This window comes from Eleutherodactylus coqui, chromosome 1 (genome assembly GCF_035609145.1).
Source record: "Eleutherodactylus coqui strain aEleCoq1 chromosome 1, aEleCoq1.hap1, whole genome shotgun sequence".
Lineage (NCBI taxonomy): Eukaryota > Metazoa > Chordata > Amphibia > Anura > Eleutherodactylidae > Eleutherodactylus > Eleutherodactylus coqui.
The window spans coordinates 479,062,609-479,303,657 of NC_089837.1; the positions used below are offsets into that span (position 1 = coordinate 479,062,609).

At 44.5% G+C, this 241,049-nt stretch overlaps 4 protein-coding genes and 1 long non-coding RNA gene across 6 annotated transcripts; all 5 read left to right on the plus strand.

The window, feature by feature from the left end:
- The first annotated feature begins 25,878 nt into the window (after nt 1-25,878).
- RPS26 (ribosomal protein S26) lies at nt 25,879-31,749 on the plus strand. The gene is made up of 4 exons (XM_066585088.1): nt 25,879-25,993; nt 27,988-28,165; nt 28,245-28,375; nt 31,667-31,749. The coding sequence occupies exons 1-4, from the start codon at nt 25,991-25,993 to the stop codon at nt 31,700-31,702; spliced, it is 348 nt and encodes a 115-aa protein (XP_066441185.1). The 5' UTR covers nt 25,879-25,990; the 3' UTR covers nt 31,703-31,749.
- Nucleotides 31,750-82,875: 51,126 nt separating this feature from the next.
- ERBB3 (erb-b2 receptor tyrosine kinase 3) lies at nt 82,876-168,259 on the plus strand. Of its 2 annotated transcripts, none has more exons than XM_066585102.1 (28): nt 82,876-83,070; nt 122,278-122,429; nt 127,431-127,617; nt 128,722-128,847; nt 136,717-136,782; nt 137,469-137,587; nt 137,670-137,808; nt 138,509-138,622; nt 138,774-138,894; nt 140,820-140,893; nt 140,998-141,085; nt 142,185-142,390; nt 143,528-143,660; nt 143,765-143,855; nt 143,956-144,110; nt 144,664-144,717; nt 149,238-149,379; nt 151,028-151,147; nt 151,722-151,820; nt 152,907-153,098; nt 154,248-154,403; nt 156,156-156,231; nt 157,004-157,150; nt 157,242-157,339; nt 157,672-157,848; nt 160,519-160,590; nt 161,047-161,314; nt 162,961-168,259. In XM_066585102.1, exons 1-28 carry the CDS (start codon nt 82,995-82,997, stop codon nt 163,527-163,529), a joined length of 4,017 nt encoding a protein of 1,338 aa, XP_066441199.1. In that variant the 5' UTR covers nt 82,876-82,994; the 3' UTR covers nt 163,530-168,259. The 2 variants fall into 2 exon arrangements, with proteins under 2 accessions (XP_066441199.1, XP_066441208.1); XM_066585111.1 differs by having other exon boundaries at nt 83,017-83,100.
- Nucleotides 168,260-184,450: 16,191 nt separating this feature from the next.
- On the plus strand, nt 184,451-214,178 carry PA2G4 (proliferation-associated 2G4). The gene is made up of 13 exons (XM_066585124.1): nt 184,451-184,651; nt 194,214-194,342; nt 195,106-195,211; nt 196,666-196,735; nt 202,430-202,522; nt 203,472-203,535; nt 204,399-204,477; nt 205,392-205,470; nt 205,555-205,688; nt 206,153-206,247; nt 206,439-206,566; nt 209,118-209,171; nt 210,180-214,178. Exons 1-13 carry the CDS (start codon nt 184,564-184,566, stop codon nt 210,231-210,233), a joined length of 1,173 nt encoding a protein of 390 aa, XP_066441221.1. The 5' UTR covers nt 184,451-184,563; the 3' UTR covers nt 210,234-214,178.
- Nucleotides 214,179-222,997: 8,819 nt separating this feature from the next.
- LOC136586862 (uncharacterized) lies at nt 222,998-226,072 on the plus strand. The gene is made up of 4 exons (XR_010787340.1): nt 222,998-223,072; nt 223,187-223,213; nt 223,460-223,482; nt 225,758-226,072. It is a non-coding gene; the product is annotated as an uncharacterized lncRNA (long non-coding RNA).
- A 6,797-nt stretch (nt 226,073-232,869) lies between these two features.
- On the plus strand, nt 232,870-238,078 carry ZC3H10 (zinc finger CCCH-type containing 10). Its single transcript, XM_066585140.1, has 2 exons — nt 232,870-233,035; nt 234,617-238,078. Exon 2 carries the CDS (start codon nt 234,721-234,723, stop codon nt 235,960-235,962), a length of 1,242 nt encoding a protein of 413 aa, XP_066441237.1. The 5' UTR covers nt 232,870-233,035; nt 234,617-234,720; the 3' UTR covers nt 235,963-238,078.
- The last annotated feature ends 2,971 nt before the right edge of the window (nt 238,079-241,049 follow it).

The following is a 241,049-nucleotide window of genomic DNA, read 5'->3' on the forward strand; positions in this document are numbered from 1 at the left end:
AACTTTTTCTCTGCCACTCCCGACCCTCTTCTTCGTCCCGTGCAGCCGCTGATCTGCCGCTGTGTTTACATGCATCACTTCCGCAGTAAACACAGCAACAGACTTACCTTCAGCTTCCAGCATGCATTGAGCTTGTTTACTGGCCAGCATTGTAGCTCCGCCCACATCTCACAAGTCCTACAACTTACTAGCACCAACCTTCCTCATTCAGAGACAGACCAGACCTTCCATCACTCTGAACTGCATATGAGCAATACAGCGCAGTGCTTCTGCTCCGCTCCTCCCATCATGCACTGCTCACAGGAAGTTGAAGGCTATGGACAGGAGAGGAAGTAGCAAATGCAGACAAGACCTCAGAGGAAGTGGAGATATTTTTCAGGTGGAGGGTCACAAGACAGATAGAAAATGAAGAAAGCTAGACTGGAGCAGTGAACCGATTACAAAATTACTTTAATATGATGATGTACATTAGATTTTAAAATGTTAGTCTGTGCCCAGAATACCCCTTTAAATGTGCAAGAGGAAGGAGTCGTTACAGTTGTTCATAGTGAAAAAGTAGCAAGGCACTACTGGAGCTTTTATCCATTGGGGAACACAAATAGCGGTTCGGCAGATGCACTTAAAGCGCCTTGTTGCCTTTTGGGGGGTACACTTGGCATTGCCAGTGATCAGCACGCACAGAAATTGGTGGCATAGTGTAACCAGCCAACATCTGCTTTCCCCCACTTGTGAGTGAACTAAAATCTTGGTAGCTGTTACAGGTTATTGAGAGTTGTACTTAAGGTCGCCTTTTTATTTATTTTTTTTTTTTTCAAGCTCTTGGTATTTCTTTCTCACAGTATGGTCTTCTAATTTCAGAACCTGGTAAACTTTGAACGGCTTTGTAGACACAATGCTTGTCATGTTAATGGGCAAGTGTAGCACCTTAATAAGACTGTTTGGTAATTGCAATCAATAGAACTCGCCCTGAAGCCTCACTATAGAATGAAGCCCTCTTCTACATTTTCTTTTCTTTTTTTCGGTCCTTTGCACTGACTGACTATTTAAAACTTTTGATTTAGAACACATGGAAAGAAAAATATGCTACCAAGTGTAAGTTGTCCGCTCCTTTCCATTTGAGTTGTACCCAAGTCTTATTGTTAATCTACCTGTTTTATTTTCTTTGGTGTATTTATTTTTTTTCCTTTATCTTGCTAGTCTTGGCTGCAGTAATCTGTCTAGCAGAGCAAAGTTTTTAACTTTGTTTTATTATGACCCCCTATTGTATTCGTGTGGTTTTATTTTCTTGAGCGCCATGTTTGTAGGTAATTTTGTTGTATATCGAACTAATTGTCATGCACTTTCCTTTCCTACATTATGAACCAGTTTTGTTCTGCACATTATTACTCGCATATGTGTATTAATTTAATAACTTAAAATAGTGAGTCACTTTAAGAAACTAGAAGCCCATGGGAAAAAGAATGTACTTCTTGACCCCCCAAATATTTTAGATTTATTGTCCTATTGGTGCATAAACGCAAGCTGCCTGTGTCTGATGGGAAGGCCTTATCCATCCAGCTCTAGTATAGTTTCATATGGGACTTGTATATTAAGTGCCAAGAACTGAATTGAATCTTGCCAGGATAAAGCAGAGTAATCTGTTCCCAAGCAAAACCATGAAGAAAAGTTTCCCTGCTTTGACCTGACGACGTATAATAATTCATTTCACTAAATACACTGCTCCCACACAGAACTGTATTACGGCAGCTCGATGGGGAAGTAGTTAGTGTCTATATAGATGGTGCTTATAATGAAACTTCGTAATCACTTTTTGGAGCACTGATATGAAATGAGTACAAGACCTGTACATAATAGGACCTCAAAACCCTCCACTCCCAAAGAGCAAGTAACAAAATGAAGGGTTAACCCTTAGTGTGCAAAAAAACGTATGCACTCGCATATGTGTATTTAGCAAGGGGAAAAATTGTGTTTTGTAAGGCCTTCATTAAAGGGAATCTGTCGGGTCCCCTAAGGTACTCAGGTAGCGGGCAGCAGAGTAAGTGACGGGCACACTGAATTTAGCAGTTTGTCACTTATCTCTTTTTAGTAGTTTTGCAAATCCTACTTTTGAAACTTTGCAAGGCTGGACTACATAGGAGTCCAGTGAAGCTCATGCATATTCATGTGTGCATGCTTCTCCTCCCTTCAGTTGCTGATTGGCAGGTCCTTCCATGCTAGTGTATCTACAGAAGGACCTTCCAGTCAGCATCTAGCGGGAGGATGAAGGCAAGAAAAGCATGCATATGTGACTATACATCGACTTCAGTGTACTCTTCTCCAGTCCGGCCCTGCAAAGTTTCAAAAGTAAGATGTGCGAAACTACTAAACGGATCGGTAAAAGTTACAATCTGTGTCTACCGATTAGTAGACCTGACTGGTTCTCTTTAAAGCATGTTTTAAGGAATTGTTGAGGCAGAAATTCCGTAATGAAAATTTACTCATTTTGCTCATATCTTATGGGGCTTTTGTATGTTTGTGTTTTTTTTTTTTTTCCTTTTTAAGTCAGTATTTACCCTGCAGAATCATCACCCGACAGACTGATTTCCAATAAATGGACGCCTGCATTCTGCAAACCATTCTCAAGTGCTGAGACTTTCAAACTTCTCATAGCCCTACATGTATTTCTTGAGATGCTTTACTTGGTTAAAGGAATTTATTTAGGCTTTTTTTTTTCCCCTTCATTTTGCATTAATGGCTGCAAAGGCGGAATTTCTCTTTAATCTCCTTATGGCCCATTCTGCCTGGAAGTGGTTAATGCGTCTTGACTTGACTGTACACCCTCTTCAGCTCCATGGATCAGGCTATGCTTATGGTGTGCCATTGGCAATGGGATTTGCTGCATAAGTGTCTGTTTGCTTGTGTGACAAAATGTGCAAAACAATTGTGGAAATACATGACCCAGGCGGCTGGATTCCAGAATTTTCAATTTGTGTATTTTATGAAGTATACCCTACTGTTACAGTTTAATTTATGAACATATCGTACAAGTGCCTTCTGCACTCTGGCAATCTAGTTGGAGGAACCTAGCACTGGCCAGTTCTAAAAGCTGGGGTTTCTGCAGTTCTGATACCTCCTGTATGAGGAGACTTGCTGAAACAAGACGAAACAGTATTTGGTTATGTGGTGGGAATTGTTTTTTTTTTTTTATCCTCTTCAAGTTCTAAACTTTTTGCCCTTTGAGCCGCCCTTCATTTGAGGAACGCTGATCATTGTAACCGTTCTTTATTAGCTATGAGTCTGTTTCTGTTCCGTTGTATTTGAGTGTACGTTTGTTTCTACATAACATGTATTTTAATTATGTGATTTTTTTTCTTTTGTGTGATGCAGTAGTATCTCAAGCCTGGTGCCTGCAGAAGAAATAAAAGTGAAGCCCTTAGATTAAAGTTGCACTAAAATTTTTGAGAAATGCCTGCTTATATTTTTTGTTTATTCCCCGACACTTTCTACCCTCGTGGCAGATTTACTTTGCATTTTCCGCAGCAGAGAAAATCCTGCACCAAAATCCACACCGTAATCCTCACCATGTGCTGCGAATCCACAGCAGAATTTACACCTTCAATTGAAAGCGTGAAATCTACTGCAAATCTTTGGCAAAATCTAAAATGCTGTGGATTTTTTTTTTTCCGCTGCAGGAAATCCACAGTAAATCCGCCATGTGTGAATATCCTCTAAGAGCAGCTTCACACAGGCTGCAAGAATTCTGCAGCACTTACAGTACAACCCTGATGGAGATTTCAAAAATCGCCTTTAGATGGAGCGGAAATATTTAGAATCCACAGCGTTTTTCAAATAAAATGCTGTGGATTCTACATCCACAGCATGCCTATTTAATACTGTGGATTTCAACCATTGAAATGTACCGGTTAAAACCGACAGCTGATACACTCCAAATAATTGGCAAAAGCTGCAATGTTGATTTACGGTGTATTTGCTGTGGGTTTTCGGCTACAGAGAGCCCACAGCACATGCTTCCTGTGTGAAGGTACCCTGATCGTTTCCCTGTACGGCACTCCAGTGTCATTAATTGTGAGGGTAGCTTGTTTTTAATCTGTCAGTAATTGAGCTTGCCATCTCGTATGTGTGTCCTGATAGCATGGGCATCCTATCTGACATGTTTTATACATTGACACAGAATTAGAAGTAAAAATGTTATGAAAAAAATCAAAAATTTGCTTCTTTGTTTTTGTATATTTTTGGTTTTACCCCAAAGAAATCTATTTATATGTCGCAGATTTTTTTTTTTTGCAGATAGTGTTGCAGATCTGCAGCAGGTTTCAACCCTTTCAATTTAAATTCAATGAAAGCTGCTGCAGATCTGCATGGAAATCCTAAACAAAATCTGTAGCAAATCAATAGGTGTAAACGCACCTTAGAATGATCTCCTGTAGCATTTGTCATTAAGGTCTGTATGGCAGCCATGGCTCGGCCCAGCAGAAAGGTTTCTAAAAAAGCATTATATGGTTTGTCCTCCCATTGTCTTTCACATCACCTTCTTATGTCTTAAGTAATGTAACCTGTATTTTATGCTTTATGCTCTGTTTTCTAATCTCCAGCAGCAAAGTGATCTCTATGGTGCAAACAACAAATTCCTCCCAAGGATTAAATCTATTCCTCTCATTGGGTTTATTCCCAGACTTAAAACCAAAGGCTGTTTTTTAAATTTTTTAATAAACCAAGCAACACAGAACACCTCCTGGAATAATCCTTTTTATCTTCTCTTCTGTAGTTATGATGCGAAATGACATTTCGGTTAGTTTTTAGAATCGAGCTTCGTGCATGAAATGTACAACTATATCATATGGGGAAGGCTTCACTGACTAAATGGAATTGCATTGCACTTCAACTTTTAAATTAGTTTTCATTGCAGAAAAAAACAAAACCCCACCGGCAGTCTGAACCCCACTAATCAGGGGGGGGGGAACAAATGTTAAAGGGTATCTGTCAGCTATGTTGAGCCATACGAGCTAAGCTTATAGGCTGAAAGTAGCTGACTTGCTGAGTCTGGGGATGTAAGTTTTATACTTACTTTCCTTACTGTTCCCTCGGCGTTGGCGCTCCAAGCCTCCCCTTCGAAAAGGAGGACTACTTAGCGTGCCGCTCAATGCATTCATCGTTGGGTTTCGGCGCTGACAACAGGAGAATGGAGGGGAAAGTATAAAACTTACATCCTGAGATTAGCTTATATAACTCTAAGTAGTTGACCATCTCTTTAAACTTAGCATAACCCTTTTAATTAATTACAGATTGGTGTTCGCTGTGGTGCATTTACTACAGATTTTATGTGTAGATCCCACCCCGAAAATCGGCAGCAAAATACAGTGCAACGTATGTCAACGGGGCTGTGCTGCAGATCATAACTTTTGAAAGGGGTTTTACCACCAAAAAGCGTTTTACTCTATTCACAGGATGATTTCCAGTAGTCCTGAGAACTGCCCCTGTGAATGGAGTGAAAGTGCTACACTTCTATCATAGCCTTTCCCATTGAAGTCAATTAGGCAGTGGTTGTGCATACGTTCTACTTTTCCATACATGGTGGTTATTTGTGGGCACAGATCTTGGCATCATGGGATGGGGAGGGGTTCTAGAATTCTGAATTCCAAAAATTGGACATATACACCCTATATTGTGGGTAGGGAATAAAATGTATTTGTTGGTAAAACCCCCTTTAATGCAGGCTCTCTCCTGAAGCTAAGAAAGCAGCTGAATTCTGAATTGAGCTTTAAACATGAATGTAGACAAAACATAAGTAAAGCAAAGGATTTAGCAAGTCCCTAAACTTTTTTTGTAGCCGTTTCAAGAGTTGGAAATTGTAAGGTAGATTATTTTAAAGTGGAGTTTCCCTTTAATTAAGTTACATTTGGTTCTCTATTGTTTGCACTTATATTTTACTCATATAATGATTTTTTTGTCAATAAAGTTAAACTTCAGTGACTTTTCTACTTTTATATAAAATGCCTACTGTTGCTAGTGCATTACGCACAACAGCTTGGCTATTATCCATAACTGCCAGATAGCTCAAAATTTTGGAGAGTGGAAAGCTCAGCTGCTTTGAGTAGATCAGTGCGTTGGCTCTCTTTCCTTTCAGATTTCCAGTTAGGGCCCATTCACATTGGTGTATTTCCCGCCCGTGTGCTGTCTATTTCACAGATGACACACGGACCCAAGATAGTCAATTGGACTAATCACACGAACGCTTTTCCAGGTAAAAAAATAAATAGCTGCATGTCCTATTTTGGTCCATATCACAGACGAGAGTCGGACATGCAACAGCAACTCCTCCTGCAGCTTGGGCAGTACACAGATGTGCATCCGTGTCCTGTCTGATACAAGCTGTGCTTGAAATTCTTAAAGGGGTTGTCCCGCGAAACAAAGTGGGGTTATACACTTCTGTATGGCCATATTAATGCACTTTGTAATGTACATTGTGCATTAATTATGAGCCATACAGAAGTTATTCACTTACCTGTTCCGTTGCTAGCGTCCCCGTCTCCATGGTGCCGTCTAATTTTCAGCGTCTAATCGCCCGATTAGACGCGCTTGCGCAGTCCGGTCTTCTCTGTGTTGAATGGGGCTGCTCGTGCTGGAGAGCTGCTCCTCGTAGCTCCTCCCCGTCACGTGTGCCGATTCCAGCCAATCAGGAGGCTGGAATCGGCAATGGACCGCACAGAAGACCTGCGGTCCACCGAGGGTGAAGATCCCGGCGGCCATCTTCGCAAGGTAGGTAAGAAGTCACCGGAGCGCGGGGATTCGGGTAAGTACTATCCGTTTTGTTTTTTTTCAACACATGCATCGGGTTTGTCCCGCGCCGAACGGGGGGGCTATTGAAAAAAAAAACCGTTTTGGCGCGGGACAACCCCTTTAAGCGCAGCTTGCACATAGCTCTTTGAATGTGGCCTTAAGGTCATAACAGGTGATTAGACACTACTATATTAATCAGCAGTGAGGTGCTAAAGATGCACAAATGCCTTCAATGGTTGCCAACCACCCGTGAAAACAAAGGATCGGTCATATTGAAATTCAACATGCCCAATCCTTCTTTCCCCTGATGTCTGCCATTGGAGGACAGTTGGAACACCCCCACCCTCATAAGGTAGTTGACCAAATCTGCTGAAACCGGGTGGATCCTGATGACTATTCTAATGTCTATGGACACCTCAAGAGAGAACAGTTTTTTACAGACTACCAAAGAAAAGCAAAACATGGGACGCTCCATTGTCAACCGTTATAAAGTACATGCGGTGCTGAAACTTGTTTTCCATGAATTTCACCAAAACATATTATAATTGTTTGGGTGAAATTTAGCCATGGACAATCAAATTAGCAAACTGCTGGCACTGTCCTCATCTGGAAAGGAGTCGGCCAGGTATTGAAATTTTCAGCCGATAATTAGGTGAAAGATCGTTCTTTGAGAGAATGTTTCAAGAAAGATCTTTCGGGCGTCGTCTGCTGTCATTGAACATGTACGGCCAATTTGAACAATATGGACTAAAGTGTGTATGGCTGCTTCTGTGAAATAGTAGTTCACCAAACAATCATTTGTTCCAGTATCACCCTAGTTCTATCTAATGCATATGGCTGCCCTTAAAGGGGTTGTCCCCCACTTCAAGCTGTTTTGCTGCAGGAAGCAGATAGCTCCATACATTGCACAGTGGACCGGGATGGTACTGCAGGCTGAGTCCTATTAAAGTGTACGGAGCTGTCTGCTTCCTGCAGCTAAATGGCTTAAAGTGGGACATTTCTCCAGTATTTATTTTAGTTCCTGTTAGTAGTGACCAGGAACATAGTTTTCGTTGTGGTAAAGCAGGTCCACCTCCCCGCCAGTAATCTGCAGCACTGCTCATCATCTTTATTACCATTTGGAAGATTAATTTCTATGTGAAATTACACACTTTATTTATTTATTTTTTTCAGTAGCCCTACATCTTCAATTTCTAGTCTTCCATCCTATAACCGGGTCCAGTCAAGACATCAACCAACAGCGCTTCTCAGTGGAATTACCATTTGTAGAGCTAGTATCCTATCCCAAATAACATGCGGTTTATGGTCAGTTGAAGCTCTAAAATGATCTGGGCGGTAATCGATCTTTTGACACACATTTCCTATATAGTGGATCGGGCGCCTTCCCCAACACCTTTAAAACAAAACAGAGGTATATAAAATGTGGTTTAGTGTAAAAGGGCTTTTTAAGTGACAACTGCTAGAGAATTTACACTGCTGAGCTCACAATCATCGCTGGCCACATATAGCTTTTCTTTTAAAACTAGCAGAATAACATTTTCTGAATTCTCCTTTCTTTGTTCCAATCATTTTCGCAGGAAGTGCAATATTTCCCGTTTTAATTCTTATTCCAACCACCGCTTTTGATTTTCGTTTTTCTTCCCTTTTTGTTTTGTGAAGCTAAAACTTGCATTTAAAGAAAAAGTTGCTGCAAAGCATTTTTTTGTATCTGTAATATAGTGTAAGTAAACATTTGTGTAATGGAGATACTGTATGTTTTGTATTGTTCTGGCTGAAGATCTGTTATAAATAAAACATAAGTAATTTATTATGTTCTATTTCTTTTTTTTCCCCTCTACCTTACTGCAGAAGGTAAATGATCTGTATAAGACTTGCTTGCATTGTGTATTCTTTCTGTCAGAGGTGTACAGTGGGAAGAAAATGTAAGTGGAACCTTTGGAATTACCTGGATTAAAATGTGATCTGCTTGTTATTTACATCACGATTGCAGGCAAAAACAATTGAAACTAATAGCACATATTTTTACCAGTCTTCTATAGTCTTGAGCATACTGAGTAAAATCCACAATGCATGGAGAAAATGAATGAACCCCTGACTGTAAATAACCTGTACATGCCACATTAGCAGCAATCCCTTCAACAAACATTTCTTGTAGTTGGACGATTTGCACAATATTGAGGAATTTTGGATCATTCCTCCCTGCAAATGTGTTTCAATTTATCAGTATTTACAGGATGCCCAATGCATATACAGCCCCCTTATGGTCACGGTATCTCAATGGGGTTAAAGTTAGGACTCTGAATTGGCCATTGCTAAACCCTTTTAACCATCCTTTAGTTGACTTACTGGTGTGCTTTTGGGTCTTTGTTTTGTTTGGTGGCATCACCCAATATCTCTTCAGATTGAGGTCATGGACTGCTGCCCTTTTTTATACTCCTGTAAAAGGTTTTCTCGTCTGTATCATTGGGGGACACCGTTAAAGGACCGTGGGTATATCTACTGCCACTAGGAGGCAGACACTAATGTTAGCGCAACTGCGCTGGTGCCAAATTGAGTGTGGTTGGTACGAGATCGGGGAATCGACACAAGTAACACACGGGATGTGTTTTCATAATGATTTCTGTTATGTTTATTGTTTCAGCAGTTGATATATTATTTCAAATAGAAGCAACGCCCTACAGTGGGCCAATCACAAGAATAGCAAGTTCTGTGAGAACATTCAACCAATCATAACTTGTATTTGTATTAACGTATTCGCAGATAATATTAACCTATTAGCATATAACCAGTCATAACAGATGTTAACATTTACCCATGCACATACTGTTTGTTAGCAAATATTTCAGCTCAAGGCTTCCATGTCGTCCGGTATTTATGGCTAAACCCAGTAAGATGGCGACTGTGTTATCACTAATTTAAATGTTACTGGGAGACAGAATGTTCATCCACACTTACCTTTAGTAGTTTGCTCTGAGAATCATGTACATTGCAAACAATCATGGCTGTCACACAGACTGCGCATACAAAATGGCTACTATGCACAGAAGAGGGCCTCTTGATCGTAACACTAAGCAGAAAAAATTGTTAGCTCCTCCCACTTCACTATACCCCCTCCTGCAGGCACCAGGCTAATCCGTTTTAGCTTAGTGTCCATAGGAGGCAGACCTGTTAGTTTCCAAGCACTGTTGGATTTGGGGAACAAGAGGGAGGCAGGACTCTCCCTGTTACCGCACTGAAGCGGGTGAACAGAGCAGCATTAACCATTCTGTTGTCTGCCCCTACCTCTGAGGAAAAGGAGGCACATTCAAGCATTAACTTGAACGTAGCCCGCTAGTTATAGTGTCCCCCCTTCCTGTCATTGTTACACTACCTTCCTCTCTAAAGGCAGGTGAGTGCCAGGGGGGACACTGATGGAACAGTGGTGCACGCTGTCTGGTTAGAGGAGTATGGATTTCCTTCACCTGGCTGTGGAACGTATTGATCACTTACCCGTTTTTTTTTTTCTCCTCCCTTCACCCCCATGGTCAAGTGTGGAGCAGTTTCCCTGCAGCTGGAGGGGATTCCGTAGTTGGGTGTTTTATCTGCCTGGCCTTTGGTTCCCTGGTGGCGGGGTTGTTCTATGGCTCTTCGTGATCCTCGTCCAGGTTGCTACAATTAGGGGTCTGGGGTTTCAGCGGGCCTCCCGGGGAAGTGGTGGGGTTGCAGGAGGGAAGTGGGTCCTGGAGCTGCCACTGTCTGAGTGCAGATCTGGTCTGGAGGATCCGCCGAACCTCTCTTGCAGTGACATGCCTGCACCGCCGTGTGAAGGGTGGGGGTGGCACTGTGTACTGGCAGAACAAACCGAGCTCCCTATTGGCTCACCCCCTGACATCCTGTTCCTCAGTGTGGCATACTGGGATTTGTAGTTCCACACCACGGGACATCAAGATACAAGGATCTGCTTGTTTGTTCGCTACACTACGCTAGCTCCGCTGTTTGTTGCCCTCTCCTGCAATATTGCATGCAGTGGTAGCGTGCAGCAGTCTATGGCATCTATTTAGCATCATGTCCTACACCAGAGTGGAAGACTCAAGACGGGTCAGCTAGAGCCACATATTATGCGTATTCTCGCTGTAAAACAAAATTTGCATGCGGATAGTTGCAAGACCTTTTGTCCTAACTGTAGCCTATTGCGGCAGGTGTCCGTAGATCCCACTACTGGTTCCTTTTCCATTCAGCCCCCTCAGATCGCGGAAACGGAATGGGCACATTCCCCATCACACGCGGTTTCGGACATTACTTGGGCGTCCACAGCAATTCTGCATAGGTTGGAGCATATGTCTAATACACCCTTTCAGAATGTATCGGACAGAGATGACTCAATTTTACAGGGCTCCTCTGGTGGTAGACCACAAAAGATGTTTAGGCCCTTTCGCTCAGGGCAGCAATCCAGGTCTCCTGCATCTTCCTGCTGTTGAGCGCCTCCCAAAGGGCGCTTGGAATTTTATTCCAGAAAGCATAGTTTATCAGAGGGCAAACTGTCTGAGTCGCCCTTTGATTCTGATCTGCACAAGGAGCAGGCTTCCAAACTCCACAATAGTGGATAGCCTAGTAATCGCCATAACGGACACATTGCAGGTATCTGATCAGACACAGACTACATCTGGAGGGGATTTTTCCTTCAGAAAGCGAAGACATTCTCCAAGGTTTTTTCTTCCTTGAGGGCTTTTACAATGTGTTAACCAGGGAATGGAATCTTCCCAACAAGCGATTCACTATGCCGAAGCACTTTGATTTTATATTTTCCTTTCCCGAGGAATTGGTGAAAAAATGGTCAGTTTCGAAACTGTTGGCGAAACATACTATTCCTATGGCGGATGCTTCGTCTTTCAAGATATGTCTTTTATAGGAAGATTGAATTCCCAGCCAAAGTTTCTTGATACAGTGGGTTTTACTCTCAGGCCAGTTTTCACCTCAACCTTGGTCAACAAGGCCATCACTAAATGGGCCAAGAAATTGGCGGATATGGTGCATCGGCCAAGGGAGGCTAGTTTATCTGTTATGTTTCCCTGGGCGCAGGCAGGCTCTTAGATCATGCTTTGGTAGCTTCAGTAGCCACACGCTGCACTTATTGGCTTATATCCTGGAACGCAGATGCCTCCTCTAAAAGGTCTCTGACAAACCTCCCCTTTGTTGGCGCAAGGCTTTTCAGTTTCAGACTGGACGAGATCATCTCAGATGCTACCAATGGAAAAAGTTCCCACTTACCACAGAACAGACCTAGGCGTGCGAGAGCTACACGGGAAAAGATCTGTTTTGTTTCTATTGCTGCCAAAGTCCCTGGGCCTCGGCTAGTAAAAAAAACATTGCAAGATCAAAAGCAAAGACCCTTCTTTTTAAGCCCAAAACCTTCTGGCGCCCACGACCACAGCACTCAAAGCCGTACTCTACTAAATCCTTTGCATGATGGGTGGCCCCCATTGAATTTGTCCAGGGTGATGGTACGACTTTCCCTGTTCAGGTCGCTTCTGCAGGCTACGCCATAGAATTTTCAGCCCAACTTCCCCGTTCGTTTCCTCATCTCAAAAATTCGAAGTTCCCCTCCAAAGACTAAGGCCTTAGTTCGGGTGATACACAGCCTATCCTCTCGGTGTCGTCATTCTGGTTCCCCCTTCTCAACGTTTTGCTAGGTTCTATTCCAACCTGTTCAAGGTGCCCAAAAAGGATGGGTCCGTCAGACCCGTTCTGGTATAAAGAACCTAAATCATATAAAGATCTGGCATTTCTGCATTGAGTCACTGAGATCTGTAATTTTCATCAATGGAACCGAGGGAAAACCTCTCATCCATCAACCTCAAGGATGCCTACCTTCATATTCCCACCTGTCGAGTGCACTGGTGTTTTCTCCGGTTTGCCGCCCAGTCCAATCACTATCAATTCATTGTTCTTGACATTTTGGCTGGCCACGGCCCCCCAGGTGTTTACGAAGGTTTTCGCATCTGTGATTTCTCTCCTACATGCCAAAGGGATAGTAGCTATTCCCTGTCTCGATGACCTCTTGATAAAGGCTTCTACTTGGGCGACCAACCTGGAAAATTTCCACATTACTCTGGACACACTATCCATATTCCGATGAATCAGTAACCATCCCAGGTCTTTCTTTTCAGCTTCACAATGTCTGGATTTTCTGGGCTTTACCTTCAACATGGCTCAGGCCTGGGTGTCGTTGACACCAGGGAAGCTGCTTCACCTCCAGAGGCAAATATGCTCTCTGTAAACTGAGAATCCTGTGTTTTTATCCTCCACTGCACTAGAGTGTTAAGGCTGATGGTCTCCTCCTTCGAAGCAATTCTGTTCGACCAATTTCATGCCCAGCCTCTTTATAGGTCCATCCTCTCGAATTGGGACAGATTTTCTGAACGGTCTCTCCATTGGTGGCTGGATTCCCCACAGATCCATCTAGGGCACTCCTTTCTGACACTCCAATGGCACGTTCTCACCACAGACAATGAAACGGTGGCGCAATTTGCCAGAGATGAAGCCACCCGGACATCAACCTGATGGCGTCCAGAATCAACCACAAGCTACCAACCCTTGTGGCCCGTTCCTCGACTCTCCATGGCGCTTCCGTCTTGAAGAGGATCTTCCCTTTACAAGGACCCCCTTTTCCACCTGAGTTTGTCCATGCTGTTATCTTAACGGTTTGGTGATTGAAGTAGTGGCCTTAAGAAGCTGTGAATTTGTGGAACCAGTCATTCAGACCATGTTGAGTGCTAGAGAACCTTCCTCCTCTCGGGTTTATCATCACGTTTGGAAGAGTTTTTCTCTGATGCGAACATCGCAATTTCCATCTGATGCAGGTTTCCTTCTCTTGTCTCCTGTCTTTCCTACAGGAGGGTTTAGTGATATGGGCCTGAGCATTAGTTCCCTGAAGCGTCCGGTTCCTGCACTATCCGTATTGTTCTAGCGTCCACTGGCCTCAGTCGCCCATGCGTACCTTTTTGCAAGGAGTTGCTCATGCCACCCCTCCGTTCCATCTTCCCTCAGAAGCTTAGAGTCCGTCTTCTAGTGGTAGTAGCGATCTATAAGCGGTGTCCCTAATTAACGAGATGAGAAAGGGAGTTTACAGTAAGTCCAAAATGTTGTTTTGATATACCTTAGAATTCACTGTTCCCTCAATGATCACAAGGTATCCAGGTCCTCAAGGTGACAAAGCAGTCCTTTAACTCTGATGCTCCTTCTATTAGGCTTCACGGAATGGTTTGGTTTAGATCCGTTCTCAAACGTTTTCAGCCTAGCACCCCCTTTAGATATTAGGATGATGGCCAACACCCCCCTCCCCAAGCCTTACTACTTTAAACCCAGTCAAAGTTTACCTTGCTTACAAAGTTAAAAGTGCAAATTTAAAATACTGAATACGTTTTTTTGGAAAGTTTGATAGTGTTTAACAGATTAGCATTAATTGGGAAAACATGTCTCTAAAAATTACCAGGTTAATTGTGGATACAATAATAGGTTTTATTGCAGAAGATAATTTTGGGGGGGAAAGCGAGCAATAATACCATCTTTAATTATCATTCGATAGAAACATACAACGTAAAAAGAAAATGCAACATACACCTTAATCCTTAATGGTCAGAACTAGATATGAGCAAGTATACTCGCTAAGGGCAATTGCTCGATCGAGCACTGCCCTTAGCGAGTACCTGCCTGCTCGGGAGCAAAGATTTGTCTGCCGGCGGCGGGCAGGGAGCTTCAGGGGAGAACGGGGAGGAACGGAGGGGAGATCTCTCTCTTCCTCCCTCCCGCTCCCCCCTGCTGACTGCCGCAACTCACCTGTCACCCGCGCCGGCAGCCGAATCTTCTCTGCCGAGCGGGGAGATACTCACTAAGGACAATGCTCGATCGAGTAATTGTCCTTAGCGAGTATGCTCGCTCATCTCTAGTCAGAACACTAATTAAAATGTAATAACAGTGAAATTCGACTAATAATGTTTGCCACAATCAATCTGTGTCATTAATAGCTGCCTTGGGCCTATCTGGTTCTATCTTTGTCAACCTCAGTTTCAAGTTGTCCCTCTCCAATAAGTACGTAGATGGAAAAGCTAACACAAGCAACTTAACTTCCTGACACAGGATAGGAATTCTTCACTTTCATCCAAAAACATTATTAGCCACATTGTTAAAAAAGTGCTTGGCCTTCGCTATCGTGTTTTAAGTCGATCAACTGCTCTTGTAATCTGGAATGAAATTCTCCTGCGTCTGCTGAAAATGGATTGAGGACCCACATTGGTATTTCAAGGGTACATAGATCATGAAACCTAGTTTGCATGTCTTCTTTCGCTTGTTTGAGGTGTGAGCATGCATCTTGAAGTGTGTCCCCATCTTCGCGTGCAATTTCTTGAAGACTCGAAAACTGACAGAGCTCGCGTCGACTCAGGGTATTGGTATGAAGGTCCAGTTTAACAATGAAGGAAGAGATTATACCTTTTAGCCTTAATGAAATTAATTTTGTCTCTTTTGTAGCTTTGTGTTGACCTCGTTACGTCTGTCAAATATGTCTGCGAGGTAGGCAACGTCAAGACGTCATAGTTTTGATTGCATCACTAAGGCTTGGGTCAATCGGCCAAAGAAACTCGACTTCTGTGTCAAAGAGTTTGTAGAAGCGCTTTATATGCACTTTCCTCTTGACTGCCACCTCACTTTGGTGTGTAGGAGTAGACGTTCAAATTCTTCATCATGGTCCTGACAGAGCTTGCAGAAAAGATAAAACCTAAAAATATATACTTTACCATACCATTGTTGTTTTATATATATTAAATGTTAGTGTATCTCCAGCAAGACTGAGGAAGAGGCGTGTTTGCCTCAAAACGTTTTGCGTTTAAAGAAAAGGCGTGCCTGTCTCAAAACTTCAAGTTTACGTACGTCTGTCCAAAACGGTCGCACCATTACATCAGTGTTTTTTCTTTCTTTCTCTTTTTATTCAAAATTCAAGGATATCCTGATCACTGCCTCCTAAGGTCCCAGCCACTCTTACTTCTTCAACCATTCCCTCCCTGTTGGTAAGAATTAGGTCCAAGATAGCAGATCCCCTTGTTTTCTCTTCGACCTTTTGGAAGATTAAGTTGTCAGCAAGAGTGGATAAGAATTTGTTGGATCCATTTTCTTAACCTAACCCACTATATTCCATAATGCCGCTGATTGGCTGGAACTTTCAATTGTGTGGGTCTCTGGGAGTTGTAGTTTATATCAGTGTTCTGACAAAAAACTACAACTCCCAGAGATCCACACAAGTGAAAGTTTGAAGCTGTTCCAGCCAATCAGCGGCATTATGGAATACAGCGGGTTAGGTTGTGCTGTAGGTTATCAAGTGTTATGAAGTGTGATTGATCTGCAGCGGAGTTAGAGTTATAAAAGTCATATATTATATGACAGTGGTGCGCAGGCTGCACACAACTCCATTACATGTAAATGATACATATGGAAATAATTGCCTCAGTTTTCAGCGATTGTTTTCGGACGGATTATCGACGAAAACCGAGGTATCCCTACTAATTTTTAGAAAAATGTAGTTACTAGACGAAAAAAATCAACAAAGCAAACACAGAACGCCCACCTGCCACCCCTTTGCATTCCACCGACCCCCTTGAGAAGTAAATATGCCCCCCAGGGGGCAATAAACCCCACGTTGAGAACCACTGGTTTAGATGTTGATTAGCAGTGTTCCTCCAAACATGGTGTTTTATCTTTGTGCTAAAAAGTTCCACTTCCCTCTCATCATTGTAGAACATCTAGGCGGTTTGAGGTATAAGACCTGAGGCAGCAGAGTAGCCCAAGACAATGTTCACATGATGAGCTGGAATATGGTTTTCTCCAGCATGTTTTGGGGTATTCTGTCGCTTTCAAATTGTATAGTGTGCACACATCATCGACCAGATCAGACACAAGTTATTAGTCTCATGTCCAAAATGGCTCTCTGGGCAGGAACGTCCAAACAGCCTCTTTTATTGCAAGACATAACACCTGCCCTTTATGAGCGTTTAACAGATTACATCAGTAACATATATATATTCTTATTCGCTGGGTTATATAGAATTCCCCGCCTCCCCCTCTCCCCACCTCTCTCAAGTAGGAGCCTTTGTCTTAACAACATGTGGTCAAAACTGAAACTGAAAGTATCTCTTTGTTGGAGACGTTTCTGTGTGGGGGATGGGAAAGGACTGGGAAAACACTCAGTATTGAATACAAGCAATAACATATAACACTGTGATTTAACTCTTTCCTTATGCAGCAGAGTTCCACATTAGGCTGAAGTCACAAAACACACATCTTTCACCATGCCATTGGCCAGCAATTACTATAATGAAATTATGCAGTCGTTAGCATCTAAGAGTTAAAGTCACTACAGCTGCGTAATACATCTAGTTTAGTACAAATCGATAGACATTTTACACTGACTAATCATCATGTCTATCACAATGAGCTTTTTCTGTTGATTTGCTTTTGTTTTTGCCTTCCAAGAATAGTGTTGCGAATTTTGAGCTGAAAAGTTTAACTTTTGTCTAATCTGTCTGTAAATTTCTCCGGCATCATTGTGAAACATCCACGTGGTCTCTGGCAAACTGGAGATAGGCCGCAATGTTTTTTTGAAACAGCGGTGGGTTCCTTATTGGTGGTCTTCCATGAATACCCTTTTCTCAGTGTTTTTTAACCAAGGATGCAGTCGTAGGGAGAGTAGCAATTGTCCTATGTATTCTCAATGTGTAGATAATTTGTATAACCGTGGATTGATGTACACCCAGGACTTCAGCAATGTTTTTGTAGTCTTTTCTGACGTCATGTATCTGTATATTACATTTTCTAAGGTTTTCTGAAAGTTTTTCACATTAACCAATCTTTCTTAAGAACAGATTTGTCAGTAACCAGACTTTCTATTCCTTTATCTAGTGGGCAAAGCCCTTGAGATACTCACTCTTCCAATTTCATTTCTTTGAATAAAACGCTTTTTGCCAATTGCCTCTTGGAGAAGTCATTAACACGGGGTTCACTTAGTACTTATCCCTCCAACGGTACAGGTTTGCTTAACGTGCAATAAAAGACATGAACAGTGCAACTATACATTCCAAGAAAATCCCTGTGGCGGGGATTCCAATTGACTTTATTCCTTTCGCAATTAAGAGATTTGAAACAATGAAAGGACACGGTGTGTACTGGATCTTCAGCGGGAAAAACCCTTCATCCAGATGGCCTTAAAGGGGTTGTCTCGAGGAAGCAGTGAAATTTTTTTTTTGCCCAGTCCCCCTTATTAAGCATACATTACTAAGCCCCCCTGTAAATGACTTTTCTAGCTGGTTTGTACTTACAGTTCCAGCAACTTATAAAAAGTTTCCCCAAGATGGCCGCCGGCTCTTTTCCCGTCGCTTGTAGCCCGACGTGCGCGCTCCCGAGACGCTACCAGCTGTGTCTCCCTGACAACCAGACGCCCCGCAGCCGCCGACCGGACCCCGGGATTGAACGCGGCCGACCAGTCACCCACCGCCAGGCAGCAGGTAACCGGCGCTAGCCCCCGGCTTCCCCGCGCTACGCCCCGGCTCCCCAGCGGCAGTCAGTCACGCGTCACCCCCGTCAGTCCGTCACCCATCACTTACCTGGGCGGCTCTGCTGGGCGGCTGGGCGGCTTCTCGGCACGGCTGAGTGGCTCTGCACCTTCCTCTAAGAGAGGATGGTAGCAGAATGGCCCCTCCAGCGCGCTCCCGAGAAGATACAGCTCGTCTGCGCATGCGCAGAAGAGCTGTAGCGGCGAGCACACTGAAGCGGCTCGTGCTCAGAGCAGAAGACCGGACTGCGCAAGCGCGTCTAAAAAAGCAAGCCGCCAGCGAATTTAGACGGAACCATGGAGACGAGGACGCTAGCAACGGAGCAGGTAAGTGAATAACTTCTGTATGGCTCATAATTAATGCACGATGTACATTACAAAGTGCATTAATATGGCCATACAGAAGTGTATACCCCCACTTGATTTCGTGAGACAACCCCTTTAAAAGGATTGTCACAAAAACTATTGTTTCTGGTTAAATCCAGACCATAATTAAAATTTGTTTTGTATTTACACTGATTAAAAAAAAGCAAGTGATTAGAGCGTGAGACAGCATTATTGTACAGGAGCAAGGCTGAGCAGGTGTGATCACCCTGGAAGTTACTGAGGAAGACCGGACACAGAAAGACTCTTCAACAGAAGCAGGAGCTGCCAAACTTCTACTATAACTCCTGGAATATCTGGGAAAAGACCCATTCTTTGAAGTTTAAATACAAAAATTTTCTGAATTACAGCTGGACTTAACTGTAAAAATATTTTGTATAGATTTGCTGTAATTGGAATTCATTTTTTTTTTCTTGTGGTTAAATTTTTAGAGTACAGAGCCTTAAGACACTTTTACACGGGATGATCCTTGGTAGTTCAAAACCCGGCGCTCCTGCGGGTTTTGAATGATAGTAGTTGTGTAAAAAGGGCCTTTTGGATACTTCCAAAAAAGTGAATTTGTATAACCACTAATGAACCTCTTTTTGCCATTCAAGGTCTTGTTCCTTTGCTGCCCTCTAGTGCTTTCTTCATGTATTTTTATTTCAGAGATGTGGTTTGTTTTTAATTGATCCATTAACCCCTTGAGTGGCAGGTTTCCTACCACCCTGTCGTGCCCACCAGGGCAGGTTTTTTAAAATGGTCTAATCATTGAATTTCAACTAGTTTTGCAGTTGCGTCTCAAGAGCCATAACTTTTTCATTTTTCCATTGACATGGCCATATAAGGGCTTGTTTTTTGCGGGACAAGTTGTGATTTTTTAAACAGGGGGGAGGAAAAAAAGAAATGGGGAAAAAAGAAAAAAGGGGCCATGTCATTAAAGGGTTAAATAATGTATTAACTTCCTTCTCTGGGTCATTACGACGCACATGGATACCACATGTGTGATTGTATTTTTGATTTTTTACAAAGTAAAGGGAGACAAGTGTTTTTTTTATTTTTTTAATAATTTTTTTACTTTTTTTTTTTTTAAATTTAAAAAATTTTTTTTTTTTTTTTTTGTCCTTTTAGGGGACTTCCACAGGGACCCATCAGGACCCCTGATCACATTCCAGGGGTCCGATGGTGGCAGCCCTTTACATGCTGCAGTGACAGCCCTTTACATGCTGCAGTCACATAGACTGCAGCATGTAAAGGGTTAACACAGCAGAGATCGGAGGTTTTCTCTGATCTCTGCTGTAAGAGCTAGTACCTAGCTGTCCTCTGACAGCTAACAATCAGCTCTCCCTGCCACAGAGACCATCGGCTTGCTTCTGACAAGCCGATGGTCTCTATGGCAACCTGTAAACAAAGCAGGACATTGCCGACATGTCGGCAATATCTTCTGCTGGTTTTTCAAAGCCCTTGCTTTGTTCTCTGTGGGACTGTGCAGGCAGAGCACACTGTCACAGCTTGTGGCATTGTGCTCTGCAGCTCCCAATAGTGATACATAGCCCGGAAATCTTCCGGGCTATGTTGCTATGAGCAGTGGAGCTCGTCACGGAACTTTTCCGGGCGTGCCACTCAAGGGGTTAAGGCAGCCATAGCATTTTTTTATTGCTCTTAAGCCGGGCTCACATGAGCGTAAGATTACCTCATATTACGCATGCGATAAACAGGAGTGCGCAGGCAACCAAATACATTGCCTTGTGCTATTTCTCTCACATTTGCGTGTAAGCATTGCATAATACGCGAGTACGAAAAAGAAAGAAGCATGTTCTATTTTACCACATACGACGTGAAATAGAGCCCGTTGTTCTCTGAGTGCATAATGAATGCATATGGGCAGTGTTATACGCGCCTTTGTGAAGCAACATAGCAGGAAATGTAAACAAACAAACAAAAAAAACGGGGAGAGACGTTGCCATGCACAGTCCAATATCCCTGCGATAGGCCAGCTGACTGCGGGCTCTACAACAGTAAAACCTTGCGTAACTCATGCAGGGTTTTACACGTAGGGCCATGTGAGCTCGGCCTTAATTTGCATTAGTTGTTTTTTTTTATCATATTGATATTCTATTTCAACTTTTACTCAATTCTTTTAAACAACATTCTTTGGCTGGGCAGAGACGGACGCAATTTGCTGCATGTTGCCTGCAAGATCCACGCCCATGGCACACAACATTTTTATAGATGATCCAGTGGAGGGAATTAAAGGGTAACTGATCAAGTTTGCCAACGACACAAAGCTCAGAGGGAAAGCTAACACTTGAAAAGAGAGCGAAAGAGGATTGAACAGCGGGCGGTGACTAACAATAGTACTTAACAAGGAGAAATACAAAGTCGTACATCTGGGCAAGAAAAATGAAAAAAACAGCACATACAGAATGGGGGGAATTGGGCAAAGCAGCAGATGTGAAAAAGACTTGGGTATACTAATAGATCATATTCCAAGAAAGAAATAGTGGAGGCAGCAGTTGGTGCAAAAAATAGAGAGATTTATTCCTCCCACACAGAAAAGACGACGTTTCGACCCTTGTGTAAGTGGGTCTTTGTCAAAAAAAAAAATCTCTCTACTTTTTGCACCAACTGCTGCCTCCATTATTTGTTTCTTGGAATATGTACTGACAGTCTGAATTGGATCCTGACTGTGAGAAGGCGTGCAGGTTCCCTGTCTGATCTAGGTGGGAGGAAAGGATTGTGCTGCTGACCACCATTTTGTATACTAATGGATCATAGACCGAACATGAGTCAACAATGTGATGCAGCAGCAAAACAAAAGGAACAAAATTCTGGGGTGTACTAAGAGAAGCATTACTAAATCACATGAGGTAATTATTCCCCTCTACTCTTCCTTAGTCAGTCCTCATCTGGAAAACTGTTCAGTTCTGGGCATTTAAGAAAGACATTGCCAAACTGGAGCAAGTTCAGAGAGTTACCAAGATGGTGAGCGGTCTGCAAATCACATACTATAAGAAACAGTTAAATGATCTGGGAATGTTTAGCTTGCAAAATAGAAGGCTGAGAGGAGACTTAATAGCTGTCTACAAATATCTGAAGGGCTGTCACAGTGCAGAGGGATCAGTCCTATTCTCATTTGTACAAGGAAAGACTAGAAGCAATGGGATGAAACTGAGAGGAAGAAGACAGAAATTAGATATTAGACAGTGAGGGTGATCAATGAGTGGAACAGGTTGCCACGGGAGGTGGTGAGTTCTCCTTTAATGGAAGTCTTCCAACAAAGGCTGGACAGACATCTATCTAGAATGATTTAGTAATCCTGCACTGAGCAGGGGGTTGGACCCGATGACCCTGGAGGTCCCTTCCAACTCTACCAATCTAGGATTAAGTAATACACAAACAGAATAGGGTCGTGTGAGACGGCCCTTTTAATGTGTTGAGCCTGGCTCACAGGGGCACGCATTGATTTGGCTGTTGAAGCCCACAGCCAAATCCCTGCGTGCCCACAGAAATGGACATTAAAAGATAGCTTCTTACCTCTCCGGATCCAGCATGGATCTCCTCCATCGAGGACGGATCTTCTTTATTCAGCACGGCGCATGCGCAGTGTCTTTTTTTTTTTTTTTTTAGTCCTTGCTTTCCCGCGGATCCACGGCACGTCCACAGTGCCATCTGTGGGAGTGCCATGAGTGGGAGAGCTTCCATTGACTTCAAAATCGAGCATGTTGCAATTTCTTCCTGGTCTAGCACTAAACTGTATTCCCCCGCCCAATGGCAACCCGGCCTCAGCGTATATGGACCAGGCCTTCTGAACAGGCGCACAAACAGGAGATTTTTGTGTGCCCAGTCACGCATTTTTACGGCACTAGCAGATGCATGTAAGAACGCCTACACTTGGGTGAAAGAGCCGGTAGTCAGATAAGCAGTGCAGCCATCTTTGTTTCTCCAGGCCCTGAGAAACACGCTAAACCTTGTCTGTAATGGAGCTTTAAACGGATTCTGCAGCCTTTAAAACGTCATGCCCATCTGTGTGGGGCACTGCCGCTTCAGACCCCCGAATAGTGGCTGATTGAAGGGGCTGTGGCCTCAGTGCCTACATCTGAGCCTGATCCTGGAGAGTAGTAACTCCCCTGAGTACTACAGGCTTGCCCCAGTGAAGTGAACGTGATAAGCCTGCAGTACCCCAGCCTGGGGGAGGGCTGTTTTTTGCCCCCTAGCAGAGGAAGAGTAAGAAAGTAATGTGTCAGAATATAGCTACAGAAAACAATGTTGGGTTTTTAGTTGTTTTTTTTTTTTTTTTTTTTTTATGTACTACTTTTTGGGGGTAAAGGAAATGTGTGTGAGATATAAAATGTGGTTTTGCCCTAACTGTACTGATCTGCTAAATAATGTTCTCATTTCTGCCATCCCATGTATGCTGTAAAGCAAACCTGCTCCAACAAGGGCACAATTGCAGTTTTTTTTTTCCATTGCACTTCACTATGTGATTTTTAAAGGGCACCTGCCCAACAGCATGACCCCAGGACAGGTGTGCCCACTGCACCCATACATGTTTTATTCTGCTCCGCGGAGGCATTCACAGTAAGTATACTTTACAGATGCAGTCAGAACGGAGCTCCGTGTCAGCGGGGCGGTGCTGCGTCAGCCTCTTCCCATCCACTTCCGGTAGAGTGACAGCTCTCTCCATGTACATAGAGCTGACACTCGCCATGATGGGAGTGAGGGAGAGGCTGGCGCGGTGCCACCCCGTGACTCTGAGCGCCATTCTGTCTGCACCTCTAAAGTATATTTATTCCGAAATACCGCAGTGTTTTAGTATATAATATGCGCGGACCTGTCCTGGGTTCAAGCTGGCAGTGGTTTGGGCAGAATGAGCCTGGTGACGGGTTCCCTTTTAAAAGTGGTGCTATTACAAAATACAACTCCTCCTGTAAAAAGAGAGAAGACACCGGACAGGTAAGCGGAAGGTAAATGCCGGGGCACAGGACGCATCGCGCTGCGTGAATCTCGCAGAGGAAGCCAACTTGGCTGTGGGCATGAGGCCCAAGGCTGCATCCGCACGGGCTACACAATATCGCTCATGTGAAAGAACCCATTGGGACCCATGGGCACCACATTGTAGCGATGGTGTGTAGCCCCTGCGGACGTCTGGGCTTACAGCTTTGGTGCCGGCCTTGACCCTTTGTACTGCGTCTGACCGTGTACTCGAGCGCTGTCATGTGCAGCACACCTCTTGTTTTTGTTAGATTTCCTGCGCCTTCGCCATAAACGTGCATACGGGCACATGTGTGTGTGTGTGTGTATATATATATATATATATATATATATATATATATATATATGTGTGTGTGTATATATATATATGTGTGTGTGTGTGTATATATATATATATATATATATATATATATATGTGTGTGTGTGTATATATATATAATGTGTGTATATGCTCATAGAGAACAATGGCCTCAGTCTTGCGTAAATACGCCACAAAATAGGGCATGCTGCATTCTTTTCTGCACTCACGTATTACGCAATTCTGACAGGCTGCGGTCGCAGCTGCGTAAGGCAATGTAACTGCCTGCGAATTAATGCGTATCCCACGAGCGTACCGAGCCTGCGTAATACATGGTAAATATACGATAAGGCTGTATTAGGCCTCTCACACACGCACCGCTTTTTAGCGCAGTGTCTGGTGCGCCGTGCTAACCGCAGTATAACGCTCCCATTGATTTTAATGGGGCTTCTCAGACCTGCGCTCGAACGCAGTGTTTGTAAAGCCGCAATTTTCAAACACTTTTTCAGCATTTTTTAATGCACCTCGTCGCCCGTCACAATGAGGGGGTGCGTTAAAAAGTGCTGCACTGTGTTCAAAAACATCGCTCAAAATCGCTGTGAAATGTAGGATTTCAAGCGGCGGGTTTTGAACGCATGTGTGAAAGGGTCTTAAGGGGGTTTTCAGGCAGCATCCGCTGTCACAGCCAGGAGGCATCGGGGTTCAAGCGGAAACAGCTGCTCCGACCGCAGGGTAGTGGCTGATGCTTGTAATTACAGGTCCAGCTCTCATTGGTTTCAATCAACCAGGCTACGCCTGCAATTATGAACAGCTGCCACCATACAGCGGTCCCTGATGCATACTCGCTGTGACAGCGGACGCTGCCTGGAACACCCCTTTAACAGGGGCGAGCGCAATTGCAATCAGTGAAATGCTGCCTGTTTTCCATGTGATTTTGATGCTTTTACACAATGTGTGATGCGTGATTTGTATCGATTTTACATCCGTTTTTCACTGATGCGCACTTAAAGGGGTTGTCCCGCGCCAAAACGGGTTTTTTTTTTTTTCAACCCCCCCCCCGTTCGGCGCGAGACGACCCCGATGCAGGGACGTACAGAAAGCTTACCGGAGCGCTTACCTTAATCCCCGCGCTCCGGTGACTTCTATACTTACCTGTGAAGATGGCCGCCGGATTCCTCTTCCTCCGTGGACCGCAGCTCTTCTGTGCGGTCCATTGCCGATTCCAGCCTCCTGATTGGCTGAAATCGGCACGTGACGGGGCGGAGCTACACGGAGCCAGCATTCTGCACGAGCGGCTCCATAGAAGACTGCAGAAGACCCGGACTGCGCAAGCGCGGCTAATTTGGCCATCGGAGGGCGAAAATTAGTCGGCACCATGGAGACGAGGACGCCAGCAACGGAGCAGGTAAGTAAAAAACTTTTTATAACTTCTGTATGGCTCATAATTAATGCACAATGTATATTACAAAGTGCATTATTATGGCCATACAGAAGTGTATAGACCCACTTGCTGCCGCGGGACAACCCCTTTAAGGTTTTTTTATGTGGTCGTCACCTGCCTAGACATCAGACAAGTCTCCCATGGGAAGAATCACTCGTGCTATAGACGGTCACCACAGCACACAGCCTGCTCTACACTCGCTCTACAGCGCCCCCTACACATAGCAGGAGGCTCAGCGAGCAGCCTTATTCTAGCCTACACTATCGCAGCGTTCACCACACACAAACTTCCTCAGTCAGCCCGAGGTTAACAACACGCATGCGCGTCTTCACGCATTCGCTTACGTAACGCTACCTCCGCGACGCACAGAATATAGTTCCGTATTGCCGGAACATGATTCTCATGCTTCTATGGGCGGAGTTTATGACGGCAGGCTAATTACAACGCGTCTTCACAGCTACGTCATATCCGCCGCGGAGGGATTGGGTTTATAAGAAATGCACTGCGGTTTCCGGTCCTCTTTTCAGCCTTCCAGACCAAGATGGTGAGTAAGAGCGCGCGGCGGAGCCGGTGGGGCTGTACCGCGTGTTTGTACGAGTAGTTATCGGTGACGGTAGGAGCCCCGGCTGTCCGGCTTGTGATGGTCCCTCACTCCAAGACGTGTACTAGGCGCGGCTGTCGGGAGGGACGTGTGAGAAAGGCCGCGACCGCCTGCCTGTATACCCGCGCCTGTGGTGATGGGAGTGCGGGCTGTGCCGGACCTGCCGCCCCCTTCCACAGACTAATCACACGGACGTAAATGCGCGCGATTCGTAGTTAATAGAACTCCTTGATTTCCGAGTGTTCGTTCACAGAAGCGTGTTTTGTGTCGGGATTCCGTTGTGCAAAAAAAGCGCAAGATCTTCTGTTCACCTGCAGGGAAATAAAAATACGTGAAATTAATCAGCCATTGTCCTGTGCTGTTAGTGATTTTTTTTTTGTTATCTCCCCCCGTTTAAAAAAAAAAAACTTTTTAAACTTTTCCATCAACATAGCTGTTTTGCTCTATTTTTAGTGCATTTCAGTATTTTTTTTTTTAGACTCCACATCACCCATTGCAGTGATTGGGTGCTTTAAATGTGTCTGTAAAGGCTGCACTGTTACAGACTCCTGTGTGAAAGCAGCGTAAGGGCGCACTCTCACACGTCACTAAAACGGAGGGGTTTTGTTTGGCGCCTTCGACGGCACATTTAAATGCACTCCATCATTGTGCTGGAGAGCGTTGAAAAGGTGTAAGAGCAGACAGCGCTCGAAAATCACGCCGCTAAAAACCCGTTCGAGCGCAAGTCTGCAAGGCCCCACGCAAAATCACCAGGAGAGTTGTACCGCGACTTGTGCCAGTGCGAGGGAGGCCTACGGAGTTAAAAAACAAACAATCCCTTTTGACTGCCATAACTTTATTTTTCTGCCGACATACCCGGTTTCCCTGAAAATAAGACATACCCTGAAAATAAGACACAGCATGATTTTCCAGAATTTTTGAGGATGCAAAATGATTTTTCAGGCTTTTTGAGGATGCTTGAAATATAAGCCCTACTCCAAAATTAAGCCCTGCTAACAACAGTTAATTTAAAAAAGTCAATTTAAATAGTGTCCAGGCAGCTATACATGTAAAAAAGTTAAACCTTTTTGAACAAAAATTAATATAAGACTCTTATTTTCGGGGAAACACGGTAGTTGTGTGAGGGCTTGTTCTTTGCTTGACGTTCTGTTTCTACTGGTACCATTTTTGGAGTGCATACAACTTTTTGATCACTCTTATTACATTTTTCTTCCTTAGAGAAGGGCTAACAAAAAAATAAATAACTCATGTAGTACAATGTAATACCATAGTGACATTATAGCATGACTTGATGGGCAATCGGCCATAGCAGTCCCCAGGCTGCCATGGCAACAGCACAACAACACGTTATCGCATTGCAGGGGACCGTTTCGGAGGCATATGAATCCCCGGGTTCCAATCATGGAATTTACATGTCTGTCAGAACTGCCAGCGGCGTTTACAGCGTTAATGCTGATCGTCGCTGTAAAACCGTCACCTGCATTACATAGGGTGGAATCTGCTTCCCATCCCCCTCTATACCAACCCCAAATGCACATGACATAACTACGTCCTGTATAGCTTAGGGGTTGAAGACGTATCTGTTTCTAGAGGTAGATTCGTATCGTGCGGTATACATCAGTCAATAGGAAATCTTAAAGTTAACAAATAGGATTTTGCTAAATGCTACAGTGTAGCCAACGACACTACAGCGTACTGCAAAAAACGGAATTGGAGCGCCAACCTGTGAACCGCAGCCATACGCACATTATACGTTTCTATTTTTCCTATAAAACTCTTAAAATGTTTTACTTTTAACAGTATAAAGTGTGGTTTACACTCCCTTATACATAAATGTAAACTTTTTACATACGCAGAAAACGCAGTGTGAATGCTAGCTTAGGGAAAGCTGACCTGCAGCCCGATGTATGTGATAACCTATATTTTCTTCAATACAGACCAAGAAAAGAAGGAACAACGGACGCGCCAAGAAGGGCCGTGGTCATGTCCAACCAATCCGCTGCACCAACTGTGCCCGCTGCGTCCCCAAGGACAAAGCCATCAAGAAATTCGTGATCAGAAACATCGTTGAGGCTGCGGCCGTCAGGGACATCTCTGACGCCAGCGTCTTTGATTGTAAGTCTCCGGGAGTCAAAAATGAAGTGATTTGTAGTACGTGAGAATCAAACCTAAAATGGATTTTCTTTTCTTCTAGCCTATGCTCTGCCCAAACTGTATGTGAAGCTGCACTACTGCGTCAGCTGCGCCATTCACAGCAAGGTGGTCAGAAACCGCTCCCGCGAAGCTCGTAAGGATCGTACGCCACCTCCCAGGTTCAGGCCTGCGGTACGTATCTCCCTAAGTAAATGCGCCGATTCTCTCGTAAGCCGTTTTGCACGGAATGGTTACCAGCCAATGTAAATATGGCGATGAGGATTTGTTTGCTTGTTTCTTTATTTTTATGCACACTTAAAAATTGTCCGCTCGTGTCGCTGCGTGTAAAAGGCAATGCTTCAGTCTACACCCATTTCCAGACCCTCGCACAGGCTCAGTCAGTAGGTTTGTAGTTTTTCATGCTGTTTGACAGCCATAATATTCCACTTTAATGCACTAATCTACCCAGTAAAAAGCGATGTGAATCTACTTCAGATCGAGTCCTACCAGATCCATTATGGTTCTATTGAAAAATACAGAAATCACAAATAGTGACGCCAGCATGAACAGATCTGTTTTGTTTGAAAGGGGTTTCCGGGCAAATGCTATTGATGACCGTTCTGCTGGATTGGTCATCAGTAGTTTATCCCCAGAGACTCGCTGCTTTGGATGCTTGGTAATCATCTGATTGCACATCCCATTGTCAGTCATCATTGGGAGGGGGTCGTAGACTAAAGTGTCAGAAGGCTTAGCTTCCATTGAAATCAATAAGAGCCTCATTGCACTTCTGGGTCGGACATGGAAGTGTAATAGGAGGCAGCGCTCTTATGTGATGCTTCCACCTCTGACACCTCCCCCCATGACTACGTTCAGGCCTGCTGCACTGACAATGGGCTGAGTGATGAGCTGATTGCCCATGACCTGTCCTGGACAAGCACACACAAATTTGATCAAATTGTATACGAAGAACCTTGCATTTTGTATGCGGTCACTAGAAGAGTTGTGCAGTTTAGTGCTGAAGTGTGGTGTTATCCAGAGGATAGGTTGGCCTGGAAAACCCCCTTTAAGGTATCACTATTGTGTTACATTATTACTGTGATTATGACCACATGGACCTATCTCTACACATACTCTCTATGACCTGTTCCAGTTGTGGGAAGGCCCTATAGAAAAGCCACTAATATTGGCTATTTAGGCTGTACAAGTCATACTTTTTTTGTATTGATTTACTTCTGTAACTGCTAAACACATACCTTTGTGTTTTTGGTGCTCAATTGTGGGCTGCATTAGATTTAAAAGGTTTTCTGACTTAGTGGGGGGCCCAAACTTTGGCATACTCACGGGTCAGATGCCGCTCAAATCCTTTGTAGCCACTCTAGGACATGAAAATTGCTGCAGTGGTCATGTGCTATATCTGGTGCATGTGACTGGTACAGCAACTCCCTGATTCCAGAGGGGGCACTGAGAAAGGAGAAGCTGTGATGGTCCCTGGGGGCATCTGACCAGTGAGTATGAATTGGTTTTTGTGCCCTTCCCAGTCCTCAGCCACTTTCAAGCATCAGAAAACTCCTTTAAGGGGGGAGAGGGAATTGATGAACTGATCTGGAAAAAAACTTGTAAGTCCTGGTTTGAACGGTCACTGATGAGCGTACACCAGATTTGGCTCATTTTACCCAGTGGCTGACAGCCTGCCCTATATGTGCTTACACACTGACTAATGTATAAATTGAACAGCCTGATCCTATGTGATGAGAGGCCTAGTAAACTAGAGCCGTTCACTCTGTTGCCGATCTAATCCTTGCCACAGAGGCTGACTCTGTACTGCTTGTTCTAGGACGGCTGTCACAGATGCATTTTATGCTTCCAGAATTAGTGTATGGTAGCTTTAAACTGAAGTTTTTTTTACATATCCTCTTATTAACCATTTGTGGCTTTGCCTCCGGGCTCACTCACACGGGCGCCTCAGGTTTCGTTTCGTGAAATAGTGTTTATATTGCCTGCATAGTAGTATGTGCCAGAAGTGTCTTCCAGAATTAATGTTTTAGCCATTTCTTGCAGTCATTGTGTAAAATGAATTCATGTCCCAAAATATTATGGTGTTAAGAGGGACTTCATATTATTTGGCAGATATTATATTTATTTTTTTTGGGGGGAGGATTTTTCTTGAAGTTAATGTTCTTTAATATTTACAGCGATCTACAGTTCTGTGATACACAGCAAAACTACCTTAAATTTGCCCAATCCCATGGTGGCTAGCCAGTTTAGGTACCTTGATCTCTCGGGGTAAAACTCTTAGGGCTCATGTCCACGGGCAAAATATGATTTAAGATCCGCAGCGGATCTCCCGCATGCGGATCCGCACCCCATAGGGATGCATTGACCACCCGCGGGTAGATAAATACCCGCGGATCGTCAATAAAAGGGATTTAAAAAAAAATGGAGCATGGAAAAATCCGGACCATGCTCCATTTTCGTGCGGGTCTCCCGCGGGGACGGCTCCCGCGGGCTTCTATTGAAGCCTATGGAAGCCGTCCGGATCCGCGGGAGACCTAAAATAGGAATTTAAAGTATTTACCATCCGGCGCGGGCGGGGAAGGTCAGCTGTTCCTCACGGCCGCATCTTCCTTGCTTCGGCTCGGCGGATGTGCCCGGCGCATGCGCGCGGCACGTCGGCGACGTGCCGGCGACGTGCCGCCGGCGTCAGGAATTCATCCGCCGGCCGAAAATGAAGATCCGGCCGTGAGGAACAGCTGATCTTCTCCGCCCGCGCCGGATGGTAAATACTTTTAAATTCTTATTTTCGGCGCTCATGTCCGCGGGGCAGGAGGGACCCGCTGCAGATTCTACATGTAGAATCTGCAGCGGATCTGATTTTCCCCGTGGACATGAGGCCTTAAGATCATAGCAACATCAAACAGGCAGGGTGCACATGCAACCTCCATATTTGCATGACGTGCCAGTCATTCAGTGACTTGCTAGTGTTGTCAGGTTTTACTGGTGTCAGTCAAGATGTAACCGTACAGAATGTCTTGAATGTTTTAGAGTTTTTAGAGACTTGTGAAAGTTCTTCTACAGCATTGGTAAATGTGCGCCACGGTCTGCGATATTTGTAGGAAGTCTTGTCAATACCTTTTTTTTTTTTCTCTTTTAATTTAGTAGCTTATCATGCATTTTGACGATCGTTAGAACTAGTTGTAGTTCTCATGGAAGGGGGTTGGGGAACTCCCAAAAGTGCACTATGATTTTTGTTTCATATATTTGAAGTCCTAATCCCCATATATAGTCTCAACAGGAGACTCTGTGCCAGATAAGATGGCACCATTGCTGAAGCCATTGGCCCGGTGGTCTGTGTATTCCACCTACTCTTCTTCTAGAGCAGTCTCTATCCTTACTCATAAAATAATTTGGTTCCACATACAGATGAGTACTTTGCTCCCATGTCGTTGGCTTGTTTCCCCTAACCATTTTCTCTTTTCTTTATAGGGTGCACCTCCAAGAGCTCCTCCAAAGCCAATGTAGGATGTCTGGCTAAGATGTATCTTGTCCATTAAACTGTCCAAAACATGTTGGTCTCCTGTGTCAGTTTCTTAAACCTATAAATGTAACACCCTTTGGGATGGGAGGTAGTGCTGTGAGTATGACGCTTCCAGTAAGCCTGCATGCACACAGCAGAGCCAGATGCCGCTTATGGAATCCGGTCCTGGCGGCAGCAGCAGTGTCTTCATCTGTACTGTGGATGGTCCGCACGACTCGCCGTCTGACATGTGCAGTACAGATTTATTTTTTTAACTCCTGCTTTTCAGTTGTGGAAAACATGACTTGTCAGGGCGCCTTGAGAATTGGAGTTGGGAAACGCTGATTTAATGGTTAGTGAGGGGCCGACTTCAGGGTCCAACACCAAAACTGAAAATGAAGGGGAGGCAATTCTGAAGTAGCTTTGCATCTCCACTAGTTTTCCCTGTACAGTGGCTTCATAGCTGTGCATGAAATCATAGAATGGGGTTGGCTGCCGGTCTCTGCAGTAAAAGTTTGCGTTTAGAGATCACTATACCTGAACTTGAAACAATGGCAAGTCCAGCTGCAACCTGGCATTCGGTGGTAAATCATGAGCTGTGCATTCTAAAAACTTTTTACACATCATAGGGACACTTCAAAAGTCTTCGATGGCTACAGTCTGACTGCTGAGACCCATACTGATTGCTAGAATAAGCTAGCTGGGGTGCTCACATAAACGCTGTTGCTGCTTGCTAGTAGATGAGCCAATAGCCTTTCCATTGAATCTGCTTTTAGCTAGCAAGCAGTGACAATTCTAAGCATGCTTCAGTTGGCTCATGATCAGTGGGGGTTTCATTAGCCAGGCCCCCAGTGATCAAAACTTTGAGGCCATCTGTGCACAGGATCTGCTGCTGGAATCTCAGCTAAAATTCTGCAGCATGAATAGTACAAGGCACGTACAGGAAACTTCTAAAATCTTAAACCCTCCAGAAAAGAGATCGGCTGAAAAGGAAATAATAAAGAGTCTCACCAGTCTGTATATCATGGGGTGTACATCCACCTGAATTTATCATCAGGGTCTCTACAACTAACACTAGACTCCCCTCAGAGCTTGAAACAAATGGCACCAAGCTTCGTAAGCTGGCTGAGATGCGGCGATCTCAAACAGAAGGTGCTCAACAAGCTGCTTCTAGAACTGCAGGAAGGTGAACGTTCCCGGGGTCTTCTTGTAAATTATGTATTACAGGTAGCGATCTGAATAATGCTGGACTCGCACAGCCATATGTGGAATCCCAACTGTGAGCCTGGCCGTAGTGCTGCATATGGCCACATAATGTACTGCGCATAACTGTGTACTCACATGAGCAGTACACCTTATTTTATTCCTATTTCCCACGCCATCGCTTAGCGATGACTCGGGTACCTGCAGCCCGTACGCAATGTAGTTGTGTATGGGCTGCGGGTATATCCGCTACCATAGAGCATAATAGGCTCTATATTGCATATATCCGCGGTAGAAAAAAAACTGCTGTGTTCTGTTTTCTGTGAGTGGATTATGTAATTCCAACCTGCTAATGTGAGCAGAATTGTGTAATCCAATACATTTGATTGATCCGCGTATTACCATGGATCAAACGCATGTGGAATCCGCAATTCTTATCCGGTTGTTTGAGACCGGCCAAATGGTAGATCGCTACCATTTGATAATGGTCATGTGACCGGAGACTGCTCACTGTGGCTCTAGGCTACATTTAGGAGCAAAGAGATCTTAAATTTCCCGAGCCCTCCCCAGCTTCTGTTCTTGTGTCTGCTATTTTGCTGACCGGGCACGTGCAGAAGCTAGGGATAACAGTGATCACGCAACTGGGGCATACTATCTTTGACAGCCGGGAGCAGGGAGATTTTTTTTCATTTTCCAGACTCTGGCCATCTACGCATGCTCAGAAGGTGGTGTTGGATCTTTGCAGAACCAGATCGCTGTGGGACATCGCAGAGGCTGGAGGTGAGTAGTTTCAGCTCTCCTTGCAGATCCAATCCGTAAGCAGAGATGAAACTTTAACTTTATTTAACTTTTATCTGGTGGCTAACGGTTATCGCATGACTGCACGCTGCGGCTTCCCCCATGACAGCTTCCTGCTATTAGCTAACTCCGGCAACCAATAGCAGGGAGTTTTCACATGTACAGACCCCAGGGCTTTACTGGTCCAGCGTGTTTTCACAGCACTGTAGAATAAAGCCCAGACACCCAGGACGTGAAAACACGTATGGGTGGTTACTAAGGGGTTAAATGATAGACGAGAAATTATTATCATTGGGGGACACAGCAAAGACCTTGGGTATAGCTTCTGCCACTAGGAGGCGACACTAAGCATAAGTGTTAACTCCTCCCACCAGCTATACCCCTCCTGCAAGCAGCATGCTAGCTCAGTTTTTAGCTTAGTGTCTAGGAGGCAGGATTTTTTTTCATTTATTTTTCAGCTTTTCTCTGGAAGACCAGGGAATAACGGGGAGGCAGGACTCTCCCTGTTGACCCACCTCAGGAGACAAGGAGGCACACTCGGCCCCCAAACAGTGTGACCCGCCAGCCATAGAGCCCCCCTTTCTCGTGGTCTGGCATCCCCTGCCCCATCAAAGGCAGGCGATGTGGGGAGAAGCTCTGCTGGAGCCAGGAGACCACCCTACCTCGGTCAAGAAGGGAGTATGCGGTTTTATTTTGTTAGTCTGCCGCCGTGCGGACAGTAGCGGTTTGTGCCGCCTGCAGCTTTGCGAGGCTGCCTGCGGCTTGTTTTTTTGTCACTTGCGCTACTTGTAAATATGCTGCTGCGTTTTGTGTTTGGCTGCCTGCAGCTCCGGTTTTGCCACTCGTGGTTGGGGCCGCCCGCGGCTCCTGATGTGCCTTCAGTGGGCCACCTGTGGCTCCTGATGGGCCGGCTGTGTTTTTTTTTAATGTTCCGCCTGGCGGCTTTTTCGCGGGGGCCGCCTGCGGGCTCTTATGTGCCTCCTGCGTCTGGGGGGGGCAGCTGCGGCTGTTTGCGCACGCCTTGCATAGCAGCCACGCGGCTCTTGCCTAGGACTTCCATGCACGGGAGATGTGATCCCGCCGCGCTGCCCTCTTTGCGCAGGCCGCGGTCATCCCTGTATGCTGGGCTCCGGCGCCCACAGCTTCTGGTAGTGCCGCCCTCGGCACGAGTAGGCCGCCGGTGGCGCTTTTTATGTGCGCGTGCCGCCTGCGGCTCCGAGGGGGCCGCTACGGCTGGTTGCGCACGCCCAGCATAGCAGCCACGCGGCTCTTGCCTAGGACTTCCATGCGTGAGGGATGTGATCCTGCCACGCTGCCCTCTTTGCGGAGGCCGTGGTCATCCATGTATGCTGGGCTCCGGCGCCCACGGCTTCTGGTAGTGCCGCCTGCGGCTCCCGCTGTGCTGCCCGCGGCTCAGATAGGCCGCCGGTGGGGCTTTTCATGTGCGCGTGGCCCCAGGGCGTTGCATGCGGCTTCGTATTTGCCGCCGCGGCTTGTAGCGCAGGCTGCTCCGCCAGGTAATTCACATGGCTCAGACTTAGTCTTCTGTGAGCGGGGAATATGATCCCGCGTGGGCCTCCTGGGCAGGCGCACGGTTGCCCTGGTGTGCCACTCAATGTTTTTGCTGAGCAGTAGCTCAGTGTGTGATCGCGGTGGCCAAGTGTCCCCGAGCGGTTAGTTTCCCGCCGCAAGAACACAGGAGCTTTCCCGCCATGCGGTCACGTGGTTCGCGTGCCCTTCCCCTCTTCCCTGCACGTTTTTTTTCCTTGTGTTGTAGCAGCACCTCTTGCTGCATGTGCATGCCTATGTTCTCCGGTGCGGGCGCAGTTAGAGGGTGACCCCAATGTCAGTCGCTACACGGCTGCTGCTTCTCGGTCATTGCGCGACCGACATATTCCCCTGCAGCGCCGTTGTGGCCTGTGTGCGTCACCGCTAGGCAGGTTGTCGCCGCTGACCAGTGTGCGTAGCCCAACGTGTACGCAGATACTTAGCGGACTCCTGCAGTACCCTCCGTACTCCCACAGGGAGTCTCTGGATTGCCCCCCATGTCTGCTCTGGACCGGGTTGAGCCTTGCCTTGGCAGCTCCCCTATTGCTCCTCCTGCAGTTCCCTGCAGTCAGCGTACCGCAGTGCCCATGTCCAGGACGGCACCCCGGCGGGGCCGGCCAGAGCCACGTGCCAAGTGCACTCTCGCTACAGTACGAGATACATCCAGCAAGGGATATCTCGCCTTACTGGCAACAGCGGGCAAACTCATGGTCAGCTTTTACCCGCGCTCGCTGAATCCTGTAGCACCTTCCATAAACAAGGAGTGCTCATACAGGGAGTCCCCGGACTCGTGGCTCCTCATGTCTGCTCCGGGCCGGGTCGAGCATTGCCTGATTACTAGCTCCCATGTTATCGTCAGCCAACCTAGCGCAGTGTCCACATCCAGGATGACAGGCAGCTGGGCCGGCCAGAGGCACATACTATGTGTGCTCTCGCTGCAGTACAAGACTACAGCCAATAGAGAAGAGCGCCCTACTGACAACGGTGTTCAAACTGGTTGTCAGCATTACCGCTTCTGCATCGGAAAGAGTACATGTACAGAGACTCTCCGGACGCAGCGCCCCCCGCCTGTCCGCTCCGCACCAGGTTGAGCCTTCACTAACTGTAGTTCCCCGGTTGACCCTCCTACAGTCCAGAATGACACACGGACAGGGGTGGCCAGAGCCACATATAGGTGCGCTCTCGCTACGATACGAGATTACACCCAGCCGGAGAATATCTTGTCTTGCGGCATCAGTGTGCATACTCTTGTCAGCTACCTGAGACCTGTGGTACCTTCCATACGGAGTGCTCAGGGAATTCTCCAATCGTGTATGCCTGGTCCGGCTTGAGCCATCCCTATGTCCGGCTCTCCGGGTGCCCCTCCTGCAGTTCCCTGCAGCCAGACGTACCACGGTGTCTGAGTCCAGGAGGACTCACGAGGGGCGGCCAGAGGCACATGCTTAATGCAGTGTCCGTGTCCAGGATGACACGTGTACATGGGCCAACCAGAGCTACTGGCTATGTTCATTCTCTCTGCAATACGAGTTTTACTTACAGCAGGCAATGTTACTCAAGCTGACGGTCAGTCGTACTCCGGCCTCGATGGGACCTGTGGTACCTTCCTTCCCGGAAAGAGTAGTTGCACGGGAATTCCCTGCAGGCACCGCTTCTCATGCCGGACAAGATTGAGCCTGGCCTAACGGCTAGTTACGCTATCGTTGCCTGCCTGCAGTTACTTGCGCCCAGCCTACCGTAGTAGAGCCTCGTACTATGTGCGCTCACTGCATTTGCGAGACACCCACAACAAGTCTCGTCCTAGGAACAAGATTGTCAGACGGCCTATTGACTTTCCCCAGCCTGGCGGAGACTGGTAGTGCCCTTTTGATGGAAAGGCGTACTATTCATAGGAACTCTGCAAACACATCACGTCTCCTCTCCGCTCTGCAGCGGGGAGCTTGAGCAACGAACAGTTACCTATCGGATATCTCTCCCATGAGCCATACAGAAGTTATCAGAAGTTATTCACTTACCTGTTCCGTTGCTAGCGTCCTCGTCTCCATGGTGCCGTCTAATTTTCGGCGTCTAATCGCTGGATTAGACGCGCTTGCGCAGTCCGGTCTTCTTCTTTTCTGAATGGGGCCGCACAGAAGCCCTGCGGTCCACCGAGGGAGAAGATCCCGGCGGCCATCTTCACCAGGTAAGTAAGAAGTCACCGGAGCGCGGGGATTCAGGTAAGCACTGTGCGGTTTTCTTTTTTAACCCCTGCATCGGGTTTGTCTCGCGCCGAACGGGGGGGGGGGGGGGGGCTATTGAAAAAAAAACAATCGTTTCGGCGCGGGACAACCCCTTTAAGTCAGAGCAGTCTCTAATTTAGCTACTTCAGCATTCACCACAGATTGCATAAGGAGATTAACACATCCAACGGAGGTACGTTGGATGGACCCAGGAGCACGATGTGATCCTCTTGCGGTTTGCCTGCATAATTCTTGCAGGAGACCGTGAGACATTCTATGCTTGTACTGTGGCAATCCTTGGGGGTCGTTCCTTTCTACTACTGAGGTTACCTCAAAAAGGAACCAGCGAGATTCCTGTACTGGTGTGCCCTTGCTGTGCTGCCAACTGCTTGTGCATAGTGGTTTCATGCGGTTGCACCAATAGGTTGGTACAGGGCCATCCCTAGTTAACTAACCCATCAGTCCCTATCCAAGGCTAGACTTCGTCGGAAGCCCAGGATTCCATGCAAGCGGTGCATGCTGTGGGCATTGACACAGCGTTATGGGGTTGAAGGATCTTTTGACATGAGTCCTTCTCGCTCTATAGCTAATCAGGTAGTCGACGGCATGGATGGGGATGTACGGATACGCAGCATTAAAGCCAGGCTGTGCTTCAGCTATGCGGCCTGGGATCAGAGGTGAGACCATGGGTCCTGGGTCCTCCACATCCAGTGGTAGTCAGCTGCAAGGATGATTCCTTCAAGATAGTCAAAGGTTAACCAGGAACCTTTCGTCGCAAGCTCTTTTCAGCGATGATCAACACACGGGACTTCGACCAGAAGCGGTTATGGATCACAAAGAGTTTTTTTCTTCATTGGTGTCTGGAATCTTCCCGCTTCCTCCCTCGCAGCGGGACTGGGAAGATGATATTGGCAACCTGGAGTTGTACGGAAGCTGACGTACAGCTAGGTCGAATTTTGGAGGCCATGCAACTCACTGAGGTTTCGACGTGGATGGCTCCACAGCATTGTTTTGCATGCTGACTTTGTAACGAAGGTTGTCATCAGGAGACGGTCATTATCGACCTGCTGGATACTCCCCCGCTGCCGCTGGTATCGAGATCCACTTCAAGGAAGTATCCGGTGGGATCTTTTCTCGGTTGTGCTTTGTGCAAAGGAACGCTCCAGCGACATGTGGGCGCAGTTCGACTACACAAGAGTATCTCTCTCAGGTAGCATTCTGCTGTCGCGCTGATGGTAATGTCAGCAAACCCGAAGGGACTCCTTGCACTGGCTCTGCTCGCACAGTATGAGTTACAGTGCCAGGCAGTTATATTCTCAGGTCGTGTTACGGCTATTAGTCATCGGACGGCGGGTGCCTTGTCGGAAGATCCGTATCAGGAGTTTTTTCTCCGGTGGATGGAAGGGGCCGTTACTGAGGCATGCTGGATGTCTAGACATTCATTACCGTTAGTTGCAGTTAAGGAGGGATTGCTTCCTTACTCATGCGACTTCTTAGATCTTCCTGCCCCCTTGGGTACTGCTCTAGAACGTCCCAAGGTCTTTGCTGTGTCCCCCAATGATACAGACGAGAAAACTAGATTTTGTAAGAACTTACCATAAAATCTCTTTCTCGTCTTGTTCATTGGGGAACACAGCACCCTCCCAGTCTGGTAAAGGACTGTAACATATACTCTTTGGAGGGTCCTCGGTGCTGTCGCACACGGTGTTGTAATGAGTTACAGTTGTGAGTATTGTTATTTTGTATCTATTGTTGTATACTACTGGCTGCTCCTACTGCTTGCATACAAACTGAGCTAGCACAATGCTTGCAGGAGGGGTATAGCTGGTGGGAGGAGTTAACACTTTTATGCTTGGTGTCACCTCCTAGTGGCAGAAGGTCTTTGCTGTGTCCCCCAATGAACAAGACGAGAAAGATTTTACGGTAAGTTCTTACAAAATCTAGTTTTTTCATTTTAAATGATCATTCCTATGAATCAACATTGGGGGAAAAATGGTTGACCTGGATAAAAATGTCTTTTTTTTTTTTTCTTTTTCTACCTAACATACTATGTTACCTGGGCATCACAATGTCACAACCTCTGGTTTTACTAATATTTGTTGTATTACTGTTCTGTATCACTAGATGGCGACATCTACCCAGTATCACAGTGCTGCAAGACGACATTGTGGTTTCAGGTGCAATATTGATGATGGGGTCTGTTCTCTTTTTAAGTAGTTACTGAATAAATGAACTGGAGAACCACATAATTTTCAGATAATATAAATTTATTTCATATCTTTTAAAATACTGTTTTAACCCTATTTATGCCAGTGTAGTAGACCTCTGCCTCTGTATAATTGGATAGACAAGCCGTGTTTTATACATCTATGGGTTAAGTAAACAGGCGCCAACATTTGTGACTCCCATATATAGTGTGACCCTTCTTATTTTTTTTATCATATGTATCCTGAATTCTATACCATGCATTGGGGCAGTAAGGGTGATTTCATATCTGCTCTCGCGGTTTCCGTTTTCCTGCTCTATTCGCGGAACAGAAAAGGGGAATCCCTGCGGCTGAACAGCTCTGTCTCTGGACTGAACCGAACTGCGCCGAATGGATGACATTGACTATAGCATTGACTTTCCACCCATCTTGCCCGCCTTTTGGACAGAAGAAAAAGTGCTGCATGCATCGCTGTATGTTGAGCTGCATCTGCAACGGAACCTCCGACCGGACAACAGAAAATGGAATGCATTGCTCAAAATACAGCAATGGGGAACTAAATGCAACCTCATCAAGCCTGGGCATCCTTGGCAGTGATGGGCAAAAACAGAATTTGCATATCTCCAGACAATGCTATCTAGGGAATATCTAATGACTTTACATGTCTAACGCTACAATTATAGTAAATAATGCTTACTGAAACTGGGCCATAGAAGTACCTGGTCCAGATTCACCTGTGTCATGTTAAGGGATGGGCAGGTCTATGTTTGTTATCATTTATAGCCTGGCAGTAAATAAAAGAAAATGTTTTTCATTTAGTCTAGTAAAATAATGCCCATGGTTGTACTTGTGCGTTGCATAGTAATTATCTGATGCGGGAAAGGCAGGGTGTTTCATAATAGTTAATATAATAAAAGGAAAACAAGACGAATTACTACATGACCGTGGGTGGAGTGGAGTTGTAAAATGCTTAAACTGTTTCTAAGCCTACACACATCAATAAAGCTTTGTTTCCACAAAACCATGTAACATTAATGTCAGCAACTTTAGTCAGGCTTGCATTTAGAGTTGGTAGTGCCCCAGGCATGACTGGGCATACATAGTCAGAACATGATTGTGTCACATTATCAAACATTCAGTTTGATGGGAAAATCAGTGCTGACAATGAATGTCACCTTTTGTTACCTCTTCCAGGCCATTCCTATACCCCTCACTTTAGGTCAGTCTTCATTGACTTTATGTGGTCCAGTTCTGCCCTTAGAAAAGGTTTCAAATTCTTCATATGTTGCAAGACACAGATGGACATGTGTCTTCTAGACTTGCTCTTCTACAGAAGAGCTTCACTATTCTTCTGTCTTGAACTGGTTCCACCACAAGAAGCCACACAGTAGGCCCTCTTAGAAGGGGATTTAATATTTCGGACTTGCCCTGGCTGAATAAATTAGACTGCCAGGGTTGCATTTCTTCCCTTACTTTCAAAAATTTACAATTCTGGGACAAAGACTCTACTAAAAAGGGTCCAAGCACATTCCCTGGCCTGCTATGATTCTTAATAAGCCATTACATTCAGGGCTATCTGATCTGTCCATTGGCCTGTTTCTCCAGTATTTTTCCCCAGTGTAGTCACAAAGGAAAATGTCAGATGAGACACAGAATGATAAAGTAAACTCTCTACTAAATGTCAGCAGTTTAACCTAGGAAGAAGTGCAGAACAGCCTTAAAAAGATTAAAATAGACAAATCGCTGCATCTTGATGGCTAACCCCGCCCCCCTTCCCAGGTTCTAAAGCAATTAAGTAAGGTTATAGGCTGTTCCTTATATTTAAGGACTCTATAGGACTGGGTGTGTTCCACTGGCTTGGGACGTAGCCAATGTACGGCTAATATTTTATAAAAGGGTCGAAAAGTGAACCTGGAAACTACAGGCCTGTAAGTCTTACTTCTAGTGTGGGTAAAATGTTTGAAGGGTTTTTAAGAGATATTGTCCTGGAGTACCTGAAGGGAAATAGTTGTGATTGTGCGCAGTAAGAGAAACCAAGAAATCTTGTAGATATAATACCTTTTAATGGCTAACAAAAATACATGACGTTATAGCAAGCTTTCAGACCTCTCAGGATCTCTCCTCGGGCATAATGAAACAGATCTGTACAAATGTACACAAATGAAAAGGCACAGACATAGTGAGACTAATTTGCACTTAAAACAATACCAGACAAGATGAGCAGAGAAGTAAATGAAGAAAGCACATACAGAATGGGAGGAATTGAGCTAAGCAGCAGCACATGTGAAAAAGACTTGGGTATACTAATAGATCATAGACTGAACATGAGTCAACAGTGTGATGCAGCAGCCAAAAAGGCAAACACAATTCTGGGATGTATTAAGAGAAGCATAGAGTCTAGATCACGTGAGGTCATTATACTCCTCTACTCTTCCTTAGTCAGACCTCATCTGGAATACTGTGTCCAGTTCTGGGCACCCCACTTTAAAAAAAGACATAGACAAACTGGAGCAAGTTCAGAGAAGAGTTACCAAGATGGGGAGCGGTCTGCAAACCATGTGCTATGAAGAACGGTTAAAGGATCTGGGAATGTTTAGCTTGCAAAATAGAAGGCTGAGAGGAGACTTAATAGTTGTGTACAAATATCTGAAGGGCTGTCACAGTGTAGCAGGATCAGCCCTATTCTCATTTGTACAAGGAGAGACTAGAAGCAATGAGATGAAACTAAAAGGGAGGAGACACAAATTAGTTATTAGAAAAACTTTCTGACAGTGAGGGTGATCAATGAGTGGAACAGGTTACCACGGGAGGTGGTGAGTTTTCCTTCAATGGAAGTGTTCAAACAAAGGCTGGACAAATATCTCTCTGGGATGATTTAGTGATCCTGAACTGAGCAGGGGGTTGGACCCGATGACCCTGGAGGTCCCTTCCAACTCTACCATTTAATGATTCTATGAAATACTTAATTAGTCCACTGGTAAGGAATGTGACAGTTTTATGATCTCTAAATTGGTGTTAAGGGGTCACAGGCCTGTATGTTATCTCTCCTTCAGACTTGCAAATAAGGAAGATGGAAGAAGTCCTCGGCAGCAGCACCTATTGAATGGCAGCATTCCTTCAAATAAATGTATGACTTTTTACCAAGTCTGTAAAACAATGCTTGGGAATAGCACACCTTTTGTGTGCTCCCCTTGGGGAGAGACGATGCCATCCTCCGACACAATCACCCCCCCCCCCCCTCCACTTCACCCCTTCCCTGTGACTAAAAAATGTTTTGTCACAGGTAATTCAGTCTTTTCCTCTCTAATTGGGGTAGTTATAAGTGGTACATACTCTGATTGGGCCACCATTACTAGTGGGGTACCACAGGGGCCAGTACTGGTCCCTATTCTTTTTAATATATTTATTAATGACCTGGTAGAAGGATTGTTCAGTAAAATATCAATATTTGCAGATGATACAAAACTATTGTAGTAGTGCAGTACACAGAAGGGCCTGCAGAGGGCTGCAGACAGGACTTCTGGTGCTAGGGTTAACACCAAGGGGTGGAGCAGGAAATAGATAAAAGCTCAGTTTCTAATGATCTCAGGGGGAAGTTACAGCTCAGGTGAGCTGGAAGGGCTGAATGCCCTAGGTCCAGTGTGGACCAGTGGAAGCAGTGGAGATGCCGTGTCAGGAACTGGGAGCCTGATCCGTGCGGACCAGTTGGGTCTGTCACCTGGTTGGATGGAGGAAGACACCCTCCTGAAGACATTGTGATGGCGAATTCAATAAAAAAGTTTAAGAGGGGCCTGGAGGTCTATCTTGAGTATTACAATATTACATTTTATAGTCACTAATTACATCAGAATGATCAGTGTTCCAGGGATCCTCAGGATAGGTCATCAATAGGTGCCACTCAGGATCCCTGCCAATCAGCTGATTCTTGGCACTGCTGTCGATGTTGTCAGTGCTGGAAGTAGATAGCACTGACAACATTACAGCAGCCTAGTTTGGGACTGCATGCATAGCCCCAATTGCATTCAACACTAACCTGGGCCACTGTATTATGGACAGCACTATCTTCTTCCTGTGATGTCTGTGTTGACAGCAGCATCGGGAATCAACTAATGGGCGAGTGGGACCCTGAGTGGCCGACCCCTGCCAATCATCTATTGATGACCAATCCTAAGGATAGGTCATCAACAATAAAAAAAATTCCCTAATTCCCCAAAACCCTCTTAACATTTATGTGCCAGTAATAAATGTGTAATAATTGTGGTGTTATTCTAAACTCCTGTTTATTAATGTTTGCACCAATATTTAGCTTTTGTACATTTACAATTCTGACGTACCTCTCTAGGGTGACATGTTGTCTTCTTCAACACAACAAGGGAATAGTAACACAATACTGGAATATATTGATTGCATGGAGTACACAGAGTGTTAGGGCAGCAGAAATGCAGTCCTAAGCTCTTACTCACAACCTGAAGGTTGCAGGTACAATCTCCGTGTGGTTCAGGTAGTCGGCTCAAGGTTAACTCAACCTTCCATACTTCCGAGGTCAGTAAAACGAGTACCAAGCTTGGTGGGGGGTAAAAGATAATTGGGGAAGGCAATGGCAAACCACCCCGCATAAACAGTCTGCCAAGAAAAAGTCACGGTGTGACGTCACCCGAGGAGCCAGTCATGACTCAGTGTACCACGGGACTTACCTTACAAATCATCAAACAAAAAATAAACTTGTTGTAGATGTTGGAAAAAGTGGACGAGGCCTCCCACTGTTTATACTTAAAGGGGTTGTCCCGCGGCAGCAAGTGGGTCTATACACTTCTGTATGGCCATATTAATGCACTTTGTAATGTACATTGTGCATTAATTATGAGCCATACAGAAGTTATAAAAAGTTTTTTACTTACCTGCTCCGTTGCTAGCGTCCTCGTTCCCATGGAGCCGACTAATTTTCGCCCTCCGATGGCCAAATTAGCCACGCTTGCGCAGTCCGGGTCTTCTGCTCTCTTCTATGGAGCCGCTCGTGCAGAATGCAGGCTCCGTGTAGCTCCGCCCCGTCACGTGCCGATTCCAGCCAATCAGGAGGCTGGAATCGGCAATGGACCGCACAGAAGAGCTGCGGTCCACGGAGGGAGCAGACCCCGGCGGCCATCTTCAGCAGGTAAGTATGAAGACGCCGGACCGCCGGGATTCAGGTAAGCGCTGAGCGGTTTGTTTTTTTAACCCCTGCATCGGGGTTGTCTCGCGCCGAACGGGGGGGGGGGGGGGGGGTTAAAAAAAAAAAAAAAAACCCGTTTCGGCGCGGGACAACCCCTTTAATGACACGTATACTAAATCTAAACTTTATCTGTTTATCACAACAGCTCACATACAAGAGAAATTAAATGTTTTCTGACCTCAGAAACCGCAAATAGTCCAGCCATCAAGAACCTGGGGAAAACCACTGATAGACCTTTTGCCATGACACATGAAAAGATGATGGGAAAATTCTTCTTATTACACTTCCACATGGAAGGCATAGAGCCAGGACTGCTTTCACCTCATCCCCTCACTCATTTCTAGTACAAGATTTAGGTCTTCCTAATAGCCAACTGCTGGGACTACCACTAATTCTCAGAATGAAGGGCCAAAGCACTAGTTTTCCAGAAATGCTAAAGGGGCCTCTAATCCCCTCATTCTTCAGGTTGTCAGGGCTCCAAGAGGTTAGATTCCTACCAATGATATGGTTATACCGTATCCTAGCAATATTTTAAATAATAGTAATACTTCTTCAGGATGCAATATGTACTCCAGGAGTATCAGAGTGTCATCCAAATGTTTCCGCCCCTCTCGGGGACATACATGGGGAGGTGAAGTGCTTCCCTGAAAAATATTGAAATACAAAATCTTCATGACTTTCTACATCACAAGGTTATATATCGAATTCTCATTCACTCTGCGGACATTTATCCGCGTCATTTCGGCAGTTTTTGTGTATTGGCCAAAAGGTTCCTCCTGACACCACTATAAGATTCAATGGCATATTCTTCTAAAATGGCCTGTTTAATCCAACTAGATGAGCAAGCATGGAGTCAGTTATTTTGCTAACTACAGACTGGATCTCTTTTCCAGCAAGGAACCTTCACACTGCAATAATGTTCTTTATGCCTTACAGGATATATTGCTCTGTGACGCTCACATGGGAGATTCACTTTGCACACTACTGTTAAGACTCTCCTTTACTATCTTTTCAAGTGTAATAACTGCTTTTGGCCACTTGACATCCATCTATTAACACATCGGACTTCCTTTGACCTTTCAAATCACCAGCAATTTCTTATGGCATCCATCCACAGGTATTAGAGAACCAAGGGTGTGCCGAGAAAACATTCCCACACTATTATTCCACCTCCACCGGCCTGAAGTATTCACACCTGACTGGAAGGGGTCATCGATTCCTGCTGTTTGTACCAAATTCTGACCTCCCATCATCAAGGTGCAACAGAAATCTGGATTCATCTGACCAGCCAATATTTTCCCCCTGCCTTGTGATCCAATTTTTGCACTCTTTTGCCCATTGGAATCCTAACTTTCTGATTCTCATAGGCCGGGCTCACACGAGCGTAATTTTATTACACATGCAACATACATGCAAATAATACGGGGTGAATGGAGTCATTGAAAGTACATTGATTTTCATTGATCTATTCACACTTTTGTATATTCATTGCACATAAAATAGAATGCAACATGTTCTATTTCCACGCGTATTACACACGATAGAGCCCTATTGTTTTTTATGGGTGCGTAAAAAACAATGTATATACGCAATTTCATCGACAGGTTGTTTACATCCACAGGATCGCCTTCTGTGAGCTATTTTCCTCTATCACACCATTCTTGGTATACTATCAACACCATTGCACGAGAAAAAAAAACACAAGATTGACAGTTTTTGAAATTCTGCCTCAACTAGTCTAGCACTGATGACTAGGCTTTGTTCAAAGTTGCTCAGATCACTTGATTTTCCCATTCTGAGTGGATTCCCATTGAAACTGATCCACGGATGACATACTGAGTTCATACTGCATTCCGGGGTTATATGTTTAATTTTTATACTGGGAAGCTCCAATCGTGATAGGGTAGTGATTAGAGATGAGCGAGTATACTCTCCAACGCTGCTCCCAGCCCCCCGAATCTTTAGAGAAGAGCGGGGAGATACTCGGCTAAGGCACTACTCGCTCGAGTAATGTGCCTTAGCGAGTATACTTGCTCATCTCTAGTAGTGATCTCTAAAACAGTGGCCATTCCAATTACAACTTTACAATGGCAAGGAGTTTACAGTCGACTTTGTATGAAGCATTTGCATTGCTTCCCTATTGTTAAAATGAATGTTGCCTGGAATGGTCAAAAGCTCTGGATAAAGCGTACCTCCAGACAGGCTGCCAAGCAATGCAAAAGACACTTTGCAGGCTCAATTTGAAAGCTGACAGCAGTTACCGAGCGTTGCTTTTTATCATTGGTGTGCACAAGGACTCACTTGTCTACAGTGTCCTTTGAAGTCCATTGTCACAATGTCATCTCCTTGTGCCTATGTGTCTGGAAGAGTAGCCTTTAATCCAATGTTATTAAACCAATCAGTACGCTGGCTTTATACTATGTTTTGTATAACAACATGCTTATTATGTGGCAGAGATACTTAGAATCCTGTTTCAGGTATTTTCAGAGAATGAAGGATGTATAGTAAGTAAGTAAGGTAATAATCACAAGTGTAGGAACAAAGACTGCACTGTATTTACTGTATCGAATACACATATAAAACATCAGGTCTTTTTCTCTTACGAAAATGGCATTCTTCAAGGCTTTTTAGAGGTTAAAAAGAAATTCTGGTAGTTCCCCCTTGTTTTTTTTTAGCCTTGCTGATTTCCAAACACTAAGATTCTGCTTAGAAACATAGGATGTGGCTCCCAGTTGTCAACATCACATTTCCACATCCAGGGTTGTCAATCACATAGAATGTAAAGGCTTTCAGTATCCATTCATATGTGCAATCAGCACTAGTTATGGGAATTTATATATTTATTTTTATGGCAGTAGGACTTTTTATTCTCCTGCCTGAGTTTTAATACATTTGTAATGAACTGCACAGGTAGATTAACCCCCTCAATAATGGGTATTGTGGAAAGTTTGTTACATATTTGGAAAGTTTATGACATATTTCTCAAAGTTATTTAAAGTTTTGCTTACACTGCCACATTAATAAATATGTCTTGAGTATGGCAGGGTGGATGTGTATGTTGGGACATGGCTGGCGTATGCTAATTGAACCTTTAGCAGTGGTTCCAATGCAGAATGTGGTTGTTGCAGTTTGTTGGCATGATCAGAGCTGATGCTCCTCTGGATTTGCTGAGAAGGACGTTGCTGAGATTACCTGAGTAAGTGCAGACCTAGAAAACATAGTGGAATGTACTTGTCAAGTTTTATTCCTGAGATTTGCTACATTTCTGGGTAAACTCCTGTTCACACCATCCGGTACCACGCCGTGGCCCTGCGAAATGTCAGCTGCCACACCACTGGAACTATCCGTGCAGCAATATTCCACTTGGAGGGGTCAAGGGTGAAAACAAGGGTTCTCCAGGTGCTGCCTTTTCAGTTAGCCCTAAGTCAAACTGATCATCTCAATCTGTTATTGGTGTAAACATAATGACTTGTAAAGTTAAAATGATATTTATACCAGGTCAAGAGAAAATTCAGAAGGCAGCGCTCCAGGGTAGGTGGGGGTATTACAGATGGTACACTAGATGGTACAACATAGTGGTTGAGAAAATAAATTATTATTAACTCACCCCGACGTACCCGGGTTTCCCTAGGGAATACCGGTACGTCAAAGATCCAGGTTGGCAGTGAATAATTCTGTATAGGGATCCAATTCCTGGTGTACCAGAGTCTCCCTTGGGGGCAGGGAGCTGAGGTTCATCCAAATAGGGATATATTATAGTAGGTAATCTGGGGGTCACTGGTCCTTACGACATCCACATCATGGGGAGCGTCATATGGGGACTCCAAATATACATGTATATCGGGTAGGAGAAAGATACAGTACATGAGCTATAAAAAGTGAGCAAGATAAAGGGACTCAAAATTGTGCAGTGTATTGCGCATCTTGTAACTTATTTCACACACATTTGCGCACCTCCCATGGACTTCTATGGGCCCCTTGGTGAGCAAATACTCAGGAAAATAAAGCAAAACAATTATTCATGTTGTAGTGGTGCAGTATCAGAATGACCTGCAGAGTGTGCTAGTCAGGCAGTCTGATACCGGGAAAATAAGAGATAGGGTTAACACCTGATGGGTGTAGCAGGAAATAGTTGAATTTAAGCCAGTTCCTGCCAGAAGCAAGGGGAAAGTTACAGCTTGGCAGTGCCGGACAGGCTGCAAGCTGAGGTCCAGTGTGGACCACTTGGGTCTGTCACATCGTCTGACAGAGGAAGAGACACTCTCCAGACGCCCCAGGAGGGGTTAGTGACAGAGCCCTGTGGGTTGTGAACCCTATTTTGCTTTTGTGGACTGTATATAATTTCCTTGTGTGCTGTGTGCTGCCCAAAGTGGGGCGATCCTGTGGCAAGCAGGCCCCAACTTGCCACAATGTGAATGAACTAATTGACATCAATGGGTTCTATTCTCTGCATATGGCACTCATATAGTTTGCTTGCGCAAATACGTCTGGAGTCCTAGGAATTTTACAATGCAAAAACATTTTTCTTCTCTAAAAACTTTATAATGTAAAAGTATTAAAATATAAATTAACAGTATAAAGAATTAACAAAAAAATACTGTGGTGGGATTGCTTCCTCCGCCAAATTACTAAAGTGTATGGCTAAATCAACTTAAAATAAAAAGTTATGGCTCTCGAAATGCGGGGATGAAAAAAAAGGACAAAAAAGGCCAAGACGGGCTGCGTGCATATGAGATTAAAGAAAAATCACTACAAGCTTAATCATTTCACTAGAGCCATAAAAAGGCACTTAAAAAAAACAATCAAAGAAAAGGTGGGAAAAAGGCCTAAACTTTAAATTTCCCATTTAACGTGTCTTGTGAGTGTGGAAATATATTTACAAAGCGCATTCACTATATTATACACCATTCAAATCCAGTTCAAAAGACTACTGTATCTTTCTGCATGACTACTCCTCAGCCTCTGTCTAGGTCTAGTTGTTAATTCTCATCACCTTTGTCTTTCCCAGATCCTTCAGTCTCCGCTGAGTTCTGCCGGCCTCATTCTTTAGCAACATTCATCAGTCACTGCTATTACAAGACTGGACACCAGTGTGGGACCATTTCATCCATTCTGAAAAGTCTGGCAGCAGTTCCAAAACCTGCAGGGGGGATACAAGCATAAAACCTTGAACAAAGCCTCATATGGAAGCTCCTGGTGCTTGTCCTTGGGCAGCCATGGACAGGAGAGGCTCTGTTCTAGCAGTCACTAAAAGCATATTTTAAGTGTATTGAGCTGTCAGAAGTAAGTAATTATGTGGATGGGAAAGAATTTGTCACCACAAAACAATGAAAAAACACTTTAAGAGTCCTAATTTTCATGCTCACTTCAATAGGACTCAGGCAGTTTTTTTCTCTGCAAGGAAGACTGCTAGTGAGACCATTCACTATTGCTTATGGGTTCAAATGGAAAGGTCCCCATACACGTTAGGTAAAAGTTGTACAGACCTGCCAATTTCTGCGGGACCAGACAACTAACTGTTGTAGGAGTACGGGGTCTCTTGAATTTCCCCTGAAAGATGATTTTGGGAGGAAAGAAGGATCAGGCATGTTGAATTACAATGACTAATCCTTTTGTTCCTGATGGAGATAAGCTGCTGCCAGAGCTGCCAGGCGGTGGCCTTCTCTGTTATCCCCGGCTGAATCAAGCATTCATATGAATGGGGGAAATAGATGTCGGCAAAAGGAGGTTTTGGCTGACAGCTATTGAAGGTGTATGGGCATCCTAAAGTGTTGACCTAAACTCTTTGGGATAGACATACTCCAACATTATGACATTATTTTGTGTAATTCGATTAATCAGACTGTGGATTCTGGTGCAATCTGCATTATCTGACTACCTAGTTAACTTATATGTCATTTTTTCTAGCTATGGCCGTGGTGTGGATGAAGGGTCAGCAGATAATTTTGTAATGTCTGAGATACCTACCGGACGATCCCCATGTCTGCTATCAGCTGAAATAGGGATCTGCTGGGTTGGACTTTTACATTTCTAATCCTATTATCTGGTAGTCAGTTGTCTCATTCCCTCTATTTAGAAAAGTTGCAGTAGATATTGGCTAACAGCTATCTTATGTCTATGGCCCGCTTAGGCACCTTTTACACTGACCAAGAGATTGTTCAGATTACAGCGATCAGCAAGAATGTTAATGATAATCGTTCCGTGTAAAAGGGTCCTTGCAGTGTTTTTCTTTTTATAAGTGTTAGGGTGTGCTGCTGGGATCAGTTGTTCTACATAGGTTTCCAGCAGCGCAGCCCCATAGGTGTGGAATGATTGAACTAGCTGGGTGTGCATTTCCCCAGTCAGCCAATCCCCCAGGTCTGCTGCTCATATATACCAGCTCCTCTGCTAGAGGCTGCTGGGCTTTTCTCTGTTTGTTCAGTGTGAACAGTGTCATGTTCCTACGTGTCAGTGCATGTGCCAGATGTGTGGTGTGAACAGTGCTGTTCAGGGTGCATGGTGTGCTGTGTTGTATGCAGGATGATTGCCCCACATGCAAGCAGGTTTCATGTGGAAATTCTCTTGTTAGAGTCGGGACCCGCGAGACAATGAGGACCCTTGAAGTGGGCTCGCAGGCTTAAGTATCTTGGCCAAAATACGAACCAATACCTCACATCGTATAAATTTACATCTGTTTATGTGTGCGGGTATGCTTGGTCGTGTTTTGGATGTTTGTCAGTCAGTGTGTTATGTCTGTCTGTGAGTTATGTCCGCTGTTTCCGAGTTCCGCCAGCTCGTGAGTGTGAATGATGTAACAATAAGGATGTTGACCTCCCTTGGATTTGTTTCCCCTAGATCACATGTGAAACACATGGCCCGCGGGCCAATTCCAGCCCACCGCCTCATTTCATGTGGCCCACTGGCTGTGCATTAAACCCTTAAAAAGAGTTATCCAGGCAGCACTCACTGGGATATAACGGGGTCGGAGCGAAGGCACTGCTCCAACCCCTGTGTAGTGGCCTGTGCTCATAATTGAAGGTTGAGCACTCATTGAAATCAATGGGACCCCAGCCTGCATTTAGAAGTGCTGATCACTACACAGGGGGCGAAACAGCAATTCCGCTCTTACCCTGGTATATCCCTGTGGGTGCTGCCTGGATAACCCTTTAAAGGGATTCTACTCACCCTGCCAGCAGCTTCAGTCCGGCAGCGCAGTGCAGAGTCTGTGACTGCTGATGTCTGTGCCAAGGTGAGGGCACAGTCGCAACAAACTCAGCAGCGGCTGCCGCTGCTAGACTGTGGCTTCAGGCGGGGTGAGTGTAAAGCCTGTAGGGAGGCTGCCCAGCCAGAGACCAACAGGGGGGTTGCTATTGGCCCCTGGCCGGGCAGCATCCCTAGGACTACTATGGGCGGTCACTATTACTACTGGGGCCATAATAGGGGATACTGTTATTACTGGGGCTGCTATTCAGAGACACTTTCTACTGAAGCCATTATGGGAGTCATTATTACTACCGGAGCCACTATGGGATCACTATTACTACTGCAGCCATTATGTGGGCACTGTTACTACTGTGGCCACTCTGAGGGTCACTATTACTACTGAGGCCACTATGAGCATCATTATTACTACTAGGGCCAATATTTGGGTCACTATTACTATTGTGGCCACTATGGGGGTCTCTATAACTACTGGGACCACCATGGAGGTCACTATTAGTACTGGGCCACAAATCCCCTAGTTTCACTTCATAAGGCAAATCAAACTATTAAAAACTATGAAGCAGGATCCTACTATAAATTAAATACAAATAAATCCCAAATTTTGGGAGCAAATATCCCCTCAGACTTAAAAACAGCAGTACAAAAATAACTAAATTTTGAATGGCAAACGAATTGTATCCCATATCTTGGAATAATTCTGACATTCCCTTTAAAACTACTAATCGAGAAGAATTTCAATCCCCTCTTGGAATCCATCCAACAAGATATTAATTCTCACATGAAGCAGGGATTATCTTGGCTAAGCATTATAACGACATATAAAATAATTACACTACCTAAACTCCTATATGTATTTAGAGCTCTCCCTGTCACTGTTCCAAAAAGGGTCCTAAATAAATCCTAAAGCCAAATCTCCAAATTTGTGTGCCTGAGCCAAAAACCTAAAATAGCAGCTAATATTTTGGTGTTAAGATTGGGCAAGGGAGGGGTAGGAATCCCCAAATTTGAAGCATATCATAAAGCAATTATTATCAATAAATTAAACAATGGATAGAGTTGTGATTGTTCTCAGCAAAAGAAACCAAGTAATCTTGTAGAGATGATACCTTTTAATACCAAAAATACATGATGTTATAGCGAGCTTTCAAACCTACTCAGGGTTCTTCTCAGGCTTATGGAATAGATCTGAAGAAACATGCATTTATATATACATATAAAAAAGGCACAGACATGGTGTGATTAATTTGCACTTAAAAGAATACCAGAACAGGATGAGTAGAGGAGTAAATGCTTAATTAGTCCGTTGATAAGGATGTGAAGTTTTATGGTCTCTGAATTGGTGTTAGGGGGTCACCAGGCCTGTGTGTCATCTTTCCTTTAGATTTCTCATACTTCCCAGTCATGCAAAAATCCTCTTAAAAAATTTAGGCCTTTGTTGAAAGTGTCAAAAGTTGTTATTAACTTGTACTGCAACATTCTTCTATAGCTTTGTGATTTGAAATTACCTTTTAATATTGTGACTTTCATATGTTATATGTTGTGTCAGTGACTAGAAAATGCTCAGCAACAAGTAATTCTGTCTTCTCTTTTTAACCCCTTAGTGATCAAGCATGTTTGCGCCTTAATGACCAGGCCAAATTTTGGAAATATGATATGTGTTACTTTAACATAGAATAACTCCATTAAGGTTTTGCAGATCCAAGTGATTCTGACATTGTTTTTTTCGCCACGTGTTGTACTTCATTTAGGTGGTAAAAATAGACTGATAGAATTTGTGTATATTTATTAAAAGTGCCAAAATTGGGAACATTTGGAAAATTGTAATTTTTTTCACATTTTCAATTGCAATATCTCAAATGTGTGCAAACATACTGTACACATTTTTTAAGAGATATATATTTCCGTTTCTTTACTTTCTTCTGGGCGCATATCTGAAAAACTTTCGTTTTTTTAACGATTTAGGAGACATACAGATTTAACATTAATTATTCACATTTTGAGAAACATTTTGTTTTCCTACACCAAGCCAAGGCTCATAGGTGTCAGGATGATAGATACCCCCACAAATGACCCCATTTTAAAAACTAAACCCCTTAATGTATTAACTGAGGGTGGTCAAAATTATTTTGACCCTACTGTTTCATTTCAGGAGTTAATGCAAGTTAGAGGAGAAAAAATAAAATTTCATTAAAGGGGTTGTCTCGCGGCAGCAAGTGGGGTTATACACTTCTGTATGGCCATATTAATGCACTTTGTAATATACATCGTGCATTAAATATGAGCCATACAGAAGTTATTCACTTACCTGCTCCGTTGCTAGCGTCCCCGTTGCCATGGTTCCGTCTAACTTCGGTGTCTTCTTGCTTTTTTTAGACGCGCTTGCGCAGATGCATCTTCTCCCTTCGGCTGGTCTTGGAAGCATCGGCGTTTTGGTTCCGCCCCCTTGCACGCATCATCGCGTAGCTCCGCCCCATGACGTGTGCCGGTTCCAGCCTCCTGATTGGCTGGAATCGGCACGTGACGGGGGCGGAGCTACGCGATGATGCGTGCAAGGGGGCGGAACCAAAACGCAGATGCTTCCAAGACCAGCCGAAGGGAGAAGATGCATCTGCGCAAGCGCGTCTAAAAAAGCAAGAAGACACCGAAGTTAGACGGAACCATGGCAACGGGGACGCTAGCAACGGAGCAGGTAAGTGAATAACTTCTGTATGGCTCATATTTAATGCACGATGTATATTACAAAGTGCATTAATATGGCCATACAGACGTGTATAGACCCACTTGCTTTCGCGAGACAACCCTTTTAAGTGCACATGGAAATGGGGATTTGCACCCTAAAATAAATACCCTTGTTTGTCCTGTGTTCAGAAACATACCCATTGTGGCCCTAATCTTATGTCCGAATGCACAACGGGGCCCAAAACAAAAGGAGCAGCCGGTGGCTTTCAGAACATTTTGCTTGAAGGTTTTTTTGGTCCCATTGCCCACTTGTAGAACCCTTGAGCAGCCAAAACGATAGAGAACCCCCCACAAATTTTGAAATTCATACCCCTTAACAAATTCATCTTGGGGTGTACTGCATATTTTGACCACACAGTTTTTTAATAAATTTAAGCAAAACAGAAGGAAAAAAATAATGATTTTTGTTTTTTTGGCAATTGTGTCATTTTGAAAAACGTTTTTTTTTTGTATAGCACATATATGAATGAAGACTTGCACCCCAAAATAGATAGCCCCATTTGTCCTGTGTTCAGAAACATACCAGTTGTGGCCCTAATTTTATGTCCGTATGCACAGTGGAATCCAAACCGAAAGGAGCATCAAACTTCAACTGTGTTTTAAATATTACGTGATCGCCATTATCTGTTGGATAACGGAAATCACAAGATCGGGGACCGCTCAATGCGGCCCTCGGTCACTGCTCCAGGCTGTTGGCTACCTTTAGTAGCCAGGAGCAAGGAGATTTTAAATTTCCCGCTCCCTCCCCAGCTTCTGCGCTTGCGGCCGCCATTTTGGCGCTGAAGATGGGGAAAGGTCTGTGGATAAAGATCCCGTTGGGGGACATCGCCGGAGGCCTTAGGTAAGTAACTTCACCTCCCCTCAATGATCGGATCCGTGACAAGAGTTGAAACTTTTAGCATTTTTTACTTTTACGTTATCCATTGGATAACGGTGATTATGTGACCAACAACTGCGTTTTGCACCCCCCTGTGAGATCTCCAGCCTCTCGGCTATGTTCGGTAGCCAAAGAGTGGGGAGATTTTATATTATCCCGGCAATCCACGGCTTTTGCCCATACAACAGATGCGTGTGCGCAGAAGCCAGGGTAGGGTCTGCAGATAAATCCAGAGGCATTAGGGACATAATTTAATCTCCCCTCACAGATATGATCCAAGAGGGGAGATGAAATAAACTTTCTTTTTTTACACTTTTTTTAAAACTTTTACATGATCACTGTTATCCACTGATCATGTGACCGGCTCCTGGTGACAGTTCCGTGCTCTTGGCTACTCATACTAGCTGGGAGCAGGGAGTTTTTAGATTTCCTGGGCCTCCCGGCCCTCTACGCATGCCGGTGACGTAATGCCATCTAGTGCGCATGCGCAGATGCTGGCGTCAGGTCCAGGGAGGATGAAAACGTCGTCGGACATTGTGGAGGATGGAGGTGAGTATCCTCAGCTCCCCTTATGGATCCGATCCGTAAGGGGAGCTGAAAATGTAACTTTTTTAAACTTTATATTGACTTCAATGCGATCGCCGGTATCTAGTGGATACCGGCGATCGCGTGACCGGAGGAGGGCTCCCGCGGCCTGGCATGACAGCTCCAGGTTATCAGCTACCTCCGGGAACTGACAGCATGGAGCTGTCATGTCCACAGCCTGCAATGCTTTAATCCCCAGAGGATGCATGTTTTTCCGTCCCCTAGGATTAAAGCCCACTTATGCAGGATGTAGAAACACTACGGTCTGGTCACTAAGGGGTTAATAGTGTGGCGATGAGACCTCATTCTCGTGTTCAGTTTTTGCCCTGTTACCCCAACATAAAGGACATTTACTGCACTGGATCAGGTACACATCATCAGACATTGAACATGTGAATGTCCCCGGGATCTTATAGTCCTGCTGTGTGTTGGGGATCCGTATCCTGTCCGGAGTCAGTACATGTAAGCAGGTCTTGCAGCTCCTTACATTACAGGGATAAGTTCCTTTTTGCGTATCATTGGGCAATGCACTCCTGATTATAAAGTTTCTCAAATTTGGAGGTTGCCTGTAACACAGAAGGGGAGGGTCCAGGAATATGGTCTTCAGATGGTCATCCTTGTGTAGGGTATGAGGGAGTTTCTTTTCGGTTTTCAAAAAACTCAATACAGACATTCCTATACAGAAAACCAACTGATCGGCCCACATACCTCAGATGGGGCAGCTTCCATCCTAAATACATCTAAAAGTCCATCATCTACAGCCAGGCCATCAGATACAACCAGATCTGCTCCAACCCAACAGACAGAGAGGAACATCTATACCATCTTAAAAGGACATTTATAAATCAGGGCTATCATCCCACCTCAAATCACCAGAGCCACCAGGATACCCAGAAGTCAACTACTCCAATACACAGAATAGGAAGGAAATGATCGTGTACCTCTAGTAGTGATCTACAATTCACAGCTAGAGGTACTAAGGAAAACAGCAAATACTCGATGATAGTAGTGTCTTGTGCCTCATTGTCAATGGCTATCTACAGGTAACCTGCTGTCGAAGTTAGACTTTAAACAGATGGGTGTATGTGCAACTACACAGGCAGCTATGGAGCATGGTTGCACATGAACCAGGGTTTTTGATTATCTTTCAGACCATTCAAACTTCACAAAATTGTGTGCGAGCTTAAAAAAAACCCAAAAAACGGGAAGATAGATCCTGCCTATCTTTCTCACACGTAGTAAGATAGGGCAAGTCCTATCTTTTCTCGCACGTCCAATAACGCACGAGAATACTGCTAGTGAAAACAAAACCATTGAAATGAATGGTTTCGTTTCATCCCGTTATGCGGCCGTGTATAATGGGCCAAAATTACGCCCATCTGTTTAAGTCCTAAAACACTATAAGATGTCCTATAGGCAATGCAGTAAGGCTGCCTTCACACTTGGGATCACGATATCGCTGCAGGGTTTTTTTTAACGCGAATGTCAATAAGATTTTCTAATGTTAAAAACGCATCGCACAAAAATCGCAAGTTTGTGCCTTGCGATTTTTGTGCAATGTGTTTTTAACATTAGAAACATTGACATTTGCGTTACAAAGACGCAGCAATATCGCGGTCGCAAGTGTGGAGGCACCCTAAGGGTGAAGTCACACGAACGTATATCGGCTCGGTTTTTACGCCGAGCCGATATACGTTGTCCTCGTGTGCAGAGGGGGGAGGATGAAAGAGCCAGGGCCAGGAACTGTGCTCCCGCCCCCTCTCTGCCTCCTCTCCGCCCCTCTGCACTATTTGCAATGGGGAGAGGCGGGACAGGGCGGGGCTAATTCCCGAACCTTAGCCCCGCCCCCGTCCTGCCTCCTCTCATTGCAAATAGTGCAGAGGGGCGGAGAGGAGGCAGAGAGGGGGCGGGAGCCTCAGTTCCTGTTTCTGGCTCTTCCATCCTCCCCCCTCTGCACACGAGGACAACGTATATCGGCTCGGCGTGAAAACCGAGCCGATATACGTTCGTGTGAATGCACCCTAAAGCTGTTTTTATATTCTAATCTAAATGTATATAAATACTAGATGCAATATATGAAAAATAGATTACAGTACTTCTTATGTTTTATTTATTTAGAATGTAATGAACTTTATCGCACAATTAATCAGTTTTGAAGAGTTGCGTATTCACATATAACATATGGGGACATTTATGTTAAACTTGGTAATTGCCTGGAAATTAGATTAAACTGGCAATTTTGTGAGACCTAAAGTGTTTCAAAGAGATCAAATTGTCTCCTAATCCCCAAATACATCAGTCATATGCCTCTTCCCACATTGCAGATCAGTAAAGCATTGTGCACAGGGACATGGGGGCCAAGCGCACAACATTCATCACAGTTGTCAGCAGCCACTAACGTTACAGAATAGAAGAAACTTGGTGTGGTGATGAGTTCTGGTAAAGAGTTACCTTCGTATTTCATAATGTGCGTTAGTAGCCAGCAAATGACCTGTTTGTATGGTTGATGGCCAACCTAAATTATATATTACAATAGATAAAATACTCCACAATTTTTGACAAAGACCATGAAAGCTGTTCTAACGAAAGATAACATTTAGGCCGTCTGCACATGGGTGGATTTCATAGAATCATAGAATGGTAGTGTCTCAGCTTGTCGGTCGCAACAGTGTCGTAGCATGATGGCCTCAACGCACGCCAAGACCTATCACCTTGTTATGCAGGACAAGGGTTAATGCACCATGTGCAGAGACTGCTGGTTCTGTCTTTCTTTGCTGCATGGATGCATGCTGGATTAGTCATGTGTGGGAGAAGAGTGGAGGTGTGCTTCTCTAATTGCTGTGCTAGTCCTCAGGTGTGGAGTAGTTGTATATTCTCACCCCTCCGTGTGCTCAGTGTTGCTTATTCTGTTCCATAGGGGAGTACTTGTGTCCAGTCTTTGGGAAGAAACCGAAAGGGAGGAGACAAAAATTAGATATTAGAAAAAACTTTCTGACAGTGAGGGTGATCAATGAGTGGAACAGGTTACCATGGGAGGTGATGAGTTCTCCTTCAATGGAAGTGTTCAAACAAAGGCTGGGCAAATATCTGTCTGGGATAATTTAGTAAATCCTGCACTGAGCAGGGGGTTGGACCCGATGACCCTGGAGGTCGCTTCCAATTCTACCAGATTATGATTCTATGATGCCTAGGTAATTAATTCTAGTATGCAAAGATACTGTCTGACTCCTGGTTTGACCTGTACTAGTTCTATTCAACTTTCCCATTTTCTCCATTCCTGACCTTGGCTAATATCTGAACAATGTTAAATCTGTCTGGTCCCTGCTGCGACTTTTGGTCAGTTTTATTTTGCAGGAATTCTGTCTGGCCTGACCTCAGCTCTGTTTCAAGACCACATTTCTGCCTGCTCCTTCAGTACTGCATTATGGTTCCCTGAGCACATTGCTTCTGGGATAATGGCCTAGGTGTCCCTTCAGCAAAGACCAGCTCTCGATTGGTGGGATCAAAAGGTGAAAATCAAGTAACCCAAGTGCTGCCTGCAGAAGTAGCCCTTATCCAAACAGGTTTGTGGCATGCTGAGTCTACACCCGCTGTTCTGTGGAATAAGTTGGCACTATACAATTAAAGATTATTATTATTATTGTTATAGATACCACATTACATCTCTAAGATAACTAGGCTGCCATCTATACATATCCCAGACTAGACCACTTTCTTTATACAGAGCCCAGACCAGATCCTTCCTCAGAGAAGAGTGTAAAAACAGGGAGAGCTGAATATAAAACGTAGCCAAGGAGCTTTACATTCTCTTCCAGGAGATTTCCCCTTTTCTCTAAAGAGTTAACATAAGGTGGCCAGATGTCCCAATTTAGGCAGGATAGTCCCGCTTTGGGACCCTGTGTCCCACCTTCCGCCGGGACCCAGGCGGGACAGCCATTTGCCCCGCTTTTGGGACATCTGGTCACCACAGTGATTACAGCTCCCCGCTGGTAGTCACTGTAAGAAAAAGTTTAAGAAAAATAAAACATCTAGTGCATGCTGGGTTTTTTTAATGTAAAGAGGTACTTTAGCTACAGTATGTATTATGCAGTTGTCTGTGCCCGCTGCTGCAAAGAAATATAAGGGTGCCTGTCCATGGGTGTGAATCACGCCGTGTGAAGGTTCCCATAGCATTGCTATGGAAAGCGGCGGCACACTGTCCACGAGCGGAGAATCATTGCGATTCTCCGCTCGCGGCAGGCAATTCGCAGCATGCTGCAAATTGCCCTGATTCTCCACGGTCATCCTATCTATCAGATAGGGCTGACCGGTGGAGATTCATCGGCGGCTCCTGCTCCCTCGCTCCTGCTCCGCCGTGGGATACCGCAATGCACATGGACAGGGGGCCTAAGACACGTCAGATGCTGTAGCCCTGCTTTTTTAAAAGGACATTTAATATCAATCAATCGTGAACAAGAATCTTCCCTTTACTGCTCAAAGAGAGATTCTGCAGCAACAAAGGTGTTACAATGAATAGTGTACCCCCTACTTTAAATAATAAGAACATTGGAAGTCACTTTGGAATTGGAATTCCATGACCTGCATTAATGCACCCGACCTTCAGCCTCTTTTATATGGCATGAAATGAATTTCACTATAAATTTAGTGAAGGGGAACATCATCCAATATAGTGCATAATGTAGCCCTTCCACATATATGTGACAAATGGGCCACCTTTTACTGCATTACTTTGTTTTATTTATTAAATTAAATTAAATTAATTATATGAATTTGTGTGCTTAGTGTTATAACTTGACTAGGAAAAAGTTGCCCCAAGAAACTCGAGAATTCAAAAAAAATCTGACTTTCAGCCAGGAAAAATGCATGATCGACTACAGAAGGACACCCTGAAGGAGAAACTGCGAAATGTGAAAGTCATTTCATCACAACTTTTAATACTGGAAACAAGTTAATTAGAAATACCCTTGAAAGCAGTGGGGACTTCTGTGTTTGGAGCCAAACTTGAAAAATTAAATTCCTAATAAGCAGAATATAGCTTTCAGGTGGACAAGGACACTTGACAATTAACATCATTACACAAAGTTGGCTCAAAAGAAAAAAAATATGATGAAGAAAGAAATGAATTAGCTTTTTCAGAACAGAGTAAAAGGGAGTAAATTTGTTTTATTTATTTATTTTTTTTAATTTTAGCAAACCTTTTAAACTATTTTATAGTCAATTAGAGACTAAGAGTGTAATAGGAGCACTAATATGGCAGACCTGGGGGCCTTCACTAGGCCCACAGCTGCCATGACAGAACCTCAATACCCCATGATTGCATCGCAGGATGCTAATGGAGTGATGGAAGGAGCCCCTCCTCTTTTTAATGGTCTAGATGCCACGGTACCTATTGGCCTTAGCACCAATTGGTTAAACGGCTGCATCAGAGTCATTTCTGATCCCGGCCATTGCAGACGAGTGTCGGCTGTGTATTGAGCAGGCTCATGTTGGAACGGGTTAAAATATAATTAGGTGTTTTTCCCCTCAATATTTAAACAAAGTCAAAATTCTTCATAATGAAAAAAAATATCACCAATGAATTAAAATACATTTTAGGGTTTTCACTTTACTCAGGCCCAATGTCCATGGGCAGATCGGATTCCTCATGCAGGAGCCTGCAGTGGAATCCGACCCTGAACACTGCGTTACTCTTCCATGTCTTCTATTTCCTGGTCCGCAGATGCGTGCGGAAGTAGCAGCCAGCGCGGATGTGCAGTACTTTTTTTTAAACTCCTGCTTTCCCGTAGAATCCGTGGTTGCAGATGGGCCGCGGATCGGACGACATCTATTGACTTCAACGGAAGTCGTCCGTGCGGGATCTGCACTTGAATAGAGCATGCTGGGATTTGTTTTCCGGACCAAAAGGTCCACAAATCAAATCTGCATGCTTTATTTAATTTGCGGACACCCATGTTTCCCTATAGGTGGCTTGATTTCTGGATCTTCCGCATAAAACCGTGGACATTGGGCCTTATTGTATATTCTTAAACAGAGCACAATATGTGTGCATTGTTTTACACCTGTATTACAAAAGAGTGTCCTACCAAACTGTGGGTCTGCTGACTACAACTCACAGCATCATACGGACTGGACACTCTTGCTTACTTTGGATAAAATAATACACCTGTATTTCGCTGGTATCATGGCGGCCTTATGGCCACTAGAGAATACGCATCTAGAACTATGGTGGGCAATTTGTTATATTATGGAGGCCTCAAACATGGGCCATACAACATGTTCACCCAAAGACATCTAGGCTTATTTACATGGCCATAATGACTATATAGACTAAAGACTAAAATTCATGACCAGCTTTTCATTACTTCTCTTCCTCTCTATAGCTACTGCCAGTCCTCTCCTACAGCTAAATGGTAGTCATGAGTCCCCTATTGGTCCACTAGCTGGGAACCCCATAGGTATTTTAAGAATATATGTTAATGTCTGTTGTCGGAATACCTTTAGCAGTCTTGAAAGCATTAACTTCCTGTATGACTTTATTAGTCTCTTATATTGTTCTGCCGGAATTTTGGCCCACGCACAGTTCTATTAAGGCCCCGCTACAGCATTTCAATTCGGTTGGGGTCTGGACTTTGGAATATTGCAACACCTTGATTTTCTTTTTCAGCCATTCTGATGTAGATTTGCTGATGTGCTTGGGATTATCGTCCTGCTGTACGACCCAGTTTGGGCCAAGCTTTTGATTTTGGATAGGTAACCTCACATTTGACCTCACATTATAGAATAGTTTGGTATATAGAGGAGTTCATGGTCGACTCAATGACTTCAAGGTGTCCAGGTTCTGTAGCTGCAAAACAAGCTCAGACCATCACTCCTCCACCACCGTGCTTGACAGCTGGTATGAGGTGTTTGTGCTGATATGCTGTGTTGGTTTTTGCCAAGGTGGTGCTGGGTATTATGGGCAAACATTTCCACTTTGGTCTTGTGTGTCCAAAGGACATTGTTCCAGAAATCTTGATGTCTGTACAGATGCAACTTTGCAAACCTTAGCGTTGCTGCCATGTCCTTTTTAGAAATTGGGCTTTCTCCTGGCAACCCATCCAAACCAGCCATACTTGTTCAATCTTTTCCTAATTGTACTGTCATGAACCTGAACATTTAGTTTGCTAACTGATGGCTTTAGAGTTTGAGATTTAGCTCTTGTTTTTTTTGCAGTTTCTATAAGCATTGCACAGTCTGACCTTGGAGTGAATTTGCAGGGACATCCACTCCTGGGCAGATTGTCAGCTATTCTGAATGTTTTCGCTTGTGAATAATCTTTCTTACAGTAGAATGATAGACTGCAAATTGTTTGGAAATGGCCTTTAAACCCTTCCCAAATTGATGGGCAGCAAGAATTACTTCTCTAAGATCATTGCTGATATCTTTCCTTCTTGGCATTGTGTTAACATGTGGCTGAATGCTCCAGACCAGCAAACTGCCAAAATGTCTGCTTTTACAGAGGTGGTTACATTTGCAGATGATCAAGTAATCAATTAATTTGATTAGCAGCACCTGGCTGCTACTTAACCACTAAATTTCTATTCCTTCTGCATTTCTGCCTATTTTCTGTTAAATAAAAAATGACATTGTATAATTTGTCATTTGTGGGTTTTCATCCGAGGTTGTATTTACCTAATTTTAAGACCTTCTAAAGGACCAGATTTTCTAAATCTATATTCTGGTACAAATAACCATAGAATACAAAGAGGGTGTACTTAGTTTTTCTTTGTACCCTTAATTTCTATCATTGTACTGTGCTGCTTTGTTTTCTTTCAGGAGAAATCATAATCTATCTAAATTACTCTAGTAATAATGGTTAACCCCGTGCTATGATTACAGGTCTCCGCATTGACCTTTGATACAGCTTGCTAATGACAATCTTTCTAAGAAAAGGAGAAGCAGTGGAAGGGAACCCAATTAGTAGACTAAATGTAAACACAATTTGATGGTGTTTCCTCAAGCTTAACGCACAAAACAATACATGCAAATAGTTAAAGGGGTTGTCTCACGCCGAAACGGGTTTTTTTTTTTTTCAATAGGCCCCCCGTTCGGCGCGAGACAAACCCAATGCATGTGTTAAAAAAAAAACCGTTTAGTACTTACCCGAATCCCCGCGCTGCGGCGACTTCTTCCTTACCTTACTAAGATGGCCGCCGGGATCTTCACCTACGATGCACCGCAGGTCTTCTCCCATGGTGCACCGTGGGCTCTGTGCGGTCCATTGCTGATTCCAGCCTCCTGATTGGCTGGAATCGGCACACGTGACGGGGCGGAGCTACGAGGACCAGCTCTCCGGCACGAGCGGCCCCATTCACCGCACAGAAGACCGCACAGCGCAAGCGCGTCCAAAATCGCCAGAAGACGGCGATTTTAGACGGATCCATGGCGACGGGGACGCTAGCAACGGAACAGGTAAGTGAATAACTTCTGTATGGCTCATAATTAATGCACAATGTACATTACAAAGTGCATTAATATGGCCATACAGAAGTGTATAACCCCACTTGATTTCATGAGACAACCCCTTTAAATATGAGTTAAAGATTAGAATTCTAACTTCTGCAACCATTTCAGTCTGCAGGAAATTGGATAAGGATGTAATTATATATACAACCACAAGGTGTCAGAAAAAGAGACAGGTGCAGCATACCAGAATACTATATATTTGCATATTACCAGCGAAAAAATATATAGTGAGTCAACTTTGACTCACTAACAATTGTTGTTAGAAGCTCATTTTGGTGTCCTCGCCCTGAAAATAATGTGTGAGTGTTTTGTTGTCCAGAAAGACTGCTAATCTAGCAAGTTTAGATATAACACCCAACCAGATTAACTATTTCCTTCTATCCACACAACAAAACAAAAACATAGCAAGCAATTTACAAAAGTTAAAATAGCATTAAAAAAGTTGCAATTTGTGGTTCATACCTTTTTTTCACAACAAATTGCAACTTTTTCGGTTTTAAGCCATGCCTGCCACAGCAGATCAGCTTTTTTACTCAGACCCTGTGTGCACTGAAATACATGGTACAAATGTGTGATGTTTCTTTTAAATTCTGCAGTGTTTGTATTGTTTTTCATGTAGTTTTTTGAACCAAATGGGAAGTGGATTCAACAGAAATGGGAAATATAAAGCATATGTCTCTTTTGTTCTTTGGGGAGACAAACACCTAGTAACAACTGATGAGTATAGATGGCAGCCTCCTTATACCGTTAAAGAGAAAATTGTAGGAATGATCATTTAGACAACCAGACATGCGAATATTCATTTATGCAAAATCTTGGTCACAGGATCAATTTCTCACGAGTGTACAAATTAACTTTCCACAGTGGCAATGGAGCAGGATACCTGATTTTTAGCAGTATCCCCTTCTTCGTTCAGGGATATCTCCTCAAGGAACCCTCCAAAACTGTTAAAGGGGTTGTCCCGCGAAAGCAAGTTGGGGTATACACTTCTGTATGGCCATATTAATGCACTTTGTAATGTACATCGTGCATTAATTATGAGCCATACAGAAGTTATTCACTTACCTGTTCCGTTGCTAGCGTCCTCGTCTCCATGGTGCCGTCTAATCTTCAGCGTCTAATCGCCCGATTAGACGCGCTTGCGCAGTCCTGTCTTCTGTCTTCTGAATGGGGCCGCTCGTGCCAGAGAGCGGCTCCTCGTAGCTCCGCCCCGTCACGTGTGCCGATTCCAGCCAATCAGGAGGCTGGAATCGGCAATGGACCGCACAGAAGCCCTGCGGTCCACCGAGGGTGAAGATCCCGGCGGCCATATTCCCAAGGTAAGTCAGAAGTCACCGGAGCGCGGGGATTCGGGTAAGTACTGGACGGTTTGTTTTTTTTATGCCTGCATCGGGTTTGTCTCGCGCCGAACGGGGGGGCTATTGAGAAAAAAAAAAAAACCTGTTCCGGCGCGGGACAACCCCTTTAAGAGTTTTCCCCAACATTATGCTTTTACATTAATGATGATTTTGATCACATAATAGGATTAGGGCCTGTTGGTGGGAAGCTAAGGTTAGGTATGAAGCGGATAAATCTGTTCTGGAGCTCAAAAAGTCCAAAAAACCCTTTCATTCAAAGGGTCATTCCAAGTCCCAAGGGCAGACCCGAGACTCAGGGACAAAGCAGAAGTGGTTTCTTCAGTACTTCTACTGCAGTGAAGAATTTCTCTTCAAAGTCTTCTTCAGCAAAGATGTTCATCTTAGGTAAGTACAGAACTACCAGACACTTCACATTCCTGTATTACTCAGTAAAAGACTATTTCATCAGATTGTTGGGTCTTTAACATGATACAAAATGGCTTAGCTGTACTGCTAATAAATAGAGACCTCCTTAGTAAACTGCACTAAACACCCGCCTCAGGGTAGAATATCTCTAGTGAAGGAGGGACAAAAGAAATAAATAAGTCACATCTGGAATACTGTCACATATAAGTCACATCTGGAATACTGTGTCCAGTTCTGGGCCCCCACTTTAAAAAAGACATCGACAAACTGGAGCAAGTTCAGAGAAGAGTTACCAAAATGGTGAGCGGTCTGCAAATCATGCCCTATGATGAATGGTTAAAGGATCTGGGAATGTTTAGCTTGCAAAAAAGAAGGCTGAGAGGAGACTTAATAGCTGTCTACAAATATCTGAAGGGCTGTCACAGTGCAGAGGGATCAGTCCTATTCTCATTTGTACAAGGAAAGACTAGAAGCAATGGGATGAAACTGAAAGGGAGGAGACACAGATTAGATATTAGACAGTGAGGGTGATCAATGAGTGGAACAGGTTACCACAGGAGGTGGTGAGTTCTCCTTCAATGGAAGTCTTCAAACAAAGGCTGGACAAATATCTGTCTGGGATGATTTAGTGAATCCTGCACTGAGCAGGGGGTTGGACCAGATGACCCTGGAGGTTCCTTCCAACCGTACCATTCTATGATTCCTATATTGAAATCAGATGGATTAATAAGACCGATCCTAAACGTAAAATTTTTTAACAAGTTTTTAAAAAAAAAAAGTTCTATATGGAAGGTATTCTGGAACTCTGTTACTTCTTGCAGAGGGAAGTTTCTCATAAATATGGACTTGAAAGATGTTGTCCATGCCATTTCTATAGTCCACAAACATTCCAGTTCAAATGGAACTACCAATGAAACGTGATGGTATTCGGCCTCTCAAACACTTTATGCACATTCTTGAGAGTGATGAAGTTTCTTATATCCACCTCAGAATGTCAGGAGTAACCTGTCTAGTGTACCTTGACAATCTCTTAGTATTCCACACAAATGCGGAGTCTCTCATTATACAGAGAGACAACGTTCTGCAACTGGAAATGGCCAAAAAACGGTCAGAGCTCATATCCAATCCATTATGACCGCATGGAGGCTATACCTAGAAGAGTCTGACAGGAAAACTGGTTAGACAAAAAAAAAGAGGTCATCACGCTAAAGCCTCAATAAAAATAACTTTTACATTTTATTGAATAACATAATATTAAAATATTGCATTCCAGAAGAGATGAGTTGCCAAACAAAAAGAAATAATGCATCAAAAAAGATGAAGGCATTAGGCATGTCATGTTCATAAAGACATGTATATGCAAGGAATATCCAATGCTATTACAATCATGTTTACGATAATGGCGATTACAAAACAGGCATATTAAATACTACATATTCACATGTACTGGAGAATCATAAGAACATGAGCAAATCAATAGTGCCAACCTTATAACCTGTGCCCCGATGAGTGTTTCGCTCAAGCTTCCTCAAGGCCTCGTTCACATAGGCGTTGTTTTGTATGTGCGTGTGTGCGCACAAATCTGCGTGTCCATGCACATGTCAAAACCCGCGTGAACGAAGCTGCGTGCCTATTGCTGTCAGTGGGACCGCCGCTGCTGCCGGCAGTTCCATTGAAAGCAATAGGATGCCACTACCCCCGCAGTGATTTTCGGGGAAGAGCTTTAAATATAAGCCCTTCCCGGAAAAATCATTCCTAGCTGTAATAAAAATATATATACTTACCTCTCTGTCGCTGTCGGGGCTGAGGCGCATCTAGCTGCTTGGGTCCCGTCACTGTAATGAAGTTCTTTTAGCAGGCTGAAAGGGCTGTATCTAATTGGCTGAGTGTGCAGCCAATCACAGGCAGCGCTCAGCCATTCAATGAATGGCAGCTGAGCGCTGCCTGTGATTAGTCACAGCACTCAGCCAATCACAGGCAGCGCTCGGCCATTCATTGAATTCAATAAATGGCCGAGCGCTGCCTGTGATTGGCTTTGCGCTGCGACCAATCACAGGCAGCGCTCAGCTGTCATTCATTGAATGGCTGAGCACTGCCTGTGATTGGCTGAGCGCTCAGCCAATCAGATACAGCCCTTTCAGCAGGCAGGGATTTTAAATCCCTGTCTGCTGAAAGAGCTTCAGAGCAGTGTAGGAAGACAAGCGGCTAGATGCACCTGAGCCCCGGCAGCTGCGGAGAGGTGAGTATATATATTTTTTATTTTTTTTATACATGCTAGGAATCATTTTCAGGGAAGGGATTATATTTAAAGCCCTTCCTCGAAAATCACTACAGGGGTTGCCAGCAGCCCATTGCTTTCAATTGGGCCACCAGCAGCCCCATTGAAAGCAATGACAGAACATCGCGATCCTCTGCCGCAGCATTCCACAGGGAATATTGATGCACAGTGTGGACCTATGTTGTACGCATGTCCTTTTTTTTTTTGCAGGTGCGTGCTTTTGCACGCCTGTAAAACACGGACATGTGAACACATCATAGGAAACCAATGGTTCTAATAGATGCGCAGTTTTGTGCGCGCGTATATATGTGCGTAAACACGCTCGTGTGAACGAGGCCTAAAGGTCCTTTTACATGCAACTATTACAACTCAAAATTCATTCAAACTGCCAAAAACGAGCGATAAATGTTACATGTAAACGCACTTTTCGTTTGAACGATGATTTTACGGTTAACTTAAAATCCATTATTCAGCCAGTGAAAGATAAAGCAAACATATTTATCTTTCAATAGACCGCACGCTGTTCTCCCCACGGCATGTTCACACTAGGCAGGGGAGAACAATGCAATCTGCGGGCAGCCAGAAGGAAACCAATGCAGCTGTTTGCACAGCTGGGCGTGTGTTTAAGCACAGGCTAGGTTCTGCAAGCAACTCCTAGAGGCACTCTTACATGCAAATGAAGATTGCGTGTAAAAGGGCCTTAACTAACTGGCCCTCAAAACAGTCCCAACTCGGTGTCAACGAATGAAAATTAGGTTAGAGACACAATTGCATAGGAACAAGTCATGGAATGCACAATTATACATTCACCCTGAGGCCTCGAGGAAAATGAACGGCTTAATATGTTTGGACACCCCTCAACCAGGCTCCATTTGCCCAAGTCACCCAAACATTATGATGATGACAGACATGTCCTTCAAAGGATGGGGAACTTTCACCCAAGACTGGGAAGCCTCTGCGTTTTGCCTGCATATGAATGTCCTAGAGTTAAAACTGCATCAAAAACTGCGGTGGTGTTTTTCCATTTACCACTGTGTGTGACTTCACCCTAAATGGGGGTTCGGGATTTGAAAACTAGGTTTTTTTTTTATTTTCAGACCCAGTGCCAGTGCAGCTCAATCCCATTCCAGTGAAAGTAGCAGTGGTAAGAAGTAAACTCTGGAATTAGCTTGCTGTATCCTAGGAACTATTCATTCCCACTAATAACTTTAGGGGGTTGTCCCGCGCCGAAACGGGTTTTTTTTTTTTTCAATAGCCCCCCCGTTCGGCGCGAGTCAAACCCGATGCAGGCATAAAAAAAACAAACCGTCCAGTACTTACCCGAATCCCCGCGCTCCGGCGACTTCTGACTTACCTTGTGAAGATGGCCGCCGGGATCTTTACCCTCGGTGGACCGCTGGTCTTCTGTGCGGTCCATTGCCGATTCCAGCCTCCTGATTGGCTGGAATCGGCACGTGACGGGGCGGAGCTACGAGGAGCCGCTCTCCGGCAGGAGCGGCCCCATTCAGAAAAGAAGAAGACCGGACTGCGCAAGCGCATCTAATCGGGCGATTAGACGCTGAAAATTAGACGGCACCATGGAGACGAGGACGCTAGCAACGGAACAGGTAAGTGAATAACTTCTGTATGGCTCATAATTAATGCACAATGTACATTACAAAGTGCATTAATATGGCCATACAGAAGTGTATACCCCAACTTTGTTTCGCGGGACAACCCCTTTAAGTCAAGATTGTGAAGAGTCGTTACTACAATAAAGAACTCAAAACTGAAAAGCTAACACAACTACTCAGGTAAACCTAGGACAAAGTGACAGCGTCATAGAGAATTTATGTAATTTGGGTGGAGTTAGATTTTACCTTTTACACACATTGTGTGAACCAAATGACACATCAATTATGAAGGTATTCCCACACAGCTATGAGAAAAATCTGGTTCGTCGGAAGGTGACTCCAGGCCTTTATACAATAACACGAACACTTTAGCACCATTAGGCACCAACGTATCTGAACATTAGAATTTTTTGGAGCTGAGCGAGTGTTCATCTGTTCATACATTGTAACTGCAATGCTACATTTATTCAAAGCCTATAAAGGGGTGACTGTATTTAAAGGGGTTATCTTAATGGACAACTTTTTCTTTAAAACAGGTTGCTCCTCTACTCTTGAGAGAGTTAACCGGCAGAGGGCATATGATGGGGAGAGGTGAGTATATGCTTATTTGTTATGTTAGTGCATGGAGAACGGGGTTATATAGAGAAGCTACAACTCGGACAACCCCTTTGAGTTGTTTCTGGCGCTGTAGAACCACTGGATTTTATGCTGCCATTCCCTAAAGGGTTCTCTGGTTGTAAACTATTGATGGCCTGTCCTCAGGATAAGTAATTAATAGTGGATTGGCGGGGGTCCGTTGCCCAGGCCCCCTGCTGAACAGCTGTTTGCTAAGCCAGTGTGCTTATGCACTGAGCTAATTTTTGCAAGAAGCAGAGAGCTATATTCTAAAGTGCAATGGCCAGAATTGGTATTCTTTTCAATTCATTCATGCATTTCAATGGGAACTTGACCTGCAATACTAAGCCTGACCACTACAGTAAGAACAAAGCTGTCTGCTTCCCACAGAAATAATCTCAGTGCACAACTAGTGTTGAGCAATCTGAAACAAGTCGAACTTTGTTTAAAGTTCAGTTCGGCGCGAACCCGAACCTTGGGCGGTTCATCTTGGTTGAACCCACTAAAATGCCTTCTTCATCCTCCTCTTTCTTTTCTTCTTCCTTTGCCTTGAAGATAACGCAAAAGTATTAGATACACTCCTAAAAGTATTACACAGGGCTGTTATGGATCTCAGATAGTGTAATGCACCAGTTTGGGGGGGGGGGTTGTGATATTTGGGTTCGGTTCGAACTAATTCAGACCAAAGTGAACTTTTTGCCCAAATTCAGCAAGAGGCCGAATCGAGCGTTTCTAAAGTTCACTCATCACTAATCAAGGCTGGGAGGACACAAAGTGTCCACCCAAGACTCTGTTCAGGTTCCTTTGCTGATTCATTAGAAGCAGTCACAGAGGTGTGAGATGGGGACAGGGTAGTGACCTGATTGTGGGTGAGCATAATAACAAATGGTACTAGCCCCTTCTGGAAATTAATTCAGGAAAAACTAAGAAAGTAGAGATGGAGGGTATAAAGGTTTAACAGTAATGACATATTTGTAGGACCCCTCTAGTTAAAAGAGGGAAGAGGACTGTAGCCTCAGTGTACTTTAACTAGACACAATGCTGCTTTGTCCCCCTCTCACACCTCTGTGACTGCTTCTAATGAACTAGCAATGGAAGCTGTCCAATCCGCAGCCTTCCACAATCACAATCACAAGACTTTAGAAAAAAAATATGTATTGCGCCTGTCCGACGGCTTACTGTGCGGATCATCCGCAGTACAGATAGAAAGAGAAAACAGGAGGTACTCGCGGGTGCCGCTGCTGGCAAGCGGAATCCAGCCCTGCAGAGTGCAGCCAGCCTTAAGAATAGCACTTAGGGCTCGGTCAGACGAGCATTTTTTTCAGGCACGCAAAAGGAGCGCTTCTAAAAGAACCAATGGGTTCCTATAGAAGTGCTCACATAAGAGAATTTAAGTGTGAGAAACGGCACACTTAAATTCTGACCTAAAGATCTGACCTATCTTTGTAAGCTGTGCAGGAGTTTCCATTGAGTCCTTTAAAACGTGCTGCCCAGAAGCACATTTTAAATGTCCCGCTGTAAACTCCTATTAGTCCCCGCAGGCATAAGGGGACTCCCCGAGGGTTCCCTTAATCCCCGCGGGGACTAACAGGAATTTACAACGGGACATTTAAAATGTGCTTCTGAGAAGCCCTACAGTCCCGCCCACTCTCTCTGGGCTATGGGGATATCCCTTGGGGATCCCCATAGCAGGGAAAAGAAAGCGGAGCTATGGGGGATTTCCCCATAGCGTCTATTGGTGCTTAAAAAAAACGCTTGTCTGGCCGAGGCCTTAGGGCCATGTATATAGATCTAGGTAGAAAACCTTTCTAGTGTGGAACAAATTACACTTGTATCATTAGCATGCTTGTAATACATGTCTACTTACATGTATTATATAAGTCATATATAGAAATAAACCTCTGTACATTCATGAGTAAGCACATTTATGGATGTATGTCTAGTTACAGATACTATAGTAAAGTACTAATTTACAGGTTAGTCAAGCAATTCAATAAAATTAGTGGTTACAGTTTGTTTAAAGGGAACCTGTTGTGTTATGCAAGAAGATCTGCTAGCAGCATTTTATAGAGCAGGTTCATGTGCGTTTGTGGGGAAACACTCCACATTACTTGCATTTCAGGGTGCCTTCAGACTTGCGATAAAATTGCATGATGCGAGAGTGAGTGACAATGCAGAATTATGATACCAATGGTTTCCTCCCCATTAGCGATCTTTTCACTCATGCAATACAGAGGGGGGGGAAAAAGTCGCAACATGTCCTATCTTTCTGTGTTTTGTAATTACTTTTCTTTGTCTCCCATATTTCCCTATGGGGAGCCTCCTTTTATCGCATCGCAACACACAAACTTGTGATTTCCATATGATGCGTCTTTAATAGAGATGAGTGAGCACGCTCGGTTTAGGCAGTTACTCGAGCGAGCATCGCTCTTTTCGAGTAACTGCATACTCGTCCGAGAAAATTCAAAAATTCAGGGGGGCGGCGGGGTGAGCTGGGGGGAGAGTGAGAGATCTCTCTCTCTCACTACCCCCCCCCCCCCGGCTCTTCCCGCCGCCCCCTGCCGTCCACCCGAATTTTCTCGGACGAGTGTGCAGTTACTCGAAAAGAGCGATGCTTGCTCATCTCTAGTCTCCAACATTAGAAACTCCTATTGACTTTTGCGCAATAAAACTGCGGGCTACAGCAATGCTATGTGAGATTATTTTTTTGAAAAAGCATCGCTGATGCTCAAAGATCGCGGGAACAAAGAAACGATTTTTCTCGCGGCGCGATCGCCAGTGTGAGGGAGGTCTTCATTTAAATCCGTACTCTTTGTCTCCTTAGGAGTCCAGTAGGTGGTTCGATTTATGATTGCCGGCCATCTCTGTATGCTTGCTCATAGGGAAGGCAGTCAATCATTGAGTGACACCGCCCACACGGACGTGTGTTAACAGCTTATTACACGTAAAGGTTTTAATACACTTCACAAATCTATCATAGGCTCCCACTCACACATATTGCGCCGCAATACACACACAAGAAAAAGTGCAGCATGTTCTATATTTGCTATTATTACGCGTGCGCAAATACCAAGATAGTGCATGGCCATAGGCAGCACGCAGCAAATTACGCTGGTGTGAAGCTGGCCTTAGTTACATTTATGTATGTAAACAGCAAACATACGACATGTTATGAATGATGAAATCATCTGTACCCATATCTAGTACAGCAAAACATACAAAGTAACAAATCATGTCTTACTGTATGCAAATAAAAATGAACTAAGCAAATCAGGAAACAATAGGAAAGAAATATGGTAGAATATAATCTACAGGGTGGCCTGGAGCACACATACCTACAGCAGATATGTCGCCTGCAATATTGGACAAGATATTTGCATTTGTGTGTATTGCGCATATGAAATAAATGCATGTCTTAGGTCAGCTGCACACAAATGGGTCGGATTCCAGATGCGGGATCCCACAGCGGAATCTGACCCTGTACCTTGCCGGCGTCCGCGTGTACCTGCTTCTTTCTTTCTTTTCCTGTACTGCGGATAGTCCGCATGGCGAGCTGTCAGAAATGCGCAGCACAGTTTATTTATTTTTTTAAATCCCAGCTTTTGACGCGCTGTCACTAGGCGATGACACAGGTACCCGCGACCTTTATGCAAGGTCGTTACGGAAGGGCCGCAGGTCAGACAGCTTACAATGGAAGCTATCCATGTGCAAACCGCTCAAAATAGGGCATGTTGCGATTTTTTTCCTCCGCAAGTGGAAAAACGCAATTGATTTCCGCTCGTGTGCAGAAAAAAAGTGCTTTTCCATAGAATACTACGGATGATATTTGCTGTGAAATCCAGAGGCAGGCGCCCGCTCCGGATTCCATAATGCAAATCCGCCCGTGTGCATGACGCCTTAATGGCCCAGGTTAAATCAATGGTCTTTTAGAATTGCGTACTATGCACATGAAAAATATCCACATAATACGCAGCCCATATCCCCACCGTGTGAGCCCTAAAACTATGGTATGCAAATGAGAGCTGGTACAGTGCCTTTACAGCACACCTATTAGAAGGTCGCTTTCCTACAAGTGCCAGCTACCGCAGACAGGCAATTTTTGGCGTTTGCTAAACACAGACATTAGAGCCTATTGATATCAGTGGGTTCCCTCACATTCAGCTTATTAGCACTATATTTTCACGCGTACGCACCCATAGCAGTCAAAGCACCATAGGAGTCTATGGGGGTGCGCAAATGCACACTCCATCCGCACAAAATTGTGCATGAAACAACGTAATTTTGTAATTTCGCAGAGGAGCATTGCATGGCCAAGTCTCCTCACATCTACTAGCCGCTCTCCTCAAGGAGAAACTTTACCCCTCCAGACCCACCTCACCCACCCAACCAGACACCTACTGCACATGGACAAGAGGCGAAAACTGTGAAACAGCTATCTATACATGGCTCTTTTCTTTTTGGAGAAGACTCTGGTTTGGCTTATATTCCCAGTCAGTTATCACAAGGCCTGTTAAAAGGACACTGACTTGTAGGAGAGCCTTCTAATAGGTGTCTATGTAGATCCAGCGGCACTGACGCCAAACAGGCATTTTGGAAAAATTACCATTTTCCCCCCAGACTTGCTGCTTTCACTGAATTAATTGTCACACTGGACCTGCAGGACTGAATTGCTTGCTTGCAATTGTCTAGTAAATTGGTTGGATAAGTGTCTATTGTCTGTCTGCACATCTTATGAATAGACCATTTAGAGTATCTTCCCTCTAGGGTTTTCTTGATAATGCAAGCCGTCATGGAGAACCCAATTTTCAAAAAGGCAGTAAGGAATCCTTCTGGCCTTGAGCTGCTTTGAGCTCAATTTTGGAGCATGAGTGATTATACCAAAACTGCCAGTCTTGCCTCCTACATGCTTATACCCCATTACCTAACACCACCTCCTCTTCTATGTTCAAAGGAGAAAATTAGGAATCAATCTTCAATCAGTCATCAATTTACTAATCAATCAACAGGAATTTCTTTTACCAGATCATTTTTATAACGTCGCCAAATAAAAAAAGCAGTTCCACCCTAGGGAGCTGATTGGCATCACTAGCTAATTCCGAGAGCTGCACCAGTAGGGCTCCCAACTCTGAACAGCTGACCATCTTTGAAACCCATGGACATTAAATGATTTTACCGGTTGCAGGTACAGTGGACAATGACATCAGTTTCCACACTCATACCAGCTAATTTAAGCAGTGTTCCCCCTCTACAGCTTCAATGGAGTGAGATTCACAAGATAAGATGAGGCTCTGTACAGATATTACGTTGGAGGATGGATTTATGTTAGCCAGGGCTTCACCAGCCAAACCATAATAACAACCGGGCCTCACAGTGCTCAACATTTATGTATGTGGTGCCCAGACCGGTAATCACTCTGCGGCGCTGCTGCAGGATGCACGCACTGATGGCAGTGTGTGCACCCGGGATCCTCCTCCCCTGACCTCTCCTCCTTGTTTTCGCAAAAGTAAAGTAGAAGGGAGGAAGAGTCTGGGCACACACCCTTCTGCCTGCCCGAGCAAAGGAGCAGCAGTAAGTGTGTGTGCCCAGGAGGAGGTAAGTATATCTGTATCGGGGGCTACTGTGGGGATCACTATTACTACTGGGGCTGATATAGGGGACACTAGTACTACTAAGGCCACTGTGGCGGTTACTATTACTACTGGGGCCAATATGAGGGACACTATTACTACTGAGGCCACGCTGCACATGGCAGCATACCTCTAGATCACTTAGGGTATGCTTACGCTGAACTTTTGGCATCAAATTACGCATCATTTCTGCATCCAAAAAACAGTTAAAATTTACATCTTTGGTTCAGATTTTGACTGGAAATCAGCCGCGTATCTATAGCCGATTTAATACTATGCGGTGTTCCCCTTCAGCTCCTTCGAAGGCTTCCCGCTGTTAGCGCTCCCAGCTTCTTGTTCCCAGTGGCCTAGTCAGGTAATGCAGCTCAGGTGAGGCCACTACAGGCCGCTGGGAACCAGAAGACGAGGTGGGACTCTCATCTATCAGACTTTTATGGCATATCCTGTGAATATGGAATAAATATCTAGGGTGGGAATATCCCTTTCAGGTTGGGCTCACACATCATATGTTTAGCACAAATTTACTTATTTACTTAAAATAAAAACTAAAAACAGATACTAAGAATGAAGAAAGATATTAAATGTCCTTCTTGAACTACACGACATGTTGGAAGGAATGAATGTTCTTTCATGATTAGTTGTGTAACCGGTTACTTAGTGTACACAACCTCTTGTTACGTGCGATGTTACGTGTCATCATTTGAGGTCTTATTTCTGGGGAACTCGAGCAATTAGCTGTTAGCTACGGGGATTATATATTATATTATGTACAGTATATTGTATTATACACTCCCCAACATTGAAATTGCAACACCAAAAAGGAAACGTTGAAAGCATATGCAAATTGAGGAAATAGAAGGTGTCATTAAGATATGCAAATGATCAAATTTTCAAGCAACCAGCTCCAATATGTGGCAAGTGGGAAGGCCAATATATTGATCGTCAACTAGTTAAGGGCGTGAGGCTCTTTGACCTCTCCCCAATGCACATTAATTGATTGCCAAGTCCAGTGAATGCATATAAATATGTAGGTCTTTGAATGAATTCTCACTGCTGGGGTCTCTTCCTGGACCAAAACCATCAAAGACAGTAGAAGTGAGTGTTTTTTTGAAGACCAGCAGGTACTGTTCAGTCGAGGTTCACTCACATGTATTAACCGAGTTTCCCCAAAATAAGACACTGTCTTATATTAGTTTTCGACCCAAAAGATGCGCTAGGGCTTATTTGTGGAGAATGTCTTATTTTACTTACCTAGTGGCATCTCAGCCAATTCAGAAATCCCGCCTGCTTGAAGTGATGGCTGTGATTGGTTCTTCGAGCGCATCTCAGCCAATAAATGCAGCACTCACAGAACCAATCACAGCCATCGCTTTGTGGAGGCGGGATTTATTAATACTGTAACCAGGAAGTGATCTTATCTGGGCAGCCGAGGATCACGTGAACTGCACCCATGCTCTGGACTGAGCCTGCTAAGTAATGTATTCTTGTTTTTTTTATGTAATGTAACTAGGGCTTATTTTTGGAGTTGGGTTTATATTTCAAGCATCCTCAAAATCCTGAAAATCAGGCTAGGGCTTATTTTTTAAATAGGTCTTATTTTCAGGGAAACATGGTATGTGTTTTTGGGAACCAATGAGCGCTAAGAGGCAGGGCAAAATGTTCAAAAAGCTTTAGCAACATTAGCAACATTTACTGTGATCTGTAAAATGCTGATAATTGCAATAACCTATATATAAAACATCATAAATCCATCAATGTTTTATTATGAATGCAAAAGTCCCAAATCTATACAGACCGTCTGTAAAGTTATGGTGGTAGCCAACTTTAGGTGGCTCAGATGTTGAGATTGTGGAGGGTCATTCCCAGCAGCTACAAGTCTTTCAGCCTGTGCGATCACCATCTGGAGGCAGCTGTGATTGACAGCTGCTCTCCTGTACGAAGTACTGAAATCAGAAAAGAATTTGATCACCAGGACTGATGATGTAATACCGAGAGCCCTGGGCCTAGTAAGTCCCCCATGGCTGTTCAATATTAAGGTGGATTATGGCATATCTAGAGTATGCCCTAACAGATGCATATTAAAGGGGTATTCCAATCATATAAAGTAATGGCATATCTATAGTATATGAGAGTCATCATTTTATTATTAGTTAGAGTCTGACTTCTGTAATCCTTGAGCAACAAATTGTTGATTTGTCAGAGTTGCTTGGTTTTTGTCTCACTTCAAAACCAAGCGACTGTCGAGCCGTGTAAACAGGAGTCACTCTTAAAGGTGTTTCCGAGTCATTAAAAAAGTGGCAAAGCACTGGGAACAGGATAAAATATAAATCTATGCAGTGTGAACCGGTTAAATGTCTGCGGCTCCTGTGCCCTTGCTCCGGTCCCCATCACTCTGGTCCCAGAAGCTCCTGCAGCAGTCATATGCTGTTCATCGTTCATCTTACCATTGCAGTCATTCACTGGTTTCAGTATTCATGTGTGGTGACGCAGTACAAAGGAGAGTAGCAGCAGCACTGATAGACTCTCTTAGAGTGGCGGAGGCTGTTCAGAGCTGCAGACCACATCCCCATGCTGGGGAGCGGCCAGTGTCCAAGTCTCCGCTACGAAAGGGACGTGATGACCTGGGGGCCAAAGATAATGGTGACAAGCTGCATGGAAGGAGAGGGAGACTCCCTCTCACATGGGACTTGGTTCCGGAAGCAAACAGTGCCACAAGCCTCATATAAAGAGCAAGCTGTTAGACATGTGAGAACTGTCTCTGATGTTTTAGTGTGAGGGACATTAGAGGGACTATGGCAGACAAATGTGTACTGGAGAAGTAGCTCCCCAAAGGGACTGTAGTAGAATGGGGATGATGAGGTACATGTTTAGGGTTAATTGGGTAACAGAGAGTTTAGTATTAGTATTAATGAGTGATGTGTTAAGGCCCATTTACATCGCAAAAATATTGCTAATCGGCAATCGTTTTAGCGATAATCTGTGCGTGTAAATGTGCTCCCATTGTCCGCGTTTTCGGGCACTGTTAGCTGATCATTAAATTCAAGCTAACCTAAAAATCATCATTCACTTTTATTAGCAGTTCTCTACGGGGTGTGCTGATAGCATTATTCTCCGTGGAGAACAAAGGATCTGAGCGCAGATAATAGCTTAAGACTTAAATGCAGGCGGAGCGGGACACCGCTGACAGTTCCAACAACAACAGCTGCTTTGTATATGCAAACAGCTGCTTTGTTCTTGGAGCTGTCAGCTGGTATCCCTCTGAGCTGATAGCACCGAGAACAGCGAGAGATGCGGCCAGGCTGACAGCGCGTCTAAGGTGATGTATGTGTATTTTTTTTTAATGAAGTTAGGGCTTAGATTAAAGCTTTGACAGTAGCATTTTCTACTGTCAAAGTTGCATCGCATCGCGTTTTCGTGCGATGCGATGCAACAGAGGGGAAGGCTCGATAGGGAAACATAGGGTCCAAATTTTGCAAGGTTTTTGTGTCGGGATGTAGCATGCTACAAAACATTGGATGTTTTCGAAAGAACCCATAGGAAAGCATGAGCTTCACATACATGCGATTTGTAGCATTGTAGCAACGCTTCAAAATTGTACAACTTTGTCGCCCGTGTGAAGGAGACCTAAATGTGCTATACCTGCTACAGGGCTCAGTGAGGTGGAATGTCTACATTGAATAACCCTAAGGGCTTATTCACAAGGGTGTATTTTTCCTCAGTATTTTGTGAGCCAAAACCAGCAGCGGGTCCAAAATACGGAAGAAATGCAAAACTTTCCATTATACTTTATCTTTCTATATTCTACCCCTAGTTTTGGCTCACAAAATACTGAGGAAAAATACGCTGTGTGAATAAGCCCTAAGGGTGAACACCCACTTGCGTTTTTCTTGCGCGTTTTTTCACGCGTTATTGCTGCATTTTTTTTAACGCGATTGTCAGTGGGACTTACTAATGTTAAAAACGCGTCGCAAGTTTGTGCTTTGCAATTTTTGTGCCATGCGCTTTTAACATTAGAAAGTCCCATTGACAATTGCGTGAAAAGACGCGCAAGAAAAATGCAAAAATGCCCCTCAGATGACCATATTTATAATAGTGCACACATGGTCATAGCATTTTTGTGCAACGAATTATGCTTTTTTGCGTGCGCATCGGCATATTTTATTGTATTTTTTGCGTCCGCAAAGCATTTTCATTTGCACGCACAAACACACCAATTAAAATAGCTAATTAGTCTTATTTCCAGCGGAAATATGCAAGTGTTTCACACATTTCTTTTTCGTATTGCATGTGCATTTGTGCACCCCCCCATTGACTTCTATGGGGACCTTTGGTGCGCACATGTGTAGGAAAATAGAGTATGCTGCCATTTTTGTGACCAAAAAGCACAGTAAAAATATGTGCATGTGAACAAACGCGTTGAAGTCAACAGGTTCTATTACCGCAGCTTGCGGTGCGTTGTGTGGCCTATTCTGTCCCAGGTGAAAGGTCCCCTTAGGCTGTTCTCACACAGCCTGCTTTTTACAGCGCTGAGTTAAATGCTGTAAAACCCCTCCATTGATTTCAATGGGGCTTCTCCGACAAGTGTTCGAATGTAGCATTTTTAACACTGCAATTTTTGAGCGCTGTCTGTTCTATTTTCGGCATTCAAGCATTTTTAAACGTGATTTACCGCCCATTGAAATCAATGGCGAGCGTATTCAACACAGGAGTTTGAAAAAAGTAGCACATAGTTAGTACTTGGGCACGTCCTATCTTTACTCCCCTGTACAAATAAAGCCTCTTTCACAAGGCGACAGCGATATTTGTACACGCGATTTTGTAGCATCAGTGATGCTTTTTCTTGTGAAAAATCACGCAGCGCGTCGCTGCTATCTGTAATTTTAACACAAGAAAGTTAATGAGTTTCTACTGTTAAAAATATATTGCATAGCATGAAAATTGCAAGTTCCTGCTATGCGATAAACAAGGAGGCTCCATAGGGAAACATGGGCTACAAAAAATAGCACATCGCAGAATGATAGAGCATGCCGCAAATTTTTTTTTCAAGCAACATATCATCAGTAAAAACATCGCTAATGTGAAGGAACCCATTGGAAAGCATGTGTTTCACAAACATGCGCACACAAACATGCGTTTTGTAGCACTGTTGCGTTGCTGTAAAATCGCACAATTTTGAAGCTCGTGAAAGCGGCCTAACACGTGAGAATCCCAATAGTGAAAACAAAACCACTAAAATCAATTGAAAGCAGTGGTTTGGTTTTGTCCCACTATGCCGCCATTATTATCACGGACGCATAACGGGAGAAAAACATGTTCATTTGTTTAAAGCCACGCTCACACGAGCGTGGTTTTAGCGCAGTATATGCGCGTGAAAAGATCGTGTCTAATAGAACCAAAGGTTTCCTATAGAACTGTTCAGATGAAGGAATTTTAGGCGCGCAAAAAATTTGCACCTAACAAAGATAGCCCATGCGTGGCTACAATGCCGCATCTAAGGTCTGTGCTGCGTGAAAAGATACGACCTGACCTATCTTTGGTGCATGATGCGCAGGAGTTTCCATAGACTCTTATGGAAGCTACATAACATACAACACGCAGCTCCCGATCGCGTGAATGGGCAATTTCACGCCTAATTAGCTTGAAACTTAATAGCAGGGAAATCGCCCGTTCATGCTATTCTTAGTGCGATATATATCCGCGATGTTTCCAAGCACCTATACTGCGCTAAAAGCACGCTCATGTGAACAAGGCCTAAGCCCTCAGTGAATGAGAATGATTGAATGATCATTATTCAAACTGAAAGACTAGCGAATGAGCCAACGATGATTTGTATAAAATGACTGATAAACCAAAAGCGTACGATTTATTGTTCGTTGTTTGATCGTTAGCTACGTTTATACAGAACGAGCGTTCATTTTCGCTTGTTTGAACGATTTTTTCCTTTAGTGTAAAAGGGCTTTTTCTGCAGACTCCCATCAGCTCCAGTAATCGCAGTGATTGCATGACCGGGGTGAGGACTCCCGTCCGTTCCGGCCATCAGCAGCAGAGGACGTGCAGCAGAGATGACAGCAATAGTATTCAACGAAGAGTCAGAATTCTCATCACTCTCAACGTTCCATAGCTGCGCGTCTGAGCCAATCAGAAGGCCAGTGGGCGGGGCCTAAGTAACTTTCTCCGAACGAGGAATGTGGAGGAGACAAGTGCTGTCACATACCGCTGGCCGGGCCGCGCTCAGTGCGGGACTCGTGTGGCTCTGGAGTGTCATGTCCTTCGCTCGCTACTAACCCTCTCAGCCTGCTGTCACTGACCAGGATGGAGCATCTGGCGGGTATATGGACTGTCTTATTCCTCCTGTATCTCGTCGTGGAATGTGTCGTCCCTCAGAACGGTAAGCACCTGTGAGCCCAGACACCGGCAGGTGAGGATGTCCGCGCTGTGACCGATCACATAGAGGGGTAAAGAGACTGACGGTCACTGTGGGGCACGCAAGTCCCTGCCAGGTCACCTGTGCATGGGCACCGCTGTGGTCTTGGCAGCGCAGTCACATAGTTTGCTGCGGGGAGCTGTGGAACCTGTTCTCTCCTCTCAGGCTTTTGATGCGATTGTTTTCGCAATTTGCTCCCTCTGAGTGACCCGGGGAGGCATTGTGTAAAGCAGTTTCGGGAAGGTGTGTCTTAAAGGTGCAGACAGGAGCTGGATGGGAGATCATGTACAGTATATGACACTTAGAACTTAGTATATAGTGATGTTACAACTTTCTCTACTTTTGCTGAACTTTGGAAAGTTGATAGACGCAGATCTGGACAAAATGTGGGATTTAAAATGGAAAAATATGGATTTTGCTCTACATTTTTTATTGGATTAATGCCTCCTTTTTAGCCCTGGTGGCGGCTGCGATCGCACAATGAACTTCCTGCGAATGTTAGACAAGTATTACTTCATTCTTCAAGTTTTGCATCTGTTCTGGACTCTGAATAGCCGGCACACGCGGTGATCTGCCTCGTTAGAATTTTTAACTGATGGTCCCATGCTGCATCGGATCTCTGATTTGCCGCAGATTTCGTCATGGATTTTCGTGTGGATCCGCAGTAGAGTTTACCCTTTCAAATGAAGTCAAATTGCAGGGATTAAATCTCCGCAGATCTGCGCTAAAATCCGCAGCAAATCAGCTATGTGTCAATGTACACTAAGGGACCTTTCACACCAGACGGAATTACGCTGCAGAACGCAGCCAAATTCGCCGTTACAGAATTTCACAGCAAAATCTAATGGTCTAGTTGTGGATTTTGATGCAGCATTTTAGGCTGGTTTTAAGCAATTTTGGTTCGGAATCTACCGTAGCTTGCAGTGCGTCGTGCGGCCTATTCTGGGAAAGGTCCCTAGGGGCTTATTCACATGGACGCATTGGTGCACGCAATACACAGTGAATAGAACATTTATTTCAATGGGCTTGTTCACATGAGCATATTGTGCACGTGCATTGCGTTTACGCAAAAAAAATACACAGCAAGTTCTATTTTCCTGCGTATTGGGCACAAACAGAACGTATTAAACTAATTTAACTTGAATGCCTATTGAAATAAATGGGAGGATGCTTGTGCGTTTTTCTGCACGTACAAATACACACGACATGCACGCTCAAAAAATGCCGTAAAACGCACACGGGAATGTGCAAAACGCAATCCCCAACGAACAAATACGTAGTGGTAATGTGCATGTAAATACACTTATGCCCATATGAGGTCGGCTTAAGGCTGCCTGTCCACGGGCGGAGATCCGCCGTGGGAGCCGGCCGGGAGCAGGAGCCAGCAGACGGATCTTTGTTGTTAGCCTATCTGACAGATAGGCTGACCGCGGAGAATTGCGGCAATTCGCAGCATGCTGCGAACTGCCGGCCGCGAGCGGAGAATCGCAATGATTCTCCGCTCGTGGACAGGAGGCTGGCGCTTTCCATGGCAACGCTATGGAAAGCTTCAGACGGCGTGATTCGCCGGCGATTTACCGCCGACGAAACCATGCCCGTGGACAGTGGGCTCAAGGGCTTAAACACATGAGCGTGTTTTTGTCCCGTTTTGGGACAGAATTAAAATATAAGCCCTATCCCAAAAATCATCCCTAGCTGGTAAAAAAATATATAAATTTAACTCACCTAGAAGCGCTGTCCGGATCTTCTCCCCGCTCCCGTCAGTCTTCATCTGTATTCTGGTGGTCAGGATTGGAAAATCCCCGCCTCCAGAAAGAACTGCCTCTGATTGGCTGAGGGCTGTGACTAATCAGAGACAGCGCTCAGCCATTCATTTAATGTGTGACTTATTCCGTCCCGCGTGAATGGTCTCTTTTGGGTACGTTTACACGTGCGGAATTTGCAGCAACATGCAGAAATTTCAGCACCAAAATCCACCCTGCCTCCATGCAGATTTTGATATGGAATTTAAAATGGATTGATTCTGCCTGCAATTCCTCTCCAAAATCCACATTTAGCCATGTAAGTTTTGGTGTGGAGTTCGTCAGTGGCAGCTGTGTGTTGTGGTTCAATTTCGCCCTAAGGGCCCTTTCACATGGGTGTAATATTTCTGCCAGGACGCAACTGAATTTGCCATTGCAGCATGTGCTATTTGTATTATGTACGTACGCAGCGTGATCCCTATACACTTGTATGGGCTGCTTATTATACACTGTCCATACGCAATACATGGCGAAGGGGCAGCGTTTCCATATGCTAGGAATTTAAAAAAAAATTACACTGTGCATGTCCGTGACATGTAATATGCGGATATGCCCAATGCCATATGCAGCCATACGTGGTCTCGGCCGGCAGATCATATGGCTGAGGAATATGTAAAGCAGTTCATGCATACAGCCGTGGGTACGAGCCCTAATTTTTATGGATGTGTCACATCCTGTCAACAATATGCTTAAAGCCACCGCCTGTACACTGTAGACCTTGAAAGTAGTTAAAAGGGTTTCCCAATTCTTTAAAATTGTTGGCCTATCATTAGGATAGGCAATCAATATTATATTGTGGGGTTCGACCTTCAAACAGCTGATTGGTAGGCTTGGCAAGAGTTGGACCAGCACCAATGTCATTTTGATGGCCTATCCTAAGGAAAGAATATCAATTTCAAAGTGGTTGTCCAGGTTTAGAAAAACATGGCCGCCTTCTTCCAAACACAGCGCCACCCTTGCCCATAGGGTTGTGGGTGGTATTGCAGCTCGGCTCCATTGAAGTGATCGGGAGCTGAGCTGCCATACCAGATACAACCCACAGACAAGGGTGGCACTTTTGAAGAAAGCAGCCATGTTATTTAAAACCCTGGACAACCCCTTTAACCAGAAAACCCTCTTAAGAAATAAGACCTGATGGAAAAACTCTTCAGACATGATGAAGAAGAAGAAGAGCAATTAATTAAGAACGCCAAGTACTACAATTTAACACGTTCATAGCCTTCATTCCTTATTGCTAAGAGAAAGAGGCAGGGGTGAACAATAAGGACCTATTGAAGAACAGCTTCCGGCCGGGGTCTGCACAGTCTGCTTGCTATGTCACTTGGAACAATGTTGTACATCACTTTGCTAGTTTATAGCTATTGCAGTAAGGGCACAAATTTGTTTACCCACCGAGCCACTCGTTCAGCTGGCAGCAGAATATACAGTATGTGGGAGTAAGAGCAAAGGTTTGCGACCGTTATTGCTTGGCACCTTCGCCAAGAGCTGAAAGTAAGAAGGCTTCCTTATCTGGATAAAGTTTGTGAGTTAGTTGAGAGTTTGCGCTTATGTATTTGAACATATAATACGACACCGAAGTGGCTGGTCTAAGATTTCGTGAAACGCCATCTATTTACCTGTGTATTTCACATGCAAAGCATTTATAATGCAAATTACCTCTGGCTTTGTTTCAGTCACCTTTCCCAAAGCGCCCTCTGTATTCATTGCCAGCCCTGGGCACAATTAGCAATAATTAAGCATGTTTTTCCTAACCTTTAAATTCCCATTATAAGAAGTCATAACATTGGGTTTGGCACCACTTTGCGATCACTTCTGATCCCCAGACCAAAGGGGCAAAGGTGGGACCATGTAGCAGTTCCCTGCACAGTGCGTGGAAGAGTGGCGCAGGGAGACTTTGTGAAGATGCCATTCCTCTTAAAGTGACTCGACGGTGTTGGGATAGAATTCTGTCCCGGGACTGGAGGGAGAAGTGGGTTTATTTTCTGCGATCTTTCGGCTCTGAGCTCCATTTTTGGCCATCCAAGATGGCTACCGTAATCTTCTTCTTGCCTAATGCACATTCTGATTGGCCAGCATTGATCACATGAGCAAAACAGAGAGCAAATATAGTCCATTGGTAATATAACACTAAGAATATACTGTGGGGATTATGTAGTCTGAAGATTGCATTGGCCATCTTGGATGGCCGAACATAGGACCTGGAACTAGCAAGTCAGAAGGCTGCCAGAGAGGAATGACTGCAGGTAATATACCCCACCCCCTATCGTCTTGGGGTGGAATTTTGTTCTTAAACCAGTGGGTCGCTTTAACCCAAAATCTGGCACCTTCATTCGGAGGATCAGTTGGTGTCTGACTGCCTAGTGATATACCATTGTTTGTCAAAGGGTCACAGCATCACAAGTCAAGCATCCAAAGGTTCCATAAAGCTCCAGGTTCAGTAATAATTAGGGTAGTTTCCCATCTGTGCTCGGGGTTCTGCTTTCCTGCTCCATTCGGGGATGTTTTGGTAGAATAGAATGCCTTTTTCAAAAAGTTTATCATTACTTGACTTTGATAATAAAGCAGCTTTCTGGAACCTTTGGATGTCCGTCTCATGATGGTGTGACGATTTGACAAAAAAGCCATATGTTCATCTAGTTCAGCCTATTACCTGCCAACCAATGTTGATCCAGAGGAAGGTAAAATAAAAACACGATAAGGTAGAAGCCAATATTCCCTATTTAAGGGGAAAAAAACCTTCTCGACTCCAATCTGGCAATTGGCATAATCCCTGGATCAATGACCCGTCTGAAATAGTGAAGAAATAGGCCGGCTGCACATGGCAGGATTTGGATTGCGGAATCCGCGATCGTCACCCATGGCATTCCGCATCCATTAGCAAGAATAGAACATTCACATGTACGCTCACACGAGCAGACAGTGATTGCGATTTCTGCATGTTCTATTTTTGCGCGGATTTAGCGCAGACTGCTTTCATTGCCGCAGCCATCCACAGTACAGATAAAGAAGACAAGAAGCAGGTATGCACGGACGCCGGCTGCGGTCAAAGCCGGATTCTGCTTGCAGGCTCCCGCATGCAGAATCCGACCCATTCGGGTGCAGTCAGCCATACTGTTTAAGTACTAATGTCCCTTTTAGGAACTTTACACAATAAATTGTAGGATGCGTTCATACTGGGCTTAGGGAGAAATTTAGTTTTAACCCAAAATATGGTGGGATTAAGTATATTAATGCCTTAAAACATGCATCCTCTTGGACTTTGAACATTCCACAATGAAGATGGGTGGTCTGAGGAATCTGGGACCTGGAGACAAGGAGGAGCTTTTGAATTCACAGAAGGCTAATTTCATCATCATTAGGCCTATAGATAAAGGAAGGGGGTGTAGAGCTGTGCTAAAGTCCTCTGATTAGCATAGACAAATGAAAAGGATTCTGATGACCTTGTTAGCTCTGTTAGAGGGCGGGAGGCCCTACTGGGAGATAGAAGAGAGAACTAGACACTATTCTTTTGATGGTGATGGGTTTTGAGAATAGGACAATAAATAAGAAGGAATATGAGTATAGAATGATAGAAAATCTTCGAATACATGTAATATGCTATTTACCGAAGGTTCATGAAAATGCCTCTAAGCGACCTGGTCGTCTGATAGTATCAGGCATTTTGTCCTTGTTGGCCAAAATTTGGTAATCTTTAGATTTTTGTTTCTCCAGAAATATGATCAAGATATACTATAATTTTCTGTGATTCTGGTTAGGTTATTGTGGAATGGGCAATATGATCTTGTCAGTCCTTTGTATGCAGTTATTCCCCAGGATAAAGGGATTGGCGCTATTCGACATTTCCTTAAAGTGATGAGACGCTGCTAATCATATAAAGTTCCTTAATTTTTCTCCTACCCAAACTAGGACTGCAATGGGAGTGAAATTTGCCCCCCGTTATGCCAGTCTATTTATGACACAGTGGGAAGATTCATATATCATGGATAAGTTGGTCCCCTGGGGTTTCAAAGGCCTTGCAACAAGGAAAGGATTCATAGACGGCTGCCTGTTTGTATGGAGAGGCGATGAGAATTCATTGAAACATTGGATGACAGTTTTCAAGGATAATAAGTGGAATATCCAATTTACTTGCAAAAGTAGTCAGCAGGGTGTTAACTTTTTAGCTTTTACTATTTTCATTGAGGTGGATGCATTCAAGACTTAGGATGTTTTTCATGCCTGATCGTAATGGGTACATAAAAAGCTGCCGTCATGCACATCAGATTAATAACATTCCGAAAAATCAAATTAGGAGAATCAAATGTAACTGTAGTAAGAAAGATTTCCTTGAACGGAGTTAGTTTATTAAGAGGAAGATTGTAGAAAAAGAATATGGGGGAATCATAGTTGAAGTAGCAAGAGAGAAAATGTAGACTATGAAGATAGACAATTTTCACTCATTACTAGATATGTTAATATAAATCTCTCAAAGAAAATAGTTAAACTAGTCACTAGGACATGACATGTAGGGGGCGATCCTGTTTTGGGGAAGATTATTCCCAAAAAGCCGCCTTTTGTTTTTCGTCGTTAGTTTTAGTCTTACTAAAAATTCCCTATTGCGCAACAGCCTCTTTTTGTAAAGACTGCAAGAACATAAGAAACATATGGATGGATTGATAATTTTGCTTCCTATACTTCCTCTGAGGAGTTTTTGGTTAGGGGTAACACATGGTACGAGACGGAGGGTGTCGGCTACATGCTGGAGTGCCCTTGTGGCCTGCAGTATGTGGGTAGACTCTCCGTAAGTTGAAGGTTACAGTGGAGGAACACATATAATATTCATATTGGATTGGAAACTTATAGTGTTTCACTTCATTTCAAAAAAAGTTTATGGTAGTTCCACTATGGAATTAAAGTTCTGGGTAATAGAGGAGAGGGTGTAATAAAAAAGCAGCTGTAGGCAGAAGAGAAATACAATAAAATGTCCAATAATTTTTCCGATGGGTTTGAACCAAGATTTTGAAATCCAACCCTTTTTGTGGTCTTCATACATTGTATAATGTTGCTGTGTAATTTGTAGTCCTATTTAAGGTCCTAGAAGAGTTTTGCATTGTTTTTGGATAGATAGAATAATATAGAGATGCAGATGGAATAACTGGATTTTAGTGTAGCAGGATATTATTAGGGTAGTACTTTTGATTGGCCCCCGTGATCGGGTGCGTTGAAGAACGACTAAGCAAGTGAATTCATGAGTGTAAGAGGAGAAAGAAATCCAGTGTCTTTATTGGAAGACTTGTACCATGTGAGTCATCTTTATGAACAGGTAATTCATATATTGGAAATGAATCTGATTGCTCTGACGAGTTCAGTGTGGGACATTGGGAGTCAACTTGGGAATGGAGATAATATTGGAGGCTGGTTTAAAGAATGGAAACTGCATTGGTGGATGTTTTATGCACTGTATATAATTTTTGATACATTTTATATAATTTTATTTTCGTTTTTGCATGTTATTGGTTCTATCAGCCTATGGAGGTGGGATTATGCTAATTTGAAATGGTATATAACCCTTCCATGGCAGGAAGCAACTGTGGAAGCGAAACTTGAGTGGGGTAGAGAAGGACTCTCCATGTTGGATTGATCAAAGCTTTATTGTTTTCTACTTCTGTATTAGAGATAGTAAGAATAGGATAGCGCCACGGAGGAAAAAGTCAAATACTCAAAATCATATAGATAAATTAATGAATGAGGGGACTTACCTGGTGAGGACGCCTGGCACCAAAATGGTAGGGACCAGACCTCCACACCGGCAGTCCTAGCTTTACGGGTAACCAGACCTCCTATGCGAAAACACCACTAAAAATACACTTTTTCAGGGCTTTTCATATTTTACTACTGACTTAGGCCACTCTTACACACGGCATCATCAAGACACCGCAATTTTACAGCCGTTTTCGGACAGAGGTTTTCAACGCATCCCATCATCGTGATGGGTGATGAGGTTCATATTTTGGACTACGGTATATTTCGTGTTCTAAGTCTATATTTACAGATTTTGTACTGATTTGCTTGTATGTAGAAGGATATAGACAGCGCTATAATATCACATACTGTATAACTAAATAAAGACCACTGATATTGATGAATAGTTGATAGTATATACTGTTATTAACTGTGATGGATCAACATTAATTATCATATAGGAGTGAATATTTTGAAACTCCAAAAAAAGTGTTCTTCCATTCCAGGGCAGACAGGGCACTGCAGAATAGTCCGTTATTGTTTTCAGCATGGAGCAATGTCGTGAGCCACGCATAGCCGCATGTATAAAACCGCTCTATCATATACACAATGGACTAAAGGCTTTCACAATTGATGTGGCATAATAATATAGATATTTGCATTATTTGGACAATTTGCACTGTTTCATAGAGGTATTTACCCCTTAATCTTATTTTGGACGTAGTGCTCACTTTAGGATTTGGTTGTAGACACATTAGTTGTAGGTATTTACAGTTTTATTACTCCACCTGCAGCATTTACCCTATGTATTGGTGGGATCAGGAGAAGAGGGCTCGTCACACTAGAACAGGATTGCTGAGTGATTGCATTTACTGAGTTGGAGAAGTTGAAGGTTGTATTTAGCAGGTGGAACAGGTTTGGAACTTACTGAATGTTTTGCGTGACCTTGGGCAATACTCTCTCTTCTGGTTGATTGGACTCCGGGGCTTGGATTTGAAATGTATTCTGGCATTACATGTTAATAGCATGTGTCTAAAATAAAGTCTTTATATATATATATATATATATATATATATATATATATATATATGTAATCAGTTATATCTTTATAAACTTAGATATTGTTATTTTTCATTGGGTACCCTATCTGCGTTGGAGCAGGACTAGGGTAACCTCATAGCGTTAGCTCCGACACCCTAGTGATCCCAACATCAGTGCATGGGCAATGTTATTTTGGTTCTGGACGCCAACATAAACACTTGTCTGCAGATGTGTGGATGGATTGGTTGACTGGGGGGGCGTGTGTCCCAGCCAGCCAATCATCGCCTGTCTGTACACATTTATTCTGGCCCCTCCTCATGGAGGACGCCAGTTATACTTCTAGTCTGATGGTGTTTCTTGTCACATTGGCAGCTCCTGTCCTGCTCCATTGTCAGAAAAGTCTGTTTGATGTAAAGGATATTCTGCAGTGCAGTGACCTGTTAATAGTAATAATAATATTAATCTTTATGTATATAGCTCCAACATATTCCACAACGCTCGTGTTAGGTTGTGATTACATTTCTGACTATATTGCTATTGTATATAATCTAGTTCATTGTGTCCTTGCTTCCATCTAAACTGTATTTCATGTTATTCTCTGTAATTTATAAATTCCTGTATTCCAACTAGGGAGAGTCAGGGTCGCCCTCATTAGGGTGAGTTCTCCGCTTTTAGTTAGGGTGTCATTACACTAGATTTCCTGTTTTTACCTACTTTTGGTTTCAGTATTCATATTTTGCAATCTCTGTGTAAATATATTGGGGGAAATTTACTATGCCCAGCATTTCATGCCATAGGCTTAGTAAAATTTTCCCGGGTGCATTGAATACATGAAGAGGCGCATGTATTCTTACTTTCCAGCATTTTTCCAAACCTGCCTAAAACTTTTGCACAGTACTGTCCATGAATTTCTACTTTTCACTTCTAATGTAAATTGTGTGCTGAGCATCCCAAGATAAGGTCGTCTACTTCGTTAGCCGTTGAGTGCATTACAAAGCCAAGATGGCATGGATACTAGGAGACGGCTTATTGCACAACTGGAAAATATGAGAAGTATTTGATTACATCAATAGATATAAAGCAAACAGTAAATTGTAAGGACAAGTAGTGCAGCCAACAGAACACAATGCAAATGTATTTGGTGACATTATAACAAGAGTATAGGCTGCTATGTTTAATGTTAAGTGGGGCACTGGGATCGCTGCATGCTTCTGCTTTGTTCTGATGTCCATGGGAGTCAATGGTGGGAAACGTGATATATTCAATAAAAAAAAGTCTTTGATCTCTCAGGAAAGTGCTAAATCAGAGTTGCACTGAAGCATTGGAATAAAAGGCTCTTTGGTAACTGTAGCCTGTACAGAGATATCCCACACGTTTCTGTAGAAAGTGTATGAGAACATAATAGAAGTTGCATAATACGACCGGATTATGCGAAAAAGCAAACACCTCTTAGATTTGTCTTATTTCATTCTGGATTCTTGTATTTATCTATAATAGGAGCTGTATTTTTGCTATATGTGCTTGTTAGACTACTATATGTTTCATGATGTTTTTGTATTTCTCTCTTGATCAAAAATGCTATGGCCAGATGTTACATTAAGTTTTTTAGGCTAAAACTATTAAAAGGAGGTTTCTAGGGAAATACTATTGATGACCTATTTTAAGGATAGGTCATCAATAGTTGATCGGGCTCCCGGCTGATCAGTGATCAAGTGCCTGCTCTCAGCGCAGTAATACACAGGGATATGGAGCCCTGTGTAGCAGCCGGTTCTTATAACCGCAGGTGCAGCTCCCATTGATTTTAATTAGAGTTGCTCCTGCAATTACAAGTGCCAGCTACTACACAGCTTGGAGCAGCAGCTTTCACGCTGTATCCCTGTATATTGCAGCTCTGACAGCTGGCGTCTAATCAGCTGATCGTCTGGGATCCTGAGAGCTAGACCCCAGCCAATCAGCTATCGATAACCTATTCTGAAGATAGGTCATCAATAGTATTTCCTTGGAAAACCCCTTTAAAGGGGTTGTACCAAAATAACTTGCTGATCGGTGGAGATTTCATCACTGATCTTGAGAATGGTACTCCTGTTTCCCGCTCTCCTGTCACTGCGGAAATGGAGTGCTGGCCGAGCATACATAGTCAGCACTATGGAAGTAATGGAAATACCTAAGCGGGTGCGTCGCTCGGGTACTTGGCAGTCCCCTTAAAAGTGAATGGAGCGCTAGTGCACTTGTGGGACCAGTGCTCCACTCAGTCTCCTACTCACTGTGAGGGGAGCAGTAACCCTGCAGTAAGGAGAATGGGATCACCGTTCTTAAGATCAGCGGAGGTCTCAGAAGTGAAGCCCCCAAGTCCTGTGAATAGAAGATAATTTGATATTCTGGTACAACCCCTTTAATGACCTATCCTTAGGATAGGTAATCAATAACAGATCGATGGGAGTCTGCTGCTCGGTACCCCCGCCGATCAGCTGCTGATCTTCTTTCCTAAAGACTAATTACTTTCTACTGAGGGGGTATATTGAGGAGTTTTATTGTTAAACATTATTACATTTAAAAGCACATATAGTTTGCTTGTGGGTTCAATCTTCATTGCTTTGCACAGATAATTATTTAAGGGCAGGGTTACTAATCACGGTCTGATAAATTGCATCCGGTCTGATAAATTGCATCCGTAGAACATCCTCTGTCTTTTCCAAACAGAGGAGGAGCAGGAATATTACAGATAAGAGCTATATAAAGCAGCTAAAAGTGAGTGTGTGCTGTATTCAAGAGTGTGCTGTTTCTAAAGTGTGTGACTTGAGATTAGCGACTTTAGATACAGGGACTTTAGAAAAGTCACTTGTATTTATTTACTGCTTATCTATTTGAATTTTCACTTGCATATATGACTTTTATCTGATCAATCTGTTTGATCTCCATTTAGAATGTTCTCCATAATTGACAAATCACCCCCGCTGATCAGCTATTGATTACCTATCCTAAGTATAGGTTATCAACAGTTTTAGCCTGGAATTACCCTAAAGGCCCTCTGCAACAAGCAGATTTGCATTGCGAAATCCGGAGTGAGTGTCTGTTTCCGGATTCCGCAGCAAATCCAGCCCACAGCATGCTAGGGCAATTTCATGTCCACGAGTGGAAATCGATTGCTATTTTCCGTTCGGGGAGAAGGAGTCGCAGCATGCTGCAATTTTGTCCCAACCCCGCATGGATGGCTCCCTTCGAAGTCAATGGAAGTCGTTCGTTCCGCGACAGTTCCGCAATCATCATTGCAGAATGGTCAAAGGATCCGCGTCACCTATACTGCGCATGTGCGCCGCCCAGCACATCTGCAGCACAGGAAAAAAAGACACTGGACAGGTACGCAGCGGTCACCAGCCGGGCACCATGTCGAACTGCGCTGCGGAATCCGACCCGGCCATGTGGATTCGGCCTTAAGCTCCATAGTGAAAGGTGAATTGTACAACATACAAAGTGATTTGTTTTTTGTGCTTTTTTTAATTTTATTCAATGTTATTTGTTTTAAAGTACAACAAGCTCTGGGTATAATGCTTTTTCTGGCATTTTCGCATAGGCTTCTCTAGAGGACTTAAAAAACACCAGAAAAAAAACACATTACAAAGGTCACAAAATAAAAAAATGGCACAAAAAACGCTTGTAAAAAAACTAAATAAAAAATGCCTGAAATTAATGGCATTTTTAAAAAGTGCTTAAGAAGGTTGAAAAAAGTGTGTATAAAGGAGGCCATAAAGTCACGCAGCAGTCACACCCATAGGCATGTACTGAGTCACAATTTGTTGATTGCTACTTGGAGGCTACTTAGAAGGATTAAATGATAATAGTATTCCAACAGAGGGAGGAAGGTGCTCCCTTTTGTTCCTTACATTATATGACTGTCAAAGTATAATTATTGTCAATGGAAAATATACATAGATGTGTTTGTAACTCCTATTATATAAAACGTCTGCTGCCATGACAAACCTTGCTGTGGTACAATAGTTGGGGTTAACCTTGGTCGTTCGCACAAGACAGGAAGCACTCCCAAATCGTCTCTTGGTTTTTATCCTTATGGAGAACAACCCTACAGGAATAGTCTGAACCTGCATTTATATTACTTACCATTGGCACGCTTAAGGCCACCATACACATTAAAGAAAAGTTGGCAGAACCAGCTGACTGTCATATCTGTACAGGGGCTTCCTGACTCTCCTCCAACAGTAAATATTGGGCAAAAGAAGGATCTGGGTCTTTGAATTTCTGCACCCTATCCATTTGCTCCCCCTGAAGAAAAGCATAAGCCAGAAGTGTCTGGAAGCAATTCTCCCCATTTTGAAAATTGAAAACCCTGAACTGAGATGTATGGAAAAGACATAGCTTTTGGCCAAAGGAGTGTTCAGCCAACAGCTACTAAAGATGTAAGTAAAGTCCACTGGTGCAAGCAACGATGCACTGACTCCTAGGGTGACATCACATCATGACATTTTCTTGGCAGACTGTTTTTGTGGGTTTGTCATTGCCTTCCCAATCATCTTTTACCCCCCCCCCCCCCACCAAGCTGGGTACTCATTTTACCAACCCCCAAAGGATGGAAGGCTGAGTCAACCTTGAGCCGGCTACCTGAACCATACGGGGATTGAACTCGCAACCTTCAGGACGTGAGCGAGAGCTTAGGACTTCATTTCTGCTGCCCTAACACATGAGGCTCTTACTGAAGATGTATGGACACCTTAATTCTTTCTTAGTTATTGAACACATTAGCATGAAGTAATGGATAGCTGGAAGGTGGAATGGTGGGAGGATAAAATTACATATCAAGACTGTCAAGCATGCTGTATCACTGTCTTAGTTCCATACTGTTCTAACTTAACTTTTGACTGATCTTCTGTTGAATAGACATCCTTGTTCTAACTCGTGTCATTTCCGAGGAGACGGTATGCTGTAGGCTCGGATGGTATATCTACCCCCCAGAACCGAAATTCATTTATGTCACTGGTAGAGATGAGCGAGTATACTCGCTAAGGCAAACTACTCGAGCGAGTAGTGCCTTACGCTAGTACCTGCCCGCTCGTCTCTAAAGAGTCGGGTGCCGGCGGGGGAGAGCGGTGAGTTGTGGGAGTGAGCAGGGAGGAGCGGGGGGGAGAGAGTGAGAGAGAGATCTCCCCCCCTTTCCTTCCCGCTCTCCCCTGCCGCTCCCCGCCAGCACCCGAATCTTTAGAGACGATCGGGCAGCTACTCACTTAAGGCACTACTCGCTTGAGTAGTTTGCCTTATGCTCGTTCATCTCTAGTCACTGACAATACTATAGTTCTTGCAGAAAGGTAATCATAAGGTGAAGATTATGGAACAAAAGTTCCAAGAACCCGGGCATAGTGTGATGGATAGAGTATTAAAGCCACATTTTGAAATGCATGGCCCATTTGCTGTGTACTGAATTGTCATCAGCAGTCCTGCTAAAGGGAAATACTTTGTCGCTCAAATGAAGTCTCAGAACTGTAAGCCAATTTGCATCATGCCAAAAACCTCCGTATACACAGGCCAAACAGATAGTCTATACAAAACAATTACTTTTTCTCATGTACAAGACGTCCTTACAAGAAGGTTCCTATTTTCAGTAGGTCAGCTTTGTGACCAGAATAAAAACTATACGTGGAGTGGTGGAAAACTTTCTTCCAGTTGCAAAGCTGAATAGTAGTTATCACATTCAGATTTAGATCACTTTTGGAACTGAAGAGGACCTCCTTATTGAGGTTTTCATATCAAATAGTAAGCTAAGGCCCCCTGTCCTCGGCCGAGGCGGAATATCGCTAGCGGGGGACGAGGGGGGGTGCATTGACAGGTCTCAGGTTGAGCCTATCTAACAGATAGGCTCACCACGGAGAATTGCGGCAAATCGTGGCATGTCGCGATTTAGATCCTGCGAGCGGAGAAACGCTATGCTTCTCCGCTCATGGACGCCGGCACTACGCTTTCCATAGCAACGCTTTACACAGCGTGATCATTGCCCGTGGACAGGCAGCCTAAAGTCCAGGAGTTAGAACACGTTTTGTTCTGTAACAACGCGGTTAGAACAGTCTTGAGGCTCGCACAGAAATAGGGCATGCCGTAATTTGTTTAAAGCGCGAGTTTTCACGTCGTCAAATTGCGGCTATCCTCTGGCAGTGGGCTTGGGCGGAAATTCTACGGGAAATCCCTCAGCGGAATTTCCACCCGTGTGCAGGAGGCCTATATATAATCTACAAACATATTACAGCTCACTATGGGGTTTTATAAACATTCTATTCTTGTTTGTAAAGCATAATATAAATAACTACCAGCTGCTACTGACAGCATTTTCATGTAGTCTGTAACCATGGAGACACATAGGTCTGACTAGGAGCTGTAAACACAAAACGGTGGAAGATTTTTAGGAGCTGTAAGGGTGGCCATATTGGATGTCACTCAACATTTCCAGAAATGGGTAATTTTGTTTGACAACTGAAAAGAAGAGGACAGTTCTGCAATATCTCTTTACAGGCGATCCCTTTCATCCTTACCGTTATTATGAATGCTACCTATTCCTTAGAGGCATGATAAGAGGGTCCTTTGATAAAGTATGAGCAGCCAAGAGGTGGAGAATATCTTCTCCCATGTCAGGATTAACCCCATTTTGCTAGCTGTGAATGAAGCAGCCACACATCACCTCTTAAAGTCACAATCAGCTGAATACTCTTTCCATAACAGGTGCAGTGAATTGCAAATTTGGAAATCTGATTCTGATATAGGGGGGTCCTGGCCCTGAGAGGAAGTGGGAGGCTGTAATGTGTATTAGAGGCTGTAAATTATGGCATCGCTGGCACCTTAAACAACAACTGAGTTGGCACACTTTAAAAGAGTAAGTAACAAAACCCCTGTAGGACCTCACATAACCTCCAGCAATACTTGGTAGGAGTCTGACAGTACAGGAATCAAAGTCTCACAATTAACAGATGACTCGTATTAGTTCCATAGATGCTATTTAAGGCATGAATGTAAATCTACTATGTGAAATAAAGTTGCAACCGTATAGCTTTCTACACGGCAGCAGCCAGATTTGTGCTGCTAAGAATAGTGCAGATCGCAGTCTTCTGCAACAGTTGTCTCCACATAGCTGTACATTCATTCTAGCATGTAGGTCACAATCTGGGTGGAATTTACTGTCCTAGGTAAGGTGGCTGCAATCATAAAGCTCAGTCATACATGGACTTTGTTTTGCAACAGGTCATATTTATTGGAGGTTTTATGACTTTTATCATTTGTTTGTTTCATCCAATAACATCTGTTGAACGATAAGTTATAAAAGTGGCTTTTTTTTAATAGGAAAGAACAAAACTTGTAGGAAAAGCTAAATCTCTGAGCCAAATATTCTGTATGTGTCAATCAATAGGATTTAAATAAACTCCATTTACATAACGTGGAAAAAATTCTTGTGGTTTTTGGGGTATGTTGGATGTGGATGAATGGAGTTTCTGGACAACACATTACTGATAGGGTTAGTGGTTTAATATGATAGTTAGAGGTTGGAAAATTCATTGCAACCATTATCCATTGAGGACGGCCACACTTACAAAAGCATGCGGATTTACAAAAGGGAATCTAATTGGGATTTTGTACATGGCATGTAAACCTAAGAATTCCCATTAGGGTCATATTACAAAAAAGGCAGAGTAAACTTCAATATGGGCCTTTGGACAATTGGCTTGTTAGTGCATACATTTTGGTGGGTTGGATACACATTTTCAATAGGTTTGTAATAGCAATAGCGTAAAAAATGAGAAAACAATTAGACATTTTTGCCATTTAGTTGATTAATTACATTTCATACTAAAGGTATTTTACAAATGATGATCTATCCTCTTGATAGGTCATCAGTAGTTGATTGATAGGAATCCGCCGCTCTGTTAATCAGATGATACTTAGACGCCTCTGCCCTGTGCCGGTCACTGCACTGGCTGCCCGTTAAATAGAGAATTCAATTTAAACTCGCTACCTTCATCCACAAAGCCCTCCACAGCGCAGCGCCCCCCTATATCGCCTCCCTCATCTCAATCCATCAACAAGCCCGGGCTCTCCACTCTGCTAACGAAACCAGACTGAGCGCCCCTATAATTCGAACTTCTTCTCCCGCCTCCAAGACTTCTCCAGAGCAGCACCGGTCCTCTGGAACGCACTACCAAAGGCTACCCGAGCAATCCAGGACTCGCAGAACTTCAGGCGTGCTCTAAAAACGCACCTCTTCAGGGAGGCATACCGCATTCCCTAAACAAACCCCTCTGTACTCCGCCTGATAACATGCTCCCTGACCTACTGTCTGCAATCCCTGCTAGCCATCATAAACCGCTCCTGCAGTCATACTGTTTCTGCCATCACACGGCTAAATGTCTGACCGTTGTCTATGTGTATAACATCGCTACCCTCTCCACCTCGCCATACCGTGCACATCTCCAGCCCCTTTACCTTCTGTATCACCCCATTACCTGTAGTATGTAAGCTCGTTGGAGCAGGACCCTCACCCCTATTGTTTCCATCAATTGATTACTATGTAACCGTGGTTCTGTAATGTTTGTCCTTTTGTCTTTCTGTATCCCCCCTGTCTATGTAAGCGCTGCAGAATATGTTGGCGCTATGCAAATAAAGTTTAATATTATTATTATTATTATGATCGTCCGGTCCTGACCATAACGAGAAGCAGGAAATGTAATAGTAGGCAGCGCTCCCATTGATTTCAATGGGAGTGATGCTGGCATTTACACTTTCTCCCCTGACCACTAATGACGACGTCCGGCCTCACGGCATTGACAGCAGGCTGCATGATCAGCTGACGGACAGGGATCCTGAGCAGTGGATCCCCATCAATCATCTGGATAAGCCATCAGTTATAACAGCCTAGAATACGTTTTTAATGATTTACAGTATATAGCACCACCGCAGAATAGGAAGGCACTGGTCAAGTCCTGCCGAGAGAATGTAGAACAGTGTAGAAGTAAAAAGAACGTGCCAAACCAAGGTTGTTTTAAAAAAACATCCGATTCCGCGAGTGTGCAAGAAGAAGCCATTTTCCATAGCATGTAATGAACAGTATTTGCAGCGGATCCACGGTGCGGACGCCGAACACTGATTCCGTAATGCAAATCTGTTTGTGTGCAGGTGGCTAATAACAGTCTAATGCTTCCTGTTCTATAGAGAAAATGTCTCAGCGGGCATACCATAATCATCACAGGTAACACCGATATATAGATAGCACAAAATCCACCATTCACAATAAGTGATGGTCAAAGCTCACCTCCTCCCCCTCCCTGCACATTGACCTCTGCACAGATCACAGAGCAGCACTCTTCCATGGAAGATAATGAGTTGCCTGTTGTGTCTGTGATCCATGAGGTTGTTGTACTAAACAGAAAGTGCCAGACTGTTACTAGGCTTAGTGGCCAGAGTGAAAACTGCAGGATATTAGGAGTTTAGCAAAAAAAACAAAAAACCTACATGGTGATATGGAAAATTAAAAACCAACCACCAAAAAAAAAAAAAAAAACATGTTTAATATCAAAAGTTGATTGAAACAATGACTCATTTTCTGATGACACATTGCTTACTTTGCATGCATCAGCCATGTGATCTATGACTACGTGCTTGTTGTCTTGAATAGATGGAGGTTAGTTCTTACAATCAGGGAATCTAAAGAATTACCAGACAGGAGAAGATGATGAGGTTTTCAGTCAGCCGTGCGGCTTTCCACTGTCTGCAGACTTTCAAAATCACCCAAAGGGGGGTCTTCCACTCAAGAGGCACTTTGTAGTAGTGACACATTCTGCGTCCTCTTGACTATTTTTACCCTCTCAGCCACAATAGATGCCTAGCTGAGCATGTTCACCCTCCCCGTCTGTATCTGAATCATTGGTCTTTTATGAAGTCCGAACACAGGCTTAGTGTAAAGGGAATCTGTCTTCACGTTTTAGCCCCCTAAACTAGGTTATGGGGTTCAGAAGATGAGGGGACGGGGAGCTATGTTTGCTACTCACTGGGTGCCCCATTTCCCTGCGAGCTAGATGTGTGTGTGCACTAGCTGTCCCATTCATCTCTATGAGAGAGCCAGCTGAAAAGAGTCACAATGTGTGTGACGATTTCGCGTGGACACAAAGTTGGAATGGGGCACCCAGTGAGTATCAAACATATCTTCCCCCGAACTTCCCGTTCCCTACCTTTGGAGACTCATAACTTAGTTTATGGGACTCAAATCTGATGACAGGTTCCCTTTAAGATTAGGATTACAATGTAAAAGGAACATGTTTACTAGGTCCTGGATTTGCTACAAGGAAGCAGTTAATTGCAAATGACTTTGCATGCAAAACATAGGCCTCCTGGAAGCCTATTGAAACAGACCATGTCCCATTCACTGGAGTTCCTTAACCCTTAATCATCTACCTTCTTCTGTTGTGTTGACTCCTATGGTAGCAGGAGTTTGTTATGTGGTTGGAGGGACACCTTTGTTTGTCCCTACCATGTAAGCAAAGTAAAGGCCCATTAAGACACAAGGATGATTGCTCAAAAGACAGTTTGAGTGACAGTTTTTTGCATAGCTAAAGGATCACTTAATTAGCTGCTAATGTCCATTAGCAGCTAATTAATATCATTTGCATTTTAGTGAGCTACCAGGAGATGTATTTACAGAACAGCAGGTGGTCTGTTCTGTAAATTCATGTCCATTGTTCTCCCACTGGCTGCCAGCTAATAACAATGGTTATCAGTGCTACCCGTGGAGAACTCAGCATGTGGTTTCACATCTGTGCCCAAACTTCTGCTTTTCTGCTCAGTTCTCAGGATGGAACCGAACAGCACCAAACGGACCCCATTGACTATAATGGGGTCCGTTCGGTTTCCGCTCAGCTGCTCAGCTCTTGTATGGAAGAAAAAGTACCGCATGCAGCGCTTTTTCTTCCGTACTATGTGCCGGATCCGCAATGTAACCTCCAACTGGAGGTTCCAACACAGATGTGAAACCGGCCTAAATATATCATTAATGGTCTCTAATAAATGAATTTATCCAGTGGCATACATAGGAAGAGAGGTGAACCCATAGTAAAGATAATAATAGACCTCTCGTTAAGGTTGCTGCCTTTTAGCACCCAGGACAGAAGGATCTGGGTGCCAGGATGACCCTGACCATCCCAAATCACTTGCTTTTCAGCAATTCAGTTCCTCTGGAGAGGGGAGTCCTGTACTGGTTCTCACCGCCCAGTACAGAAGGGGCCCCACAGCAGCAACGTGGTCTGGCTCTATGGTATCTACGCCCTTAAATTTATTAATATCTTTTGACTTCATATGGGTGGTTTTACATTTTCATTCGGAGGTTCCCTCCATTTGGGTAGCAGGAAAGGGGAATCCCCTGGTCGAACTGCTCCGTCTTATGATGAAATCGAAAAGCGCTGAACAGACCCCGTTGAACATAATGTGATCCCTTTGCTTTCTGCTCAGCCGCTCGACTTTTTGCCAGAAAAAAAGGCCTGCATGCAGCGCTTTTTCTACAACGGAACCTCCGACTGCAGGTTCCAGCGCAGATATGAAGCCACCCTGAGAAAAGAGAAAATGTATCTACTGTATATTATTAGTTATATGACGTCTTATTTTTGTGTCCTTTTTCATTTATTTTCAAGTTTACTTTTTCCTTAAACCAAATAAAGCTGTATTGATGTGCAAGGAGATGGTAATGCCGGTATACCATAGTCAACAGCCATAGAAATGGAAAAGTACAAAAAACGTTGTAGCTGTGTAATAAGGGACATACACATTGAAAGAGACTGTTGAAGTGTGTACAAAGCAGAACAATATAATAGTAATATGTGCACATCAAGAGCAAGCAGGGCAGTGAAACGTAAAGCTCATTATCACTGCCCTCAGTGCATAGCCATCAACACAGTAGAAAAAAGTGCAATAAAAGTCAATCAAGAGCAGATCGTAACAAATAAGAATTAGGTACCAAAGCCAGGATGGCCACATGTTTGTTGTCTTCTCCTAATATACTCCGTGTGTAGTGTTTTAGGCTTTAGGGTATATGGAGAGTTGAGCCACCCACTCCAAGTCTTGGTAGATTTCTCTGGGCAACCACAATTTTCTTTATAAATTATAGAGACGCCTTTATGATCACTTTCCAATCCTAAACCGTTTTCCTGCACCATGTAAAGTGTATGGCGCAGAGTGTTAAGGAAGCAGTATGCAGTCCTAAGATCTCGCTCACGACCTGAAGGTTCCGAGTTCAATCCCCGCTTGGTTCTCGTAGCCGGCTCAAGGTTGACTCAGCCTTCCATCCTCCCGAGGTCCGTAAAATGAGTTCCCAGCTTGCTGGGGGGTAATAAATAAATTACCTGAAAGCACTGCGGAATAAGTTGGGGCTATACAAACAAGTCACTTTTCCTTCCCTTTCCCCCTATCTTCTGAAGATGGGCTATATACTTTACAACTGGGCAACCCATTTAGAGATCACAGATATCATCTCAACTTGCGGTTACAATTTTGGCTTCGGGATTTAAGATTTGGCCAAATGCCATTCACCAATTCCAATTCTAGCCAGATTTCATACTTGCAGTCCTTATGTATCCAGGGAATGAATGGACCTCAATAGCAGCAGGTTGATGGGTGATACTAGAGTTGATGGCAGTGTGACAATGTATTTTCTCTATCTCGCCCTCTGTTTCTCTCTCTCTCACTTTTTCGTGAGGTCAAGCTAGCTTTTCTGCACATGGAGTCGGGGAGGAGAACGTCTTTCTTATAACACAAAGCGATAGTGCAAAATTCCAGCTGTCATTCATCACAACTTGTGATATGAACACACCTCACCCCCACCCGATTCTGTGCTAGAAATACCCAGACTGCACACTTAATCAGTGAGATCATCCTATTCATTAGGTCAAAAGAAAGCATGAACACATATACAAGATGCCAACTATCCACAAGATCTGCAGTGTGGGCCGAGGTCCTGCTTAAAATAACTGAGTTAGAATTGGTTTCTAAAGCTGAATAATCAGTGGGTAATATGACGATTTCAGACATTTTAACTGATCATTAAATTACTAGAACTCATCATTATTCATCTTATCTTTAATAGTATACATATTATTTATATACTAAGGGATAAAGGCCCAATATATCGCACATGTTAAATTCCAGAAATACTCAACAATCTACAATAATAACTTTTTGGTTAAGTTAAGAAAGTGGTTTCCACCGTGCTGGGAGCTATAGAGCCACAGATTGGAGACCACTGAGTGAGGGCTCTTTCACATGAGCATATATGGCCGATATACGCTACGATCTGAGGAGTAAAAACTTGTGAACGGGCGCACAAATCTAACGTTTGTGTGCCCGCTCAGATGGCATGGGCCCGGCGCATATACGCCGAGGCCACCATGCTGTTGCCTCTTCTCTCCCCCTCGCTGGCTCACCTCCTGTCTCCTCCCCTCCGGCTGTTTGCAGTGGGAGGGGATGGGGCACAGCTAAGCTCCTGCCCCTGTCCCCAGCCAGCAATGGAAGGAGGTGGGACTGGGTGTCACTTAGCTCCATCCCTGTCCCACTCCCTTCCATTACAAACAGCCAGACCAGAGGAGAGAAGGGGAAGGGAGTTTAGCAGTCACTCTGCTAAACTCCCTTCCACCTCCCTTCTCCCGCCGCTGTCATTGGCTCCCATAGGAGTCAATGCAGCGGCCGACGTATTCCAGGCCAAAAGATAGTTCCAGGGCTAATTCGCCGTCTGGGCTCTTTTACGTCATGGGAATACGGCCATGTGATCTGATGCATTGGAATCTAATGCATCAGATCACAGCGTATATCGGCCGGCCGTGAAAACGGCGTCTGATATACGCTTACGTGAAAGAGCCCTTAGGCTATCTTTGTATCTGCAGCGAGGATTCCATTTTCCTGCTGAATTCGGGAAGCAGGAAAGGGAAAACCCCTGACTGAACAGGTCCGTCTTATGATGGAACGAACCCCATTGACTATAATGTGATCCTTTCAGCTTCCGCTTAGCTGTCCTGAATTTTACCGAAATGAAAAACGCCACATGCTGGTATTTTGTGCCGGATCTGCGACAAAACCTCCTTTACGGGACGTCACAAGCTGCTGCAGCCAATGACAGGGCTCCGCTATCGATTGCTAAGCTTTGTCATTTGATGCAGCGCCTATGACCTCCTGTAAACTGGCTGGGGCAGCCTGCAAATGTAACATCAGAGGGGGGACCTGACCGCTTGACACAGTGGGGAGAGGTGACTTGGAATTGGGGTTTTACAGAGAAAATACATCTCAAACAACCCTTTTATTATACAGAATGGTTAAAGTTCAACATTAGAGATGAGCGAGTATACTCGCTAAAGGCAATTGCTCGAGCGAGCATTGCCTTTAGCGAGTACCTGCCCGCTCGAGACCAAAGGTTCGGTGCCGGCGGCAGGCAGGGAGCTGCAGGGGAGAGCGGGGCGGAATGGAGGGGAGATCTCTCTCTCCCTCTCTCCCCCCCCGCTACCTCCTGCTGACAGCCGCTACTCACCGCTCCCCCGCTGCCGGCACCCGAACTTTGGTCTCGAGCGAGCAGGTACTCGCTAAAGGCAATGTTTGCTCGAGCAATTGCCTTTAGCGAGTATACTCGCTCATCTCTATTCAACATCCATCCTCTTGTCCTCCCCGGTGTTGTCTTGCAGCGACTTACTGGTGCACAGCTGAACCTAGCATTCATGTTTGGGGGAGTTGGGAGAAATAGTTGTTGGCGGAACGAGTGTTCGACCGACGGCTATTGAAGACTTTTGGGCACCTTGAGAATGTTTTTGACCTGATGTATCTGATATTGACTTCTTGCTGTGATGATTGTTAAGTTCAATAGTATATAGCAACAAACAGAAGTTTCAGTGGTTTGAAACACATCACAACATACTGTACCTACCTGGTAGTGGCTTTAGTTGTACTTTGACACGTACACAAACTCTTCTAGTAATCTCAGGAGTACATAGTTGGAAAATGAATGAATAACCGTCCGTTTACCCAGTCATGTAGACAAAACTCTTTTGAGATTGATTAGTTTATTATGGGATCAGTGTACAATGCCATATTGTGGCTTTATTCTGTATGGAGCTGTAATAGCGCACTCCACTATATGAACGGGGCCAACACTATACCTTTGTATGGCCATGGTTTTATATGGAGGCATATAGAGGTTTGAATGCCATATTAGAGCTTCCATGTACTCTGCCATGTTCATAACCCCTTAGGTTCTGCTCTAGAGATGAGCGAGTATACTCGCTAAGGCACATTACTCGAGCGAGTAGTGCCTTAGCCGAGTATCTCCCCGCTCGTCTCTAAAGATTCGGGGGCCGGCGGGGGCGGGGAGCGGCAGGGGAGAGCGGGGAGGAACGGAGGGGAGATCTCTCTCTCCCTCTCTCCCCTCCGCCGCAACTCACCTGTCACCCACGCCGTCCCCCGAATCTTTAGAGACGAGCGGGAGGATACTCGGCTAAGGCACTACTCGCTCGAGTAATGTGCCTTAGCGAGTATACCCACTCACCTCTATTCTGCTCACATCTTGGGTTTTATACTATATCTGACCTACTGTATGTGTCAAAGTAGAGACCCATTATATGCAAAAGTTAGGCAGGTGTGGAAAAAATACTGCTATTTTTGAAAGCATTCTTACTTTGCATAATTTTTTCCCCAACTACCTAAAACATTTAACAGTATATGTCTTTGTGTACTAAATTACGGCCATGTGAGCCCGGCCTTAGTGCTAAACTTCAAGCTCCTGGGCCCTATGCAAAAAGTACCCCTCCTCTAATTACTTATCTGCAAATAGTCATATATAATGGTAGACAAAGAAATTGATTTTGCCCTAATTCATACCATTTTATACGCACTCCATAACATACTGGTATTCATTTTTGATAAATCTTACCAAAAAGTTATATTTTATGTGAAATGTAATATAAACAGATCATGGAAACAAAAAATATGAGATTTTATAATGAAATCAGAACTATGAGATAATATCACAATACTGTCTTATGTTTCGTGTTAGGCCTCATGCACACGGTCGGATCGGATTCCAACTGCGAGATTCTCGCAGCGGGATGCGACCCGTGCCCCTGCGGTGACCTCTCACTTACCCGTCCGGCATCTTTTCTCTCTTCTCTGTGGTGTGCCAGGTAGCGCACAGCCGCACATGTGCAGAGCAGATCCATCGCATCAGTGGTGACGTTTCTTTGCGAGCCTCGAAATAGGACATGACACGATTTTGTTACCGTGCGGATTTTTAGCGATCAAAATCGCGTCTGTCTGCATAGGATTGCGTGTACGCATGCAATCCCATGGCAGCGTGCAACGGCGGAAATTCTGCGTGAAATCTCGCGGAATTTCCATCTGTTGGCATTGGGCCTTATACATACTGTATGATGCATTAGACTGTATGTTGGCATTACTGCATTTTCCAAGGTTCCATATGTTTGATAAGGTCGTTTTACATATCTGTGCTGGAACCTCCATTTGGCGGTTCCGGCACTGATCCGTCACAAAATACTCGAAGAAATAATGTTGCACTCAGTATTTTTTCTCTCGCCGGGCAGCTGAGCAGAAACCAAACAGACCCCATTATGGTCAATGGGGTCTGTTCGGCACTGTTGAGTTCCATCAAAAGACGAACCCATTTGGCCAAGGGATTTCCCTTTCCTGTTCCCTCAATGGAGGGATTCCCCTTTCCTGTTCCCTCAATGGAGGGATTCCCCTTTCCTGTTCCCTCAATGGAGCAGGAACCTGGAACCCCGAGCACAGATGTGAAGGCTGCTAACAGATACTATCTGCATAGAGTTCATTTTCCTTGTGTTGCTGTGTTCTTTCCTCAGCTACTACAATATCCACCCATTGTCCTGACAAACATGTGCAGGTTTATAGTCTGTCTGTTCACTAAAGTTGGCCCTACACATTAGCTAGTAGTAGGTTCGGAATTGAATTGTTGGAACAATCAATCATCCATTGAACCTTCCTTTCATATCGGCTGTCGCATTTGTTCATACTGGCCATACTGGTCCAATGACATCGGGCAATGGACGAAGGATCTTACTGGAACTGTTCTTTCAAGGAGAGATTGTTTGTGCATGAAAGATCATCCAACTAGCGGGCGAAAATATCAAACGGGGCCGACTTCTTTTCAGACGATGACTGACTATCACCATCAGATGAAACAATTGTTCGTTGTTCACTCAACGGACGATCGTTTTGATTGAAATCGACTATTTTCATTAATTTTAGTCTAATGTGTCTGGGCACCTTAAGCCCTCCGGTGCACGTGTGAGTATTTTTTGCGCACATATTTGGGTGCTTATGTAGGAAAATCGGAGCAGGGAAACCGAACAGGAATCTATGAGATTGTACAACATTGCAGAATAAACACATGATAGATAAATGCTCTTCTCCTGGATACTATATAGCTAGATTTATCCAAGAATAACCATTAGGGAATGCACAATGTACACATATGATCGTTGTATCTGAAAAATGACCTAGGTATTCCCCACAGCGATTGCCAAGCCTCACTATAGAATTACTTTCTCCGTGGCTCACATCTATATGCGTGCTTGGAGACATGTGTTCCTCTAATAAGGCTGTTGGCATCTGGGTATGGATGGTATGTGGCAAGAATTTGAACTGAGTGCAGGCATGGACTGAGGGAGAAGGTCGGTAGCTGGGTAGGTGTTGATGTATGTCCAAGTGTAAAGTGTTATTACTGTCTTGGTTGTTAATTAAATAGTTAACAGAATGAAATGTAATACTTGTCCGTTTCCAATATGGATCTGTGGCTGACTGTCAACTTGTAGAGAATGAAACAGTGGAGCATTTCGACTCTCACAGCATTTTCAATAGCTACATTGTTACAAAGAGCTCTTAATCAATATAGCCATGTGAATGATTAATGACCAGGTCATTGGCCATGTGCACTGGGGGGAATGTAAAGGGAACAGAACGCATGCAAATAGCGTGGAAAGCTTCAGACAGCGTGATTCGCCGGTGGAATCATGCCCGTGGACATGCAGCCTTATTCACACCTGCTATATGAACCCCCACTGAATATTGGTGGTTGGTATTGTTATTACTTGAAGGGGTTGTCCAGTTGTAACTATTAATGGCCTACCCTTGGGATAGGCCTTCAATAATAGTTCAGTGGGGGTCCACAGTATATAGTGGCAGATTTCTGTAGGGAGCAGACAACTCTGTTCCCACTGTAGTAGCCAGGCTTGGTATTACAGGTCATTCACTTCAATAGAAACTTTGTTTGTCATACCAAGCCTGGCCACTGCAGTAGGAATGGAGCTGTCTACTTCCTGTAGAAATCAGCTCAGTGCAGGACAGCCCTTGCTTGGCAAACAGCTGATCATCAGAGTTCAAGGACTGGAGACCCCCAACCGATCTACTATTGATGCACTGTCCTGCAGATAGGTCATCATCAATGATTTACAAAAAGATAATGCCTTTAAGATCCTGGGCAGTAGGAAAGTGTATTATGTTTTTGATTTTCGCTCTGTTGAATGGTTGTGAGGACTTACAGAAAGGCACATCTGTTGTATTGGTGCCTAATTAAAACTTTTAGAGGCAATTAAAGGGGTTGTCCCGCGCCGAAACGTTTTTTTTTTTTTTTCAATAGCCCCCCCGTTCGGCGCGAGACAAACCCGATGCAGGGGTAAAAAAAAAAAACCGGGTAGTACTTACCCGAATCCCCGCGCTCCGGTGACTTCTTACTTACCTTGTGAAGATGGCCGCCGGGATCTTCACCCTCGGTGGACCGCAGGTCTTCTGTGCGGTCCATTGCCGATTCCAGCCTCCTGATTGGCTGGAATCGGCACACGTGACGGGGCGGAGCTACGAGGGCCGCTCTCTGGCACGAGCGGCCCCATTCAGAAGACAGAAGACAGGACTGCGCAAGCGCGTCTAATCGGGCGATTAGACGCTGAAGATTAGACGGCACCATGGAGACGGGGACGCTAACAACGGAACAGGTAAGTGAATAACTTCTGTATGGCTCATAATTAATACACAATGTACATTACAAAGTGCATTAATATGGCCATACAGAAGTGTATACCCCCACTTGCTTTCGCGGGACAACCCCTTTAAGTGAGCACTAGGTGAGCTTTGTTAAACAGGTGAATGAGCCTTTCTTGGGTAAGAAGTTCATTTTCAACTGTTTTATGTACAGATTACTCCAAAAGTCGAAGATCAGCAAAAGTTTGAGATTCAAGCTAATATGTGGAAAAATGTGATACATCTCTGATGCTCACATTTAACCTCTGTGAGATTAAATATCAGTATTTACAGGGGGTGATTCAGTACCTGTTATTTATTTTCCTCAGTTCTTGCACCTTAGCTGCCTTTTTATAGCTCATCTCAATGAGGAAGGATATAGCTACATTGTCTACTGGAATCTGGATTAGTCTGAGACACACCTCTAGTCTCATCATTGGTTCAGGGAGACACACCCCTTATCTCATAATTGGTTCTGGATGACACACCCTTTGTCTCATCATTGGTTCAGGGAGACACACCCCTTGTTTCATCATTGGTTAAGGGAGATACACTCCCTGTCTCATCATTGGTTCAGGCTGCTGCTCTCTTCCTCCCCCTGTAGCTCTGCCAATTCTGATTGGTTGCTGTGTATAAAGACAAGTCTATCACAGGCTCACCAGGAAGTCAGTGTATGGAGATCTGACTTCTATTTCAGCAATGGTAGTATGATTATAAAAGTACAGATTCTAAACACCAGTGATAAAAAAGTGATTATAAAGGAACTGCAAGACATGCCTTATAATGAGGCATAGTGGAGGGAGCCTGAAGGGTGGAATATAGAAGTATATGTATTGTGTGCTGTACAGTACGTAGTAAAATACAGTACGGGATTTTGTTCAGACTGCTGTTTTTGCAATGTGGGCTTTTGGCATATTGTTCATGCCAAGATGTCATTCAGCCTAATCTACTTCCACATAGAAAGACATGAGCTCATAATGAGACATGTATGTTTGTAGGTGCAGATTATCTGGGCAGTGGCATTCAGTCCTGGGGTCATTAATGTTTTCCTCTTCCATCTATCTATTAGGATGGCTTCCACCCAGGAGAGCCTGAGCACAGACTGCCCTTTGTCATGTAGAGTCCCATTGCTTCAGTTGTGCGTTTGGCTACTGTGCAGAGAAATTAATTAGATGGTAAACCACATCCTACACTGCATGAGTAACACAAAGATGAAGAGTTTAATCTCTCCTGCTGCTTTTTGCCAGTGCTTAGGAGGCCTGGAAAGTAGACAAGGTCTGCTCTGTTTTCCTGTCACCTCCATTGGAGGACAAACAGTGACACTACACAGAGACCCATTCCTTATCTGTTGACCCAGGACCAAGCCATTAAGGAGACGGCATTCAATAAAAGAATGTACCTCAGGGCCTAATGACTTGCAGAGGACACCTTGACAACTAATTTGTTAGATACCCTGTAGAAGAAGATTATATATGTATATATATATATATATATATATATATATATATATATATATATATATATATATATATATGTGTGTGTGTATACATATATAAATATGTGTGTGTGTATATATATATATATATGTGTGTGTGTGTGTGTGTGTGTATATATATATATAATGTATATATTTATACACACATTTTCTTTCATCTCACCAGATTCACAGTTTAACATACTAATTCCAATATTAATTATTACATTATATTGTTTACTATGATTACTAGATTTCTAAACTAAAGCACATTTACATGCGAAGACGATCGCTCAAAATTCATTCAAAAGATATCTTGAATGACAGTTGGAGCAATCATTTTGCATAAGCTACTAATGGGCAATAATTCATTTGCATGTAAATGAAGCTTTCTTCGCTGCATGCAGATAACAGTGGGTGGTCTGTCATCTGCATACAGCCTCATTGTTCTCCTGCGGGACAACAGCTGAAAATAATGTTATCAGCGCTCCCGCTGAGAATTGCAGCATGCTGTCCCTGCTGTCATATGGTTTTTATGCTAAACTAAAAATCATCGTTCGGCCGAAAAGCTAACGATGGTAGCATTTACACGCAAGGATTGCTCAAAAGACATCGTTTGAACGAATTTTGAGTGATAATTGTTGTGTGTAAATGGGCCTTAGGCTGCATTCAGACGAACGTATATCGGCTCGGTTTTCACGCCGAGCCGATATACGTTGTCCTCATGTGCAGGGGGGGGAGGATGGAAGAGCCAGGAGCAGGAACTGAGCTCCCGCCTCCTCTCTGCCTCCTCTCCGCCCCTCTGCACTATTTGCAATGGGGAGAGGCGGAATGGGGGTGGGGCTAATTATCTTTTCCCCCTTGGCCCCGCCCCCATCCCGCCTCTTTTCATGGCAAATAGTGCAGAGGGGCGGAGAGGAGGCAGAGAGGGGGCGGGAGCTCAGTTCCTGCTCCTGGCTCTTCCATCCTCCTCCCCCCCCCCCCCCCCGCAGAGGAGGACATCGTATATCGGCTTGGCGTGAAAACCGAGCCGATATACGCTGGTCTGAATGCACCCTTAAGGTTGCTTTCACACCTGCATTAGGGTCAGTTCAGGGTTTCTGTCTCTTTGCTTTGTATTTGAAGGAGAGAAACTGTAAAAAACTGATGTTTTTTTCCGCCCATTGGAAACAGTGGGGTTTCAAAAAGACAGAAAGTGCGGCTTTGTTCTATTAGGCTTCCGTTTTTTTAATGGTAAGATAGCACAGTCTGCAGTTATTTTTCTGTTAAAAAAATGATAACATGACGGAATGGAAGCAAATGGAAGCGTTTCCATTTATTTTCCCTTTTTTTTTTTAAACGGAGCAGAGAGACGGAAACCTTGAACTGAGTCCTAACGCGGGTGTGAAAGCAGCCTAATCTTTGTTTTTACTTCTATTAAGTATAGTAGTTAAGTAATCGTATTGTTGGCATGTCACAGACCATATTACACTCATCTAATTAGTACTTTGTACCACTTTACAGCCTTATGAAACCATTATTTGGCTGCAAGATTTATGCAGATTTGTAAGCCTCAGATTTTCTTCCCATGTTATCTAATAACTACCAAAATAAGCAAATTGAGACATTATGGTGATTTATACAGTAATTACATAGAATAGGCCTTAGCTGACGGCTTAAAATAATACAAGTGCTGATGTGATGAAGTGGAGAACAGATAAGTAGTATCATTGCAGCCAGGTCTGACATTCTGTCTTCAAGCTTGGTTGAAAGAACATATTCAGAGACTCCCCCAGCCAGCCACTCATCACTGATACATATTATACAGAGTTGAGTCACATTATTATGACCACCAGCTAATATCCAGTGTAACCTCCTTGTGCTGCACAGACAGCAGCTAGATGAGCTGGGAGGGACTCAGTAAGGTGCAGGTAGGTGGCCTCAGGTATGTGGAGCCATGCTGACTGCAGTACATCCCACAGTTGCTGGAGGGTGTGTCGGGGAGGATCCATAAATCAAAGACCACAATCGAGGTCCCTCAGACGCTTAATTGTGTTCAAGTCTGGGAAATTAGAGGGCCAGGCAAGTACTTGAAAGTCTTGGTCATGCTCTTTCAACCACTATTGGAGATTTCTAGCCATGGGACATGTCACATTGACTTGCTGGAAGATCCCATCTGCCCCAGTGAAGACAAACAGCATGTATGGATGTATGTGATCTGCAGGGATGGATTCATAACTAAATCTGTTTAGAGTGCCTTCCACATGGATGAGTGGGCCCAGAGAGTGCCACCAAAAAGTTCCCCAGACCATAACACTGCCACCACCAGCCTGTGTTCTTCCAGCAAGGGTGTTTTCTGATATTTCTTACCTGATACGCCAAAGTCCATCCAGTACTGGTGCAATATGTCTCCACCGGATGTATGGGTGTAGAAATGGGTTGGCCGGCCTGATTTCCAGGATATGCCCAGGTCACACCCACTTTAAAGATGTTGTTACAGTCTTCATCCGGACCTGAGTGAGCCCCGGCTGTCTGTAGCTGGTGAGCGGTGGCATGGACGGTGACAGCGGTGTTGGTTGGGTCGGATGGTTAGAGTGGGGTTGGGAGCGGAGGGCAGCGACAGTGGGGTTGGGAGTTGAGAGCAGCGACAGTGAGAGCGGGGTTGGGAGCGGAGGCCAGCGATAGTGAGAGTGGGGGTGGGGTCGATAACAGCGGTGTATGTGGGGCCACATGGTAAGAGCGGGTTGGGAGCGGAGGGCAGCAACAGTGACAGCAGGGTTGGGAGCAGAGGCCAGCGACAGTGAGAGAGGGGGGGGGCGGTGACATCAGTGTTGGCGGGGTCGGACGGTGAGAGCGGGGTTGGGAGCAGAGGACAGTGACAACAGGATTGGGAATGGACACATGGACAGTGGGACAGCGGAGTTTGGCAGCGGTGCCATGCATGGTGACAGCACGATTGGTAGCGGAGGGCAGCAAGGAAAGCTGTCAGGGGGATTGCCACTACATGTTTCTCTGGAGAGGTGTTACTGCAGCACCCAAACTGCAGCTATGGCCGTCACCTGGGCATTCCCTGTAAGTCAGGCCGGCCAACCCATTTCTCTACCCATCCGGTGGAGACATATTGCACCAGTACCAGTCCATCCATTTGCTGAAGCAAAAGACGTGACTCATCAGAGAAGGCAATCATAGCCTATGTACTGCCAACGTCGAAAGTAGGGCGTGGTCATAGTAATGTGGCTCGACTTTGCATATTGCTTTAAGGATAGGAAATAACTAGATTAGTGGGAGGCTGACTACTGAGACCCCCACAATCACAGAACGGTGATCTGGTGTCTCCCGAGAAAATGGAAAAGTGAATGAAGCAGCAGCGCACATGCTTGGCCACTACTCCACTTAATGAGTGCTGGAAATTGCCAAGCACTTGGACTTGGTTATTTTCAGCACTCTATATGTCCTAAACAGGGAGCTACAAAGCAGACCAATGATAGCTGTATGAGGACAAACGATGATATTAATGATTATTCGTCCCCATACAGCCAATCATTTGTACATGTAGACATTACTAACGAGTGCTAATCAACATGCTCGTTGTCAGTTATCAGTCAATATCACAGGTAGATTATCTAGATTAACACCACTGACCCAAAAACATGCAAAAAAGGCCACCAGAATGCATAAACAAAAACGCATTGTTTCTTATATTTCACTATAGACTTTAATGTAACGACTGGTCACAGCATTTTTAAGTGAGAAAAAAACACCATAAAATACACTCTGAAAAAGCAGCATTTAAAAAGAATTTGCAGTGTCTGAAGTCGTCCTGTAGAGTATTTTACAGCATCTCTGCAAATCAATTCAATTTTTAATAGTTTATACTTTTTCTTATAACCCAGGCCCTGTTGTCATCACTAGGTAAATAATGATCACATACAGCTTTGACAGGAAGAGCCCCATCTCTCACCTTGTTCTGCCTGTAGGTATGACAATATTGTGTTGATTGATACTCAGCCCTTCACTTACTTACTACTTTGATAAATTGGCCTACAAAACAGATGCTTCCACTTTATTTGGGCAGTGGGCTCATTATAATGAGGGTAGACTAAATACTTTAGAAGACTGTCTTGGTATGAGTTTCTATTATTACCTGCTAACCTTTTTGAAAGCTTTGAGGTTTAAATTATACCTGACTCTTCAGGTGGGTTTTTAGAATAAGCTGTTGTGTAAACATGAGCAATAACACTTTTTCTGGCCATTATATGACTTAGATTCTGCATTTTTCATCAGTTTTCCCCTATGCAGGCCCCATCTCTAATTTTCAGTTTTCTCTCAGCTAGTTGGTGGAGACTAGCTGCTACGATTGCTGCATATACTGAACATAGAGAAAATAATAGATCTTGCTCTCTAACTCCTTGTAGCATACACAGAGAAATAACAGGAACATGGAAGACAGTGTACAGCAGTACTGAGCAGTATAGATGGGAGTCCAGAAGCTGTAAGACAGTAAATCGCTATTGGCTAAAGCAGCACATCTGTGTGAATCTCTGCTTCTGTCTGCCCTTTCCCTTCTCTATAAACTTCTATGTGCCATATGAGACAACACACAACTCTACTTCCTGTAATCCGCCTTGGTGTCTCTGTTTCTAGAGACAGATTTCACATAACAACAGGTAGATGATAACAAATTACAAGGAAGGGGCACCCCTAGTGGCCAGCGGCCTGCATTTTGGAGTGATTTTTTTTTTTAAGCACACAACTACAATGTTAGGTAAATGGAGTAATTTTAATTTTTGCTAGTCATCTCATTGGTTTTCACATAAGCACAACTTGTTTTAAAAGTCTGTGACCATTCAGGTCCAGTGGGGGAGGAAAATATTCTGCTTATCTATTTGGCAAATTGGTGACCTGTCATTGAATTTGAGCTTTTACAAAAGGCTTCTTGTTAAATGTAGTAAGTATGTGATTATGTAATGGTGATATAGACGCTGTTGTGGTATATGTGACTTTGATGGTGGATCACATGTCCATAAATACATGGATGTTTCTCGTATCATGAGTACTGCATGCGTGTTCTTTATATACAAGTGCAAAGCACAACTGGCGCTGCATTCAGCCATACTAGTGGATATTAAGTATTTTCGAGACTTAAGAAATACATTACTGTTTGAATCCAAATCTCCCTCCTTCACAGACCCTGCCCTTTGAGTCCCCCATCGAATTCCTGCCGGAGGCACAATGAGATGCTGTGTCCAGCTGCAGAGAAGGACACATTGTGTCCCGCACAGAGAGAAGCCATTCTCTCCAGGATAGGCAGAGGCGGGGGCAACATTGCTTGGACGACTGTCCGTGTTCTTGGGTTTGTTTGGATCCTTTCTAATGTCTGACCTTTCCCAGTTCTACGTCTGGAGGGGAAAATCGCTCCTATCAGTCACTGAGCTTCTCTCATATTTTCACTATTAACAGTAAAGAAAAAAAAAAAGAAGAGCAAGTGGGGGCCAAATTCAAGGAGGCCATTTCCATAATTAGAATGTGTCCCCATATTGTTCGGGATTGTAAAAAATATTTGTGGGTAAAATGGCACATTTGTTTCACTCTATAGACCTGAAGCTGAGAAATTTACTATACACAGCTGTGAAAACACTAGGCCAGAACCTTTCTATACTGGTTTAATATTGTGCGCAAATTTTATAATGGTGCACATGTCATGTCTGCCTTAACAGTGAACGTAATCTCTTGGCAGTTTAGTTGGTTAACTTCTATTTAATTGGTAGATAACAATTAAAAAAAATCCTAACCTGCAAATAAAAGTCACTGCTCTTGAGACCTCCGGCATACTAGCGTTTTTTCGTCCGTCCATGTCCGTCCATGTCTGCGAGGCCCCATTGATTTCAATGGGAGCATTATACCGCGATTAACGCGGCTTTTAAAACGCTGTGTTAATCATGGTAAGAAGCGCCTGTGAGAGCGAAGCCTCAGAGTATTGATCACAGATTGCCAAAGTCAGAAGACAGCAGTGGCAGGTAGGTATTGGGTGTCAATAACCGTTCAACATTACTCACATCGAGGTTCTATAAAGTTGGTGGTTATAAGGTTCATTCACATTTTTGGTGGTCAGACAAATTAGACCCAAACTTCCAATGTTGCAGAACTGGGAAGTGGCTTGTTGTGGTTATGGTGGCTCCCTCTGTCTTGGCTCAATATCTGCCTCAATACCTTGATATAGCCTTGGTCTATTCATGAGTTAGTCATTCGGTAGGGGCTCAATCACATCAGCATCAGAGGTTCCTCTGATCAAATAAGCACCATGCAGCGCTATTTCACCATGTTAAATCTGGCAAAATACTGGCCGGTTGAAAACCTCATTATAGTCAATGAGGTCCGTTGGGTTTCGTCATATGATGGTTCCATTTGGCCAAGGTTGCTACTTTCCTGCACCTCACTCGTGGGAAGACTCCTTACTCCACCTGCTGCTGTAGCAGTCCTCAAGTATGCTTTACTTATCAAGGCCCTCTGTCCGTCTACTCTTCTCCAAGTGTAATCAGCCCCAATCAGTCTGTCCCTCAGGGCACATGGTGCTCTGTAGACTATCATGGCCTCAGTCGTTCAGACCCTTCGTTGTAATTGTATCATAACTTTCTGAGCAGACGCTGACAGGGACACTCTCTCTATCCATAGGAAACGCCCAAAAGCAGTTGACGCCAAACCACTTGTTTTTGTAAGCTCCTGTATGTCTCATCCATCAGAATGTGCGAACACAACATCCTTATGCCTTAGTGCCCAATCTCAGTAGTAGAGAACAAGGAAGAGCCGCCACCAACTTGATACCATGTAGTATATATCACTGACTTGTGACCATGGGTCCTGCAAACATATAACACGATGCAGTAACATCACAAATTACAATCAAGAGTAGTAAAGGGAAAACGAAAGGCCTAAATAAGTGATAAAGCAATAAAATAAACGGTTAACAGCAGGTTAAAGCAACACAAACAGGGAACTAATTAACCCAGGGCGGTTCCACTATCTTACACCTACAGACTATGGCCCATCTTTATTAGCACGGGCTTTTCATATACCAATCTAGAAAAAACTCCATTGGAGTAAAAGGCACATGCCTATTAATAAATGTGGTACGTTATGGACTATCCTAAAGCCAGAAAATTAAATATTGGTCTGATGTGAGCAGATATGGATTTGCACTATTTTCTAGGTTTTGTATTATTAATTGTCTAAAAGTTATTGACCACACCCATTTTCAGTAAAGCACGCCCATTTTCCATGTGATTTTCAAATTTTTGGCAGGTGAAACAAAGGCTGAACATTTTTTCATGATTTTTTGCGTGATTTATGTGAACAGTTTACACCAAAAAAACTGGCACAAACTTCGTATTAAATGTGAGCCAATGACTCTGTCAGTGCTAACTGGACAGGGTAAAACCTAGATGTCCGTTAATTCATACATCTGCAGAAGGAAGAATGGCACACACATCTAAGAAAATGTGCTCTGGAACTATAAATTTATTCTGACCGCAATTTTACTCAAATGGACGTCAAATGAGATGGCTGAAGGGCAATTAAGTGTTGAGTTGACAGATATCTTATGTCTATAGCCTAAAGGCTGATTTAGACACAACGAGAATCGTTCCAAATTCGCTCAAAAGAATCTTTTGAGCGATTCTCGTTCTGTCTAAATGCACTGACATCGTGCAGTTTTCGTGCACGAGGTGTTGATCGCTCACTTCAAGTTTTCTTGAATTGAGGGATCAGGCTGTTATCAGCGGAGCAGGTCATTATCACAGCGCGCTGATAAGATTCTCTCTGCCTGTGTCCTGCTGTGAATTTACAGCGGGGCATGGGCAGAAAACGTGGAGAACACTACAGCTGTTTGCTTATGCAAAACAGCTGTATTGTTCAGTGAGTGATAGCGGCGGTGTGCCTGCATAGATGTACAGTAGCTAGTTAGCTACTATAGGGTATGCAAAGATGATCGTTCAAAACTGCCACTCGAGTTGTCGTTTGAGCGACTTTTGAGCGATCATCTGTCAGTGTAAATGGGGTACAAAAGATGCCCATTAGAGATGAGCGAGCATACTCGCTAAGGACAATTATTCGATCGAGCATTGCCTTTAGCGAGTAACTGCCTGCTCGGAAGAAAAGGTTCGGCTGCCGTCGCGGGTGAGAGGTGAGTTGCGGCAGTGAGCAGGGGGGAGCGGGTGGGAGAGAGGGAGAGAGAGATCTCCCCTCCGTTCCTCTCCGCTCTCCCCTGCCGCTCCCTGCCCACCGCCGAATCTTTTCTTCCCAGCAGGCAGGTACTCGCTAAGGGCAATGCTCAATCGAGTAATTGCCCTTAGCGAGTATGCTTGCTCATCTCTAGTGCCCATACATCTTCTAACCTGCTGGCTTCCAATTTTGTTATACACATTGGTGAGTGTGTTTAAGTGTTCAAGCTAGACAGCTCTGGCAGCGGCTTATCTCTGGGGAGGACAAGACGATTTGGCATTGAAATTGAATGTACCCAATCCTTTCCTTTAGAATTGATCTTGATAAAATAAAACCTCATAAGGGTACCCTTACTTAACAGTACATTGTAAATACCCTCCCTCCATTTTCAGTGTTTATTGCTGTTGTGTTTTTTACTTTTCTTTTACTGTGTAGTAGGCATTTACTATCCACGCTGTAATTGCTCCTGCCCATCCATAAAGCAGTTGTAAAACTTCAGATTATCTTTCAAGTTAAAATGTAACTTATACGAGTATTATATGACATTTCTATCCAGCAATATTCCAATTTCACTGGTATCGTTAGAATAGACGTCCTATGTGGTAATGTTTGTTCCTTGTGGGAGTCATTTTTTTTTATTTTTTAGCTGTGTAAACATATTTAAACAAAGAGTACCATTAAATGCTTAAAGAGTGCTGCAAACCTTTTGGTATACATAGAAAAAGTACTGTGCAAAAGTTTTAAGCAGGTGGGAAAAAAATGCTGCAATGTAAAAGGTGCTTTTACACGGGCCGAATGGTTTGGATTCCTGCAATCCCACGAGAATCTGAACAACTATCATTCCGTATAAATGCATGCACCGACTGAACAACGAACGAGAAGTCGTTCGCTTCTTGTTCGTCGTTCAGTTTCTGCACGAGTCGGCCTGTATAAACAGGCAGTCGCTCACTTATGCATGACTACCTGTTTACTGTGAATGGAGATGGGCGAACCAGAACAATGCCCGACCCGCTCCACCTCCATTCACTATCAGTAATCATTCTTGTGTAAAAGCACAGGAATGATCGGTGGGATGATCTATTGGGCATCTAGTGCCCGACTAGCCGTTGCGTGTAAAAGCACCTTAAGAATGTTTTAAAAAGGAAAAGTGTTAATAGTTTGTTTTTGGCAATTAACAAAATGCAAAGTGAATGGACAAAAGAGAAATCTACGAGATTTGATGTGACCGCCCTTTGCCTTCAAAGCAGCATCAATTTTTCTAGGTACACTTGCACACAGTTTTTGAAGGAAGGTTGTTCGAAACATCTTAGAGAACTAAGCACAGATCTTCTGTGGATGTAGCTTGCTTAAATCCTTTTGTCTCTTTATGTAATCCCAGACAGACTGGATAATGCAGAAATCAAAGCTCTATAGGGCCAAATCATCGCTTCCAAGACTCCTTGTTCTTCTTTACACCGTAGATAGTCATTAATGACATTGGTTCTATGTTTGGGGTCATTGTCCGCTGCAGAATAAATTTGAAGTCAATCGAAAGTTGCATTCTACTTTTGCAGCATTTTTTCCACACCTACCTAAAACTTTTACACAGTACTGTATATACTGACGTTCAGCTTCTCTGTAAATACCCTTTATTCTACTTTTGAGTACGAGTGATTAGTCGTAGACTGTGGAAATAAACACTTTTGTACAGCCACCATAGAATCTGGTTGGCTCTGTCCTCTTTACAATAGGATGTTTGCAGGAGATGCAGAACTGTTGGGCCATTCAGTCCTGGGATGGGTGGGATTGGCATGAGGTAGTGTCAGAATGTGTAATTTTGCTGTGAAACCCGCTATATTGTATGTACACATTGGTTCGGGTGTCTCATTGAACCGCTTTCTCTTTCAGTCTGTACCGGTACAGCGAATGGACTCAGTGTAACGGGTGAGGCCGAGTACCAGCATCAAACCTTAAAGAACACGTACAACAACTGCCATATTGTGACGGGAAATCTTGAGATTGTGCTTGTTGAGAACAATAAAGATTTATCGTTCTTGAAGGTAAGCTACATCAAAAAGTTGATCATGGGAGAATGAAAAAAAAAAGTACCAATGTTTTCTTTTTAAGTTGTTCTCATGCGATGGTAGTTAACAGGTATGCCGGAATAACACATATTTAGTGATATTCATTGAGCACCTCCATCACAGATGTCATTTTCATGTAAGCAACAACGTGATATGTAAGTGAGTTCAATGCTTCTGTCATTGGAATGTGGCTCCATCCTGTCCTGTTTATCCAGCCTTTTCACCTGAAAATTGCACAACTGGTTTCCCCTCCCTATTCCGCCTACACAGTTTAGGAGGTGAAGTATTGCTGTCATTGGGAGAGGCTTCCGGCTGCTTCAGGTGAACATGGTCAACCTTTTCCGAAACAGAAAAACTGCATTCCAGGGGTTTAACAGCTGTTCTAATAATGTAACATTTTCATTTTAATTGCTTTTTTACATTGTGAGTATATGGTATAAGGGCTTTCCTGCATCGAGTACAATAGGTTGGGCTACGGAAAAGTAGCCGGCACCACACTCCTGAAAGCTGTCTAAAAGAAAATCTGTCTTTTTTTGAAAATGTGCAACCAATCACAGCGCAGCTTTCATTTTACATCCGCAGTATAAGAAATGAATGCTGTGCTGTGATTGGTTGCTATGAGCAACGAAGATAAATTTTCTTTTAGATGTCTTTCATAAGACTGTGGTGGCTACTTTTCCGTGGGCCACCCTGGTGGAGTTCAAAGGATAGTCTGACTAAAGGCATTTAGGAAATGCTATAACTGTCTGATCGATCGATCGCATCGATCACAAGAAAGGAGGCTCAGTCACCTGTAATTCATAAGAACCCGGTAGCAAAGGTTTGGAGAAATGAAAAAGTCTGTTGTACATGCAAGACTGCCAGGGGATATACCATGTAGGGGCGTAGCTGAGTGGGCAGACGGGGCATGTGCCCCGGGTGCAGTCAAGACCGAGGTGAAGGCAGGTGGCTGTTTAGCAATTTAAACCCACTACCTGGAGCAGAGCTGGTTCTGCAAGAAAAGGTCATTACAGTTTTGGACAAACGGAGCTTGTTCTAATTCAAACGGCTGTAGCTCCGGTTTTAACAGTGCTAGCAACATGCTGTTGGCATTATTTTAAAGCTTGGCTGCGATCCTTGGCTTTAAAATGACACCTAAAGCATGTCTATAACACTTATGGAATCTGAGTTACAGCCATTTGAAGTGAGGTTGCAAATATTGAATTTGCAGCTGTCATGTCCTAGTTACATCTCTGTGCCATGGATGTGTCATAAATGCATTTTGTCGAAATAGCTCTTTAAAGGGAATCTGTCACCATGTTTTTGCAGCCTCACTGAGAGCACCATAAGGTAGTGCCAGTCACGCTGGTTACAGTAACATGCCTACTGTGTGTATCTGTGCAGTAGTTTTTGAGAAATTGCATTTGATTAGTAGTATCCAGACACAGAACTAGTCCTGCATATTCATGAGCTGCAGACTAGCTACACCCACCCCACCCTACAGCCAATGATTGGCAGCTTTCTCTGCATGCACAGTAATAAGCAGACAGCAGTCAATCATTGGTTGGTGTAGCTCATGAATATCCAGGACTACTTTAAGTAGCCCTCTATGCATGTGCTACTACTGATAAAATGCAAGTTTCTCCAAAACTACTGCACAGATCCACAGAACAGACATATTGCTGTAATCAGAGTGCCTGTCACTACCCTGTGCTGCCCTCAGATAAGGCTGCAAAAAGATGGTGACAGAGTCTCTTTTATAGAGCATCTCCAACTTTATACAGGTTTACTTAATTAGCCAGATATGTGCAAAAATAATAAACTTTGTACTATATTTGTTTTACTTTTTTAGCTGTATTTTTATTCATGCAAACCCTTGTAATGTATCTGTACCGTGAAAAACCTCTGCCAGTCACTAAGGGGGGCCGTCACAGAGTGATAAGCAGCCTGTGACAGGGTGTCCACCCACGAGTCCTAGGAAGAGATAACATCAGAGACAACCCATTTTGTAGATATCGCTGGGGGTCTGGTTCTCAGGACCCCTGGAAAATAGCTGATTTTACGGGGAAAAGCCATGGCCAGCCAGATATTTCCCCTGCAGTCAGCGATTCAGAAGAATTACATGGTATTACATGGACTACTCCAGCCTGCCAGGACGGCTGCTGTCACTGATGGCGTTTGTAATCAATCAAGATGCCTGTCATTCTATAAGCACCTTTCTGCTGCGCTGCGGATAATCACAATCTGCAGAACTGTCATGTAATATGTGATTATTTGTGGAGAAACATATCACTGGTTCATGGAAAAAAAGAAGGAACAGCGAAATAAAAAATAACATATCTTCATGGTTCTTCAGACACTTCTCTTGACAGATTGTCAAGATCAGTGGTTACTTAACCACAAATGATCGATTATCCCTCCATCCAATGCTCTCTGGATTCCTTTTTTGGGGGGGGGGGCTGTTTGTATCCCCCATTAGAGGACTAACCCTGCTCTTTATCGAAGACGAAGCTGCTCTGATCACAGCCGCCAAACTCCAATTTCATAGTGCCTGTTGTCCTGCCCTCATACCTTAATAGAGGATACAAACAGGGCCCCCCCACCTAGAAAAAAAAATCCAGAGTGCTTTTTTAATTGTTGTTGGCAGCCCACGCCTCTTTCACACGGGAACTTGAGCTGCCAAAAAAGTCATTTATTGGCTCCACACCATATGTGATCAGACGATGAAGGAGCATTTGACCGTTCGTCGTCTGATCGGGTACAAGCTTCACGCAGTCTCAACAAACAAGCGTTCCTACAAATGTTTGTGCTCGATTGTCGGCCCTTGTGAAAGGATCTTTAGACAAAACTGTTTGGCGAGGGGGTATAGGGAACAGCAGGTAAGGGCAAAATGAAAGCACTGGATTTGTGACCTAAATGGTCCAAAAACGTACCTACAATCCTAGATCCAACACTGAGTCTTGGCTGCCATATTTTTCCTGGTGGACGGACCAAATATTGGATAGTGGAATGCAAATATGGGTTTTTTTGAATGACAATATGGAAAATGAAGAGGCCACTGGCAGCGGGACTTTGTGCTGCCCTACTGTAGGAAACATGAGCAAAAAGTGAGGAAAAGTTGTGTTCTGGTTCTACTTTGTTCAACATTCCCCGAGTACACAGTTCTTTTTACTACATATTTCCAGTTATAAGACCACAGGTCTTACCCCCTCCTTCTCCTTACATGCCTACTTGTCCTTTCAGTGCTTGGAAATAAGAAAGTCTTCACCGCTCCTTAGGGCCCTTTTACATGGAACAATTCTAATTGGCTGCAGAATAAGTTGGCGCTATACAAATAGAGATTATTATTGTAATTAATTGAGGTCAGCCTTGGATCATGCAAAACTGAATAATCATTCAGTGTAAATGCGGCCAATGATGGAAAGATGAATAATAATTTGCTCATTTAACATTTGGCATTCAGTTATGCACGCCTAAAAGCGGAATGATAATTAGCCAATGTAAACAAGTAGTCGTACATCTATGAACGACTGCCTGTTTAGGGCTCAATCACACAGGCGTTTATTGCCGCGATTTGCGCATGCGTCCGGCGATTTTTTAAAACCATTGCTTTGCAATGGTATCGGACACATGAGCTCTTTTTATGCGCTCGTCCGATAAATTAGAGAACAGAAATCGCAGATCGCACCTATCTGCGATCTGCGATTCCTGTTCTCTTCTCTATATGCGCTCAATGGGGCCGGCGGCAGCAGCGCCGACCCCATTGAGAACATATAGAAGACAAATCATTCTTCTCTGCCACAGCTGGAACAGCTGTGGCAGAGAAGAACGATGTTTGCCCATTGAATTCAATGGAGCCGGCAATACAGCCGACTCCATTGAAAGCAATGGGCTGCCGGCGTGCGCGGGATGAATTGTCGGGAAGGGGTTAAATATATAACCCCTTCCCTGCAATGCATCCTGAAAAGTGAAAAAAGAAAAGAAAAGGAGGTACTCACCTGCTCCCGGCAGCCTGAGATCCCCGCGGCCGTCCTGCAGTGGGTGTGAAGGGGGTGTGACTCAGGCTTGCCCCTGATTGGCTCAGCCTGAGCCAATCAGAGGCTGATCTCAGTCACACCCATTCATGAATTCATGAATGGGTGTGACTGAGACTTGCCTCTGATTGGCTCAGCGCTGAGCCAATCAGGGGCAAGCCTGAGTCACACACCCACTGCAGGACGGCCGCTGGGCTCTCCGGCTGCCAGGAGCAGGTAAGTACATACATTTTTTTTATTTTTTCACTTTTCAGGATGGATTGCAGGGAAGAAGTTATATATTTAACCCCTTCCCGACAATTCATCCCACACTCGCCCGCAGCGCTTGCATTCAATGGAGCCGGCTGTATTGCCGGCTCTATTGAATGCAATGCGCTGGACAGCTCCGGCCCGTTTCTAATGAAACGCGGCTAGGAGCAGATTTTCGGCAGATTTTTCGGCGCCGGTCACGCGATTTGCGCATGCGCATCCGTCATGCGATGCGCAAATCGCGTGAAAAAACGCCCGTGTGACTAAGGCCTTACTCTCAATGGGAGCTGGCGGCTGGGAGAGATCTCTGGCGCACTCCACCTTCATTCGGTGAGCAATAATCTTTGGGACGACTGTTGGGTGCTTAAGCTCCCAACAATTGTCTCATGTAAATATTGCCATTTTCGAGTGAATGTCCGCTTGTCTCAAAAGATTCGGCGGCCGGCGAGGGTGAGCGGTGAGTTGCTGGAGTGAGCATGGGGAAGCGGAGGGGAGAGAGAGATCTCCCCCTCGTTCCTCCCCGCTCTCCCCCGCCGCCCTCAAGCCGCCCCCGAATCTTTTGAGGCGAGTGGGCATGTACTCGAAAATGGCAATACTCGCTCAAGTAATTTGCCTTAGCGAGTTCGCTCGCTCATCTCTGGTGTTTAGTTGACGATTCAATTATAAATGTTGATATGAATTGTAAGTAAAATGTATTTCAATTCTTTACTTTCAGTCCATCCGTGAAGTGACCGGATACGTGTTGATCGCCTTGAATATTTTTACCTATTTGCCACTCGACAACCTGCGAGTCATTCGAGGGCAGAGTCTTTATGAAGACAAATACTCACTTTACATGATACTTAATAACCAGGTTAATGGCACCCGTGGTATCCAGAAGCTCAGCTTCTACCATCTTACAGGTAAGGATAAAATGACCTGTACATCTCTAGATACAGGGTGAGGTCCATATACTGTATTGTATGCATAGGCCCATGTGTCCCAAAACACAGACTGCAGTAGACAGTTCACAGAACACAATGAAAAAAGTTACAAAAGTTTAACATGTGCTAATAAAGATCACCAGCATTATCGGGTATCACCTATCATCCATGTACAGGATTATAAACAACGGTCTGCTATATCCAAAATCAGCGGCCACCATGCGGTATGTTAGATATTTCAGCTCCACCCCATACATGTGAAATGGGATGAGCTGTGATACCAAACACAGTCCATCTACAAGAGTGGTGCTATGTGTGGGGGAAAAAACATGCCACTTTTTTGACTTTCTGTCAATTAGAATTTGAGAGAATTAAAAGACTTAATTGAACTAGTGAGATTTTTTGGGGAAGGGGGACGGGGGTGCAGAAAGAAAACAATGGTTCTAAAAAAAGGAAAAATAAGCTACGTTCCCAGGACAGAGACTCATTGAGAGGACAAGCTGACTTCCCAGTGCGGAGAGCCTCTTACAATAACCTCTGTTATTGCCAATCAGGTTCTATAGCTACCCTTCCTCATGACTAGTCCTATTAGTCAGACAAGCCATACACCCGCTTTTGTTGACCCCTCTACATAGTGCTTACTACTTCCCGGCTGAGAAACTCCCTTTTGGACTTTAGTCCTTTGTTTGCATATTCATTGCTTTACTACTAGTGGAGCTGTGCCAACACTATTATGTTTTCTTCTCTATCGGGCAAACCGATAAAATAAGAACATGTCTCTATCTTTGGATAAGCACACTGGTTATACAGGTTTGGGACTTTAGCAAACAAAACCTGTTCACAAAAGAGCATACATTTTCCCATATGAAGAGAACACAATAAAATGTCAACACTTCACTGTAGAAGATCGCGGATTCCGACTATCTGAAGGTACACCTGTCACTTGCACGCTCTGCAGTCCCCATTTTGTAGATTAAGTCAACTGGATGTTTATTCGGCTCACAAAATGGCAACCTTCACATTATTTTTGCATAAGCAGCCATTTTAATTCCAATCTTTCTTTCCCGTTGTGTTTGTTTTCAGAGATTCTAGCTGGGGGTGTTCATATAACTATGAATGAGCAGCTGTGTTACACAGATACCATTGACTGGCAAGACATCATACGAGATTCAAAGGCTCAAATTGAAATTAAACACAATGCTGCCAATTGTAAGTCCTACTTAATTTGATTATTCTCAACGTATATTTGACAGGAAGATTGATGGACCGATTCTATAGAACTAATTGGCTTTACTTTGCTTTCATCCTTCTTTGATATCTGCCTTTAGTTTTGCATATTGCCTTCACTATTTCACAGCACAGGTAAAAGAAGAAGAAAAACTTCTGGGTGTACCGAACAGTGAAGATAAAACTGTCGAGGATGATGTTCAATACATAAATACCTAGTAGACTGTCGAACACTTAACCGACCGTGAGCCGTTCCAACGATTATTGTTCCTATGCTTTATTGCACTGGTATAATAGTCATTCGCTGAATGCAGGTGGAGCATATCGCAGATGTCTTTTGGCTGCCCGCCTCAATTTAGAGTAAACAGGCAATCGTTCACAGGCTGATAGTTGCTTTGTTGTTAGCTGTTGTGAGCTCAAGACTAAGCGACTCCAATAAGTGAGCGATTCTCACTCACTTTTTCTGTTGGGTCCCTTGCCATAATTTGAGCAATTATTCAGGCGACTATCGGCCCGTGCAAAACTACCCTTATAGGCTCAAGCCAAGGGAGTCATTGTCAGATAGTCAGACATCGTTATCTCATGAAGATTAGAGATGAGCGAGCACCCAAATGCTCGGGTCCGCGTTATTCGAGTCGAGCTTTTCGTAGAATTCGAGAGCTCTACTCGAGTAACGAACCACATTGACTACAATGGGAGACTCGAGCATTTTTGTATGTGGGATGCCGGGTCCCGAGCCTTCCTTCCTTTCCTCTCTCCCTGCCTCTCTCTCAAAAATTTGCCATTGACGCGCGCTGCGTTGTGGCAGGGAGGGGCCAAAATGGGCACATCACAGCAGGGAGGAGCCAAAAACTAGGGCGGGGTTGAACGCGGCTTGATGCTCGTTTGAGTAACGAGCACCATCGAGTACGCTAATACTCGAACGAGCATCAAGTTCACCAGAGTACGTTCACTCAACTCTAATAACGATGTTATGAAAGGTCGAAAGGTGCATAGAAAGTCTAAGGTCAAATGTAACTCTGAAGCAAACTAGGCACCTCCTAAAAATATGAAGACCTGTTGTAGTTAGATAGATTGCTACAAGTAGGACAGCACTTAAAAATGATTCAAAATTGAAAGTATTTGAAATAGTATTTTAAAGTATTAGAAAGTGTTATTTAGAAAGTATTAAAATATTAAAAAAACAAATACATTAATAAATAGATGTGTTATATATTTATGATATGGGAATGAGTTGGTCAAAGGTTTTCCAAACACTAAAGATTAGAGATGAGCGAGTATACTCGCTAAGGCACATTACTCGAGCGAGTAGTGCCTTAGCCGAGTATCTCCCCGCTCGTCTCTAAAGATTCGGGGAGCGGTGGGGGAGAGCGGGGAGGAACGGAGGGGAGATCTCTCTCTCCCTCTCTCCCCCACGCTCCCCGCCGCAACTCACCTGTCACCTGTGCCGGCCCCCAAATCTTTAGAGACGAGCGGGGAGATACTCGGCTAAGGCACTACTCGCTCGAGTAATGTGCCTTAGCGAGTATACTCGCTCATCTCTATTCTGCTCACATCTTGGGTTTTATACTATATCTGACCTACTGTATGTGCCAAAGTAGAGACCCATTATATGCAAAAGTTAGGCAGGTGTGGAAAAAATACTGCTATTTTTATTTCCAATAGGTTTTTATTGTGAATCAAGTTTACATTGCATGTAATAATCACATTCATTTGTAGTATAACAAGTCCTTATTGAATACATTCTCTTAACATTAGATTCATTTACCTAACTTAATCACAGGTATTTAAAGGGGTTGTCCCGAGGCAGCAAGTGGGTCTATACACTTCTGTATGGCCATATTAATGCACTTTGTAATGTACATTGTGCATTAATTATGAGCCATACAGAAGTTATAAAAAGTTTTATACTTACCTGCTCCGTTGCTAGTGTCCTCGTTCCCATGGAGCCGACTAATTTTCGCCCTCCGATGGCCAAATTAGCCGCGCTTGCGCAGTCTGGGTCTTCTTCTTTTCTGAATGGGGCTCCGTGTAGCTCCGCCCCGTCACGTGCCGATTCCAGCCAATCAGGAGGCTGGAATCGGCAATGGACCGCACAGAAGCCCTGCGGTCCATGGAGACAGAGGATCCCGGCGGCCATCTTCAGCAGGTGAGTATGAAGACGCCGGACCGCCGGGATTCAGGTAAGCGCTGTGCGGGTTGTTTTTTTAACCCCTGCATCGGGGTTGTCTCGCGCCGAACGGGGGGGAGATCTCTCTCTCCCTCTCTCCCCCCCCCGCAACTCACCTGTCACACCCGCCGGCCCCCGAATCTTTAGAGACGAGCGGGGAGATACTCGGCTAAGGCACTACTCGCTCGAGTAATGTGCCTTAGCGAGTATACTCGCTCATCTCTACTAAAGATCCATTTTTTTCCCGATTGCTCTCGAAAACAAGGTGTCCTGGAGAACAATACGTTCAGCCGAGTAGGTTTATTGCTGACTACAGTTACAGCCGTTGGGATATAAATGAAACAGCGCAGACCAGGAGTTGATACACAACAACGAGCCTGTTACTATGTATCCCTGAAGTGTCTGCATCCAGTATTCTTTGGAACTTGGCAGTCTCACTTGGGTCAAGTCCAGATGTCTTATCAATAAGATTAAAACTGGCCGGGTAAAGATTGCAGTACAGAAACGTGCAAATCTTCATATGCAGGGCTAGGTGTCAAGGAAAATAACCTCCACCCTGAGTTACTGATTTATACAAAAGATGTATTTGATTTCCATGTCAGGAACCTGGACAATTGTGTATGAAACTCTACGCTCGCTCATATCTACACACCTCTGTTTACCTTTTTTTTAATAATAGAGCTCAACTTTGGAGCTACATTGCACAAATGAATTAGAAATCACTGAAATCATACTTCTTGCTTCGATTTACATCGGAATGCAGGGGGCTAATTACATTGTGGCTGCAAACGGTTGAAGTCGACTAGCTGTATAGTCACAGAGGCGCCAAGGGACATTTTCATGCAGAATTGAAAACATAAAGATGGCTGTTAGAGATGAGCGAGTATACTCGATAAGGCAAACTACTCGAGCGAGTAGTGCCTTATGCGAGTACCTGCCCGCTCGTCTCTAAAGATTCGGCTGCCGACGCGGGTGAGAGGTGAGTTGCGGCGGTGAGCAGGGGGGAGCTCGGGGGAGAGAGGGAGAGAGAGATCTCCCCTCCGTTCCTCCCCGCTCTCCCCCGCCGCTCCCCGCCCCCGCCCGCAGCCGAATCTTTAGAGACGAGCGGGCAGGTACTCGCATAAGGCACTACTCGCTCACCAAATTGAAACCTATTGCTTGTAGAGAAGACACTGGTTTTCCAAGACAAGAAGAAACATCATTTCTTGGCACTTAGCGGCAGATTTGAAGGGGAAAAGCTCTTTTATAGTCAATTTACATCAGCCAAAAGAAAAAGGTTTGGCATAGTGTTTGAAAAAAAATGCTCCCAATAAGAGAAACTAAATTATAGTCTTCCAGTTATGATACCTTTTATAGAAGGTGTCCCAAGAAGACAACTCATGTTCATATGTCCTATTAGGGTATATGGTTGTCATAGAGCAGCATGCCTCGCTTGGACCCTGCTCTATGAGCTGAAATAGAGAGCCACTTTGTAAGAGTGTCTATCACTCTGGTGGACCTTTAGCCATCCTTGTATTTCAGGGTAGTCAGTCAACTGATGGCCTAAATCAAGAATTTGCTGGGGGTGCCGAAAGCAGGACCCAAGGCAATCAGTTGATTGCTCGAGAGCCACATTCTGAAAAGGGTTATCTCTCATTGGACAACCCCTTTAATCAAGAACGGAAATAAAAGAGATGATATACAGCAGGATTCCAAGATTATTTAGGTCTTTCCATTAGTTGTGGTGAAGAGACGTAAGTAGTACTATGCTAAAGAAGAGACCGAAATAGCCTTGAACGCTTGCCGTTTAATATTTTTCAAAATGTCAGTCACTAAAGGGCCACTCCGGCAAAAACACATTTTTCCAGCCTTACACCCCTCACTTGATTGCCTACCACACTCTGGACATCTCCTCTGTATGTCGCAGCGACTTGCATGCAGTGCAGTCTCCTGTCTGATACTCATCAGGCACCATCTTGAGATTTGTCTCTGCTTTCTCTATCATTTTTCCATGCTATCAATCCTATGATGCAGGGATTGCAGGTCACAGATATCTCTATCGATAGCTGCCTAGTTGACTACCTTTTATGTAAGCAGGTCCACAGGAGTACTGTAGATTGTCAGATGGAGGTTTATGGCAATCAGCTTGTGTAAGCAGGTCCCCAGGAATACACTAGCTTGTGGGATTGGTACATAGGGCGGTCAGCTTACTACTAGCTGATCCTTGCAGTGAAATCACTGAGTCATAAGTAATGCACAGATGCAGTGTCCTTCAGCACATCCACTGGGTATGAAAGGGAAGCCTCCTCCATTATGTCCCCAAGACCTAATGGGACCAATCTCTTATGGAGTGGGGTTGTCCAAAGAGAACACAGAACAACGGAAGAAATTAACTAGACTGAAGAAAATTAGAAATATTAGCTATTTTCCAGTTTGTAGTTTCCTAAAACTCAACTAAATGTCCTTTTTTTTCAATTTACATTACGTTATTCGATGCCAAGTTGAGTGATTCATTACGAAAATTAGTGCATATGCAAAGATGTTCATTATCACAGTATGAATGTGCAAAGAATACCACTTCTCTCACAGTATTAGCAAAACGGAAAGTGGCTGACACAAGAGACCATGAAGAATGACAAGCGTAGCACTGTTACTATTGTTACAACTGTAACACTGTCATTTGCTGCATCCTAAAACTAATGGATGGGTCCTGTCTAGAGATGAGCGAACGTACTCGTTACGAGTACTTACGCACCCGAGCACCGCCATTTTCGAGTACAGCGGTACTCGCGCGTAAAGATTCGGGGGGCGCCGTGGCGGCACGGGGGGTAGCAGTGGGGAGTGGGGGGGAGAGGGAGAGAGAGAGGGCTCCCCCCTGTTCCCCGCTGCTCCCCCCCGCACCGCCGCGCCTCTCCCCGCCCCCCGGCGCCCCCCGAATCTTTACGCCCGAGTACTGAAGTACTCGAAAATGGCGGTACTCGGGTGCGTAAGTACTCATTACGAGTACGTTCGCTCATCTCTAGTCCTGTCCTACCACCCTGTAATATCCTGCGACCTAATTAATTAGGATTCGCTTTACATATTAATACTCCTAATTAATAGTCCTGGGCCATTCACTTTTAGATTAAAATTGTATAAACCATTTTGAGTATAAAAAGGAATTTTACCTAAATCTTACATAATTGGTACATCAGGAGTTGAAATTTTTTTTTGTCTTTTTAAATTTTTTTTATTTTCCAAAACAAGTATTTCACAAAAGGTATGAATGTACCCATACACTTCAGATAGCTGCTACCCAAACAACTATTCCCCAGGCTCTCACATATACAAAGCATGCATGTGTTTTAAATGGGATGAGGGGAAGAAGTTGCTGCCAGACACCTCTGGCAGCAGCAGTCTTCCCCAGGAACAAAGGATCAGACACATCGAAATCCAAATCTACTTTCCGCTGACAATTGCCATTGAAAAACAGTCAGGACACCCCATACACAGTACATGGGCAGGTTAGGTTGACTTCCATTGAATGTGTATGGACACCTTACAGTGATTGCTTCGTGAAGACAACCTCTGTCCATATGCTCTATTGGGGCATATGGATATCATAGATAGTTTCCACTGCCCGGGATTCCCCTCTATGAACCAGAATGCAGTGCTTCTCTATACAAGCAGCTTCTCTTCTGGCATACTCAGGTTGTATTTGTATTACATGGACAGTAATTCATGTTCATGTCACAATTGCCCTATATGAACAAACTCTAATAAGGTGCAGTGCTGCGTACAAGTTTTAGGCAGCTGTGTAAAAAATGTTGTAAAGTAAAAATAGAAGCTTTAATAGTTTTTTTTTGTCAAATGCAAAGTGAATGAAAAAAGAGAAATCTATATCACATCAATATTTGCCTTTAAATGAGCATCAGTTCTTCTAGGCACACTTGTACACAGTTTTTGAAGGAACTTGGCAGGGAGATTGTTCCAGACATCTTGCAGAACCAACCACGGATCTTCTGCTTGCTCAAATCCTTCTGTCTCTCCATGTAATCCCAGACAGACTGGATGATGTTGAGATCAGGGCTCAGTGGGGCCATATCAGCACTTGCAGGACTCCTTGTTCTTCTTTACTCTGAGGATAGTTGGTAATGACATTGTCTGTATCGTTGGGGTTGTTGTCCTGATGCAGAATACATTTGGAGTCAGATGGCTTCTACTTTTGAAAAATGTTGAACTTTGCCTCACTTTTTCCCCACCTGCCTGCAACTTTTACACAATACTGTACATTTCTCTTATTCTTCACATCTAGTTTGTTTCGTTCCCTTCCTTACAGAATAGAAAAATGATATTGTGAAAACCTGAGCATTTGTCTTTCACTTTACCATAGCAGTGACTACCTTTCCTGGAATTCTCCAAACAGTTTCACAATCTTAAGTGTTTGCAGTAGATTAGTACATTGTTAGCTATAGAGCCCACATAGGCATTGCATGCTATATGCTGAGACCAATGTATGCAGCATACTTTGCAGTTAACCCTATCCCATCTCTTGTTATTGTGTGGCATCTTTGTTTTTTTGCCTAGTGCTGATAGATAAGATGTCACCCTTTTAATTTATGTGCATTATGTGTAACTCCCCATATATGCCTGTGATGACAATCAAGTTTGTTTCAGGTGCCATACAGTTCAGCTCTACAAACCCTTTTGACAAATATTAGCTCATGCCATCTGGGTGCCAAGATAAACCCTGCTTTGGCAAAACTTCTGCCATCCTTATCCTGTTTCTAGAGGCCAGCCGTATTTCTGCTTTAATGTAAACACTTTAAAAGACGCACAACAATCATGTTTTATTATTAAAACACATAAATAACCCTAAAAGAAATGTCGTGGCACCAGCTGGTTAGTGTGGTGCTACAATGTCACCAGTCCATTATATTTGGACAGCTCTATGAAGTGCGTCGTTTAGGGACCTTCCCAAATCAGTAACTTTTGGCGCTGTGCATTACTCCAGGGCAGTCGATTTATCAGATGTTCCTCCTAGCAGGTGATATCTAACAAATCTGTCACTTTCTTTGATTTTAGTGAGTTACACATGGCAGGGAAGGTAGTCACTGCTAATAGGGAATACTATTGTCAAGATGGGCTATACAATGTTTAGGAGGTACTTGTCACTGTAACATTCACATGCAAGCTGAGACTGGTCTACAGGGGAACCAATTAATTCTCCAGTAGGCCCCCAGCTACCCCATGAGCTGCATGCAGAATCGGCACATATTGGGTAAATGGGACTCCGCCAATTCCTGCCAGCTGCATTCTCCATATACTTCAGTGGAGACAAGGCCGCGCACAAACACAGCCTCCTTTCCAGGGTGTCTTTGTATGTAACAAGGGGGCCTTTGGGTCCCCTAAGGCTCCTGGCCCTGGTAGCGACTGCTACCTCTGCACTCCCTATAATTACACCCCTGCCAAGATCCAAGGTTTCCCAGCAGAACATTACACAGGGCATCACACCTTACCCACCGATTTGCCTCCTTGCCATAGTGCCTTATCCACTAACCACTGCTTAATGGGAACACTATACAAGGCCCCGTGTTTGCTGAAACGGTTCTAATAAATGAGACCCTAAAAACTGATCAATGATTATTACATTTAATATTTTTAGACAAATCTATGTGCAGATCTTATCTTGTTGCCTAAAGTTGTCTTATATTTTCCTGTAGGTAAACCTTGTGATCCAAGTTGTAATGGGAAGTGTTGGGGACCGGGAGAAGAGGACTGTCAGAAATGTAAGGGTTTACTTTTTCTTCATTGTTTTTCAAGTGGTAATACCATTTCCAAAAATGATAGCAGATTCATAAAAAGTCAGTGTATCCATCACCATAATGACTTCCTTATATGTACAGCAACCCTCCGATCAGCTGTTTACCAAGTTGGTGTGCGCATGCACTGAGCTGATTTCTGTAGGAAACAGACAGCCCCATTCTTACTCTAGTGGCCAGGCTTGGTATTGCAGGCATTAAAGTGAACAGGAGCTTTCATTGTAATACCAAGCCTGCCCACTGCAGTAAGAACGGAGCTGTCTGCTTCTTGCAGAAATCTGCTCAGTGCACGAGCACAATAGCCCAGCAAACAGCAGATCAGCTGCGGTGCCTTACGGTGAATCCCACTGATCTATTATTGATGGCCTAGCCTGAGGATAGCTATCAACAGTTTACAACTGGACAACCCCTTTAACAAAGGCATTGCTAATACTTCTGTATGTAGACTGGGTGATATCAAGTAGTGCAAAACAGCCCTAATGGGCTAATTGCCTCCAGCCTCTTGGGGTTTTTTGCCTTCCTCTGCATCAACAAGAAGGTGGAAACAGGCTGAACTAGATGGACATTGTCTTCATTGAGCCTAACATACTATGTTACTGTTACCATTTGTCAGCCATGGCTACCTATATAAATAAATATATATTTTCACGCAGTAACAAAGAGCATATGTGCCGAGCAGTGCAATGGACGTTGCTATGGACAGACCCCCACTGAATGCTGCCATGATGAGTGTGCGGGGGGCTGCACAGGTTCCCTAAACACCCAGTGCTTTGTAAGTAACGCTTGCTGAACCATAGTAGAACCAACTTTTATAGTGACGATTTCCAATATTCATTACTGTCTTTCATATACAGTCATGCCGGAACTTCAATGATAACGGGACCTGCGTCTCACGATGTTCTCAGCTGATTTACAACTCTCTGACCGGCCAAATGGAACATGGCCCTGATGCCAAATTCCAGTATGGAGGATCATGTGTGAAGAGCTGCCCCCGTATGTATAGGCAGACAAGTTACAATGTCTAATCCTTTCAATCTGTTGTATAAGAATATTCACAGGGAAGATAAAAGGGAAATGTTTGTCCTAAAATAGTATATAAATAGATGATGTCAAGCTGCAATTATTTATTTGAAAGTCCTTTAGACTCCCTAATGAGTAATTACTGCTAATTTAAGTGACTGGGGCTGAACTGCATGACCTCACAGATCTGCATTAAAAGGGTTGTAACGCAGAGGCCGGTGTTGGTACTGCAGGTGCAACTCCCATTGAATTTAATGGGAGCTGCGCTTCAGTAACAACTTGGGTCTGTGCTTTCTGATTCCTGCACTCACATGGGATCCAGGAATCAGCTGATCAGGGGGGATCCCATCGGCAGGTCCCCGCTGTTCATCTATTGACCTATCGGTCATCAATAGAAACGTAGAAAAAAGAGCCAGAATCACCCTTTAATGAGAGCACTGCCGTGTTGGACAGTGGGTGTTGTGTTTTAGTTAGCGGCTTAGCACTCAATATAATCTACTGAACTATATATGTATCTTATCAGCAGCTCTTCATATGACACATGTAAAGTCTGATGGGTCCATGTTAAAAGCTTTTATACAAAAGAAGTGAAAAGTGTTTGCAGATTCTTCCTTTGTAGTCACTTCATGTGTCATCTGTATTCTCCACTAATGCTTGTTTTTGTTTTCTTTAGATAACTATGTGATAGACCAGAACTCTTGTGTTCGTGCATGTCCCAGTAGCAAGATGGAAGTCACAAAAAATGGAGTCAAGATGTGTGAGCCATGTTCAGGCCTTTGTCCCAAAGGTAGCCATCAATTTCTAGGGATGTCACATTGAGGGCATGATAATGATGCTAAATAGGCTCCAGGTCTGGGCTCAGAGTGCCAAGAGTCCCTGTGCAAAGAACGTAGTGAATTCTTCTAATTCACTTTTGCTATTTCTTCTCTTTCTCTCAGCATGTGATGGAACCGGTATTGCTGGTAGACCGCAGACTGTGGATTCTAGTAATATTGATGAATTCATTAACTGCACAAAGATCTTGGGCAATCTGGACTTCCTTACCATTGGACTAGATGGGTAAGACGAAATCTGTTATTTAGTATATATCCATTCCATACGGATATAGGAAATTCTCAATGATATTATATTCTGCACTTCTTGAATAGCATTTATTTGGACTGGTCAGATGGATATGGCAGTGTACAGTGGGTCCGGAAAGCCTTCAGACCTTTTCACTTTTTTCACATTTTGTATGTTGTGACCTTGTGCAAATAAAAAAAAGGTTCAAGTTTTCCCCCCATCGTTCTGAACTCAATACCCCATAATGACAAAGTGGGAACAGAAAGTTAGAAATTTTTGCAAATTTATGCCTGGCTTCCTCCAGACATGAAGCTTAGAACCAAGTCCAAAAAGTTCAATCTTAATTTAATCAGACCAAAGAGTCTTGTTTCTCACAGTCTGAGAGTCCTTTAGGAGTTTTTTTTTGCAAACTCCAGGTGGGTTTTTATGTGTCTTTTACTGCGTAGAGGCTTCTCTCTGGCTACTCTGCCTTAAAGCCCAGATTGGTGGAGGCTGCAGTGATGGTTGACCTTCTGGAAGTTTCTCCCATCTGCATACAGGATCTTTGGAGCTCAGCCAGAGTGACCATTGGGTTTTTGGTCATCTCTCTTACCAAGACCCTTCTCCCCCTTTTACTTAGTTTGGTGGGTCAGCCAACTCTAGAAAGAGTCTTAGTTGTTCACAACGTCTTCCATTTAAGAATCATGGAGGCCACTGTGATTTTGGGATCTTTCAGCAGAAATTGTAGCCTTCTCCTGCTTTGTGCCTCCATACAATGCAATTACTTAGCTTTACAAGCAGTATTTCTCCTCCTCATGGCTTGGTTTTGGTTCTGATATGCATTGTGAGCTGTGAGACATTGTATGGACAGGTGGGTGTCTTTTAAAATTATGTCCCATTAACTGAACTGTGACTCCATTCAAGGTGTAGAAGCATCTCAAAGATGATCAAGAGACATTGGAAGCCCCCAGAGCTAAATTTAAAGTGTCATACCAAAGGTTCTAAATACTTATGTCAATGCAAAATGTTAGTTTGGTTTTTCATTTTTTAAACATTTACAATGATTTCTAACATTCTGTTCTCACTTTCTCATTATGGGATATTGAGTGCAGAATGATGGGGAAAAGCAGAATGTTTTTTTTTCATTTACACAAGGCAACAACATAACAAAATGTGAAAAAATTGAAAGGGTTTGGAGATTTTATTGACCCACTGTATATCAGATATTTGCTTTATTCTTGTATTTCTCAAAAAATCTGGTATCCATTTTGATTTGAAAAAACAAAAACTTACAATGGGGGAGATTTTCTAAGCTAAATACATCAGAACTCTAGCTCAGGACGCTCCAAAAAACTGGAGTATATGTTGTGCACTACATTTAAAAACTTTTTGTGCCTTGCTAAACAATTGGTTCTGGTTTAGAGGAAAAGGGAGCTCGGTGGAGGGGAAAGGGCAAGACTTAATATGCAACATTGTGCAGCTAGGTTTTGATGGAAAATATGAGTCAGCTAAGTCAGTAGGTAGTGTAAAGTTAGACAAAAGCGTAAATTCTCCATCGTTGGTTGGCTTTTAAAGTGACAAGGAACACTGGTGATGTAAAACGTAAAAATTAGAGATGAGCGAGTATACTCACTAAGGCACATTACTCGAGCGAGTAGTGCCTTAACCGAGTATCTCCCCGCTCTTCTCTAAAGATTCGGGGGGCGGGGAGAGCGGGGAGGAATGGAGGGGAGATCTCTCTCTCCCCCCTGCTCCCCGCCGCAACTCACCTGTCACCTGCGCCGGCCCCCGAATCTTTAGTAATGTGCCTTAGCGAGTATACTCGCTCATCTCTAGTAAAGATGAGTTCTTAGCTCTAAGGACCATACTCAACGGGAGAGAAGCATTATGGTACCTTTTTAAATCTTGGTTTATTTTTTCATTAACTATATTTATGATTCTAGGGATGAGTTTATGAATATCACTGCTTTGGACCCTAACAAGTTGAATGTCTTCAAAACTGTGCAAGAAATAACAGGTAGGAAGAAGGCCAGTGAAATTTTGGATAAGTGAATAAAAGTTCTCCTCTTGTAGTATGAACATAACAGCTTGTTCTGAAACTGACCATACCTCTCAATTTAGGATACCTGAACATCCAGTCATGGCCAAAACATATGAATGACTTCAGTGTCTTCTCCAGCCTCACTACCATTGGTGGTCGGACTCTCCTGTGAGTAATTTAAGGACGCATACTGTATATCCATACTTTTTGGTAGTTACAAACTACATGTTTTAGATCTTCTGGAACCTTAATGACTTGCTAGTCAAGCTTAATTTTAGAGTAAATTTATCACTGCATTTAGTTCCTAAACTTCAGATGCAGCCAAGGTTTTCAAACTCCATTCACTAAAGTATTATTATCATTAATATTCATTCTTCGTATTCTTCCTGTGTGCCATGAAATAGTAAGATCTTCTTGTGATTGCATTCATCCATATTGTAGTTGATGATCTAAAGGCCCATTTACACGCAAAGACAATCTTTCAAATGATTGAACGTTTTAGTGATCATTTTGCATAAAGTGTTAATAGACACTAATGTCTATTAACACTTTATTAGCTTCATTTGCGTGTAAAAGGGCCTCCGGGAGCTGGTTGCAGAGCTCACCAGGTGGTCTAAGCTCTGCAGGCAGCTCCTTTGTTCTCGCAGAGGCTGTCCGCAGAATACAATGTAATCTCTGACTCCTGTGGAGAAAACAGCGTGCGGTACCTGTTATTTCTCTCCAGCTGAACGATGGATTTTACACGATGGTTGCGTGTAAATGGGCCATTACTTTTTTCTCACAATTTTAACCTCCCAAACATCATTATTTGTTTTCATAATATGTTCATAATAAGTTAGCTTCAATTTGGTCATTTACACTTCAAGTAGAAGGTTAGGTTTGATACAATAGTCTGGACAGTTCTAATTTCTGAAATAGCCCTTATTTTCCACCCTAGCTTTATATAACATTTCAGAATTACCATATTACAAATGTGCCATTTTCTGGGCAGTTCAGGTGTTTGTGAGACGTGAGCAATGTAATTGATATTATTGGGAAATCAGATATTTCTCCAACTCTAGGTGGTTGTTTTCAAACATTGCAAAAAGTGTTGTACATTACCAGTGGCTGGTTAAACTTCGGCACTTATTATGGTATGGATAACGTGGTTTTTGGCACATTGCTGTCATACTATAATGTTCGCAATCAACTTTTTAAAATTATTTCTTGTGTTTTTGTTGCTTCGTGTTTTCGACAGAAGACCTGATCTCTCAATTCTATATTGCAGACGTGATGTGTCGTCACTTCTTGTGATGAAGAACAGCAATGTGACGTCTCTGGGATTTCGTTCACTGCGTGATATCAGTGCCGGGAAGGTTTATATAGCAGAAAATGAGAACCTTTGCTATTATAACACCATTAAGTGGAAATACTTATTCGCAACTAAACAGCAGAAATGTGATATGAAGAATAACAAGTCTCCAGATGCTTGTGGTAACGTTATATTTTTTCTTTTGACTTTTTGTTTATTTTATGTGGTTTTGCTGCTTTAGGGCCCTTTTACACTGTACGATAATTGTTCAGATTCTCGTTGGATTGCCGGAATCCAAACAACAATTGTATATGCCAGCTGAACGACAAACAATAATCGGCCTGTGAATAGAGGCAGGAAGTCGGAGTAGAGCTTCTTGCAGATTTTGATGCGGAATTGAAAATGACTTAAAACCTGCCTGGAATTCTGCATCCAAATCCGCAGTTAGACATGTGGATTTTGGTGTGGAATCAGCAGCTGTGTCCTCCGGTATAATTCTGTTCCGAGTGAAAGGTCCCTCGAGGAAAGATTTGTACCTTGATCTTTTTGGTTTCACATCTACGCTCGGGGTTCCCCTTTCCTGCTCCGTTCAGGGGCAGGAAAGGGGAATCCCTACGGCCAAATGGCTCTGTCTCAGGACGGAACCGAATATCCCCGAACGGACTCTATTGACATAATATGTTAATAGAAGCCCATTTCTTGACATATTTTACAGTAAGTGAGGAAAATATGGGTTGCTGCAATGACGTTGTAGCTTCTTAGCCAATTATCTCACTTACTAAATAAAAGGGAGTATCACTTGTATATTCCACAGGTGAAGACACATTGAACTAATTCATTTCAATTTATGAGTTAGACCCCATTTACACTGACAGATCATCGCTCAAAAGTTGCTCAAACGACAGTCAGAGTGACAGTTTTGAGCGATCATCTTTGCATAGTTTATAGTAGCTAAGTAGCTACTAAAGAGCTATGCAGACGGAGCGAGACACCACTCCGTGAACAATACAGCTGTTCTGCATAAGCAAACAGCTGTATTGTTCTTCGAGATTACAGCCAGTGTCCCACTGTGAACTACCAGGGGACACAGGCTGTAAGAATCTTATCAGCGCTGCCAACTGTGATAACAGCCTGCTCCGCTGATAAGAGTTCATCGCGCAATTCAAGAAAACTAGACTTGTACAATGAAAGACAGCGTTGAGTAATTTTTGAGCGAGAATCATTGGGTCTAAATGGGCCTTTACATGGGCGGTTTTAGAGCAATGAAGAAAGATAGATTCCAATGCATAACTTATAGAGATATCATCTTATCTTTGCAGTCACAGAAGGAAAAGCATGTGACCCATTGTGTTCTGATAACGGCTGCTGGGGTCCTGGACCTGAACAGTGTCTATCATGCAGGAACTTTAGTCGTGATGGGATCTGTGTACCATACTGTAACCTATATCAAGGGTAATTTCACAGGCCCCAACTACATTTTTATTTATTTTGCATGTCATTCTATTAATCGCTGGCACTATTTGGTAACAATTTTTCTTTACTTTTTTTTTGTATAGAGACAGCAGGGAGTTTGCAAAGGATGGTGTATGTATGCCGTGCCACCCAGAATGTCAGAAGGTGGAAGGTGCACTAACCTGCAATGGAACAGTAAGTCCTGATGCTGATGACTCCCCTTACCCCCCAAAATGAACAATTGCTTATACTTTTCTATATTTGCTCCAAATTCTAATCCTCTTCATTCTGTCAGGGTGCAGACTCTTGCACACGGTGTGCCAACTACCGAGATGGGCTACATTGTGTGGAAAAATGTCCTCAGGGAGTCCTGGGCGAAAAGGGACCCATCTACAAGTACCCCGGTGTAAATAAGATGTGTCTACCTTGTCATGAGAACTGTACGGAAGGGTGAGTCCATCCTACTCTTCATAATGATAACTTCAGTATACGTACTCCTTATATAGAGGGACAGGCAGCTAAAGTAGTTTGGGGGTTTGCGAGATTCCTGACTGGCGAGCAGGCTCGCTCCTGAATTTTTGCTCTGACTTAAGTGCAAAAAAATGGCTTAACCAATCACAGCCGTTCAATGATGTCATTGCTCAAACAAAAACCCCACCAATCAGCTGATCCTCCACCAGATGTCAATGCAGTAGTTTGATGTCATCATCAGTGGTCAAGGCTGTAAGTGTAGGAGTCTGCTTGACTCCCGTTAACCACCCATGGCTTTGTCCGGCCCACTGCACTGACAGCAGGCTGGAGGATCAGCTGATCGATGCAGATCCCAAGCGGTGGACCGCCACCGATCAACTATTGGTGTGCTCTCCTGAAAATAGGTCATCAATAGTGAAAGCACAGAATACCCCTGTAATGCTTGCCTCCGAGATAGTCTATCTTTATGGCATTTATCTGATATTAATTTGTCTTTTTGCTTTTAGTAATGCAGTAGTTTTTTTTCTGACAGGTGTGATGGTCCGAAGATACAAGACTGCATGAACATCGTTCTGCGTGCTGAAAGGTAAACCAAAGGTCCTTTTACACCACTCAATTTGAAACAACTAACTAGCGCAAATTGATGATATCGGCATTTATTTAAAGGGCTTTTTCACACACAGCAAAGCAGACTGTATGGGGGATGAACGATGAGTAGTACGATCATTTGGCCACATACACTTTCATCATTGCTAACAGCAATGAGTTTTGGTATGGCATAAAGATTTGATCACGTGATGAACAAGTGTTTGCTTGTTGGTCAGCTGATCACATAGAGCAATGATCAGATGAATGAACACTAATTCCTGATCATCGACTCATGTAAATGGAATTTTAGTAAATAGCGTCTGTTAGCTGAGATTCAATTATAATGAAACTTAGACCGTAAACACCCTGAAAGATACTAAAGCAGAAAGCCAATGCCCATATATACTGCACAAGAAAAGTTATATTAAAACACAATTCAAACTAAATCAGTCACACGTGAATGTTACGTTAAGGTCAAAGGGGTTTTCTGCTGATAACGTTTTATGGCTTATGAGTTTTATAGCATATCTCAGTGAAGAGCTGGCCGTTCTCATATCTATTCTCTGGTATCCCTAATGCCCAGAATCAGTGGGAGGGAAAGGAAGTTGATTACAGTTTTAACCCTTTGCAATCCAATTTTGGATTCAGGGTTTCCTAGGGGGCTTTCTCTTTCTGCCATTATACAATGGTGCCATCTGCTGGCTAGAGCCAGTACTGCGGTATGGGACATGCTGGAGAGGTCCCCCGACAATAGAGTGGCCAGTAATATACAGTAAGAATACCCTGCCGGACGTCTTTCGACATCAGAGCTGTACAGCCTTCAATCAGAATGTCTTCAGACGTCAGACAGTGGATTTGAAAGGGTTAAGTTATATAATTGGTAATACTTCTTCAGCCGAACCTCCCCCATAGGATAAAATAACCATGTATCTGGTTAAAGGAAGTCTGTCATATGAAGTTAGCACTAGTAACCATTTGCACTCTCAGGTTAGCGTTCATACGTGGAGGGGCATCATACCATTATTTGTTCTGGTAGAACTTCCATCAGCGAGGAAACTTCATGCTTCTGACCTGCACGCTGTACACAAATAAGCCTGAGACCGCCTGATGGGTGGGCCGCTCAGCTCAGACTGGTCCTGTGCTTCTCTGCTCTCGGTCTTCCCCAACCCCTTGCTTAATGATTGCAGAAGGGAGCTGTCAATCATTAAGCGAGTGCATACCATTGTGAGCTGTTGAGTCCGTCCACAGAGCCACACCAGCCCCATCTTCAGGGCTGAACAACAAAAATACCAGAACCACCATAACTATAATGGGGTCCATCTGATTTAAGGCATTCCGAATGGCTTTTTCCCAGAAGAAATAGCTCATGCCCGATCTGTGGCAGAAGCTCCGAACCTGTCCTTAGTCTTTCCACCCAAAAACTGGAAACCATTAATCTACCTGCTTGTGGGGTCCCAAGTGTGCGAACCATTTGTGCAGGTCTTTGGAAAGACTATATACATTTTGGCAGGTGCAAAGACCTTTAAGTTATAGATTATGCTGTTTAAATATACCAATACTACCTGGCTGTAAATGCGGTGAATTATATAGTTATCCTATCAGTTTGTGTTAGATACAATATATTCAATAGGCTTTCAATTCCCAGTCATTGTTACAAGGCTTGTATAAAGAGCCTAACATTGACTTGCAGTTATGCTGCCTTCCAATAGGTGGTGCTGCAGAGGTATTGTTCCATCTCTCCTATTTGCATATTACCCAGAGGAGCATGCCTTATAAGTCTCCCCATTCACTCACCTTTTGGTGCTCTCCCTAAGGAGAAAAGATAGCGTTCCTGACCCATAAAATATATTATAATAGTAATAAAAAGAAGATATTAAGCAGAAACAGAACAGAGATACGGTATACCACAGGTGCATATATCAGGACAATGAAGAATTAAAGTGCCCAAATGGTTCTGGTATTTCCCTAATCAACCACGTGGAATAAAGAGAAGTCACAATCTCAGACCGGATTACTTTTTTTCCATAAAAATGAGTACCAGTCAGTGAGAGGAACTGTGAGAACAATCCTCCTGTGTTCCCCGTACGACCAGCACATGATTTCAGCTATGATCAGCAGAAGTGGATTGGAAATTTGGTTTGGTCCAGCAGGAATTAGGAGAGAAATAAGTTTTTTTTTACCTGTGTTTTACACCCTTCCTGCCTCTATCATGCTGCTTCAGGCACCGGCATGGGAACATTACTCATCTCATGACATCACTGCAATTATCTCAGCTCTATTCTCCTTTAAAATAATTGCTTCATTCACATAGACATCTTGACTACTGCAGCCCGAGGTCAAAGTGTGCATGGGTTGTTCCTACATATCAACCACCCAGCCAAGCACAGTACATGACTATAACACATAGGCTGATATCATGAAGCTCCACTTGTGGCAGGGCGAGGAGGGGTATTGGGAGCAGCCATCCTCACTCACCACCACTTTAATGCCTTATTAATTAAAAGTTTCATTATGCTGATATTATATGCAAATGGTTAAACTTTGTTAACCTACAGATTACACACTTCTCTTTTTGACAAACTATACAAATGATATTTTTAACAATGACATCATACATAATTGTGCTTCGTTAAAATTAGCTGATATTGTTAGCACATCAAAATCACAATTGTTAGCAAATTGTATTTATTTCTTCCACATATGACAATTTCTGGAGTCTTTCTGCCAGAGTTGTACAGAACTTGTACTTGCATGTTAGAGGAATTGCGACTTGTGCTTTGCTGCCCTCTAGAGGCCATTACACAGTTTCGCACTGCAAAAGGTGTGAGTTGCACAGTTGTAACTTGCCACCCATAGAAGTTTATAAGCCCTTACTGTACCCCTGTGTGGGTTCCATACAAATGCATTTGGATGTTAATTTTTGGTTTTTCATATAGAATAAGGCAGAAAAAAGGTGCCATGTTCTGTTGGATGATATATCACACTGGAAAGCTTCTAGTGCAGTCGTTCCCAAACTTTTTTAGCCATGGAGCACTTTTGAAGCAAAATTTTCTTGTGGAGCCCCATGGAGGGTGTGGTCAGGGGACGGGTTAGGGGCGTGGCTTATTACAACATATGATTTTTGCCTCCGTCGTTATAAAAAGGACAGGGCCGTTTAAAAAAAACAGGGAGGAACACTGGAGCACGGGATGGTCTATTGATATACATTATACTTAAAATTAACATGCTGCGGAATTAAATCCTGCACTGTCAATATCCACACGGGTTTTCTGCAGATTTTCAATTTTCAAAATCTCATCCACTTTGCTGCTGCAGCTACTGTTAATTCCACAGCAAATCTGCCCTATGTAGTAATAGTGCCCCCCCCCATATTGGTGGCCCCAGTAGCAATAGTGTCTCCATATTGGCCCCAGTAGTAATAGTGTCCCCCACTACGCCCCCAGTAGTAATAGGCTCCCCCATTGCAGCCTCAGCAGTAATAGTGACCCCTATATTGTCCCCAGTAGTAATAGTGATCCCTATTGCGCCCCCAGTAGTAATAGGCTCGCTCATTGCAGTCCCAGTAGTGATAGCGCCCCCCCATTGCTGCCCAGTAGTATTGGGGTCCCCCATTGCCGCTATGCGCTTCAGATGCAGGGAGAGGTTCAGCAGTGCAGATTACAATAGGGGCGATTGCGATGGCCGTGAGCCCCCTTAGAGTCTCGGGCTGGGGCGGTCACCTCAATCACCCCTATCATAATCTGCCATTGGTCCCTGCTCTACTCACCGCTGTAGCGGTATTTGAAAAGCCTGTACTGAGAAAATAAGCGTGCAGGACGTGTGGTCCAGGGAGCACACTTTGGGTAACCCTGTACTAGTGGAGAACACCACATATATTATGCCGTAGTACCTATTAGCGGAATATACGAGCTTACAGCTGTGTTATACGGTACAATAGGGGCTCCATGTGCCGGTGCATGGGGTCTGTGCACACCACTATGCATACACCTCCAGTGTAGTGACGCAAAAAGTTCCCATATAGCCCCAGCCTGTTACCGCATAAAGGAAATGTATCAAATGGTCATTTTTGTTTGCTTGCTCTCCATTTTTATTGCACAACCAAGTAATAAGGCCGAAGCAGAACCAGGAACAAGGTGCATCCAATGTCCCATTGTTTAATTCTATTAAGCTGCTTTCAAACGAGCGTATTCTATGGAAGTAAATCTATATATCTAAGGACATGGCCGTATCTTTCACAAACGGGCTTTAAAAATTGTGGCGTGACCTGTTTTTGTCGGTTTTTACCTCAGTATTGGCATTATTTTCTGTTGGGCGAATACAGATCTGTATAATCAATATAATCAATCGCAGTAAATACGGAGGCTAATGATCTACTGATAACATAGTTGTAGGGTCTTCTTTACCAGATCTGTAATGCGGCCGTGTTACAAAACGCTCATCTGGAAGTGGCCTTGGATTGTCACTAGGATCGTACGTTCCGGACTTTAGATAAAGTTTTACTTTCTCTTTCCTTTACAGTAAAACGCAGGCAATGGTGGCCGGGACGGTGGTTGTGTCTATATTTGTTCTGTGTTGCTGCACTCTTCTAGCACTTCTATACTGGAGAGGATTGAGAATCCGAAAGAAGCGAGCTATGCGGCGCTACCTGGAGAGAGGAGATGTAAGTGCGATAATAGCTCATTCGTGAATCTATATAAGTGAATTAGTATCTATAGCATTCATGTTTTATGGAATAGTTCCTCATATGGCGCAGAATGTTAAAGCAGCCGTAAGCTCTCGCTCACGACCTGAAGGTTGTCGGTTCAATCCCTGATTGGTTCAGGTAGCCAACTTCCATCCTTGGTAAAATGAGTACCCAGCTTGCTGGGGGGTAAAAGATGACTGGGGAAGCTACCCCGCAAAAACAATCTGCCAAGAAAACGTCACGATGCGATGACACCCTAGGAGTAGGTCATGACTCGGGGCTTGTAGCAGGGGACCTTACCTTTATGAAATACCTGTTAAACACAGAACGCTGTATAAGGGTTGGCTACTTTGCCTTGTAGGGACCAGGAGTTGTCACTGGAGTGAAGAAAAAAATACCTTAAAGGGATATTGTAGTATTGCTAAATAAAAGTTGTTTTTAGAATAAAAAAATATACAACTGCTTGTTGTTTAATAGAAACCCTCACTAATTACTCCAGTGTCTACAAATCTGTCCAGGGCAGGTGAAGATCACACAGGTGTATGGCTTGTTACAGTACAGTTATCAGAGCTGTGCACCATCACATGACCACAGCAGGTTTTTATTGTATGGTAATAAACCATCAAGGTTTCTATTGAATGACAGCAAGCAGAGATCTTGAAACGTTTCATTATGCAAATAATATTTATTTGCTTAAATAATCATCTGTTCGAAAACCCAGACGTCAAAGAATGCTAATTATAATATAATAAATGTGGATTTGGAATTAGGAGCTGACAGTTTACAATAAAAATGACTGAATCTGAGTGCTTAACCCCTTACCGACACGTGGTGTACATATACGGTGCAGGGGGCCAGTAGTTCCTGCATTGCGCTGTACAAGCATCGTGACGATTACCAGGGGACTCAGAATATGAGTCTCCAGTAATTGGAGTAGGAGTGCAGCAAAAATGCTTTTAGGCTGCATTCACACGAACGTATATCGGCTCGGTTTTCACGCCGAGGCAATATACGTCGTCCTCATCTGCGGGGGGGGGGGGGGGGGATGGAAGAGCCAGGAGCAGGAACTGAGCTCCCGCCCCCTCTCTGCCTCCTCTCTGTCCCTCTGCACTATTTGCAATGGGGAGGGGCGGGGAGGGGAGGGGCTAATTCATGGAACTTAGCCCCACCCCCAGCCCACCTCTCCCCATTGCAAATAGTGCAGAGGGGCGGAGAGGAGGCAGAGAGGGGGTGGGGGCTCAGTTCCTGCTCCTGGCTCTTCCATCCTCCCCCCCCTGCACACGAGGACAACGTATATCGGCTCGGCATGAAAACCGAGCCGATATACGTTCGTCTGAATGCAGCCCCCTTGTGCAAAAGTAGTAAAAACTATATGGATTTAATTATATTTTCTTCCATTTTCTCACATTAAGTACAATGTATCATGAGAAACAAACTCAAAATCACTTCCATTAGTAAAAGCATTCCAAATTATTACCAGTTATTTGACAAATGGGACCTGGTCAGGAAGCCCAAAACTGGCTGCAGGTGGGAAGGGGTTCATATCTATGCCCACTTTCATGCTATTGTGCGGATGCAAGATGTCATAAATGTAGATGAAAACCATATTGCTATTTTTCCTCAGGGTAATGAAATGTTGGATCCATCAGAAAAAACCAACACTGTACAGGCTCGAATATTCAAAAGCACAGAGCTGAAGAAACTCAAGGTTCTGGGATCTGGGGTATTCGGCACTGTGCATAAGGTATAATACCTATAGCAGCTAAGGGGTTAAGAGAAGTTGGGGGGCCCCAAGATAAACTTTTACACACAGGCCCATGAGCCTTTAGCTACGCCCCTGACTGCTACACTATATATTAGTACACAAATCCTTAATCTATTCATCAATGTTAAGCTGCATTTAGAGAAGATGATTTATCACAATAGAGAGTACAATCTAACCAGAATGACACTGCTGCGTTAAAGGGGTTTTCGGGGACTTTTACTATTGATGATATATCATCAGGATAGGTCATCAATAGTTAATTGTTGGGGGGAGGTCTACCTGTTGGGATCCCCATAAATCAGCTGATCGCCAGGCTACTGTCAGTGGACCTGGCAATTAGCTGATCTGTGGGGATCCTGAGCGGTAGACCCCACCAATCAACTATTGACGACTAAATTGATCATCAATATAGTCAAAGTTGCTGACAACCTCTTTAAATACATTCATATTTTTAGTGATCTTCCTACGAATTCCGAATAATCTTAAAGTGAATTCTTCTGCCTTAACACATCTTGATCTTACCACAATCTCACATATACTTCCTTTTCTGCAGGGTGTTTGGATCCCAGAAGGTGATTCCGTTAAGATCCCTGTGAGCATCAAAGTGATACAAGATCGCAATGGTTGTCAGACATTCCATGCTGTCACTGATGTAAGTCCAATCGGATTTTTTTTCTAAGATTCGTGAACTAAAACTGCAAGTTCTCTTTAAGATAATGCTGAATAAATAGCCGGCATGGCAAAAAATAGAAAAAGTTTGCCAGTTCAAGGCGAAGAACTAACCTCTTTATTTAGATATACCCTGTTTCCCTGAAAATAAGACATACCCTGAAAATAAGACATATCATGATTTTCCAGAATTTTTGAGGATGCAAAATGATTTTTCAGGCTTTTTGAGGATGCTTGAAATATAAGCCTTACTCTAAAATTAAGCCCTGCTAACAGTTAAAGGGGTTGTCCCGCGAAAGCAAGTGGGGTTAAACACTTCTGTATGGCCATATTAATGCACTTTGTAATATACATTGTGCATTAAATATGAGCTATACAGAAGTTATTTACTTACCTACAGGGGGTCCCCCCCCCCCCGTGCTGGCGTCCCCGTTTCCATGGCGCCGACCAAACTTCTCCTCTGGTCGCAGGATCAGTCGCGCTTGCACAGAGACGATTCCTCTTCTGGATGGTCCGGGCTCATGAGCTGCGTCCTGGCTCCTCCCTCTTCTCCACGTCATCACATAGCTCCGCTTCCGTCATGTGGTGCCGATCAGCCAATGGGGTGTCTGAAATCGGCAGTGGAGCGCAGACTGCAGAAGAACATCCACGGTGCACCATGGGAGAAGACCCGCGGTGCACCGTGGGAGAAGAACAGCGGCGCCATCTTAGAAAGAAGATTTTTTAAAGTTGCTGAACGGGGATTCAGGTAAGAGAATTTTTTATTTTTTTTTTAAATAACACATGGCAGCGGTATTCCTTTGGAGTACCTGGGGGACTGGCAAAAAAAAATTTACTGTTTAGGCGTGGGACAACCCCTTTAATTAAAAAAGTCAATTTAAATAGTCTCCAGGCAGCTATACATGTAAAAAAGTTAAACCTTTTTGAACAAAAAATAATATATGACACTGTCTTATTTTCAGGGAAACACGGTAGTATAATGAAATGTAAAAGAATAGATGACTATTTCTTCCTTGACCAGATAATCCTTCCGCCATTCATTAACGGCACAAACTGTCTTCCTTTACAGCACATGCTCGCGATGGGGAGCCTAGATCATGCGTGCGTTGTACGACTGCTGGGTATTTGCCCAGGCACACAGCTGCAGCTGGTCACACAGCTTCTGCCCATGGGCTCACTACTGCAGTATGTTAGGCAGAACAAGGACAATGCTGCCATTGGCCCTCAATTACTGCTAAATTGGTGTGTGCAGATTGCCAGGGTGAGTCTTGCTATTCATACATCTAACATGCACTTTCTGTTTGATTGGACAGACATAGTGATCTCGGGATAGAATTCTGGGGTCTAATCATGTAAAGCTTGCCGCTCGCATACAATAGCTAACTTCCAAGCAGCGATCTTTCCTGACCTCACCTTCTATATTTCATCGAGTGAGCTTATTATTTCACATAGAGGGATGAGAAGCATAGAAATACCTCTGACATTGCTCATCATTTGGTAAAAATATATTTGGATGAATTGAAAATCCAACCTGTCTGATCCTTATATTTCCCTGACCGACGGACCTCAGAGGCAATCAGGGTGCTTCTATATAAATTCAATTGTCGACCGCTAGCATGAAAAAGGGATAATCAAATGGCCCACCAAAACGTAATGTGTAACGAATCTTAGAGATGAGCGAGTATACTCGCTAAGGCACATTACTCGAGCAAGTAGTGCCTTAGCCGAGTATCTCCCCGCTCGTCTCTAAAGATTCGGGGCCGCCGCGGGTAACAGGTGAGTTGCGGTGGGGAGAGAGAGATCTCCCCTCCGTTCCTCCCTGCTCTCCCCCGCCGGCCCCCGAATCTTTAGAGACGAGCGGGGAGATACTCGGCTAAGGCACTACTCGCTCGAGTAATGTGCCTCAGGCTGCATTCAAATGAACGTATATCGGCTCGGTTTTCACGCCAAGCCGATATACGTCCTCCCCATCTGCAGGGAGGGGAGGATGGAAGAGCCAGGAGCAGGAACTGAGCTCCCGCCCTCTCTCTGCCTCTTGTCCGCCCCTCTGCACTATTTGCAATGGGGAGAGGCGGGGCTAATTATTGGACCTTAGCCCCGCCCCCATTCCGCCTCCTTTCATTGCAAATAGTGCAGAGGGGCGGAGAGGAGGCAGAGAGGGGGCAGGAGCTCAGTTCCTGCTCCTTGCTCTTCCATCCCCCCCCCCCCCCCTGCAAATGAGGAGGACGTATATTGGCTCGGCATGAAAACCGAGCCGATATACGTTCATGTGAATGCAGCCTTAGCGAGTATACGCGCTCATCTCTAGTAACGATGTATTAGTGCCTGGTACTATTAGTATGTCTTCTCCTTTTTACATGATTAGTTACCATAATTAGACGTGTGTTATTTCTCGTTTGTTTTTCTCCAGGGCATGTACTACTTAGAGGAACATCGCATGGTTCATAGGAACCTTTCCGCTCGCAACGTACTCATGAAGAATCTCAATCATGTCCAAGTGTCAGATTTTGGAGTGGCCGATCTGTTGTACCCAGATGACAAGAAGTATTGCTACAATGAGATAAAGGTCTGCTCTAGAATTATCACAGGGGGGATGGATCAAAACTAGTGCAAAGAAAAAGTGTAACAATGCCCTTAAAAACATTTTTTGGAAATTTAGAGCACCAATCTAGTTTTTTGCTTTTGGCATCACTACACGTATTTTACCTTAAGGATGCTCTCACACGGGCCAGAATTAGACCACTTTACACATAAATCCACTGCTGAATATTCCGAACCAAAACTCATGAGTTTCATTAAAGTGTGTAATTGCCTGTAGAATTAAAGGGGTTGTCAGATTGTAAACTATTGATGGCCTATCCTCAGGATAAATCATCAATAGCAGATTGGCAGAAGTACGTTGTCAAGTCCCCTTCCAATCAGCTGTTCACTTATGCACACAGCTAAATTTGTGCAGGTAGTAGACAGCTCTGTACTGTAGTGGCCAGGCTTAGTATTGCAGGCTAATACCGTAGTCCATTGTAATGAATGGGAACTCTGGCTGCAATACCAAGCTTGACCACTGCAGTGAGAGCGGTACTGTCTGCTTCCTGCAGAAATCAGCTCAGTGCACAAGTATGCTGGCCTGGCAAACAGCTGATCAGCAGGAGTCTCAGGCAGTGGACCTTCGTCAATCCATTATTGATGATTTATATTGATGAGCATAGGCTATATAGTTTTTAACCGGAAAAACCCCTTTAAGCCATTTTCAATTCTGTATCAAAATCTACACTGAGCCATGTGGATTTTGGCGTTAAATTTACTGTAGCTTCCGGTGCATCCTATGGGCTAATTCTGCCCGTGTGAAAGGTCCCTAATGTGTTGCATTAGAGTTTGCAGATGAGTGTTATAAAATCTAGCAGCCAATCCTCACTCAACCTTATTCAAGGTGTAACAAAAATCTGAATTGTGACTTATCGTGAAACGTCCTTTTTTATTTAAATGAATAAACACTGGGTCTCAAGTATTAAACCTGTCTCCGAGAAAGACAGATAAAGATTCAGATTTCATATTTAAAGTGAAGCCTCCCCTGTTTCCCTGAAAATAAGACAGGGTCTTATATTAATTTTTGCTCCAAAAGATTTTAATTTTTTTACATGTATAGCTGCCTGGACACTATTTATATTGTATTTTTTTATTAACTATACCTAGGGCTTAATTTTGGAGTAGGGCTAATAGTTCAAGTATCCTTAAAAATCATTCTGCTTCCTCAAAAATCCTGAAAAATCACGCTAGGACTTATTTTTGGAGTAGGTCTTATTTTCAAGGAAACGCGGTAACAAATGAAACGCTGAACTCTGAAACATGAGACCAATGTTGTGTTGATTTCAGTAACTATACACTGATACCTTTCAATTATTATATTAAATATATTGATTTTACTCCTATGATGGGATTTACACGTATTGTCGTTGTGTGAAGAGTAACAGTTCAGCAAAAACGATCTTAGAACGGATTCTACAGAAAACCGTGATTGCGATACCACACAGGGTTTTCCATTTTGCTTTTTCTCCTCACTGAAGTCAATAGTAACATAACATAGCAACATAGTATCAGTCCCAGCAAGTACTTGAAAACATTGTGCTTTTAAGTTGTAAGTGCAATCTAGTATAATATTCCATTGATTATGCATTAGTGCTTTACTTTGGACATCTAACAAACCATAGAATTATATATGAGGATCATTGTGTTACTAGCATTATAGCTGACCTTCTATCTGACTGCTTGTGAGGGCTGTTAGTTTTAATTCTCTTTTCGTTTTTTCCCTGACTTCATGCAGACGCCCATCAAATGGATGGCTCTGGAAAGTATACACTTTGGAAAATACACCCATCAAAGTGACGTGTGGAGCTATGGTGAGGTTTATAGAAGTGCATTTCTGTGACATATCAGCTGTCCCCTTCCTAGTGCATTAGGGTAGTTCCACATACAGTATTTTGGGGGAAAACGCTACTGTAGTTTTTCATGCAATTTTCTTTTGAGCCAAAGCCAGAAAGTGGATCCAGCAAGAAGTACAAGTCTTTCCTCTAGATTCTCCATAGCTTTTCAATCTGTTTCTGGCTTTGGCTCAAAAACTGCATGAAAAACTGACACAAAAACCTGTGTGAAACCACTCTAAGGGCTCGGTCAGATGAGCGTGTTTTACACGCTGCTATAGCAGCGTGTAAAACTATGCTTTTGTAGCAACCAATAGGTTGCTATGGAAAAGCTCAGGGGGACCCTTTCTAAAAAAGAATGGACAGCGAGTGTTGAATTACCTGTCAGCTCCGTGGTGCGTGCTGTCCAGGGTGCTTACCATAGGCTCCTATGGGAGCCGTGGAAGCAGGCTGCCCGCACCGCGGACGTGTGAACGGGCTGCTCCGCGGAGCTAGGGGCAGCCTGTTCACATGCAGAATTCCCTGTATGTCAGCAGCGTGGTTTACACGTAGCTTAGCAGCATGTAAACCACGCTCCTCTGACCGCAGCCTAAGGGTGCATTCACATGTAGTGGAAGTGGTGCAGATTTTCTGCACAAAATCCATGTCAAAAATCACACCAAAATCCAAAATGTGAACATACCCTAATAGTGTTTCCTTTTCTTAATCCCATGTGTTATTAATGTCATGTGTTACTTTTGATTTCTTCCAGGTGTGACATTGTGGGAACTTATGACATTTGGAGACGAGCCATATCCAGGTATTCGTCTGTCTGAAGTTCCAGACCTTCTTGAGAAAGGAGAACGACTTCCTCAGCCTATAATCTGTACCATTGATGTCTACATGGTCATGGTGAAATGTGAGTCTCAGCTTCTATCTCATCAACTTCACCTCTGTCTATCAGTGGATGTTCTTCTGCAGAACTCTGACACGTTTAACTTCTATCTTAGGTTGGATGATTGATGAGAATGTTCGGCCTACATTCAAGGAGCTGGGAAATGAGTTCACCCGTATGGCCAGGGATCCTCCCCGCTACCTGGTCATCAAAGTGAGTGTTTTCCCAGTCTACTCCCATAACTTATTTTCTTAACTCGACGTCAGGAAGCATCTTGTGCCATTTAGTAAAGCTGACAAAGTTCTTGCCCATCCCCCATATACAGCCTACTTTTCCAAACTATTGAGAGCCAAGAAAAGTCTCGCGTTTTTTTTGTAGAAATGGTGTGTACCTAAATTTGCGACTTTACTCAAAAAAAGGGTTGCAAAGCAGTTAATAAATTCCCCACAGTTTTTGTTTCCACAGTCAAACGGTGTTTTCCTAATTTTGGTCTGGCATTTCCTAGGATTTATCACTAAGTTTAATTCCTGCCTTTCTCCATGCAGCGAGACAGTGATGCTACTCAGATACCTCTCCTCGGGGAAGCGCCACAACTGAGTGATAAAGAAGAAGTAGAGGAGATTGAAACAGAATTAGGCACAGAAGAAGATGAAGATATGGGACCTCATCCTAAAACTCCAAGCACCGCCTATGCATCGCGACAGAGAATAGACTATAATAGAGTAAGGTTTTCACTGCAACCATTGGTCAAAATTTCCCTGCTATCGTTTTTATGCTTTATCCTTGGTTTTTACATATTAATCATGCATTAAGCTGTGATTGTTTTATTTGATACCTCCATTCCAGCGTCCATCTATGTCTTAGAGGCTGTTTGCTCATGCAGCTACGGCATCATATCTACAGTCCTAACTTTAAAGGGGTATTCTGGGACTTTTATATTGATGATCTATCCTTAGGACAGATCATCAATGTCAGATCAGTAGGGGGCTCTCTACCAGGACTCATGCCAATGAGCTGTTTGCACTAGCACAGCTCTGTACATTGTATAGTGACTATTAATGGCACTGTAAGTTCAGTCCTATTCAAGTGAATGGAACTGAGTGTGCACTACCATTCTGGGCCCTTTAACGGCTGATTGCTCTGTATACCACTTTGCCATTAAAGAGATTGGTCTGAAACTCTCATTCTGTCCCTCCTAAGGTCACAGGGGTCTGAAATAATAAGTGCTAAGCACAGTGCTCAATTTAACTGCAATGTAGAGGATTGCATGTCCAATACCGCAGTACTGACTCTAGCCAGCAGGTGGTGCCATTGTATAATAGCAGAAAGAGAAAACCCCCTAGGAAATCGTGAATCCAAAATTGGATTGCAAAGGGTTAAATGTTGACATAGAAACCCATGGCGTTGAAATGCAGGGAGGAACTAATCTGTGTTCTCACAGCATTCCTCTGTATGTAGACCACTATCACTAGTGATCCAATGACTAGTTGCCAATAGATCACTATTGTGTTTGGTCTGTATACTGAGGTATGCCGGTATATAATGGCATTGTATTGTGCTATGGGTATCTTTTATTTTTCGTTAAAGTAATTGTATTAAATTCTAAAAAAAATTATGGAGAATGTATTTTTCTCTATTTTTTTCCATTTTTTGTATAAAAAGCAAAAAAATATTTGGCTAAACTATAAATAAAAATATAGCCCTGCCGCTTGTAGAAGATAGAATGTTGTTGCGGACATTCCGGCATCTGAAAAGCAGGTAATTCAACTTTTAGGCCCATTAATCTGGCTCCCTGAATTGTTAAAAAGTGCTTGGTGAGCAGCAAATCTTGGGAAAAGTGGCTGTTGATGTCCATAGAGCTTCATACATGGAGGAGCTATGTAAGCAAGCCAAGTCCAAACTGAGTTTTCTGCTCTTGGCTGCCATATTCAGAGTGTCTTTCTAAGCCCTATACAGAAATTCTGAATGCGGCAGCATCTGGGGAAAGCCTAAATCTTCCGGAGCTGTTAATGGAAATCTGTGAGCTACATTTATTATATGAAAGAAACATGATGTTTAAACAGCAGAAGAATGTAAGCAAACTTTCTTTTAAGGTCCTCCTTTTTTGCATTTCCCATGCGGTAAGCAGTTCACCATGGAACCGTCTGATGGGCAGTTCCACTGCCAATGGTGGCTGGGGTCTCTACCCCTCCAGACTTGTAAGCATATCCCTAATGCTGATGATTGACGTATCCAGCTCAAGCTGTTATAGGAAGACTGTGCAGCACCGCTCTTCCAGCTTCAGTGCATGCACTATGACATCCATTTCTTCCTCCATAGTCATGAACGGATGTCATTGTGCATGCTCCAAAGCTGGAAGTGCGGTACCAGTGCAGTCTCTCTAGAATCTACGGCATCCCCAGTCTGAACTGGAGGCGTCAGTCATCACTGTTGGGGCGATGCTTGGGAGTATGGAGGGAGAGAGAGGCTGAGCAACTTCATCAGTAGAACCACCCATCAGCTTCCATCGTGTTTTGCACATCATGTAGGAAATGCAGAAAGACCGGCTTTAGAGGATTGAAAGCATGAAGGATAAAATGGTATAGTTACTTACATGTTTCCCAGGTAATAAGACCATGTCTTATATTAATTTTTGCCCTTAAAGAGGCGCTAGGTCTTATTTTTGGGGATGTCTTATCATACATACCTAGCAGGCTTGGTCCAGGTCCCTTCCGCTGCTCTCCGGAGCTCCAACGTCATTGGAGCCATGGCATTGATTGGCCAATTCATAAATCCTGCCTCCACAACGCGATGGCTGTGATTGGTTCATCGAGCACTGCATTGATTGGCTGAGCATCGGTTGAGGAATGAATTACAACCATCGCATTGGTCCATCGAGCGCTGCGTTGATTGATTCTCAAGCGCTGCTTAGCCAATCAGAGCCATCGCTTCCTGGAGGTGGAATTTATGAATCCTATAACCAGGAAGTGATCTTCCGTGGGTTAGCGAGTACTGCAGGACGCACGGCGGAGCTCCAGAGAGCAGCAGGAGGACCTGGCCTGAGCCTGCTAGGTAAGTATTCCTTTCTTTCTTAACCTAATGCAGCTAGGGCTTACTTTCAGGGTAGGGCTTATATCTCAAGCCTCCTGAAAAATCAGGGTAGGGCTTATTTTTAGGGTGGGTCTTATTTTCAGGGAACGGGGTATATGTCAGGATTACTTTCATATAGTAAATGTAGCTGACAGACTTCCTAAAAATGAGCAGAGCCTTTGATGATCAATATTTTATCCAGTCATTATTTTCATGTTATTTTAGCACATAATACAGGCATAAAGAGACTAAAAAGTGGATTCTGGGATGTATATTATACGCTTGTTGTTGGTGACCATATGGTTTTGCCATTTGTGTTTTAGAGTCAGAGTGTGCAGAGTTCCCTTGCTGGATACCTTCCTATGAACCAGAGCATCGGTACTATCAACAAGAAGGTAACTATATAACCAAGAAGGAACATGTTATGTATATTATGTTCATCTGATTATTGATACCAATTCGTTATATATGGTAGATATAGAAGAATTTAATGAAAGAAGGGTTGGTACGGTACCGTATCAGCCAGTAGAGCAAAATGTGATTGTTCCCAGCAAGAGAAACCAAGTAATCTTGTAGATATGATACCTTTTAATGGCTAACAAAAATACATGATGTTAATGCGAGCTTTCGAACCAACACAGGGTTCTGCTTCCAGGTTAAATGAAAAAGCCTGAAGCAGAACCCTGTGTTGGTTTGAAAGCTCGCATTACCATCATGTATTTTTGCTTGTCATTATAAGGTATCACATCTACAAGATTACTTGGTTTCTGTTCCTGGTTACAGTCACAGCAAAATTGAAAAATGTTACCTTTTGCTGTGCCGTGAATTTGCCAATTTTCCTTTTGTCTTAGAGTTCAATCCACCGTCCCGATCCAAGTCCCAGACGTGCGACAAGGAGAAGGCAAGACTCTTTAGGTCGCACAGTGTCAGAGTCATCCGAGGGCTGTTGCACACTATCTGATATGGAAACAACAGAAGACCCTTCATTTGGATTTGGAAGTCTTAGTCGTAGCTCTCGCTCACGTTTAGATAGTGCTTATCGCTCCCAGAGAGAAAGCCTACTGGCTGGTACCCCAGATACTGACAGCGAGTACATAATGCCCGAACTTAGCCAAGGAGGTATGTACATATCTGTAGCCCTGTGTATTTCTATATAGACATACCATATTACTGAGAGATTACTACAAAAATCAGATTTTGGATCTTTTTGAAAATCCCCTACCATTATGCCATTAAGAGAATGTCAAAAGGCTAAAATAATCATTTGGAAATCTGATTTTAACCCTTTAGTGATTAGCCTATTTTTGCCTTAAGGAACCACGCAATTTTGTTATCATATTGCAAGAGCCATTACTCAGTGACCTAGTTGTTTAAGGTCTTTTGTTGTGGGATGAGTTGTATATTTAATGGCCCCTCTATGGGATACATACAATTTGTTGTATAACTCTTATTCCATTTTTTTTTGAGGGGGGGGGGTGGAACACCCCCCCCCCCACACACACACACCCCCCTTCATTTCAGACATTCCACAATTGTTTTGGGGTTTTGCTTTTACAGTTTTCAGCATTCAGTAAGAATAACATGATCACTTTCATATCTAGATCAGCCCGATTACTCAGATACCAAGTTTATATAGATTTTTTTTACTACTTTTGCACTGTTGAGAAAAACAATTGAATCCGCAGCACTGCATTCTATGGCCTATAACATTTTTATTTTTCCAGCACCGGAGCTCTGGGAAGTCTTGTTTTTAGCGGGACGAGCTGCAGTTTTTATTAGTACCGTTTTCAGTTACATGTGACTTTTGGATTGCTTTTTATTGAACAAAAGAAAAATAGCATTTTTTTCTTTAAATTACACTTTGTTAAACTTTTTTTGACACTATTTTTTTAGTCCCTGAAGATATGATTGTTTGATCGCTAGGAAAGTACCGTTATGTATTACCATTCTACTAGGCACAAGACAGCAGCCTATCAGACTCTGTGGGAGGCAAGGTCTAATAGGCTGGGTTACGTGGCAGACATGGAGGCCTTTGTTAGGTTGTCGGCTGCCATGGGAACCCATTGGTACTTTGCAATTACACTGCAGGGTGCTGATAGGTGACAGAAAGACCCTCCCCTCCATCCGCTTCCCCCTTTATCTGCTTACATACTGCAGTAACTATTAATTGTGGCATGTAAGGGGTTAAACTGCCAGGATCTGAGGTTTCTCCGCTACTGATAGTTAAAATCCTTTGCCAATGAAGAATCATTTCTCAGTATATTTACCAAATTTAACCACTTGTTCTGCATAATAAAATGTTAAATGTGTTGTCCGGTTGTAGACTACTAATGGCCTATCCTCAGGACAGGCCATCTATAGTAGTTCAGCAGCAGTCCACTTCCTGGGACCCATGCCCAATCAGCTGTTCACCCGGCCAATGCGCTCGTGCACTGAGCTGATTTCTGCAGCAAGCAGACAACGTTGTTTTCATTGCAGTGGTCAGGCTTGATGTGCACAGGTAAAGTTCCCATTGGCGTGAATGGCTGCAATACCAAGCCTGGCCACTGCAGAGAGAACGAAGCTGTGTGCTTCCTGCAGAAATCAGCTCAGTGCCGGAGCACTCAGCCTGCAAAGCTGATCAGCAGAGATTCCGGATGGCAAACCCTTGTCAATCTACTATTGAAGACCTATCCTGAGGCTAGGCCATCCGTAATTTACAAGTGGACAACCCCTTTAATCTGTACTCACATACATCATGCATATCTCTTCATATTCTTCCACAGATCTATCAGAAGATGGAACACTTAAGTCCCTAGAATCCAGATCACTAACCCCATGCATGGCCAATGAAGAAGATGACTATGACTACGAGTATATGAATAGGAGGAGGCAGCAGTCGGAGAAGTTGGAGTATGAGTATATGGACATTCGAGGAGCAGGGGATGGAAAAAGAGAGAGCCTAAAATCTACACAGCAGGACAGTAATAAAGATAATTATTATGGATATGAAAACAAGGAGGACTATGAGTATATGAATGAGCAGGGGAGATGCAACCAGCCGCAAGAAGTAGGAGAGGAAAGTACGGAGTACACCTACATGAACCGAAGTAGCAAAATCAGGAAGGACAGCAATTCGGATGACAAACAAGGCTATGAGGACATGAAGTTAATTACAAGCCAGCCAAAGTCCTCAGACAAACCCACGGTGGTTCCACAAACGTGCCATAGAGAGGCATTACAAAGAGGTTACATTCAACCTCTGCGAGAACTGGAGGTGAAAGACTGCGCTTTTGATAATCCAGATTACTGGCATAGCCGTCTCTTTGTTAAGAGCGACTTGCAACGGACATAGAAAACACTAACAAGCCAGGCAATCTTATTCCTTCTTCACTGTTTTGTTTGCACTCAAGTGGAATAACCCTAATATGTACCCTCTACTGCAGGAATATAGGACTTGATTTCACAAGGGATGAGCGAAATGTTCATATCAGCAGTAGTTACTATTATCGGCTATTGTAATAAAAGTGGACAGGGAAGACTGAATATGCATGTCATGCTGCAACGCTATCACTTGTTTGCTTGGTACTTCATAAGATTCCAGAACCTGAAGTCAAGAAGGCTAAGACATGAGGATTTGCAACATGAATGGCCATTCTTCATTCGTTCACCTGTAAATGAGAAAAGTAGCATTTCATATTTCCACTCTATTGTAGCCCTGTGTTCATGTCCCTTTATGCTAGAATGCAGTATTACAAGTATTACATGATCATGCTGATAAGGGAGATGGAACATTACTTCTGCAGCGCCACCTAATGGAAGGCAGCATTCCTGCAAGTCAATGTTAGACTCTTTATACAAGCCTCGTAACAATGACTGGGAATTGAAAGCCAAGCCAGAATCCATACACAGACAGCTGTTTCGGGGTGTTTGCCCCTCATCAGTAGGTTTCTGGCTTGGCTAGCGAGAGGCCAATGATGTGGGTCAGAAACGCTATCTTTGCTGGGGATGAATGAAATAGCGTCTCATATCGAAAAATCAAACATTGGTCCTTTTTTTTAACTGGAAGTTTACCAGCTAAATTATAGAAATGGGTAGCCCTCATAGTTCTTCTTTTAAAAGGAATTCTGCAATCTAAAGAATTTCTGCCCAAACTTGTAATGTACTTTATGAAGAGTTCGGCACTTTTTGTGTTGCAAGTGAAGCTGTATTGTCAAGGTCAAAATCTGGAAGCACTATTGTATTGTACCTGGACACAGGGGTTCTCTCTTTGATGGTTGGCCCCTTCTCAGGCCCAGCAATAGATACAACACAGTGTATATGTTTAGCCTGGAGCATTGATTTAAGTATGTGATATACTAGATTCTCACATGCTTGGATACACTGTAGCCTTTGGTGACTTTTGAGGCTCATCCACACGGGCACACTAGCGCTGCGTTTTACCTGCTGAATCCCCCTTGATTTACATTTAGGCATTCAAACGGGCATTTTCTTCACTCGAGTTTCGGTCATGTGAAAAACAATGCTGCATGCCCTATTTAGTGCGTATTATGCAACAAAATAGCCTATAAATAGGGATTCATAAATACGCAGAGAATACTGCAAAATTACATATGAAGCTGATGGGTCCTGCTTGCGTATATTCGTACACAGTGATTGCGCATGCAAAAAAAGACAGGCACTGAATAGGCGAATTTCAATCCCTGAATATGCAGCATATTCACATCCCGAAATACGCATACACCCGTGTGAATGAGTCCTTAGCCTCATGATCATTTAAGCACTTACTGTTTTGAGTACTTAATTGTACGCATATTTCCAAATGGATATAAGAGCAAAACCAATGAATTATAATACCGCACTGCCATAGTGAATGTAGCGTGAGATGCCCTAATCAGAGAGATAATAAGAACCAACTCAGTACTGAATAGTTACTACATTTTCAATGTATCCCCGACTGCCACATGCTGTTCAAAAGTACAGAGTTGTGTCTGATCCGGCATGAAATCCGGTAAAATGCCGGAATGCCGAATAGAAACAAGAGCGCATTATAGTCATTGAGGTCCGTTCTGCCAGTGGATTCCCCTTTCCTACTCCCATAATAGAGCCAGAAAACAGAATCCCCAAATGCAGATGTGAACACAGCCTTGAGTTAAGCTTGCTCTGGGCTACAGATTGGTGGTCCTATGAAGAAATGTTCCTGGAACTGAAAAACCGCAAGTCTTGTGGTTTCCATTATCCAATTTGTACGCTAAGCAAGGCAAACACAGAGATACCACTAATGGTTATATAACATCTTAAGAATGTGGGCCGGATATAAAGTTATTGTAAAGTGTTCTCACACAAGAAAATACTGCACAGTGTGCACTCGTTTCTATCGTTATGTTGTTTGTTCACAGATTAGTTCTTGCACGATTGTGTTCCACTGACACCTTCAAAATAAGCTTTTAAGAGGGTCAGAATTGTGGTGTGGCCTATGACCCTTAATACTGCCCCCTACTTGAGGTTAGTGCGGTTGACTTAGGGACTTTTCACACAGGACGGTATTGTCCGCAGGACACAGGGCCGATGTGGATTTTGTCAATTAGTCCAAGGCCACCTCTACTCATGGAGCACTCCCTTCAGCATACCCAATCAGATACAGCAGTCCAAAGCAAGATTCACAGCATAGGCAGGTGTCTGTAAGACCCTATCAGATCTCAGGGTCTCTAGTCCTCTCAGCAGCCCCAACTCCAACCATAACCACCCTATTAGATCTTAGGGTCACTACTCCTCTCAGCAGCTCCAACTCCAACCGTAACCACCCTATCAAATCTCATGGTGACTACTCCTCTCAACAGCCCCAACTCCAACCGTAACCACCCTATCAGATCTCAGGGTCTCTGCACCTCTCAGCAGCCCTAACTCTAACCGTAACCACCCTATCAGATCTCAGGATCTCTACTCCTCTCAGCAGCCCCAACTCCAACCATAACCACCTTATCAGATCTTAGGGTCACTGCTCTCAGCAGCTCCAACTCCAACCGTAACCACCCTATCAAATCAGATGGTGACTACTCCTCTCAACAGCCCCAACTCCAATCGTAACCACCCTATCAGATCTCAGGGTCTCTACTCCTCTCAGCAGCCCCAATTCCAAACTTAACCACCCTATCAGATCACAAGGTCACTACTCCTCTCAGCAGCTCCAACTCCAACCGTAACCACCCTATCAGATCTCAGGGTCTCTACCCCTCTCAGCAGCCCCAACTCCAAACGTAAGCACTCTATTAGATCTCAGGGTCTCTGCTCCTCTCAGCAGCCCCAACTCCAACATGAGATCCTCCTCACTGCTTATGAGCTCAGATTAGGTGTATAATGGCTCTGCAGCATTCTGCCCAATACACTTTTTCACTATCTCGTTAACTGACCAAGAAGACACTCTGAGCCACCTCATTATATAACTTGGCCCCACCTAGCATGGAGCCAGTGCCATGCAACTTACATCTACACATGCAACCTCTGGCGCAACCAACTTATATGCCCACTGCAAACAATACAACTTAGTCCAAAGGTACAGTGCCTACAACTACACGGCGTAGCATGGTATTTTTATGCTACAAGTTGATTGCATTGGGGTACCAGGGTGTGTAGGGATGGGTGGATCAGTGCTCTGGCAGACCTCATAGGAGCTCCCCCTTACAAGCTGATCTTTAGTAAAGGATTGGACAAGATATCATAGACTTTGAGAGAAGCTATTTCCAGAAGCCTATTTGACTTTGATTTGACCTGGATGTAAATACTTTCATAGATATCAATTAAAAAAACAAAACATGCTACAAATGAGGAGCCCTGGCTGTCCGTTTCCTGGAATCTTGTTCAGTCCTTCCTTAGCATAATGGAGCGAATCCTAAAAAAGACGAGGCTGAAGATGCTGACATTAACTTCTAGCAGGAGCTTATGGTTAGCACTGATAATAAACAGCATAAGCGATATTTCTGACTTCAGCCATTACTGACGACAATGTGGATTTTCCATTGAGATGAATTCGGAGTATAAAGTGTAAACCTACTGATAAGAAATGCGTTTGGTTTTTTTTTGTTGTTTTAAAAAAGTGTATTTTTGAGCATGTAGACTAAACTTAATGGTGCCCTTGTTTGCACTATTGTATCTCCCACATGGCAGTGATAAGTGTACAATTCGGTGGACACTGTATGGATCCTGTCATTTACACACAGCGGCAGCCATCACTAGAACAATCAAGTTCTTAATACAATACTATTAGTGATGAGCGAGCATACTCGCTAAGGGCAATTGCTCGAGCGAGCATTGCCCTTAGCGAGTACCTGCCCGCTCGAGAGAAAAGGTTCGGCTGCCGGCGGCGGGCAGGGAGCGGCGGGGGAGAGCAGGGAGGAATGGAGGGGAGATCTCTCTCTCCCTCTCTCCCCCCCGGCTCCCCCTGATCACTCCCGCAACTCACCTGTCGCCCGCGCCGGCAGCCGAACCTTTTTTCTCAAGCGGCAGGTACTCTCGAAGGGCAATGCTCGCTCGAGTAATTGCCCTTAGTGAGTATGCTCGCTCATCTCTAAATACTATAAATCACAGCCGGCATTCTTGCGGCCACGACAGCTTCTGTCCATAAAGTATTTGTGCCTATGCTGTGTACAGGTGACAGACACACTTTAGTAATGGAGTCTGTTCATGTGTGCCTTTCTGTGTATACTGTACATTCTAACACACTGTCAGCTGGTTTTGTACATTTGTATGAACATTATTATCCAGAGTCTATTTTTGTACATTATTTTTGTACCACTCAAATAGGAATGAGAATTGTAACATTTGCATTGGGTTCATACTCCAAGGGTCTCACAGAACTGAGGAAAGTGGCCCTGTTGCCTGTAGAAACCAGAAGTCGGCTTTCATTTTCATTGCACTGGAAATTGAAGCATGAATGCTGGTGACTACGGATTACTGGCCGCTTCGTTCCTAATCTTTTATAAAGGGAAATGTACAGAATCACACTTGTAACTAGTCTCATCTGCCCACCCGTGAGTCGATTTATGTATAAAGTAAAATGTATCAAATAAAATGTCTTTTTATACAGAAGCAGTTCACCGTTTCCTTGTGTTTTCAACAATGTAACAAAAAAATCGAAAATAGATTACTAGTAGAGATGAGCGAGCATACTCGATAAGGCAAATTACTCGAGCGAGTAGTGCCTTATTCGAGTACCTGCCCGCTCGTCTCTAAAGATTCGGCTGCCGGCGCGGGTGACAGGTGAGTTGCGGTGGTGAGCAGGGGCGAGCGGGGGGGGGGGGGGGGGGAGAAAGTGAGAGAGAGATCTCCCCTCCGTTCCTCCCCGCTCTCCCCCACCGCTCCCCGCCCCCTGCCGGTACCCGAATCTTTAGAGACGAGCGGGCAGGTACTCAAATAAGGCACTACTCGCTCGAGTAGTTTGCCTTATCGAGTATGCTCGCTCATCTCTAATTACTAGATACTCACATCAGGCATCACCATATTTCAGACCAAGATTTTGTAGGTATACATTTTTCATATTTATAGGGGTTGGGCCAAGATTGAAAGTTATCCTGTATCCACAAGTTAGGAGATAATGTTCAGATCAGTGGGAGTTCAAACGTCGGGACCTTCGCTGATCCCAAGAACAGAGATCCCAAAGGTCCCCATGTGGCTGCATTAGCCGTCGAACATATGCATCACCACTCCATTGATTTCAGTGGGACTGCTGAACACAGCGGAACACGTCAACTTGACATTTTTTCCTAAAAATGCTGCATATGAAACCATTCTTCCAGGTTCTATAATAAATAATAATCTTTATATTTCGCCAACATATTCCGCAGTGCTTACAAGACAGGGGGAAACAAACAAAACCACGGTTACATGTAGTACTCCATTGAAAGAAACAGTAGGGGAGAGGGGCCTGCTCTAATGAGCTTACATACTACAAATAATAGGGTGATACAGAAGTTAAAGGGGCTGGAGAGGTGCAAGGTATGCCGAGGTGTAGAGTGTGGGATGCTATACACATAGACAATGGCCGAATAATGGCCAAATCAGTATGACTGCAGGTGCCAGTTTATTACGGCTAGCAGGGACTGCAGTCGGTGGGGCAGGGAGCATGTTATCAGGCGGAGTACAGAGGGGTTCGGTTTAGAAGATATGGTATGCCTCCCTGAAGAGGTGCATTTTTAGAGCACGCCTGAAGTTGTGTGAGTCAGGGATTGCATGGATAGTTTTGGGTAGTGCATTCCAGAGGACTAGTGCTGCTCTGGAGAAGTCTTCGAGGTGGGAAATCTCCTTATGGTTTGTCCAATAGGGGCTGTGTAGATGGAAAAGAGGAGGGGGCTGAAGACCGAGCCCTTGGGGAACCCCAATAGCAAGCCTCTATAAGAAAAGTTTTACTTTTGCTAAGAATTCTGTTCAATTCAGTGAAATCAATTTAAATTGGCAATCTGGAAAATCTTATAACCCAGCACGTATTTCCAGCATATAATATTAAATTTTACCAGACTAGAAGAACCTATGCGACTAACACCCGCCATCTGTTGCGACTAAGGATGAGCGAGTATACTCGCTAAAGCACTACTCGTTCGAGTAATGTGCTTTAGACGAGTATCTCCCTGCTCGTCCTTAAAGATTCGGGGGCCGCCGCGGAGCGGGGAGCTGCGGGGGAGAGTGGGGAGGAACATAGGGGAGATCTCTCTCTCCCCTGCTCCCCGCCGCGACTCACCTGTCAGCCGCAGCGGTCCCCGAATCTTTAAGGACGAGCAGGGAGATACTCGTCTAAAGCACATTACTCGGACGAGTAGTGCTTTAGCAAGTATATTCGCTCATCCTTAGTTGCGACCAATGGCCACACAATTTTGCCGGTAATGCTTCCCTTCTACAAACCAAATCATGCAGCCATTGCCACCATTGATGGATGGATTTCAGGCACACGTAGTTACCTCTGCATGGAAACACAGCCTTGGGCCAGTTTCAGACGAGCATACTGTAACAGATCTGTGATACAGAGATGCTACAGATGAAAGTACACCATATGTCATCAGTGTTTCATCAGTATTTGCCCCTGTATATTTTATTTTCTACTGGGCAAATACTGATCTGTATTTGACCAACAGAAAAGAATAGCAATATGGAGGCAAATAAAGGAAAAATAGGCCATGCTGTGTTCAAAAAATAAAAAACGACCCTGAGAAATACAGTCATGTGAATAGATACGGATATTTACATTAGTTCCATATTACATCTAAAATACAGACTAAATAGGCAGCTAAAATAAACTCATCTGAAAGCAGCCTTAGCCCGGTTTTACATGGACGAATTTGCGCGTGCAAACTTTGCGTGCGCAATATGCAGAGAATACAACCCATTGATTGCAAAGGGTTTGTTCACATGCGTGTATTTTGCCGAGGCATTTCGGTTGTGCAAAAAAGATAGAACATGTTGGGGGTGCGCAAATTATTCTTTATCCATATTAATACATACAATGTATCATAGATAGATGCACCCACAATTTATGGGATACATAAATCCTTATTAGGATAGTGTCTATGAGAAAGTATCCATGGCAGAAAACAAGATGATTACATGTCACCTGCAATGCATCAGGGAAATGCCCCTTTCCTCAACATGGCCGTGGATACGCTTGTGTGAGCCCGACCATAGCAGATTTGCTGCAATCTGTGGATGACATACTGGTCATTGTTAGGTGCACTGTTCAGACACAATCTTCAGCTTCTGTGTCTGGCAAATATGCGCGTCGTCCCATTCTCTCTGTTCCCTGAGCTTATATTCACTCGCTTGCAGCACTCCTAGGGTTAATAACTTCTGGTCTCCTGTTTAGCTGATGCTCCTATTCCAATCTGCTGCCCTGGGCCTTTCAGACCTTGCTGCAGTGTTGTTGAGAGTTTGCTCCCTTCACTTCATGTCCAGACGCTGCTTTGGCAGTTACCTTGCGTTCTTTTTTTTTTTTTATAAATTCTTTATTTATTGCTCAGACATATACATCAACAATCATTTTGTCCTTTCAACATTCCAACTATGTCAAGCTACTTATCAATTTTGATAACTGGGAATTTGTGAACTAAATATATCGGATCTGAAATAAACTTATGTGGAGCACCTGAGACCAGGCTCATAGTCTTCTTGGGTGGTCATCTGCGGCGTCTCCATGTAGGAACCGCTGTGTTGTTTCACATTGAAGCATTTAACTAGGTTAACTAATAGACTTACAGGACACATATGGGTTAGACACTTGGGGAGTGGGGGGGGAAGAAGGAAGAGTGATAGAGAAGAAAGAGAAAGAAAAAATGAAAATAATATATAGATATATTATGAAAGGGGGCCGGGGGGGGGGAGATGTGCTGGTGGGCTTGTGGTTAGTTCAGGTAGGTTGGGAACTGAGTAGCGAGCAGTATTCTTCTGTGTCTCGGAATTCTATCCAGTGGTACCATTTTTTCCTAGACTTTTCCTGTGTGCCCTTTAGTGTTGCAGATAGGTCCTCCATCTCCATAATCCATTCTATTTTGTTAAACCACATCGCCATTGAAGGCGGTGTTGGTTTTCTCCAGAACTTGGCAATGCATGATCTCGCCGCGCCTACCAGAAAGCATACCATCGATTTTTTATAAACCGTTAGTGGTATATCGCAGAGTTGTAGGAGGAAGAAGGATGGCGTTTTTGGTAAAGAGTATTGGGTGAATTTCGAGGTGATCCGCCAGACCTCTGACCAGAAGCTCGCCAGCACAGGGCAGTCCCAGAATATGTGCAGCATGGTCCCTTGGTCTATTCCGCATCTCCAGCATGTTGGGGAGACTGATGGGAATAGTTTGTGCAGATGTGAGGGCACCCTGTACCATCTGGTGAGTATCTTGTATCCCGATTCTTGTATTCTGCTTGAGATTGAGGAGGAGTGTGTCATGGTGAATATTCTGTTTCTGTCTTCTGGGGTTAGTTGGATTCTTAGTTCCTCCTCCCATTTCACTATATGTTTCGGTACTGATGTATCCGCCGGTGTGTTGAGGATGTTGTACATTCTAGATAGTGTATGTCTAGAAGGGCCTACTGTGCTACATGTGAGTTCGAATTGTGTTTTGTGTTTCCTGAATTCGCTGGGGTGTGGTAGTGACCGGAGGAAATGTCTTAGCTGTAGTGTCTGCCATATTGGTAATGGGGCTGAATCCCCATTTTCTCTTAGCGTTTCCATGGGGGGCCATTGTCCGTCTTGGATGAAGTGCTCTGCCCTATATTTGCCTTCCCTGAACCAGGTTCGGAATGCCTTGTTTTCGCAGCCCGGTGGGAATCTTGGGTTGTTCAGGATTGGTAACATAGGTGAGGGTCTGGGGGATATATCTGCTCTGTTTGATACTTTGGTGTATACTTTCAGAGTAGGTCCGATGGTAGGGTGTTGTGTGAGGTCTGTGGCGGTTGGATTGTCTATCCAGGGGAGGACTATTAGTGGTATGGGAGATGTAGTCTGTTCTATAGTGATCCACTGTTTAAGCTCTGAGTGACGGTGCCAGTCGATGATCCTCACTAGGTGGACTGCCTGGTGGTATTTCCCAAAGTCCGGTAGTTCCATTCCCCCCTCGCTTTTTGGTCTAGACAGAGTGCTCCTGGCTATCCGCGGGGCCCTACCCGCCCAGATAAAGGTTGTTATCTGTGATTGTAGCGTCGTGAAAAATTGTTTCGGTATGTGGATAGGGAGGGCCTGGAATAGGTATATCAGTCTAGGGAGGACATTCATTTTAATGATTGCTCCTCTGCCAAACCAGGAGAAAGTACCCTTCGTCCATGTATTAAGGTCCTGCCTGATTTTGCTTAGTAATATTGGGTAGTTGGCTGCGTATAGATCTTCCCCATTTGGTGTTAAATGGATCCCCAGGTATTGTATGTGGTCTCTTGCCCATGCAAACGAAAAGTGGTCTTTTAGTTCCTCTACCATGTGTTGTGGAAGGGAGATGTTCAATGCCGCTGACTTGTGGTAGTTTATCTTGAAGTTGGATAGTGTAGAGTATTTATTTATTTCCATCATTAGGTTTGGTAGCGAGATTCGTGGCTTCGAGACAAAGAACAAAAGATCGTCCGCGTAAGCCGCGATCTTGTACTCTGTGTCTCCCAATTTGATCCCATGGATGTTTGGATTGGATCTAATCTGTGTTAGCAGGGGCTCTAGGCATAGGATGAATATCAAGGGGGATAGGGGGCAACCTTGTCTCGTACCGTTTGAAATCCTAAATCGTGTTGAGAACTGACCGTTTGCCCTGACTGATGCCGTTGGGTCTGAGTACAGACTTGTGATCCATTGTGACATGTTTGCTCCTATACCCATGTGTTCCATAGTCGCGAACAGGAAGTCCCACTCTACTCTATCAAATGCCTTGTCCGCGTCTGTAGATAAGAGGCATGTCGGTAAGGCCATTTTCCTTGCTAGATGCATTAAGTTGATGGCTTTTGTTGTATTGTCTCTCGCTTCTCTTAGCGGGACAAATCCTACTTGATCCTTGTGAATTGTTGTTTGCAGGTAGAGGGAAATCCTGTTCGCGAGGATTTTGGCAAATAGTTTCAGGTCTGTGTTTAATAGGGAGATTGGGCGGTAGCTCTGGCACTGCGCTGGGTCTTTTCCCTCTTTATGGATAACTGTTATGTGTGCTGTTAATGTGTCCCTTGGTATTTTTTTCCCTGATGTTATGGAGTTAAAGGCTTTTATGAATATGGGGGAGAGGGTCTCTGCGTATTTCTTGTAATAGGTTAAGGTGAGGCCGTCCGGGCCTGGCGCTTTCCCTGTCTGAGAATCTGTTAGCGCGTTTGCTACTTCCGTCGGGGATATTGGCTCTTCCATTGAGTCTATCGCTTCTTGGGTGAATCTGCTGGAATTGGCTTGATGTAAGTAATCTCTAATTAGGGTTCTCCTGCGTGTCTTTTCCTGTTCTGTCTGTGGTGAGGTAAGGTTGTAGAGGGTTTTATAGTATTCTCGGAACGCCTCCGTTATTTGTTGCGGAAGGTGTAGCGTTTGGCCGTTGGGGGCGTTGATGTGTGGGACATAGGTTTTGGCCCTTGTGGTGCATAATGCCCGAGCCAGCGCGCGGCTAGGTTTGTCGCCAAATTCATAGAAGTGTCGCCTGCACTTTATAATATTTCCCTTGGCTTGTCCCAGGCAGTGTGCGCGTACTTTCTCTCTAAGCTGGAGCAGTTCAGCTCCTCTCGTATTGTCTTGGGTGGTTTTGTGTATTGCTTCCAGCGCTTGAATTTGGTCTAGCAGCCTTTTTAGGTGTGTACCCCGTTCTTTTTTGATGCGGGAGCCAAGCTCCACGCACCGTCCTCGGATTACGCATTTATGGGCCTCCCAGACAGTTAGTGGGTCTACCTCAGGAGTGTCGTTTTGTTCAAAGTATTCCTTTAGCGCTTTATGTAATTCTTCTGATGTTGTCGGGTCCTGAACTAGTGATTCATTAAGCCTCCAGTGCCACTCTCTTCTGTGCAGGGTGGGGAGTTTTAGTTTTATTGTGATCAGGGCGTGGTCTGAGAGTGTGATATTGTCTATGGATGCCTCTGCTAGCGTCTGCAGTGATGAGTGCTGAAGGAGGAAGTAGTCGATTCTGGAGTATGTGTTGTGTGGTTGGGAGTAGAATGTGTAGTCCTTAGTCGTGGGGTGCAGGATTCTCCAGGCGTCTACCATTTGGTATTTGTGAAGTGTTCTTCTAATCCTACGGTGTGCTGCTATGGAGAGGCTATCGCTCCCTCTGGATGTATCTATTCTTGGGTCTAGGGTGGTGTTGAAGTCCCCTCCAAGTATCAGGGTGCCCTCCTTGAATTCCTCCAGCTCCTCCAGGATTCTCTCAATGAAAGTCACCTGATTGGAGTTGGGGGCGTATACTGCTGCAAGTGTGACCGGTGTGCAAGCGAGCTTACCTTTGAGGAGCAGGTATCTACCTCCAGGGTCGAACCGGGTTTCCTTCATTTCCCATGGGATGGAGCTGGCTATGAGGATCGAAACCCCCTTGGATTTGGACTCTGCATTCGTGCTGTGGTAGGCGTTTGGATATCTGGCATCCGAGAATCTGGGACAGGCGTTTGTGCGGAAGTGGGTCTCCTGGATGAAGGCCACTTGTGCTTTCCTTTTCCATAGAAGATGGAGGATGGAGGACCGTTTCTCCGGGATGTTAAGGCCCTGTGCGTTGATTGAGGTTACAGAGAGGTTAGATTGGTCTGTTATCATCGTAAGTCACGGAGCTGAGGGTTGGAAAGTTAGAATATGTAAGTGGGTATGGGGGAGGAGAGCAAGGGCGAGGCGTGAGGGGCTGGGAGCTGGGGGGGAGGGGGCATATAGAGAGAAAAGGGAGAAAAGTAAAAGAGAGGGGAAAGGGAAGAAGAGAAAGAGAAAGAAAGAGGGGGAAAAGAAAAAATAAATAAATAAATAAAATAAAATTTTAAAAAATTGGAATTGGGCGGGAGGAGATTTTAGAGAAAGACAAGAAACACACTAGGGGGGTGCAGAAACAATAACAGTCAGTGCTTAAGGCTACTTGTTAGGCTAGCTGCTGTGCTATACTATATAATATTAATCAGGGCTCTGTTTCCCCGACGCTGGGGGGGAAGAACTCGATGCCCTGATACCCTAAAGTGGGGTACGTGGGAGTGCACCGGGTCGGAGGGTCCGCGGTCGGTCTCCACTGGTTGCTAGTTCGTGAAAATCGGAGAGAGTCTGTATTTCGGTCCTTTCGCGGTTTTTCTGTGGCTCTTCAGTGTGTCGCTCCGGTGTACCGCTTGTATTGCAATTCGTACTGTGGGAAACTTGCTGAGGGTATAATGGATCGGATCTGTCCAGCAAGCTGAGGGGGGGGGGGAGAGGCGTGTGCGACCTTCTTGTAAGGCGGGTCTAGTGGGGGGGGGGGGAACATTTTTCCTCTTATCCTTCTCGTAAAGCCCTGGTCAGGAGCTAGGAGTCCGTATTCTTTTTCCTTGTATTTGGAGGGGCTCGTTCTGGGAGGAATTGTGACTTAAAGGTTTGTTGAGGTGATGTCCATGAGCTCTGTCCAGTCCGGAACTGGGACTGCCGGGACTTCCAGAAACTTAAATGCTCCCTCAAGGTCCGCCGGTGTTCTGACTGTGTATAGGCGACCCCGCTTTCTGAGGATCAGGTGGAATGGATGGCCCCACTTGTAAGTCGCTTCTGCCTGTCGTGCGGCCTCTAATAGCGGGCGGATCTGCCTCCTGCAGCTGAGGGTCAGTCTTGAGACGTCGGGTAGAATGGAGATTTCTGTTCCGTTGAATTTGACTGGGCCGTTTTCCCAGGCCAGTTGTTGGATGTCTTCTTTCTGTCTGTAAAAATGTACGCGGCATACAACGTCTCTGGGTAGGTTAGGGTTCCGAGATCTCCCTCCTAGCACTCTGTGGACCCTGTCTAGCTCTATTATTCTATCTTCTGGGCGCTGCAGGAGTCTGTTAAATATTGCCGTGACGCAGTCGTGCAGTGCGTCTGGTGGGATGTCCTCTGGGATGCCACGTAGCTTCAAATTGTTGCGCCGGCCTCTGTTTTCTATGTCGTCCAGATGGAAAGTCAGGTCTCTGATCTGTTTTTGCTGTTTTTCTACGATAGTTGAGAGCTGTTGAAGGTCCGTAGATAGGGTCTCAGGTTTCTCTTCTAGGGTTGTGACCCATTCTGTGAGGGCCTGTACTGACTGACTAACTGTGGCGATAGCCCTATCGTGTTTCTCTTCCATGCGCTGTAGATGCGTCTCTAGGTCTGCTTTGGTAGGTAGAGCACGAATCATCATCCATAGCGCCTGTAGCGTTTGGGAGTCGTCTGCTGGTGGCGTTGTTAGATACGCTGCTGCCGCCGTGTCGGGGAGTTGCGTGCCGCGGGTGTTTGGCACCGCATGGTTGGTCTCTGGGTGTGCACCTTTTGGGGTTGCAGACAGCGTAAGTGGGGTTATTGTACCCTCCAGCCTTACTTCTTTAGTGTTTGCCATGTTCTCCCAGTATGTGTCATGTTCTGCCTCCTGACTGGCTGTGTCCAGGGCATGGCTCTGTCTGGGTTTTTTTTGTGGCTCTTTGTCCTTTAGGGAGGGGGTGAAGTGGGCAGGGGGTGTCATGGGGGACCCTCGGTCATTTGTTACAGTCCTTTTACTGACCGTGTCCTGTGCGTGAGGTCCTCTCCGAGGTGGGCTGTCTGCGGTCTCGGTCAGCGGCTGTCCCATCATCTTTCTGTTCCCCAGCTCTGAACCAGCAGGTTGTCTGCCTGTAGCTTGAGCTCCGGTATTGTAGGGCTGCGGGGAAGTGAGCCCCTTGTTCCTTGTCGCCGTCTTGTTGGCCGGGGTGTCTTCTGGTGCGTTGGGGTGCCGCTTGTGAGCTTCTGGCTCTGCACGTGGTCCCGGTGCGGTCTCTGCCCCTGGTCCCGGCGCGGTCTCTGCCCCTGGTCCCGGCGCGGTCTCTGCCCCTGGTCCCGGCGCGGTCTCTGCCCCTGGTCCCGGCGCGGTCTCTGCACATGGTCCCGGCGCCATGCTGAAGGTACTCTTCCCTGCGCTGATAGATCGGTGCTGTGGGGCGCCCGCTTCTCCGTCGCGGCGTTCCGCCGGCTTCCCCTTCTGTTTTGCGGCTCCTTCTGCTAATGACAGCTCCTCTCTGTCCGGAAGTAGGGGTGAGGGGTCTGTGGAGGAGCACGCCACCGGGGCCTTGTGTGCGCTCGGCGCCATGTTAGAGAGCCTCCTGTCTGTGCCTCCAGCTCCCGTGCCCTGCAGGAATCTGCTCAGCGGGGAGCCAAGGGTCTGTGGCTGTTCCGACCGGCGTTTCCCCACCCTGGTCATCATCTGTGGCTGTTTCTCGGTAGTTTTCCTGGTCGGCTAAAAGGTAAGCGGTAGCGGAGCGCTGAGGTGTGCGTCCTCACTCTCCCATGCCTAGACCGTTACCTTGCGTTCTGCTGGTGTTCTGTGTTCTTCGTTCGTGTACTCTGTGGTCTGTTATTCCCATTGTCCGCTTCTCTGTTTATCCTTTTCAGCTCGTTCCTTCTTTGTTCTGGCCCACCAGGGTACGTCAGCTCCTAGAGGAAGACAGTGGTGTTGTCCTTATCGGGACGAGTGCTCCGTTTATAGGCAGGAGTTTCCCTCTCCTGGTTATCAGTTCAGGGCAAGTACTTTCCCTAGTTTCCATCTACATACGGGGCTGTTCATCTGGTATCTTACCTCCCACACTTGGGTTGGCTGTCAGCCGTGCTGGATTGGATCTTCACCTACCCGGTAGGTTGCCACAGTGGTTCCACATCCACAGTCCTTACATTCATAGGAGCAGAGAGGACTGGTTTTGGTCAAAAACCTCTAGCCAGCAGAAATGGTCTGGCCTTCCCACCAGAACAGTCTGCATAATTTGCATACAAACTATGAGGTATATGTGCATGGCATGCAGCCATATGCAATGATATTGCGTACTAAGTGCGTGCCGCCAATAGCCATGTATTACCTTGGCATGTATGCACGCCAAGGTAGAATATGCTGTGATTTATCTTGCACGCGTATTTCACACAAGTTGTGTGAACCACAACATGGCCGCCTACTGCAGATTGGTACAGCATATTACTCACACGCGCGGGATACGCTGTACCAATACACTCGTGTGAGCCCGGCCTTAACACACTCACGGTGCGTGCATGCGATTTGCTGCAATTCGTGGATGATGTACTGTTCATAGGAGCAGAGATGGCGGGTTTTGATGAAAAACCTCTAGCCAGCAGAAATGGTCCGGCCTTCCCACAGAAACAGTCTGCATAATTTGCATAAAGCGGTAATTTTATAAACAATGATGATTCGGGTATGCTTTTATTAGGATTCCTAACAAAATAAGTTTTTAAACCACAGTAGATTGGTATTCTATCACCAGGCTCGGTTTCATATGTTGGAAAGTGATGTCAGGTTCCCTTTAAAACCTATAAGTTATCTTCCTTTTTTCTGACAGAGGTAAATGATTACATTTAAACAGACTATAGTTACCCTTTTTATTTTTCATGAAACAATAGATCATATGTTTAAAAATAGAGATTTATAGTTAAGAAACATACAATAGCTTTCATTCTTCTACAATGTCTCCATTCATCACTGACACAATGCAGCTATCTCATGCAAGCGCTCGGCATGTAAAGCAATGGCGATATTATTGCAAGATGTAATTAGTGGAGTTCCGCCTGCTCCTGTGACACCTTGGAACGTGATGTATGTATAAACAAATGTTGCAGATCTTTTTTTATGCATTTTTTGATGTATTTTTGCAGGATTTTCCATTTTCATAAATCAGCTTTATAAAGAGCTTCGCAACATTTTTAACAATGTCAGATGGCCTATTTACAAAAAGTTGCACATACAATATTTCACTTATTGTGTAACATATCCGTAACATTTTTTATTTCAATTAACATACTTCAAAAACTTCAAATGTATCTTTGTGAAATGTTTCCATTTTATGAATGTCTGGTAAGTTTTACGTTGACACAAAGAGATGAGATGTTTGGCTTTTACATGCTGGTTGGCAAAAATATTCTCTTTATATTGTTTTGGTGTTGCCCAACTCTAAACTCTATCGTATGACATAGGAAAGAGTCTGGGGCAGGGGCGTAACTGTAGGGGATGCAGGGGATGCGGTTGCACCCGGGCCCAGGAGCCTTAGGGGCCCATAAAGCCTCTCTTCTCCATATAGGGAACCCAGTACTATGAATAAAGCATTATAGTTCGGGCCCTGTTACAGGTTTTGCATTGAGGCCCAGGAGCTTCAAGTTACGCCTCTGGTCTGGGGTATATACTATACTCCTCTCTTGAAGCAGAAATGGCAAGACAACACAGAATGTACCTCCAACATGGCCTTATTTACTCAGGGACGTCACTTAATCAGTTCTCCGGAGCAACTGTATCCAGTGTTCCTGAACATTGCGAGATAACAGATATCTTTTGGCAATTGCTAGGTTACTGCAGTGGTTATTCACAATGAGCTAATTGAACTGGATAATGGTAAATCATAAATTGCAAAGTATCCAGTCAAAATATGTGTCTTTAACCCCTTAAGGACACGGCCTATATTGAGTCTTGGGACACGATAAATTTTGGGTGATTTTCAACTCCACTTTTCAAAAGTTATAACTTTTTTAGTTTTCTGTCGACATGGCCGCTATTGTTTATTGTGTAGTAAACTGTAGTTTTTATCGGTGCAAAATGTTTTCGATCATCCAAGATGTCCAATGAAATGTCCAATGAAAACTACCTATCCCCCGCTGTGCATTGATAGTGTTAGATTACCAATGCACTATACCTGCTCTCTGACTGGCCAGAATTGCTCATGTGATCAGCACTGGCCAATCAGAGAGCAGTGCACAATGTGCAGTAGGCTGGATTCACACGAACGTATATCGGCTCGGTTTTCACGCCGAGCTGATATACGTCATCTCTCTCTGCAGGGGGGGAAGCTGGAAGAGCCAGGAGCAGTGCTCTGAGGTCCTGCCCCCTCTCTACCTCCTCTCCGCCCCTCTGCACTCTTTGCAATGGGGAGAGGCGGGACAGGGGTGGGGCTAATTCTCAAAACTTAGCCCCACCTCCTTTCATTGCAATAGTGCAGAGGGGCGGAGAGGGGGTGGAGAGGAGGCAGAGAGGGGGCGGGAGCTCAGTTCCTGCTCCTGGCTCTTCCATCCTCCCCTCCCTGCAGATGAGGACGACGTATATCGGCTCGGCGTGAAAACCGAGCCGATATACGTTCGTGTGAATCCAGCAATAGATAGTTAGAAAATTGCTGCAGCTATCTTGAACAGCTGAAAATTGGGTCTGGAATCAGCAGATTGGAAGGGTGAACAAGAAGAACTGCAGGAAATAAACCCTTCTCATTCTCCTGTCCCAGGACAGAATTTTGTCCTGAAGCCAAAGGGACGCTTTAGGTGACATAAGGCTGAAATCAGTGAATTTGTCATTACTGCATGTTGCCCTATATAATTATATGAATAAAAATGAAAAACGAATTTTAGTGAATTTATAAAAAAAAAATGTTGAAACTTTCCCTTTAACAAAGATCTTTTAAATGGTAAAACACAAAAAAATTGTAGAAAATATGACATTTCATAAATGAATGCGGGATCTGACAGTCATGCAATCTGAACTCAAGTTTTTATAGACATAAAAAGGGAGATGTGCCTCCTTAAGGCCTCATGTCCACTGGATAAATCGATTTAGGATATCCCTGCAGGTGTCCCGCACGCGTGATCCGTGCCCATAGGGATGTATTGGACACCTGCAGGTAAGTAAATACCTGCCGATGTCAATTTTCCCTGCCGCGCGGATTGCACGTGCAGGTAAACACCCGAAGCATGCTCCATTTTAGTGCGGGTCTCCCGCGGGGACGGCTCCCGCAGGCTTCCATAGAAGCCTATGGAAGCCGTCCGGATCCGCGGTACACCCACAGCTGAATTTCTGCTCTCCGGCGCAGGAGCACATCCGCCGGGCAGAGGGAAAGAAGATCTGGCCGCGATGGACGGGAACCCACAGCGTCCGGACAGGTAAGTTAAATTCAATTTTCCGGCCTCATGTCCCCGGGAAAGGAGGGACCCGCTGTGGGATTCTGCATGGAGAATCCGCGCAGGACCGAATTTCCTAGTGGACATGAGGCCTCAATTGTGTAAGGGAATCTGCACTGAGCAGTCATAACGTTAAAACCACTAACAAGTGAAATAAATGACATTGATTATCTCGAGACAATGACATCTGTCAAGGGGGAAATGTACAAGTGAATAGTCTTCTTGAAGTTGATGTGTTGGAAGCAGGAAGAATGGACAAACGTAAGGATGTGTGCTACTTTGATACTTGTGATGGGTAGACAACTAGATCAGAGGCTCCCCAAATCAGAAGGTCTTGAGGGGTGTTCCTGGCATGCAGTGGTTAATGACTAGCGAAATTGATCCAAAAAAGGGAAATTGAAAGAGAGACAGGTTCATGGGTGCACCAAGGCTCATTGATGCTTGGGGAGAGTGATGGCTAGCCTATCTGGTCCGATCCCACATAAAAACTACTGAAACATATTGAAAAAGTTACTACTAGCTATGATCGAAAATTGTCAGAACCCACAGAACATTATAGCTTGCTGTACAGGTGCAGGCCAGTCAGATTGGCCATGCTGACTGTTGTCCACCGATGAAAGCTTCTACTGTGAGCATCACAACTGGATGATGGAGCAACAGAAGAAGGCGGCCTGGTTCAATGATTCACACTTACCTTTACATCATACTCATAGCCGGATCCGTTTGGAAGAAATGGCACCAGGGTGCACTATGGAAAGAGGTCAAGCCGGTGGACGTAGTGTTTGCTAGTTGCATCCTCCATCGTCCCCACCGCCCTCCTCTTCTGTCTTCTCCTTACATATGTGATTCTTTTTTTCTGCAGGATACATTTCAAGTGTGTTCACCTTTCCTGTTTTTATATCATATATGGACTCTAATATGATATTATTCTGTCCACTTATCTGATACAGGGGCTTTATGTTGCAACACTTTAAGGGTTTGTCCAGTTACCGGACAACATTGCCCATATACAGGGGGTGGACAAAAATACGGAAGCACCTATGAAATACATAGGATTTTAATCATTAGCACTGAGCTGCCCTTTTGACCGCTACTTGGCCGAGAGCTTTCCCACCAAATTTGTGTTTACTTCACCTCTTGCCTTGCTCTGGGTGGTTTTAGGAGATAGCAGCTGAGTGGCTCAGACCCCTGACCAATGGAGCCTTGTTGCTCTGGCAGGTGATCACTTCTGCCCGGCAGCATCTGTGTCACATTACCTCCCATTATGTTCCATGGGATTCTAAATCATATTTCAATAAGACACGTAGAAACTGATTTAAAGGCATGCATTTTGTACAGTGTCTTCATACTTTTGTCTTCCCCCTGCTGTGCTACTATAACAAAACAAGCTGTATTTACCCCTCCTCTGGTGGGATCAAGCGCTGAAGACCCGCTGTTTGTCGTGACAGGTGGATATCCCCTGACCGATGCAGTCAATCGCAGGTTGCAGCGTCACCGTTTTGAACTCCTGGCATCATGGTGCCCAGGATGTGAGCGCCGATGCCATGAAAATGGGCGGTGACGCAGATGATTCTGATTGTCTGCAGCAGTCAGGTGATATCCGGCCAGCATCACCTGCCCCAATAAACACCAGGAGGACGGCGGGGTTGCGGTGCTGGATCCCCGCGGCAGAGACGGGCAAGTACAGCTTCTTTTGCTATTTTAGCACAGCTGGACCAATATGGACCCTTTAATAGCTTACTCATGTGTCTGTGTTCTTCTCTGCCGCTGAGAGTTCCCCGTGGCAATGTTCATATGCTTTCCCTTTGATTTCCACAATCAAAATTCAAGGGGTTTCCCAGAGAAATACTACTGATGACGTATCCTCAGGATTGGTCATCAATAGTTGATCAGCTGGGGTCCACCGCCCGGGACCCCGGAGGGTCAACTGAATGGGTGTTTGCTGTCAGCGCCGCAATACGCAGGGGTAGAAGCGTAAGCTGAAGCTTTGACCCCTGTGTAGCAGTTGGCGCTTGTAACTACTATAGCGCAGCTCCCAGTGATTTTAATGAGACCCCAGCTTGCAATTACAAGTACCAACCACTAGGCAGGGGTCAGAGCAGCAGCTTTTGCTCCATACCCGTGTGTTACGGTGCTGACAGTGGGCGCCCGATCACATGGGGTTCCAAGCGGCGGATGGCACCCAATGAACTATTAATGACCTATACTGAAGATACATTATCTCTCTTACAGTATTTCCCTGGAAACCCCCTTTAAACATTTGAATATGAAAAAATGGGTGAAAACTGAGGATATCTGCGCAATTCTAGATTCAACCTGCCCAGTATGACTCCGTTATTGCACATGGTATAAAGCCTGGTTTCTCCAAACTGTCTAGCGCTAAAAACTATCCTTGTTACCCTTAGCAACCAGCTTTTATTTCCTTTACTGCTCTGCAAAAATATAAGCTGTGATTGGTTGCTACGGGCAACAGTAAATGAGGCCTAATGTTGGTGAGGGCAGCTCACACTACACCAGTATTAGGCGTGGCCGCCCCCTTATATATAACCATGCCTCTGCTCTATCCTCCCAGTGACAGTCCTCAAAACAAAACTCTGTTCTCATTTATGGGACTCAATATTCAACTAATATGGAACTACAATTCCCGTCATGCTTTGCGCACGCCGCCGGCGCCCACAGCTTCCTCGCGTCACAGAGGCAAGGCGGCTGCGAACTACAACTCCCATGATGCTTTGCGGCTAACCCGCCTGACCCTCAACCCTACGCCTGCGGTGTGCTCCCGCCTCCTGAGCCCTCGCTCTCTCTGTGTCCGCCGCACGCCCGTGCAGAAGGGAGATCGTTGGACGCCAAGATGTCGGGTGACGATGAGCAGCAAGAGCAGACGATCGCTGAGGATCTGGTGGTCACCAAGTACAAGATGGGGGGCGACATCGCCAACAGTGAGTGTCCGGCTGTCAGCAGGAGGGGGGGATGGAGCTTTTCGCCGGGTTCGGGGTGTCCGCACACGAATGTCGCCGGGACAGGTGGTCCCAGCAGGAGATGAGCTCGTGGGCGCCCCGTGTGTACTGGCGGCCGGGAGCTGCTCAACGACAGTGGGGGAAGGGATCGCACGTGTCCCGCCTGCCATGTGCCTCCCCGGCACCCGTACATCTGCGGGGCACCCACGTGTCTGCCGGGCCCGCCGCGCTGCTAGGTGATCGCGGGGCTCTCTGGCGCTTCCTATGGCGACTGCTCGTCCTCTGCTGTGTGCCCTGCTCGTCCCTTCGGGGGTTCAGCCGCGGTGAGGGCGGCCATAATAGTCCATGAGGCTCCTCCATCCGCTCCTATAAGGATTGTTGGCCGCGTTCACACGGGCGGTTTTGCGCAGCGGATTATGATTGCAATGGGCTCATTTACAGTTGCGTATCTTTCACATGCGCTGCGTATTACGTGCCGCGATAGTCCATTGAAATGAATGAACGCGTGTAAATACGTATACGCCGCATATTCATTCACAAAGTCACAAAAGCATATCTCAGCCCGTGAACACTCCGTGTCTTCAGAAATGCCGTGTGAACGCTCCCCTGGTGACCTGTAGCCGAAATGCTGTGCATTTTCCAGGACACAATCCGCAGCGTTTCCGCAAGAGACACAATTAAAATCTGTTTTTTTGACCTGGAATCGGCTGCGCTTTCATAGCTGATTTCAAAAGATTCGCGCACCCCCCCCCCCCCCCAACCTCTGACGTCACACTTGGCGCTTCCTTCGTTGGGCACCTGGTGGTGATGTCACATGTGGAAGTGGCATTAACTGACCGGTGGCGCTCATTGGAGACGGCCAGGTGAAGGAAGACCTGAGAGCGTAACGAATTCAAGGGGGGCGGGGGGCTGTATCTTCTGAAATCAACTGATTTTTGGGGTCAAAATTTGCAGCCGTGGTGCTGAATCTGCGGATCCCCCGGAGTGTCGGAGTTACTGGATCCCCTTCCCTGATGATCCTGACTGCCCTCCTCGCTGCGGCTCTGTGATCGTCGGCTTAGGCTATATTCACGTTTGCCTCAGACACTTCCGTTCGGAGGTTCCGTTGCCGATCGGGCATGAATCGAGGTCTGCTTATTGCCGTTCGGTTCCGTCATAAGACGGATCCATCCGCCCAGGGGATTCCCCTTTCCTGCTCCCACAATGGAACCCCCACCACAGTAGTTAACATAGCCTAAGGCGTGTTTTCACCATGTATTACGCGTGTTTGCACAGCCACGTAATACACATTGAATGGAGTCAGTGAGCGTGTAGATACGTATGAGAAATGCGCAGTATGCTGTATTTCTCAGTGTGAGCCCTATACTGTATAGGCAGTGCTGTCCATACACAATATACTGCATAAGGGTGTCTATACATACGCAACACCGCTATGAACAGGGCAGGGAGTTAAAAAAAAAAAAAAGGCACACTGCGCATGACCGTGTTCGTGGTCATGTGCGGTATACTCGCTGTCCGTACGCGGTCTCTGCTGGCTAACTCTGGTAGAAGCGATACGCCCGTGGACAGGAGCCCTTAGGATTTTCATGTATAGCGTATACTCTAAAAGGGGATTTCTGGGGATTTACTATTGATGACCTGTCTCCGGGATAGTTGGTCATCAGGGGTCCACTACTAAAGATTAGTGCAGACGATTGGGGGTCAGAGACAAAAGTCAAATAGAAGGCATCGCTCTCGTCGAAATCAATGGGGGTGATGCCTTCCATTACACTTCCAGCTCCACCATTGTGGTCAGAAGTGTAATATAAGGCATTGCTCCCATTGATATCACTAGGAGCCATGCTCCTCCCCCTCCCTCCCAATGTGGCTGTCCAGCTCGGCTGCAGGTTCTGAGGGGCGAGGGACAGGTCATCAATGGTAAATTCCCCGAAGACCTCTTTAAATGTTCATTGACAACATATACAAGCGTATACAGGAAGCACAAGTTATCTCTACAGGATAGGGCATCACTTGCTGATTGGTAAGGGTCTCACCGCTAAGATCCCTGAGGGTCCTGTGGCCCCCATTCTTACTGCACTCCCACCGTGAGGACACTGAATGGCGCTACATTCACTGTCAGGGCAGCTGCTGGGGATCCCTGCGCTGCGAACACTCGGGTATCTCCGCCAGCCCTGTTGATAATGATTGGAGCGCCGACCCCGCATGCTCAACTGTCCGACGTCATTGCAAGGGGTGAAGCGACTCCGTAGCGCAAGGGGGATCCCCACCGGCCAGCAAGTCCTCTGTCCCATGCGGTACTGGTACAACCCATTAAGCAGACCTGTAACTCTTTAAAATGTGTAGTTTAAACAGATTGCTGTAAGTTGTGTCCGTTTTTGCATAAAAAAAAGTTCTTTTCACTGTAAGATCTTTATTAATAAAGTTTTGGAGTTGAAGGCTTTTTTTTTTTGTTTGATAAGATGTATATGCTAAATGTATGGAAATATACAATTATGTGGTTTTTCCATTGATGTAAAAGGGCACGAGTTTCCATACGGTTTGCTTGTGGGACAGTAAAGTGTGGCGCCCCACAGAATAGTACACAGAGGTCAGGGAGGTCGGAGGTACGCGCTCTCCAACCATGGTCCGCCAGTTCTAGTCAATGGATACGTCAAGCAATATATTTTAATACGGGGAAAACAAATGGAAAGGCCCCAGCGTGCCTCCGTTCCATTGGGTTTCTGTTGTGTTTTTTGTTTTTTACCACATGGACCTGTTTTTGTTTCTCTCCTCCAAAAATGGAGCAAAGGGACAAAACCCCTGAACTGACCCAAACATTGGTGTAAAAACCGCCTTGAACCAGCTGGGGCAGCCTGTAAATGTGACGTCAGAAGGGGGCCCCGAAGCAGCGGTGCCGGATATGGAGGAGAGTATATGCCTATTTACTGCATGGGGAATTGGCTTTACAAACCAGCCGCAAGTTAGAAAACTCCTTTCATGGATGGTAGTATCCGAATATGGACAGTCCGTTAGCGACTAGGGGGGCTTTTTACTCTGTGCCTCTTAACGAGCACAAATCCACATTCTAGAATGTCCAAGCAGATTTGTAATGGGACCATCTTGTCCTTGTTCAGGGACAGACTGACTGTCGTCAGTACTATAGCTTGTCCCCATACGGACGGCATTAGTCGGCAGCATGTGGCCCTGTTGACATGGGAAGAGGTGCTGCCAGCGAGCGCTCGGGGGGGGGTTCCCACATATATAATGCGATCAGCTGACATGTTGATGAGCAGCAGTGTTGACTCGGGCTGATGAGTGGCGAACACAAGTGTTCCTGATCATTGGTCCGTGTGAGCCTTTACATATGGCGGTAATCCGTTATGTGATGTCACAGCTCTGGGGGGGCGGGGGAAGGTTAAACACAAGATAAATCGTTTTCTTTAGAAGGATCATTCAGTCCTTCTCATTCACTGGTGCAGCGGAATGAAACATCAGTTTTTAAAGCGAATGGTTAGCGAATGAGCAACCATGGCTTTCATGCCTGCATAGAATGAATAAGTGAACGAACTATCGTTCAATCATTGACCGTTTTTACACTGAATGATTATCGTTCCAATTCGACCGATCCGGCATATGATTATTTTTTATTACTTTTTTTTTTAAACGATAATCATTCCGTGTAAAAGCACCTTAAAGGAGATGTCCCGAGGCAGCAAGTGGGTCTATACACTTCTGTATGGCCATAATAATGCACTTTGTAATGTACATTGTGCATTAATTATGAGCCATACAGAAGTTATAAAAAGTTTTTTACTTACCTGCTCCGTTGCTGGCGTCCTCGTCTCCATGGAGCCGACTAATTTTTGGCCTCCGATGGCCAAATTAGCCGCGCTTGCGCAGTCCGGGTCTTCTGCAGTCTTCTATGGGGCTCCGTGTAGCTCCGTGTAGCTCCGCCCCGTCACGTGCCGATTCCAGCCAATCAGGAGGCTGGAATCGGCAGTGGACCGCACAGAAGAGCTGCGGTCCACGGAGGAAGAGGCCATCTTCAGCGGTGAGTAGAGAAGTCACCGGAGCGCGGGGATTAAGGTAAGCGCTCCGGTGAGCTTTCTTTACCTCCCTGCATCGGGGTTGTCTCGCGCCGAACGGGGGGGGGGTTGAAAAAAAAAAAAACCCGTTTCGGCGCGGGACAACCCCTTTAAGGGGGCCTGCACACACCATAGTATCCCGCAGGAGGCTGTCTGTGTGCTGCCTGTTCTACGTGGACACGGCACAGTCACACACATTGGCACGGCCTAGTTCTCAGCCAGGAATGGGGCGGACCAGGATCTTTTTTTTTTTTTTTTTTTTTTTTTAATTCACGCGCAATGGGTCTAAAAAATAAAAGTCCCGTATACCGCCGTATAGGCTGTGTGCTGTCTGTGGAATTACACTAACAGCACACCGCCCCAAGACACGTCGGTGTGCGCGTAGCCTTAGACACACAGGGGCTTCATTAATGGGCATCGGAGTAAGAGCCTGCTAGTTTTACAAAAGATTTGCACCAAGAAAGAATGAAACACAAATGACTCCAACTTTCTTTTGTCTTCCGGATGTGGGCGGGGCCTATCGGATGCTTCCGACACGTGAAGCTGAACGTCAGAGAACTGGCGCAAAAAGTAATTGTAGTTTAGACCAAGAAAAACCTGGTCTAAGCGGCGTAGGGTTGGCACCTTTTGGCTCGCTACGTATTTGGCGCAGTCTTTCAGCGTTTGAAATAAGAGTTTGAGCCCCGTCAGAAAAGCGATATCATTTAGGCGCGGCTCTCATAACTTTGGCATCCATTAATTTTTTTTAGAAAAATTTTCAAACTTTTTAATTTTTATTGAGCTGACATTCTTTGTACGGCTGTCAGCCGCTCGGCCGCTCGCTCTAAAACTCGCCTGAGCACGCACTCTGGAAATGAGTGAAGCCAAATAAATGACCATTCTGGCGCATCTACGTGAACTGTGGTGCATCGCAGCTTGTTACGCCGCCTCTATTGACTGTTTTCTGGCCTGCGTACCTCTTTTGTTAATGATAATATGGCGTAGGTTATATCTGTCGGGAACTAGTATAAAATCACAATAAATTACACTTTATAGATGAATAAGCCCCCTCGTTTTAGACCCCGCTGTCCTCTTAGTGGCCTCTGACAGTGTCTTATTTTTGGGGAAAAACGCGGTAGTGTTCTATACATCGTTTTGAAGTACGCACTACCCGTTGCATGGACTCTAGAAACTGCTCCAAACAGAGTTTCTAAACTTTGTTCGCAGACTAAAAACTTTGCTCTTTATTTCCAACCGGTTAGTAAAACATGTCTGAATGTGTTTAATATGAAGAAGTTGGACAAATAAAACTCAACTGGTAGTGTGAGTTCTGGCTCTCGGGGTGTGGTGGATTATCTACAGGAAGCATACCATTAGCTAGTTACATGGACACGATGAACACCTTGGCTTCTGCCATCCCTGAATCTTCCATAATAGAAGAGCAGTAAAAACTGCAGTACCTGCTGCGGTTTACTATTCCTGACAGTGGCTTATGCTGTACAGTTGGAGATGGCACAGCGGGCATCGGGTGTAAACCTGACTACTCCATGATTAGTATGTGGGAACTTCAGACATTAATGTCATCCAAAGGTGTTCACTGAAAGCTGGTGGGCTGAGAGTACTGTAGGTGGCCGCTGAGTCCTGGGATGTAAGTGTTTGACTTGCCTCCCCTGTCGTTCCTCTGGTGTGAGCGCTGAAAGTCGTTGCTGAATGCGTTGAGCGGCACTCTAAAAAGTCCACTCGTTCTAATTGTATAATGGCGGGACTAATTAGCAAGAGCCGCTCAGTGCATTCTCCAACGGCTCTCGGCGCTCACACCAGGGGAATGATAGGGAGGTAAGTAGAACACTTGGGGTTCTTTCAGATGAGCCGGTGCTTGTTTGAACGAACAAGTGACGTCATCGCTAACTCGTTCGCATTCGTTTCTGCCTGAAGTTTGAGTTCCAAGTCATGGGGGTGGGCGGTGTTAGTCTCTTTCCGCCCACAGCATGAAGACTGACTGCTCATTCCCTGCATGTATGTAGGGAGACAGCTGTCGGTCTTCATGCTGTGGGTGTGGAGAGACCAGCACAGCCTGCCCCCGTGACTTGGAACTGAGCACCGTGTGTGTGTATATCCAACTACTAACAACCACTTGTCTGTCTGTGCGTGAGTTACACGCTCTGCCCATGAGCATATGACACTGATGTCATCAAAGGTCCTTCATCCCAAATTAGTGAGTTACATGCTCCACCTCTGATTACATGACTGAGACGTCATTACAGGTTCTGCTCCATAGCAAATGAGGCCACGGGAGGTTGGTAGGGGAAGTATAACTCACTCGGGATGATCTCCAGATGAATGACCTGCAATGATGTCACCGTCATGTGATTAGGGGCGGGGTTTGTAACTCACTCTGGATGATTAGGGGCAGAGCAAGAGGGAGTTACATGATCTGCCCCCGACCACATGAAGGTGGTGTCATCAAAGGTCCTTCATCCCAAGTGAGTGAGTTACATGCTCCGCCCCCAATCACATGATGGGGACCTCATCAAAGATCCTGTAAGCACACAGCTGCTGTCCAGCTAGGTGTTCGTTAGTATTCCATCCGCTACAAACTCCAGCGCATCCGTTGCTAAGGAATACTAACGAACACCTACAGCAGCCATGTGCTTACAGGACCTATGATGAGGTCACCGTCATGTGATCAGTCACTGCGTGGTAGGAGTGTCGGGTCACGTGACCAGGGGGTGATCGGTGTGTGCAGGACTCTGCTGTACTGCTTTTGAGTCCTGTGGTATGTGATGTACATGTAGCAGAGCTGTGTGTGTGTGTGTGTGAGACGTGCATGTAGCAGAGCTGTGTGTGGTGCATTGCCCCACTAGAAACATCGGTACTATATACTTTCCTAATAATTACTAGTATAATTAGACATCCCTGGGTTCAGGTAACATGTACCCGGTGATAGAATCCCCTTAACCTATAGGAGTCCATCAGCAAATTAATATTGCTGTGATGACTTGAGAATTGTCATAGAGCCAGGTACAATCTGTGTAATCGCTGTGACTCAGAGCGGCTCTGCCCTTGTGGCCGAAGGTTTAAAGAATTATTGCAACTACAGACATTTATTAAGATGTCCAAGAGATGAAAGCAGAACGAGTGACGCCCCCACCATCCAAATCTGGTATATCAGTACTGTCAGCAGGGATCATATGGAGGAGGCGAGAAGTGAAGAGCTCGTGGCACATATATGCCGTTCAGTCTCTGGGGTTTACCTCTGGTATCAGACATTTATGACCTATCCTGTTTGGCATAGCCCTTTAAATCAATATACATCTTAAATACACCAATTATTTTTAATTGTCTCAGTGCATCCAAAATAAGAAATGAAGCAACTTTGCATTTGGGTCTTAATTAAAAATCTCCTGTAGCTTTGTTTCTACAGTTCCTATACAGATATGTATATTAATGGTACCAGGAGAGGGGTATTGTTTCTCCTTAGGGAGAGCATCCAGGTGTGAGGAGACTTATAAGGCCATGCATGCTCCTCTGGGAAATTTATGTAAATGGAAAGATGGAACAATACCTCCACAGTGCCACCTATCTGTACATGGTTAGCTTTTTTCCTTCTGGAAAAATTATGGCTTTGGTTTATCTTCCCAGTGTTACAAAGCCTATAAAAAGGCATTGACTTGCAGGAATGCTGCCTTCTGATAGGTGGCGCTGTAGAGGCATTGGCTTATCTTCCCGTGGTACCAAACCTGCCCTGTAGGGTCTGATCCTGCAGTCATACTCTATCTGCACTTCACTTTTTGACAACCTACTAAATGTGTTCTAGCCTGAAGAAGGGGACAGATGGAACAGAGTATGGCTGCGGGATCAGACTACCATGCACGCACATAGGTCTACATAGGGGAAAATGCAGGAAAGTTTTAATTAAGTCCTATTGCAAAATTGAAACAATAGCAAATAATCCGGTTCTGCCCAATGCCTCAACCCCTCTGGGAGGCGGTAGACGCTCTTTTATGTAGGAGTCTTCAGTAGCAGATTCCGCGTAACCGCTTGTTCCTCCCTTCAAAATGTCTTCTCTCCCCTCGCTAAATTGATGTTACACATAATTATTTCTGTAGGTGTCGGCCATGGGGTTATATACATTAAGGATATACGGGGTGTGGAATATCTTAATAATGGGATGGAAGCCTTTGAGGTGGTCTGGGAGTCTTGGGACATGTATTGTATCCTATAAGACCATTGAGTCCCTATTGAGGAAGCATGATGGACTCAAGTCATTTAGTTCTATTGCTTAAGCCTAATCCCCAATCCCTTTGTCTCATTTGTCTTGTCGGTCTTGTTTTGAAACGTGTTCGCTCTGCAATTTATATTGTGGGAAGTCATTCTTTGGTTCAACCATTATCGGTGGCCAATGTCTAATGTTCTTGTTAGAAATGGTTTTGAGCTTCTGTTGACACATTACCTTTTTTATATTGTTCCTATATTTTGTTCTAATTTCTTGATAAAGGGTTAAATTAAAAACCTTTTCAGAGATGTTCATAGTCTATTAGTCCATAGAGCAATCTACTTTAATTACTGGCAAAAATGGAACATTTGCCTCTACAGCGCCAACTATTGGAAGGCAGCATTCCTGCAAAGTCAATGTCAGACCTTCTAACAAGGTTAAGGGCTCCTGTCCACGGGCGTAGCGATATCCCATGGCAGATCCCCGGAGCAGCGGAGATCTGTCAGGTCTTTGGGTGAGTCTATCTGACAGGCTCATCGCAGCATGCTGCGATTTAAAACCCACGAGCGGAGAATCGCTATGATTCTCCGCTCGTGGACAGTGGGGCTGCGCTCCCATAGTAAGTCTATGGAAAGCGTTCACTGCGTTCCCCACGGCCGGTTTATCGCCACTGGGAACGCAGTGAAAATGTGCCCGTGGACAGGAGGCCTAAAGGGGTATTCCGGGGAAAATGCTATTGATGAGCTGTCCTCATGATGGGTCATCAATAGGTGATTGGATGGGGTCCATTGCTCAGGAGCCTTACCGTTCAGCTGACTGCACCGTAATTACACAGAGGTCGGAACGGAAGCAGCAAAAGTCTTTGCTCCGACCTCAGTGTAGTGGCCGGCGCTTGTAACTGCAAGCGGGGCTCTCATTGAAATAAAAAGAATTGTTTTTGTAGTCATTCGCTGAACTGAGCAGAAAAGTGGAATCCCCAGCGGAGGTGTGGAGCGCAGTAATATACTGATATTGGTATTTACATAACATGTTTGTGTTCTGCTTCTAGCGATGACATAAGAGATGTACTTGTATATTTATTCCTTTTATCTACTATTTAAAGCTGATTTAACTTCTGAGGAGTTGGTTATCCCACCCATAAATATTCTCCCTCAAGTTGTTCTTCTCCTAGAGGAATACTTCAGTTTCCTATGAATCTCACATGTAAAAACATAAATGACACTTGGCCCATATAGTTGTGATTTAATAAAAGCTGAGTAATCTTATACCGTCTTGTCTTTTCTAGGGGTCCTCCGCTCACTGGTGGAGGCCGCCACTGCAGGGACCTCCATCCTCAGCCTGTGTGAAAAGGGGGACGCGATGATCATGGAGGAAACTGGCAAGATCTTCAAAAAAGAGAAAGAAATGAAGAAAGGTCAGTGTGGGGGGGGGGGGGGGGGGTTGGTTGCACTCGTGGTTTACATTTTCATTCTGTAGTGTGTTCTACAGAGACTATAGGATAAGTTTACCTAAGGCTTATTTCACACGGACGAGCGCGATATCTGACAGAGAAACTCGGCCCGATATCGCACTGCCAACTTATGTTTGTCATGCCAACGCGGGGCATTTTTAATTCAAAAACCCCTGGCATCACTTCTGTGAAATTGGGATCCTGGTGTGTTTCATGCATGTCAGAGGATCGCAAGGGGTTTCCCATTGATTTTAATAGGAAACATCACATCGCACCGCATGTGATGTCTTTTAGGGTCCCATTGAAAACAGATGCAACGTTTTGAGGCACACGCGTTTCTTACTATACTCGTTGCATTTCTGGATATCCGTGTGCCGGACAGTCAGTCTACGTCCGCTATGATCTGGCGCAGACTTGCACTTTACGTTTTGCCAGTTTCTGGTATAAACTCTAGTAAATTTATCGGGCAGCGAGGAGCCCTGCCAATTCCACAAAACCCTGCAGAAGTATGGCTTGTGCAAAAACTTTGGGACTTTTTTTTTTGGCCAGAGTTCTCCCTTTGTGCATAAAAGTGCATTATGTTGATTCATTCTGGAATTGAGCGCCCCGGAGTCTATTCACGTGGCCGTGGTGAATACACTGCTCTGCGGTGCTGTTTAGTGGAGTGCTCACATGAGGCTGTGCTGCATAAGCGCTTTTATTTAACTGCTTCTTCTATTTATTGCAGGTATTGCCTTTCCAACAAGTATATCCGTTAATAACACTGTGTGTCACTTCTCACCTCTGAAGAGCGACCAAGATTACCTCCTGAAAAACGGGGATCTGGTTAAGGTGTAAGTAGTCCTTCCCAATGTGTTTGTTTAAGGTGAACTATAAAATAAATGAAAACCCTTATTAAAGTTAACATGCGATGCCTAGTGTGAGGCCGCATTCCCGTGAGCTGATTTGCGTTCGCAACATGGAGAAAATAGAACCCATTGAATTCAATGGGTCGGTTCACATGCACATATTTTGTGTGCACCTTTCGGTTGTGAAAAAAATACGCAGCACGCTCTATTTTCCTGTGGATTTGCGCAAGGGAAGAACATGTATTGAACTCATTAAACTCCTGATACAGCATCAGCGTGTCTTGTTCCTTGTAGTTTTCTGCCTTAACATTCCCGAGAAAGTTTGTAGACTGTAGGCGAAAAGTGTTCGTGCTTGTTTCACATCACCCTATCAATGAAATATCGCTCAGTCCTCCTCATTCACTTATGCAGCAAATAGGTCCTAAATAGAGATGAGCGAACCTACTTGTTTCGAGTAATTACTCGATCGAGCACCGCGATTTTCGAGTACTTCCGTACTCGGGTGAAAAGATTCGGGGTGGCGGAGTGGGGGGTAGCAGCGGGGAACAGGGGGGAGCCCTCTCTCTCCCACTCCCCGCTGCAACCCACGGCGCCCCCCTGAATCTTTTCGCCTGAGTACGGAAGTACTCGAAAATTGCGGCGCTCGGGCGAAAAAGGGGTGTGGCCGAGTACGCTCGCTCATCTCTAGTCCTGAACGATTGTCGTTGAACAAGCCAATGATGTATCTGCCAGTGTAAACAGACTGAACGCTCTAACGATGGCAGCATTCGCTCATTAAAACGCTGAATTGGCTTGTATACCTTCACGGACATGGGTATAGGCACCAAGGTTTCAGTATGTCTTCTCTACTAGTGTAGCCATATTTGTTTAGAGCAATAGAGGTTTACTGGGCCGTATGCCAGGTTGTGCTCTTCTGGGTTGATCACAATTCAACAGGTCAGAGTGGTTGTTAAAGAACAATACCAACTTTATAAAGGCATAAAATGAAGCAATCGTCTTGGTTTCACTGACTTCCACTCATGCGTACGGATGTAACCTCACACGGTCACATTGCCTAGTTGGTGTTGCTGGATTTTACATCACTTCTTACCTAGTTATTTCATGGATTCCAAGTATTTACTATCAGAAGAGCAGGTAGATAGAAACTATCTCCGAAGTTCCGTGCTTGCCTGCCGGGGAGTGACATGGATACATAATCACTCATGGTACATTGGATCAAGTTGAGCAGCTGACTTGGATTTATTCAGTCTGAGTTCAGAATCATGCAACATCATTTTTCCTAAGGTCACTAGCAGGAGTGACACTTAACATCTCAAATCTTTTTCAAAATGGTCCTCGTAGATTAAGTAGTCCGTAGACTGTACTAATGTCTGTATGTGAAATGGAGAGGCACCTTAAAATATGACTTTTGTTTAATACTATTCCATTCTGTGTTCCAGAGACCTCGGCGTCCATGTAGATGGTTTCATTGCGAATGTTGCACACAGCTGTGTTGTTGGTGCTTCCAAGGTAAGGACAACTGTTTATCTCCTCCACGCAATTACATTTGTTGTTTATACTTCCGATATTTGTCCCTTTTTTTGTAAATTTTTGAAAATGTCCAAATTTGGTTCACCTAGGAGTACTCCTCCTTAGATGTACATCATGTTGCAAACTTCTCTTTCCCCTGGAGTTTTATATTTTACTCTGTGGCCGGCATTTTCTGGACGGGTGACTTGTGTACTGCCAAAAGTACGCTATTGAAGAAAAGTCCATGACAACTGGGTTTAATTACATTGCCATGATGCAAAGCTTTAGGTATTTTATGGGGGGGCGAAGCCTGGCTGAGGATGTGAGCGGACATGCTTAGTGCAAGCTCCTGCTATAGAACCTGGGGTGTTGCACTACAGCAGAGCTGCTGGATTACCTTGTGGGCCATCCTGGAGCTCTCATACACCATGACACGCTGCAAGGACAACCGCAAAACAGGGGAAGCTGGCAGCTAAGTTGGCGCCGGCACGCAGGGTACAACAGACCACATGTCCAAATCGGACTGGGGCAGAGATACTGCTGCAAAACTGGCTAAATTTGCCAGAACAGACCCTCTGATAGAATGAGATACCATGCAATGGGACCGTGGCCGTCCAATACAGAGCAGTGCTGCGGAGCGGGTGGTGAGTGTCCCTGAAAATGGAGTGCTAAGAGAGCAGAGGAGTATGCCAGCCTGAAGCGGATGTCTCCACGGCACATGGGGCATCAGAGGCATGAACTGTGACCCTACAAATGCAGCCCACATTAGGGGACATTCTAGGGGTGGCTAATAAATGTAACATTGCCTTACATATGTTGCACATACAAGTGGGTTCATTGCCAAAAAACATGGGGCATCTCAGGCACGATATGCAAAAGATCTCGGAGTGAATTACTGCGGTGCAGGACAGGGCGAGTGAGGAGGAAGATCACATAAAACATGAGTTGGAAAATTGCTTATGACATAATAATGGTCGCCTCGTCGGCCTTCTTGAGAAACTAAACAGTAATAACTAGAGATGAGCGAGTATACTCGCTAAGGCACTACTCGCTCGAGTAATGTGCCTTAGCCGAGTATCTCCCCGCTCATCCCGAAAAAGATTCGGGTGCCGGCGCGGGGCGGGGAGCTGCGGGGGAGAGCAGGGAGGTACGGAGGGGAGATCTCTCTCTCCCGCCCGCTCTGCCCCGCCGCAACTTACCTGTCAGCTGCGGCGGCCCCCGACTCTTTAGGGACGAGCAGGGAGATACTCGGCTAAGGCACATTACTCGAGCGAGTAGTGCCTTATCGAGTATACTCACTCATCCCTAGTAATAACCCCTCTGACTACTTTTGAATGCTGCCTAACTAACTTTTTTGGCAGTGTTTGCAGTAGAATGTGCTCATCACGTTCACCTCCGCCAGTTGCCCTTCCATGGTCTATTTTGGTCAAGCTTCTCCACTTCAAGGCCTGCAATATAATTTTGCGTAAAGCCTGTGAGCAGAAAATGTCCTGGTGGATGGCGCTAAAATCTTTAGTTTCCAGACTTTTCAGCAGAGGCTCATTAAAAAAAAAAAAAAGTGAACTTTCAGAATATGAATCCTTACTTGCAAAATCTACATCTCCTCTATGCTTTGTGACTTGTTCAACGTTTCTTTTACAAAGTTGGTTGCCTATTCAGAAATATCCTAATGTGTAAGAAATGTGTGAGCACGTACAAGACTGGAGACCCTCCGTAACTCTAAAGAGGGTTTAGCTCTACCTAATCCAATGACATACGTTCTAGCCCCTCAGATGCCACACTTAAAGGGGTTGTCCCGCGCCGAAACGGTTTTTTTTTTTTTCCAACCCCCCCCCCGTTCGGCGCGAGACAACCCCGATGCAGGGAGGTAAAGAAAGCTCACCGGAGCGCTTACCTTAATCCCCGCGCTCCGGTGACTTCTCTACTCACCGCTGAAGATGGCCTCTTCCTCCGTGGACCGCAGCTCTTCTGTGCGGTCCACTGCCGATTCCAGCCTCCTGATTGGCTGGAATCGGCACGTGACGGGGCGGAGCTACACGGAGCTACACGGAGCCCCATAGAAGACTGCAGAAGACCCGGACTGCGCAAGCGCGGCTAATTTGGCCATCGGAGGGCGAAAATTAGTCGGCACCATGGAGACGAGGACGCCAGCAACGGAGCAGGTAAGTATAAAACTTTTTATAACTTCTGCATGGCTCATAATTAATGCACAATGTACATTACAAAGTGCATTATTATGGCCATGCAGAAGTGTATAACCCCACTTGCTGCCTCGGGACAACCCCTTTAAGGGGATGGGAATCGGAGAAAGCCCGGGATGCTAGCTAGCGGCTTCTTAAGGGTTACTAGAACGGTGTACACTTGTTTATGAGGCTTTAGAGATGCATAGATTTAAATGTAATACCCGACACTTCCCTTTATGCATAAAATTTGGTGGAAATCTAGGGACATTGTGGGGATTAACCCTTTCCAATCCACTGTCTGACGTCTTCCTACATTCTGATTGAAGCTTGTACAGCTCCAATGTCAGAAAACATCTGACAGGGTATTCTTACCGTCTATTGCCAGTCACTCTGCTGTTGGAGCCTCTCTGGCGCACACAGACTGGCTTTAACCAGCAGATGGCACTGTTGTATAACAGCAAAAAGAGAGAGCCTTTTAGTAAGCCCTGAATCCAAAATTGGATTGGAAAGGGTTAAGGGATGTACACGGCCCTTATTTGGGATACCCTTTTGGATTCTGGAGCTAAATAATCTAAACAACTTGAAATTTGGAGGGACAGAAGTATTTTTACTAGATATTGTCAGGAACAGAAATAGGACCGTTGGACCAATTGCAAACGGATTACGATCTACCACGTCCGCGGTTCTACAAATGCGTGCCACTGCATCATGCTTACTAGACAGAATTGACTTCTATGGAAACAAATTTTCCAATTTTGCTTCGGCTGATGTTGGCATATCTTCCTCTATAGCAGGGAAAATGTGCTCCCCTACAGAAACACTTAAAAAACCCAGTTATGAATAAAAGTAATTTAATTAATGTTTTATACAAAGTCCTTTTGGACTTCATTCGTGTATGTTCTTGGCTATGTAAGTAATTTGCCAGTGGAAGAGCAGGAACAGATAGCAGTAGCAAGGCTCCTGTTCGAGGGGCTGCTGATAAACCTTTGGCTTTACCCAGAAAGAAACAAGATAGGAAGATGAAACTTTACATTTACTCCACATCCTCTCCACTGATGCCAACACACATCCTACATCCGTATTCCAAGTTCTGTAAGCCTTGAAAAAAGGATTTCAGTTGTGCCTCAAACCAGTCATCCGTATCAGCCATGGCATCAGAAATGGTGTGAAATTTGGTACCCTTGAGGTGTTTCTTCAGGTTTGGAAACAGGTGATAGTCGGAGGGAGCTAGATCTGGTGAATAAGGTGGGTAGTCAACCAGCTGGAAGCCTAGCTCCACCAGTTTTGGCGTGGTCGCTTGTGTAGTGTGAACGGAGGCGTTGTCTTGCAGGAACAAGATTCCTTTGGACAGCTTGCTGCGTCTTTTGGCCTCCAGAGCTGCATTTAATTGGTCCAAAAGTTCAATGTAATACCTTGCATTGATGGTGGAACCATTTTGAAGGTAGTCCGCTAGCAGCACGCCCTCCTTATCCCAGAACACAGACGCCATCACCTTAGTGGCTGAACGTCTTTGGGCGAGGAGAACCACTGTGCCTCCACTCTTTTGACTGTTCCTTGGTTTCAGGGTCATACAAATAAATCCAGGTCTCATCCATAGTGACCAGTCGATCCAGGAAGTTCTTATGAGTCCAGAAACGCTGACAAATGGATCGGGAAGTTTTCACTCGCATGCTTTTCTGATCCGTTGTCAAACATTTGGGGACCCACTTTGCAGATCGCTTTTTCATGGTCAAATGTTCATGGATAATGACACAAACACGTTCACCAGAAATCCCCATAATGTCTGCTATTCCTTTAGCTGAAATTGGCCGATTCTCCAGGATGAGGTTGTGCGCAGCATCGACGATCTCCGGAACAACAACCTCTCTCGGTCGTCCAGGACGTTCCTCATCATTGGTACTGAAGTGGCCCGGTTTAAATTTGGCAACCCAGTTTTTAACTGTAGAATATGAAGGGCATTGATCCCCCGATGTCTGTGACATATCACCATGAATATCCTTCGCGGACTTTCCTTGCAGAAACAAGAATTTGCTCTCATTTGCTGTGAATATCGCCTCAGACTCCGCCATTTTGTTTTCCCGCATGCCTAGATCACTGTTGCCATAAGCTACAAGCACAAAATTTTGAAAACCTATATTAGACACATAAGGCCTTCATGTGATGTAACATTCGTTACCATAGATACAAAAAAGAACACAAAGCCAAAGACTTATCAGCAGCCCCTCGTATATTGCTTGAATAGTTCAACATTGTTTAGAGAAGTAAGATAATTTATGGACGAACTGGTTGAGTTCTTCTGGTTGTATGGTTTGTGTTTTTTGTTTAAAAATGATGATCATAATAAAAATTGTACATACAGATAGTCCCCGACTTACGAATTTCGCTAGATACGAACTATCTGTCCTGCACAGTATGATGTAATACTATGGCATTACATCATACTGTGCAGGGAGCGGAGAGGCTTCTATCAAGCCTGATAGAAGCCTGTCCGGTCAGATCGCGGTTGCTGGGCAGCCGGGGGCCTTCTGAAAGGCTCTAGGGCTGTCTATGCAGAGCGCCTAGCAAGCCGTGCGCTTGATGGGCACTCTGCATAGACAGCCCTGGGGCCTTTCAGGAGGTCCCCGGCTGCCTAGCAACCACACAGCGTCCCGCGATCTCATCATGGGACGCTGTACGGGCCCCCTGAACGTCAGGTGCAGGCTGTTTCTTACAGCTGGCACCCGGCGCCAGCAGTTCCGACGAGCCGTGCCGCTTGGCGGAACTGTTAACACTTTAAATACCGCTGTCAGAGCGGTATTTAAAGTGTTAACAGTTCTGCCAAGCGGCGCGGCTCGTCGGAACTGCTGCCGCCGGGTGCCCGCTGTAAGAACAGCCGGCAACCGACGTTGTATAGAGCGAGATCCACCCGCTCCATACCATTTGTTCGACTTGCGAAGAAAACGGACTTGCGAACGGGCTCCCGGAACGGAACCTGTTCGCAAGTCGGGGACCACCTGTATGTCAAATATTTAAGGTACAAAAATGATTTTGCCACCTGTGTTTAAATTGGGCTGCAAGAACTGAATAAACTAAAAAAGTAAACTCTATCCTGTTTTATACATATGATTACTTAAAGGGGACTTTCCACCTTACTAGGGGACGTCCCTATTGCTTGGATGTGCCGTCACTTTATGATCCTGGTGGTCTGACCTCTGAGACCCCCATCAATCCTTGAAGGGGATGCTGCCCTGATTTTGCCCAAGTCCCTTTTTAAGTCATCCCTGTACAGCTGTGCCTCCAGGCCACCCAGCTCTGCAGACAACTGTCACCATTTACAAGAAGGGCAGAGCAACAATATGTAAGGGGATGCAGCTCTGATTTAGTGCCACATCCCCTTCGGATAATTTCGGGCCCTATAGGTCAGACAGACACCTGCCAAACCTAGCAATATGCCATCGCTTTATAATATGGGAGTAACACAGATTTGTTTTAGACCACCTTGAGCTGAAAAATTTGTGTTCATGTCTTTTAGGATTCGGTAGTCACTGGTCGTAAAGCAGATGTCATTAAGGCCGCACACCTTTGTGCAGAGGCTGCTCTTCGTCTTGTAAAGCCAGGAAACCAGGTGAGCTCGGTAGTTCTTTGTATTATATGCCAATACTCGGACAATGCTCAGTTTGGTTACGGTTTTAAATGCTTATGAAATTTTAGTAGCTTTATTTTACTTTGGGTTGAAAGGCCATCTGGGAGCTCGCTGAATTCAGTGGGAACATTGTCTGCAATACCACCTCGGACCACTGCCATGTGTACAGAGCTATTGCCTTCTGGCTCTGCATACACTAACAGCTGATCGTCAGCTGGACTCCCGCCAATCCACTGTTGATGAGCTGTCCGGAGCATAGATCATCAATAGTTAAGAAGTGGGCGACTTGTTTTTAATATTCAGTGCCACTTACATTGACTGGTAAACAGTCACTTTAGAAATATCAGGTCCGATTTGGCTAAATTCAACCCCAAAGTTTGTTCTGCATTAGAATTCCCACAGTAGCCATGTTGATATAACTATAGTAAAGCCTCTTCTACACGGGGCCATTTATCGTGCAAACAGCTCGTTAGATCTTCTACGAGCCATGGCCGTATTAGAACTCGTACACAGAGCTGTATGATTAGAGCCCTGGACAGGGGCGTAACTATAGAGGATGCAGGGGATGCGGTTGCACCCGGGCCCAGGAGCCTTAGGGGGCTCATAAGGCCTCTCTTCTCCATATAGGGAGCCCAGTACTATGAATAAAGCATTATAGTTGGGGGCCCTGTCACAGGTTTTGCATTGGGGCCCAGAAGTTTCAAGTTGTCTCTGTGCAGCATGGTTTAGGTATGGGTACGGGTACAGATACAGATAGAGTGGGGGGGGGGGGGGGGGCAGCTCACGTTTTGCATCAGGGCCCCTGAGCCTCTAGTTACATTGAGTATGGCTTGTGTCCTTGTGACACTTGAGAACCCTGTCTGAATGCAGAGTACTGGCACGGTATCTGGCTGCTTTGGAGTCTAATGATGCTCTGTCTTTCACCTTTTAGAACACGCAGGTAACAGAAGCATGGAACAAGATTTCTCCATCTTTTAACTGTGTACCAATTGAAGGTAGGCGCTACTTGAGTAATGTTTTATACTTCGTTTTGTCTAGAACTAAAACAATGCAATACAGTTTAGATTTAGACGATACAACTCCACGTACCATCATCAGCATTCTGACTGTCAGTATAAGCAGTGCAAACACTGTTAATGCAGCAAAAAACCTAAATAAGGGAACATAGGTATTTCTGGCACTAGCAACAGCGTACTGTCCAGTTTATACATTAGCCCCTATGTTTTATGGTAATGCAGACTGGTATTTAGTAGCTAAGAATGTATGAGATCTGTGCTAGCCTCAAATTCCTATCTCAGGCTGTATTGCAAATAGAGCTCTGGTTGTGGTCTTGTTTTAAAGCTAAGAATCTTGGCATAGCCCTGACTGCAATGCAGAATGAGATATAGCCATTTGATGTGGGAGCTGCGTATACCTGTAGTTCTCACTGAAAGTCACTCCTGATTGTATTTCTACAGCCTATATTGCAGATAGAGCCTAAGTAGTATATATGTATATACTTAGTATTTTTAGAGTATATTTGTGCATCACGTTTTCCTGCTTGGATTGAACTTCTAGCCTTGAATATAAACATTTTAAGCATACCTTTTAATGAGAAAAATGTGCTTTGAGAAGAAATTACAAGGTGAAATTAAAGGTGTCTATGTATATAAAGTGCCATTTTTACAATCTATCTAATTTTGCTGTTTTGCTGCAGATTTCAGTGCAGAGATGCAACAGATTTCACCCTTACAATTGAATTCAAATTGAAGGGATTAAATCTGCTGCATATCTGCACTAAGATCCATAGGAAATCAGTGAATGTACCTTAAAACCTATATGAATAGTTTTATTTATTTTTTTTCTCCTCTGCCACCAGGGATGCTTTCACATCAGTTAAAGCAGCATGTTATTGATGGAGAGAAGACCATCATTCAGAACCCAACTGATCAGCAAAAGTAGGTTTCTTCTGTGTCTTAAAGATTACAGATTGTCAAAAATACACATGTTAAATATGCTCATATCAATCATGCTGGCATAGGTATAATATTTAGACTTTAGGCCACGGGTCAGCAGGTTGGGCTTCTGCAATCATTCATAGGTGATGTGTTTGGTAGCAAATGACATAGGATAGCTAGCTCCACTATTTCCATCATCTTTGCCATCTCTGGCTATGGGCTTTTTCACAGGAGTTTTCATGGCCGGCCGATATACTCTACCATCTGAGCTGTCTTACCACTTCCCTCTCCCCTCCCGCTGTTTGCACTGGAAGGGGTGGAGCTAATCTCCCGCCTCTTGTCCGCAGCCAGCAATGGGAGACAGTGGGGCTACGTCCCGCCCCCTTTGCAAACAGCTGGAGGGAAGGGTGAAGACAGCTCAGATGGTAGCGTATGACAGCCGGCCATGAAAACTGCGTCCGATATACGCTCGTGTAAATAAGCCCTAAGGCATACAGGGTTTGTTTAAAACAAGAAGTCGTTCACATTCGCTGTAGAAGTGACTGACAACGACTGAACCATCTCTTATTGTTCAGTTTAATTAGCAAATAATGATTTTTAGTCCGAGTGAACGACGGAACAAAAAGTGGCGACTTGTCATTAGCTGCGATTACTGAACAATATATCGAACCCTTGCGCTCGTATGAACAACAATCGTTCCGTGTAAAGGGACTCTAATGAACTTTGAGATCTTGGGTCCTCACATGAGCCAGTGAGGATTCTCATTGAATTCTCTGAACGCTCTTCCTCTGGTCAATGCAAGATACAAGATTAAGGGCCGTTTACCAACTTTATGCTGCACAGACTGAAAACCGCTTTTGACCTTTTCATTGGAGGAGTTTTCAGTCCTTACGGGAAGTTTCCTTTTTTTGTAGGAAGGACCATGAAAAGGCGGAGTTTGAGGTTCATGAGGTTTATGCGGTTGATGTCCTGATCAGTACCGGAGAAGGAAAGGTGAGTACAGCGGGGCTCTGGTGGATCTACAGTTGTGTCTGCAGTTTCCTAGTTCTCTAACCTTCTTTTATTTGGGTGATTTAGGCGAAGGATGCCGGCCAGAGGACAACCATTTACAAAAGGGACCCAACAAAGCAGTACGGTCTGAAAATGAAAACCTCCCGTGCCTTTTTCAGTGAAGTCGAGAGACGTTTTGGTGCCATGCCATTCACTCTCAGGTAGACACGTTCTGCGCTGTCTTTGCATCTCATTTGCTTGAAAGGATACATTTTGGCTGGGTACTGCTTTTACCTGCATGTGGGATTTGCATACAGCTATTGGGGCCCGGCTACACTGTCATACGGTCATCTGTGAAATGCACACGTTTTTATTTAATGGACCCATAAGCCAAATATTGCATGTGTTTACTTTTTTGTATTTTTTTTTTGTTTTTTCTTAACATTGCAGTCAATAAAAAATGTATGGAGACTTTTGGCTGTCGTCTCCATACGGTTAACATACTTTTTTTGTGATCAAATGTCTTATAAGAAAGTGTTTTGAACTTTTATAACTTTACTTAGAGTTTACAGTGAAAATGTATACGTTCCAAACGTATCCCGCGCATTTCATTTTAAAATAATAAATATGCGCAGAATAAAACAAATAAGCGTAAAATTGACCTTATGCTGTTCACTTCGTGCAGGGCCTTTGAAGATGAGAAGAAGGCTAGAATGGGTGTAGTGGAATGCGCCAAACATGAACTGCTGCAGCCTTTCAATGTACTATATGAAAAGGAAGGTGAGCGTTTTTTTTATTAAATCCTGTATGCTTTGCATTATATTGTAATGGCTTCCTAGATGCTGGGAGTGCAGCCTGAGCGCTTTGCGACTTGGATAAGTAGAAGTCTGATGACTCCTCCTATTTTCCACATATTCTGAAAGGCTCGTTGCTTTATAAATTGCTCAACTCAACATCTTTTGCATTTTCAGGAGAGCATGTTGCACAATTCAAGTTCACAGTTCTCTTGATGCCTAACGGCCCCATGAGGATAACTAGTGGCCCCTTTGATCCAGATGTATATAAATCTGAACTTGAGGTGCAAGATACAGAACTGAAGGTGAGTGTGTTGTTTCTCTTTTTTTTTTTAAAGTGATAGACTCGTAAGTATTTTGCAGCACTGACCATGAACTATATGGTCTCTGGCCTTGAATAGGGTATTCTCCTTTTAGAGATCTTACACAATGGTTATATACTACTTCATATGTTGATCAAAACCTGTGGGCCCAACTGCCATGCCCAGACGACAATTGCTTTCAGATGGGTACCTACTCTAACAAACACCTCTTTGGCCCTAAGCCTCCAAATGTATACTAAAAACATAAAATGGGCTGACAAACAAACAAAAACTATTTGGTGACAAGGAAACAAATGTGAATTGGTGTGATTTAGTCACTATTGACAACACTGTTAATATCACCAGTGATTTGTGACATAACGGGACTGAATATCCACTATCAGTGGGGTCAGAGGATGTATGGTGACTATAATACCCCTATACAGATCGAGTCCAATGTTATGCATCAATATCCGCACACTAGTCAGAAATGATCATTAGCCAATGTCGGAATAGAAGCTTATACGGAACTGGATCTAAGGTAGCATATGATAGCCCAGAACATGTGGTGTCAAAGTCTTCTTGGACCTTAAGTCCTGACTTGACATCATTTTTTTAAAATCTTTTTAGATTTTAATCCAATCAGGATAACTCATGGACCAAATACTCGTACTAACGTCAACCATCGATCTGTTTTGATGTTAAAAGAAAGTCATATTCTTTGATTTGGTATCGTGGCACTTCTATAATCAGGGACAGCACCTAGGTTTATTATAGCTCTCCAAAATTAGAGCTACCGTTACAGCTCTTTCTGCAAGCGTCTAGATAGAATTTAGCATCAAGTTACTATTTGTGCCCTACTCAGACGCCTTCATTTTAGAGTAATAGCTTAGACAATACTCAGTAAGGAGGCTATCTCTCTTCTATCGTGAATCTAATAACCTAGCAGTGCGCGCCCTCGCATAATTCTGCCTGAAATTTGCGCTATTTGGGTCTATCATAATCCCTGGGACAAAACGTCCTTTGCGTATTTCCATAGTTGTGTATTGACCTTTCATGATACCCTATCAATTGAACAGCGACAGGGATTTACGTTTTTTGCCCAGAAGTATATAGGATCATCTATTCATAAGCTCCTGATGAACTGCTGGCAAACACAGCATGGAAACGCGTAGAGCCGTTACACCTCTGAGCGATCTTTCTATTAACGTTAAAACAGATCGATGGTTGACGTTCGTACGAGTATTTAGGCCATGAGTTATCCTGATTGGATTAAAATATAAAAAGATACAAAAAATGATGTCAAGTCAGGACTTAATACAAAGGTCCAAGAAGACTGTGACACCACATGTTCTGGGCTATCATATGCCACCTTAGATCCAGTTCCATATAAGCTTCTATTCCGACATTGGCTAATGATCATTTCTGACTAGTGTGTGGATATTGATGCATAACATTGGGCTCGATCTATATAGGGGTATTATAGTCACCATACATCCTCTGACCCCACTGATAGTGGATATTCAGTCCCGTTATGTCAAAAATTACTGGTGATATTAAGTGTTGTCAATAGTGACTAAATCACCCCAATTCACATTTGTCTCCTTGTCACCAAATAGTTTTTGTTTGTTTGTCGGCCCATTTTATGTTTTTAGTAAGGATTCTAATAAAGGTTACATTTTAATTTTATTTTGTTCTACATCTGTGAAGGGCTTAAATTTTTCATATAGATGTACTTCTGCCTCTGCGAAATTCTAAGCCTCCAAATGGATTCAGGGAAACTACAATCGCAGGCTTGTATACTGTAATTAAGGGGGTTTGGTGAACACTGTGCAAATCGGGTATGGAGGAGTGGCAGCCTCCATAAAAGTGTAATAAAAAAGCATGGCTGCAAAAGGTACAGTAGCAAAAACCCTCAGTACTCTTAAGCATTTGTTGCAGTAATGCTTACATGTACCCACACGCTTATTTTATTTGGAGGAAGTGCTGATTGAGTTTGTTTCATCTGCATTTGCGGAGGAGTGGCTGCAAATCCATCCTTAAGCTCATCTGACGCCTCAGTCTCCAGGATCCTCCTCCTGAATTCGGACCAGATTTGCTTTGGCTGTAAAGAAAATTAGAAGCTAATTTAAGCGGGGAAGGGTCGGGGCTTGAGACTGAGCCGTCGAATGAGCTCACTGATGATATGCTAGGGATTGGCATTTTGCAGCTTGATTATATACTGTGATACATCAAGCTGCAGAGTTTTTTAATAAAACCCTATTGCACAAAATATTTAGCATTTAAATAATAAAAAAAGCAAAAAGTGGCCGGTCCTTGAGCTTGCTGATTCTCTTGTTTGCTCTAAAGTTGACTGCACTTTAGTTGCTTTGTCCATAACTTTATCTTACAAAGTGTGGACTCAAATGTGGAACCACAAGTTTCAATTCTGAAGATGCTAAAATACATACATTGTCAGTAGTGTAGGCGCCGGTTTGCCATCTTACAGGTATTTCGTTTCTTGTAACTGTAAACTTTTTATATATCAATTATTTTTTTTTAATGGTCCATTTAGGCACTACTGCAAAGTTCAGCCAGTCGGAAGACCCAGAAAAAGAAGAAAAAGAAGGTAAGCAGAGATAAGAAAACTTCTTAAGTGTCTGTGTGTTAACTAGTTACTTGAGACAAAGAAGCTTTATGTCCACAGGAGTCCTTTTTTATTTTGAAACGCTGTAGTGTTACAGAATTGATGCACTTTTAACTTTGACTGGGACCGCATCGGCCTTTTTTTCTGCCATACTGACAGCGCCAATCCCTGTCCGTTTGTGGCAGAGAGGGCCGGAGCAGACCGCCTCCACAACTTGAAGCTCAGCTCCGAGTCCATCTTAAAAGTGCATTCATTCTGAAACCCTACAGCGTTTCAGAATAAAGCACTCACTTGGACAATAGGCTTATCTGTCTCATATTCATGTTGCCCATGGTTCGGGAAGCATGAATCTGATGACGGGATCTCTTTTTAAAGTGTACCTAAATTTTTCTAAAGCTGCCCAAGGTATTCATTGGCTACTGCCTTGCTGCTGTTTACACCCAGTTTCAACACGATTGGCTCAGTTTTCCATGTACATTCTGCAATTTTAGCTGACCTGCAGTTTGCAGGCCACTTACAGATGTGGGGTAGGGGTTCCAAGTTGCCAATACTGTGGCTGGCTGGGGCTTCTTCTCCCACGCTTACCATGCTGCCTTTTGTAACCCTGCTCTAATCAGCTGTAAGGTAATACTTGAATGCCCGCCCCTCTTAGTATTTAGGACCTAACAGTGTCTCAATGTCGCTGGTAAAACTACAGAAGCCAAATGCCCAATGACAGGCAGTGGCTTGCAAGACTGCTGGAAGGTAGACCTCTACTAGCAGGCACTTGAAACTTGATCTTCAGTTGTGTATTAAAAAAACATTTGTTTTACGATTGTTGATACACAACTAAATTGTTAGATTAGCAGAAATTAGTATCTAGTTAGTATCCCTTTAAGATCCCCCTTTATGTTTTACTGTTAGAGAACTACTGGCGTTGTTTTGTCTTTCTGACTTAAATGTGGAACCGTAATTTTAACTTTTGCTAAAATGTTGTGAATTCCATTACAGGCTTCAAAGAATGCTGAACAGGCCACTGCTGAGGATAATGAAGGCACAGAGTGATAACACCTTATGGAGGTGTTTGACTTCGACCTGCCAGTTTATTTTTTAGTGTCTGCGTTATTTTTGCCTCTTTCCCCCTTTCCCAAATATAATGAAATATTGAAAAACAAAAGCCTCTGATGGGCGATCTCACAGAGCGCTAATGGATTTCAGGCCTCCCCACCCTCTTTGGATACAAAACATGGACATTGAGGGAAACGTCTTTTTGGAATCTACACCAGACTACTTAACCAAAAATATATATAAAAACAATAAAATCAGGCATAAAACCAGTCGTAAGCCCCTCTTTCTCAATAAATGTAGATGCGTTTTGTTTCTTAGGATTGGAACAAGTCCTCAAGATTTATACCACTGCTGCCACTTTTAAGTCTCCAAAATCTCACCCTGTTCTTGCGGCGGCTCGGTCACTGATTACAGAACCGTCCGTTTCTTCCTCTTGTGAATCTGGCGCCAGTTCTGGACAGGCGCTGCTGAAATCATGACTGTTCAAGCCCAAATGCAAATCACCAATAAGTTCTGATGAGACAAGCTGCGCTTAAAGGTTCTTGAGAACTCTGGAAATGTTTTATACTAATACTGCGGCGCAACGGATTTCGGTTCTCACACGTCCTATTACTTCTCCCGAACATTATTTGGAACTGGATGCCAAGTTGATTATTTACAGAAGCTTAAAACAAGATGCATTTATTCTGCCACCCAGGGGACAACGGGTGCAGTGTCTGCTTATAACAGAGTTGGCATGCTGTAATGTATCCTCTTCCGATTTATTGAGCAAGCTTATCCTATCTTAAAGGGGTGATTCAGACCGTGCCCGCCAGGGTTGGAGCAGAAGAACTGCTCTGACCCCTGTGTAGCGACCGGTGCTCATAATTGTGAATGCAGCTCCGATTGATTTCAGTGAGAGCAGCGCTTGCAATTGGGAGCGCCGGGTGCTGCACTGGGATCAGAGCAGCGCTTTCACTCCTACCCCGGTGGGCGCTGCCTGGATAACCCCTTTAATCATATTTCTTACTGCAAGGAATGCCTTCTGTGCCCAATACTACTTTGACTCTTTGCATTTTCTGTTTTCTATTTATCTGCAATGTTAGCGACTGTCATAAGCATTACATCAGGCACTTGCTGTGTACAGAGTTGCATTGATTTCCTTCTACTGGTTTTATTGCTTACTCTGAATTCGACACTTACGATTTTAAACCTTAAAGGGGTATTCCACCTTTTACAACTGATATCTTATGGATAGGTCATCAGCGGTTCATTGACAGGAATCTGCAATTCGTGATCTGCCCAGCGGGGCTGGATGTAGTCATCCATTGTCAGGGCGGGGAGTGAAAGCACCAACTTCACTCCTATTGAAATAGAAGCGCACTGCTCCCACCTATTACACTTCCCGCAGCTTTCATAATTGGGCCCGGGCGTCCAATCCTGACCATTAGAGGAAGTGTAATAAAGGTGCAGCACGCTCATTGATTTCAATAGGAATGAAGCCTTCGCTTTCACTTCTTGCCCTTACCACTGATGATGACAGTGTCTGGCCCCACTGACCTGACAGCTGGCCGTTTGATCCGTTGATGGGCGGGGATCCTGAGCAGCGGATACTTATCTATCCTAGCAGTTTATCGATCTGTTCCAAAAAGTTCAGAATACCCCTTTAAACCCTGTCCTATTATATCTAGTTAAATGCACTACACATTTGTTTTTTTATCAAAGCACATACACACCAAAACTAAGTCTGTTCTGTTGTGAGAAATGCATCCACCCCAAAAAAACTGAACTGGATTCCTTTTTTTTTTTTTTTTTCTTCTTCCTTTTTTAAATCCGAATAGAAGGGAATTACAACTGAGCCAGTAAAAGTGACCCCTGTGTTGGTAACTGTACCGTTTAGCCATTACACCACCAAGTTAGTTGGGTTTTATTTTTTACCGTGAATGTTACTGATGTACCCGTACCCCGCGGATTTTGTGGCTACACCATTTGTGTATTTGAACTTTTTGTTTTTAGCTTTTCAGCAGTCTTGCAGAGTACATTTGTTCTGGTCAGCCGGTTTGTGGTCTGGAGGAACACCATTTATTTACCACCATCTATATCGGCTTCTGAAGTTACACCCCTGTGATTTATTCTTTTTCCCCTTTTTGTCTACAAGATCTTTGCCATGTATCCTAAGTGTTTTGGAATAGATGAGGTGATGTATGAGTGCATTATATTATTGGAAGGTCCCAAACTTTTTAAGAACTTGCCAAGAAATGTGATAACTTTTCTATTCTGACTTGTGATTAACATCATAATACTCCAGAAATCTGCAGGTTTATGTTTTCCATAAAGGGAACCTGTCACCTGCTATAAGCAGCATAAACTAAGTTCTAGTACTTATAGGATAGGTCCTGCGGAGTCCGGGGTGGGATTTTGTAGACTTGCCGGGCTCCCCGTTCCTCTGCTGTCAGACCCAGCTCTATCAGCTGGACTCTATATTCGGTCCTCGTCCAAGAACTCCCATAGAGAGCAGATTTTCAGGGGAGACCTAAAAGTATAGAAATGACACCCCAGGCTACAGAACCTATCCTAGAAGCACCTTAACTTAGTTTATGGTGTTCAGAGGAAGTGACAAGTTCCCTTTAAAGAGTGTCATTAAGAACAAATCTATTCAATAACACCAACTTTGAAGGGAACCTATTATGCCCCCCCAAGCTATCTGGACTGCGGGCAGCTGGTATATTGATGCACATGGATTTCAACGGTCTGCCGCTTAAACTGATGGGTTTAGTGGTTTTGCAAATCTTTACTTTTGAAACCTTGCAGGGCCGGACTGGAGAGGAGTCCAATGAAGCTCATGTACATTCATATAAGCATACGCTCCTCCCTCCAGATGCTGATTGATAAGTCATTCTGTGTTGGGCGGACTGTGCGCATATATCCATATCCATGAGCTTCATTGGACTCCTTTCCAGTTTAGTCCTGCCCTGCAGAGTAAAATTACTTTCAAAACTTCACGGACCGAGATGTGCTTATGCCCATGCAAATGAGCCTTAAGTTCATTCTAAGTTAAAATCAGCATGGCTGTCACTATACAGCCAGCCCCCTGAGCAGCTAAGGGGAGCTGACAGGTTCCCTTTCAATAGTTGTAGAGCTAAATGCACACACGATGTGAAATTGTAGATGCCTTTTTCCTGATTGGTTGAGAAGGATCATGTGACTGACTGTAGCACTTTTCTTGAAAGGGCGTCATGAAACTTGTTAGGTGATAATTGGATGCCCTGACTTAGTTTGGTTTCTGTGATCAATTCTTTTTAAGGTCTCCCAGAATATCGCCCCTCCCAGTGAATTTAGATATGATGTAATGTTTGAAACTTTTTGCAAAAGTTTTTGTGTGGGGTCGATGAAGCAGAATAGTGACGGTAGCTCCGCTCACCACCCCTCTTCCTGCTATTTTTAATGCTGAAGCAGACATCCATCCAACATCCACTCTGTGGAGTAAACCTAGATTTTGGTATCATGTATTTTTTTTTCCGCCTTGTGTAGACACGCTACAGAGGCAATGTCATATTTTTTTTTTTCTTCTTCTGATGAATTGTGTGGTTAAAAGTCCACTGGCTGCAGAGGGCCCAACTTATTCGAGATCCGCTAGAGATGAATGTTGGTGTTATACACCTAGTCAATACATCCGAAGAGATGGAATATAACTTTTCTGAGGAAGGGACGTGAGGTGAAGTACTTGCATGATTGCAAATTTTTTTTTTTTCTGATGAAGGGTTTATGGCTTGGTTTTCCTGTGGGATTAATTTTGGTCTAAGATGGGTTAAATCACTGTGACTGCAAGAAAATAATTTTTTTACTCACTTTTACTACTAAATATGTATTTCTTGAAAAAAAAATGCCTGCAAGTAATGTTACAATTTTCCCTTTACAATCTGTATATTTTTCCCAAATAAAATTGGTATTGACTGACTGGTACATGGTTATCCGAAGCATTTGTATTGTCATAGCTGATGTTTTTGGTGTAGTTTTAGTAGTCGGATAGATTTTTTTTAGAGAGACAGTTACAATATTACTTAAAAAGGGTTATCCAGGCAGCAAACCCCATCCTGCAATACACTTGGGGTCAGAGAGGAAGCGCTGCTCCGACCCCTGTGTAGTGGCCGGCAGTTGTAAGTGCAGGCAAAGTTCTCATTGAAATCAATAGGGGAGTAGCACCTATAATTACAAGAGCCAGCCACTGCAGGTGCAGCTCCCACTTACGAGACCCGGACACCACCCGGGTTGGAGCAGCGCTTCCATACCGACCCCATTGTATCCCAGCATGTGCTGCCTGGTTATCGCCTTTTTGAGGTGGGTTTACACGGGACAATTTTTTAAGTATGGTTTCATTGGAAATAATCTCTAAGGTGAGTTGTTAGCGCATCAATGACTGTTGTGTGCTTGTTCAGCTTCACGGTCAATGAAGCGCACCTCTCTACAAAGTTATTGGCTAATTGTTGAAACACAATTGCCTGTTTACACCAGACGATAATTAATCAACCTGCAACAATTTTTTTTTTCCTTCAGGTGAGCAGAAACTAAGCAACTAGCGAATTAATTATCACTCGTCTGGTGGCAGTGTCTAAATGGAATAAACGCTTATATTTGCACTTTTTAGCAACTCTTTACATGATAGTCATCCCATGTAAAGCCGCTCTAAAGCCCCATTTACACGCAAAGATCGCTCAAAATTCGTTCAAAAGATAGGGAGAATGACAGTTGGAGTGATCATTTTTGCATAAGCTGCTAATGGGCACTATTGTCCATTAGTGGCTTATTAGCTTCATTTGCATGTAAATTAACCTCCCTTCACTATGCAGAGAACAGCAAGTCTTATCTGCATACAGCACCTTTGTTCTGCCACGGGACTGCAGCTGAAAACAATGTTATCGGCGCTCCCATGGAGAATCGGTGTGCGGTCCCTGCTATCAGCTGCTCGGCTGAACGAGGGATTTTAAACTCAACATAAAATCATTGTTCGGCCAAAAAGCAAACTATGGTAGCATTTACACGCAACGATTATTATTTAAAAGGCCTCTTTTGAGTGATAATTGTCCAGAGTAAATGGCTTTAGTTGTAGGATAACAAATGCAAATTCAGCAATTTTAACATTTAGGCCAAAATGCTAGGAAAACCAAATATATTTTTCTGGTGCCATCAAAATGTTAAGAAAACTAGAACTCATACATGAGAAAATAAATCTTTCCATATGCAGTACTGCGCCAAAGTTTAGGCAGGCATGGGAAAAAATACTGCAAAGTAAGAATGCCTTCAAAAATAAGTGTTAAATATTTTTTGTCAATTAGCAAAATGCAAAGTGAATGAAGAAAGTAGAAATCTAAATCAAATCAACATTTGGTGTTACTGCCCTTTGCCTTCAAAATGGAATCAATTCTTCTAAGTGCACTTGCACACAGGTTTTAAAGGAATTCGACGGGGAGGTTGTTCCAAACATATGGGGGAAATAACCAGAGATCTTCTGTGACTGCTTGCTCAAATCCTTCTGTCTCTTCATGTAATCCCAGACAGACTGGATGATGAGATCAGGGCTCTGTGGGGCCAAATCATCACTTCCAAGACTCCTTGTTCTTCCTTGCGCTAAAGATAGTTCTTCATGACATTGGCTGGATGTTTGCGGTCGTTGTGCTGCTGGAGAATGACTTTGGAGCCAATCAGACGCCTCCCTGATGATACTACATAATGGATAAGTATCTGCCAGTATTTCTCTGAACGGAGGACACCACTAATCCTGACCAAATACACAAATGCTTTTGCTGAAATGCAGCCCCAAACTTGCAAGGAGCCTCCGCCTGCTTCACTGCTGTCTGCAGACACATTATTGTATAAATCCCTGTCTTTTATGTATCTACAAGGATTAATGTGTGGAAGGCAAAGCGTGGCCACACCAATCTATTCGAGCAGTTTCCCGCTTCCCTCTGCATCTTTCAGCTTTGGGTTGCCACTTGAAAGGCATTTGAGATCGTTTTAGCTGAGCTGCCTATAATTTGCTGCACTTCTCTATGTTTGTCCCTCTCCAATTAACTTTATTCAAGCTCGTCCATCAGAACAATGTCTGGAACAACCCATTTTCACCAGTATTTCAAACAGAAATGCACTATAACCAACATGCACACAATTTGCCACCCTTCTACCTTAATTAAGGGCCAAAATGAACTTGTTACTCAACCAAATAAATGACTTCACCAATTTACCACCTCACTACTTTTATTTTGAAAACTCCACTTTCAATTAATGATTCAAATGGCAAAGACTCGGCCAATGATCACCTGCATAAAAATCAAAGAAGATCAAAGGTAGCAGTGAGTACTGCTACCATCAGAAGACCATTAGGGGCTCATGTCCACAACCGTGGAGTCAATTAAAGTCAATGGACCTAATACATTTGTCACAGGTATCCTGGCATATTGTTGACCTAGATCAGTGTATAAAATGCTAATCTTAAGTAAATGAACCCCAGATGTGTACAAAAACAAATTCTAAGTCTGTCGCCAGAATTACACACGCCCTTCAGATAATTGTTGAAAATGGTCATAGAAGGAAATTTCGGATGATCATAGATGAGACTCGTAACAATAGAAGAACCACATTTCTCCTGTTTGCCTGCCTTAGGGCTCTTTCACATGGGTGTATGTGTCTTTGGGTTCTCTCGGCCGCCACGTAAAATTCCATAAACGGCTGTTTTTCCGCTATCACAGCCAGCGGTTTCTCACCCATTCACAGTGGGAAAAAAAAAAATGTCGCACCCCGGAAAACCCTCGCTCTGCAAAAATCCTCGGGTTGTCTTCCAATGCCTATATAGAGACACCTGTAAGCTTTTGACAGCGTTGGACGCTAAAAAAATGCATCCCCCCCCCCCCCCAGCTCCCATAGGAGCTTATGGGAGCAACCACTGTATATTGGGCAAAAGACAGTTCCTGAACTATCCTGTTAGCCACTATATATACACCGGCCGTATTTCAGTCGCATATGGTCCATTTTTGACGGACCGACGTATTTCCATGCACCGTATATTCGCCACTGAATGAGTGCATTAAAAACCAATGCGTCAGATAGTCACGTATATTGGTCGGCCGTAAAAACGTTGCCATTTATGCGCTCGTGTGAATGAAGTCTTAGGGTGTAAAATAGATTTTAGATATTTAATAATTACTAAAGGAAATACCCCTACGTGCGTGCGTGCGTGCTAGGTCAGGGGGGCCTGAGCTCCCCCCTCCCCAGCGCATCTTTAGGGTTGCCTGGTAAGCGCCTAATACTGCGGCCCCTGGAAGGGGTTAACTCACACAGTGACTGCCATCTGTTGCTCTGCTCTTTGATCTTGCCCAGCAAGCTTCTTCACTCCTGAATTAACCCCTGGCAGTGGCACTAAGGAGGCTAACCACTGCTGTACTTTGGACACAGAGGAAGTTTACTACTACTATTTAGGGCTACAGAGGCGAACCTATTACTAGGAGTTGGCACATAGAGTGGATCTTATTACTAAGTGGGATGAAAGAAGAGGGTACTATTAAAGAGTAATGCCCTATATGGGGTCTTAGTATTAAGTGGGGCCACAGAGGGGGTGACTATTACTAAGTGGGACCACAGCAGGGACATTATTACTATGGTTCCAGTACTTTATTTATTGAGCTTGGTTTTGGTAATGTATTTATGTTATGAGCTTACCTCTGGTATTGATAAACAGTTAAAGGGTGGAAGGACAAGGTGCAGCTGGCAGTGCAGGTGCATGAAATCCTTGTCCCTCAGGACGATAAGATAAGAGGGACCGCACGCTGTGTTCTCCGTGGGCAGCGCTGATAACAGCTGCTAGAATTCTTTAAAAGCTGTTAACAGCAGCTGTCCTGCAGGAGAACAATAGTGATGTATTTAGAGAACAGACCACCCGCTGTTCTCTAAATACATGCAATGAAGTACTAAAAGGCTGATTGAGCCCAAAAATCGCTCATGTAAATTAACCCATTGAAAACGATGGGTTCTTTTCAAGTGCAATTTATTTGCCTCTTGCAAAGCACAGAAATAGTGCCCATGTAAATATACTCTTATTCACAAAAGCAACCTTCACATGCGTGTGCTGTCCATATTTGCAACTACCTGCACACTGACCTTTTTCAGTCAATGGGGCTACTGGGCCTACTACAAGAAATACAGTAGCTATAAATTACGCTATGCAAAACCGCAAGTGTGCTTTTTCTTTTAAAAGCAATGTCAAATTTTACAAGTATAGTTTCTACCAGATGAACACAACACCCAAGTACGAGGCTCCTCCAAGGAAAAGCAATAAGGTTACCAAAAATGACGTCAAGGGAGACCAGCAAGTGTCGGGTACACGTCATCACTCACGTGGCGGTGGAGGGCAGTGACTGTTTTTGGAGCAATGAAGTGGCAGCAGGTCATCCTGTAGTGTGGGTTAGCACAGAGCATCACGTTGCAGAAGACATCTGTGTCCACTATCTTATGGCTCAAAAGGATTTTATTTAAGCTGCAAATTCAAAACATAGTGTAGATACATTCATGGGATTACATGAGGTTATTCCAAGACAATAACTATGACTCAGACCGTCCTCGGGGTGCAATCATCGATAATACTAGAACTACAAAGCCTTTCAACATTCTCTGAACATATAATCAAACAATAACCTCCCAAGCAGGAAAAAATGAGAAAAAACAGAGGGTTAGATATTAGGAAATAGGAAAAAGGGAGACAAAGATGGGGAGAGGAAGCGAGGGGAAAGGGATCTGGGATTGTCAGGGTGGGTTATCTGGTCTACCCTGGGATTTACTCAGACATGATAGCCGGGAATTTTTACGTCGGGCCCAAAAGATAGTCCTGGAACTATCGTTTGGGCTGGAATACGTCTGACGCTGCATGGGCTCCTATGGGAGCCAATGACAGCGGCCAGAGAAGAGAGGTGAGAGGGAGTTTAGCAGTGTGACTGCTAAAGCCCCTCCCTCTTTCTCTCCTCCCCTCTGGCTGATTACAATGGAAAGGGGTGGGATGGGGCGGAGCTTTATCTTCATCTTCCAGTAGCTTAGAGGGTTGTGCCTCCATACCAGTTTTTTTCACAACCTTTTGGCTCCTCTCATTGCTGGCTGTGGACAAATGGTGGGAGCTTAGCTCTGCCCCCGTCCCACCCCCTTCCCATTGCAAACAGCTAGCAGAGGAGAGTGGAGGTGAGCCGGTGAGGGGGGGGGAAGGGGCAACGGCATGGCGTCCTCGGTGCACATGTGCTGGAGCCCATGCCGTCTGAACGAGCACACAAACGTTAGATTTGTGTGCGCGTTCACGAGTTTTTACGCCTCAGATCGTAGCGTATATCGGCCGGCCATGAAAACGGCGGCCGATATACAGTATGCTCATGTGAAAGAGGCCTAAGGCTTCTTTCAGATGAGCATTGCGTTTTCAGGCAGGTCGCATTGCGTCAAAAATTTATGGCAACACTGCATTGCCACAATCTAATTCCAAAAGGAATTAGCCTTTGCTCGTCCATTCACATGGCAGCATCCCGTGAAAAGGACACTGCAGAATAGCTCTATTTAGCTTAAATAGTTATATAGAGCCAGCTTCAACGAGCGCCGGACGCAGGTAAACTCCCTCCCCCTCCCTTTTTAAAGCTCCCATAGAAATCTATGAGAGCTACCTGGGATTTTCGTCAAATATCATTGAATGCTGCAAGGAAAAATCGAGGTTGAAAATTGCCAGCGATTTGTCGATTTTCAGTCGCATTTTTTTTTTCTTGCAGCTAAATATAGCCCATGTAAATGAATGCATTGGAATCCAATGCTTTACATGGTCGCAATTTTCCCGTGACTTTTTATCGCAGTTTATCGCTGCGAGAAAACGCTTGTCTGAATGAAGCCTAACACTTGTGTAATCAGGAGGAATATAGTTTCTTTTAGACGTTAGTATTTACTTTTAGACGAGCCGTTTTATTGTCTGACGAGCGAGTGGCGTCACCGCTAGCTCGTTCGCTTTCGTGCAGCCTGGTTATACAGCAGATACATCGTTGACTCGTTCAATGAGAAATCGTTCAGAATCGTTCAGGCTTTCACATTCGCTGTATAAGTGAAGGACTGAATGATTGCTGTTTAAGGGTGCATTCAGACGACCGTATATCGGCCGCGTATTCGCGCCAGCCGATATACGGCGTCTCTCTCTCTGCAGGGGGAGGAGGCTGGAAGAGCCGGGAGCAGTGCTCTGAGCTCCCGCCCCCTCTCTGCCTCCTCTTCACCCCCCCCTGCACTATTTTTAATGAGGAGAGGCGGGGTGGGGGCAGAGCTAATTTCCGTAACTTAGCCCCGCCACTCACCCTGCCTCCTCTCATTGCAAATAGTGCAGAGGGGCGGAGAGGGGGTGGAGAGAAGGCAACAAACACGCATTGCGATTTTAACATTAGAAAGTCCTATTGACTTTTGCGATAAAAAATTGTGCAATTTTATCGCGAGCGGGAGCGATATTATTCTCCAAAAAAAGCATCGCTGGCGCTCAAAAATCGCAGGGAACAAAGACACGATTTTGCCGCGAATTTTTCGTAGCAAAACCACAATTGCTCGGGTTTTTTTTAGCATTAATACCGTAGTTCAGTCTAAAAGCACTCTTATAAGGCCATGCACACTCCTCTGAAAAATGTATGCAAATAGGAAAAGAGAGCAATCCCTCTAGAGTGCCACCTATTAGAAGGCAGCATTCCTGCAGGTCAACATTGTATTACGCATGCAATACGGACAGCTGAAACTCCCTTGATTTGCATTGGGATATTCAGACAAGTGTTTTTCAGAACTAAAAGAATCGTGTAATGTCCCCGCAGATGTGAGGCGCTTTTGTGTCAAAAATGTCCGTCATCACTTCAGCTGCTAAAAAGCCGCGCCGCGGGATCGCCAAGTGTTTCCAATTGTCTTCAATGGGAAACCTTGCATCGCTGTGCAATGTGTTTTCCAGCCCCATTGAAAATAAAGGTAGGACATGTCGCAATTTTTTCCCGCACTGCGATGTGATACGGGAAAAAATTGCTTATGACTGCATCGAAAAGAATGGGGTTCATATTCGTGCGAGATTTGTGTGTCTCGTACCTCACAAATCTCGCACGATTTTCTCGGCCGTGTGAATGCGGCTCACTGCCAATTGCCTTGTTGGGCCGGCTTCACGTGGGCATAAGCGCAATAAGGGCTTTTTCAGATGGTTGCGTGCGCAAATATGCTTGTTGCTATGGAGCATATATGTGCATGAACTAGTCTAAAGTCTTTTTTTCTTACCGTGTAAACTTTGCGTTATTCCGCGCGGTAAAAAAGGGAAAAAAAAGAATGATAGGGATGAGCCGAACTTTTCTCACACGTATAAAAACGACATGCGAGACAAATAAGGTAGACATGACAAAAAGGCCCTAAAGCTGGACTCACACGGGGGTAAGCAGAAAAACGGACGCGATAACGTGACTTTTTGTGTAGTGAAGGTTGCGCGATCACGCTCAAATTTATGCACTTTTTGCGTTGCCGAGGTCCATTCACAGCAACGCAGGACTGACTTGCGCTGTTATTTCAAATGGCTCTGCGGCCTAATTATTGCCGGGGGTTTGTGACTCCAAGCGTTTTGTGCAATTACGCGGGTATAGGGTGCACATTTGCGCACACCCACAGTGATTCCTATGCTGCCTTTGGTGCGCAAATGCGTACCAAAACAGAGAATGCTGCATGGTTTTTTGTGCAAGTGAAATGCACATGCAAAAGCGGGAATGGGCCGACTGAAAACAATGGCTTCTATCCTCTGCGCAATGTGTGCGCAAACACGCCCGTTTGAGTACGCCCCTAAACACACATTCGCACTTTGTATTTGCGCAATGTGTTTTTGCACTCACCTGTTCTAGACCGCTTTCATGTGGCCGAGAAAATCACACAAGATTTGTATGTTGCGAGACGCAGAAATCTCACACGAATATGAACCTCATTTTTTTCGAATAGGGTCATACACATGAACGACTTTTTTTCCCCACATCACAGGAAAAAATAGCGGCATGTCCTATCTTTGGGCGTTCCCTTGAAACACATCGCATCGCTCATTGGCGGCGGCACATCGCACGGTGTGCGAGATGCACGCGAGTGTAATGCGATGTTTACCCGTTGAAAACAAAGGGAAACACTATGTAATCATCCACCGCGTTTTTTTGCTACTTTGCTGGAGTGATGCGAAGGGGGTTTTAACACAAAAACGCCTCGCCTCCACGGGGACATCGCACAATGGCTTTCGTGATATCGCACTCGCCCGTGTAAAATTAGCCTGACAGTATTTTACGGACGTACATGGCGTGCGTATTTGTGTGTGCAAGAAAAGAAACAAGTAAGCATGCTCCCATGGATTTCAATGGGCAACTAAGTTAATTTAATAGGTGCTGTTTGTGCGCAATACGCACAAAAAACGAACATGCTTTTTTTGCGCAAATGAACTGTGCACGCAAAATACCTCATGTGAACAAACCCATTGAAGTCACTGGGTTCTATTCACTGCATATTGCGCATGCGTTCACATGAATAAGCCCTTAACCTTCGTGACTGAGAATGTAGGTTACAGACATTTTTATTCTTGGTAAGTGTTCTATTTTAGCAGCAGGGCTCCAAATTATTTACAGTCAGTATAGGAATAAAGAAGAACATCATGCAAATACCCTAGCAACCGTTTCGACGCACCCATGTCGCTATGAAACTACATTTCCCAGCAGCCTTTACGCGGTTTCACCTAAACCGGATGTGACGTAAACTCAGCCCGCTTAAATACGGCTGCTGTGCGTAGTGACGTCCTCTTGTCACTGGTGCCATCTTAGAAGGTAGCTGCTGTGGCTGGAGTCCTGGACTGCGGCCTTCTCGCCATCTGTTGCCATCCTTTGTTGTACGGCGCCATCCGCTCGGTTCACTAATCTTAATCTGTTCTCTGTTCACAGGCCCATCTTCTCAAGATGAGAGCCAAGGTAAGAGGAGTGTGCGGTGTGTAACGGCTGCGGCCGTGTAATAGCCGGGAAGTGCGCTAATGGCCGCCGTGCCGGCTAGGTGCTTGTCCCTTCCTTCACGTGAGTGTGTTGTGTAGTGCGGGCGGCTGCTGGGTGGTCGGGCGTCCTACAGAGGGCGCAGTGCACTGTAGCCGCTGCTGTGCGCTGTATGTGCAGAACGTGCAGCCGTTACTGCGGCCTTTCTAACCGTCTTGTTTTCTCTTGCAGTGGAGGAAGAAGCGCATGCGCAGGTAAGTGCTGCCTCATGTTATGTTCCCCGTAGTCTGACATCACCCTAGTGGGGGCCTCTTCCTCCCAGTCTCCCCTGCCTTGTGTGAGGCTCTAGACATGGTAAGGCCTGCATTGCAGTGTAAGGGGAGATGCACATGGCCTGGAGTGTTGCCTGCAAAGCAGGTTAGAGCTTAAAGGGATATTCTACCCATTCTCTTCCCCACTGATCTGTGGATCAGCCATCAGTAATATCTTAGGTCACTGATAGTTGGGGGTCCTGAGCTGCAGACCCCGGTCCATCAGCAGAATCATCTGGCTTGCTATTGTAAGTGCTGGTCTCAGTACTACTGAAATGGGTAGGAGAGCTGTGCTTGTATGCTACTGGCTGTGACCTGAGCCGTAGAGGGGCAGGGAGTGCTCTAACTGAGTTCAGTAGGAGTGAAGGCCGGCCCTTCCTCTGGATGCTTATGACTGGCATTAAATTAACCTTATGACATCTGTCTGCCTGGGAGGATTCCCCCCCCCCCCCCCCCCCCCTTTGCAATATGTAGGGTGACCGCTTGCAGATCTGTCTTATGTGCAGGGACCCTTAATGGAGTTGAACTTTATGAAATGACTCTATAGGTCGGCGATATCGGGTCGGTGGGGTTTGGCATCCCGCAGGTTGGTTTGTTTTGAAGGGAATTGCCTTGGAACAGCGGCATAAACTAAATAGGCTTTTAGACGGAAAGGTTATTGTTCGGATGAGTAAATGTGAATGATTGGGCTAAACACCGATCGTCCACTCGCTCACTAAAACAGTATAATTAGCTCGTCTAAGAGGGCCCCTGGTTAGGGGTCTTTTCAGGGAGCCGAGGGATGTGTGCTTCTCTACTTGCCCAGTTACCTGTTCCCACGCTGTCTGCCATTAGACTTGTGCGCAGTTTGAACATCTTTTCAAACTGCTGTGTGCAGATCGCCATGGAAGTCTATAGTGCGTGATCTGATAAGGACTTCAATCAGCAGACAGCAGGGAAACGATGAGTAAGAAAAAAAACAAAAAACCTGTTACCTCCTTTGACAGCATAACTTCGTTTGTGGTGCTGTTCCAATTTGAAAGGTTCCCTTTAGGCAACAGCAGCTTGGAATGGGGCTGCAAACTGCAGTCATTCATGAAGAGCCACTGAAAAGCATGAACTATTCATCTACCTTTACAGAGAGGATTGCGCAACTGTTAAAGGGGTTTTCCAGGTAGCGTGCCCACTTTGTGCTGGGGCATCTGCCACTTGGAGTGCCTAAAGGTCCATTTACATAGAACAAATGTCGTTCAAACGATGCCTGACACTCGTCCCTGCGTTTCCTCGCTCCCATGCTCCTGCACGGAAGCTAGCAGAGCTGTCTCGCTCACGGAGTGGCCAGCAGGGGGCGAGGTAGTGCAGGAGATCTCTCTCATTTTGCTCCCCTGCCCCCCTCCATTCACATAACACAGCGGCCGTTTGCTACTGAACGATGAGCTCATTTATGCAGCATAAAAGATCAGCGATGACCTCACCGTTCAGTTTAAACAGCGGCTGATCAGTAGCGACCGGCTGCTGCTATGTGAATGGAGAGGGGCAGGGGAGCGAGAGGAGAGAAATCTGCACTGCCCCACCCCTTGCTGGCCACTCTGTGAGCGAGACAGCTCTGCTAGCTTCTGTACAGGAGCGAGGAAACGCAGGGACGAGTGTCGGGCATAGTTTGCCCGACATTCGTCCTGTGTAAATGGACCTATAGTCTGCTGTTGGTGTGGACTGCACTTATAGTCAATGGTGCTGCCAACATTTCCGCAGCCTGGTGTGGTTCTACAGGCAGACTCTCATTGACTTTAATGGGAACTGTCTGCTGTACCAAACCAGGCCACTGCAACATGGACAGTGCTGGCAGCTTCCAGCACTGTCTATACCGGCAGTAGACTGGGGGATCAGGTGGGCATCCCAAGTGGTAGACACCTGCCAATAAACATTAATCTAAGGATGGGTCATCCAGAAGCCCCAGAGAACTCTCTTAAAACATCTCTAAATGACAAAGTACCTAAGAACATAAGTGTTAATTTGTGCCCCTGAAGGGACTAATACAGAATTCTGGAACTAGTTGTCCATGTTCAAACTAGCTGTTCCCCAGATGCATGTAGATGCTTTCCTGGTGATTATAATTATGCCACTTGTGCTCTCGGGTGTTGGGGTCATTGCATGATCCCCTAATACAGCAGCTATGAGGTCTGCAGCTTTATATGGGAGATGGCTTTGTAATTAAACTTTTTTTCTCTTATTTTTTCAGACTGAAGCGTAAAAGGCGAAAGATGAGGCAAAGGTCCAAGTAAACTCCTCCATTGCTAGTTACAAGGCCGTCAAGCTAAACACAGCACTTCGGATAAGGGTGAATCTACAGCCTTTGTGATCTTTGAGATGTCTTCCATCTTGGCCTATTGGCTGTCTTCATGGTTGTGACCACCTACCTGGGATCCTCAGCACTGTTGAAGCTCGACAGCGCGTGATATCTTGGACTGCCATGCTAGTGATCCCTGCTTTCAGGAGTTGGACTTGTTATGGCCTTGTGCAGCAAGTGTAATAAACATGTTTTTGGTTAAACAAAGTGATGGTTTATATTGCCTTTTTATACAGGTTAGCGCGTTTGCAATCCACAACGGCCAAATGCCCACGGACAGATTATCGCTGCAGAACTCACGGTCAGACACCGCTGCGATTTCCACAGCAATGTCCGTCCATAGACATGCTATTCTTCCCTGCCCATGAGTGGAAATCGTCGTTTTTTTGTTTTTTTTTCCCTCGCTCACGGGCAGAGATTTGCAGCATGTTCTAATCTGTGCAGAAAAATGTAGACTGCTTCCATTGCAGCCAATGGAAGCCGTCCATCCTACTATACTCCCTGCTGTGGGCACAACGGAAGTATGGCAGGAATCTGCGTCATGCACTGCACACTCGTGGCAGATCTGGACAGGTGAGTATAGGGTCTCTGGGGGTGCCGGGGTCTGATTTCACAGGTGGAACCTGACCCTGCTGTGGGCAACAGGCCTAAAGGTGGGGTCTCATCTGCATTGGAAATTTCACTTTCCTGCTCAATTCAGGCAGCAGGAAAATTCAGCCCATTGGTTCTGTCTCTGGTTGGAACCAAACAACATCAGACCGACCCCATGACCTATAATGGGGTCTGCCTGCCTTCTGCCGACTTGGTGTTTGTAGCCAGATCTGTGAAGAAACCTCCAGCCGGAGGTTCAAACAGGTGAGACCAGCCTAATGGGCCATCTCGGCTTTAAATCTTGATTGAGGAAAACTGGATGAATGACATCTAAGGCTGGGTTCACACTTGGCGTATTCCCGTCAGAAATCTCACGGTTTGGCCGCAGCAAAAACCGCGAGATTCCTGCCGGGAGAACCGCCGCGGTTTAAGCTGCAGCGGCTTTGAAGCGGCCCGGCCGCTTGCTTTTCCGTTGCAGCCGGCTCTCCCATAGAGGAGAGCGTGGCCGTGACATAAACAAACGAAAGTAAACAGACATGCTGCTTCTTTTGAAACCGCAGCCGCGGTTTCAACCGGACTTACCGCAGCGGATTAGCCATCCCGTGTGGACGAGGTTTCTGAGAAACCTCGTCCACGTGGCTGGCTAATCCCGAGATTGGCGGCCGCAGGCGAACCTGCTGCGGCAGAACCGCGGCAAATCCGCCCTGTGTGAACCTAGGCTAAAGGGTATTTAAAGGTTGGTTCAGGAACGCACATGGTATGATGACTGGTAATGCTCATCGGGGCTCACTAACACAATTTGATGTGCAATCTGGAGCTCTTAATCCTGATGTATACTTCCAAAGGGAGCTCTCAGTGTTTCCTCCCTATGCCAATGCTGCATAAGCATGTCCTGTGCATTGTAGAAGCTGGTTTTTGGCATGGATTAAGCATCCTATTCCCTACACTAAAGTAACACGTACTGGCACATGTCAAAAGGATCTCATAACTCTACAGGGCGTATGGTACTTAATAGCATCACAGCAGCACTGTAGTGATAAATGTAGCAGCCTAATACTTAGTGGAGCACCAATCACCATCACTGCTCCAAAAACTGCATAAATGGTGCAAAAAAAAAACCTGCATCAACTACACCTTTCTGTCGAAATAAAGGCATCAGTGGATGCAGAGGTTTGTTTTTTCTCTGCACTATTTATGCTGCTCTGGACTTTTTTTTGAGGTTGTCTAAGGATTGGAGTTTCATCCTGATTCCTGGAGCTCTGCATGCTATCCACTTCCCACATTGTTGGCTTCCTGGCAGTGCTGTTGATACCTACATACTCATTGAATGGTCAGTCAGTGCTGACTTGGCCAATCACAGCATAGCACTCTGAATTCCCACTATTTACAGTGCAAACTTTCCAACCACCGCAGTGTCTTATTGGTGGTTAATGAAAACAAAGGTTTGGTACGGTGTTAGCCAGTAGAGCAAAATGTGATTGTTCCCAGCAAGAGAAACCACAATCTTGTAGATATGATACCTTATAATGACTGCCAAAAATACGTGATGTAGTAATAGCGAACTTCCGAACCAACGCAGGGTTCTGATTTAAGCCTGAAGAACCCTGCGTTGGTTCGGAAGCTCGCTATTACATGTATATTTGTTAGCCATTAAAAGGTATCATATCTACAAGATTACTTGGTTTCTCTTACTGAGAACAATCACATTTTATTGGTGGTTAAAGACATTCGAGAAAATGTGGAAGAAAAAAAAGACAGCACTCATTGTTAAAGTAGTGTGATCAAACCAGGCCACTGCAACATAGAGCTAGCAGATGCCACAAATAGAGCATCTTAATGCTAAGTTTGTTCGAGCAGAAGGGTTGACCTGTCTGATCATGTACTCTGGCTGTACAATGCCATGCAGAAACCAAGGGTGTGGTATTATAAAAAAAAAAAAAAAAAAAAAAAAAAAAGGCGCATATCATACATGTGGCACTGCATAATGCCTATCTGTGTAGGCCAGATGGGTACCTTCCTTGACTTCCAGAAGGTTGTCATCAAGGCCCTAATTTTTGTGAACCAGGAAGGGGGAGTCCAGTACTTCTAGAAGCAAGACCACAGGTATTGTACCAGGGCAACACTTTCCTAGTGAAATTCCCTCCACTAGGAAGGACCCGAAAAAAAAGTGGTCAGTTACAAATGAGGGGAAAAGGACCCCCCCCCCCCCCCCCCAACCCGGCCTGTGCATGAGACTGCTTGAAAATCACCACGTCTGGAATTGTTGCATTGAACCATCGTTGTTACCCTGATCTCCGTACAGCCATACATAAAGCCATACGCCGGTCCTTCCCTTCTGAGCCGGCCATGTGCCCGAACAGCAGTTTATGTCCAGATATGGTGCGTTTCCATGCTTGGGAGAGACCGGGTAACACATTGTGGGGTTTCTCTCCTTTTTGCCTTGGCGAAAATAAAAATCTGGGGCTAAATCTACATATTATGGTGAGGTCAAAACACTCTACTCCCCTCTATCAACTTCCTGAGGGGTCTGGTTTCCAAAATGGGGTCAGTTCTTGGATTTAAAATCTACTCGTACCTCAGGGTTTGCGACCACTACATGGCATCTGAATTATTAGAGCACAGTCTGCATCCAATCTCCTTCCCTTCGGAGTCCTGCCATGTGCCGGAACTGTAGTTTATGCCCACATATGGGGCATTTCTAAAACCATCAGAATCCGGTAATAAATTCTGAGTTTTGTTTCTCCAACTCCTGCTGTGTTCTGGGAAAAAAATGGTTTTAAACTGAAAATCTGCAGGAAAAATAATTTCTGAACGTTTTCTTTCATTTGTGAAACATCACAAGGGTTAATAAACTTCCTAAATGCCATTTTGAATATTTTAAGGGGTGCAATCATTCATGGGGGTCTTCTGAATTATAGGCTTTCTTAGTAAATATGAAAAAGTACTGCTAACGGTGTTGTGGAGTCCTAAAAAGGTAAAATAACACTTAAATGATTGAAATGTAAACTAGGCCTATGGGAAATATAACTATTGTGGTTGACCACCTGTCTCGGTCTGCCTTCACATGGGCGAGTGCCTAGTCTCGCGCTTGTCAACATACGTTTTACCCACGGATGCAAGGTGGTTCTTATGCAAAAACTCCTCGCATCACTTCTCTGAAATACCGATCCCTGCTGCTTGTCTCACACATCAGAGGATCAGCAAATACTTCCCATCGACTTCCATGGTAAATATCACTTGGCACGGCATGTGATGTTTGACTGTCCCCTTGAAGCGAACGCTAAAAAATTGGGCATGTAGCGATTTAAAAATTTTTATTTTTTTTTAAACCTTGCACTGCTGTGAGGGAAAGAATTACTCCTGTGTGTGACTCATTCAAGAAAGTGAAGTCCATGTTCCCGTCAGTTTTGCGGGTCTCACAACTCGGGTGCGTTTCATGCTCGTGTGAATGTAGCCTCGGGTCGGGTTCACACAACTGTAAGCGTAAAATTAGTGCGAGGGTCATGCGGCATTTTATAGGATTTTTACAGCTGTGGAGCTGCCGGTGACCCGTCATAGTGCCGCGTGTGGCGGCGAAATTGTACATTGAGCAATGGGCTCTATCTCGTGGAAAAGTAGAACATGCTGCGTTCTTTTCTGTGCTAATATGCTCAAAACTGCATAAGACAATGTAATTGCGCGTGTTACCACGTATCACACAGGCGTACAGAGGCTGCGTAAGATGCGGTAAACATATGCTAACCACATAAAATTGCAAGCTTAGACTTAGGCAGCCATTGCTTCACAAATGCAACAAAAAATGCAAGGTCTGCACATCCAACAAATAAACGCATGGGGGTACGTAACCCCGACAATACAGTATGTGTACCCGCGCATTTATTCGTTGGCTGTGCAGACCTTGTGTCGTGCGCTCCTTTTACCTGTCTGCCCTAAGCCTTTCTAATAAGATCTTTAAGGCCTCATGTCCACGGGCAAAAGAACAATTAAAATCCGTAGCGGATCCGCACCCCATAGGGATACATTGACCCCCCGCGGGTAGATAAATACCCGCGGATGGTCAATAAAAGCGAATTTAAAAAATTCTGGAGCATGAAAAAAAATGGACACGCTCCATTTAGGTGCAGTTCTTCCGCGGGGACGGCTCCCGCAGGCTTCTATTGAAGCCTATGGAAGCCGTCCGGATCCGCAGGAGACCCGCGCCTGAATTAAACTCACCTGCTCCGGGCGATGCAGATCTTTCTTCCTTTGCTGAGCACATCCGCCCGGCCGAAGAAAGAAGATCCGGCCGCGAGGAAGGGAAGACACGCACGGTCTGCTGCGGGTAAGTTAATTCTTATTTTCAGCCCTCATGTCCGCGGGGCAGGAGGGACCCGCTGTGGATTCTCCATGGAGAATCCGTAGCGGGCCTAATGCCTCATGTCCACGGGTGGATCGCATTCCGCATGCAGGAGCTGACCCTGCCCACGGCCGAGGACCCTACGTTACTTGTCCGAGTCTTCTCTTTTCTTTTTTTTGTTTTCCCGTGGAATCTGGGGCCTGTCCGCAATTTAATTGTGGATGGGCTGTGGATCGGGCGGCCTCCACTGACTTCAATGGAAGCCGTCCATGCGAGATCCGCACTGAAATGGATCACGCTGAGATTTCTTTTCCGGACCAAAAGGTTCGCAAATCAAGTCTGCATGCTTTAATTTCAGTGCGGACGCCCATGTTTCCCTAAGCCAGGCTTGAAGTGCGGATCGTTCGCGATTCATTTCCGCCCGTGGAAACTGGGCCTAGGGCTCCTTCCCACGGACGGATTTGCTCACGGATTGCTCAGTACTCACGGTGCGGAATTCCACCGCGGAATTCCGCACCGTGAAATCACCCGTCCTCACCCGCGACATGCTCTATTTGTGGCGGGTGTACGCGCGGACGGCTTCCATTGCAATCAATGGAAGCCATCCATCACGCTATCTTCCGCTGTAGCACAGCGGAAGATAGCGTGAAACCGCTTCCCCGCCGTGTCATGTGACGTGGCCAGCGTGTCACATGACGCTGCAGCGCGTCACGTCGAAGCGTCATGCGGGACCCAGGACGCCGGATCCGCAGGTAAGTATGGGGTCTCTAAAGGGCGCCGTGATGGGCTCCGCGGCGGAGCCTGTCATGGCCGTGTGCAGCCGGCCTTAAACTGGTGTCCTGCGACCCTGAAACAATTTTCAGCTCAGGCTCAAAAGAGAGATCTCCAATAGTGCTAGGACCTATCCGTAACCAGGGTCACCGAGACGTGGTGGATGGGCCCACATTTTTTGATCACAGTATGTGCCAAGAAGCTTGCAATTTTATGTGGTTAGTATATACAAGAGTTAGGCCGCCATCACGTGAGCGTTTGACCACACGTCTTAGCGCTACGATTTTACACTATGAACAATGCTTTTGGGGGGGGGCACATATTGGCGTATTTTACTTTTTCAGTCCGCAGGGCATATTTATTTGCGCACGGGGCACAAAGACACGCCAACTTAAATGGCTAATTCACCTAATGAGTTCCAGATGTCTTCTTTTTCTAGCGGAATTACGTATCAGAGTTTCACGCATTGAGAACGCATTTGTGCCACCGCCATTGACTTCTATGGAGACCTTTGGTACGCAAATACGCAGAAAAATAGAACATATTCTATTTTTTGCGCGACTGAAATGTGTGCACAAAATACAGAAATGTGAGCGACCCCATTGAAATCAATGAGTTCTATTCTCTACATATTGCGCACGCAGTTACATTGATGTGAAGCTGCCTGTATTTTTATCTAAAGATATTACATGTGTACGGATCCTGCCGCCGCGGCGTTATATTATATTGTCGCAGCCATGGTTCACCTGCACATATGCATCTATTTGTCGGATGCGCAGACCTTGTGTTTTTGGATGCATTATGGTGGCCATACTGGATGTAAATGTGTATAATTTGAAATAAAGGAACAAGCGACAAAGCTTTGATCGTGTCTGCTATATAATAATGATATTATTGTCCGGCGACCCTGTAAGTCAGGCTTTGTATTTTATTTGTTTTTTTGCGCACGGATTTCTGCAAGCCCCATTCCGCTGAATCAGACAAAAGCAAAAATGTATGCTGCACGCTAGCGATGCAGTATTATATATTGCCATAGTGATTCTTCCTGCACAGCCCTTACATTGCACACACAGCATGAGGAAGGGGGCAGAGATTTATGCAACTGCCTTTGTTGCCTACAGCAACCAATCACAGTTCAGTTTTCATTTCTTCTAGCGATCTTAAAAAATGAAAGCTGCGCTGTGATTGGTTGCTATAGGCAACACCTCGGCCCACGGCAGAGCAGCATCACTCTATACTACGTCATTGCTGCTCCTCCTTCTTCTTAGCAAGAGCCGCGCCGCACAAAGCCACGCCCCTCTACGCTACGTGCACGCTCCGGAAGTAGGTGTGGTCTCTTTCCGTGCGGCCGTGAGCAGCGAGCGTTACCTTGTGGCGTCGTTACAAGCGAATGTCCGCGGTGCCGTCATACCGACTCCGAACAGCTATTTGTTGTGGTGTGGTTACCGGGAGCGCCGTGTAATTTGTCCCTGGTACGTATGTGTGCGCGGACGGGGCACGTAGTGTGTGAATGGCGGGAGCGGCACCACAATGCCGGGCTGACTGAGCGCGGTGCCCGCATGGTGTCGGGCTGTGGGGGGAGGGTCAGTGTAATCCCGATGATATCATGTCTAAGCCAGGGCTTGCAGGAGCCATTCCTCCTCCCTAGTAGGCCGGGATGGAGCCTGCGGCCTGCACTGCTGCACGACTACCACTCTGAGGAGGCCCTTTGTCTGAGACTCCCGGGGCCTTCTGGGAGTTGTAGTTTTCAGCAGCTTCGGGAATTGCTAATAAAGAGGTATTCCCATCTAAGCAGGAATACCTTTAATTTATTTTACCCCTTTAAGAGTGGTAAATCTACAGCGCTTGGTCCAGGGCTTTAATCATGGATGATAGCCGACGTACGGCGGGGGATTAAAGCTGCAATCTATAGGAGCAGGTTGGGTTTTTGGATGTCAGATCCAGCTGAGGACCCGGAGGAGAAGTGTTTTTTTTTAACCTCTTCTGCCTTCTCCTTTACAGGCTACAGTAAGTGAGCGCTATCTAGTGAAAGTGGCCGTGTTACTTCTGCTATACAACCCGGCGATCACGGGTCCTAGCGAATGACCCCCAGAGGTCTTACATGACGTCATGGGGGATCATAGATGTTTAAAGGGGGAGGGATTTATTTGTATAGCGCCACCTTATACCGCAGCGCTTTCAGGTATTTTTTTTTCTCTGTATGAAAGGTAGGTTTCGCCTCTGTGGTGGGATTCCCCTTTCCTGCTCTGTTTGGGAAGCAGGAAATGGAAATCCCCACGGCCGATCGGCTCCATCTCAGCGGACAGACCCCGCTGACTATAATGGGGTCTGCCCTGCTTTTGGGCGGAAGAAAGAGCTATATGCAGGGCTTTTTCTTCTGGTACTTTGAGCCGGATCTATAACAGAACCTCTGGTCGGCGGTTCCAATGCAGACGTGAGACCGGCCTTGGAAAGTAAATGTAGCACCAATGGCTGCTGTCTGTATTTTGGGATGGAATTTCTCTTTCTGAGTTACTCATATTCCACATAAGAAAAATGACCCATTAGACTAGATTAGTCATCAGCGGTCAGAAGAGCAAGTGGGAGTGGCGTCATTGAAATCAATGGGAGCGCTGCGCTGATCTTCTGCTTCCTGCTCCTCTCCTGGTGAGTACTGGATGTGATGTGCTGACCAGGAGTGAAGAAGTGGAGTAGCAGCGCGGCGCTCCCATTGATTTCCTTCGGAGTGAAGTCGGCGCTTCCTCTTCTGACCGCTGATTATGACGGTCCACATGGGGTAGTCGGTCAGAAGATCAGCTGATGGGCAGGGGTCCCAAACGGTGTGACCCCAACCCATCAACTATTGATAACCCAAAGAATCTTGGCTACCCACCATTACATTTTGACAATGCCAGGTGACTTCCCACAGTAAGGTTTTCTTAGCCGCATGAGTTTTCCAACAGATGGGGATGGATGGCATTATGTGTTACTCTTTATGGTTGCTTTACATTGTAAATAACTATAGATCACTGTATTGCCTAAAATCTTGCTGAATGTAATGTTCTCTCTTACAGCTTTACGCAGAGCGCTTTGCCGGGGCATCTCACGCACTAAGGCGCAGCGATAAATCGTGACCAATTAAAAAAAAAATAACGCAGAAATAAGCGCTGCTATAACAATGCCGAACAGGGAAAATTACGCAAACGGCGCCGCCGGCAGCGGTAGTAGCACCGAGGAAGCAGCTTCAGCTGTGGATTACGTATGCCGTGACTTTCTCCGCAACGTATGCAGGCGAGGGAAGCGCTGCCGCTTTAAGCATCCAGACAGCAATGATGTTTCCGATCTCGGGGTGCAAAAGAATGAATTTGTCTTCTGCCACGACTTCCAGAATAAGCAGTGTGTTCGCATCAACTGCAGGTTTATTCACGGTACGAAGGAAGATGAAGAACATTACAAGAAAAGCGGAGAGTTGCCCACGCGCTTGCGTCACAAAGTGGCAGTCGGTCTCGGCTTGTCGCCCACTGACCTGGCTAATAAGGATGAGGTTCCCATCTGTCGGGATTTCCTAAAAGGTGATTGCCAGCGTGGAGAGAGGTGCAAGTTTCGCCATTTGCAAAGGGATTACGATTATCAGTTTGAATATCCATGTGATATACGCGGAGGGGCCCTCAATACAGGCCTAAATCCTGGGGGCTTGCCTGCTATCACAACACGTTCTTTCGAGCATTTCGGAGGACATGACGGGATTTCCGAAACTGACCACTTCTCGTCGTCCTATCGTTATGGTGATCGTTTCGATGATCCTGCAATGAAAAGGCGACGAGTGGGATACGATGGGTACTACAGCGCGTCCCCCGTTGAGTACCGTATGTTGGAAGAAGAAAATGTCATGCTTAGGAGGCGTATTGAGGAGTTGAAAAAACAAGTCTCTGTTCTGGCAGCCACCAACGAAGTTCTGCTTGACCAAAATGCCCAATTTCGTAGTCAAGCCAAGGTGGTGACACTGAGCACCCTGAGCACCACGGCTCCAACCAGCGAACAGGCAGTTGGGACAGTGACTAACTACAACCATGGCATTGCGCAAACGCACACCACCTTAAGTAGCCAGGCACTGCAACCCAGACCAGTCACCCAACAGGAACTCGTGGCATCCACCGGCGCATCTGCTTCTGCACAGACCAACGCAGCCGCTCAGCTAAACCCTGAAATTACACCACTCTCTGCTGCGCTGGCGCAAACCATAGCGCAAGGCATGGCTCCTCCACCCGTCTCCATGGCGCCTGTAGCCGTGTCTGTTGCTCCAGTGGCTGTTTCTATGGCTCAGCCCCTTCCTGGCATCACCATGAGTCATGCCACCACACCAATGGTAACCTATCCCATTGCTTCACAAAGCATGCGCATAACAGCCATGCCTCACTAATCGGTGTTTGTTGAAACCCATTCGATGTCCGCATAAGGCAATGGGTTTTTTTTTTTGGTAATGGGTGCCATATCAGTGTGGTGCATTATGTGGGGAGGTAGAAATGTGTTTGAAATGTGCTGAAAATAAGAAACAGAAAATGTGTATCTATACACACATGAATAGTTGAGGTTGTCGTATTTTTTCTTTTAAACTGCGTTAGTTTTTTATCATTTTAAGAATCTTCTATACGTGTTTTGTGCTCGCAGTATATGATCGGAGTAGCAAACTTTTTTTTCCTAATCTAAAACCGTACTGCTAAAAAAAGTTAATATAATCTGTGCCCTTCTGGAGATGTTATTTCTATCATATCTGGCACCCCTAAACTTGCTGATCGTTTTCATAAGAGCAGGGTGTTGGGTTTTCCAATGTTTTTTTTCTAAAGGGTTTTTCTCTTGCCATAGCGAGTTTTAAAATGGCTTTGTTCTCCTATACTAACGATCCTGTCTATAAGAATAGACTTAAAGGGGTTTTCTGCCTTTTCTACAAGTAGTTGATGGACAAGGGAACCCCGTGCATCAGCTTATCGTCCGGACCGCTGTCAGTGCAGACATCAGCGGTCGGCATAGGAAGTGGGAGGATCTGCTTCACTCCCATTGAAGTCAGTGAGTGCGCCGCGCTGCTCTTCCATTTTTACCGGGCAGGACTGGATACGACAAACTTGACCAGGAGAGAAGCAGGAAGTGGAAGAGCAGTGAGCTGCTGCCTTTGATTTCAATGGGAGTGAAGATGGCATAAGCAGTTCCTGCTGACAGCGGGCTGGACGATCAGCTGGTGGATGGGGGTCCCGAGCGATGGAACCCTGTCTATTAACTGCTAATGACCAAACAACCCCTTCAAAATCCAGTCTGTCAGCTTCAACATGCTGTCCAAACTGCAGGCATGATGTTATAGAGCAGGAGGAGCTGAACAGATCGATATACAGTTTTATTCATTTATATCTCTGCTCATCCTGACCTGAACAGTTCAGTGGGCGGAGCCATCTGTGATTGAGAACAGTCTGTGTATGACCATACATGGATAGCTGTCAATCACGGATGGCTCCGCCCATTGGACTGTTCAGGTCAGGATGAGCAGAGATATAAATGAATAAAATACAAGTTCTACTGAATCGTTCCCCATAAACCTAATACTGTATATCAGCAGTTTGGACAGCGTGCTCAAGATGACAGATTACCTTTTAAGTTAGTTTATAGTCATGTTTTTGTGAGGAGTTGCTTGTCCGCTTCTAAAATCTTACAACCTAAGTGGTGGCAGAGCTGTCCATACACATAAGGTAATGGTCCCCACTAACTATAGTGTCTGTTAAGGCATGGAAGCAAGGAAATGTAACGGGATCCTTTGTCAGAGGTGGTACCTGTCAGCGGGTTGGTAGTTGTTTTTGTTTGTTATGGACATGCACAGTTGACTGGGTGTTCATGGGGATGGTGGGGGGATGTCTGTCAGTCCAATAGTATTTTGCTGAAAGCTGTTTTTAGATGTGGGCTGCTGAGACTGCAAGCATGGCTGTGTCCCATCTTTCCATTTTATAAGAGAAAAGGTAATCTTTAATTTTGAAAATATGTTTTCCTGCATGTTTGAGTGTTTTTTGGGTTTCGGAGGCTTTAGAATCTCCATAAACTTGTAAAAAAAAAATTAGAATACACGGCTTCCAAAGAACGATGAAAGGAGTATTCCATTTGAGTCTTTCATGGCATAGTCACACTGACTGGTACACCTAACCTCTGGGACCTGCAGCTCTCTAGTCGTGACTGCCCCTGGCCCGGATGGATGCTGTGGTGGGGACTTGCAGGCTTATGCTGTTTCCATCACTCTATATAGGAAGAGTGTGCCATAAAGGGACTCAGATGGGAATACCCCTTTAAAAGATCCCCCCCCCCCTTTTTTTTTGTATAAAAATTTGAAACTAACTAGCTATGTATATAATCATTGCTTCTTCTTGTGATCTATTCCCCCTTGCATGGTGAATGACAGCCCATCGTTTCAGTTCCATTCGTTCTGTTACTGTAATGTAGAAGATACAATGCTCTTGTGTGTAGAGTGCTTGTTAAGTATATAAAGTCTTTAAACATCTTTACCTTGTTTAAACTGTCTTTACTTAATCTGACGATGTTTGTGTTTTTAACAATGTAATAAAAACATGTCCCCCCGCTGCATCACGCAGAACATTGGCCTGTTTTAAAATGTTCCTTCCGTAATCAAGTAGTTTGCACGTCTCTCAACATTTTAAGTGGGCTGCACCGAAGCCTAGGCAAAGGTATGAAGCTTCCCTTAAGGCCCATTTAGACCCAACGATATTCGCTCAAAGCTGTCTTTTGAGCGAGAATTGTTGGGTCTAAACGCACAGACATTGTGCAGCCTTATCAGTACTGTGTGCTGAGTTCTCAGCAGAATACTGCTGATACTATTGTTTTGGCTAGTATCCCGCTTGGAGAACACAGTAGAAGTATGCAGAAGACAAGAGGTCCAGCTGTCTTCTTTATACCCCGCTAGGAGCGCTCAGCTGTATACCAGCTGAGTGCTCAGTGAACACAGCAGGCGTATGCAGAAGACAGCGCTCTACCTGTGTCCTACATACACCGCTCAGCTGTATACCAGCTGAGCGTTCAGAGAAGACAACAGCTGTATGCAGAAGACAGCGCTCCAGCTGTGTTCTGCATACCCCGCTTGGAGCTCTCAGCCGTATACCAGCTGAGTGCTCCCTGAACACAGCAGGAGTATGCAGAAGATGGCGCTCTACCTGTGTCCTACATACACCGCTCAGCTGTATACCAGCTGAGTGTTCAGAGAAGACAACAGCTGTATGCAGAAGACAGCGCCCCAGCTGTGTTTTCTGCATACCCCGCTCAGAGCTCTCAGCTGTATACCAGCTGAGTGGTCCGTGAACATAGCAGGAGAATGTAGAAAACAGCGCTCCAGCTGTATTCTGCATACCCTGCTCGGTGAGCTCAGCTGTATACCAAGTGAGCACTCCGAGAAGACAACAGCTGTATACAGAAGATGGCTGTCCTGCTTGTCTTCTGCATACAGCGTGAGCTGCTTAACTGTCACTCAAACAAATTTTTGGCCATCATCTTGCCGTGTAAATGCACACAGCAATTATAGCTCAAAATATGTCTTTTGAGCGACTTTTCAGCGATAATCGTTGGCTAAATGCGCCTTTACAAAGAATCTATTATAACAGGAGGATGGACTCCTGGCGCTGTAAGAGCTCTTTCGCATCTACACTTTGGTTTTCACTTTTGCTGCTGTTCAAATAAAACAGCTAAACAGAAGCCCGGTACCGTTTAAGTATCCCATTGATTTCAGTAGGAGCTGAAGTGCTACAGATCAGCGGTTTGCTTCTGTTCCTCCATTAAACATACAAGTTAATGGGTGATAGAAATGCAGGGAAAGGTTTCATCTCACTTTCCGTATTCCTCTGTGTCCTTTTATTAACATGGATCTGTTATAAACAGATCAGAGGCTCAGGTAGGTTTTATGACTCTGCTTTCCTGGTAACAACTGAAACATTTTGGTAGGAAGCACAACAGAAGTAGCGCTACACTAAGCAGACCTAGACACAGCACTTTGTCTTCTCTCCGAAGCCCTCCGTTGCATTGTATGGAGTCTTGAGGACCACAAGGAGACCTATAATGAACACAGGTAAGATGTCACTTAACAGGTGGCCTCGTGACTCAAAGGGAAATATTTCAGACAGACGCAGGGGCCTGTAACAATGGTGCCACCTGGCTCTGGATGGTAAAAAATGAAACCATTGCAGCTTCTTGGGTTTGTCGGGACAATCGGACTATGATTCTCTACTGGTGGTCTGTTGAGGATGTTCTGAGTCTAGTCACCTTGTATGTGTGATCCCAACACCTCCTAACAGTCTAGTCAGAACGGCCCGGGGGACGGACAATTCGTGGATACGACCATCCAGCATCTCGTATTCCAATAACACGCCCCCTCTTGAACGCTGCTAGCTGAGCGAAATCTCATTGATTGCATCGTAGGGGCAGCTAGTGGTGACTAAGCGGTAAAGATGTCCACTATGCACAAGTAGCCTCTGAGAGCCTTTTTATAGGCCAAGGGTAGCACCACTCTTAGGCCTCATGTCCATGGGCGGGTTTGAATTACGGGGTACCAGCACGGATGATCTACAGTTTAAGCCGCCCATAGGGAGACATGTGCGTCCGCAGTTTAATTAAAAGCATGCAGATTTGTTTTTTGAACCCTCTGGTACGGAAAACAAATTGCAGTATGCTCTATTTTGCCGCTGATCCCGCAGGGACGGCTTCCAGTGAAGTCAGTGGAAGCCGTCTGATCCGTGGCACACCCGCAGTTGTCACTGCAGATGTGCCATGCCCACCCCCACCCCCCCAAAAAAATAATGGAGGATATGATCCAGAAAATATAACTCAAATTTTTATATCTTGAGCGCTCTCTGAGGAAAAATAACACCCATATGTATAAACACAGAAAATAGGTCAGTGAGTTTTGTCTATAGTACGATTGAATGGAAATCGCCATTTCACACCGGCAAGAGCAGTATCGTCCTCATAATCCAAGGAAAACCCCTGGATGCGAGGCAATATCACGTGGGAACCGCCCTTCATCCCTGCAGGGCTTATGCAGGAAAAATTGCTCCTCTTTATGACCCCATTCTCGCAACGCACAAATCTCATGATTTTATCGGTGGTGTGATACTGGCCTAAGCCCTTTATATTTCCCATTACGTTTAAATCCACGTTTGGCTTTGGTTTAAAAAGAAAAAAAATGCATTTTTTTCCTTTTTCCTCACAGGTTTTTCTTTGGTGTGATCTTCCCTTGGGTTGCATTCAGACAGCTGTTAAATGGGTTTAGTTTAGGTAGTGTCTTTATTGTGTCATGTCAAACGTTGATCACCATTGGGTTTTCAATAGAATCTGTAAGCTAGAACAGGCTGTACAAACTGCAGGCATGATGTTACAGAGCCGGATGAGCCGAGCAGATGGGTATATAGCTTTAACCCCTTGAGTGTCGGGTTTCCTACCACCCTGTCGTGCCCACCAGGGCAGGTTTTTTAA

What these genes read in the sequence shown, in the direction of transcription:
- RPS26 (XM_066585088.1), top strand. An exon ending in TGACGCCAGCGTCTTTGATT is followed by an intron (nt 28,166 to 28,244) that starts GTAAGTCTCCGG and finishes CTTTTCTTCTAG; the next exon opens with CCTATGCTCTGCCCAAACTG. An exon ending in CTCCCAGGTTCAGGCCTGCG is followed by an intron (nt 28,376 to 31,666) that starts GTACGTATCTCC and finishes TTTTCTTTATAG; the next exon opens with GGTGCACCTCCAAGAGCTCC.
- ERBB3 (XM_066585102.1), top strand. Translation starts at nt 82,995, where the DNA reads ATGGAGCATCTGGCGGGTATATGGACTGTCTTATTCCTCCTGTATCTC. An exon ending in TTCAGGCCTTTGTCCCAAAG is followed by an intron (nt 138,623 to 138,773) that starts GTAGCCATCAAT and finishes TCTTTCTCTCAG; the next exon opens with CATGTGATGGAACCGGTATT. An exon ending in AACTGTGCAAGAAATAACAG is followed by an intron (nt 140,894 to 140,997) that starts GTAGGAAGAAGG and finishes CTCTCAATTTAG; the next exon opens with GATACCTGAACATCCAGTCA.
- PA2G4 (XM_066585124.1), top strand. Translation starts at nt 184,564, where the DNA reads ATGTCGGGTGACGATGAGCAGCAAGAGCAGACGATCGCTGAGGATCTG. An exon ending in GGGGGGCGACATCGCCAACA is followed by an intron (nt 184,652 to 194,213) that starts GTGAGTGTCCGG and finishes TGTCTTTTCTAG; the next exon opens with GGGTCCTCCGCTCACTGGTG. An exon ending in AGAGAAAGAAATGAAGAAAG is followed by an intron (nt 194,343 to 195,105) that starts GTCAGTGTGGGG and finishes TATTTATTGCAG; the next exon opens with GTATTGCCTTTCCAACAAGT.
- ZC3H10 (XM_066585140.1), top strand. Translation starts at nt 234,721, where the DNA reads ATGCCGAACAGGGAAAATTACGCAAACGGCGCCGCCGGCAGCGGTAGT.